Here is a 288,358-nt window from a genome sequence, read left to right on the forward strand (position 1 = left end):
ACACGGTCCGTGGCTGTGGGAATAGACTTTATGTTTCACAAGGTCCGTGGCTCTGGGAATTGAATTTATCTTTCACATTGTCCGTGGCTGTGGGGTAGACTTTATCTTTCATACGGTCCGTGCCTGTGGGATAGACTTTATCTTTCACATGGTTCGGGGCTGTGGTATAGACTTTATCTTTCACATGGTCCGTGGCTGTGGGATAGACTTTTATCTTTCACCACGGTCCGCTGCCTGATTGGGATTAGACTTTTTCACACGTCCTGGCTGTGGGGGTAGACTTTATCTTTCACATGGTCCGTGGATTTGGCAGTAGTCTTTATGGTTTCACCGTTCCGTGCTGTTGGGAATGACTTTTATGGTTTTCACAAGGTCCGTGGCTCTGGGAATAGAATTTATCTTTCACATGGTCCGTGGCTGTGCGATAGACTGTATCTTTCACACTGTCCGTGGCTGTGGGATAGACTTTATCTTTCACACGGTACGTGCCTGTGGAATAGACTTTATCTTTCACACTGTCCGTGCCTCTAGGACAGACTTTATCTTTCACACGGTCCGTGCCTGTGGGATAGACTTTTTCACACGGTCCGTGCCTGTGGGATAAACTTTATCTTTCACACGGTCCGTGGCTGTGTGATAGACATTATCTTTCACACGGTCCGTGGCTCTGGGAATAGAGTTTATCTTTCTCACAGTCCGTGCCTGTGGGATAGACTTTATCATTCACACGGTCCGTGCCTGTGGGATAGACTCTATCTTTCACATGGTCAATTGCTGTGGGATTAGACTCTATCTTTCACACGGTCCATGGCTGTGGGGTAGACTTTATCTTTCAAATGGCCCGTGGCAGTGGGGTAGACTTTATCTTTCACACGGCCCATGCCTGTGGGATAGACTTTTTCTTTCACACTGCCCGTGGCTGTGTGGTAGACTTTATCTTTCATATGGCCCGTTCCTGTGGGATAGACTTTATCTTTCACACGGTCCGTGCCTATGGGATAGACTTTGTCTTTCACACGGCCCGTGGCTGCGGGGTAGACTTTATCTTTCACACGGCCAGTGGCTGTGGATTAGACTTTATCTTTCACACCTTCCGTGCCTATGGGGTAGACTTTATCTTTCACTCGGTCTGTGCCTGTGGGATAGACTTTATCTTTCACGTGGTCCGTGCCTGTGGGATAGACTCTATCATTCACCCGGTCCGTGGCTGTGGAATAGACTTATCTTTCACATGGTCCGTGGCTGTGGGATTAGACTCTATCTTTCACACGGTCCATGGCTTTCGGGTACACTTTATCTTTCACATGGTCCGTGGCTGTGGGGTAGACTTTATCTTTCACACGGTATATGGCTGTGGGATAGATTTTATCTTTCACATGGTCCGTGGCTGTGGGGTAGACTTTATCTTTCACACGGTCCGTGGCTGTGCGAACAGACTCTATCTTTCACACTGTCCGTGCCTGTGGGTAGACTTTATCTTTCACACGGTCCATGGCTGTGCGGTAGACTTTACCTTTCACACGGTCGGTGCCTGTGGGATAGACTTTATCTTTCACACGGTCCATGCCTGAGGGATAGACTTTTTCACACAGCCGTGCCTGTGGGAAAGACTTTCTCTTTCACATGGTCCGTGCCTGTGGGATAGACTTTATCTTTCACATGGTCCGTGGCTGTGGGATAGACTTTATCTTTCACACGGTCCGTGGCTGTGAAAATAGACTTTATCTATCACATGGTTTGTGCCTGTGGGATAGACTTTATCTTTCACATGGTCCGTGGCAGTGCGGTAGACTTTAACTTTCACACGGTCCATTCCTGTGGGATAGACTTTTTCACATGGTCCGTGGCTGTGGGAGTAGTCTTTATCTCTCACACGGTCCGTGACTGTGGGAATAGACTTTATCTTTCACAAGGTCCGTGCCTGGGGGATAGAGTGTATCTTTCACACGGTCCGTGCCTGTGGGATAGACTTTATCTTTCACACGGTCCGTGGCTGTGGGGTAGACATTATCTTTCACACGGTCCGTGGCTGTGAGGTAGACTTTATCTTTCACTCGGCCCGTGGCTGTGGGGTAGAGTTTATCTTTCACACGGCCCGTGGCTGTGCGGTAGACTTTATCTTTCACATGGTCCGGGGCTGTGGTATAGACTTTATCTTTCACACGGTCTGTGGCTGTGGGATAGACTTTTTCACACGGTCCTTGGCTGTGGGGTAGACTTTATCTTTCACATGGTCCGTGGCTGTGGGATAGACTTTATCTTTCACACGGTCCGTGGCTGTGAAAATAGACTTTATCTATCACATTGTTTGTGCCTGTGGGATAGACTTTATCTTTCACATGGTCCGTGGCAGTGCGGTAGACTTTATCTTTCACACGGTCCATTCCTGTGGGATAGACTTTTTCACATGGTCCGTGGCTGTGGGAGTAGTCTTTATCTCTCACACGGTCCGTGGCTGTGGGAGTAGTCTTTATCTCTCACACGGTCCGTGGCCCTGGGAATAGAATTTATCTTTCACATGGTCCGTTGCTGTGGGGTAGACTTTATCTTTCATACGGTCCGTGCCTGTGGGATAGACTTTATCTTTCACATGGTCCGTGGCTGTGGTATAGACTTTATCTTTCTCACGGTCCGTGGCTGTGGGATAGACTTTATCTTTCACACGTCCGTGGTTGTGGGATAGACTTTATCTTTCACACGGTCCGTGGCTGTGGGATAGACTTTATCTCGTGTGAAAGATAAAGTCTCCAACAGGCACGGACGTTGAAAGATACAAGTCTACCGCCAGCACGGACGTGTGAAAGATAAAGTCTATCCACAGGCAGGACAGTGTGAAGATAGAGCTCTATTCACGCCACGGACGTGTGAAAAGAAAAGTTACCCATCAGCCCACCATGTGAAAGATAAATTATCCACAGCATATATCCGTGTGAAAGATAAAGTCTAACCCAACAGCCACGGCCATTGAAAGATAAAGTTATCCACAGCACGGACGCGTGTGAAGATACAGTTATGCACAGCTACGGACCATGTGAAAGATAATTATTCCGCAGAGCCACGGACCTTGTGAAATAAAGTTATTCCCACGAGCCACGGACCGGTGACACAGTAAAGACTATCCCGACAGCCATGGGGTCGGAAGTGTGGAAGATAAAGTTAACCCCACAGCCAGGACGTTGAAAAAGTATCCACAGCACAGACCGTGTGAAAAGATAAGTTATACAAGTCCCCGGACCATTGTGAAAGATAAAGTCTAACCGACAGCACGGGCAGTTGTGAAAGATACTCTACCCACAGCCACCGGCCCGAGTAAAGATAAGTCTACCCTCACAGCACGGACCGTGTGGATAAGATAATGTCTTACCACACAGGACCGTGTGAAAGATAGAGTCTATCCCACAGCCACGGACCGTGTGAAAGATAAAGTCTATCCCACAGGCACGGACCGTGTGAAAGATACACTCTATCCCACAGGCACGGACCTTGTGAAAGATAAAGTCTATTCCCACAGTCACGGACCGTGTGAGAGATAAAGACTACTCCCACAGCCACGGACCATGTGAAAAAGTCTATTCCACAGGAATGGACCGTGTGAAAGATAAAGTCTACCGCACTGCCACGGACCATGTGAAAGATAAAGTCTATCCCACAGGCACAAACCATGTGATAGATAAGTCTATTTTCACAGCCACGGACCGTGTGAAAGATAAAGTCTATCCCACAGGCACGGACCATGTGAAAGAGAAAGTCTTTCCCACAGGCACGGACTGTGTGAAAAAGTCTATCCCTCAGGCATGGACCGTGTGAAAGATAAAGTCTATCCCACAGGCACCGACCGTGTGAAAGGTAAAGTCTACCGCACAGCCACGGACCGTGTGAAAGATAAAGTCTACCCCACAGCCACGGACCATGTGAAAGATAAAATCTATCCCACAGCCATATACCGTGTGAAAGATAAAGTCTACCCCACAGCCACGGACCATGTGAAAGATAAAGTGTACCGAAAGCCATGGACCGTGTGAAAGATAGAGTCTAATCCCACAGCCACGGACCATGTGAAAGATAAGTCTATTCCACAGCCACGGACCGGGTGAATGATAGAGTCTATCCCACAGGCACGGACCACGTGAAAGATAAAGTCTATCCCACAGGCACAGACCGAGTGAAAGATAAAGTCTACCCCATAGGCAAGGAAGGTGTGAAAGACAAAGTCTAATCCACAGCCACTGGCCGTGTGAAAGATAAAGTCTACCCCGCAGCCACGGGCCGTGTGAAAGACACAGTCTATCCCATAGGCACTGACCGTGTGAAAGATAAAGTCTATCCCACAGGAACGGGCCATATGAAAGATAAAGTCTACCCCACAGCCACGGGCCGTGTGAAAGATAAACTCTATCACACAGGCATGGGCCGTGTGAAAGATAAAGTCTACCCCACTGCCACGGGCCATTTGAAAGATAAAGTCTAACCCACAGCCATGGATCGTGTGAAAGATAGAGTCTAATCCCACAGCAATTGACCATGTGAAAGATAGAGTCTATCCCACAGGCACGGACCGTGTGAATGATAAAGTCTATCCCACAGGCACGGACTGTGAGAAAGATAAACTCTATTCCCAGAGCCACGGACCGTGTGAAAGATAATGTCTATCACACAGCCACGGACCGTGTGAAAGATAAAGTTTATCCCACAGGCACGGACCGTGTGAAAAAGTCTATCCCACAGGCACGGAACGTGTGAAAGATAAAGTCTGTCCTAGAGGCACGGACAGTGTGAAAGATAAAGTCTATTCCACAGGCACGTACCGTGTGAAAGATAAAGTCTATCGCACAGCCACGGACCATGTGAAAGATAAATTCTATTCCCAGAGCCACGGACCTTGTGAAACATAAAGTCTATTCCCACAGCCACGGACCAGGTTGAAAGATAAAGTCTATACCACAGCCCCGAACCATGTGAAAGATAAAGTCTATCCCACAGGCACGGACCGTATGAAAGATAAAGTCTACCCCACAGCCACGGACAATGTGAAAGATCAATTCAATTCCCAGAGCCACGGACCTTGTGAAACATAAAGTCTATTCCCACAGCCACGGACCGTGTGAAAGATAAAGACTACTCCAACAACCACGGACCATGTGAAAGATAAAGTCTACCCCACAGCCACGGACCGTGTGAAAGATAACTCTACCCCACAGCCACGGACCTTGTGAAAGATAAAGTCTATCTGACAGCCACGGACCGTGTGAAAGATAAAGTCAATGCCACAGGCACGGACCGTGTCAAAAAGTCTATCCCACCGCCACGGACCATGTGAAAGATAAAGTCTATCCCACAGGTACGGACCGTGTGAAAAAGTCTATCACACAGCCACTTACCGTGTGAAAGATAAAGTCTATACCAGAGCCACGGACCATGTGAAAGATAAAGTCTATCCCACAGGCACGGACCGTGTGAAAGATAAAGTCTATTCCCACCGCCACGGACCGTGTGAAACATAAAGTCTATTCCCACAGCCACGGACTGTGTGAAAGATAAAGTCTATTCCCACAGCCACAGACCGTGTGAAAGATAAAGTCTACCCCACAGCCACGGGCAGTGTGAAAGATTAAGTCTACCCCACAGGCACGGGCCGTGTGAAAGATAAAGTCTATGCCAAAGGCACGGGCCGTGTGAAATATAAAGTCTATGCCACAGGCACGGGCCGTGTGAAAGATAAAGTCTATTCCCACAGCCACGGACCTTGTGAAAGATAATGTCTACCCCACAGCCACGGACCTGTGAAAGGTAAAAAGTTCTATCCCCAGCACGGACCGTGTGAAGGTAAAGTCCTACCCCGCAGCACGGACGCGGTGGTGAAGATAAAGTCTACCCCCAGCCACGGCCGTGTGAAAGATAAAGTCCTAACCCCACAGCCAGGACCATGGTGAAGATAGTCTATCCCACAGCCATGGACACTGTGAAAGATAATGTCTACTACCACAGCCATGGACCGTGTGAAAAATAAAGTCTACCCCACAGCCACGGACCGTGTGAAAGATAAAGTCTATCCCACAGCCATGGACCCTGTGAAAGATAGAGTCTATTCCCACAGCCACGGACTGTGTGAATGATAGAGGCTATCCCACAGCCATGGGCCATGTGAAAGATAAAGTCTACCCCACAGCCATGGACCATGTGAAAGATAAAGTCTACCCCACAGGCACGGACCGTGTGAAAGATACACTCTATCCCACAGGCACGGACCTTGTGAAAGATAAAGTCTATTCCCACAGTCACGGACCGTGTGAGAGATAAAGACTACTCCCACAGCCACGGACCATGTGAAATAGTCTATCCCACAGGAATGGACCGTGTGAAAGATAAAGTCTACCGCACTGCCACGGACCATGTGAAAGATAAAGTCTATCCCACAGGCACAAACCATGTGATAGATAAAGACTATTTTCACAGCCACGGACCGTGTGAAAGATAAAGTCTATCCCACAGCCACGGACCATGTGAAAGATAAGTCTATCCCACAGGCACGGACCATGTGAAAGAGAAAGTCTTTCCCACAGGCACGGCTGTGTGAAAAAGTCTATCCCTCAGGCATGGACCGTGTGAAAGATAAAGTCTATCCCACAGGCACCGACCGTGTGAAAGGTAAAGTCTACCGCACAGCCATGGACCGTGTGAAAGATAAAGTCTACCCACAGGCACGGACAGTGTGAAAGATAGAGTCTGTTCGCACAGCCACGGACCGTGTGAAAGATAAAGTCTACCCCACAGCCACGGACCATGTGAAAGATAAAATCTATCCCACAGCCATATACCGTGTGAAAGATAAAGTCTACCCCACAGCCACGGACCATGTGAAAGATAAAGTGTACCCGAAAGCCATGGACCGTGTGAAAGATAGAGTCTAATCCCACAGCCACGGACCATGTGAAAGATAAGTCTATTCCACAGCCACGGACCGGGTGAATGATAGAGTCTATCCCACAGGCACGGACCACGTGAAAGATAAAGTCTATCCCACAGGCACAGACCGAGTGAAAGATAAAGTCTACCCCATAGGCACGGAAGGTGTGAAAGATAAAGTCTAATCCACAGCCACTGGCCGTGTGAAAGATAAAGTCTACCCCGCAGCCACGGGCCGTGTGAAAGACAAAGTCTATCCCATAGGCACTGACCGTGTGAAAGATAAAGTCTATCCCACAGGAACGGGCCATATGAAAAATAAAGTCTACCCCACAGCTACGGGCCGTGTGAAAGATAAACTCTATCACACAGGCATGGGCCGTGTGAAAGATAAAGTCTACCCCACTGCCACGGGCCATTTGAAAGATAAAGTCTAACCCACAGCCATGGATCGTGTGAAAGATAGAGTCTAATCCCACAGCAATTGACCATGTGAAAGATAGAGTCTATCCCACAGGCACGGACCGTGTGAATGATAAAGTCCATCCCACAGGCACGGACTGTGAGAAAGATAAACTCTATTCCCAGAGCCACGGACCGTGTGAAAGATAATGTCTATCACACAGCCACGGACCGTGTGAAAGATAAAGTTTATCCCACAGGCACGGACCGTGTGAAAAAGTCTATCCCACAGGCACGGACCGTGTGAAAGATAAAGTCTGTCCTAGAGGCACGGACAGTGTGAAAGATAAAGTCTATTCCACAGGCACGTAACGTGTGAAAGATAAAGTCTATCCCACAGCCACGAACAGTGTGAAAGATACAGTCTATCGCACAGCCACGGACCATGTGAAAGATAAATTCTATTCCCAGAGCCACGGACCTTGTGAAACATAAAGTCTATTCCCACAGCCACGGACCGTGTGAAACATAAGGACTACTCCCACAGCCACGGACCATGTGAAAGATAAAGTCTACCCCACAGTCAAGGACCGTGTGAAAAAGTCTATCCCACTGGCACGGACCGTGTGAAAGATAAAGACTATCCCACAGCCACAGACCGTGTGAAAGATAAAGTCTATACCACAGCCCCGGACCATGTGAAAGATAAAGTCTATCCCACAGGGACGGACCGTATGAAAGATAAAGTCTACCCCACAGCCACGGACAATGTGAAAGATAAATTCAATTCCCAGAGCCACGGACCTTGTGAAACATAAAGTCTATTCCCACAGCCACGGACCGTGTGAAAGATAAAGACTACTCCCACAGCCACGGACCATGTGAAAGATAAAGTCTACCCCACAGCCACGAGCCGTGTGAAAGATAAAGTCTACACAAATCCACGGACCTTGTGAAAGATAAAGTCTACCCACATCCACGCACCGTTTGAAAGATAAAGTCTACCCCACAGCCACGGACCATGTGAAAGATAAAGTCTACCCCACAGTCACGGACCATGTGAAAGATAAAGTCTATCCCACAAGCACGGAGTGTGTGAAAGATAAAGTCTATCCCACAGCCACGGACCTTGTGAAAGATAAAGTCTATCCCAGAGCCACAGAGTGTGTGAAAGATAAAGTCTATCCCACCTCCACGGACCGTGTGAAAGATAAAGTCTACCCCACAGCCACGGACCGTGTGAAAGATAAAGTCTACCCCACAGCCACGGACCGTGTGAAAGATAAAGTCTATCCCACAGCCATGGACCGTGTGAAAGGTAAAGTGTATTCCACAGCCACAGACCGTGTGAAAGATAAAGTCTATCCCACAGCCACGGACCGTGTGAAAGATAAAGTCTATCCCACAGCCACGGACGGTGTGAAAAATTCAATCCCACAGCCACGGACCGTGTGAAACATAAAGTCTACTCCACATCCACGGACCGTGTGAAACATAAAATCTATTCCCACAGCAACGGACCGTATGAAAGATAAAGTCTACCCCACAGCCACGGACCGTATGAAAGTTAAAGTCTACCCCACAGCCACGGACCGTGTGAAAGATAAAGTTTCTCCCACAGGCACGGACCGTGTGAAAAAGTCTATCACACAGCCACTTACCGTGTGAAAGATAAAGTCTATTCCCACAGCCACGGACCGTGTGAAAGACAGAGGCTATCCCACAGCCACGGACCGTGTGAAAGTTAGAGTCTATCCCACAGGCACATGCCATGTGAAAGATAGTGTCTATCCTACAGCCACGGACCGTGTGAAAGATAAAGTCTATCCCATAGGCACGGACCGTGTGAAAGATAAAGTTTATTCCGACAGGCACGGACCGTGTGAAACATTAAGTGTATTCCCACAGCCACGGACCGTGTGAAAAATAAAGTCTATTGCCACAGCCGCGGACCGTGTGAAAGATAAAGTCTACCCCATAGCCACGGACCGTGTGAAAGATAAAGTCTACCGCACAGCCACCGACCGTGTTAAAGATAAAGTCCACTTCACAGCTACGGGCCGTGTGAAAGATAAAGTCTACCCCACAGCCACGAGCCGTGTGAAAGATAAAGTCTACACAAATCCACGGACCTTGTGAAAGATAAAGTCTACCCACAGCCACGCACCGTGTGAAAGATATAGTCTAGTCTACCCCACAGCCACGGACCGTGTGAAAGATAAAGTCTATCCCACAAGCAAAAACTGTGTGAAAGATAAAGTCTACCCCACAGCCACGGACCGTGTGAAAGATAAAGTCTACCCCACAGCCACGGACCGTGTGAAAGATAAAGTCTATCCCACAGCCACGGACCGTGTGAAAGGTAAAGTGTATCCCACAGCCACAAACCGTGTGAAAGATAAAGTCTATCCCACAGCCACGGACCGTGTGAAAGATAAAGTCTATCCCACAGCCACGGACCGTGTGAAAAATTCAATCCCACAGCCAGGGACCGTGTGAAAAATAAAGTCTATTCCCACAGCCACGGACCGTGTGAAAGATAAAGTCTACACCACAGCCACGGACCGTGTGAAAGATAAAGTCTACCCCACAGCCACGGACCGTGTGAAAGATAAAGTCTATCCCACAAGCACAGACTGTGTGAAAGATAAAGTCTATCCCACAGCCACGGACAGTGTGAAAGATAAAGTCTATCCCAGAGCCACGGAGCTTGTGAAAGATAAAGTCTACCCCACAGCCACGGACCGTGTGAAAGATAAAGTCTATCCCACAGCCATGGACCGTGTGAAATGTAAAGTGTATCCCACAGCCACGGACCGTGTGAAAGATAAAGTCTATCCCACAGCCACGGATCGTGTGAAAGATAAAGTCTATCCCACAGCCACGGACCGTGTGAAAAAGTCAATCCCACAGCAACGGACCGTGTGTAACATAAAGTCTACTCCACATCCACGGACTGTGTGAAACATAAAATCTATTCCCACAGCCACGGACCGTATGAAAGATAAAGTCTACCCCACAGACACGGACCGTGTGAAAGATAAAGTTTATCCCACAGGCACGGACCGTGTGAAAAAGTCTATCACACAGCCACTTACCGTGTGAAAGATAAAGTCTATACCAGAGCCACGGACCATGTGAAAGATAAAGTCTATCCCACAGGCATGGACCGTGTGAAAGTAAAGTCTACCCCACAGCCACGGACTGTGTGAAAAAGTCAATCCCACAGCCACGGACCATGTGAATGATAAAGTCTATCCCACAGGCACGGACCGTGTGAAAGATAAAGTCTATCCCACAGGCACGGACCGTGGGAAAAAGTCTATCCTACAGGCATGGACCATGTGAAAGATAAAGTCTACCCCAAAGCCACGGACCGTGTGAAAGATTACGTCTATCACACGGCCACGGACCGTGTGAAAGATAGAGTCTATCCCACAGCCACGGACTGTGTGAAAGATACAGACTATCACACAGCCACGGACCATGTGAAAGATAAATTCTATTCCCACAGCCACGGATCTTGTGAAAGATAAAGCCTATTCCCACAGGCATGGACCGAGGGAAAGATAGAGTCTATCCCACAGCCAGGGACCGTATGAAAGATAACGTCTATCCCACAGGCACGGACCGTGTGAAAGATAAAGTCTATTCCCACAGCCACTGACCGTGTGAAACATAAAATATATTCCCACAGCCACGGACCATGTGAAAGATAAAGTCTATTCCCAAGGCACGGACCGTGTGAAAGATAAAGTCTACCCCACAGCTACGGGCCGTGTGAAAGATTAAGTCTACCCCACAGGCACGGGCCTTGTGAAAGATAAAGTCTATGCCACAGGCACGGGCCGTGTGAAAGATAAAGTCTATGCCACAGGCACGGGCCGTGTGAAAGATAAAGTCTACCCCACAGCCAATGACCTTGTGAAAGATAATGTCTTCCCCACAGCCACGGACCGTGTGAAAGGTAAAGTCTACCCCACAGCCACGGACCGTGTGAAAGGTAAAGTCTACCCCACAGCCACAGACCGTGTGAAAGATAAAGTCTACCCCACAGCCACAGGCCGTGTGAAAGATAAAGTCTACCCCACAGCCACGGGCCATGTGAAAGATAAAGTGTATCCCACAGCCATGGACACTGTGAAAGATAAAGTCTACTACCACAGCCACGAACCGTGTGAAAAATAAAGTCTACACCACAGCCACGGACCGTGTGAAAGATAAAGTCTATCCCACAGCCATGGACACTGTGAAAGATAGAGTCTATTCCCACAGCGACAGACTGTGTGAATGATGGAGGCTATCCCACAGCCACGGGCCATGTGAAAGATAAAGTCTACCCCACAGCCACGGACCATGTGAAAGATAAAGTCTATCCCACAGTCACGGACCATGTGAAAGATAAAGTCTACCCCACAGCCACGGACCATGTGAAAGATAAGTCTCTTCCCAGAGCCACGGACCTTGTGAAGCATAAAGTCTATTCCCACAGACATGGACCATATGAACGATAAAGTCTACTCCCACAGCCTGGGACCCTGTGAAATATAATGTCTACCCCACAGACAGGGAACGTGTGAAAGATAAAGTCTATCCCACAGGCACGGACCGTGTGGAAGATAAAGTCTACCCCACATCCACGGACCGAGTGAAAGATAAAGTCTATCCCACAGGCACGGACCGTGTGAAAGATAAAGTCTATCCCACAAGCACGGAGCGTATGAAAGATAGAGTCTATTCACACAGCCACGGACCGTGTGAAAGATAAAGTCCATCCCACAGCAACGGACCATGTGAAAGATAACGTCTATCCCACAGTCACGGACCGTGTGAAAGATAAAGTCTATCCCAGAGGAACGGACCGTGTGAAAGATAAAGTCTATCCCACAGGCACGGACCGTGTGAAAAAGTGTATCCCACAGCCACGGACCGTGTGAAAGTTAAAGTCTATTCCACAGGCATGGACCGTGTGAAAGATAAAGTCTATCCCACAGGCACGGGCCGTGTGAAAAAGTCTATCCCACAGGCACGGACCGTGTGAAAGATAAAGTCTGTCCTAGAGGAACGGACCGTGTGAAAGATAAAGTCTGTCCTAGAGGCACGGACCGTGTGAAAGATAAAGTCTATTCCACAGGCACGTACCATGTGAAAGATAAAGTCTACCCCAAAGCCACGGACCGTGTGAAAGATAAAGTCTATCACACAGCCACGGACCGTGTGAAAGATACAGTCTATCGCACAGTCACGGACCATGTGAAAGATAAATTCTATTCCCAGAGACACGGACCTTGTGAAACATAAAGTCTATTCCCACAGCCACGGACCGTGTGAAACATAAAGACTACTCCCACAGCCACGGATCTTCTGAAAGATAAAGTCTATCCCACAGCCACGGACCATGTGAAAGATAAAGTCTATCCCACAGGCACGGACCGTGTGAAAAAGTCTATCACACAGTCACTTACCGTGTGAAAGGTAAAGTCTATACCAGAGCCACGGACCATGTGAAAGATAAAGTCTACCCCACAGGCACGGACCGTGTGAAAGATAAAGTCTACCCCACAGCCACGGACTGTATGAAAGATAAAGTCTACCACACAGCCATGGGCCGTGCGAAAGATAAAGTCTTTCCCACAGCCACGGACCGTGTGAAAGATAGAGTCTATTCCCACAGCCATGGACCGTGTGAAAGATAAAGTCTATCCCACACCCACGGACCGTGTTAAAGATAGAGTCTATTCCCGCAGCCACGGACCATGTGAAAGAAAAAGTCTATCCCACAGCCACGGACCGTGTGAAAGATAGAGTCTTTCCCACAGGCACGGACTGTGTGAAAGATAAAGTCTACCCCATAGCCACGGACCATGTGAAAGATAAAGTCTACTCCACAGCCACGGGCCGTGTGAAAGATAAAGTCTATCCCACAAGCACGGAGCGTGTGAAAGATAGAGTCTATTCACACAGCCACGGACCGTGTGAAAGATAAAGTCCATCCCACAGCAACGGACCATGTGAAAGATAAAGTCTACCCCACAGCCACGGGCCGTGTGAAAGATAAACTCTATCTCACAGCCACGGACCGTGTGAAAAAGTCTATCCCACAGGCACGGACCGTGTGAAAAGATTAAAGTCTACCCAATCCACGGACTGTGATGAAAGATAATTGGTCTACCCCACAGGCACGGACCGTGTGAAAGATAAAAGGTCTACCCCACAGCACGGGCCATGTTGAAAGATAAAGTCTACCCCACCAGCCACGGCCGTTTGAAAGGCTATGAAGCTACCGCCACAGCACGGACCGTGTGAAAGGTAAAGTCTAATTCCCACAGGCACGGACAGTGTGAAAGATAGACTCTGTTCCCACAGCACGGACCGTGTGAAAGATAAAAGTCTACCCACAGCCACGGGAACATGTGAAGGATAAAGTCTACATCTTTCACACGGCCCGTGCCTTGGGGTAGACTTAATTTTTCACACGGCCCGTGGCTGTGGGGTAGACTTTATCTTTCACACGGTCCGTGGCTGTGGGAATAGACTTTATCTTTCACACGGTCCGTGGCTGTGGGAATAGACTTTATCTTTCACACGGTCCGTGCCTGTGGGATAAACTTTATCTTTCACACGGTCCGTGGCTGTGGGATAGACTCTATCTTGCCCTCGGTCCATGCCTGTGGGATAGCCTCTATCTTTCACACGGTCCGTGGTTGTGGGAATAGACTTCATCTTTCACACAGTCCATGCCTGTGGGATAGACTCTATCTTTCACATGGTCCGTGCCTGTGGGATAGCCTCTATCTTTCACACGGTCCGTGGCTGTGGGAATAGGCTTTATCTTTCACATGGTCCGTGGCTGTGGGGTACACTATATCTTTCACAAGCTCCGTGGCTGTGGGATAGACTTTATCTTTCACACGGTCCGTGTCTTTGTGGTAGACTTTATCTTTCACACGGTCCGTGGCTGTGGGAGTAGACTTTATCTTTCACACGGTCCGTGGCTGTGGGAATAGACTTTATCTTTCACGTGGTCCGTGGCTGTGGGATAGACTTTTTCACACGGTCCGTGGCTGTGGGATAGACTTTATCTTTCAAACGGTCCGTGCCTATGGGATTGACTCTCTCTTTCACACGGTCCGTGGCTGTGGGGTAGACTTTATCTTTCACACGGTCCGTGGCTGTGGGGTAGACTTTATCTTTCACACGGCCCGTGGCTGTGGGGTAGACTGTATCTTTCACATGGCCCGTGCCTGTGGGGTAGACTTTATCTTTCACACGGTCCGTGCCTGTGGGGTAGACATTATCTTTCACACGGTCCATGGATGTGGGATAGACTTATCTTTCACACGGTCCGGGGCTGTGGGGTAGACTTTATCTTTCACACGGCCCGTGGCTGTGGGGTAGAGTTTATCTTTCACACGGTCCGTGGCTATGGGGTAGACTTTATCTTTCACACGGCTCGTGGCTGTGGAGTAGACTTTATCTTTCACATGGTCCGTGGCTATGGGGTAGACTTTATCTTTCACACGGTCCGTGCCTGTGGGAAAGACTCTATCTTTCACACGGTCCGTGGCTGTGGGATAGACTTTTTCTTTCACATGGTCCGTGGCTGTGGGAATAGACTCTATCTTTAACACGGTCCGTGGGTGTGGGATAGACTTTATCTTTCACACGGTCCATGGCTGTGGGAATAGACTCTATCTTTCACACGGTCCGTGGCTGTGGGAAAGACTTTATCTTTCGCACGGCCCGTGGCTGTGTGGTAGACTTTATCTTTCATACAGTCCGTGGCTGTGGGGTAGACTTTATCTTTCACACGGTCCGTGCCTGTGGGGTAGACTTTATCTTTCACATGGTCCGTGGCTCTGGTATAGACTTTACCTTTCACACGGTAAGTGGCTGTGTGATAGACTTTTTCACACGGTCCGTGCCTGTGGGATAGACTTTATCTTTCACATGGTCCGTGGCTGTGGGATAGACTTTATCTTTCAGATGGTCCGTGGCTGTGGGAGTAGTCTTTATGTTTCACACGGTCCGTGGCTGTGGGAATAGACTTTATGTTTCACAAGGTCCATGTCTCTGGGAATAGAATTTATCTTTCACATGGTCCGTGACTGTGCGATAGACTGTATCTTTCACACGGTCCGTGGCTGTGTGATAGACTTTATCTTTCACACGGTCCGTGGCTTTGGGGTAGACTTTATCTTTCACATGGTCCATGCCTGTAGGATAGACTTTTTCCCACGGTCCGTGCCTGTGGGATAGACTTTATCTTTCACACGGTCCGTGCCTGTGGGATAGACTTTATAATTCACACGGTCCGTGGCTGTGGGATAGACTTTATCTTTCACACGGTACGTGCCTGTGGAATAGACTTTATCTTTCACACGGTCCGTGCCTCTAGGACAGACTTTATCTTTCACACGGTCCGTGCCTGTGGGATAGACTTTTTCACACGGCCCGTGCCTGTGGGATAGACTTTATCTTTCACACGGTCCATGCCTGTGGAATAGACTTTATCTTTCACACGGTCCGTGGCTCTGGGATACACTTTTTCACACGGTCCGTGCCTGTGGGATAGACTTTATCTTTCACACCGTCCGTTCCTCTGGGATAGACTTTATCTTTCACACGGTCCGTGACTGTGGGATAGACGTTATCTTTCACATGGTCCGTTGCTGTGGGATGGACTATATCTTTCATACGGTCCGTGGCTGTGTGAATAGACTCTATCTTTCACACGCTCCGTGCTTGTGGGATAGACTTTATCTTTCACACGGTCCGTGCCTGTGGGATAGACTTTATCTTTCACTCGGTCCGTGGATGTGGGGTAGACTTTATCTTTCACACGGTCCGTGCCTGTGGGATAGACTTTATCTTTCACACGTTCCGTGTCTGTGGGGTAGACTTTATTTTTCACAGGGTCCCAGGCTGTGGGAGTAGACTTTATCGTTCATACGGTCCATGTCTGTGGGAATAGACTTTATGCTTCACAAGGTCCGTGGCTCTGGGAAGAGACTTTATCTTTCACATGGTCCGTGGCTGTGGGGTAGACTTTATCTTTCACTTGGTCCGTGACTGTGGGGTAGACTTTACCTTTCACACGGTCCGTGGCTGTGGGGAAGACATTATCTTTCACAAGGTCATTGGCTGTGGGGTAGACTTTATCTTTCACACGGCCCGTGCCTGTGGCATAGACTTTATCTTTCACACGGCCCGTGCCTGTGGCATAGACTTTATCTTTCACAAGGCCCGTGCCTGTGGGGTAGACTTAATCTTTCACACGGCCCGTAGCTGTGGGGTAGACTTTATCTTTCACACGGTCCGTGCCTTGGGAATAGACTTTATCTTTCACACGGTCCGTGGCTGTGGGAATATATTTTATGTTTCACACGGTCAGTGGCTGTGGGAATAGACTTTATCTTTCACACGGTCCGTGCCTGTGGGATAGACGTTATCTTTCATATGGTCCCTGGCTGTGGGATAGACTCTATCTTTCCCTCGGTCCATGCCTGTGGGATAGCCTCTATCTTTCACACGGTGCGTGGCTGTGGGAATAGCCTTTATCTTTCACACAGTCCATGCCTGTGGGATAGACTTTATCTTTCCCATGGTCCGTGGCTGTGGGATAGCCTCTATCTTTCACACGGTCCGTGGCTGTGGGAATAGGCTTTATCTTTCACACGATCCGTGGCTGTGGGGTAGACTTTATCTTTCATAAGCTTCGTGGCTGTGGGGCAGACTTTATCTTTCACACGGTCTGTGTCTTTGTGGTAGACTTTATCTTTCACACGGTCCGTGGCTGTGGGAGTAGACTTTATCTTTCACACGCTCCGTGGCTGTGGGATAGACTTTATCTTTCACACGGGTCCTGTGGGATAGACTTTATCTTTCACACGGTCCGTGCCTGTGGGATAGACTTTTTCACACCGTCCTCGGTTGTGGGGTAGACTTTATCTTTCACATGGTCCGTGGCTGTGGGAGTAGTCTTTATGTTTCACACGGTCCGTGGCTGTGGGAATAGACTTTATGTTTCACAAAGTCCGTGGCTCTGGGAATAGAATTTATCTTTCACATGGTCCGTGGCTGTGTGATAGTCTGTATCTTTCACACAGTCCGTGGCTGTGGGATAGACTCTATCTTTCACACGGTCCGTGGCCGTGTGATAGACTTTATCTTTCACACGGTCCGTGGCGTTGGGGTAGACTTTATCTTTCACATGGTCCATGCCTGTAGGATAGACTTTTTCCCACGGTCCGTGCCTGTGAGATAGACTTTATCTTTCACACGGTCCGTGCCTGTGGGATAGACTTTATCATTCACATGGTCCGTGGCGGTGGGATTGACTTTTTCACACAGTCCGTAGCTGTGGGATAGACTTTATCTTTCACACGGTCCAGGCCTGTGGGATAGACTTTATCTTTCACACGGTCCGTGGCTGTGGGATACACTTTACCTTTCACACGGACCGTGGCTGTTTGGTAGACTTTATCTTTCATACAGTCCGTGTCTGTGGAGTAGACTTTACTTTCACACGGTCCATGCCTGTGGGGTAGACTTTATCTTTCACATGGTCCGTGGCTCTGGTATAGACTTTATATTTCACACGGTAAGTGGCTGTGTGATAGACTTTTTCACACGGTCCGTGCCTGTGGGATAAACTTTATTTTTCACACGGTCCGTGGCTGTGGGGTAGACTTTATCTTTCATACTGTCCGTGGCTGTGGGAATAGATTTTATGTTTCACACAGTCCGTGGATGTGGAGTAGACTTTATGTTTCACACGGTCCGTTGCTGTGGGATTGACTTTTTCACACTGTCCGTGGCTGTGGGATAGACTTTATCTTTCACACGATCCGTGGCTGTGGGATAGACTTTATCTTTCACACGGTCCGTGGCTGCTATCTTTTCACACGGTCCGGTGACTGTGGGGGAGACTTTATCTTCAACGGTCCGTGGCTGTGGGATAGACTTTTTCTTTCCACATGGTCCCGTGCCTGTGGGAATACTCTATCTTTCACACGGTCCATGGCTGTGATAGACTTTATCTTTCCACACGGTCCGTGGTGTGTGGGTAGACTTTATCTTTCACGACGGTCGTTAGATGTGGGAACAGACTCTATCTTTCCATCGTCCGGGCTGTGGGATAGACCTCTAAAATCGTTCACACGGTCCGTGGCTGGTGGGGTAGACTTTATCTTTTTCAACACGGTCTGTGGCTGTGGGGTAGACTTAAAATCTTTCACACGGCCGGTGGCTTGTGGGTAGACTTTATCTTTCACACGGCCGTGCCTGTGGGTTAGACTTTATCTTTCACACGGTCCGTGCCTGTGGGGTGACATTATCTTTCACACGTTCCGTGGATGGTGGGGGTAGACTTTATCTTTCCACACACGGCCCGTTTCTGTGGTGTAGAGTTTATCTTTCACACGGTCCGTGGCTGTGGGATAGACTCTATCTTGCACATGGTCTGTCGCTGTCTGAATAGACTCTATCTTTCACACGGTCCGTGCCTGTGGGATAAACTTTATCTTTCACATGGTCCGTGGCTGTGGGATAGACTCTATCTATCACATGGTCCGTTGCTGTGGGATTAGACTCTATCTTTCACACGGTCCATGGCTGTGGGGTAAACTTTATCTTTCACATGGTCCGTGGCTGTGTGGTAGACTTTATCTTTCACACGGTATGTGGCTGTGGGATAGATTTTATTTTTCACACGGTCCGAGGCTGTGGGATAGACTTTATCTTTCACACGGTTCGTGGCTGGGGGGTAGACTTTATCTTTCACATGGTCCGTGGCTGTGGGAGTACTCTTTATCTTTCACACGGTCCGTGGCTGTGGGAATAGACTTTATGTTTCACAAGATCCGTGGCTCTGGGAATTGAATTTATCTTTCACATTGTCCGTGGTTGTGGGGTAGACTTTATCTTTCATACGGTCCGTGCCTGTGGGATAGACTTTATCTTTCACATGGTCCGGGGCTGTGGTATAGACTTTATCTTTCACACGGTACGTGCCTGTGGGATAGACTTTATCTTTCACATGGTCCGTGGCTGAGGGATAGACTTTTTCACACAGTCCGTGGCTGTGGGATAGACTTTATCTTTCACACGGTCCGTGCCTGTGGGATAGACTTTATCTTTCACACGGTGCATGGCTGTGGGATAGACTTTATCTTTCACACGGTCCGTGGCTGTGGGATAGACTTTATCTTTCACACGGTCGTTGGCTGTGGAAATAGACTCTGTCTTTCACACGGTCCGTGGCTGTGGGGTAGACTTTATCTTTCACACGGTCCGTGGCTGTGGGATAGACTTTATCTTTCACACGGTCCGTGGCTGTGGGAATAGACTTTATATTTCACACGGTCCGTGGCTGTGGGAATAGACTTTATCTTTCACGGTGTCCGTGCCTGTGGGATAGACTTTATCTTTCACACGGCCCGTGGCTGTGGGATAGACTCTATCTTTCCTCGGTCCATGCCTGTGGGATAGCCTCTATCTTTCACACGGTCCGTGGCTGTGGGAATAGACTTTATCTTTCACACAGTCCATGCCTGTGGGATAGACTCTATCTTTCACATGGTCCGTGGCTGTGGAATAACCTGTATCTTTCACACGGTCCATGGCTGTGGGAATAGGCTTTATCTTTCACACGGTCCGTGGCTGTGGGGTAGACTTTATCTTTCACAAGCTCCGTGGTTGTGGGATAGACTTTATCTTTCACACGGTCCGTGTCTTTGTGGTAGACTTTATCTTTCACATGGTCCGTGGCTGTGGGAGTAGACTTTATCTTTCACACGGTCCGTAGCTGTGGGAATAGACTTTATCTTTCACATGGTGCGTGGCTGTGGGATAGACTTTTTCACACGGTCCGTGGCTGTGGGATAGACTTTATCTTTCACACGGTCCGTGCCTGTGGGATAGAGTGTATCTTTCACACGGTCCGTGCCTGCGGGATAGACTTTATCTTTCACACGGTCCGTGGCTGTGGGATAGACTCTATCTTTCACACGGTCCGTGGCTGTGGGGGAGACTTTATCTTTCACACGGTCCGTGGCTGTGGGGTAGAGTTTATCTTTCACACGGCCCGTGGCTGTGGGGTAGACTCTATCTTTCACACGGTCCGTGGCTGTGGGGGAGACTTTTTCACACGGTCCGTGACTGTGGGATAGACTTTATCTTTCACACTGTCCGTGTCTGTGGGATAGACTTTATCTTTCACACGGTACGTGACTGTGGGATAGACTGTATCTTTCACACTGTCCATGTCTGTGGGGTAGACTTTATCTTTCACACGGTCCTTGCCTGTGGGAGTAGACTTTATCTTTCATACGGTCCGTGGCTGTGGGAATAGACTTTATGTTTCACAAGGTCCGTGGCTCTGGGAATAGACTTTATCTTTCACATGGTCCATGTGTGTGGGGTAGACTTTATCTTTCACACGGTCTGTGCCTGTGAGATAGACTTTTTCTTTCACATGGTCCGTGGCTGTGGTAGAGACTTCATCTTTCACACGGTCCATGGCTGTGGGATAGACTTTATCTTTCGCATGGTCCGTGCCTGTGGGATAGATTTTATCTTTCACATGGTCCGCGCCTGTGGGATAGACTTTATCTTTGACAAGGTCCGTGGCTGTGGGGTAAACTTTATCTTTCACATGGTCCGTGCCTCCAGGACAGACTTTGTCTTTCACATGGTCCATGCCTGTGGGATAGACTTTATCTTTCACACGGTCCACGCTTGAGTGATAGACTTTTTCACATGATCCGTGCCTGTGGGATACACTTTATCTTTCACACGGTCCGTGCCTGGGGATAGACTTTATGATTCACACGGTCCGTGGCTGTGGGATAGACTTTTTCACACGGTCCGTTGCTCTGGAATGACTTTATCTTTCACACGGTCCGTGCCTGTGGGAGAGATTTTATCTTTCACACGGTCCGTGCCTGTGGGGTAGACTTTATCTTTCACACGATCCGTGCCTGTGGGATAGACTCTATCTTGCACATGGTCTGTCGCTGTGGGAATAGACTCTATCTTTCACACGGTCCATGGCTGTGGGTTAGACTTTATCTTTTACACGGTCCGTGGCTGTGGGGTAGACTTTATCTTTCACACGGTCCAGGCCTGTGGGACAGACTCTATCTATCACACGGTCCATGCCTGTGGGATAGACTTTTTCACACGGTCCGTGGCTGTGGATAGACTTTATCTTTCACACGGTCCGTTCCTGTGGGTTAGACTTTATCTTTCACACGGTCCGTGGCTGTGGGATAGACTTTTTCACACGGTCCGTGGCTGTGGGGTAGACTTCAACTTTCACACGGTCCGTGGCTGGGGAGTAGACTTTATCTTTCACACGGTCCCTGGCTGTGGGATAGACTTTATCTTTCACACGGTCCATGGCTGGGGGGTAGACTTTATCTTTCACACGGCCTGTGGCAGTGGGGTAGACTTTATCTTTCACACGGCCCGTGCCTGTGGGGTAGAATTTATCTATCACACGGCCCGTGGCTGTGGGGTAGACATTTCTTTCATATGGCCCGTTCCTGTAGGATAGACTTTATCTTTCACACGGTCCGTGCCTATGGGATAGACTTTGTCTTTCACATGGTCCGTGCATGTGGGATAGACTTTATCTTTCACACGGCCCGTGGCTACAGAGTAGACTTTATCTTTCACACGGCCCGTGGCTGTGGGGTAGACTTTATCTTTCACATGGTCCGTGCCTGTGGGGTAGACTTTATCTTTCACACGGTCCGTGCCTGTGGGATAGACTTTATCTTTCACATGGTCCGTGCCTGTGGGATGGACTCTATCTTTCACACGGTCCGTGGCTGTGGGATGGACTCTAACTTTCACATGGTCCGTGGCTGTGGGAATAGACTCTATCTTTCACACGGTCCATGGCTGTGGGGTAGACTTTATCTTTCACACGGCCCGTGGCTGTGGGGTACACTTTATCTTTCACACGGTATGTGGCTGTGGGATAGATTTTATCTTTCACACGGTCCATGGCTGTGGGGTAGACTTTATCTTTCACACGGTCCGTGGCTGTGGGAACGGACTCTATCTTTCACACTGTCCGTGCCTGTGGGATAGACTTTATCTTTCACATGGTCCATGGATGTGGGGTAGACTTTATCTTTCACACGGCCCGTGGCTTTGGATTAGACATTATCTTTCACACGGTCCGTGGCTGAGGGATAGATTTTTTCACACGGTCCGTGCCTGTGTGATAGACTTTATCTTTCACACGGTCCGTGCTTGTGGGATAGACTTTATGTTTCACACGGTCCCTAGCTGTGGGATAGACTTTATCTTTCACACGGTCCATTGCTTTGGGATAGACTTTATCTTTCACACGGTCAGTGCCTGTCGGATAGACTTTATCTTTCACACGGTCCGTGGCTGTGGGGTAGTCTTTATATTTCACACGGTCCGTGCCTCTGGGATAGACTTTTTCACACGGTCCGTGGCTGTGGGGTAGACTTTATCTTTCACATGGTCCGTGGCTGTGGGAGTGCTCTTTATCTTTCACACGGTCCGTGGCTGTGGGAATAGACTTTATGTTTCACAAAGTCCGTGGCTCTGGGAATTGAATTTATCTTTCACATTGTACGTGGCTGTGGGGTAGACTTTATCTTTCATACGGTCCGTGCCTGTGGGATAGACTTTATCTTTCACATCGTCCGGGGCTGTGGTATAGACTTTATCTTTCACACGGTACGTGCCTGTGGGATAGACTTTATCTTTCACATGGTCTGTGGCTGAGGGATAGACTTTTTCACACGGTCCGTGGCTGTGGGATAGACTTTATCTTTCACATTTGGTCGTGCTGTGGGATAGACTTATCTTTCACCGGTCGTTGGCTGTGGAATAGGACTCTATCTTTCACACGCGTCCGTTGCTGTGGGGCAGACTTATCTTTCAACAAGCTCCAGTTGGTTGTGGGATTAGACTTTAATCTTTCCACCGGTCCGTGTCTGTGGGATGGTGTATCTTTCACATGGTCCGTGCCTGTGGGATAGACTTTATCTTTCACACGGCCCGTGGCTGTGGGGTAGAGTTTATCTTTCACACGGACCGTGGCTGTGGGGTAGACTTTATCTTTCACATGGTCCGTGGCTGTGGGGTAGACTTTATATTTCACACGGTCCGTGCCTGTGGGAAAGACTCTATCTTTCACACGGTCCATGGCTGTGGGATAGACTTTTTCTTTCACATGATCCATGGCTGTGGGAATAGACTCTATCTTTGACACGGTCCGTGGCTGTGGGATAGACTTTATCTTTCACACGGTCCGTGGCTGTGGGAATAGACTCTATCTTTCACACGGTCCGTGGCTGCGGGAAAGACTTTATCTTTCGCACGGCCGTGGCTGTGTGGTAGACTTTCTTTCATACAGTTCCGTGGCTGCTGGGGTAAGAATTATCTTGTCACACGGTCCGTGCCTGTGGGGTAGACTTTATCTTTCACACTGGTCCGTGGCTTTGGTATAGACCTTTATCTTCACATGGTAAGTGGTGTTGTGATAGACTTTATCACAAGGTCCGTGCCTGTGGGGTAGACATTATCTTTCACTGGGTCCGTGGATGTGGGGTAGATTTATCTTTCAAACGGTCCGTGGCTGTGGGAATAGACGCTATCTTTCACACGGTCCGTGCCTGTGGGATAGACTTTATTTTTCACACGGTCCGTGGCTGTGGGGTAGACTTTATCTTTCACACGTCCGTGGCTGTTTGATAGACTTTATCTTTCACACGGTCCGTGGCCTTGTGGGGTGACTTCTTCTTTCCCATGGTCCGTGAGCTTGTGGGCGTAGTCTTTATCTTTCACACGGTCCGTGGCTGTGGTATAGACTTTATCGTTCATACGGTCCATGTCTGTGGAAATAGACTTTATGTTTCACAAGGTCCGTGGCTCTGGGAATTGAATTTATCTTTCACCTTGTCCATGGCTGTGGGGGAGACTTTATCTTTCATACGGTCCATGCCTGTGGGATAGACTTTATCTTTCACATGGTCTGGGGCTGTGGTATAGACTTTATCTTTCACACGGTCCGTGGCTGTGGGAATAGACTTTATGTTTCACAAGGTCCGTGGCTCTGCGAATAGACTTTATCTTTCACATGGTCCGTGGCTGTGGGGTAGACTTTATCTTTCACACGGTCCGTGCCTGTGGGAATGACTTTATCTTTCACATGGTCTGTGGCTCTGGTATAGACTTTATCTTTCACACGGTAATTGGCTGTGGGATAGACTTTTTCACATGGTCCGTGCCTGTGGGATAGACTTTATCTTTCACATGGTCCGTGCCTGTGGGATAGACTTTTTCACACGGTTTGAGACTGTGGGATAGACTTTATCTTTCACACGGTCCGTGCCTGTGGGATAGACTTTATCTTTCACACGGTCCGTGGCTGTGGGAATAGACTTTATCTTTCACGAGGTCTGTGCCTGTGGGATAGACTTTATCTTTCACATGGTCCGTTGCTGTGGGGTACTCTTTATCTTTCACACGGTCCGTGCCTGTGGGATAGACTTTTTCACACGGTCCGTGGCTGTAGGGTAGACTTTATCTTTCACATGGTCTGTGGCTGTGGGAGTAGTCTTTATCTTTCACACGGTCCGTGGCTGTGGTATAGACTTTATCGTTCATACGGTCTATGTCTGTGGAAATAGACTTTATGTTTCACAAGGTCCGTGGCTCTGGGAATTGAATTTATCTTTCACATTGTCCATGGCTGTGGGGGAGACTTTATCTTTCATACGGTCCGTGCCTGTGGGATAGACTTTATCTTTCACATGGTCCGGGGCTGTGGTATAGACTTTATCTTTCACACGGTCCGGGGCTGTGGGATAGACTTTATCTTTCACACGGTCTGTGCCTGTGGGATAGACTTTTTCACACGGTCCTTGGCTGTGGGGTAGACTTTATCTTTCACATGGTCCGTGGCTGTGGGAGTAGTCTTTATGTTTCACACGGTCCGTGGCTTTGGGAATAACTTTATGTTTCACAAGGTCCGTGGCTCTGGGAATAGAATTTGTCTTTCACATGGTCAGTGGCTGTGCGATAGACTGTATCTTTCACACGGTCCGTGGCTGTGGGACAGACTTTATCTTTCACACGGTACGTGCCTGTGGAATAGACTTTATCTTTCACACGGTCCGTGCCTCTAGGACAGACTTTATCGTTCACACGGTCCGTGCCTGTGGGATAGACTTTTTCACACGGCCCGTGCCTGTGGGATAGACTTTATCTTTCACACGGTCCATGCCTGTGGAATAGACTTTAACTTTCACACGGTCCGTGGCTGTGAGATAGACTTTTTCACATGGTCCGTGCCTGTGGGGTAAACTTTATCTTTCACATGGTCTGTGGCTGTGTGGTAGACTTTATCTTTCACACGGTATGTGGCTGTGGGATAGATTTTATCTTTCACACGGTCCGTGGCTGTGGGATAGACTTTATCTTTCACACGGTCCGTGGCTGGGGGGTAGACTTTACCTTTCAAATGGCCCGTGGCAGTGGGGTAGACTTTATCTTTCACACGGCCCATGCCTGTGGGATAGAGTTTATCTTTCACACGGCCCGTGGCTGTGGGGTAGACTTTATCTTTCATATGGCCCGTTCCTGTGGGATAGACTTTATCTTTCACACGGTCCGTGCCTATGGGATAGACTTTGTCTTTCACACGGCCCGTGGCTGCGGGGTAGACTTTTTTTTTCACACGGCCAGTGGCTGTGGGATAGACTTTATCTTTCACAAGGTACGTGCCTGTGGGATAGACTTTATCTTTCACAAGGTCCGTGCCTCTAGGACAGACTTTATCTTTCACACGGTCCGTGGTTGTGGGATAGACTTTATCGTTCATACGGTCCATGTCTGTGGGAATAGACTTTATGTTTCACAAGGTCCGTGGCTCTCGGAAGAGACTTTATCTTTCACATGGTCCGTGGCTGTGGGGTAGACTTATCTTTCACATGGTCCGTGGCTGTGGGATAGAATTTATCTTTCACATGATCCGTGGCTGTGGGGTAGACTTTATCTTTCACATGGCCCGTGGCTGTGGGATAGCCTCAATCATTCACACAGTCCGTGGCTGTGGGAATAGACTCTATCTTTCACAGGGTCCATGGCTGTGGGATAGACTTTATCTTTCACATGGTCCGTGGCTGTGGGATAGACTCTATCGTTCACACGGTCCGTGGCTGTGGGGTAGACTTTATCTTTCACACGGTCCGTGGCTGTGGGGTAGACTTTATCTTTCACACGCCCCGTGGCTGTGGGGTAGACTTTATCTTTCACATGGCCCGTGCCTGTGGGGTAGACTTTATCTTTCACACGGTCCGTGCCTGTGGGGTAGACATTATCTTTCACACAGTCCGTGGATGTGGGTAGACTTTATCTTTCACACGGTCCATGGCTGTGGGGTAGACTTTATCTTTCACACGGTCCGGTGGCGTGGGGGGGTAGGACTTTATCTTCACATGGTCCGTCTGGCTGTGGGAGTAGCTCTTATCTTATTCACACGGTCCGTGGCGATGTGGGATAGCCTTTATGTTTCACAAGGTCCGTGGCTTGCGGAATTGAATTTATTTTCACTTGTTCCGTGGCTGTGAGGTAGTCTTATCTTTCAACATGGTCCGGTGGCTGTGGGATAGACTTTATCTTTCACAAGGTACATGCCTTGTGGTATAGACTTTATCTTTCTCACGGTCCGTGGCTGTGGGATAGACTTTATCTTTCACACGTCCGTGGTTGTGGGATAGACTTTATCTTTCACACGGTCCGTGGCTGTGGGATAGACTTTATCTTTCACACGGTCCGTGGCTGTGGGATAGACGTTATCTTTCACACGGTCCGTGTCTGTGGGGTAGACTTTATCTTTCACACGGTCCCAAGCTGTGGGAGTAGACTTTATTGTTCATACAGTCCATGTATTTGGGAATAGACTTTATGTTTCTCAAGGTCCGTGGCTCTGGGAAGAGACTTTATCTTTCACATGGTCCGTGGCTGTGGGGTAGACTTTATCTTTCACATGGTCCGTGGCTGTGGGATAGACTTTATCTTTCACATGGTCCGTGGCTGTGGGGTAGACTTTATTTTTCACATGGTCCGTGGCTGTGGGATAACCTCTATCTTTCACACAGTCCGTGGCTGTTGGAATAGACTCTATCTTTCATACGGTCCATGGCTGTGGGATAGACTTTATCTTTCACACGGTCCTTGGCTGTGGGGTAGACTTTATTTTCCACACGGTCCGTGGCTGTGGTAGTAGACTTTATCTTTCACATGGTCTGTGGCTGTGGGAATAGATTTTATATTTCACACGGTCCGTGGCTCTGGGAATAGAGTTTATCTTTCACACGGTCCGTGCCTGTGGGATAGACTTTATCTTTCACACGGTCCGTGGCTGTGTGGTAGACTTTATCTTTCACACGGTCGTTAGATGTGGGAACAGACTCTATCTTTCACTCGGTCCGTGGCTGTGGGATAGACTCTATCGTTCACACGGTCCGTGGCTGTGGGGTAGACTTTATCTTTCACACGGTCCGTGGCTGTGGGGTAGACTTTATCTTTCACACGCCCCGTGGCTGTGGGGTAGACTTTATCTTTCACATGGCCCGTGCCTGTGGGGTAGACTTTATCTTTCACACGATCCGTGCCTGTGCGGTAGACATTATCTTTCACACCGTCCGTGGATGTGGGGTAGACTTTATCTTTCACACGGCCCGTGGCTGTGGGGTAGAGTTTATCTTTCACACGGTCCGTGGCTGTGGGGTAGACTTTATCTTTCACATGGTCCGTGGCTGTGGGAGTAGTCTTTATCTTTCACACGGTCCGTGGCTGTGGGAATAGCCTTTATGTTTCACAAGGTCCGTGGCTCTGGGAATTGAATTTATCTTTCACATTGTCCGTGGCTGTGGGGTAGTCTTTATCTTTCACATGGTCCGTTGCTGTGGGATAGACTTTATCTTTCACACGGTCCGTGGCTGTGGGAATACACTCTATCTTTCACACGCTCCGTGCTTCTGGGGTAGACTTTATCTTTCACATGGTCCGTGCCTGTGGGATAGACTTTATCTTTCACACGTTCCGTGTCTGTGGGGTAGACTTTATCTTTCACATGGTCCATGGCTGTGGGGTAGACTTTATCTTTCACATGGCCCATGGCTGTGGGATAGCCTCTATCATTCACACAGTCCGTGGCTGTGGGAATAGACTCTATCTTTCACAGGGTCCATGGCTGTGGGATAGACTTTATCTTTCACACGGTCCGTGGCTGTGGGGTAGACTTTATTTTTCACACGGTCCATGGCTGTGGTAGTAGACATTATCTTTCACAGTGTCCATGGCTGTGGGATAGACTTTATCTTTCACATGGTCCGTGGCTGTGGGGTAGACTTTATCTTTCACACGGCCCGTGGCTGTGGGGTAGACTTTATCTTTCACACGGTCCGTGGCTGTGGGGTAGACTTTATCTTTCACACGGTCCGTGGCTGTGGGGTAGACTTTACCTTTCACACGGTCCGTGGCTGTGGGGTAGACATTATCTTTCACAAGGTCCGTGGCTGTGGGGTAGACTTTATCTTTCACACGGCCCGTGCCTGTGGCATAGACTTTATATTTCACACGGCCCGTGCCTTTGGCATAGACTTTATCTTTCACACGGCCCGTGCCTGTGGGGTAGACTTAATCTTTCACACTGCCCGTGGCTGTGGGGTAGACTTTATCTTTCACACGGTCTGTGGCTGTGGGAATAGACTTTATCTTTCACACAGTCCGTGACATAAAACTCTATTCCCACAGCCACGGAACCGTGTGAAAAGATAAAGTCTTATCCCAAGCCACGGACCGTGGTGAAAGATAAGTCTAACCCCACAAGCACGGGCCGTGTGAAAGTTAGTCTACCCGACAGGCAACGGGCGTGGTGAAAAAAGTTCTATCCCACAGGCACGGACCGTGTGAAAGATAAAGTCTATCCCCACAGGCACGGACCGTGTGAAAGATAAAGTCTATTCCACAGTTCCAGGCACGTACCGTGTGAAAGATAAGTCATGTGAAAGATAAAGTCTATTCCCACAGCCACAGACCGTGTGAAAGATAAAGTCTACCCCACAGCCACGGGCAGTGTGAAAGATTAAGTCTACCCCACAGGCACGGGCCGTGTGAAAGATAAAGTCTATGCCAAAGGCATGGGCCGTGTGAAATATAAAGTCTATGCCACAGGCACGGTCCGTGTGAAAGATAAAGTCTACCCCACAGCCACGGACCTTGTGAAAGATAATGTTTACCCCACAGCCACGGACCGTGTGAAAGGTAAAGTCTACCCCACAGCCACGGACCGTGTGAAAGATAAAGTCTACCCCACAGCCACGGACCGTGTGAAAGATAAAGTCTACCCCACAGCCACGGGCCGTGTGAAAGATAAAGTCTACCCCACAGCCACGGACCATGTGAAAGATAAAGTCTATCCCACAGCCATGGACACTGTGAAAGATAATGTCTACTACCACAGCCATGGACCGTGTGAAAAATAAAGTCTACCCCACAGCCACGGACCGTGTGAAAGATAAAGTCTATCCCACAGCCATGGACCCTGTGAAAGATAGAGTCTATTCCCACAGCCACGGACTGTGTGAATGATAGAGGCTATCCCACAGCCATGGGCCATGTGAAAGATAAAGTCTACCCCACAGCCATGGACCATGTGAAAGATAAAGTCTACCCCACAGACACGGAACGTGTGAAAGATAAAGTCTATCCCACAGGCACGGACCATGTGAAAGATAAAGTCTACCCCAGAAGCACGGAGCGTGTGAAAGATAGAGTGTATTCCCACAGCCACGGACCGTGTGAAAGATAAAGTCTATCCCACAGCAACGGACCATGTGAAAGATAAAGACTACCCCACAGCCACGGACAATGTGAAAGATAAATTCAATTCCCAGAGCCACGGACCTTGTGAAACATAAAGGCTATTCCCACAGCCACGGACCGTGTGAAAGATAAAGACTACTCCCAAAGCCACGGACCATGTGAAAGATAAAGTCTACCCCACAGCCACGGACCGTGTGAAAGATAAACTCTACCCCACAGCCACGGGCCGTGTGAAAGATAAAGTCTACCCCACATCCACGGACGGTGTGAAAGATAATGTCTACCGCACAGGCACGGATCGTGTGAAAGATAAAGTCTACCCCACAGGCACGGGCCATGTGAAAGATAAAGTCTACCCCACAGCCACGGGGCGTGTGAAAGATAAAGTCTACCCCACAGCCACGGACCGTGTGAAAGATAAAGTCTACCCCACAGCCACGGACCGTGTGAACGATAGAGTCTATCCCACAGCCACGGACCGAGTGAAAGATAGAGTCTGTTCCCACATCTAACGACCGTGTGAAAGATAAAGTCTACCACACAGCCACGGACCGTGTGAAAGATAAAGTCTATCCCACAGGCACGGACCGTGTGAAAGATAAACTCTATTCCCAGAGCCACGGACCGTGTGAAATATAAAATCTATTCCCACAGCCACAGACCATGTGAAAGATAAAGTCTACTACCACAGCCACGGACCGTGTGGAAAATAAAGTCTACCCCACAGCCAAGGACCGTGTGAAAGATAAAGTCTATCCCACAGCCATGGACCGTATGAAAGATAGAGTCTATTCCAACAGCCACGGACTGTGTGAAAGATAGAGGTTATCCCACAGCCACGGACCATGTGAAAGATAAAGTCTACCCCACAGCCACGGACCATGTGAAAGATAAAGTCTATCCCACAGCCACGGACCATGTGAAAGATAAAGTCTACCCCACAGCCACGGACCATGTGAAAGATAAAGTCTCTTCCCAGAGCCACGGACCTTGAGAAACATAAAGTCTATTCCCAAATACATGGACTGTATGAACAATAAAGTCTACTCCCACAGCTTGGGACCGTGTGAAAGATAAAGTCTACCCCACAGACACGGACCGTGTGAAAGATAACGTCTATCCCACAGCCACGGACCGTGTGAAAGATAAAGTCTATCCCACAGCCACGGACCGTGTGAAAGATAAAGTCTATCCCACAACCACGGACGTGTGAAAGATAAAGTCTGTCTTAGAGGCACGGATCTTGTGAAAGATAAAGTCTAATCCCACAGGCATGTACCTTGTGAAAGATAAAGTCTAATCCCACAGCCACGGACCATGTGAAAGATAAAGACTACCCCACAGCCACGGACAATGTGAAAGATAAATCAATTCCCAGAGCCACGGACCTTGTGAAACATAAAGGCTATTCCACAGCCACGGACCGTGTGAAAGATAAAGACTACTCCCACAGCCACGGACCATGTGAAAGATAAAGTCTACCCCACAGCCACGGACCGTGTGAAAGATAAACTCTACCCCACAGCCACGGGGCGTGTGAAAGATAAAGTCTACCCACATCCACGGACGGTGTGAAAGATAATGTCTACCGCACAGGCACGGATCGTGTGAAAGATAAAGTCTACCCCACAGGCACGGCCATGTGAAAGATAAAGTCTACCCCACAGCCATCGGGCGTGTGAAAGATAAAGTCTACCCACAGCCACGGACCGTGTGAAAGATAAAAAGTCTACCCACAGCCACGGACCGTGTGAAAGATAAAGTCTATTCCACAGCCACGGACCGTGTGAAAGATAAAGTCTATCCCACAGCCATGGACCCTGTGAAAGATAGAGTCTATTCCCACAGCCACGGACTGTGTGAATGATTGAGGCTATCCCACAGCCACGGGCCATGTGAAAGATAAAGTCTACCCCACAGCCACGGACCATGTGAAGATAAATTCTATCCCACAGCCACGGACCATGTGAAAGATAAGTCTACCCCACAGCCACGGACCATGTGAAAGATAAAGTCTCTTCCGAGAGCCACGGACCTTGTGAAACATAAATTCTATTCCCACAGACATGGACCATATGAACGATAATGTCTATCCCACAACCACGGACCGTGTGAAAGATAAAGTCTGTCCTAGAGGCACGGACCTTGTGAAAGATAAAGTCTATCCCACAGGCACGTACCTTGTGAAAGATAAAGTCTATCCCACAGCCACTGGCCGTGTGAAAAAAAAAGTCTACCCCGCAGCCACGGGCCGTGTGAAAGACAAAGTCTATCCCATAGGCACGGACCGTGTGAAAGATAAAGTCTATCCCACAGGAACGGGCCATATGAAAGATAAAGTCTACCCCAGAGCCACGGGCCGTGTGAAAGATAAACTCTATCCCACAGGCATGGGCCGTGTGAAAGATAAAGTCTACCCCACTGCCACGGGCCATTTGAAAGATAAAGTCTACCCCCCAGCCACGGACCGTGTGAAGATAAAGTCTATCCCACAGCCACGGACCGTGTGAAAGATAAAATCTATCCCACAGCCACATACCGTGTGAAAGATAAAGTCTACCACACAGCCACGGACCATGTGAAAGATAAAGTTTACCCCACAGCCAAGGACCGTGTGAAAGATAGAGTCTATCCCACAGGCACGGACCATGTGAAAGATAGAGTCTATCCCCCAGGCACGGACCATGTGAATGATAAAGTCTACCCCACAGCCACGGACCATGTGAAAGATAAAGTCTACCCCACAGCCATGGACCGTGTGAAAGATAGAGTCTAATCCCACAGCCACGGACCATGTGAAAGATAGAGTCTAATCCCACAGCCACGGACCGTTTGAAAGATAGAGTCTATCCCACAGGCACGGACCGTGTGAATGATAAAGTCTATCCCACAGGCACGGACTGTGAGAAAGATAAACTCTATTCCCAGAGCCACGGGCCGTGTGAAAGATAAAGTCTATCACACAGCCACGGACCGTCTGAAAGATAAAGTTTATCCCACAGGCACGGACCGTGTGAAAGATAGAGTCTATTCAGACAGTGACAGACCATGTGCAAGATAGAGTCTATCCCACAGGCACGGACCATGTGAAAGATAAAGTCTACCCCACAGGCACGGACCGTGTGAAAGATAAAGTCTATTCGCAGAGCCAAGGACTCTGTGAAACATAAAGTCTATTCCCACAGCCACGGACCAAGTGAAAGATAAAGTCTACTACCACAGCCACGGACCGTGTGAAAAATAAAGTCTACCCCACAGCCACGGACCGTGTGAAAGATAAAGTATATCCCACAGCCATGGACCCTGTGAAAGATAGAGTCTATTCCCACAGCCACGGACTGTGTGAATGATTGAGGCTATCCCACAGCCACGGGCCATGTGAAAGATAAAGTCTACCCCACAGCCACGGACCATGTGAAAGATAAAGTCTATCCCACAGCCACGGGCCATGTGAAAGATAAAGTCTACCCCACAGCCACGGACCATGTGAAAGATAAAGTCTCTTCCGAGAACCACGGACCTTGTGAAACATAAAATCTATTCCCACAGACATGGACCGTATGAACGATAAAGTCTACTCCCACAGCCTGGGATAGTGTGAAAGATAAAGTCTACCCCACAGACACGGAACGTGTGAAAGATAAAGTCTATCCAACAGGCACGGACCGTGTGAAAGATAAAGTCTACCCCACAGCCACGGACCGTGTGAAAGATAAAGTCTATCCCACAGGCACTGACCATGTCAAAGATAAAGTCTATCCCACAAGGACGGAGCGTGTGAAAGATAGAGTCTATTCCCACAGCCACGGACTGTGTGAAAGATAAAGTCTATCCCACAGCAACGGACCATGTGAAAGAGAAAGTCTATCCCACAGTCACGGACCATGTGAAAGATAAAGTCTATCCCACAGGCACGGACCGTGTGAAAGATCAAGTCTATCCCACAGGCACGGACCATGTGAAAAAGTCTATCTCACAGCCACGGACCGTGTGAAAGTTAAAGTCTATTCCACAGGCATGGACCGTGTGAAAGATAAAGTCTATCCCACAGGCACGGGCCGTGTGAAAAAGTCTATCCCACAGGCACGGACCGTGTGAACGATAAAGTCTGTCCTAGAGGCACGGACCGTGTGAAAGATAAAGTCTATTCCACAGGCACGTACCGTGTGAAAGATAAAGTCTATCCCACAGCCACGGACCGTGTGAAAGATACAGTCTATCGCACAGCCACTGACCATGTGAAAGACAAATTCTATTCCCAGAGCCACGGACCTTGTGAAACATAAAGTTATTCCCAAAGCCACGGACCGTGTGAAACATAAAGACTATTCCCACAGCCACGGACCATGTGAAAGATAAAGTCTACCCCACAGCCAAGGACCGTGTGAAAAAGTCTATCCCACAGGCACGGACCATGTTAAAGATAAAGACTATCCCACAGCCACGGACCGTGTGAAAGATAAAGTCTACACCACAGCCCCCGACCATGTGAAAGATAAAGTCTATCCACAGGCACGGACCGTATGAAAGATAAAAGTCTCCCACAGCCATGGACAATTGAAAGATAAAATCAATTCCCCAGAGCCACGGACCTTGGTAAACCATAAAGTCTATTTTCCCACAGACATAGACCGTATGAACGAAAGTCCTATACCCAGCACGGACCGTGTGAAAGATAAAGAACTACTCCCACAGCCACGGACCATGTGAAAGATAAAGTCTACCCCACAGCCACGGACCGTGTGAAAAAGTCTATCCCACAGGCACGGACCTGTGAAAGATAAAGACTACCCCACAGTCACGGACCATGTGAAATATAAAGTCTATCCCACAGGCACAGACCACGTGAAAGATAAAGTCTATTCCCACAGCCACGGACCGTGTGAAAGATAAAGTCTATCCCACAGGCACGGACCGTGTGAAAAAGTCTATCCCACAGCCACGCACCGTGTGAAAGATAAAGTCTATCCCACAGGCACGGACCGTGTGAAAAAGTCTATCCCACAGCCAATTACCGTGTGAAAGATAAAGTCTATACCAGAGCCACAGACCATGTGAAAGATAAAGTCTATCCCACAGGCACGGACCATGTGAAAGATAAAGTCTATAACCCCCACAGGCCCAAACGACCAATGTGAATAAAGTCATTCGCAGAGCCACGACCTTGTGAACAATAAAGTCTATTCCCACAGCACGGACACGTGTGAAAGATTAAAGTCACTCCCAACAGCCACGGAATGTTGAAAGATAAAGTCTACCACACAGCCACGGACCGTGTGAAAGATAAAGTCTATCCCACAGCCATGGACCGTGTGAAAGATAGAGTCTATTCCCACAGCCACGGATCATGTGAAAGAAAAAGTCTATTCCACAGCCACGGACCGTGTGAAAGATAAAGTCTACCCACAGCCACGGACCGTGTGAAAGATAAAGTCTATCCCACACCACGGACCGTGTGAAAGATAAAGTCTATTCCAACACCATGAACCGTGTGAAAGATAGAGTCTCTCCCACAGGAAACGACCGTGTGAAAGATAGAGTCTATCCCACAGCCACGGACCGTGTGAAAGATAAAGTCTATCCACAGGCACGGACCGTGTGAAAGATAAAGTCTACCCCACAGGCACAGACCGTGTGAAAAAGTCTATCCCTCAGGTATGGACCGTGTGAAAGATAAAGTCTACCCCACAGGCACGGACCGTGTGAAAAAGTCTATCCCTCAGGCATGGAACGTGTGAAAGATAAAGTCTATCCCACAGGCACGGACCGTGTGAAAGATAAAGTCTACCGCACAGCCACGGACCGTGTGAAAGATAAAGTCTACCCCACAAGCACGGACCGTGTGAAAGATAAAGTCTATCCCACAGCCACGGACCGTGTGAAAGATAAAGTCTATCCCACAGCCACGGACCGTGTGAAAGATAAATCTATCCCACAGCCACATACCGTGTGAAAGATAAAGTCTACCCCACAGCCACGGACCATGTGAAAGATAAAGTCTATTCCACAGCCACAGACCGTGTGAAAGATACAGTCTATCGCACAGCCCCGGACCATGTGAAAGATAAATTCTATTCCCAGAGCCACGGACCTTGTGAAACATAAAGTCTATTCCCACCGCCACGGACCGTGTGAAACATAAAGACTACTCCCACAGTCACGGACCATGTGAAAGATAAACTCTACCCCACAGCCACGGACCGTGTGAAAGATAGAGTCTACCCCACAGCCACGGGCCGTGTGAAAGATAAAGTCTACGCCACAGCCACGGACCGTATGAAAGATAAAGTCTACCCACATCCACAGACCGTGTGAAAGATAATGTCTACTCCACAGCCACGGACCATGTGAAAGATAAAGTCTACCCCACAGGCACGGGCCATGTGAAAGATAAAGTCTACCCCACAGCCCCGGGCCGTGTGAAAGATAAAGTATACCCCACAGCCACGGACCGTGTGAAAGATAAAGTCTACCCCACAGACACGGACCGTGTGAAAGATAGAGGCTATCCCACAGCCACGGACCGTGTGAAAGATAAAAGTCTATCCCACAGGCAACGGAACCCGTTGAAAGATTACAACTCTAACTCCCACAGGCATGACCTGTGAAACATAAAGGTCTATTCCCACAGCCACAGGACCGTGTGAGAGATAAGACACTCCCACAAGCCACGGACCCTGTGAAAGATAAAGTCTCCCCACAGCCACGGACCGTGTGAAAAAGTCTATCCCACAGGCAACGGACCGTGTGAAAGATAAAGACTAACCCACAGCCAGGGACCATGTTGAAAGATAAAGTCTATCCACAGGCACAGACCCTCGTGAAAAGATAAAAATGTCTATTCCCACAGCCACGACCGTGTGAAAGATAAATCTATCGCCACAGGCACGGACCGTGTGAAAGAAAAAGTCTACCCCACAGGCACAGACCGTGTGAAAAAGTCTATCGCACAGCCACGGACCGTGTGAAAGATAAAGTCTATCCCACAGGCACGGACCGTGTGAAAAATTCTATCCCACAGCCAATTACCGTGTGAAAGATAAAGTCTATACCAGAGCCACAGACCATGTGAAAGATAAAGTCTATCCCACAGGCACGGACCTTGTGAAAGATAAAGTCTACCCCACAGCCACGGACCATGTGAAAAATAAAGTCTATTCGCAGAGCCACGGACCTTGTGAAACATAAAGTCTATTCCCACAGCCACGGACCATGTGAAAGATAAAGTCTACTCCCACAGCCACGGAATGTATGAAAGATAAAGTCTACCACACAGCCACGGACCGTGTGAAAGATAAAGTCTATTCCAACAGCCATGAACCGTGTGAAAGATAGAGTCTCTCCCACAGGAAACGACCGTGTGAAAGATAGAGTCTATCCCAAAGCCACGGACCGTGTGAAAGATAAAGTCTATCCCACAGGCACGGACCGTGTGAAAGATAAAGTCTACCCCACAAGCACAGACCGTGTGAAAAAGTCTATCCTTCAGGCATGGACTGTGTGAAAGATAAAGTCTACCCCACAGGCACGGACCGTGTGAAAAAGTCTATCCCTCAGGCATGGACCGTGTGAAAGATAAAGTCTATCCCACAGGCACGGACCGTGTGAAAGATAAAGTCTACCGCACAGCCACGGACCGTGTGAAAGATAAAGTCTATCCCACAGGGACGGAGAGTGTGAAAGATAGACTCTATTCCCACAGCCACGGACCGTGTGAAAGATAAAGTCTACCCCACAGCCACGGACCATGTGAAAGATAAAATCTATCCCACAGCCATATACCGTGTGAAAGATAAAGTCTACCCCACAGCCACGGACCATGTGAAAGATAAAGTCTATCCCACAGCCACGGACCGTGTGAAAGATACAGTCTATCGCACAGCTACGGACCATGTGAAAGATAAATTCTATTCCCAGAGCCACGGACCTTGTGAAACATAAAGTCTATTCCCACAGCCACGGACCGTGTGAAACATAAAGACTACTCCCACAGCCACAGACCATGTGAAAGATAAAGTCTATCCCACAGCCAAGGACCGTGTGAAAAAGTCTATCCCACAGGCACGGACCATGTGAAAGATAAAGTCTATCCCACAGCCACGGACCGTGTGAAAGATAAAGTCTATACCACAGCCCCGGACCATGTGAAAGATAAAGTCTACCGCACAGCCACGGGCCGTGTGAAAGATAAACTCTACCCCACAGCCACGGGCCGAGTGAAAGATAAAGTCTACCTCACAGCCACGGACCGTGTGAAAGATAATGTCTACCCCACAGCCACGGACCGTGTGAAAGATAGAGTCTATCCCACAGCCACGGACCGTGTGAAAGATAAAGTCTATCCCACAGGCACGGACCATGTGAAAGATACACTCTATCCCACAGGCACGGACATTGTGAAAGATAAAGTCTATTCCCACAGTCACGGACCGTGTGAGAGATAAAGACTACTCCCACAGCCACGGACCATGTGAAAAAGTCTATTCCACAGGAATGGACCGTGTGAAAGATAAAGTCTACCGCACTGCCACGGACCATGTGAAAGATAAAGTCTATCCCACAGGCACAAACCATGTGATAGATAAAGTCTATTTTCACAGCCACGGACCGTGTGAAAGATAAATCTATCCCACAGCCACGGACCATGTGAAAGATAAAGTCTATCCCACAGGCACGGACCATGTGAAAGAGAAAGTCTTTCCCACAGGCACGGACTGTGTGAAAAAGTCTATCCCTCAGGCATGGACCGTGTGAAAGATAAAGTCTACCCCATAGCCACGGACCGTATGAAAGATAAAGTCTACCCCACAGCCACGGACAATGTGAAAGATAAATTCAATTCCCAGAGCCACGGACCTTGTGAAACATAAAGTCTATTCCCACAGCCACGGACCGTGTGAAAGATAAAGTCTATCCCACACCACGGACCATGTGAAAGATAAAAACTACCCGAGAGCCATGGACCGTGTGAAAGATAGAGTCTAATCCCACAGCCACGGACCATGTGAAAGATAGAGTCTATCCCACAGCCACGGACCGGGTGAATGATAGAGTCTATCCCACAGGCACGGACCATGTGAAAGATAAAGTCTATCCCACAGGCACGAACCGTGTGAAAGATAAAGTCTACCCCATAGGCACGGAACGTGTGAAAGATAAAGTCTAATCCACAGCCACTGGCCGTGTGAAAGATAAAGTCTACCCCGCAGCCACGGGCCTTGTGAAAGACAAAGTCTATCCAATAGGCACGGACCGTGTGAAAGATAAAATCTATCCACAGGAACGGGCCATATGAAAGATAAAGTCTACCCCACAGCCACGGGCCGTGTGAAAGATAAACTCTATCACACAGGCATGGGCCGTGTGAAAGATAAAGTCTACCCCACTGCCACGGGCCATTTGAAAGATAAAGTCTACCCCACAGCCATGGACCGTGTGAAAGATAGAGTCTAATCCCACAGTAATTGACCATGTGAAAGATAGAGTCTATCCCACAGGCACGGACCGTGTGAATGATAAAGTCTATCCCACAGGCACGGACTGTGAGAAAGATAAACTCTATTCCCAGAGCCACGGACCGTGTGAAAGATAATGTCTATCACACAGCCACGGACCGTGTGAAAGATAAAGTTTATCCCACAGGCACGGACCGTGTGAAAAACTCTATCCCACAGGCACGGACCGTGTGAAAGATAAAGTCTGTCCTAGAGGCACGGACAGTGTGAAAGATAAAGTCTATTCCACAGGCACGTACCGTGTGAAAGATAAAGTCTATCCCACAGCCACGGACCGTGTGAAAGATACAGTCTATCGCACAGCCATGGACCATGTGAAAGATAAATTCTATTCCCAGAGCCACGGACCTTGTGAAACATAAAGTCTATTCCCACAGCCACGGACCGTGTGAAACATAAAGACTACTCCCACAGCCACGGACAATGTGAAAGATAAAGTCTACCCCACAGCCAAGGACCGTGTGAAAAAGTCTATCCCACAGGCACGGACCATGTTAAAGATAAAGACTATCCCACAGCCACGGACCGTGTGAAAGATAAAGTCTACACCACAGCCCCGGACCATGTGAAAGATAAAGTCTATCCCACAGGCACGGACCGTATAAAAGATAAAGTCTCCCCCACAGCCATGGACAATGTGAAAGATAAATTCAATTCCCAGAGCCACGGAACTTGTGAAACATAAAGTCTATTTCCACAGACATGGACCGTATGAACGATAAAGTCTATACCACAGCCACGGACCGTGTGAAAGATAAAGACTACTCCCACAGCCACAGACCATGTGAGAGATAAAGTCTACCCTACAGCCACGGACCGTGTGAAAAATTCTATCCCACAGGCACGGACCGTGTGAAAGATAAAGACTACCCCACAGCCACGGACCATGTGAAAGATAAAGTCTATCCCACAGGCACAGACCTCGTGAAAGATAAAGTCTATTCCCACAGCCACGGACCGTGTGAAAGATAAAGTCTATCCCACAGGCACGGACCGTGTGAAAGATAAAGTCTATCCCACAGGCACAGACCGTGTGAACAAGTCTATCCCACAGCCACGGACCGTGTGAAAGATAAAGTCTATCCCACAGGCACGAACCGTGTGAAAAAGTCTATCCCACAGCCAATTACCGTGTGAAAGATAAAGTCTATACCAGACCCACAGACCATGTGAAAGATAAAGTCTACCCCACAGGCACGGACCGTGTGAAAGATAAAGTCTACCCCACAGCCACGGACCATGTGTAAAATAAGGTCTATTCGCAGAGGACGGACCTTGTGAAACATAAAGTCTATTCCCACAGCCACGGGCCGTGTGAAAGATAAAGTCTACCCCACAGCCACGGACCGTGTGAAAGATAAAGTCTACCCCACAGCCACGGACCGTGTGAAAGATAGAGTCTACCCCACAGCCACGGACCGTGTGAAAGATAAAGTCTATCCCACAGGCACGGACCGTGTGAAAGATACACTCTATCCCACAGGCATTGACCTTGTGAAACATAAAGTCTATTCCCACAGCCACGGACCGTGTGAGAGATAAAGACTACTCCCACAGCCACGGACCCTGTGAAAGATAAAGTCTACCCCACAGCCACGGACCGTGTGAAAAAGTCTATCCCACAGGCACGGACCGTGTGAAAGATAAAGACTACCCCACAGCCAGGGACCATGTGAAAGATAAAGTCTATCCCACAGGCACAGACCTCGTGAAAGATAAAGTCTATTCCCACAGCCACGGACCGTGTGAAAGATAAAGTCTATCCCACAGGCACGGACCGTGTGAAAGAAAAAGTCTATCCCACAGGCACAGACCGTGTGAAAAAGTCTATCGCACAGCCACAGACCGTGTGAAAGATAAAGTCTATCCCACAGGCACGGACCGTGTGAAAAATTCTATCCCACAGCCAATTACCGTGTGAAAGATAAAGTCTATACCAGAGCCACAGACCATGTGAAAGATAAAGTCTATCCCACAGGCACGGACCGTGTGAAAGATAAAGTCTACCCCACAGCCACGGACCATGTGAAAAATAAAGTCTATTCGCAGAGCCACGGACCTTGTGAAACATAAAGTCTATTCCCACAGCCACGGACCGTGTGAAAGATAAAGTCTACTCCCACAGCCACGGAATGTATGAAAGATAAAGTCTACCACACAGCCACGGACCGTGTGAAAGATAAAGTCTATTCCAACAGCCATGAACCGTGTGAAAGATAGAGTCTCTCCCACAGGAAACGACCGTGTGAAAGATAGAGTCTATCCCAAAGCCACGGACCGTGTGAAAGATAAAGTCTATCCCACAGGCACAGACCGTGTGAAAGATAAAGTCTACCCCACAAGCACAGACCGTGTGAAAAAGTCTATCCTTCAGGCATGGACTGTGTGAAAGATAAAGTCTACCCCACAGGCACGGACCGTGTGAAAAAGTCTATCCCTCAGGCATGGACCGTGTGAAAGATAAAGTCTATCCCACAGGCACGGACCGTGTGAAAGATAAAGTCTACCGCACAGCCACGGACCGTGTGAAAGATAAAGTCTATCCCACAGGCACGGACAGTGTGAAAGATAGACTCTGTTCCCACAGCCACGGACCGTGTGAAAGATAAAGTCTACCCCACAGCCACGGACCATGTGAAAGATACAGTCTATCCCACAGGCACGTACCGTGTGAAAGTTAAAGTCTAACACACAGGAACGGACCGTGTGAAAGATAAAGTCTATCCACAGCCACGGATCATGTGAAAGATAACAGTCTATCGCACAGCTGGAACCAAATGTGGAAAAGATAAATTCCTATTCCGCAGAGCCACGGACCTTGTGATAGATAGAGTCTATCCCACAGGCACGACTATGTGAAAGATAAAGTCTATTCCCACAGCCACGGACCATGTAAAACATAAAGTCTATTCCCACAGCCACGGGCCGTGTGAAAGATAAAGTCTTTCCCACAGCCACGGACCGTGTGAAAGATAAAGTCTATACCACAGCCCCGGACCATGTGAAAGATAAAGTCTACCGCACAGCCACGGGCCGTGTGAAAGATAAACTCTACCCCACAGCCACGGGCCGAGTGAAAGATAAAGTCTACCTCACAGCCACGGACCGTGTGAAAGATAATGTCTACCCCACAGCCACGGACCGTGTGAAAGATAGAGTCTATCCCACATCCACGGACCGTGTGAAAGATAAAGTCTATCCCACAGGCACGGACCGTGTGAAAGATACACTCTATCCCCCAGGCACGGACCTTGTGAAAGATAAAGTCTATTCCCACAGTCACGGACCGTGTGAGAGATAAAGACTACTCCCACAGCCACTGACCATGTGAAAAAGTCTATCCCACAGGAATGGACCGTGTGAAAGATAAAGTCTACCACACTGCCACGGACCATGTGAAAGATAAAGTCTATCCCACAGGCACAAACCATGTGATAGATAAAGTCTATTTTCACAGCCACGGACCGTGTGAAAGATAAAGTCTATCCCACAGCCACGGACCATGTGAAAGATAAAGTCTATCCCACAGGCACGGACCATGTGAAAGAGAAAGTCTTTCCCACAGGCACGGACTGTGTGAAAAAGTCTATCCCTCAGGCATGGACCGTGTGAAAGATAAAGTCTATCCCACAGGCACCGACCGTGTGAAAGATAAAGTCTAACGCACAGCCACGGACCGTGTTAAAGATAAAGTCTACCCCACAGCCACGGACCATGTGAAAGATAAAATCTATCCCACAGCCATATACCGTGTGAAAGATAAAGTCTACCCCACAGCCACGGACCATGTGAAAGATAAAGTGTACCGAAAGCCATGGACCGTGTGAAAGATAGAGTCTAATCCCACAGCCACGGACCATGTGAAAGATAAGTCTATTCCACAGCCACGGACCGGGTGAATGATAGAGTCTATCCCACAGGCACGGACCACGTGAAAGATAAAGTCTATCCCACAGGCACAGACCGAGTGAAAGATAAAGTCTACCCCATAGGCACGGAAGGTGTGAAAGATAAAGTCTAATCCACAGCCACTGGCCGTGTGAAAGATAAAGTCTACCCCGCAGCCACGGGCCGTGTGAAAGACAAAGTCTATCCCATAGGCACTGACCGTGTGAAAGATAAAGTCTATCCCACAGGAACGGGCCATATGAAAGATAAAGTCTACCCCACAGCCACGGGCCGTGTGAAAGATAAACTCTATCACACAGGCATGGGCCGTGTGAAAGATAAAGTCTACCCCACTGCCACGGGCCATTTGAAAGATAAAGTCTAACCCACAGCCATGGACCGTGTGAAAGATAGAGTCTAATCCCACAGCAATTGACCATGTGAAAGATAGAGTCTATCCCACAGGCACGGACCGTGTGAATGATAAAGTCTATCCCACAGGCACGGACTGTGAGAAAGATAAACTCTATTCCCAGAGCCACGGACCGTGTGAAAGATAATGTCTATCACACAGCCACGGACCGTGTGAAAGATAAAGTTTATCCCACAGGCACGGACCGTGTGAAAAAGTCTATCCCACAGGCACGGAACGTGTGAAATATAAAGTCTGTCCCAGAGGCACGGACAGTGTGAAAGATAAAGTCTATTCCACAGGCACGTACCGTGTGAAAGATAAAGTCTATCCCACAGCCACGGACAGTGTGAAAGATACAGTCTATCGCACAGCCACGGACCATGTGAAAGATAAATTCTATTCCCAGAGCCACGGACCTTGTGAAACATAAAGTCTATTCCCACAGCCACGGACCGTGTGAAACATAAAGACTACTCCCACATCCACGGACCATGTGAAAGATAAAGTATACCCCACTGCCAAGGACCGTGTGAAAAAGTCTATCCCACAGGCACGGACCGTGTGAAAGATAAAGACTATCCCACAGCCACAGATCGTGTGAAAGATAAAGTCTATACCACAGCCCCGGACCATGTGAAAGATAAAGTCTATCCCACAGGCACGGACCGTATGAAAGATAAAGTCTACCCCACAGCCACAGACAATATGAAAGATAAATTCAATTCCCAGAGCCACGGACCTTGTGAAACATAAAGTCTATTCCTACAGCCACGGACCGTGTGAAAGATAAAGACTACTCCCACAGCAACGGACCATGTGATAGATAAATAAAGTCTACCCCACAGCCACGGACCGTTGTGAAAAAAGTCTATTCCACAGGCACAGACCGTGTGAAAATAAAAGACTTACCCACAGCCACGGACCATGTGAAGATAAAGTCTATCCCACAGGCACAGCCTCGTGAAAGATAAAGTCTATTCCCAACAGCCACGGACCGTGTGGAAATATAAAGGTCTATCCCAACAGGGCACCGGACGTGTGAAAGATAAGTCGTATCCCACAGGGCACAGACCGTGTGAACAAGTCATCCAACCAGCCACGGACGGTGTGAAAAAGGTCTATCCCACAGGCCACGGACCGGTGTGAAAAAGTCTATCCACAGCCAATTTTACCGTGTGAAAGATAAAAAGTCTATACCAGGACCAACAGACCATGTGAAGATAAAGTCTATCCCACAGGCAGCGGGACCGTGTAAGATAAGTCACCCACAGGCACGTACCGTGTGAAAGATAAAGTCTATTCCCAGAGCCACGGACCTTGTGAAACATAAAGTCTATTCCCACAGCCACGGACCGTGTGAAAGATAAACTCTACTCCCACAGCCACGGAATGTATGAAAGATAAAGTCTACCACACAGCCACGGACCGTGTGAAAGATAAAGTCTATCCCACAGCCATGGACCGTGTGAAAGATAGAGTCTATTCCCACAGCCACGGACCATGTGAAAGAAAAAGTCTATTCCACAGCCACGGACCGTGTGAAAGATAAAGTCTACCCACAGCCACGGACCGTGTGAAAGATAAAGTCTATCCCACACCACGGACCGTGTGAAAGATAAAGTCTATTCCAACAGCCATGAACCGTGTGAAAGATAGAGTCTCTCCCACAGGAAACGACCGAGTGAAAGATAGAGTCTATCCCACAACCATGGACCATGTGAAAGATAAAGTCTATCCCACAGGCACGGACTGTGTGAAAGATAAAGTCTACCCCATAGCCACGGACCGTGTGAACGATAAAGTCTACCCCACATCCACGGACCGCGTGAAAGATAATGTCTACCCCACAGGCACGGACCGTGTGAAAGATAAAGGCTATACCACAGGCACGGACTGTGTGAAAGATAGAGTCTATTCTCACAGCCACGGACCGTGTGAAAGATAAAGTCTATCTCACAGGCACGGACCTTGTGAAAGATAAAGTCTATCTGACAGCCACGGAAGGTGTGAAAGATAAAGTCTATGCCACAGGCACGGACCGTGTCAAAAAGTCTATCCCACAGCCACGGACCATGTGAAAGATAAAGTCTATCCCACAGGCACGGACCGTGTGAAAAAGTCTATCACACAGCCACTTACCGTGTGAAAGATAAAGTCTATACCAGAGCCACGGACCATGTGAAAGATAAAGTCTATCCCACAGGCACGGACCGTGTGAAAGATAAATTCTATTCCCACAGCCACGGACCGTGTGAAACATAAAGTCTATTCCCACAGCCACAGACCGTGTGAAAGATAAAGTCTATTCCCACAGCCACGGACCGTGTGAAAGATAAAGTCTACCCCACAGCCACGGGCCGTGTGAAAGATTAAGTCTACCCCACAGGCACGGGCCGTGTGAAAGATAAAGTCTATGCCAAAGGCATGGGCCGTGTGAAAGATAAAGTCTATGCCACAGGCACGGGCCGTGTGAAAGATAAAGTCTACACCACACCCACAGACCATGTGAAGGATAAAGTCTATCCCACAGCCATGGACCCTGTGAAAGATAGAGTCTATTCCCACAGCCACGGACTGTGTAAATGATAGAGGCTATCCCACAGCCATGGGCCATGTGAAAGATAAAGTCTACCCCACAGCCATGGACCATGTGAAAGATAAAGTCTATCCCACAGCCACGGACCATGTGAAAGATAAAGTCTCTTCCCAGAGCCACGGACCTTGTGAAACATAAAGTCTATTCCCACAGACATGGACCGTATGAACGATAAAGTCTACTCCCACAGCCTAGGACCCTGTGAAAAATAAAGTCTATCCCACAGGCACGGAAGGTGTGAAAGAAAAAGTCTATCCCACAGCCACGGACCATGTGAAAGATAAAGTCTATACCACAGCCCCGAACCATGTGAAAGATAAAGTCTATCCCACAGGCACGGACCGTATGAAAGATAAAGTCTACCCCACAGCCACGGACAATGTGAAAGATAAATTCAATTCCCAGAGCCACGGACCTTGTGAAACATAAAGTCTATTCCCACAGCCACGGACCGTGTGAAAGATAAAGACTACTCCAACAACCACGGACCATGTGAAAGATAAAGTCTACCCCACAGCCACGGACCGTGTGAAAGATAAACTCTACCCCACAGCCACGGACCTTGTGAAAGATAAAGTCTATCTGACAGCCACGGACCGTGTGAAAGATAAAGTCAATGCCACAGGCACGGACCGTGTCAAAAAGTCTATCCCACCGCCACGGACCATGTGAAAGATAAAGTCTATCCCACAGGTACGGACCGTGTGAAAAAGTCTATCACACAGCCACTTACCGTGTGAAAGATAAAGTCTATACCAGAGCCACGGACCATGTGAAAGATAAAGTCTATCCCACAGGCACGGACCGTGTGAAAGATAAAGTCTATTCCCACCGCCACGGACCGTGTGAAACATAAAGTCTATTCCCACAGCCACGGACTGTGTGAAAGATAAAGTCTATTCCCACAGCCACAGACCGTGTGAAAGATAAAGTCTACCCCACAGCCACGGGCAGTGTGAAAGATTAAGTCTACCCCACAGGCACGGGCCGTGTGAAAGATAAAGTCTATGCCAAAGGCACGGGCCGTGTGAAATATAAAGTCTATGCCACAGGCACGGGCCGTGTGAAAGATAAAGTCTATTCCCCACAGCCACGGACCTTGTGAAAGATAATGTCTACCCCACAGCCACGGACCGTGTGAAAGGTAAAGTCTACCCCACAGCCACGGACCGTGTGAAAGTAAAGTCTACCCCACAGCCACGGACCGTGTGAAAGATAAAGTCTACCCCACAGCCACGGGCCGTGTGAAAGATAAAGTCTACCCACAGCCATGGACCATGTGAAAGATAAAGTCTATCCCAGAGCCATGGACACTGTGAAAGATAATGTCTACTACCACAGCCATGGACCGTGTGAAAGATAAAGTCTACCCCACAGCCACGGACCATGTGAAAGATAAAGTCTATCCCACAGCCATGGACCCTGTGAAAGATAGAGTCTATGCCCACAGCCACGGACTGTGTGAATGATAGAGGCTATCCCACAGCCATGGGCCATGTGAAAGATAAAGTCTACCCCACAGCCATGGACCATGTGAAAGATAAAGTCTACCCCACAGACACGGAACGTGTGAAAGATAAATTCTATCCCACAGGCACGGACCATGTGAAAGATAAAGTCTACCCCAGAAGCACGGAGCGTGTGAAAGATAGAGTGTATTCCCACAGCCACGGACCGTGTGAAAGATAAAGTCTATCCCACAGCAACGGACCATGTGAAAGATAAAGACTACCCCACAGCCACGGACAATGTGAAAGATAAATTCAATTCCCAGAGCCACGGACCTTGTGAAACATAAAGGCTATTCCCACAGCCACGGACCGTGTGAAAGATAAAGACTACTCCCACAGCCACGGACCATGTGAAAGATAAAGTCTACCCCACAGCCACGGACCGTGTGAAAGATAAACTCTACCCCACAGCCACGGGGCGTGTGAAAGATAAAGTCTACCCCACATCCACGGACGGTGTGAAAGATAATGTCTACCGCACAGGCACGGATCGTGTGAAAGATAAAGTCTACCCCACAGGCACGGGCCATGTGAAAGATAAAGTCTACCCCACAGCCACGGGGCGTGTGAAAGATAAAGTCTACCCCACAGCCACGGACCATGTGAAAGATAAAGTCTACCCCACAGCCACGGACCGTGTGAACGATAGAGTCTATCCCATAGCCACGGACCGTGTGAAAGATAAAGTCTATCCCACAGCCACGGATCATGTGAAAGATAAAGTCTATCCCACAGGCACGGACCGTGTGAAAGATAAACTCTATTCCCAGAACCACGGACCATGTGAAATATAAAATCTATTCCCACAGCCACAGACCATGTGAAAGATAAAGTCTACTACCACAGCCACGGACCGAGTGGAAAATAAAGTCTACCCCACAGCCAAGGACCGTGTGAAAGATAAAGTCTATCCCACAGCCATGGACCGTATGAAAGATAGAGTCTATTCCAACAGCCACGGACTGTGTGAAAGATAGAGGCTATCCCACAGCCACGGACCATGTGAAAGATAATGTCTACCCCACAGCCACGGACCATGTGAAAGATAAAGTCTATCCCACAGCCACGGACCATGTGAAAGATAAAGTCTACCCCACAGCCACGGACCATGTGAAAGATAAAGTCTCTTCCCAGAGCCACGGACCTTGAGAAACATAAAGTCTATTCCCACATACATGGACTGTATGAACAATAAAGTCTACTCCCACAGCCTGGGACCGTGTGAAAGATAAAGTCTACCCCACAGACACGGACCGTGTGAAAGATAACGTCTATCCCACAGCCACGGACCGTGTGAAAGATAAAAGTCTACCCCACATCCACCGACCGTGTGAAAGATAAAGTCTATCCCACAACCACGGACCGTGTGAAAGATAAAGTCTGTCTTAGAGGCACGGACCTTGTGAAAGATAAAGTCTATCCCACAGGCATGTACCTTGTGAAAGATAAAGTCTATCCCACAGCCACGGACCATGTGAAAGATAAAGTCTATCCCACAGGCACGGATCATGCGAAAGATAAAACCTATCCCACAGGCACGGACGGTGTGAAAGATAAAGTCTATCCCACAACCACGGACCGTGTGAAAGATAAAGTCTATCCCACAGGCACGGACCATGTGAAAAAGTCTATCGCACAGGCACGGACAGTGTGAAACATAAAGTCTATCCCACAGGCACGAACAGTGTGAAAGATAAAGTCTATCCCACAGCCACGGACCGTGAGAAAGATAAAGCCTATACCACAGCCACGGACCATGTGAAAGATAAAGTCTATCCCACAGGCACGGACCGTATGAAAGATAAAGTCTACCCCACATCCACGGACCATGTGAAAGATAAATTCTATTCCCAGAGCCACGGACCTTGTGAAACATAAGGTCTATTCCCACAGCCACGGACAATGTGAAAGATAAAGTCTACCCCACAGCCACGGACCGTGTGAAAAAGTCTATCCCACAGGAATGGACCGTGTGAAAGATAAAGTGTACCCCACTGCCACAGACCATGTGAAAGATAAAGTCTATCCCACAGGCACAAACCATGTGAAAGATAAAGTCTATTTCCACAGCCACGGACCGTGTGAAAGATAAAGTCTATCCCACAGCCACGGACCATGTGAAAGATAGAGTCTATACCACAGCCACAGACCATGTGAAAGATAAAGTCTATTTCCACAGCCACGGGCCGTGTGAAAGATACACTCTATCCCACAGCCACGGACCGTGTGAAAGATAATGTCTACCCCACAGGCTCGGACCGTGTGAAAGATAAAGTCTACCCCACAGGCACGGGCCATGTGAAAGATAAAGTCTACCCCACAGCCACGGACCTTGTGAAACATAAAGTCTATTCCCACAGCCACTGACCGTGTGAAAGATAAAGTCTACTCCCACAGCCACGGAATGTATGAAAGATAAAGTCTACCACACAGCCACGGACCGTGTGAAAGATAAAGTCTATCCCACAGCCATGGACCGTGTGAAAGATAGAGTCTATTCCCACAGCCACGGACCATGTGAAAGAAAAAGTCTATCCCACAGCCACGGACCGTGTGAAAGATAAGTCTACCCACAGCCACGGACAGTGTGAAAGATAAAGTCTATCCCACACCACGGACCAGGTGAAAGATAAAGTCTATTCCAACAGCCATGAACCGTGTGAAAGATAGAGTCTCTCCCACAGGAAACGACCGTGTGAAAGATAGAGTCTATCCCACAGCCACGGACCGTGTGAAAGATAAAGTCTATCCCACAGGCACGGACCGTGTGAAAGATAAAGTCTACCCCACAGGCACAGACCGTGTGAAAAAGTCTATCCCTCAGGCATGGACCGTGTGAAAGATAAAGTCTACCCCCCAGGCACGGACCGTGTGAAAAAGTCTATCCCTCAGGCATGGACCGTGTGAAAGATAAAGTCTATCCCACAGGCACGGACCGTGTGAAAGATAAAGTCTACCGCACAGGCACGGACCGTGTGAAAGATAAAGTCTATCCCACAGGCACGGACAGTGTGAAAGATAGACTCTGTTCCCACAGCCACGGACCGTGTGAAAGATAAAGTCTACCCCACAGCCACGGACCATGTGAAAGATAAAATCTATCCCACAGCCATATACCGTGTGAAAGATAAAGTCTACCCCACAGCCACGGACCATGTAAAAGATAAAGTCTATCCCACAGCCACGGACCGTGTGAAAGATACAGTCTATCGCACAGCCACGGACCATGTGAAAGATAAATTCTATTCCCAGAGCCACGACCTTCGTGAAACATAAAGTCTATTCCCACAGCCACGTGGACCGTGTGAAAGATACAGTCTATCTCACAGCCATGGCACCATGTGAAAGATAAATTCTATTCTCAGAGCCACGGACCTTGTGGAACATAAAGTCTATTCCCACAGCCACGGACCGTGTGAAACATAAAGACTACTCCCACAGCCACGGACCATGTGAAAGATAAAGTCTACCCCACAGCCAAGGACCGTGTGAAAAAGTCTATCCCACAGGCACGGACCGTGTGAAAGATAAAGACTATCCCACAGCCACAGACCGTGTGAAAGATAAAGTCTATACCACAGCCCCGGACCATGTGAAAGATAAAGTCTACCCCACAGCCACGGGCCGTGTGAAAGATAAACTCTACCCCACAGCAACGGGACGTGTGAAAGATAAAGTCTACCCCACAGTCACGGACCATGTGAAAGATAAAGTCTACCCCACAGGCACGGGCCATGTGAAAGATAAAGTCTACCCCACAGCCACGGGCCGTGTGAAAGATAAAGTTTACCCCCCAGCCACGGACCGTGTGAAAGATAAAGTCTACCCCACAGCCACGGACCGTGTGAAAGATAGAGTCTATCCCACAGCCACGGACCGTGTGAAAGATAAAGTCTATCCCACAGGCACGGACCGTGTGAAAGATACACTCTATCCCACAGGCATTGACCTTGTGAAAGATAAAGTCTATTCCCACAGTCACGGACCGTGTGAGAGATAAAGACTACTCCCACAGCCACGGACCATGTGAAAGATACAGTCTACCCCACAGCAACGGACCGTGTGAAAAAGTCTATCCCACAGGAAAGGACCGTGTGAAAGATAAAGTCTACCCCACTGCCACGGACCATGTGAAAGATAAATTCTATCCCACAGGCACAAACCATGTGAAAGATAAAGTCTATTTCCACAGCCACGGACCGTGTGGAAGATAAAGTCTATCCCACAGACCCGGACCATGTGAAAGATAAAGTCTATCCCACAGGCACGGACCGTGTGAAAGAGAAAGTCTAATCCACAGCCAAGGACCGTGTGAAAAAGTCTATCCCACAGGCACGGACCGTGTGAAAGATAAAGACTATCCCACAGCCACAGACCGTGTGAAAGATAAAGTCTATACCACAGCCCCGGACCATGTGAAAGTTAAACTCTATCCGACAGGCAAGGACCGTATGAAAGATAAAGTCTACCCCACAGCCACGGAAAATGTGAAAGATAAATTCAATTCCCAGAGCCACGGACCTTGTGAAACATAAAGTCTATTCCCACAGCCACGGACCGTGTGAAAGATAAAGACTACTCCCACAGCCACGGACCCTGTGAAAGATAAAGTCTACCCCACAGCCACGGACCGTGTGAAAAAGTCTATCACACAGGCACGGACCGTGTGAAAGATAAAGACTACCCCACAGCCACGGACCATGTGAAAGATAAAGTCTATCCCACAGGCACAGACCTCGTGAAAGATAAAGTCTATTCCCACAGCCACGGACCGTGTGAAAGATAAAGTCTATCCCACATGCACGGACCGTGTGAAAAATTCTATCCCACAGCCAATTACCATGTGAAAGATAAAGTCTATACCAGAGCCACAGACCATGTGAAAGATAAAGTCTATCCCACAGGCACGGACTGTGTGAAAGATTAAGTCTACCCCACAGCCACGGACCATGTGAAAAATAAAGTCTATTCGCAGAGCCACGGACCTTGTGAAACATAAAGTCTATTCCCACAGCCATGGACCGTGTGAAAGATTAAGTCTACCCCACAGGCACGGGCCGTGTGAAAAAGTCTATCCCACAGGCACGGACCGTGTGAAAGATAAAGTCTATCCCACAGGCACGGACCGTGTGAAAGATAAAGTCTATTCCATAGGCACGTACCGTGTGAAAGATAAAGTCTATCCCACAGCCACGGACCGTGTGAAAGATAAAGTCTGTTCCCACATCTAACGACCGTGTGAAAGATAAAGTCTATCCCACAGCAACGGACCGTGTGAAAGACCCCACAGGCACAGACCGTGTGAAAAAGTCTATCCCTCAGGCATGGACCGTGTGAAAGATAAAGTCTACCCCCCAGGCACGAACCGTGTGAAAAAGTCTATCCCTCAGGCATGGACCGTGTGAAAGATAAAGTCTATCCCACAGGCACGGACCGTGTGAAAGATAAAGTCTACCGCACAGCCACGGATCGTGTGAAAGATAAAGTCTATCCCACAGGCACGGACAGTGTGAAAGATAGACTCTGTTCCCACAGCCACGGACCGTGTGAAAGATAAAGTCTACCCCACAGCCACGGACCATGTGAAAGATAAAATCTATCCCACAGCCATATACCGTGTGAAAGATAAAGTCTACCCCACAGCCACGGACCATGTAAAAGATAAAGTCTATCCCACAGCAACGGACCGTGTGAAAGATACAGTCTATCGCACAGCCACGGACCATGTGAAAGATAAATTCTATTCCCAGAGCCACGGACCTTGTGAAACATAAAGTCTATTCCCACAGCCACGGACCGTGTGAAACATAAAGACTACTCCCACAGCCACGGACCATGTGAAAGATAAAGTCTACCCCACAGCCAAGGACCGTGTGAAAAAGTCTATCCCACAGGCACGGACCGTGTGAAAGATAAAGACTATCCCACAGCCACAGACCGTGTGAAAGATAAAGTCTATCCCACAGCCCCGGACCATGTGAAAGATAAAGTCTACCCCACAGCCACGGGCCGTGTGAAAGATAAACTCTACCCCACAGCAACGGGACGTGTGAAAGATAAAGTCTACCCCACAGCCACGGACCGTGTGAAAGATAAAGTCTACCCACATCCACAGACCGTGTGAAAGATAATGTCTACCCCACAGCCACGGACCATGTGAAAGATAAAGTCTACCCCACAGGCACGGGCCATGTGAACGATAAAGTCTACCCCACAGCCACGGGCCGTGTGAAAGATAAAGTTTACCCCCCAGCCACGGACCGTGTGAAAGATAAAGTCTACCCCACAGCCATGGACCGTGTGAAAGATAGAGTCTATCCCACAGCCACGGACCGTGTGAAAGATAAAGTCTATCCCACAGGCACGGACCGTGTGAAAGATACAGTCTATCCCACAGGCATTGACCTTTTGAAAGATAAAGTCTATTCCCACAGTCACGGACCGTGTGAGAGATAAAGTTTACTCCCACAGCCACGGACCGTGTGAAAGATAAAGTCTACCCCACAGCAACGGACCGTGTGAAAAAGTCTATCCCACAGGAATGGACCGTGTGAAAGATAAAGTCTATCCCACTGCCACGGACCATGTGAAAGATAAATTCTATCCCACAGGCACAAACCATGTGAAAGATAAAGTCTATTTCCACAGCCACGGACCGTGTGGAAGATAAAGTCTATCCCACAGACCCGGACCATGTGAAAGATAAAGTCTATCCCACAGGCACGGACCGTGTGAAAGAGAAAGTCTAATCCACAGCCAAGGACCGTGTGAAAAAGTCTATCCCACAGGCACGGACCGTGTGAAAGATAAATACTATCCCACAGCCACAGACCGTGTGAAAGATAAAGTCTATACCACAGCCCCGGACCATGTGAAAGTTAAACTCTATCCGACAGGCAAGGACCGTATGAAAGATAAAGTCTACCCCACAGCCACGGACAATGTGAAAGATAAATTCAATTCCCAGAGCCACGGACCTTGTGAATCATAAAGTCTATTCCCACAGCTACGGACCGTGTGAAAGATAAAGACTACTCCCACAGCCACGGACCCTGTGAAAGATAAAGTCTACCCCACAGCCACGGACCGTGTGAAAAAGTCTATCCCACAGGCACGGACCGTGTGAAAGATAAAGACTTCCCAACAGCCCACGGACATGTGAAAGAATCAAAGTCTATCCCAACAGGCAACAGACCCTCGTGAAAGATAAGTCTATTCCCACAGCCACGGACCCTGTGAAAGATAAAGTCTATCCCACAGGCACGGACCGTGTGAAAGCTAAAGTCTATCCCACAGGCACAGACCGTGTGAAAAAGTCTATCCCACAGCCACGGACCGTGTGAAAAATTCTATCCCACAGCCAATTACCATGTGAAAGATAAAGTCTATACCAGAGCCACAGACCATGTGAAAGATAAAGTCTATCCCACAGGCACGGACCGTGTGAAAGATTAAGTCTACCTCACAGCCACGGACCATGTGAAAAATAAAGTCTATTCGCAGAGCCACGGACCTTGTGAAACATAAAGTCTATTCCCACAGCCATGGACCGTGTGAAAGATAAAGTCTGCTCCCACAGCCACGGAATGTATGAAAGATAAAGTCTACCACACAGCCACGGATCGTGTGAAAGATAAAGTCTATCCCACAGCCATGGACCGTGTGAAAGATAGAGTCTATTCCCACAGCCACGGACCATGTGAAAGAAAAAGTCTATCCCACAGCCACGGACCGTGGTGAAAGAATAAAGTCTAAACCCCACAGCCACGGACCGTGTGGACAAGATAAAGTCTAACCCACAGCCACGGGCCCGTGTGAAAGATAAAAGTCTACCCCCACAGCCACGACCATGTGAAGATAAAGTCTATCCCACAGCCATAGGACACTGTGAAGATAATGTCTACTACCAACAGCCAATGGACCCGTGTGAAAAAATAAAAGTCTAACCCGCACAGCCACGGACCGTGGTGAAAAGATAAAGTCTATCAACAGCCATAGGACCCTGTGAAAGATAAAGTCTATTCCCACAGCCACAGACCGTGGGAAAGATAAAGTCTACCCCACAGCCACGGGCAGTGTGAAAGATTAAGTCTACCCCACAGGCACGGGCCGTGTGAAAGATAAAGTCTATGCCAAAGGCACGGGCCGTGTGAAATATAAAGTCTATGCCACAGGCACGGGCCGTGTGAAAGATAAAGTCTACCCCAGAAGCACGGAGCGTGTGAAAGATAGAGTGTATTCCCACAGCCACGGACCGTGTGAAAGATAAAGTCTATCCCACAGGCACGGACCGTGTGAAAGATAAAGTCTACCCCACAGCCACGGACAATGTGAAAGATAAATTCAATTCCCAGAGCCACGGACCTTGTGAAACATAAAGGCTATTCCCACAGCCACGGACCGTGTGAAAGATAAAGACTACTCCCACAGCCACGGACCATGTGAAAGATAAAGTCTACCCCACAGCCACGGACCGTGTGAAAGATAAACTCTACCCCACAGCCACGGGCCGTGTGAAAGATAAAGTCTACCCCACATCCACGGACGGTGTGAAAGATAATGTCTACCGCAAAGGCACGGATCGTGTGAAAGATAAAGTCTACCCCACAGGCACGGGCCATGTGAAAGATAAAGTCTACCCCACAGCCACGGGGCGTGTGAAAGATAAAGTCTATCCCACAGCCACGGACCTTGTGAAAGATAAAGTCTACCCCACAGCCACGGACCGTGTGAAAGATAAAGTCTATCCCACAGCCACGGACCGTGTGAAAGATAAAGTCTATCCCACAGCCACGGATCATGTGAAAGATAAAGTCTATCCCACAGGCACGGACCGTGTGAAAGATAAACTCTATTCCCAGAACCACGGACCATGTGAAATATAAAATCTATTCCCACAGCCACAGACCATGTGAAAGATAAAGTCTACTACCACAGCCACGGACCGAGTGGAAAATAAAGTCTACCCCACAGCCAAGGACCGTGTGAAAGATAAAGTCTATCCCACAGCCATGGACCGTATGAAAGATAGAGTCTATTCCAACAGCCACGGACTGTGTGAAAGATAGAGGCTATCCCACAGCCACGGACCATGTGAAAGATAAAGTCTACCCCACAGCCACGGACCATGTGAAAGATAAAGTCTATCCCACAGCCACGGACCATGTGAAAGATAAAGTCTACCCCACAGCCACGGACCATGTGAAAGATAAAGTCTCTTCCCAGAGCCACGGACCTTGAGAAACATAAAGTCTATTCCCACATACATGGACCGTATGAACAATAAAGTCTACTCCCACAGCCTGGGACCGTGTGAAAGATAAAGTCTACCCCACAGACACGGACCGTGTGAAAGATAACGTCTATCCCACAGCCACGGACCGTGTGAAAGATAAAGTCTACCCCACATCCACGGACCGTGTGAAAGATAAAGTCTATCCCACAACCACGGACCGTGTGAAAGATAAAGTCTGTCTTAGAGGCACGGATCTTGTGAAAGATAAAGTCTATCCCACAGGCATGTACCTTGTGAAAGATAAAGTCTATCCCACAGCCACGGACCATGTGAAAGATAAAGTCTATCCCACAGGCACGGATCATGCGAAAGATAAAACCTATCCCACAGGGACGGACGGTGTGAAAGATAAAGTCTATCCCACAACCACGGACCGTGTGAAAGATAAAGTCTATCCCACAGGCACGGACCATGTGAAAAAGTCTATCGCACAGCCACGGACAGTGTGAAACATAAAGTCTATCCCACAGGCACGAACAGTGTGAAAGATAAAGTCTATCCCACAGCCACGGACCGTGAGAAAGATAAAGCCTATACCACAGCCACGGACCATGTGAAAGATAAAGTCTATCCCACAGGCACGGACCGTATGAAAGATAAAGTCTACCCCACATCCACGGACCATGTGAAAGATAAATTCTATTCCCAGAGCCACGGACCTTGTGAAACATAAGGTCTATTCCCACAGCCACGGACAATGTGAAAGATAAAGTCTACCCCACAGCCACGGACCGTGTGAAAAAGTCTATCCCACAGGAATGGACCGTGTGAAAGATAAAGTCTACCCCACTGCCACGGACCATGTGAAAGATAAAGTCTATCCCACAGGCACAAACCATGTGAAAGATAAAGTCTATTTCCACAGCCACGGACCGTGTGAAAGATAAAGTCTATCCCACAGCCACGGACCATGTGAAAGATAGAGTCTATACCACAGCCACAGACCATGTGAAAGATAAAGTCTATTTCCACAGCCACGGGCCGTGTGAAAGATGCACTCTATCCCACAGCCACGGACCGTGTGAAAGATAATGTCTACCCCACAGGCTCGGACCGTGTGAAAGATAAAGTCTACCCCACAGGCACGGGCCATGTGAAAGATAAAGTCTACCCCACAGCCACGGACCTTGTGAAACATAAAGTCTATTCCCACAGCCACTGACCGTGTGAAAGATAAAGTCTACTCCCACAGCCACGGAATGTATGAAAGATAAAGTCTACCACACAGCCACGGACCGTTTGAAAGATAAAGTCTATCCCACAGCCATGGACCGTGTGAAAGATAGAGTCTATTCCCACAGCCACGGACCATGTGAAAGAAAAAGTCTATCCCACAGCCACGGACCGTGTGAAAGATAAGTCTACCCACAGCCACGGACAGTGTGAAAGATAAAGTCTATCCCACACCACGGACCAGGTGAAAGATAAAGTCTATTCCAACAGCCATGAACCGTGTGAAAGATAGAGTCTCTCCCACAGGAAACGACCGTGTGAAAGATAGAGTCTATCCCACAGCCACGGACCGTGTGAAAGATAAAGTCTATCCCACAGGCACGGACCGTGTGAAAGATAAAGTCTACCCCACAGGCACAGACCGTGTGAAAAAGTCTATCCCTCAGGCATGGACCGTGTGAAAGATAAAGTCTACCCCCCAGGCACGAACCGTGTGAAAAAGTCTATCCCTCAGGCATGGACCGTGTGAAAGATAAAGTCTATCCCACAGGCACGGACCGTGTGAAAGATAAAGTCTACCGCACAGCCACGGACCGTGTGAAAGATAAAGTCTATCCCACAGGCACGGACAGTGTGAAAGATAGACTCTGTTCCCACAGTCACGGACCGTGTGAAAGATAAAGTCTACCCCACAGCCACGGACCATGTGAAAGATAAAATCTATCCCACAGCCATATACCGTGTGAAAGATAAAGTCTACCCCACAGCCACGGACCATGTAAAAGATAAAGTCTATCCCACAGCCACGGACCGTGTGAAAGATACAGTCTATCGCACAGCCACGGACCATGTGAAAGATAAATTCTATTCCCAGATCCACGGACCTTGTGAAACATAAAGTCTATTCCCACAGCCACGGACCGTGTGAAACATAAAGACTACTCCCACAGCCACGGACCATGTGAAAGATAAAGTCTACCCCACAGCCAAGGACCGTGTGAAAAAGTCTATTCCACAGGCACGGACCGTGTGAAAGATAAAGACTATCCCACAGCCACAGACCGTGTGAAAGATAAAGTCTATACCACAGCCCCGGACCATGTGAAAGATAAAGTCTACCCCACAGCCACGGGCCGTGTGAAAGATAAACTCTACCCCACAGCAACGGGACGTGTGAAAGATAAAGTCTACCCCACAGCCACGGACCGTGTGAAAGATAAAGTCTACCCACATCCAGGCACGGGCCATGTGAAAGATAAAGTCTACCCCACAGCCACGGGCCATGTGAAAGATAAAGTTTACCCCCCTGCCACGGACCGTGTGAAAGATAAAGTCTACCCCACAGCCATGGACCGTGTGAAAGATAGAGTCTATCCCACAGCCACGGACCGTGTGAAAGATAAAGTCTATCCCACAGGCACGGACCGTGTGAAAGATACACTCTATCCCACAGGCATTGACCTTTTGAAAGATAAAGTCTATTCCCACAGTCACGGACCGTGTGAGAGATAAAGATTACTCCCACAGCCACGGACCATGTGAAAGATACAGTCTACCCCACAGCAACGGACCGTGTGAAAAAGTCTATCCCACAGGAAAGGACCGTGTGAAAGATAAAGTCTACCCCACTGCCACGGACCATGTGAAAGATAAATTCTATCCCACAGGCACAAACCATGTGAAAGATAAAGTCTATTTCCACAGCCACGGACCGTGTGGAAGATAAAGTCTATCCCACAGACCCGGACCATGTGAAAGATAAAGTCTATCCCACAGGCACGGACCGTGTGAAAGAGAAAGTCTAATCCACAGCCAAGGACCGTGTGAAAAAGTCTATCCCACAGGCACGGACCGTGTGAAAGATAAATACTATCCCACAGCCACAGACCGTGTGAAAGATAAAGTCTATACCACAGCCCCGGACCATGTGAAAGTTAAACTCTATCCGACAGGCAAGGACCGTATGAAAGATAAAGTCTACCACACAGCCACGGACAATGTGAAAGATAAATTCAATTCCCAGAGCCATGGACCTTGTGAAACATAAAGTCTATTCCCACAGCCACGGACCGTGTGAAAGATAAAGACTACTCCCACAGCCACGGACCCTGTGAAAGATAAAGTCTACCCCACAGCCACGGACCGTGTGAAAAAGTCTATCCCACAGGCACGGACCGTGTGAAAGATAAAGACTACCCCACAGCCACGGACCATGTGAAAGATAAAGTCTATCCCACAGGCACAGACCTCGTGAAAGATAAAGTCTATTCCCACAGCCACGGACCGTGTGAAAGATAAAGTCTATCCCACAGGCACGGACCGTGTGAAAGATAAAGTCTATCCCACAGGCACAGACCGTGTGAAAAAGTCTATCCCACAGCCACGGTCCGTGTGAAATATAAAGTCTATCCCACAGGCACGGACCGTGTGAAAAATTCTATCCCACAGCCAATTACCATGTGAAAGATAAAGTCTATACCAGAACAACAGACCATGTGAAAGATAAAGTCTACCACACAGCCACGGATCGTGTGAAATATAAAGTCTACCTCACAGCCACGGACCATGTGAAAAATAAAGTCTATTCGCAGAGCCACGGACCTTGTGAAACATAAAGTCTATTCCCACAGCACGGGACCGTGTGAAAGATAAAGTACTCTACTTCCCACAGCCACGGAATGTATGAAAGATAAAGTCTACCACACAGCCACGGACCGTGTGAAAGATAAAGTCTATCCCACAGCCATGGACCGTGTGAAAGATAGAGTCTATTCCCACAGCCACGGATCATGTGAAAGAAAAAGTCTATTCCACAGCCACGGACCGTGTGAAAGATAAAGTCTACCCACAGCCACGGACCGTGTGAAAGATAAAGTCTATCCCACACCACGGACCGTGTGAAAGATAAAGTCTATTCCAACACCATGAACCGTGTGAAAGATAGAGTCTCTCCCACAGGAAACGACCGTGTGAAAGATAGAGTCTATCCCACAGCCACGGACCGTGTGAAAGATAAAGTCTATCCACAGGCACGGACCGTGTGAAAGATAAAGTCTACCCCACAGGCACAGACCGTGTGAAAAAGTCTATCCCTCAGGTATGGACTGTGTGAAAGATAAAGTCTACCCCACAGGCACGGACCGTGTGAAAAAGTCTATCCCTCAGGCATGGAACGTGTGAAAGATAAAGTCTATCCCACAGGCACGGACCGTGTGAAAGATAAAGTCTACCGCACAGCCACGGACCGTGTGAAAGATAAAGTCTATCCCACAGTATCTTTCACACGGTCCGTGGCTGTGGGATAGACTTTATCTTTCACACGGTCCGTGGCTGTGGGGCAGACTTTACCTTTCACACGGTCCGTGGCTGTGGGAACAGACTGTATCATTCACACTGTCCACGGCTGTGGGGTGGACTTTATCTTTCACACGGTCCCGTGGCTCGTGGGGAATAAACTTTATCTTTTCACACGCGTCCGTGCCTTGTGGAGTAAGACTTTATCTTTCACCACGGTCCGTTGCTGTGGGATAGACTCTATCTTTCCCTCGGTCCATGCCTGTGGGATAGCCTCTATCTTTCACACGGTCTGTGGCTGTGGAAATAGACTTTATCTTTCACACAGTCCATGCCTGTGGGATAGACTCTATCTTTCACATGGTCCGTGGCTGTGGAATAGCCTCTATCTTTCACACGGTCCGTGGCTGTGTGAATAGGCTTTATCTTTCACACGGTCCGTGGCTGTGGGGTAGACTTTATCTTTCACAAGCTCCGTGGCTGTGGGATAGACTTTATCTTTCACACGGTCCGGGTCTTTGTGGTAGACTTTATCTTTCACACGGTAGGTGGCTGTGGGAGTAGACTTTATCTTTCACACGGTCCGTGGCTGTGCGAATAGACTTTATCTTTCACATGGTCCGTGGCTGTGGGATAGACTTTTTCACACGGTCCGTGGCTGTGGGATAGACTTTATCTTTCACACGGTCCGTGCCTGTGGGATAGACTTTATCTTTCACACGGTCCGTGCCTGTGGGATAGACTTTATCTTTCACATGATCCGTGGCTGTGGGATAGACTTTATCTTTCACACGTTCGTTAGATGTGGGAACAGACTCTATCTTTCACACGGTCTGTGGCTGTGGGATAGACTCTATCTTTCACACGGTCCATGGCTGTGGAGTAGACTTTATCTTTCACACGGTCCGTGGCTGTGGGGTAGACTTTATCTTTCAACACGGCCCGTGGGTGTGGGGTAGACTTTATCTTTCACATGGCCCGTGCCTGTGGGGTAGACTTTATCTTTCACACGGTCCGTGCCTGTCGGGTAGACATTATCTTTCACATGGTCCGTGGATGTGGGGTAGACTTTATCTTTCACACGGTCCGTGGCTGTGGGGTAGACTTTATCTTTCACACGGCCCGTGGCTGTGGGGTAGAGTTTATCTTTCACACGGCCCGTGGCTGTGGAGTAGACTTTATCTTTCACATGGTCCGGGGCTGAGGGGTAGACTTTATCTTTCACACGGTCCGTGCCTGTGGGAAAGACTCCATCTTTCACACGGTCCGTGGCTTGGGATACACTTTTTCTTTCACATGGTCCGTGGCTGTGGGAATAGACTCTATCTTTCACACGGTCTGTGGCTGTGGGATAGACTTTATCTTTCACACGGTCCATGGCTGTGGGAATAGACTCTATCTTTCACTCGGTCCGTGGCTGTGGAAAGACTTTATCTTTCGCACGGCCCGTGGCTGTGTGGTAGACTTTATCTTTCATACAGTCCGTGGCTGTGGGGTAGACTTTATCTTTCACACGGTCCGTGCCTGTGGAGTAGACTTTATCTTTCACATGGTCCGTGGCTCTGGGATAGACTTTATCTTTCACACGGTACGTGGCTGTGTGATAGACTTTTTCACACGGTCCGTGCCTGTGGGATAGACTTTACCTTTCACATGGTCCGTGGCTGTGGGATAGACTTTTTGACACGGTCCGTGCCTGTGCGATAGACTTTATCTTTCACACGTTCCGTGGCTGTAGGATAGACTTTATCTTTCACAAGGTCCGTGCCTGTGGGATAAACTTTATCTTTCAAACAGTCCGTGGCTGTGGGATAGACTTTATCTTTCACAAGGTCCATGCCTGTGGGGTAGACATTATCTTTCACATGGTCCGTGGATGTGGGGTAGACTTTATCTTTCAAACGGTCCGTGGCTGTGGGAATAGACTCTATCTTTCACACGGTCCGTGCCTGTGGGATAGACTTTATCTTTCACACTGTCCGTGCCGGGGGGGTAGACATTATCTTTCACACGGTTCGTGGATGTGGGTAGACTTTATCGTTCACACGGTCCGTGGCTGTGGGGTAGACTTTATCTTTCACACGGTCCGTGCCTGTGGGATAGACTTTATCTTTCACACGGTCCGTAGCTGTGGGATAAACTCTATCTTTCACACTGTCGTTTCCTGTGGGGTAGATTCTATCTTTCACACGGTTCATGGCTGTTGGAATAGACTTTATCTTTCACACGGTCCGTGGTGTGGGATAGACTTTATCTTTCACACGGTCCGTGCCTGTGGGATAGACTTTATCTTTCACACGGTCCGTGCCTGTGGGATAGACTTTATCTTTCACATGATCCGGGGCTGTGGGATAGACTTTATCTTTCACACGTTCGTTAGCTGTGGGAACAGACTCTATCTTTCACACGGTCCGTGGCTGTGGGATAGACTCTATCTTTCACACGGTTCCGTGGCTGTGGGGTAGATTTATCTTTCATACAGTCCGTGGCTGTTGGGGTAGAACTTTACTTTCACACGGTCCGTGCCTTGTTGGGGTAGACTTTATCTTTCACATGGTCCGTTGGCTTCTGTTATAGACTTTATCTTTCACACCGGTAAGTGCTGTTGTGATAGACTTTTTAACACTGTCCGTGCCTGTCGGATATACTTTTATTCTTTCACATGCGTTCGTGGCTGTGGGATAGACTTTTGGACACCGGTTCCCGTGCCTGTGGGATGACTTTATCTTCACACGGTCCGATGGGCTGCCTGTGGAATAGACTTTATCTTTCACACGGTCCGTGGCTGTGGGGTAGACTTCATCTTGCACACGGTCCGTGGCTGTGGGATAGACTTTATCTTTCACACGGTCCGTGGCTGTGGGCAGACTTTATCTTTCACACGGTCCGTGGCTGTGGGAACAGACTGTATCATTCACACTGTCCACGGCTGTGGGGTGGACTTTATCTTTCACACGATCCGTGCCTGTGGGATAGACTTTATCTTTCACATGGTCTGTGGCTGAGGGATAGACTTTTTCACACGGTCCGTGGCTGTGGGATAGACTTTATCTTTGACACGGTCCGTTCCTGTGGGATAGACTTTATCTTTCACACGGTCCGTGCCTGTGGGATAGACTTTATCTTTCACATGATCCGTGGCTGTGGGATAGACTCTATCTTTCACACGGTCGCTGGCTGTGGGAATAGACTCTATCTTTCACACGGTCCGTGCCTGTGGGATAGACTGTATTTTTCACACGGTCCGTGGCTGTGGGGTAGACTTTATCTTTCACACGGTCCGTGGCTGTGGGATAGACTTTATCTTTCACACGGCCCGTGGCTCTGGGCAAGACTTTATCTTTCACACTGCCCGTGGCTGTGGGGTAGACTTTATCTTTCACTCGGCCCGTGCCTGTGGGATAGACTTTATCTTTCACATGGTCCGTGGCTGTGGGGTAGACTTTATCTTTCACACGGCCCGTGACTGTGAAGTAGACTTTCTCTTTCACATGGCCCGTGGCAGTGGATTAGACTTTATCATTTACACGGTCCATGGCTGTGGGGTAGACTTTATCTTTCACACGGCCCGTGGCTGTGAGGTAGACTTTCTCTTTCACACGGCCCGTGGCTGTGGATTAGAGTTTATCATTTACACGGTCCACGGCTGTGGGGTAGACTTTATCTTTCACACGGTCCGTGCCTGTGGGATAGACTTTATCTTTCACATGGTCTGTGGCTGAGGGATAGACTTTTCACAGGGTCCGTGGCTGTGGGATAGACTTTATCTTTCACACGGCCCGTGGCTGTGGGGTAGTCTTTAGCTTTCACACGGTCCGTGGCTGTGGGTAGACTTTACCTTTCACACGGTCCGTGGCTGTGGGGTAGACTTTACCTTTCACACGGTCCATGCCTGTGGGATAGACTTTTTCACACGGTCTGTGGCTGTGGGGTAGACTTTATCTTTCACATGGTCCGTGGCTGTGGGGTAGTCTTTATCTTTCACACGGTCCGTGCCTGTGGGATAGACTTTTTCACACGGTTCGTGGCTGTGGGGTAGCCTTTATCTTTCACATGGTCCGTGGCTGTGGGAGTAGTCTTTATCTTTCACACGGTCCGTGGCTGCGGAGTAGACTTTATCTTTCACACGGTCCGTGGCTGCGGGGTAGACTTTATCTTTCACACGGCCCGTGGCTGCGGGGTAGACTTTATCTTTCACACGGCCCGTGGTTGTGGGGTAGACTTTATCTTTCACACGGCCCGTGGCTGTGGGGTAGACTTTATCTTTCACACGGACCGTGGCTGTGTGGTAGACTTTATCTTTCACACGGTCCGTGGCTGTGGGGTAGACTTTACCTTTCACACGGTCCGTGGCTGTGGGGTAGACTTTATCTTTCACACGGTCCGTACCTGTGGGGTAGACATTATCTTTCACAAGGTCAGTGGCTGTGGGGTAGACTTTATCTTTCACACAGCCCTTGCCTGTGGCATAGCCTTTATCTTTCACACGGCCCGTGCCTGTGGGGTAGACTTAATCTTTTACACGGCCCGTGGCTGTGGGGTAGACTTTATGTTTCACACGGTCCATGGCTGTGGGAATAGACTTTATCTTTCACACGGTCCGTGGCTGTGAGAATAGACTTTATCTTTCACACGGTCCGTGCCTGTGGGATAGACTTTATCTTTCACACGGTCCGTGACTGTGGGATAGACTCTATCTTTCCCTCGGTCCATGCCTGTGGGATAGCCTCTATCTTTCACACGGTCCGTGGCTGTGGGAATAGACTTTATCTTTCACACAGTCCATGCCTGTGGGATAGACTCTATCTTTCACATGGTCCGTGGCTGTGGGATAGCCTCTATCTATCACACGGTCCGTGGCTGTGTGAATAGGCTTTATCTTTCACACGGTCCGTGGCTGTGGGGTAGACTTTAACTTTCACAAGGTCCGTGGCTGTGGGATAGCCTCTATCTTTCACACGGTCCGTGTCTTTGTGGTAGACTTTATCTTTCACACGGTAGGTGGCTGTGGGAGTAGACTTTATCTTTCACACGGTCCGTGGCTGTACGAATAGACTTTATCTTTCACATGGTCCGTCGCTGTGGGATAGATTTTTTCACACGGTCCGTGGCTGTGGATAGACTTTATCTTTCACACGGTCCGTGCCTGTGGGATAGACTTTATCTTTCACACGGTCCGTGCCTGTGGGATAGACTTTATCTTTCACATGATCCGTGGCTGTGGGATAGACTTTATCTTTCACACATTCGTTAGATGTGGGAACAGACTCTATCTTTCACACGGTCTGTGGCTGTGGGATAGACTCTATCTTTAACACGGTCCGTGGCTGTGGGGTAGACTTTATCTTTCCCACGGTCCGTGGCTGTGGGGTAGACTTTATCTTTCACACGGCCCGTGGCTGTGGGGTAGACTTTATCTTTCACATGGCCCGTGCCTGTGGGGTAGACTTTATCTTTCACACGGTCCGTGCCTGTGGGGTAGACATTATCTTTCACATGGTCCGTGCATGTGGGGTAGACTTTATCATTCACACGGTCCGTGTCTGTGGGGTAGACTTTATCTTTCACACAGCCCGTGGCTGTGGGGTAGAGTTATCTTGCACACGGCCTGTGGCTGTGGAATAGACTTTATCTTTCACACGGTGCGTGGCTGTGGGGTAGACTTTATCTTTCACACGGTCCGTGCCTGTGGGAAAGAATCCATCTTTCACACGGTCCGTGGCTGTGATCCCACAGGCTCGGACCGTGTGAAAGATAAAGTCTATCCCACAGGAACGGACCGTGTGAAAGATAAAGTCTATCCCACAGCCACGGACCGTGTGAAAAAGTCTATCCCTCAGCCACAGACCATGTGAAAGATAAAGTCTATCCCACAAGCACGGACCGTGTGAAAGATAAAGTCCACCCCACAGCCGTGGACAGTGTGAATGATACAGTCTGTTCCCACAGCCACGGACCGTGTGAAAGATAAAGTCTGCCCCACAGCCACGGACAGTGTGAAAGATAAAGTCTATCCCACAGCCACGGACCGTGTGAAAGATGAAGTCTACCCCACAGCCACGGACCGTGTGAAAGATAATGTCTACCCCACAGGCACGGACCGTGTGAAAGATAGAGTCTATTCCCACAGCCATGGACCGTGTGAAAGATAGAGGCTATCCCACAGCCACGGACCGTTTGAAAGATAAAGTCTATTCCACAGGCACGGAACTTGTGAAAGATAAAGTTTTTCCGACAGCCACGGACCGTGTGAAATATAAAGTCTATCCCACAGGCACGGACCGTGTCAAAAAGTCTATCCCACAGCCACGGACGATGTGAAAGATAAAGTCTATCCGACAGGCACGGACCGTGTGAAAAAGTCTATCACACAGCCACTTACCGTGTGAAAGATAAAGTCTATACCAGAGCCACGGACCATGTGAAAGATAAAGTCTATTCCAAAGGCACGGACCGTGTGAAAGATAATGTCTACCCCAAAGCCACGGACTGTATGAAAGATAAAGTCTACCACACAGCCACGGGCCGTGCGAAAGGTAAAGTCTTTCCCACAGCCACGGACCGTGTGAAAGGTAGAGTCTATTCCCACATCTAAGAACGTGTGAAAATAGTCCTATCCACAGCCACGGATCATGTGAAAGATAAAGTCTATCCCACAGGCACGGACCGCGTGAAAGATAAAGTCTATCCCACAGGCACGGACCGTGTGAAAGATAAAGTCTATCACACACCACGGACCGTGTGAAAGATAAAGTCTATTCCAACAGCCATGACCCATGTGAAAGATAGAGTCTACCCCACAGGAAACGACCGTGTGAAAGATAGAGTCTATCACACAGCCACGGACCGTGTGAAAGATAAAGTCTACCCCACATCCACGAACCGTGTGAAAGATAATGTCTACCCCACAGGCACGGACCGTGTGAAACATAAAGTCTATCCCACAGGCACGGACCGTGTGAAAGATAGAGTCTATTCCCACAGACACGGACCGTTTGAAAGATAAAGTCTACCCCACATCCACGGACCGTGTGAAAGATAATGTCTACCCCACAGGCACGGACCTTGTGAAAGATAAAGTCTATCCCACAGCCACGGACCGTTTGAAAGATAAAGTCTATCCCACAGGCACGGACCTTGTGAAAGATAAAGTCTATCCGACAGCCACGGAACGTGTGAAAGATAAAGTCTATCCCACAGGCACGGACCGTGTCAAAAAGTCTATCCCACAGCCATGGACCATGTGAAAGATAAAGTCTATCCCACAGGCACGGACCGTGTGAAAAAGTCTATCACACAGGCACTTACCGTGTGAAAGATAAAGTCTATACCAGAGCCACGGGCCATGTGAAAGATAAAGTCTATTCCAAAGGCACGGACCGTGTGAAAGATAATGTCTACCGCAAAGCCACGGACTGTATGAAAGATAAAGTCTACCACACATTCACGGGCCGTGCGAAAGATAAAGTCTTTCCCACAGCCACGGACCGTGGGAAAGTTAGAGTCTATTCCCACAGCCATGGACCGTGTGAAAGATAAAGTCTATCCCACAGCCACGGACCGTGTGAAAGATAGAGTCTATTCCCACAGCCACGGACCATGTGAAAGAAAAAGTCTATCCCACAGCCACGGACCGTGTGAAAGATGGAGTCTTTCCCACAGGCACGGACCGTGTGAAAGATAAAGTCTACCCCACAGCCACGGACCATGTGAAAGATAAAGACTACTCCACAGCCACGGGCCGTGTGAAAGATAAAGTCTACCCCACAGCCACGGACCGTGTGAAAGATAAAGTCTATCAAACAGCCACGGACGTGTGAAAGATAAAGTCTACCCCACAGCCACAGACCGTGTGAAAGATAGAGTCTGTTCCCACATCTAACGACCGTGTGAAAGATAAAGTCTATCCCACAGCCACGGATCATGTGAAAGATAAAGTCTATCCCACAGGCACGGACCGTGTGAAAGATAAAGTCTATCCCACAGGCACGGACCGTGTGAAAGATAAAGTCTATCCCACAGCCACGGACCGTGTGAAAATGTCTATCCCACAGCCACGGACCATGTGAAAGATAAAGTCTATTCGCACAGCCACGGACCGTGTGAAAGATAAAGTCTACTCCCACAGCCACCTACCGTGTGAAAGATAAAGTCTACCACAAAGACACGGACCGTGTGAAAAATAAAGTCTTTCCCACAGCCACGGAGCTTGTGAAAGATAAAGTCTACCCCACAGCCACGGACCGTGTGAAAGATAAAGCCTATTCACACAACCACGGACCGTGTGATAGATAGAGGCTATCCCACAGCCACAGACCATGTGAAAGATAGAGTCTGTCCCACAGGCATGGACTGTGTGAAAGATAAAGTCTATCCCACAGGCACGGACAGTGTTAAAGATAGAGTCTATTCCCACAGCCAACCACCGTGTGAAAGATAAAGTCTATCCTAAAGTCATGGGCCGTGTGAAATATAAAGTCTATCCCACAGCCACGGACCGTATGAAAAAGTCTATCCCACAGCCACGGACCATGTGAAAGATAAAGTCTATCCCACAGGCACGGACTGTGTGAAAGATAAAGTATATCCCACAGGCACGGACCGTGTGAAAAAGTCTATCCCACAGGCAGGGACCGTGTGAAAGATAAAGGCTACCCCACAGCCAGGGACCTTGTGAAAGATAAAGTCTATCCCACAGGCACGGAACGTGTGAAAGATAAAGTCTATTCCCACAGCCACGGACCGTGTGAAAGATAAAGTGTATTCCCACAGCCACGGACCGTGTGAAAGATAAAGTCTATTCCCACAGCCCCGGACCGTGTGAAACATAAAGTCTACCCCACAGCCACGGGCCGTGTGAAAGATAATGTCTACCCCACAGGCACGGGCCGTGTGAAAGATAAAGTCTATGCCACAGGCACGGGCCGTGTGAAAGATAAAGTCTATGCCACAGGCAAAGGCCGTGTGAAAGATAAAGTCTCCCCCACAGCCACTGACCTTGTGAAAGATAATGTCTACCCCACAGCCACGGACCGTGTGAAAGGTAACGTCTACCCCACAGCCACGGACCGTGTGAAAGGTAAAGTCTACCCCACAGCCACGGACCGTGTGAAAGATAAAGGCTACCCCACAGCCACGGGCCGTTTGAAAGATAAAGTCTACCCCACAGCCACGGGCCGTGTGAAATTAAAGTCTACACCACAGCCACGGGCCGTGTGAACGATAAAGTCTACCCCGCAGCCACGGAACGTGTGAAAGATAAAGTCTACCCCGCAGCCACAGACCATGTGCAAGAGAGAGTATATCCCACAACCACGGACAGTGTGAAAGATAGAGTCTATCTCACAGGCACGGACGTGTGAGAGATAAAGACTATTCCCACAGCCACGGACCATGTGAAAGATACAGTCTACCCCACAGACAGGGACCGTGTGAAAAAGTCTATCCCACATGAATGGACCGTGTGAAAGATAAAGTCTACCCCACTGCCACGGACCATGTGAAAGATAAAGTCTATCCCACAGGCACAAACCATGTGAAAGATAAAGTCTATTTCCACAGCCACCGACCGTGTGAAAGATAAAGTCTATCCCACAGCCACGGACCATGTGAAAGATAAAGTCTATCCCACAGGCACGGACCGTGTGAAAGAGAAAGTCTTTCCCACAGGCACGGACCGTGTGAAAAAGTCTATCCCTCAGGCATGGACCGTGTGAAAGATAAAGTCTATCCCACAGGCACGGACCGTGTGAAAGACAAAGTCTACCGCACAGCCACGGACCGTGTGAAAGATAAAGTCTATCCCACAGGCACGGACAGTGTGAAAGATAGAGTCTGTTCCCACAGCCACGTACCGTTTGAAAGATAAAGTCTACCCCACAGCCACGGACCATGTGAAAGATAAAATCTATCCCATAGCCATATACCGTGTGAAAGATAAAGTCTACCCCACAGCCACGGACCATGTGAAAGATAAAGTCTACCCGACAGCCATGGACCTTGTGAAAGATAGAGTCTAATCCCACAGCCACGGACCATGTGAAAGATAGAGTCTATTCCACAGCCACGGACCGGGTGAATGATAGAGTCTATCCCACAGGCACGAACCGTGTGAAAGATAAAGTCTACCCCATAGGCACGGAACGTGTGAAAGATAAAGTCTAATCCACAGCCACTGGCCGTGTGAAAGATAAAGTCTACCCCGCAGTCACGGGCCGTGTGAAAGACAAAGTCTATCCCATAGGCACGGACCGTGTGAAAGATAAAGTCTTTCCCACAGAAACGGGCCATATGTAAGATAAAGTCTACCCACAGCCACGGGCCGTGTGAAAGATAAACTCTATCCCACAGGCATGGGCCGTGTGAAAGATAAAGTCTACCCCACTGCCACGGGCCATTTGAAAGATAAAGTCTACCCCCAGCCACGGACCGTGTGAAAGATAAAGTCTCTCCCACAGCCACGGACCGTGTGAAAGATAAAATCTATCCCACAGCCACATACCTTGTGAAAGATAAAGTCTACCACACAGCCACGGACCATGTGAAATATAAAGTCTACCCCACAGCCATGGACCGTGTTGAAGATAGAGTCGAATCCCACAGCCACGGACCATGTGAAAGATAGAGTCTAATCCCACAGCCACGGACCGTGTGAAAGATAAAGTCTATCCCACAGGCACGGACAGTGTGAAAGATAGAGTCTGTTCCCACAGCCACGGACCGTGTGAAAGATAAAGTCTACCCCACAGACACGGACCATGTGAAAGATAAAATCTATCCCACAGCCATATATCGTGTGAAAGATAAAGTCTACCCCACAGCCACGGACCATGTGAAAGATAAACTCTACCCGACAGCCATGGACCGTGTGAAAGATAGAGTCTATTCCACAGCCACGGACCCGGTGAATGATAGAGTCTATCCCATAGGCACGGACCCCGTGGAGATAGAGTTCTATTTCCCATAGCACGGACCAGTGAAAGAAAGTCTTATCCCACAGGCACGGACTGTGAGGAAAGATAAACTCCATTCCCACAGCCACGGACCGTGTGAAAGATAAATTCTATCCCACAGCCACGGACCGTGTGAAAGATAAAGTATATCCCACAGGCACGGACCGTGTGAAAGATAAAGTCTAATCTACGGCCACTGGCCGTGTGAAAGGTAAAGTCTATCCCATAGGCATGGACCGTGTGAAAGATAAAGTCTATCCCACTGGAACGGGCCATATGAAAGATAAAGTCTACCACACAGCCACGGGCCGTGTGAAAGATAAAGTCTATCCCACAGGCATGGGCCGTGTGAAAGATAAAGTCTACCCCACAGCCACAGGCCATTTGAAAGATAAAGTCTACCCCCCAGCCACGGACCGTGTGAAAGATAAAGCCTATCCCACAGCCACGGACCGTGTGAAAGATAAAATCTACCCCACAGCCACATACCGTGTGAAAGATAAAGTCTACCCCACATCCAAGGACCATGTGAAAGATTAAGTCCACCCCACAGCCATGGACCGTGTGAAAGATAGAGTCTAATCCCACAGCAACAGACCATTTGAAAGACAGAGTCTATCCCACAGGCACGGACCATGTGAAAGTTAGAGTCTATCCCACAGGCACGGACCATGTGAATGATAAAGTCTACCCCACAGCCACGGACCATGTGAAAGATAAAGTCTACCCCACAGGCCCGGACTGTGAGAAAGATAAACTCTATTCCCAGAGCCACGGACCGTGTGAAAGATAAATTCTATCCCACAGCCACGGACCGTGTGAAAGATAAAGTTTATCCCACAGGCACGGACCGTGTGAAAGATAAAGTCTATTCGGGTAGACTTTATCTTTCAATGGGTCCGTGGTGAGGGATAGACTTCACACGTCCGTGGGCTGTGGGATAGACTTTATCTTTCACACGCGTCCGTGTCCTTCGAGATAGACCTTATCTTTCACACGGTGGCATGGCTGTGGATTAGACTTTATCTTCACCGGTTCATGGCTGTGGATAGACTTTATCTTTCACAGGTCGTTTGGCTTGTGGGGATAGACTCTCATGTTTCACAGGGTCCGTGGCTGTGGGGTAGACTTATCTTTCACAAGGCCGTGGCTGTGGGATAGACTTTATCTTTCACACGGCCGTGGCTGTGGGATAGACTTTATCTTTCACACGGTCCGTGGCTGTGGGAATAGACTTTATATTTCACACGGTCCGTGGCTGTGGGAATAGACTTTATCTTTCACGGTGTCCGTGCCTGTGGGATAGACTTTATCTTTCACACGGCCCGTGGCTGTGGGATAGACTCTATCTTTCCTCGGTCCATGCCTGTGGGATAGCCTCTATCTTTCACACGGTCCGTGGCTGTGGGAATAGACTTTATCTTTCACACAGTCCATGCCTGTGGGATAGACTCTATCTTTCACATGGTCCGTGGCTGTGGAATAGCCTGTATCTTTCACACGGTCCGTGGCTGTGGGAATAGGCTTTATCTTTCACACAGTCCGTGGCTGTGGGGTAGACTTTATCTTTCACAAGCTCCGTGGTTGTGGGATAGACTTTATCTTTCACACGGTCCGTGTCTTTGTGGTAGACTTTATCTTTCACATGGTCCGTGGCTGTGGGAGTAGACTTTATCTTCAACACGGTCCGTGGCTGTGGGATAGACTTTATCTTTCACACGGTCCGTGCCTGTGGAATAGACTTTATCTTTCACACGGTCCGTGCCTGTGGGAGAGATTTTATCTTTCACACGGTCCGTGCCTGTGGGGTAGACTTTATCTTTCACACGGTACATGCCTGTGGGATAGACTCTATCTTGCACATGGTCTGTCGCTGTGGGAATAGACTCTATCTTTCACACGGTCCATGGCTGTGGGTTAGACTTTATCTTTCACACGGTCCGTGGCTGTGGGGTAGACTTTATCTTTCACACGGTCCAGGCCTGTGGGACAGACTTTATCTTTCACACGGTCCATGCCTGTGGGATAGACTTTTTCACACGGTCCGTGGCTGTGGATAGACTTTATCTTTCACACGGTCCGTTCCTGTGGGTTAGACTTTATCTTTCACACGGTCCGTGGCTGTGGGATAGACTTTTTCACACGGTCCGTGACTGTGGGATAGACTTTATCTTTCACACTGTCCGTGTCGGTGGGATAGACTTTATCTTTCACACGGTACGTGCCAGTGGGATAGACTGTATCTTTCACATGGTCCGTGGCTGTGGGATAGACTTTATCTTTCACACGGTCCGTGGCTGTGGGAATAGACTATATCTTTCACAGGGTCCGTGCTTGTGGGATAGACTTTATCTTTCACATGGTCCCTGGCTGTGGGATAGACTTTATCTTTCACACGGTCCATGTCTGTGGGGTAGACTTTATCTTTCACACGGTCCTTTCCTGTGGGAGTAGACTTTATCTTTCATACGGTCCGTGGCTGTGGGAATAGACTTTATGTTTCACAAGGTCCGTGGCTCTGGGAATAGAGTTTATCTTTCACATGGTCCATGTGTGTGGGGTAGACTTTATCTTTCACACGGTCTGTGCCTGTGGGATAGACTTTATCTTTCACATGGTCCGTGGCTGTGGTATAGACTTCATCTTTCACACGGTCCGTGGCTGTGGGATAGACTTTATCTTTCGCATGGTCCGTGCCTGTGGGATAGACTTTATCTTTTACATGGTCCGTGCCTGTGGGATAGACTTTATCTTTGACACGGTCCGTGGCTGTGGGGTAAACTTTATCTTTCACATGGTCCGTGCCTCCAGGACAGACTTTGTCTTTCACACGGTCCGAGGCTGTGGGATAGACTTTATCTTTCACACGGTCCGTGCCTGTGGGATAGACTTTATCTTTCACATGGTCCGTGGCTCTGGGAATAGAGTTTATCTTTCACACAGTCCGTGCCTGTGGGATAGACTTTATCATTCACACGGTCCGTGCCTGTGGGATAGACTCTATCTTTCTCACGGTCCGTGGCTGTGGGATAGACTATCTTTCACATGGTCCGTGGCTGTGGGATTAGACTCTATCTTTCACACGGTCCATGACTGTGGGAACAGACTCTATCTTTCACACGGTCCGTGCCTGTGGGATAGACTTTATTTTTCACACTGTCCACGTTTGAGGGATAGACTTTTTCACATGGTCCGTGCCTGTGGGATAGACTTTATCTTTCACACGGTCCGTGTCTGTGGGATAGACTTTATGATTCACACGGTCCGTGGCTGTGGGATAGACTTTTTCACACGGTCCGTTGCTGTGGAATAGACTTTATCTTTCACATGGTCCGTGGCTGTGGGATTAGACTCTATCTTTCATACGGTCCATGGCTGTGGGATAGACTTTATCTTTCACACGCTCCTTGGCTGTGGGGTAGACTTTATTTTCCACACGGTCCGTGGCTGTGGTAGTAGACTTTATCTTTCACATGGTCTGTGGCTGTGGGAATAGATTTTATATTTCACACGGTCCGTGGCTCTGGGAATAGAGTTTATCTTTCACACGGTCCGTGCCTGTGGGATAGACTTTATCTTTCACATGATCCGTGGCTGTGGGATAGACTTTATCTTTCACACGGTCGTTAGATGTGGGAACAGACTCTATCTTTCACACGGTCTGTGGCTGTGGGATAGACTCTATCTTTCACACGGTCCATGGCTGTGGAGTAGACTTTATCTTTCACACGGTCCGTGGCTGTGGTGTAGACTTTATCTTTCAACACGGCCCGTGGCTGTGGGTAGACTTAATCTTTCCACACGCCCTGTGGCGTGTGGGGTAGACTTTATCTTTTCACACGGTCCGTGGCATGTGGGAATAGACTTATCTTTACGGTCCGTGGCTGTGGGAATAGACTTTATCTTTCACATGGTCCGTGGCTGTGGGATAGACTTTATCTTTCACACGGTCTGTGCCTGTGGGGTAGACATTATCTTTCACGCGGTCCGTGGATGTGGGGTAGACTTTATCGTTCACACGGTCCGTGGCTGTGCGGTAGACTTTATCTTTCACACGGTCCGTGCCTGTGGGATAGACTTTATCTTTCACACGGTCCATGCCTGAGGGATAGACTTTTTCACACGGTCCGTGCCTATGGGGTAGACTTTATCTTTCACACGGTCCATGCCTGAGGGATAGACTTTTTCACACGGTCTGTGCCTGTGGGGTAGACTTTATCTTTCACACGGTCCATGCCTGTGGGATAGACTTTATCTTTCACACGGTCCGTGGCTGTGGGATAGACTCTATCTTTCACACGGTCGTTTCCTGTGGGAGAGACTCTATCTTTCACACGGTTCATTGCTGTTGGAATAGACTTTATCTTTCACACGGTCCGTGGTGTTGGATAGAATTTATCTTTCACACGGTCCGTGGCTGTGGGTAGACTTTATCTTTCACACGGTCTGTGGCTGTGGGATAGACTTTTTCTTTCACATGGTCCGTGGCTGTGGGCCACAGGCACGGACTGTGTGAAAGATAAAGTATACCCCACAGCCACGGACCGTGTGAAAGATAAACTCTATCCCACAGGCACGGACCGCGTGAAAGATAGAGTCTATTCCCACAGCCATGGACCGTGTGAGAGATAAAGTCTAACCCACAGCCACGGACCGTGTGAAAGATAAAGTCTACCCCACATTCACGGACCGTGTGAAGATAATGTCTACCCCACACGCATGGTCCATGTGAAAGATTAAAAGTCTACTCAACAGCCGACGGACTTGTGAAAGATAAACTCCTACCCCACAGCCACGGGCCATGTGAAAGATAAAAGTCACCCCACAGGCACGGACGTGTGAAAGATAAAGTCTACCCAAAAGCCACGGACCGTGTGAAAGATAAAGTCTATCCCACAGGCACGGACCGTGTGAAAGATAAAGTCTAACCCACAGCCACGGACCGTGTGAAAGATAAAGTCTATTCCACAGGCACGGACGTGTGAAAGATAAAGTCTATCCCACAGCCACGGACCGTGTGAAAGATAAAGTCTATCCCACAGCCACGGACCGTGTGAAAGATAAAGTCTACCCCACAGCCACGGACCGTGTGAAAATAGAGTCTATTCACACAGCCAACGACCGTGTGAAAGATAAAGGCTATCCCACAGCCACGGACCGTGTGAAAGATAAAGTCTATCCCACAGCCATGCACCGTGTGAAAGATAAAGTCTATCCCACAGGCACGGACCGTGTGAAAGATAAAGTCTATCCCACACCACGGACCGTGTGAAAGATAAAGTCTATTCCAACAGCCATGAACCGTGTGAAAGATAGAGTCTACCCCACAGGAAACGACCGTGTGAAAGATAGAGTCTATCACACAGCACACGGACCGTGTGAACATAAAGTTACCGCCACATCCACACGACCCGTGTGAAAGATAATGTCTACCCCACAGGCACGGACCGTGTGAAAAGATTAATTCTATCCCACAGGCACGGACCGTCCCTTGTTGAAAGATAGAGTCTTATTCCCACAGCCATGACCGTTTGAAAGATAAAGTCTACCCCACCCACGACCATGTGAAGATAAATGCTCTACCCCAACAGGCACGGACCTTGTGAAAGATAAGCTATCCACACCACGGGACCGTGTGAAAGATAAAGTCTATCCACAGCCACGGACCGTGTGAAAGATAGAGTCTATTCCCACAGCCACGGACCCTGTGAAAGAAAAAGTCTATCCCACAGCCACGGACCGTGTGAAAGATGGAGTCTTTCCCACAGGCACGGACCGTGTGAAAGATAAAGTCTACCCCACAGCCACGGACCATGTGAAAGATAAAGTCTACTCCACAGCCACGGGCCGTGTGAAAGATAAACTCTACCCCACAACCACGGGCCGTGTGAAAGATAATGTCTACCCCACAGCCACGGACCATGTGAAAGATAATGTCTACCCCACAGGCACGGACCGTGTGAAAGATAAAGTCTACCCCACAGGCACGGGCCATGTGAAAGATAAAGTCTACCCCACAGCCACGGGCCGTGTTGAAAGATAAAGTCTACCCCACAAGCACGGACCGTGTGAAAGATAGAGTCTGTTCCCACATCTAACGAACGTGTGAAAGAAAAGTCTATCCCACAGCCACGGATCATGTGAAAGATAAAGTCTATCCCACAGGCACGGACCGTGTGAAAGATAAAGTCTATCCCACAGGCACGGATCGTGTGAAAGATAAAGTCTATCCCACAGCCACGGACCGTGTGAAAAAGTCTATCCCACAGCCACGGAACATGTGAAAGATAAAGTCTATTCGCACAGCCACGGACCGTGTGAAAGATAAAGTCTACCCCACAGCCACCTACCGTGTGAAAGATAAAGTCTACCACAAAGACACGGACCGTGTGAAAGATAAACTCTTTCCCACAGCCACGGAGCTTGTGAAAGATAAAGTCTACCCCACAGCCACGGACCGTGTGAAAGATAAAGCCTATTCACACAACCACGGACTGTGTGATAGATAGAGGCTATCCCACAGCCACGGACCATGTGAAAGATAGAGTCTATCCCACAGGCATGGACTGTGTGAAATATAAAGTCTATTCCCACAGCCACGGACCGTGTGAAAGATAGAGGGTATCCCACAGGCATGGACCGAGGGAAAGATAGAGTCTATCCCACAGCCACGGACCGTGTGAAAGATAAAGTCTATCCCACAGGCACGGACCGTGTGAAAGATAAAGTCTATCCCACAGCCACGGACCGTGTGAATATAAAGTCTATCCCACAGGCACGGACCATGTGAAAGATAAAGTCAATCCCACAGCCACGGATCGTGTGAAAAAGTCTATCCCACAGGCAGGACCGTTGAAAGATAAAGTCACCCCACAGCCAGGCCTTGTGAAAGATAAAGGGTTATCCCACAGGCACGGAACGTGTGAAAGATAAAGTCTATTCCCACAGCCACGGACCGTGTGAAAGATAAAGTGTATTCCCACAGCCACGGACCGTGTGAAAGATAAAGTCTATTCCCACAGCCACGGACCGTGTGAAACATAAAGTCTACCCCACAGCCACGGGCCATGTGAAAGATTATGTCTACCCCACAGGCACGGGCCGTGTGAAAATAAAGTCTATGCCACAGGCACGGGCCGTGGGAAAGATAAAGTCTATGCCACAGGCAAAGGCCGTGTGAAAGATAAAGTCTCCCCCACAGCCACTGACCTTGTGAAAGATAATGTCTACCCCACAGCCACGGACCGTGTGAAAGGTAACGTCTACCCCACAGCCACGGACCGTGTGAAAGATAAAGTCTACCCCACAGCCACGGACCGTGTGAAAGATAAAGGCTACCCCACAGCCACGGGCCGTTTGAAAGATAAAGTCTACCCCACAGCCACGGGCCGTGTGAAATTAAAGTCTACCCCACAGCCACGGGCCGTGTGAACGATAAAGTCTACCCCGCAGCCACGGACCGTGTGAAAGATAAAGTCTACCCCGCAGCCACAGACCATGTGCAAGGGAGAGTCTATCCCACAACCACGGACAGTGTGAAAGATAGAGTCTATGTCACAGGCACGGACGTGTGAGAGATAAAGACTATTCCCACAGCCACGGACCATGTGAAAGATACAGTCTACCCCACAGACACGGACCAGTGTCTATTCCACAGCCACGGACCGTGTGAAAGATAGAGTCCATCCCACAGGCACGGACCATGTGAAAGATAAATTCTATCCCACAGGCACGGACCGTGTGAAAGATAAAGTCTATCCCACAGGCACGGACCGTGTGAAAGATAAAGTTTATCCCACAGCCACGGACCGTGTGAAAGATAAAGTCTATCCCACAGGCACGGACCGTGTGAAAAAATCTATCCCTCAGCCACGGACCGTGTGAAAGATAAAGTCTAACCCACAGCCACGGGCCGTGTGAAAGATAAAGTCTACCCCACAGCCATGGACCATGTGAAAGATAAAGTCTATCCCACAGGCACGGACAGTGTGAAAGATAGAGTCGGTTCCCACAGCCAAGGACCGTGTGAAAGAAAAAGTCTACCCCACAGCCATGGACCGTGTGAAAGACAAAATCTATCCCACAGCCACATACCGTGTGAAAGATAAAGTCTACCCCACAGCCACGGACCATGTCAAAGTTAAAGTCTACCCCACAGCCATGGACCGTGTGAAAGATAGAGTCTATTCCCACAGCCACGGACCATGTGAAAGTTAGAGTCTATTCCACAGCCACGGACCGTGTGAAAGATAGAGTCCATCCCACAGGCACGGACCATGTGAAAGATAAAGTCTAACCCACAGGCACGGACCGTGTGAAAGATAAAGTCTACCACACAAGCACGGACCATGTGAAAGATAAAGTCTACCCCACAGCCATGGGCCGTGTGAAAGATAAAGTCTACCCTGTAGACACGGGCCGTGTGATGGACAAAGTCTATCCCACAGGCACGGACCGTGTGAAAGATAAAGTCTATTCCACAGCAACGGACCGTGTGGAAAAGTCTATCCCACAGCCACGAACCGTGTGAATCATTAAGTCTATCCCACAAGCACGGACCGTGTGAAAGATAAAGTCTATCCCACAGGCACGGATCATGTGAAAAAGTCTATCCCTCAAGCGTGGACCGTGTGAAAGATAAAGTCTATCCCACAGCCACGGACCGTGTGAAAGAAAAGTCTACTCCCACAGCCACGGACCATGTGAAAGATAAAGTCTACCACAAAGACACGGACCGTGTGAAAGATAAAGTCTATCCCACAACCACGGAGCTTGTGAAAGATAAAGTCTACCCCACAGCCACGGACCGTGTGAAAGATAAAGCCTATTCCCACAGCCACGGACCGTGTGAAAGATAGAGGCTATTCCACAGCCACGGACCATGTGAAAGATAGAGTCTATCCCACAGGCATGGACTGTGTGAAAGATAAAGTCTATTCCCACAGCCACGGACCGTGTGAAAGATAGAGGCTATCCCACAGGCATGGACCGAGGGAAAGATAGAGTCTATCCCACAGCCACGGACCGTGTGAAAGATAAAGTCTATCCCACAGGAACGAACCGTGTGAAAGATAAAGTCTATTCCAAAGGCACGGACCGTGTGAAAGATAATGTCTACCCCAAAGCCACGGACTGTATGAAAGATAAAGTCTACCACACATTCACGGGCCGTGCGAAAGATAAAGTCTTTCCCACAGCCACGGACCGTGGGAAAGTTAGAGTCTATTCCCACAGCCATGGACCGTGTGAAAGATAGAGTCTATCCCACAGCCACGGACCGTGTGAAAGATAGAGTCTATTCCCACAGCCACGGACCATGTGAAAGAAAAAGTCTATCCCACAGCCAAGGACCGTGTGAAAGATGGAGTCTTTCCCACAGGCACGGACCGTGTGAAAGATAAAGTCTACTCCACAGCCACGGGCCGTGTGAAAGATAAAGTCTACCCCACAACCACGGGCCGTGTGAAAGATAAAGTCTACCCCACAGCCACGGACCGTGTGAAAGATAATGTCTACCCCACAGGCACGGACCGTGTGAAAGATAAAGTCTACCCCACAGGCACGGGCCATGTGAAAGATAAAGTCTACCCACAGCCACGGGCCGTGTGAAAGATAAAGTCTACCCCACAGCCACGGACCGTGTGAAAGATAAAGTCTACCCACAGCCACGGACCGTGTGAAAGATAGAGGCTATCCCACAGCCACGGACCGTGTGAAAGATAGAGTCTGTTCCCACATCTAACGAACGTGTGAAAGATAAAGTCTATCCAACAGCCACGGATCATGTGAAAGATAAAGTCTATCCCACAGGCACGGACCGTGTGAAAGATAAAGTCTATCCCACAGGCACGGACCGTGTGAAAGATAAAGTCTATCCCACAGCCACGGACCGTGTGAAAAAGTCTATCCCACCGCCACGGAACATGTGAAAGATAAAGTCTATTCGCACAGCCACGGACCGTGTGAAAGATAAAGTCTACCCCACAGCCACCTACCGTGTGAAAGATAAAGTCTACCACAAAGACCCGGACCGTGTAAAAGATAAAGTCTTTCCCACAGCCACGGAGCTTGTGAAAGATAAAGTCTACCCCACAGCCACGGACCGTGTGAAAGATAAAGCCTATTCACACAACCACGGACCGTGTGATAGATAGAGGCTATCCCACAGCCACGGACCATGTGAAAGATAGAGTCTATCCCACAGGCACGGACCGGGTGAAAGATAAAGTCTATTCCCACCAGCGCGGCCGTGTGAAAGATATGAGGGTATCCCAAAGGCCATGGACCGCGGGAAAGATAGAGCTTATCCCAAACAGCCACGGACCGTGTGAAAGATAAGTCTATCAAACAGCCACGGACTGTGTGAAAGATAAAGTTTACCCCACAGCCACGGACCGTGTGAAAGATAAAGTCTACCCCACAGCCACGGACTGTGTGAAAGATAAAGTCTACCCCACAGCACGGGCCGTGTGAAAGATAAAGTCTACCCCACAGACACGGGCCGTGTGAAAGATAAAGTCTACCCCACTTCCACGGACCATGTGAAAGATAATGTCTACCCCACAGGCACGGACCGTGTGAAAGATAAAGTCTACCCCACAGGCACGGGCCATGTGAAAGATAAAGTCTACCCCACAGCCCCGGGCCGTGTGAAAGATAAAGTCTACCCCACAGCCACGGACCGTGTGAAAGATAAAGTCTAACCCACAGACACGGACCGTGTGAAAGATAGAGGCTATCCCACAGCCACAGACCGTGTGAAAGATAGAGTCTGTTCCAACATCTAACGAACGTGTGAAAGATAAAGTCTATCCAACAGGCACGGACCGTGTGAAAGATAAAGTCTATCCCACAGGCACGGACCGTGTGAAAGATAGAGTCTATTCCCACAGCCAGCGACCGTGTGAAAGATAGAGTCTATCACACAGCCACGGATCATGTGAAAGATAAAGTCTATACCACAGGCACGGACCGTGTGAAAGATAAAGTCTATCCCACAGGAACGGACCGTGTGAAAGATAAAGTCTATCCCACAGCCACGGACCGTGTGAAAAAGTCTATCCCTCAGCCACAGACCATGTGAAAGATAAAGTCTATCCCGCAGGCACGGACCGTGTGAAAGATAAAGTCCACCCCACAGCCGTGGACAGTGTGAATGATACAGTCTGTTCCCACATCCACGGACCGAGTGAAAGATAATGTCTGCCCCACAGGCACGGACCTTGTGAAAGATAAAGTCTATCCCACAGCCACGGACCGTTTGAAAGATAAAGTCTGTCCCACAGGCACGGACCTTGTGAAAGATAAAGTATATCCGACAGCCACGGAACGTGTGAAAGATAAAGTCTATCCCACAGGCACGGACCGTGTCAAAAAATCTATCCCACAGGCACGGACCTTGTGAAAGATAAAGTCTATCCCACAGGCACGGACCGTGTGAAAAAGTCTATCACACAGCCACTTACCGTGTGAAAGATAAAGTCTATACCAGAGCCACGGACCATGTGAAAGATAAAGTCTATTCCAAAGGCACGGACCGTGTGAAAGATAATGTCTACCCCACAGCCACGGACTGTATGAAAGATAAAGTCTACCACACAGCCACGGGCCGTGCGAAAGATAAAGTCTTTCCCACAGCCACGGACCGTGTGAAAGATAGAGTCTATTCCCACAGCCATGGACCGTGCGAAAGATAAAGTCTTTCCCACAGCCACGGACCGTGTGAAAGATAGAGTCTATTCCCACAGCCATGGACCGTGTGAAACATAAAGTCTATCCCACAGGCACGGACCTTGTGAAAGATAAAGTCTATCCGACAGCCACGGAACGTGTGAAAGATAAAGTCTGTCCCACAGGCACGGACCGTGTGAAAAAGTCTATCACACAGCCACTTACCGTGTGAAAGATAAAGTCTATACCAGAGCCACGGACCATGTGAAAGATAAAGTCTACTCCACAGGCACGGACCGTGTGAAAGATAAAGTCTACCCCACAGCCACGGACCGTATGAAAGATAAAGTCTACCACACAGCCACAGGCCGTGTGAAAGATAAAGTCTTTCCCACAGCCACGGACCGTGTGAAAGTTAAAGTCTATCCCACCGCCACGGACCGTGTGAAAGATAGAGTCTATTCCCACAGCCACGGACCATATGAAAGAAAAACTCTATCCCACAGCCACGGACCGTGTGAAAGATGGAGTCTTTCCGAGAGGCACGGACCGTGTGAAAGATAAAGTCTACCCCACAGCCACGGACCATGTGAAAGATAAAGTCTACTCCACAGCCACGGGCCGTGTGAAAGATAAACTCTACCCCACAGCCACGGGCCGTGTGAAAGATAAAGTCTATTCCCACAGCCACGGACCGTGTGAAAGATAAAGTCTATTCTCACAGGCACGGACCGTGTGAAACATAAAGTCTACACCACAGCCACGGGCTGGATGAAAGATTAAGTCTACCCCACAGGCACGGGCCGTGTGAAAGATAAAGTCTACCCCACAGCCACGGACCGTGTGAAAGATAAAGTCTACCCTACAGACACGGACCGTGTGAAAGATAGAGGCTATCCCACAGCCATGGACCGTGTGAAAGATAGAGTCTATTCCCACAGCCAGCGACCGTGTGAAAGATAGAGTCTATCCCACAGCCACGGATGATGTGAAAGATAAAGTCTATCCCACAGGCACGGACCGTGTGAAAGATAAAGTCTATCCCACAGGAACGGACCGTGTGAAAGATAAAGTCTATCCCACAGCCACGGACCGTGTGAAAAAGTCTATCCCTCAGCCACGGACCATGTGAAAGATAAAGTCTATCCCGCAGGCACGGACCGTGTGAAAGATAAAGTCCACCCCACAGCCGTCGACAGTGTGAATGATACAGTCTGTTCCCACATCCACGGACCGTGTGAAAGATAATGTCTACCCCACAGGCACGGACCTTGTGAAAGATAAAGTCTATCCCACAGCCACGGACCGTTTGAAAGATAAAGTCTGTCCCACAGGCACCGACCTTGTGAAAGATAAAGTCTATCCGACAGCCACGGAACGTGTGAAAGATAAAGTCTATCCCACAGGCACGGACCGTGTCAAAAAGTCTATCCCACAGCCACGGACCATGTGAAAGATAAAGTCTATCCCACAGGCACGGACCGTGTGAAAAAGTCTATCACGCAGCCACTTACCGTGTGAAAGATAAAGTCTATACCAGAGCCACGGACCATGTGAAAGATAAAGTCTATTCCAAAGGCACGGACCGTGTGAAAGATAATGTCTACCCACAGCCACGGACTGTATGAAAGATAAAGTCTACCACACAGCCACGGGCCGTGCGAAAGATAAAGTCTTTCCCACAGCCACGGACCGTGTGAAAGATAGAGTCTATTCCCACAGCCATGGACCGTGCAAAAGATAAAGTCTTTCCACAGCCACGGACCGTGTGAAAGATAGAGTCTATTCCCACAGCCATGGACCGTGTGAAAGATAAAGTCTATCCCACAGGCACGGACCTTGTGAAAGATAAAGTCTATCCGACAGCCACGGAACGTGTGAAAGATAAAGTCTGTCCCACAGGCACGGACCGTGTGAAAAAGTCTATCACACAGCCACTTACCGTGTGAAAGATAAAGTCTATACCAGAGCCACGGACCATGTGAAAGATAAAGTCTACTCCACAGGCACGGACCGTGTGAAAGATAAAGTCTACCCCACAGCCACGGACTGTATGAAAGATAAAGTCTACCCCACAGCCACAGGCCGTGTGAAAGATAAAGTCTTTCCCACAGCCACGGACCGTGTGAAAGTTAAAGTCTATCCCACCGCCACGGACCGTGTGAAAGATAGAGTCTATTCCCACAGCCACGGACCATATGAAAGAAAAAGTCTATCCCACAGCCACGGACCGTGTGAAAGATGGAGTCTTTCCGAGAGGCACGGACCGTGTGAAAGATAAAGTCTACCCCACAGCCACGGACCATGTGAAAGATAAAGTCTACTCCACAGCCACGGGCCGTGTGAAAAATAAACTCTACCCCACAGCCACGGGCCGTGTGAAAGATAAAGTCTACCCCACAGCCACGGACAGTGTGAAAGATAAAGTCTACCCCACATCCACGGACCATGTGAAAGATACTGTCTACCCCACAGGCACGGACCGTGTGAAAGATAAAGTCTATTCCCACAGCCACGGACCGTGTGAAAGATAGAGGCTTCCCACTTATCTTTCACACGGTCTGTGCCTGTGGGGTAGACTTTATCCTTCACACGGCCTGTGCCTGTGGGGTAGACTCTATCTTTCACTCGGCCCTTGGCTGTGCGGTAGACTTTATCTTTCTCACGGTCCGTGGCTGTTTGATAGACTCTATCTTTCACATGGTCTGTGTCTGTGGGGTAGACTTTATCCTTCACACGGTCCGTGCCTGTGGGATAGACTCTATCTTTCACACGATCCATGTATGAGGGAATAGACTTTATCTCTAACACGGTCCATGCCTGTGGGATAGAGTCTATCTTTCACATGGTCCGTGGCTGTGGGATAGCCTCTATCTTTCACACTGTCCGTGGCTGTGTGAATAGGCTCTATCTTTCACACAGTCCATGGCTGTGGGATAGACTTTATCTTTCACACGGTCGGTGGCTGTGAGGTAGACTTTATTTGTCACACGGTCCGTGGCTGTGGTAGTAGACTTTATCTTTCACACGGTCCGTGGCTGTGGGAATAGACTTTATGGTTCACACGGTCCGTGGCTCTGGGAATAGACTTTATCTTTCACACGGTACGTGCCTGTGGGGTAAACTTTATCTTTCTCATGGTCCGTGCCTGTGGGATAGACTTTATCTTTCACACGGTCCGTGGCTGTGGGATAGACATTATCTTTCACACGGTCCGTGGCTCTGGAATCGAGTTTATCTTTCACACAGTCCGTGCCTGTGGGATAGACGTTATCATTCACACGGTCTCTGCCTGTGGGATAGACTATATCTTTCACATGATCCGTGGCTCTGGGATAGACTTTATCTTTCACACGGTCGTTAGATGTGGGAACAGACTCTATCTTTCACACGGTCCGTGGCTGTGGGATAGACTCTGTCTTTCACACGGTCCGTGGCTGTGGGGTAGTCTTTATCTTTCACACGGTCCGTGGCTGTGGGATAGACTCTATCTTGCACATGGCCTGTCGCTGTTGGAATACACTCTATCTTTCACACGGTCCATCGCTGTGGGTTAGACTTTATCTTCCACACGGTCCCTGGCTGTCGGGTAGACTTTATCTTTCACACGGTCCGTGGTTGTCGGATAGACTTTATCTTTCACACGGTCCGTGCCTGTGGGATAGACTTTTTCACATGGTCTGTGGCTGTGGGTTAGACTTTATCTTTCACATGGTCCGTGGCTGTGGGAGTAGTCTTTATCTTTCACACGGTCCGTGGCTCTGGGAATAGCCTTTATGTTTCACAAGATCCGTGGCTCTGGGAATAGAATTTATCTTTCACATGGTCCGTGGCTCTGGGGTAGAATTTATCTTTCATACGGTCCGTGCCTGTGGGATAGACTTTATATTTCACACGGTCCGTGCCTGTCGGATAGACTTTTTCACAAGGTCCGTGGCTGTGGGATAGACTTTATCTTTCACACGGTCCGTGCATGTGGGATAGACTTTGTCTTTCACACGGTCCGTGGTTGTTGGATAGACTTTATCTTTCACACGGTCCGTGCCTGTGGTATAGACTTTATCTTTCACATGGTCCGTGGCTGTTGGGTAGATTTTATCTTTCACAAGATCTGTGGCTGTGGGATAGACTTTATCTATCACATGGTCCGTGTCTGTGGGGTAGACTTTATCTTTCACAACACCCGTGGCTGTGGGGTAGGCTTTATCTTTCACACGGTCCGTGGCTGTGGAGTAGACTTCATCTTTCACACGGTCCGTGGCTGTGGGTAGACTTTATCTTTCACACGGTCCGTGGCTGTGATGTAGACTTTAGCTTTCACACGGTCCGTGGCTGTGGGATAGACTTTATCTTTCACACGGTCCGTTGCTGTGGGATAGACTTTATCTTTCACACGGTCCGTGCCTGTGGGATAGACTTTTTCACACGGTCCCTGACTGTGGGGTAGACTTTATCTTTCACATGGTCCGTGGCTGTGGGAGTAGTCTTTATGTTTCGCACAGGTCCGTGGCTGTGGGAATAGACTTTATGTTTCACAAGGTCCGTGGCTCTGGGAATAGAATATATCTTTCACATGGTCCGTGGCTGTTTGATAGACTGTATCTTTCACACGGTCCGTGGCTGTGGGATAGACTTTATCTTTCACACGGTACGTGACTGTGGAATAGACTTTATCTTTCACCCGGTCCGTGCCTCTAGGACAGACTTTATCTTTCACACGGTCCGTGCCTGTGGGATAGACTTTTTCACACGGCCCGTGCCTGTGGGATAGACTTTATCTTTCACACGGTCCATGCCTGTGGAATAGACTTTACCTTTCACACGGTCCGTGGCTGTAGGATAGACTTTTTCACAAGGTCCGTGCCTGTGGGATAGACTTTATCTTTCACACGGTACGTGACTGTGGGATAGACTTTATCTTTCACATGGTCCGTTGCTGTGGGATAGACTTTATCTTTCACACGGTCCGTGGCTGTGGGAATAGACTCTATCTGTCACACGCTCCGTGCTTGTGGGATAGACTTTATCTTTCACAGGCTCCGTGCTTGTGAGATAGACTTTATCTTTCTCACGGTCCGTGGCTGTGGGGTAGACTTTATCTTTCACACGGTCCGTGCCTGTGGGATAGACTTTATCTTTCACACATTCCGTGTCTGTGGTGTAGACTTTATCTTTCACACGGTCCCAGGCTGTGGGAGTAGACTTTATCGTTCATACGGTCCATGTCTGTGGGAATAGACTTTATGTTTCACAAGGTCCGTGGCTCTGGGAAGAGACTTTATCTTTCACATGGTCCGTGGCTGTGGGGTAGACTTTATCATTCACATGGTCCGTGGCTGTGGGATAGACTTTATCTTTCACATGGTCCGTGGCTGTCGGGTAGACTTTAACTTTCACATGGCCCGTGGCTGTGGGGTAGCCTCTATCATTCACACAGTCCGTGGCTGTGGGAATAGACTCTATCTTTCACAGGGTCCATGGCTGTGGGATAGACTTTATCTTTCTCACGGTCCGTGGCTGTGGGGTAGACTTTATTTTTCACACGGTTCGTGGCTGTGGTAGTAGACTTTATCTTTCACACGGTCCGTGGCTGTGGGAATAGACTTTATGTTTCACACAGTCCGTGGCTCTGCAAATAGACTTTATCTTTCACACGGTCCGTGCCTGTGGGGTAGACTTTATCTTTCACATGGTCCGTGCCTGTGGGATAGACTCTATCTTGCACATGGTCTGTCGCTGTGGGAATAGACTCTATCTTTCACACGGTCCGTGCCTGTGGGATAAACTTTATCTTTCACACGGTCCGTGGCTGTGGAATAGACTTTATCTTTCACACGGTCCGTGGCTCTGGGAATAGAGTTTATCTTTCTCTCAGTCCGTGCCTGTGGGATAGACTTTATCATTCACACGGTCCGTGCCTGTGGGATAGACTCTGTCTTTCACATGGTCCGTTGCTGTGGGATTAGACTCTATCTTTCACACGGTCCGTGGCTGTGGGATTTGACTCTATCTTTCACACGGTCCATGGCTGTGGGGTAGACTTTATCTTTCACATGGTCCGTGGCTGTGGGGTAGATTTTATCATTCACATGGTCCGTGCCTGTGGGATAGACTCTATCTTTCACATGGTTCGTGCCTGTGGGATAGACTCTGTCTTTCAAATGGTCCGTTGCTGTGGGATTAGACTCTATCTTTCACTCGGTCCATGGCTGTGGGGTGGACTTTATCTTTCACATGGTCCGTGGATGTGGGGTAGACTTTATCTTTCACACGGTCCGTGCCTATGGGATAGACTTTGTCTTTCACATGGCCTGTGGCTGCGGGGTAGACTTTATCTTTCACACGGCCAGTGGCTGTGGGATAGACTTTATCTTTCACACGGTCCGTGGCTGGGGGGTAGACTTTATCTTTCACACGGCCCGTGGCTGTGGGGTAGACTTTATCTTTCATATGGCCCATTCCTGTGGGATAGACTTTATCTTTCACACGGTCCGTGCCTATGGGATAGAATTTGTCTTTCACACGGCCCGTGGCTGCGGGGTAGACTTTATATTTCACACGGCCAGTGACTGTGGGATAGACTTTATCTTTCACACGTTCCGTGCCTGTGGGGTAGACTTTATCTTTCACAAGGTCCGTGCCTGTGGGATAGACTTTATCTTTCACAGTTTCCATGGCTGTGGGGTAGATTTTATCTTTCACATGGCCCGTGGCTGTGGGGTAGACATTTCTTTCATATGGCACGTTCCTGTAGGATAGTCTTTATCTTTCACATGGTCTGTGCCTGTGGGATAGACTCTATCTTTCACACGGTCCATGGCTTTGGGAATAGACTTTATCTTTCACACGGTCCATGCCTGTCGGATAGACTCTATCTTTCACATGGTCCATGGCTGTGGGAATAGCCTGCATCTTTCACACGATCCGTGCCTGTGGGGTAGAGTTTATCTTTCACACGGTCCGCGGCTGTGGGATAGACTTTATCTTTCACACGGTCCGTGCCTGGGGGATAGACTTTTTCACACAGTCCATTGCTGTGGGATAGACTTTATCTTTCACACGGTAATTGGCTGTGGGATAGACATTTTCACACGGTCCGTGCCTGTGGGATAGACTTTATCTTTCACACGGTCCGTGGCTGTGGGATAGACTTTTTCACACGGTCTGTGCCTGTGGGATAGACTGTATCTTTCACACGGTCCGTGCCTGTGGGATAGACTTTATCTTTCACACGGCCTGTGCCTGTGGGTAGACTTTATCCTTCACACGGCCTGTGCCTGTGGGGTAGACTCTATCTTTCACTCGGCCCTTGGCTGTGCGGTAGACTTTATCTTTCTCACGGTCAGTGGCTGTTTGATAGACTCTATCTTTCACATGGTCTGTGTCTGTGGGGTAGACTTTATCCTTCACACGGTCCGTGCCTGTGGGATAGACTCTATCTTTCACACGATCCATGTATGAGGGAATAGACTTTATCTCTAACACGGTCCATGCCTGTGGGATAGAGTCTATCTTTCACATGGTCCGTGGCTGTGGGATAGCCTCTATCTTTCACACTGTCCGTGGCTGTGTGAATAGGCTCTATCTTTCACACAGTCCATGGCTGTGGGATAGACTTTATCTTTCACACGGTCGGTGGCTGTGAGGTAGACTTTATTTGTCACACGGTCCGTGGCTGTGGTAGTAGACTTTATCTTTCACACGGTCCGTGGCTGTGGGAATAGACTTTATGGTTCACACGGTCCGTGGCTCTGGGAATAGACTTTATCTTTCACACGGTACGTGCCTGTGGGGTAAACTTTATCTTTCTCATGGTCCGTGCCTGTGGGATAGACTTTATCTTTCACACGGTCCGTGGCTGTGGGATAGACATTATCTTTCACACGGTCCGTGGCTCTGGGAATCGAGTTTATCTTTCACACAGTCCGTGCCTGTGGGATAGACGTTATCATTCACACGGTCTCTGCCTGTGGGATAGACTATATCTTTCACATGATCCGTGGCTCTGGGATAGACTTTATCTTTCACACGGTCGTTAGATGTGGGAACAGACTCTATCTTTCACACGGTCCGTGGCTGTGGGATAGACTCTATCTTTCACACGGTCCGTGGCTGTGGGGTAGTCTTTATCTTTCACACGGTCCGTGGCTGTGGGATAGACTCTATCTTGCACATGGCCTGTCGCTGTGGGAATACACTCTATCTTTCACACGGTCCATCGCTGTGGGTTAGACTTTATCTTCCACACGGTCCCTGGCTGTGGGGTAGACTTTATCTTTCACACGGTCCGTGGTTGTCGGATAGACTTTATCTTTCACACGGTCCGTGCCTGTGGGATAGACTTTTTCACATGGTCTGTGGCTGTGGGTTAGACTTTATCTTTCACATGGTCCGTGGCTGTGGGAGTAGTCTTTATCTTTCACACAGTCCGTGGCTCTGGGAATAGACTTTATGTTTCACAAGGTCCGTGGCTCTGGGAATAGAATTTATCTTTCACATGGTCCGTGGCTCTGGGGTAGAATTTATCTTTCATACGGTCCGTGCCTGTGGAATAGACTTTATATTTCACACGGTCCGTGCCTGTCGGATAGACTTTTTCACAAGGTCCGTGGCTGTGGGATAGACTTTATCTTTCACACGGTCCGTGCATGTGGGATAGACTTTATCTTTCACACGGTCCGTGGTTGTGGGATAGACTTTATCTTTCACACGGTCCGTGCCTGTGGGATAGACTTTATCTTTCACATGGTCCGTGGCTGTGGGGTAGATTTTATCTTTCACATGCTCTGTGGCTGTGGGATAGACTTTATCTTTCACATGGTCCGTGTCTGTGGGGTAGACTTTATCTTTCACAACACCCGTGGCTGTGGGGTAGGCTTTATCTTTCACACGGTCCGTGGCTGTGGAGTAGACTTCATCTTTCACACGGTCCGTGGCTGTGGGTAGACTTTATCTTTCACACGGTCCGTGGCTGTGGTGTAGACTTTAGCTTTCACACGGTCCGTGGCTGTGGGATAGACTTTATCTTTCACACGGTCCGTTGCTGTGGCATAGACTTTATCTTTCACACGGTCCGTGCCTGTGGGATAGACTTTTTCACACGGTCCCTGACTGTGGGGTAGACTTTATCTTTCACATGGTCCGTGGCTGTGGGAGTAGTCTTTATGTTTCGCACAGGTCCGTGGCTGTGGGAATAGACTTTATGTTTCACAAGGTCCGTGGCTCTGGGAATAGAATATATCTTTCACATGGTCCGTGGCTGTTTGATAGACTGTATCTTTCACACGGTCCATGGCTGTGGGATAGACTTTATCTTTCACACGGTACGTGACTGTGGAATAGACTTTATCTTTCACCCGGTCCGTGCCTCTAGGACAGACTTTATCTTTCACACGGTCCGTGCCTGTGGGATAGACTTTTTCACACGGCCCGTGCCTGTGGGATAGACTTTATCTTTCACACGGTCCATGCCTGTGGCATAGACTTTACCTTTCACACGGTCCGTGGCTGTGGGATAGACTTTTTCACAAGGTCCGTGCCTGTGGGATAGACTTTATCTTTCACACGGTACGTGACTGTGGGATAGACTTTATCTTTCACATGGTCCGTTGCTGTGGGATAGACTTTATCTTTCACACGGTCCGTGGCTGTGGGAATAGACTCTATCTGTCACACGCTCCGTGCTTGTGGGATAGACTTTATCTTTCACACGCTCCGTGCCTGTGAGATAGACTTTATCTTTCGCACGGTCCGTGGCTGTGGGGTAGACTTTATCTTTCACACGGTCCGTGCCTGTGGGATAGACTTTATCTTTCACACATTCCGTGTCTGTGGTGTAGACTTTATCTTTCACACGGTCCCAGGCTGTGGGAGTAGACTTATCGTTCATACGGTCCATGTCTGTGGGAATAGACTTTATGTTTCACAAGGTCCGTGGCTCTGGGAAGGGACTTTATCTTTCACCGTGTGAAAGATAAAGTCTATCCCACAGCCACAGACCGTGTGATAGATACAGTCTATCGCACAGCCACGGACCATGTGAAAGATGAATTCTATTCCCAGAGTCACGACCTTGTGAAAAAAAAAGTCTATTCCCACAGTCACGGACCGTGTGAAACATAAAGACTACTCCCACAGCCACGGACCATGTGAAAGATAAAGTCTACCCCACAGCCAAGGACCGTGTGAAAAAGTCTATCCCACAGCCACGGACTGTGTGAAAGATAAAGTCTATACCACAGCCCCGGACCATGTGAAAAATAAAGTCTATCCCACAGGCACGGACCGTATGAAAGATAAAGTCTACCCCACAGCCACGGACAATGTGAAAGATAAATTCAATTCCCAGAGCCACGGACCTTGTGAAACATAAAGTCCATTCCCACAGCCACGGACCGTGTGAAAGATAAAGACTACTTCCACAGCCACGGACCATGTGAAAGATAAAGTCTACCCCACAGACACGGACCGTGTGAAAGATAAAGTTTAATCCACAGCCAAGGGCCGTGTGAAAGATAAAGTCTACCCCACAGCCATGGACCGTGTGAAAGATAAAGTCTATCCCACAGGCACGGACAGTGTGAATGATACAGTCTGTTCCCACAGCCATGAACCGTGTGAAAGATTAAGTCTACCCCACAGCTATGGACCGTGTGAAAGGTAAAGTCTACCCCACAGCCACGGACCGTGTGAAAGATAAAATCTATCCCATAGCCATATACCGTGTGAAAGATAACCTCTACCTCACAACCACGGACCATGTGAAAGATAAAGTCTACCCCACAGCCATGGACCGTGTGAAAGATAGAGTCTAATCCCACAGCCACGGACCATGTGAAAGTTAGAGGCTATTCCACAGCCACAGACCGTGTGAAAGATAGAGTCCATTCCACAGGCACGGACCATGTGAAAGATAAAGTCTATCCCACAGGCACGGGCCGTGTGAAAGATAAAGTCTACCCCACAGGCATGGACCATGTGAAAGATAAAGTCTACCCCACAGCCACAGACCGTGTGAAAGATAAAATCTATCCCACAGCCACAGACCGTGTGAAAGATAAAGTCTGTCACACAGCCACGGACCGTGTGAAAGATAAAGTCTACCCCCCAGCCACGGACCTTGTGAAAGATAAAGTCTACCCCACAGCCAGGGACCATGTGAAAGACAAAGTCTACCCCACAGCCATGGACCGTGTGAAAGCTAGAGTCCATCCCACAGCCACGGACCATGTGAAAGATAAAGTCTATCCCAGAGCCACGGAGCGTGTGAAAGATAAAGTCTATCCCACAGCCACGGACCGTGTGAAAGGTAAAGTCTACCCCACAGGCACGGACCGTGTGAAAGATACAGGCTATTCCCATAGCCACGGACCGTGTGAAACATAAAGTCTACTCCCACAGCCATGGACCGTTTGAAAGATAAAGTCTACTCCAACAGCCATGGACCTTGTGAAAGATAAAGTCTATCCCACAGCCAAGGACCGTGTGAAAGATAAAGTCTATCCCACAGCCATGGACTGTGTGAAAGATAGAGTCTATTCCCACAGCCACGGACCGAGTGAAAGATAGAGGCTATCCCACAGCCACGGACCATGTGAAAGATAGAGTCTATGCGACAGGCATGCACCGTGTGAAAGATAAAGTCTATTCCCACAGCCATGGACCGTGTGAAAGATATAGTCTATCCCACAGGCACGGACCATGTGAAAGATAGAGTCTATCCCACAGCCACGGACCGTGTGAAAGATGAAGTCTATCCCACAGGCAGGGACCGTGTGAAAAAGTCTATCCCAGAGGCATGGACCATGTGAAAGATAAAGTCTACCCCAAAGACACAGACCGTGTGAAAGATAAAGTCTATCTCACAGCCACGGACCGTGTGAAAGAAAAAGTCTATCCCAGAGCCACGGAGTGTGTGAAAGATAAAGTCTAACCCACAGCCGCGGACCGTGTGAAAGATAAAGTCTATCCCACAGGCACGGACCGTGTGAAAGATAGAGTGTATTCCCACTGCCACGGAACGTGTGAAACATAAAGTCTATTCCCACAGCCATGGACCGTGTGAAAGATAAAGTCTACCCCACAGTCACGGACCATGTGAAAGATAAAGTCTATTCGCAGAGCCACGGACGTTGTGAAACATAAAGTCTATTCCCACAGCCACGGACCGTGTGAAAGATAAAGTCTAATCCCACAGCCACGGAATATATAAAGATAAAGTCTACCACACAGCCACGGACCGTGTGAAAGATAAAGTATATCCCACAGCCATGGACTGTGTGAAAGATAGAGTCTATTCCCACAGCCACGGACCATGTGAAAGAAAAAGTCTATCCCACAGCAACTGACCGTGTGAAAGATAGAGGATATCCCATAGCCACGGACCGTGTGAAAGATAGAGTCTTTCCCAAAGGCACGGACCGTGTGAAAGATAAAGTCTACCCCACAGCCATGGACCGTGTAAATGATAAAGTCTAATCCACAGCCACGGGCCGTGTGAAAGAGAAAGTCTACCGCACAGCCACGGACCGTGTTAAAGATAAAGTCCACTTCACACCCACGGGCCGTCTGAAAGATAAAGTCTATCCCACAGCCACGGACCATGTGAAAGATAAAGTCTATCCCACAGGCACGGACCGTGTGAAAGATAAAGTCTATCCCACAGCCACGTCTTTCCCACAGGCACGGACCGTGTGAAAGATAAAGTCTATCCCACAGCCATGGACCGTGTAAATGATAAAGTCTAATCCACAGCCACAGGCCGTGTGAAAGAGAAAGTCTACCTCACAGCCACGGGCCGTGTGATAGATAAAGTCTACCCCACAGCCACGGACCGTGTGAAAAAGTCTATCCCTCAGCCACGGACCATGCGAAAGATAAAGTCTATCCCACAGCCACGGACCGTGTGAAAAATGTAGACTATACCACAGCCACGGACCATGTGAAAAATAAACTCTATCCCACAGGCACAGACCGTGTGAAAGATAAAGTCAACCCCACAGACATGGACCATGTGAAAGATAAAGTCTATTACCAGAGCCACGGACCTTGTGAAACATAAAGTCTATTCCCACAGCCACGGACCGTATGAAAGATAAAGTCTATCCCACAGGCACGGGCCGTGTGAAAGATAAAATCTACCCCACAGCCACGGGCTGTGTGAAAGAAAAAGTCTATCCCACAGACACGGGCCGTGAGAAAGATAAAGTCTATCCCACAGCCACGGACAGTGTGAAAGATAAAGTCTACCCCACATCCACGGACCGTGTGAAAGATAAAGTGTACCCCAGAGGCACGGACCGTGTGAAAGATAAAGTCTACCCCCACAGCCACGGACCATGTGAAAGATAGAGTCTATTCCCACAGCCACGGACCGTGTGAAAGATAGGGGCTATCCCACAGCCACGGACCATGTGAAAGATAAAGTCTATCCCAAAGCCACGGACCGTGTGAAAAAATCTATCCCTCAGCCACGGACCATGTGAAGATAAAGTCTATCCCACAGCCATGGACCTGTGAAGATAGAGTTCTTAATCCACAAAGCCACGACCATTGTGAAAGTTAGAGCTATTTCCACAGCCCACGGACCGTGTGAAAGATAGAGTCCATTCCACAGGCACGGACCATGTGAAAGATAAAGTCTATCCCACAGGCACGGACCGTGTGAAAGATAAAGTCTACCCAACAGGCATGGACCATGTGAAAGATAAAGTCTACCCCACAGCCACGGGCCGTGTTAAAGAAAAAGTCTACCCTGCAGCCACGGGCCGTGTGAAAGACAAAGTCTATCCCATAGGCATGGACCGTGTGAAAGATAAAGTCTATCCTACAGGAACGGGCCATATGAAAGAAATGTCTACCCCACACCCACGGGCCGTGTGAAAGATAAAGTCTACCCCACAGGCACGGGCCGTGTGAAAGATAAAGTCTACCCCACTGCCACAGGCCGTGTGAAAGATAAAGTCTACCCCCCAGCCGTGGCCCGTGTGAAAGATAAAGTCTATCCCACAGCCACAGACCGTGTGAAAGATAAAGTCTATCCCACAGCCACGGACCGTGTGAAAGATAAAGTCTACCCCACAGCCACGGACCGTGTGAAAGATAAAGTCTACCCCACATCCACGGACCGTGGGAAAGATAAAGTCTATCCCACAGCCACGGACCGTGTGAAAGGTAAAATGTATCCCACAGCCACGGACCGTGTGAAAGATAAAGTCTATCCCACAACCACGGACCGTGTGAAAGATAAAGTCTATCCCACAGCCACGGACCGTGTGAAAAAGTCAATCCCACAGCCACGGACCGTGTGAAAGATAAAGTCTACTCCACATCCACGGACCGTGTGAAACATAAAATCTATTCCCACAGCCACGGACCATGTGAAAGTTAAACTCTACCCCACAGCCACGGACCGTGTGAAAGATAAAGTCTATCCCACAGGCACGGACCGTGTGAAAAAGTCTATCACACAGCCACTTACCGTGTGAAAGATAAAGTCTATACCAGAGCCATGGACCATGTGAAAGATAAAGTCTATCCCACAGGCACGGACCAAGTCTACCCCACAGGCACGGACCGTGTGAAAGATAAAGTCTACCCCACAGCCGTGGACTTTATGAAACATAAAGTCTACCACACAGCCACGGACCGTGTGAAAGGTAAAGTGTATCCCACAGCCACGGACCGTGTGAAAAATAAAGTCTATCTCACAGGCACGGACCATGTGAAAGATAAAGTCTATCCCACAGCCACGGACCGTGTGAAAAAGTCAATTCCACAGCCACCGACCATGTGAATTATAAAGTCTTTCCCACAGGCACGGAGCGTGTGAAAGATAAAGTCTACCCACATCCACGGACCGTGTGAAAGATAAAGTCTACCCCAAAGGCACGGACCGTGTGCAAGATAAAGTCTACCCCACAGCCCACGGACCATGTGAAAGATAAACTCTACCCCACATCCACGGGCCTTGTGAAAGATAAAGTCTACCGCACAGCCACGGGCCGTGTGAAAGATAAAGTCTACACCACAGCCAGGGACCGTGTGAAAGATAAAGTCTACCCACAGCCACGGACCGTGTGACAGATAAAGTCTACCCGAAAGCCACGGACCGTGTGAAAAAGTCTATCCCACAGGCATGGACCCTGTGAAAGATAAAGTCTGTCCCACAGGCATGGACCGTGTGAAAGATAAAGTCTACCCCACAGCCACGGACCGTGTGAAAGATAAAGTCTAACCCACAGCCATGGACCGTGTGAAAGATAGAGTCTATTCCCACAGCGACAGACCATGTGGAAGATAGAGTCTATCCCACAGGCACGGACCGTGTGAAAGATAAAGTCTACCCCACAGGCATGAACCGTGTGAAAGATAAAGTCTATTCCCAGAGCCAGGGACCGTGTGAAACATAAAGTCTATTCCCACAGCCACGGACCGTGTGAAAGATAAAGTCTACTACCACAGCCACGGACCGTGTGACAAATAAATTCTACCTCACAGCCACGGACCGTGTGAAAGATAAAGTCTATCCCACAGCCATGGAACGTGTGAAAGATAGAGTCTATTCCCACAGCCACGGACTGTGTGAAAGATAGAGGCTATCCCACAGCCATGGACCATGTGAAAGTTAGAGTCTATCCCACAAGCATGGACCGTGTTTGAGATAAAGTCTATTCCCTCATCCACGGATCGTGTGAAAGATAGAGTCTATCCCACAGGCACGGACCGTGTGAAAGATAGAGTCCATCCCACAGCCACGGACCGTGTGAAAGATAAACTCTATTCCCAGAGCCACGGAACATGTCAAAGATAAAGTCTACCGCACAGCCAAGGGCCGAGTGAAAGATAAAGTCTAGCCCACAGGCACAGGCCGTGTGAAGGATAAAGTCTACCCCACAGACACAGACCGTGTGAAAGATAGAGTCTATCAAACAGCCGTGGACCGTGTGAAAGATAAAGTCTATCCCACAGGAACGGGCCATATGAAAGATAAAGTCTACTCCACAGTCACGGGCCGTGTGAAAGATAAACTCTATCCAACAGGCATGGGCCGTGTGAAAGATAAAGTCTACCCCATTGCCACGGGCCATTTGAAAGATAAAGTCTACCCCCCAGCCACGGACCGTGTGAAAGATAAAGTCTATCCCACAGCCACGGACCGTGTGAAAGATGAAATCTATCCCACAGCCACATATCGTGTGAAAGATAAAGTCTACCTCACAGCCACGGACCATGTGAAAGATAAAGTTTACCCCACAGCCATGGACCGTGTGAAAGATAGAGTCTAATCCCACAGCAACGGACCATGTGAAAGATAGAGTCTATCCCACAGGCACGGACCATGTGAAAGATAGAGTCTATCCCACAGGCACGGACCATGTGAATGATAAAGTCTACCCCACAGCCACGGACGATGTGAAAGATAAAGTCTACCCCACAGCCATGGACCGTGTGAAAGATAGAGTATAATCCCACAGCCACGGACCATGTGAAAGATAGAGTCTAATCCCACAGCCACAGACCGTGTGAAAGATAGAGTCTATCCCAAAGGCATGGACTGTGAGAAAGATAAACTCTATTCCCAGAGCCACGGACCGTGTGAAAGATAAAGTCTATCCCACAGCCACGGACCGTGTGAAAGATAAAGTTTATCCCACAGGCACGGACCGTGTGAAAGATATACTCTATTCCCACAGCGACAGACCATGTGCAAGATAGAGTCTATCCCACAGGCACGGACCATGTGAATGATAAAGTCTACCCCACAGGCACGGACCGTGTGAAAGATAAAGTCTATTCCCAGAGCCACGCACTGTGTGAAACATAAAGTCTATTCCCACAGCCACGGATCGTGTGAAAGATAAAGTCAACTACCACAGCCACGGACCGTGTGAAAAATAAAGTCTACCCCACAGCCACGGACCGTGTGAAAGATAAAGTCTATCCCACAGCCATGGACCCTGTGAAAGATAGAGTCTATTCCCACAGCCACGGACTGTGTGAAAGATAAAGTCTATCCCACAGCCACGGGCAATGTGAAAGATAAAGTCTACCCCACAGCCACGGACAATGTGAAAGATAAAGTCTACCCCACATCCACAGACCGTGTGAAAGATAAAGTCTATCCCACAAGCACGGAGCGTGTGAAAGATAGAGTCTATTCCCACAGCCACGGACCGTGTGAAAGATAAAGTCTATCCCACAGCAACGGACCATGTGAAAGATAAAGTCTATCCCACAGTCACGGACCGTGTGAAAGATAAAGTCTATTCCACAGGAACGGACCGTGTGAAAGATAAAGTCTATCCCACAGGCACGGAGCGTGTGAAAAAGTCTATCCCACAGCCACGGACCGTGTGATAGATAAAGTCTATTCCACAGGCATGGACCGTGTGAAAGATAAAGTCTATCCCAGAGGCACGGGCCGTGTGAAAAAGTCTATCCCACAGGCACGGCCGTGTGAAAGATAAAGTCTGTCCTAGAGGCATGGACCGTGTGAAAGATAAAGTCTATTCCACAGGCACGTACCGTGTGAAAGATAAAATCTATCCCACAGCCACAGACCGTGTGAAAGATACAGTCTATCGCACCGCCACGGACCATGTGAAAGATGAATTCTATTCCCAGAGTCACGGACCTTGTGAAACATAAAGTCTATTCCCACAGCCACGGACCGTGTGAAACATAAAGACTACTTCCACAGCCACGGACCATGTGAAAGATAAAGTCTACCCCACAGCCAAGGACCGTGTGAAAAAGTCTATCCCACAGCCACGGACTGTGTGAAAGATAAAGTCTATACCACAGCCCCGGACCATGTGAAAAATAAAGTCTATCCCACAGGCACGGACCGTATGAAAGATAAAGTCTACCCCACAGCCACGGACAATGTGAAAGATAAATTCAATTCCAAGAACCACGGACCTTGTGAAACATAAAGTCCATTCCCACAGCCACGGACCTTGTGAAAGATAAAGACTACTCCCACAGCCACGGACGATGTGAAAGATAAAGTCTACCCCACAGCCACGGACCGTGTGAAAAAGTCTATCCCTCAGCCACGGACCGTGTGAAAGATAAAGTTTAATCCACAGCCAAGGGCCGTGTGAAAGATAAAGTCTACCCCACAGCCATGGACCGTGTGAAAGATAAAGTCTATCCCACAGGCACGGACAGTGTGAATGATACAGTCTGTTCCCACAGCCATGAACCGTGTGAAAGATTAAGTCTACCCCACAGCTACGGACCGAGCGAAAGGTAAAGTCTACCCCACAGCCACGGACCGTGTGAAAGATAAAATCTATCCCATAGCCATATACCGTGTGAAAGATAATCTCTACCTCACAACCACGGACCATGTGAAAGATAAAGTCTACCCCACAGCCATGGACCGTGTGAAAGATAGAGTCTAATCCCACAGCCACGGACCATGTGAAAGTTAGAGGCTATTCCACAGCCACGGACCGTGTGAAAGATAGAGTCCATTCCACAGGCACGGACCATGTGAAAGATAAAGTCTATCCCACAGGCACGGGCCGTGTGAAAGATAAAGTCTACCCCACAGGCATGGACCATGTGAAAGATAAAGTCTACCCCACAGCCACAGACCGTGTGAAAGATAAAATCTATCCCACTGCCACAGACCGTGTGAAAGATAAAGTCTGTCACACAGCCACGGACCGTGTGAAAGATAAAGTCTACCCCCCAGCCACGGACCTTGTGAAAGATAAAGTCTACCCCACAGCCAGGGACCATGTGAAAGACAAAGTCTACCCCACAGCCATGGACCGTCTGAAAGATAGAGTCCATCCCACAGCCACGGACCATGTGAAAGATAAAGTCTATCCCAGAGCCACGGAGCGTGTGAAAGATAAAGTCTATCCCACAGCCACGGACCGTGTGAAAGATAAAGTCTATCCCAGAGCCACGGAGTGTGTGAAAGATAAAGTCTATCCCACAGCCACGGACCGTGTGAAAGGTAAAGTCTACCCCACAGGCACGGACCGTGTGAAAGATACAGGCTATTCCCATAGTCACGGACCGTGTGAAACATAAAGTCTACTCCCACAGCCATGGACCGTTTGAAAGATAAAGTCTACTCCAACAGCCATGGACCTTGTGAAAGATAAAGTCTATCCCACAGCCAAGGACCGTGTGAAAGATAAAGTCTATCCCACAGCCATGGACTGTGTGAAAGATAGAGTCTATTCCCACAGCCACGGACCGAGTGAAAGATAGAGGCTATCCCACAGCCACGGACCATGTGAAAGATAGAGTCTATCCGACAGGCATGCACCGTGTGAAAGATAAAGTCTATTCCCACAGCCATGGACCGTGTGAAAGATATAGTCTATCCCACAGGCACGGACCATGTGAAAGATAGAGTCTATCCCACAGCCACGGACCGTGTGAAAGATGAAGTCTATCCCACAGGCAGGGACCGTGTGAAAAAGTCTATCCCAGAGGCATGGACCATGTGAAAGATAAAGTCTACCCCAAAGACACAGACCGTGTGAAAGATAAAGTCTATCTCACAGCCACGGACCGTGTGAAAGAAAAAGTCTATCCCAGAGCCACGGAGTGTGTGAAAGATAAAGTCTAACCCACAGCCGCGGACCGTGTGAAAGATAAAGTCTACCCCACAGGCACGGACCGTGTGAAAAATGCAGGCTATTCCCACAGCCACGGAACGTGTGAAACATAAAGTCTATTCCCACAGCCATGGACCGTGTAGACTTTATCTTTCACACGTTCCGTGTCTGTGGGGTAGACTTTATCTTTCACACGGTCCCAGGCTGTGGAAGTAGACTTTATCGTTCATACGGTCCATGTCTGTGGGAATAGACTTTATGTTTCACAAGGTCCGTGGCTCTGGGAAGAGACTTTATCTTTCACATGGTCCGTGGCTGTGGGGTAGACATTATCTTTCACATGGTCCGTGGCTGTGGGATAGACTTTATCTTTCACATGGTCCGTGGCTGTGGGGTAGACTTTATCTTTCACATTGCCCGTGGCTGTGGGAATAGACTCTATCTTTCACAGGGTCCATGGCTGTGGGATAGACTTTATCTTTCACACGGTCCGTGGCTGTGGGGTAGACTTTATTTTTCACACGGTCCGTGGCTGTGGTAGTAGACTTTATCTTTCACACGGTCCGTGGCTGTGGGAATAGACTTTATGTTTCACACAGTGCGTGGCTCTGGGAATAGACTTTATCTTTCACACGGTCCGTGCCTGTGGGGTAGACTTTATCGTTCACATGGTCCGTGCCTGTGGGATAGACTCTATCTTGCACATGGTCTGTCGCTGTGGGAATAGAGTCTATCTTTCACACGGTCCGTGCCTGTGGGATAAACTTTATCTTTCACACGGTCCGTGGCTGTGGGATAGACTTTATCTTTCACACGGTCCGTGGCTCTGGGAATAGAGTTTATCTTTCTCACAGTCCGTGCCTTTGGGATAGACTCTATCTTTCGCACGGTCCGTGGCTGTGGGATTAGACTCTATCTTTCACATGGTCCGTGGCTGTGGGATTAGACTCTATCTTTCACACGGTCCATGGCTGTGGGGTAGAACTTTAATCTTTCACATGGTCCGGGCTGTGGGGAGACTTTATCATTTCACATGTGTTTTCCGTGCCTGTTGGGATAGCTCTATCTTCACATTGGTCCGTGCCTGTGGGATAGACTATCTTTCACAATGGTCCGTTGCTGGGGATTAGACCTCTTATCTTCACACGGTCCATGGCTGTGGGGTAAACTTTATCTTTCCCATGGTCCGTGGCTGTGAGGTAGACTTTATCTTTCACACGGTATGTGGCTGTGGGATAGATTTCATCTTTCACACGGTCCGTGGCTGTGGGATAGACTTTATCTTTCACACGGTCCATGGCTGGGGGGTAGACTTTATCTTTCAAATGGCCCGTGGCAATGGGGTAGACTTTATCTTTCACGCGGCCCATGCCTGTTGGATAGAGTTTATCTTTCACACGGCCCGTGACTGTGGAGTAGACTTTATCTTTCATATGGCCCGTTCCTGTGGGATAGACTTTATCTTTCACACGGTCCATGGCTGTTTGATAGACTCTATCTTTCACACGGTCTGTGTCTGTGGGGTAGACTTTATCCTTCACACGACCTGTGCCTGTGGGCTAGACTTTATCTTTCACTCGGCCCTTGGCTGTGCGGTAGACTTTATCTTTGACATGTTCCGTGGCTCTGGGAATAGAGTTTATCTTTCACACGGTCCGTGCCTGTGGGATGGACTCTATCTTTCACACGGTCCGTGCCTGTGGGATAGACTCTATCTTTCACACGATCCGTGGATGAGGGAATAGACTTTATCTCAAACACGGTCCATGCTTGTGGGATAGACTCTAACTTTCACATGGTCCATGGCTGTGGGATAGCCTCTATCTTTCACACAGTCCGTGTCTGTGGGAATAGACTCTATCTTTCACACGTTCCATGGCTGTGGGATAGACTTTATCTTTCACACGGTCCGTGGCTGTGAGGTAGACTTTATTTGTCACACTGTCCGTGGCTGTGGTAGTAGACTTTATCTTTCACACGGTCCGTGGCTGTGGGAATAGACTTTATGTTTCACACGGTCCCTGGCTCTGGGAATAGACTTTATCTTTCACACGGTCCGTTCCTGTGGGGTAGACTTTATCTTTCACACGGTCTGTGCCTGTGGGATAGACTCTATCTTCCACATGGTCTGTCGCTGTGGGAATAGACTCTATCTTTCACACGGTCCATGGCTGTGGGTTAGACTTTATCTTTCACAGGGTCCGTGGCTGTGGGGTAGACTTTATCTTTCACACGGTCCATGCCTGTGGGACAGACTTTATCTTTCACACGGTCCATGCCTGTGGGATAGATTTTTCACATGGTCCGTGGCTGTGGATAGACTTTATCTTTCCCACGGTCCGTTCCTGTGGGTTAGACTTTATCTTTCACACGGTCCGTGGCTGTGGGATAGACTTTTTCACACGGTCCGTGACTGTGGGATAGACTGTATCTTTCACAGTGTCCGTGTCTGTGGGATAGACTTTATCTTTCACATGGTACGTGCCTGTGGGATAGACTGTATCTTTCACATGGTCCGTGGCTGTGGGATAGACTTTATCTTTCACACGGTCCGTAGCTGTGGGAATAGACTATATCTTTCACACGGTACGTGCCTGTGGGATAGACTTTATCTTTCACACGGTCCGTGCCTGTGGGATAGACTTTTTCACACGGTCCGTGCCTGTGGGATATACTTTATCTTTCACACAGTCCGGGCCTGTGGGATAGACTTTATCTTTCACATGGTCCGTGGCTGTGGGATAGACTTTTTCACACGGTCCGTGGCTGTGGGATAGACTTTATCTTTCACACGGCCCGTGGCTGTGGGATAGACTTTATCTTTCACACGGTGGTTGGCTGTGGGAATAGACTCTATCTTTAACACTCTCCGTGCCTGTGGGATAGACTTTATCTTTCACACGGTCCATGGCTGTGGGGTAGACTTCATCTTTCACACGGTCCGTGGCTGTGGGATAGACTTTATCTTTCACACGGTCCGTGGCTGTGGGGCAGACTTTATCTTTCACACGGTCCGTGTCTGTGGGGCAGACTTTATCTTTTACACGGCCCGTGCCTGTGGGGTAGACTTAAACTTTCACCCGGTCCGTGGCTGTGGGAACAGACTCTATCATTCACACTGTCCGCGGCTATGGGGTAGACTTTATCTTTCAAACGGTCCGTGCCTGTGGGATAGACTTTATCTTTCACATGGTCCGTGGCTGAGGGATAGACTTTTTCACACGGTCCATGGCTGTGGGATAGACTTTATCTTTCACACGGTCCGTGCCTGTGGGTTAGACTTTATCTTTCACAGGGTCCGTGCCTGTGGTGTAGACTTTATCTTTCATACGGTCCGTGGCTGTGGGAGTAGACTTTATCTTTCACACGGTCTGTGGCTGTGGGAATAGACTTTATGTTTCACAAGGTCCGTGGCTCTGGGAATAGACTTTATCTTTCACATGATCCGTTGATGTGGGGTAGACTTTATCTTTCACACGGTCCGTGGCTGTGGGATAGACTTTATCTTTCACACGGTCCGTGGCTGTGGGATAGACTTTATCTTTCACACGGTCCGTGCCTGTGGGATAGACTTTATCTTTCACATGGTCCGTGGCTGTGGGATAGACTTTATCTTTCAGACGGCCCGTGGGTGTGAAGTGGACTTTATCTTTAACACGGTCCGTGGCTGTGCGGTAGACTTTCTCTTTCACACGGCCCGTGGCTGTGGATTAGACTTTATCATTTACACGGTAAATGGCTGTGGGGTAGACTTTATCTTTCACACGGTCCGTGCCTTTGGGAAAGACTCTATCTTTCACACGGTCCGTGGCTATGGGATATCCTCTATCTTTCACACGGTCAGTTGCTGTGGGATAGACTTTTTCTTTCACATGGTCCGTGGCTGTGGGAATAGACTCTATCTTTCACACGGTCCATGGCTGTGGGATATACTTTATCTTTCACACGGTCCGTGGCTGTGTGGTAGACTTTATCTTTATATATTCCGTGGCTGTGGGGGTAGACTTTATCTTTCACACGGTCCGTGGCTGTGGGAATAGACTTTATGTTTCACAACGTCCGTGGCTCTGCGAATAGACTTTATCTTTCACATGGTCCGTGACTGTGGGGTAGACTTTATCTTTCACACGGTCCTTGCCTGTGGGATAGACTTTATCTTTCACACGTTCCGTGGCAGTGGGAATACACTCTATCTTTCACACGGTCCGTGCCGGTGGGATAGACTTTATCTTTCACACGGTCCGTGACTGTGGGGTGGACTTTATGTTTCACACGGTCCGTGGCTGTGGGAAGACTTTATCTTTCACACGGTCGTTGCTGTGGGGTAGAGTTTATGTTTCACACGGCCCGTAGCTGTGGATTAGACTTTATCTTTCACATGGTCCGTTGCTGTGGGGTAGACTATATCTTTCACACGGTCCGTGCCTGTGGGAGAGACTTTATCTTTCACACGGTCCGAGTCTGTGGGATAGACTTTTTCTTTCACACACGGTCCATGGCTGTGGGGTAAACTTTATCTTTCCCATGGTCCGTGGCTGTGAGGTAGACTTTATCTTTCACACGGTATGTGGCTGTGGGATAGATTTCATCTTTCACACGGTCCGTGGCTGTGGGATAGACTTTATCTTTCACACGGTCCATGGCTGGGGGGTAGACTTTATCTTTCAAATGGCCCGTGGCAATGGGGTAGACTTTATCTTTCACGCGGCCCATGCCTGTTGGATAGAGTTTATCTTTCACACGGCCCGTGACTGTGGAGTAGACTTTATCTTTCATATGGCCCGTTCCTGTGGGATAGACTTTATCTTTCACACGGTCCATGGCTGTTTGATAGACTCTATCTTTCACACGGTCTGTGTCTGTGGGGTAGACTTTATCCTTCACACGACCTGTGCCTGTGGGCTAGACTTTATCTTTCACTCGGCCCTTGGCTGTGCGGTAGACTTTATCTTTGACATGTTCCGTGGCTCTGGGAATAGAGTTTATCTTTCACACGGTCCGTGCCTGTGGGATGGACTCTATCTTTCACACGGTCCGTGCCTGTGGGATAGACTCTATCTTTCACACGATCCGTGGATGAGGGAATAGACTTTATCTCAAACACGGTCCATGCTTGTGGGATAGACTCTAACTTTCACATGGTCCATGGCTGTGGGATAGCCTCTATCTTTCACACAGTCCGTGTCTGTGGGAATAGACTCTATCTTTCACACGTTCCATGGCTGTGGGATAGACTTTATCTTTCACACGGTCCGTGGCTGTGAGGTAGACTTTATTTGTCACACTGTCCGTGGCTGTGGTAGTAGACTTTATCTTTCACACGGTCCGTGGCTGTGGGAATAGACTTTATGTTTCACACGGTCCCTGGCTCTGGGAATAGACTTTATCTTTCACACGGTCCGTTCCTGTGGGGTAGACTTTATCTTTCACACGGTCTGTGCCTGTGGGATAGACTCTATCTTCCACATGGTCTGTCGCTGTGGGAATAGACTCTATCTTTCACACGGTCCATGGCTGTGGGTTAGACTTTATCTTTCACAGGGTCCGTGGCTGTGGGGTAGACTTTATCTTTCACACGGTCCATGCCTGTGGGACAGACTTTATCTTTCACACGGTCCATGGCTGTGGGATAGACTTTATCTTTCACACGGCCCGTGGCTGTGAAGTGGACTTTATCTTTAACACGGTCCGTGCCTGTGCGGTAGACTTTGTCTTTCACACGGTCCGTGGCTGTGGGGTAGACTTTATCTTTCACATGGTCCGTGGCTGTGGGATAGACTTTATCTTTCAGACGGCCCGTGGGTGTGAAGTGGACTTTATCTTTAACACGGTCCGTGGCTGTGCGGTAGACTTTCTCTTTCACACGGCCCGTGGCTGTGGATTAGACTTTATCATTTACACGGTCCATGGCTGTGGGGTAGACTTTATCTTTCACACGGTCCGTGCCTTTGGGAAAGACTCTATCTTTCACACGGTCCGTGGCTATGGGATAGCCTCTATCTTTCACACGGTCAGTGGCTGTGGGATAGACTTTATCTTTCACTCGGCCCGTGGCTGTGAAGTGGACTTTATCTTTAATACGGTCCGTGGCTGTGCGGTAGACTTTGTCTTTCACACGGTCCGTGGCTGTGGGGTAGACTTTATCTTTCACATGGTCCGAGGCTGTGGGAATAGACTTTATTTTTCACACGGTCCGTGGCTGTGGGAATACACTTTATGTTTCACACCATCCGTGGCTGTGGGAATAGACTCTATCTTTCACACGGTCCATGGCTGTCGGATAGACTTTATCTTTCACACGCTCCGTGTCTCTGGGATACACTTTATCTTTCACACGATCCGTGGCTGTTGGAGTAGACTTTATCTTTCACACGGTCCATGGCTGTGGGAATAGACTTTATGTTTCACACGTTCCGTGGCTGTGGGAATAGCCTGCATCTTTCACACGGTCCGTGCCTGTGGGGTAGACTTTATCGTTCACACGGTCCGCGGCTGTGGGTTAGACTTTATCTTTCACACGCTCCGAGGCTCTGGGATAGACTTTATCTTTCACACGGTCCGTGGCTGTGAGATAGACTTTATCTTTCACACGGTCCGTGTCTTTGGGGTAGACTTTACCTTTCACATGGTCCATGCCTCTGGGATAGACTTTTTCACACGGTCCGTGCCTGTGGGATAGACTTCATCTTTCACACGGTCCGTGGCTGTGGGATAGACTCTATCTTTCACATGGTCCGTGCCTGTGGGATAGACTCTATCTTTCACACGGTCCATGGCTATGGGAATAGACTTTATCTTTCACACGGTGCATGCCTGTCGGATAGACTCTTATCTTTCACATGGTCCGTGGCTTTGGGATAGCCTCTATCTTTCACTCGGTCCGTGGCTGTGGGAATAGACTCTATCTTTCACACAGTCCATGGCTGTGGGATAGACTTTATCTTTCACACGGTCCTTGGCTGTGGGATAGACTTTATCTTTCACACGGTCCATGGCTGTTGGAGTAGACTTTATCTTTCAAACGGTCTATGGCTGTGGGAGTAGACTTTATGTTTCACACGGTTCGTGGCTATGGGAATAGCCTGTATCTTTCACACGGTCCGTGCCTGTAGGGTAGACTTTACCTTTCACACGGTCCGTGGCTGTGGGATAGACTTTATCTTTCACACGCTCCGTGGCTCTGGGATAGACTTTATCTTTCACACGGACCGTGGCTGTGGGATAGACTTTGTCTTTCACACGGTCTGTGGCTGTGGGGTAGACTTTGTCTTTCACATGGTCCATGCCTGTGAGATAGACTTTTTCACACGGTCCGTGCCTGTGGGATAGACTTCATTTTTCACACGGTCCTTGGCTGTGGGAATAGACTCTATCTTTCACACGGTCCGTGCCTGTGGGATAGACTCTATCTGTCACACGGTCCGTGGCTGTGGGGTAGACTTTATCTTTCACACGGTCCGTGGCTGTGGGATAGACTTTATCTTTCACACGGCCCGTCGGCTGTGGGGTAGACGTTATCTTTCACACGGTCCGTGTCTGTGGTGTAGACTTTATCTTTCACACGGCCCGTGCCTGTGGGGTAGACTTTATCTTTCACACGGTCCTTGGCTGTTTGATAGACTCTATCTTTCACACGGTCTGTGTATGAGGGGTAGACTTTATCCTTCACACGGCCCGTGCATGTGGGGTAGACTTTATCTTTCACTCGGCCCTTGGCTGTGCGGTGGACTTTATCTTTCACATATTCCGTGGCTCTGGGAATAGAGTTTATCTTTCACACAGTCCGTGGCTGTGGGATGGACTCTATATTTCACACGGTCCGTGCCTGTGGGATAGACTCTATCTTTCACACGATCCGTGGATGAGGGAATAGACTTTATTTCAAACACGGTCAATGCCTGTGGGATAGACTCTATCTTTCACATGGGCCATGGCTGTGGAATAGCCTCGATCTTTCACACAGTCCGTGGCTGTGGGAATAGACTCTATCTTTCACACGGTCCATCGCTGTGGGATAGACTTTATCTTTCACACGGTCCGTGGCTGTGGGATAGCCTCTATCTTTCACACGGTCCATGGCTGTGAGGTAGACTTTCTCTTTCACACGGCCCGTGCCTGTGGCATAGACTTTATCTTTCACACGGCCCATGCCTGTGAGGTAGACTTAATCTTTCACCCGGCCCGTTGCTGTGGGGTAGACTTTATCTTTCACACGGTCCGTGGCTCTGGGAATAGACTTTATCTTTCACACGGTCCGTGACTGTGGGAATAGACTTTATGTTTCACACGGTCCGTGGCTGTGGGAATAGACTTTATCTTTCACACCGTCCGTGCCTGTGGGATAGTCTTTATCTTTCACACGGTCCGTGGCTGTGAGATAGACTCTATCTTTCACTCGGTCCATACCTCTGGTATAGCCTCTATCTTTCATACGGTCCGTGGCTGTGGGAATAGACTTTATCTTTCACACAGTCCATGCCTGTGGGATAGACTCTATCTTTCACATGGTCCGTGGATGTGGGATAGCCTCTATCTTTCACACGGTCCGTGGCTGTGTGAATAGGCTTTATCTTTCACACGGTCCGTGGCTGTGGGGTAGACTTTATCTTTCACAAGCTCCGTGGCTGTGGCATAGACTTTATCTTTCACACGGTCCGTGTCTTTGTGGTAGACTTAATCTTTTACACGGTCCATGGCTGTGGGAACAGACTGTATCATTCACACTGTCCGTGCCTGTGGGATAGACTTTATCTTTCACACGGTCCATGGCTGTGGGGTAGACTTTATCTTTCACACGGCCCTTGGCTGTGGATTAAACTTTATCTTTCACAAGGTCCGTGGCTGAGGGATGGACTTTTTCACACTGTCCGTGCCTGTGGGATAGACTTTATCTTTCACAAGGTCCGTGCCTGTGGGATAGACTTTATGTTTCACACGGTCCCTGGCTGTGGGATAGACTTTTTCACACGGTCCGTGGCTGTGGGATAGACTTTATCTTTCACACGGTCCATCTGCTTTGGATAGACTTATCTTTCACACGCAGTGCCGCGGGGATAGACTTTATTCTTGTTCACATTGGTCCGTGGCTGGGATAGACTTTATCTTTCACACGGCTCCGTGCCTGTGGGATAGACTTTTTCACACGGTCCGTGTCTGTGGGGTAGACGTTATCTTTCCCACGGTCCGTGGCTGTGGTATAGACTTTATCGTTCATACGGTCCATGTCTGTGGAAATAGACTTTATGTTTCACAAGGTCCGTGGCTCTGGGAATTGAATTTATCTTTCACATTGTCCGTGGCTGTGGGGTAGAGTTTATCTTTCATACGGTCCGTGCCTGTGGGATAGACTTTATCTTTCACATGGTCCGGGGCTGTGGTATAGACTTTATCTTTCACACGGTCCGTGGCTGTGGGATAGACTTTATCTTTCACACGGTCCGTGCCTGTGGGATAGACTTTTTCACACCGTCCATGGCTGTGGGGTAGACTTTATCTTTCACATGGTCTGTGGCTGTGGGAGTAGTCTTTATGTTTCACACGGTCCGTGGCTGTGGGAATAGACTTTATGTTTCACAAGGTCCGTGACTCTGGGAATAGAATTCATCTTTCACATGGTCCGTGGCTGTGCGATAGACTGTATCTTTCACACGGTCTGTGGCTGTGGGATAGATTTTATCTTTCACACAGTCCATGCCTGTGGGATAGACTCTATCTTTCACTCGGTCCACACCTCTGGGATAGCATCTATCTTTCACACGGTCCGTGGCTGTGGGAATAGACTTTATCTTTCACACAGTCCATGCCTGTGGGATAGACTCTATCTTTCACTCGGTCCACCACTCTGGGATAGCATCTATCTTTCACACGGTCCGTGGCTGTGGGAATAGACTTTATCTTTCACACAGTCCATGCCTGTGGGATAGACTCTATCTTTCACACGGTCCATGGCTGTGGGATAGACTTTATTTTTCACACGGCCCGTGGCTGTGAGAATAGACTTTATGTTTCACACGGTCCCTGGCTCTGGGAATAGACTTTATCTTTCACACGGTCTGTGCCTGTGGGGTAGACTTTATCTTTCACACGGTCCGTGGCTGTGAGGTAGACTTTATTTGTCCGTGGCTCTGGGGTAGACTTTATCTTTCATATGGCCCGTTCCTGTGGGATAGACTTTATCTTTCACACGGTCCGTGCCTATGGGATAGACTTTGTCTTTCACACGGCCCGTGGCTGCAGGGTAGACTTTTTCTTTAACACGGCCCGTGGCTGTGGGGTAGACTTTATCTTTCACATGGTCCATGCCTGTGGGGTAGACTTTATCTTTCACACGGTCCGTGCCTGTGGGATAGACTTTATCTTTCACATGGTCCGTGCCTGTGGAATGGACTCTATCTTTCACACGGTCCGTGGCTGTGGAATAGACTCTAACTTTCACATGGTCCGTGGCTGTGGGATTAGACTCTATCTTTCACACGGTCCATGGCTGTGGGGTAGACTTTATCTTTCACATGGTCCGTGGTTGTGAGGTAGAGTTTATCTTTCACACGGTATATGGCTATGGGATAGATTTTATCTTTCACACGGTCCGTGGCTGTGGGGTAGACTTTATCTTTCACACGGTCCATGGCTGGGGGGTAGACTTTATCTTTCAAATGGCCCGTGGCAATGGGGTAGACTTTATCTTTCACACGGCCCATGCCTGTTGGATAGAGTTTATCTTTCACACGGCCCGTGACTGTGGAGTAGACTTTATCTTTCATATGGCCTGTTCCTGTGGGATAGACTTTATCTTTCACACGGTCCATGGCTGTTTGATAGACTCTATCTTTCACACGGTCTGTGTCTGTGGGGTAGACTTTATCCTTCACACGGCCTGTGCCTGTTGGATAGAGTTTATCTTTCACACGGCCCGTGACTGTGGAGTAGACTTTATCTTTCATATGGCCCGTTCCTGTGGGATAGACTTTATCTTTCACACGGTCCATGGCTGTGGGGTAGACTTTGTCTTTCACATGGTCCCTGGCTGTGGGGTAGACTTTATCTTTCACAAGGTCCGTGGCTGGGGGGTAGACTTTATCTTTCACATGGTCCGTGGCTGTGTGACAGACTTTATCTTTCACATGGTCCATGGCTGGGGGGGTAGACTTTATCTTTCACACGGCCTGTGGCAGTGGGGTATACTTTATCTTTCACACGGCCCGTGCCTGTGGGGTAGACTTTATCTTTCACACGGCCCGTGGCTCTGGGGTAGACATTTCTTTCATATGGCCCGTTCCTGTAGGATAGACTTTATCTTTCACACGGTCCGTGCCTATGGGATAGACTTTGTCTTTCACACGGCCCGTGGCTGCAGGGTAGATTTTATCTTTCACACGGTCTGTGGCTGTGGGGTAGACTTTATCTTTCACATGGTCCATGCCTGTGGGGTAGACTTTATCTTTCACACGGCCCGTGCCTGTAGGATAGACTTTATCTTTCACATGGTCCGTGCCTGTGGAATGGACTCTATCTTTCACACGGTCCGTGGCTGTGGAATAGCCTCTAACTTTCACATGGTCCGTGGCTGTGGGATTAGACTCTATCTTTCACACGGTCCATGGCTGTGGGGTAGACTTTATCTTTCACATGGTCCGTGGTTGTGAGGTAGAGGTTATCTTTCACACGGTATATGGCTATGGGATAGATTTTTAATCTTTCACACGGTCCGTGGCTGTGGGGTAGAACTTAATCTTTCACACGGTCCATGGCTGGGGGAGGTAGACTTTATCTTTCAAAATGGCCCGTGGCAATGGGTAGACTTTATCTTTCAACGGCCCATGCCTGTTGGATAGAGTTATATCTTCACACGGCCCGTGACTGATGGAAGTAGACTTTATCTTTCATATGGGCCCGTTCTGTGGGATAGACTTTATCTTTTCACACGGTCCATGGTGTTTGATAGACTCTTATCTTTCACACGGTCTGTTTGTCTGTTGGGGTAGACTTTACCTTCACCGAACCTGTGCCTGTGGGCTAGACTTTATCTTTCACTGCGGCCTTGGCTGTGCGGTGACTTTCTTTGAATGTTCCCTGGCTCTGAGAATAGAGTTTATCTTTCACACGGTCCGTGCCTGTGGGTTAGACTTTATCTTTCACACGGTCCGTGCCTGTGGGATAGACTCTATCTTCCACATGGTCTGTCGCTGTGGGAATAGACTCTATCTTTCACACGGTCCATGGCTGTGGGTTAGACTTTATCTTTCACACGGTCCGTGGCTGTGGGGTAGACTTTATCTTTCACACGGTCCATGCCTGTGGGACAGACTTTATCTGTCACAGGGTCCATGCGTGGGGGATAGACTTTTTCACATGGTCCGTGGCTGTGGAGACTTTCTCTTTCACACGGTCCGTTCCTGTGGGTTAGACTTTATCTTTCACACGGTCCGTGGCTGTGGGATAGACTTTTTCACACGGTCCGTGACTGTGGGATAGACTTTATCTTTCACACTGTCCGTGTCTGTGAGATAGACTTTATCTTTCACATGGTACGTGCCTGTGGGATAGACTGTATCTTTCACATGGTCCATGGCTGTGGGATAGACTTTATCTTTCACACGGGCCGTGGCTGTGGGAATAGACTATATCTTTCACACGGTACGTGCCTGTGGGATAGACTTTATCTTTCACACGGTGCGTGGCTGTGGGATAGACTTTATCTTTCACACGGTCCGTGGCTGTGGGATAGCCTTTATCTTTCACACGGTCGTTGGCTGTGTGAATAGACTCTATTTTCACACGGTCCGTGGCTGTGGGGTAGACTTTATCTTTCACACGGTCCGTGGCTGTGGGATAGACTTTATCTTTCACACGGTCGTGGCTGTGGGATAGGCACCTTTATCCATTTTCACCACGTGGTGGCTGGGGGAGATATAGACTCTATCTTTAACATCCTCCGTGCCTGTGGGATAGACTTTATCTTTCACACGGTCCGTGGCTGTGGGGTAGACTTCATCTTTCACACGGTCCGTGGCTGTGGGATAGACTTTATCTTTCACACGGTCCGTGGCTGTGGGGCAGACTTTATCTTTCACACGGTCCCTGGCTGTGGGGCAGACTTTATCTTTCACACGGTCCGTGTCTGTGGGGCAGACTTTATCTTTTACACGGCCCGTGCCTGTGGGGTAGACTTAATCTTTCACACGGTCCGTGGCTGTGGGAACAGACTCTATCATTCACACTGTCCGCGGCTGTGGGGTAGACTTTATCTTTCAAACGGTCCGTGCCTGTGGGATAGACTTTGTCTTTCACATGGTCCGTGGCTGAGGGATAGACTTTTTCACACGGTCCATGGCTGTGGGATAGACTTTATCTTTCACACGTTCCGTGCCTGTGGGATAGACTTTATCTTTCACACGGTCCGTGCCTGTGGTGTAGACTTTATCTTTCATACGGTCCGTGGCTGTGGGAGTAGACTTTATCTTTCACCCGGTCTGTGGCTGTGGGAATAGACTTTATGTTTCACAAGGTCCGTGGCTCTGGGAATAGACTTTATCTTTCACATGATCCGTTGATGTGGGGTAGACTTTATCTTTCACACGGTCCGTGGCTGTGGGATAGACTTTATCTTTCACACGGTCCGTGCCTGTGGGATAGACTTTATCTTTCACATGGTCCGTGGCTGTGGGATAGACTTTATCTTTCAGACGGCCCGTGGGTGTGAAGTGGACTTTATCTTTAACACGGTCCGTGGCTGTGCGTTAGACTTTCTCTTTCACACGGCCCGTGGCTGTGGATTAGACTTTATCATTTACACGGTCCATGGCTGTGGGGTAGACTTTATCTTTCACACGGTCCGTGCCTTTGGGAAAGACTCTATCTTTCACACGGTCCGTGGCTATGGGATATCCTCTATCTTTCACACGGTCAGTTGCTGTGGGATAGACTTTTTCTTTCACATGGTCCGTGGCTGTGGGAATAGACTCTATCTTTCACACGGTCCATGGCTGTGGGATATACTTTATCTTTCACACGGTCCGTGGCTGTGTGGTAGACTTTATCTTTATATATTCCGTGGCTGTGGGAGTAGACTTTATCTTTCACACGGTCCGTGGCTGTGGGAATAGACTTTATGTTTCACAACGTCCGTGGCTCTGCGAATAGACTTTATCTTTCAAATGGTCCGTGACTGTGGGGTAGACTTTATCTTTCACACGGTCCTTGCCTGTGGGATAGACTTTATCTTTCACACGGTCCGTGACTGTGGGGTGGACTTTATGTTTCACACGGTCCGTGGCTGTGGGAAGACTTTATCTTTCACACGGTCGTTGCTGTGGGGTAGAGTTTATGTTTCACACGGCCCGTAGCTGTGGATTAGACTTTATCTTTCACATGGTCCGTGGCTGTGGGGTAGACTATATCTTTCACACGGTCCGTGCCTGTGGGAAAGACTCTATCTTTCACATGGTCTGTGGCTGTGGGATAGACTTTTTCTTTCACACGGTCCGTGGCTGTGGTGTAGACTTTATCTTTCATATGGTCCGTGGCTGTGGGAGTAGACTTTATCTTTCACACGGTCTGTGGCTGTGGGAGTAATCTTTAAGTTTCACAAGGTCCATGGCTCTGGGAATAGACTTTATCTTTCACATGATCCGTTGCTGTGGGGTAGACTTTATCTTTCACACGGTCCGTGCCTGTGGGAGAGACTTTATCTTTCACACTGTCCGTGTCTGTGGGATAGACTTTATCTTTCACATGGTCCGTGGCTGTGGGGTAGACTTTATTTTTCACACGGTCCGTGCCTGTGGGATAGACTTTATCTTTCACACGGTCCGTGGCTGTGGGATAGACTTCATCTTTCACATGGTCCATGGCTGGGGGGTAGACTTTATCTTTCACACGGCCTGTGGCAGTGGGGTAGACTTTATCTTTCACACGGCCCGTGCCTGTGGGGTAGACTTTATCTTTCACACGGCCCGTGGCTCTGGGGTAGACATTTCTTTCATATGGCCCGTTCCTGTAGGATAGACTTTATCTTTCACACGGTCCGTGCCTATGGGATAGACTTTGTCTTTCACACGGCCCGTGGCTGCAGGGTAGACTTTATCTTTCACACTGTCTGTGGCTGTGGGATAGACTTTATCTTTCACATGGTCCATGCCTGTGGGGTAGACTTTATCTTTCACACGGCCCGTGCCTGTGGGATAGACTTTATCTTTCACATGGTCCGTGCCTGTGGAATGGACTCTATCTTTCACACGGTCCTTGGCTGTGGAATAGCCTCTAACTTTCACATGGTCCGTGGCTGTGGGATTAGACTCTATCTTTCACACGGTCCATGGCTGTGGGGTAGACTTTATCTTTCACATGGTCCGTGGTTGTGAGGTAGAGTTTATCTTTCACACGGTATATGGCTATGGGATAGATTTTATCTTTCACACGGTCCGTGGCTGTGGGGTAGACTTTACCTTTCACACGGTCCGTAGCTGTGGGGTACACTTAATCTTTCACACGGTTCATGGCTGTGGGAACAGACTGTATCATTCACACTGTCCGTTCCTGTGGGATAGACTTTATCTTTCACACGGTCCATGGCTGTGGGGTAGACTTTATCTTTCACACGGCCCTTGGCTGTGGATTAAACTTTATCTTTCACACGGTCCGTGGCTGAGGGATGGACTTTTTCACACTGTCCGTGCCTGTGGGATAGACTTTATCTTTCACACGGTCCGTGCCTGTGGGATAGACTTTATCATTCACACGGTCCGTGGCTGTGGGATAGACTTTTTCACACGGTCCGTTGCTGTGGAATAGACTTTATCTTTCACACGGTCCGTGCCTGTGGGATAGATTTTATCTTTCACACGGTCTGTGGCTGTGGGGTAGACTTTATCTTTCACATGGTCCGTGCCTGTGGGATAGACTTTATCTTTCACATGGTCCGTGGCTGTGGGATAGACTTTATCTTCCACAGGGTCCATGGCTGTGGGAATAGACTTTATCTTTCACGTGGTCTGTGCCTGTGAGATAGACTTTATCTTTCACATGGTCCGTGGCTGTGGGGTAGTCTTTATCTTTCACACGGTCCGTGCCTGTTGGATAGACTCTTTCACACGGTCCATGTCTGTGGGGTAGACTTTATCTTTCACATGGTCCGTGGCTGTGGGAGTAGTCTTTATCTTTCACACGGTCCGTGGCTGTGGGAATGGACTTTATGTTTCACAAGGTCCGTGGCTCTGGGAATTGAATTTATCTTTCACATTGTCTGTGGCTGTGGGGTAGACTTTATCTTTCATATGGTCCGTGGCTGTGGTAGTAGACTTTATCTTTCACACGGTCTGTGGCTGTGGGAGGAATCTTTAAGTTTCACAAGGTCCATGGCTCTGGGAAAGACTTATCTTTCACATGATCCGTTGGCTGCCTTACTTTCAACGTCCGTGCCTGTGTGGAGAGGACTTTATCTTTCACACGGTCCGTGTCTTGGGATAGAGTTTATCTTTCACATGGTCCGTGGCTTGTGCGGGTAGACTTTATTTTTCACACGGTCCGTGCCTGTGGGAATAGACTTTATCTTTCACACGGTCCGTGGCTGTGGCATAGACTTTATCTTTCACACGGTCCGTGGCTGTGGGATAGACTTTATCTTTCACACGGCCCGTGGGTGTGAAGTGGACTTTATCTTTAACACGGTCCGTGGCAGTGCGGTAGACTTTGTCTTTCACACCGTCCGTGGCTGTGGGGTAGACTTTATCTTTCACATGGTCCGAGGCTGTGGGAATAGACTTTATTTTTCACACGGTCCGTGGCTGTGGGATAGACTCTATCTTTCACATGGTCCGTGCCTGTGGGATAGACTATATCTTTCACACGGTCCATGGCTGTGGGAATAGACTTTATCTTTCACACGGTGCATGCCTGTCGGATAGACTCTATCTTTCACATGGTCCGTGGCTGTGGGATAGACTCTATCTTTCACACGATCCGTGGCTGTGGGAAATTAGACTCTCCTATCCTTCGACCACACAGTCCAGTGGCTGTTTCGGGATAAACTTTATCTTTCACACGGTTCGTGGCTGTGGGGTAGACTTTATTTTTCATACGGTCCGTTGCTGTGGGAATAGATTTTATGTTTCACACGGTCCGTGGATGTGGAGTAGACTTTATCTTTCACACGGTCCATGGCTGTGGGGTAGACTTTGTCTTTCACATGGTCCCTGGCTGTGGGGTAGACTTTATCTTTCACAAGGTCCGTGGCTGGGGGGTAGACTTTATCTTTCACACGGTCCGTGGCTGTGTGACAGACTTTATCTTTCACATGGTCCATGGCTGGGGGGTAGACTTTATCTTTCACACGGCCTGTGGCAGTGGGGTAGACTTTATCTTTCACACGGCCCGTGCCTGTGGGGTAGACTTTATCTTTCACACGGCCGTGGCTCTGGGGTAGACATTTCTTTCATATGGCCCGTTCCTGTAGGATAGACTTTATCTTTCACACGGTCCGTGCCTATGGGATAGACTTTGTCTTTCACACGGCCCGTGGCTGCAGGGTAGATTTTATCTTTCACACGGTCTGTGGCTGTGGGGTAGACTTTATCTTTCACATGGTCCATGCCTGTGGGGTAGACTTTATCTTTCACACGGCCCGTGCCTGTAGGATAGACTTTATCTTTCACATGGTCCGTGCCTGTGGAATGGACTCTATCTTTCACACGGTCCGTGGCTGTGGAATAGCCTCTAACTTTCACATGGTCCGTGGCTGTGGGATTAGACTCTATCTTTCACACGGTCCATGGCTGTGGGGTACACTTTATCTTTCACATGGTCCGTGGTTGTGAGGTAGAGTTTATCTTTCACACGGTATATGGCTATGGGATAGATTTTAACTTTCACACGGTCCGTGGCTGTGGGATAGACTTTATCTTTCACACGGTCCATGGCTGGGGGGTAGACTTTATCTTTCAAATGGCCCGTGGCAATGGGGTAGACTTTATCTTTCACACGGCCCATGCCTGTTGGATAGAGTTTATCTTTCACAGGGCTCGTGACTGTGGAGTAGACTTTATCTTTCATATGGCCCGTTCCTGTGGGATAGACTTTATCTTTCACACGGTCCATGGCTGTTTGATAGACTCTATCTTTCACACGGTCTGTGTCTGTGGGGTAGACTTTATCCTTCACACGGCCTGTGCCTGTTGGATAGAGTTTATCTTTCACACGGCCCGTGACTGTGGAGTAGACTTTATCTTTCATATGGCCCGTTCCTGTGGGATAGACTTTATCTTTCACACTGGGCGTCCATGGCTGTGGGGGTAGACATTTGTCTTTCACATGGTCCCTGGCTGTGGGGTAGACTTTACCTTTCACAAGGTCCGTGGCTGGGGGGTAGACTTTATCTTTCACACGGTCCGTGGCTGTGTGACAGACTTTATCTTTCACATGGTCCATGGCTGGGGGGTAGACTTTATATTTCACACGGCCTGTGGCAGTGGGGTAGACTTTATCTTTCACACGGCCCGTGCCTATGGGGTAGACTTTATCTTTCACACGGCCCGTGGCTCTGGGGTAGACATTTCTTTCATATGGCCCGTTCCTGTAGGATAGACTTTATCTTTCACACGGTCCATGCCTATGGGATAGACTTTGTCTTTCACACGGCCCGTGGCTGCAGGGTAGACTTTTTCTTTAACACGGCCCGTGGCTGTGGGGTAGACTTTATCTTTCACATGGTCCATGCCTGTTGGGTAGACTTTATCTTTCACACGGTCCGTGCCTGTGGGATAGACTTTATCTTTCACATGGTCCGTGCCTGTGGAATGGACTCTATCTTTCACACGGTCCGTGGCTGTGGAATAGCCTCTAACTTTCACATGGTCCGTGGCTGTGGGATTAGACTCTATCTTTCACACGGTCCATGGCTGTGGGGTACACTTTATCTTTCACATGGTCCGTGGTTGTGAGGTAGAGTTTATCTTTCACACGGTATATGGCTATGGGATAGATTTTATCTTTCACACGGTCCGTGGCTGTGGGGTAGACTTTATCTTTCACACGGTCCATGGCTGGGGGGTAGACTTTATCTTTCAAATGGCCCGTGGCAATGGGGTAGACTTTATCTTTCACACGGCCCATGCCTGTTGGATAGAGTTTATCTTTCACACGGCCCGTGACTGTGGAGTAGACTTTATCTTTCATATGGCCCGTTCCTGTGGGATAGACTTTATCTTTCACACGGTCCATGGCTGTTTGATAGACTCTATCTTTCACACGGTCTGTGTCTGTGGGGTAGACTTCATCCTTCACACGGCCTGTGCCTGTTGGATAGAGTTTATCTTTCACACGGCCCGTGACTGTGGAGTAGACTTTATCTTTCATATGGCCCGTTCCTGTGGGATAGACTTTATCTTTCACACGGTCCATGGCTGTTTGATAGACTCTGTCTTTCACACGGTCTGTGTCTGTGGGGTAGACTTTATCCTTCACACGGCCTGTGCCTGTGGGCTAGACTTTATCTTTCACTCGGCCCTTGGCTGTGCGGTAGACTTTATCTTTGACATGTTCCGTGGCTCTGGGAATAGAGTTTATCTTTCACACGGTCCGTGGCTGTGGGATGGACTCTATATTTCACCCGGTCCGTGCCTGTGGGATAGACTCTATCTTCCCCAAATGGTCTGTCGCTGTGGGAAATAGAGCTATCTTTCACACGTCATGGCTGTGGGTTAGACTTTGGATTTCACACGGTCCGTGGCCTGTGGGTAGACTTTATCTTTCACACGGTCCGATGGCCCTGCTGGGACAGACTTAACTGTCACAGGGTCCAAGCCTGTGGGAATAGACTTTTTCACATGTCCGTGGCTGTGGATAAGACCTGTTACTTTCACACGGTCCCGTTTCCTGTGGGTTAGACTTTATCTTTCACGGTCCGTGGCTTGGGATAGGACTTTTCCACGGTCCGTGGACTGTGGGATAGACTGTTATCTTTCACACTGTCCGTTGTCTGTGAGATCATGACATGTTATCTTCACATGTACGTGCCTGTGGGATAGACTGCATCTTTCACATGGTCCGTGGCTGTGGGATATGACTTTATCTTCAAACAGGTCCGTGCTGCGGGGAATAGACTAATAATCTTTCACACGGTACGTGCCCTGGGTGATAGACTTTATCTTTCACACGTCTAGTGTCCTGTTGGGATAGACCTCTTTTCACACGGTCCGTGCTGTGGGATATGGACTTTATGCTTTCACACAGTCCCGGCCTGTGATAGACTTTATCTTCACATGGTCCGGGCTGTGGGAGTATGACCTTTTTCAACACGGGTCCGTGGCTGTGGGATAGCACTTTATGCTTTCCACACGCCCGTGGTCTAGGTGAGATAGGACTTTGATTCTTCATAGAGTGGTTGGCTGTGGGAATAGACTCTATCTTTAACACTGTCCGTGCCTGTGGGATAGACTTTATCTTTCACACGGCCCGTGCCTGTGGGGTAGACTTAATCTTTTACACGGCCCGTGGCTGTGGGGTAGACTTTTTCACACGGTCCGTGCATGGGGATAGACTTTATCTTTCACACGGTCCGTGGCGTGAGCCACGGACCTTGTGAAACATAAAGTCTATTCCCACAGCCACAGACCGTGTCAAAGATAAAGTCTACTCCCACAGCCACGGACCGTATGAAAGATAAAGTCTACACCACAGGCACGGACCGTGTGAAGATAAAGTCTATCCCACAGGCACGGACCGTGTGAAAGATAAAGTCTATCCCACAGCCATGGACCGTGTGAAAAAGTCTATCCCTCAGCCACGGACCATGTGAAAGATAAAGTCTATCCCACAGGCACGGACCGTTTGAAAGATAAAGTCTACCCCACAGCCGCGGACAGTGTGAATGATAGAGTCTGTTCCCACAGACACGGACCGTGTGAAAGATTAAGTCTACCCCACAGGCACGGGCCGTGTAAAAGATAAAGTCTGCCCCACAGACACGGACCGTGTGAAAGATAAAGTCTGCCCCACAGCCAGGGACCGTGTGAAAGATAAAGTCTGCCCCACAGCCACGGACCGTGTGAAAGATAAAGTCTACCCCACAGCCACGGACCGTGTGAAAGATGAAGTCTACCCCACAGCCACGGACCGTGTGAAAGATAAAGTCTATCCCACAGGCACGGAGAGTGTTAAAGATAGAGTCTATTCCCACAGCCAACCACCGTGTGAAAGATAAAGTCTATCCCACAGGCACGTACCGTATGAAAGATAGTCTATCCCACAGCCACGGACCTTGTGAAAAAGTCTATCCCACAGGCACGGACCGTGTGAAAGACAAAGTCTGTCCAGAGGCACGGACCATGTGAAAGATAAAGTCTACCCCGCAGCCACCTGCCGAGTGAAAGAGAAAGTCTATCCCATAGGCACGGACCGTGTGAAAGATAAAGTCTATCACACAGGAACGGGCCATATGAAAGATAAAGTCTACTCCACAGCCACGGGCCGTGTGAAAGATAAACTCTATCCAAGAGGCATGGGCCGTGTGAAAGATAAAGTCTACCCCATTGCCACGGGCCATTTGAAAGATAAAGTCTACCCCCCAGCCACGGACCGTGTGAAAGATAAAGTCTATCCCACAGCCACGGACCGTGTGAAAGATGAAATCTAACCCACAGCCACATACCGTGTGAAAGATAAAGTCTACCCCACAGCCACGGACCATGTGAAAGATAAAGTTTACCCCACAGCCATGGACCGTGTGAAATATAGAGTCTAATCCAACAGCAACGGACCATGTGAAAGATAGAGTCTATTCCCACAGGCACGGATCCATGTGAAAGATAGAGTCTATCCCAACAGGCCACGGACCATGTGAATTGATAAAAGTCTACCCACAGCACGGCGACCATGATGTAAAGATAAAGTCTACCCCACAGCCATGGGACCGTGTGAAAGATAGAGTCTAATTTCCCACAGTGAAAGATAGAGTCTAATCCCACAGCCCATGTGAAAGATAGAGTCTATCCCACAGGCACGGACCGTGTGAAGATAAAGTCTATCCCACAGGCACGGACTGTGAGAAAGATAAACTCTATTCCCAGAGCCACGGACCGTGTGAAAGATAAAGTCTATCCCACAGCCACGGACCGTGTGAAAGATAAAGTTTATCCCACAGGCACGGACCGTGTGAAAGATAGAGTCTATTCCCACAGCGACAGACCATGTGCAAGATAGAGTCTATCCCACAGGCACGGACCATGTGAAAGATAAAGTCTACCCCACAGGCACGGACCGTGTGAAAGATAAAGTCTATTCGCAGAGCCACGGACTGTGTGAAACATAAAGTCTATTCCCACAGCCACGGACCGTGTGAAAGATAAAGTCTACTACCACAGCCACGGACCGTGTGAAAAATAAAGTCTACCCCACAGCCACGGACCGTGTGAAAGATAAAGTCTATCCCACAGCCATGGACCCTGTGAAAGATAGGGTCTATTCCCACAGCCACGGACTGTGTGAATGATACAGGCTATCCCACAGCCACGGGCCATGTGAAAGATAAAGTCTACCCCACAGCCAAGGACCGTGTGAAAAAGTCTATCCCACAGCCACAGACTGTGTGAAAGATAAAGTCTATACCACAGCCCCGGACCATGTGAAAGATAAAGTCTATCCCACAGGCACGGACCGTATGAAAGATAAAGTCTACCCCACAGCCACGGACAATGTGAAAGATAAATTCAATTCCCAGAGCCACGGACCTTGTGAAACATAAAGTCTATTCCCACAGCCACGGACCGTGTGAAAGATAAAGACTACTCCCACAGCCACGGACCATGTGAAAGATTAAGTCTACCCCACAGCCACGGACCATGTGAAAAAGTCTATCCCACAGGCACGGACCGTGTGAAAGATAAAGACTACCCCACAGCCACGGACCATGTGAAAGATAAAGTCTATCTCACAGGCAGAGACCACGTGAAAGATAATGTCTATTCCCACAGCCACGGACCGTGTGAAAGATAAAGTCTATCCCACAGCCACGGACCATGTGAAAGATAAAGTCTATCCGACAGGCACTGACCATGTGAAAGATAAAGTCTATCCCAAAGCAATGGACCGTGTGAAAGATAAAGTCTATCCCACAGCAACGGACCGTGTGAAAAAGTCTATCCCACAGCCAGGGCCCGTGTGAAACATAGTCTATCCCACAGGCACGGACCTTGTGAAAGATAAAGTCTATCCCACAGGCACGGACAGTGTGAAAAAGTCTATCCCTCAGCCACGGACCGTGTGAAAGATAAAGTTTAATCCACAGCCAAGGGCCGTGTGAAAGATAAAGTCTACCCCACAGCCATGGACCGTGTGAAAGATAAAGTCTATCCCACAGGCACGGACAGTGTTAATGATACAGTCTGTTCCCACAGCCATGGACCGTGTAAAAGATTAAGTCTACCACAAAGACACGGACCGTGTGAAAGATAAAGTCTATGCCACAGCCACAGAGCTTGTGAAAGATAAAGTCTACCCCACAGCCACGGACTGTGTGAAAGATAGAGGCTATCCCACAGCCACGGACCGTGTGAAAGATAGAGGCTATCCCACAGCCACGGACCATGTGAAAGATAGAGTCTATCCCACAGGCATGAAGTGTGTGAAAGATAAAGTCTATTCCCAAAGCCACGGACCGTGTGAAAGATAGAGGCTATCCCAGAGGTATGGACCGAGTGAAAGATAGAGTCTATCCCACAGCCACGGACCGTGTGAAAGATAAAGGCTATCCCACAGGCACGGACGGTGTGAAAGATAAAGTCTATTCCCACAGCCACGGACCGTGTGAAACATAAATTCTATTCCCACAGTCACGGACCGTGTGAAAGATAAAGTCTATTCCCACAGGCACGGACCTTGTGAAAGATAAAGTCTGCCCCACAGCAACGGGCCGGGTGAATGATTAAGTCTACCCCACAGGCACGGGCCGTGTGAAAGATAAAGTCTATGCCACAGGCACGGGCCGTGTGAAAGAGAAAGTCTACCTCACAGCCATGGACCGTGTGAAAGATAGAGGCTATCCCACAGCCACGGACCGTGTGAAAGATAGAGTCTTTCCCCCAGGCACGGACCGTGTGAAAGATAAAGTCTACCCCACAGCCACGGACCGTGTGAAAGATAAAGTCTATCCCACAGCGATGGACCGTGTGAAAGATAGAGTCTATTCCCACAGCCACGGACTGTGTGAAAGATCGAGGCTATTCCACAGCCATGGCCCATGTGAAAGATAGAGTCTATCCCACAGGCATTGACCGTGTTTGAAATAAAGTCTATTCCCTCATCCACGGATCGTCTGAAAGATAGAGTCTATCCCACAGGCACGGACCGTGTGAAATATAGAGTCCATCCCACAGCCACGGACTGTGTGAAAGATAAACTCTATTCCCAGAGCCACGGAACATGTGAAAGATAAAGTCTACCGCACAGCCAAGGGCCGAGTGAAAGATAAAGTCTACCCCACATGCACGGGCCGTGTGAAGGATAAAGTCTACCCCACAACACAGACCGTGTGAAAGATAGAGTCTATCAAACAGCCACGGACCGTGTGAAAGATAAAGTCTACCCCACAGGCACGGGCCGTGTGAAAGATAAAGTCTACACCACAGACACGGACCGTGTGAAAGATAACGTCTACCCCACAGCCACGGGCCGTGTGAAAGATAAAGTCTATCCCACAGCCACGGACCGTGTGAAAGATAAAGTCTATCCCACAGCCACGGACCGTGTGACAGATAGAGTCTATCCCACAGGCACGGACCGTGTGAAAGATAGAGTCTATTCCCACAGCCACGGGTCGTGTGAAAGATAAAGTCTATCCCATAGCCCCGGACCGTGTGAAAGATAAAGTCTATCCCACAGCCACGGACCGTGTGAAATATAAAGTCTATCCCACAGCCACGGACCGTGTGAAAGATAAAGTCTATCCCACAGCCACGGACCGTGTGAAAAAGTCTATCCCACAGCCACGGACCATGTGAAAGATAAAGTGTATTCCCACAGGCACAGACCGTGTGAAAGATAAAGTCTATCCCACAACCACGGACCGTGTGAAAAAGTCTATCCCACAGGCACGGACCGTGTGAAAGATAAACTCTATCCCACAGGCATGGACCGTGTGAAAGATAAAGTCTACCCCAGAGCCACGGACCGTGTGAAAGACAAAGTCTATCCCACAGGCACGGACCGTGTGAAAGATAAAGTCTATTCCACAGCAACGGACCGTGTGAAAAAGTCTATCCCACAGCCACGAACCGTGTGAATCATAAAGTCTATCCCACAAGCACGGACCGTGTGAAAGATAAAGTCTATCCCACAGCCACAGACCGTGTGAAAGACAAAGTCTATCCCACAGCCACGGACCGTGTGAAAGACAAAGTCTATCCCACAGCCACGGACCGTGTGAAAGATAAAGTCTACCCCACAGCCACGGACTGTGTGAAAAAGTCTATCTCACAGGCATGGACCATGTGAAAGACAAAGTCTACCCCAAAGCCACGGACCGTGTGAAAGACAAAGTCTATCCCACAGCCACGGACCGTGTGAAAGATAAAGTCTACCCCACATCAACGGATCATGTGAAAGATAAAGTCTATTCCCATAGCCACGGACCGTGTGAAACATAAAGTCTACTCCCACAGCCATGGACCGTGTGAAAGATAAAGTCTATTCCCACAGCCACGGACCGAGTGAAAGATAGAGGCTATCCCACAGCCACGGACCATGTGAAAGATAGAGTCTATCCGACAGGCATGCACCGTGTGAAAGATAAAGTCTATTCCCACAGCCATGGACCGTGTGAAAGATAGAATCTATCCCACAGGCACGGACCATGTGAAAGATAGAGTCTATCCCACAGCCACGGACCGTGTGAAAGATGAAGTCTATCCCACAGGCACGGACCGTGTGAAAAAGTCTATCCCAGAGGCATGGACCATGTGAAAGATAAAGTCTACCCCAAAGACACGGACCGTGTGAAAGATAAAGTCTATCTCACAGCCACGGACCGTGTGAAAGATAAAGTCTATCCCAGAGCCAAGGAGCGTGTGAAAGATAAAGTCTAACCCACAGCCGCGGACCGTGTGAAAGATAAAGTCTACCCCACAGGCCCGGACCGTGTGAAAGATGCAGGCTATTCCCACAGCCACAGAACGTGTGAAACATAAAGTCTATTCCCACAGCCATGGACCGTGTGAAAGATAAAGTCTACTCCAACAGCCACGGATCGTGTGAAAGATAAAGTGTATCCCAGAGCCACGGAGCGTGTGAAAGATAAAGTCTATCCGACAGCCATGGACCGTGTGAAAGATAGAGTCTATTCCCACAGCCACGGACCGTGTGAAACATAAAGTGTATTCCCACAGCCACGGACCGTGTTGAAAATAAAGTCTATTCCCATAGCCTCGGACCATGTGAAAGATAAAGTCTACCCCACAGCCACGGACCGTGTGAAAGACAAAGTCTACCGCACAGCCACGGACCGTGTTAAAGATAAAGTCCACTTCACACCCACGGGCCGTGTGAAAGATAAAGTCTATCCCACAGCCACGGACCATGAGAAAGATAAAGTCTATCCCACAGCCACGGATCGTGTGAAAGATAAAGTCTATCCCACAGGCACGGACCGTGTGAAAAATAAAGTCTACCCCACAGCCACGGACCGTGTGAAAGATAAAGTCTATCCCACAGACACGGGCCGTGTGAAAGATAAAGTCTATCCCACAGGCACGGACCGTGTGAAAGATAAAGTCTACCCCACAGCAACGGATCATGTGAAAGATAAAGTCTATTCCCAGAGCCATGGACCTTGTGAAACTTAAAGATTACTCCCACAGCAACAGACCGTGTGAAAGATAAAGTCTACTCCCACAGCCACGGACCGTAAGAAAGATAAAGTCTACACCACAGCCACGGACCGTGTGAAACATAAAGTCCACCCCACAGTCACGGACCGTGTGAAAGATAAAGTCTATCCCACAGGCACGGACCGTGTGAAAGATAGAGTGTATTCCCACAGCCTCGGACCATGTGAAAAAAAGTCTATCCCACAGCCACGGACCGTGTGAAAGATAGAGGCTATCCCATAGCCACGGACCGTGTGAAAGATAGAGTCTTTCCCAAAGGCACGGACCGCGTGAAAGATAAAGTTCTACCACAGCCATGGACCCGTGTAAATGATTAAAGTCTAATCCACAGCCGACGGTCGTATGAAAGAGAAAGGTTTACCGCAAGCCCGGACCGTGTAAAGAAAAGTCCACTTCACACCCATGGGCCGTCTGAGATGCCCGTTCCTGTGGGATAGACTTTATCTTTCACACGGTCCATGGCTGTTTGATAGACTCTATCTTTCACACGGTCTGTGTCTGTGGGGTAGACTTTATCCTTCACACGGCCTGTGCCTGTGGGCTAGACTTAATCTTTCACTCGGCCCTTGGCTGTGCGGTAGACTTTATCTTTAACATGTTCCGTGGCTCTGGGAATAGAGTTTATCTTTCACACGGTCTGTGGCTGTGGGATGGACTCTATCTTTCACACGGTCCGTGCCTGTGGGATAGACTCTATCTTTCACACGATCCGTGGATGAGGGAATAGACTTTATCTCAAACACGGTCCATGCTTGTGGGATAGACTCTAACTTTCACATGGTCCATGGCTGTGGGATAGCCTCTATCTTTCACACGTTCCATGGCTGTGGGATAGACTTTATCTTTCACACGGTCTGTGGCTGTGAGGCAGACTTTATTTGTCACACGGTCCGTGGCTGTGGTAGTAGACTTTATGTTTCACACGGTCCGTGGCTGTGGGAATAGACTTTATGTTTCACACGGTACGTGCCTGTGGGATAGACTTTATCTTTCACACGGTCCGTGCCTGTGGGATAGACTTTTTCACACGGTCCGAGCCTGTGGGATATACTTTATCTTTCACACAGTCCGGGCCTGTGGGATAGACTTTATCTTTCACATGGTCCGTGGCTGTGGGATAGACTTTTTCACACTGTCCGTGGCTGTGGGATAGACTTTATCTTTCACACGGCCCGTGGCTGTGGGATAGACTTTATCTTTCACACGGTGGTTGGCTGTGGGAATAGACTCTATCTTTAACACTCTCCATGCCTGTGGGATAGACTTTATCTTTCACACGGTCCGTGGCTGTGTGGTAGACTTTATCTTTATATATTCCGTGGCTGTGGGAGTAGACTTTATCTTTCACACGGTCCGTGGCTGTGGGAATAGACTTTATGTTTCACAACGTCCGTGGCTCTGCGAATAGACTTTATCTTTCACATGGTCCGTGACTGTGGGTAGTCTTTATCTTTCACACGGTCCTTGCCTGTGGGATAGACTTTATCTTTCACACGTTCCGTGGCTGTGGGAATACACTCTATCTTTCACACGGTCCGTGCCTGTGGGATAGAGTTTATCTTTCACACGGTCTGTGGCTGTGGGATAGACTTTATCTTTCACACGGTCCGTGGCTGTGGGATAGACTTTATCTTTCACACGGTGGTTGGCTGTGGGAATAGACTCTATCTTTAACACTGTCCGTGCCTGTGGGATAGACTTTATCTTTCACACGGTCCATGGCTGTGGGGTAGACTTCATCTTTCACACGGTCCGTGCCTGTGGGATAGACTTTATCTTTCACACGGTCCGTGCCTGTGGGGTAGACTTTATCTTTCATACGGTCCGTGGCTGTGGGGCAGACTTTATCTTTCACACGGTCCGTGTCTGTGGGGCAGACTTTATCTTTTACACGGCCCGTGCCTGTGGGGTAGACTTAATCTTTCACACGGTCCGTGGCTGTGGGAACAGACTCTATCATTCACACTGTCCGCGGCTGTGGGGTAGACTTTATCTTTCAAACTGTCCGTGCCTGTGGGATAGACTTTATCTTTCACATGGTCCGTTCCTGAGGGATAGACTTTTTCACACGGTCCATGGCTGTGAAATAGACTTTATCTTTCACACGGTCCGTGCCTGTGGGATAGACTTTATCTTTCACACGGTCCGTGCCTGTGGTGTAGACTTTATCTTTCATACGGTCCGTGGCTGTGGGAGTAGACTTTATCTTTCACACGTTCTGTGGCTGTGGGAATAGACTTTATGTTTCACAAGGTCCATGGCTCTGGGAATAGACTTTATCTTTCACATGATCCGTTGATGTGGGGTAGACTTTATCTTTCACACGGTCCGTGGGTGTGGAATAGACTTTATCTTTCACACGGTCCGTGGCTGTGGGATAGACTTTATCTTTCACACGGTCCGTGCCTGTGGGATAGACTTTATCTTTCACATGGTCCGTGGCTGTGGGATAGACTTTATCTCAGACGGCCCGTGGGTGTGAAGTGGACTTTATCTTTAACACGGTCCGTGGCTGTGCGGTAGACTTTCTCTTTCACACGGCCCATGGCTGTGGATTAGACTTTATCATTTACACGGTCCATGGCTGTGGGGTAGACTTTATCTTTCACACGGTCCGTGCCTTTGGGAAAGACTCTATCTTTCACACGGTCCGTGGCTATGGGATAGCCTCTATCTTTCACACGGTCCGTGGCTGTGGGATAGACTTTTTTTCACATGGTCCGTTCCTGTGGGAATACACTCTATCTTTCACACGGTCCGTGCCTGTGGGATAGATTTTATCTTTCACACGGTCCGTGACTGTGGGGTGGACTTTATGTTTCACATGGTCCGTGGCTGTGGGAAGACTTTATCTTTCACACGGTCGTTGCTGTGGGGTAGAGTTTATGTTTCACACGGCCCGTAGCTGTGGATTAGACTTTATCTTTCACATGGTCCGTGGCTGTGGGGTAGACTATATCTTTCACACGGTCCGTGCCTGTGGGAAAGACTCTATCTTTCACATGGTGTGTGGCTGTGGGATAGACTTTTTCTTTCACACGGTCCGTGGCTGTGGTGTAGACTTTATCTTTCATACAGTCCGTGGCTGTGGGAGTAGACTTTATCTTTCACACGGTCTGTTGCTGTGGGAGTAATCTTTAAGTTTCACAAGGTCCATGGCTCTGGGAATAGACTTTATCTTTCACATGATCCGTTGCTGTGGGGTAGACTTTATCTTTCACACGGTCCGTGCCTGTGGGAGAGACTTTATCTTTCACACGGTCCGTGTCTGTGGGATAGACTTTATCTTTCACATGGTCCGTGGCTGTGGGGTAGACTTTATTTTTCACACGGTCCGTGCCTGTGGGATAGACTTTATCTTTCACACGGTCCGTGGCTGTGGGATAGACTTTATCTTTCACATGGTCCGTGGCTGTGGGATAGACTTTATCTTTCACACGGCCCGTGGGTGTGAAGTGGACTTTATCTTTTACACGGTCCGTGGCTGTGCGGTAGACTTTGTCTTTCACACGGTCCGTGGCTGTGGGGTAGACTTTATCTTTCACATGGTCCGAGGCTGTGGGAATAGACTTTATTTTCAACACGGTCCGTGGCTGTGGGAATACACTTTATGTTTCACACGGTCCGTGGCTGTGGGAATAGACTCTATCTTTCACACGGTCCATGGCTGTCGGATAGACTTTATCTTTCACACGCTCCGTGACTCTGGGATACACTTTATCTTTCACACGATCCGTGGCTGTTGGAGTAGACTTTATCTTTCACACGGTCCATGGCTGTGGGAATAGACTTTATGTTTCACACGTTCCGTGGCTGTGGGAATAGCCTGCATCTTTCACACGGTCCGTGTCTGTGGGGTAGACTTTATCTTTCACACGGTCCGCGGCTGTGGGTTAGACTTTATCTTTCACACGCTCCGTGGCTCTGGGATAGACTTCTTTCACACGTCCGTGGCTGTGAGATAGACTTTATCTTTCACACGGTCCGTGTCTTTGGGGTAGACTTTATCTTTCACATGGTCCATGCCTCTGGGATAGACTTTTTCACACGGTCCCTGCCTGTGGGATAGACTTCATCTTTCACACGGTCCGTGGCTGTGGGATAGACTCTATCTTTCACATGGTCCGTGCCTGTGGGATAGACTATATCTTTCACACGGTCCATGGCTGTGGGAATAGACTTTATCTTTCACACGGTGCATGCCTGTCGGATAGACTCTATCTTTCACATGGTCCGTGGCTGTGGGATAGCCTCTATCTTTCACTCGGTCCGTGGCTGTGGGAATAGACTCTATCTTTCACACAGTCCATGGCTGTGGGATAGACTTTATCTTTCACACGGTCCTTGGCTGTGGTATAGACTTTATCTTTCACACGGTCCATGGCTGTTTGAGTAGACTTTATCTTTCAAACGGTCCATGGCTGTGGGAGTAGACTTTATGTTTCACACGGTCCGTGGCTATGGGAATAGCCTGTATCTTTCACACGGTCCGTGCCTGTGGGGTAGACTTTACCTTTCACACGGTCCGTGGCTGTGGGATAGACTTTATCTTTCACACGCTCCGTGGCTCTGGGATAGACTTTATCTTTCACACGGTCCGTGGCTGTGGGATAGACTTTGTCTTTCACACGGTCCGTGGCTTTGGGGTAGACTTTGTCTTTCACATGGTCCATGCCTGTGAGATAGACTTTTTCACACGGTCCGTGCCTGTGGGATAGACTTTATCTTTCACACTGTCCGTGGCTTTGGGATTGATTTTTTCACACGGTCCGTGGCTGTGGGATAGAGTTTATCTTTCACCCAGTCCGTGCCTGTGGAATAGACTTTATCTTTCACACGGTCCGTGCCTGTGGGACAGACTTTAGCTTTCACACGTTCGTGGCTGTGGGATAGACTTTATCTTTCATCACCGGTACGTGCTGTGGGTAGACTTTATTTTCACACGGTCCGTGCCCTGTGGGGATAAAGACTTTTATCTTTTCACACGGTCCGTGGCTTGGGTAGACTTTATCTTTCACAAGGTCGCATGCCTGTGGGATAGACTTTATCTTTCACACGGTCCGTGCTGTGGGATAGACTTTTTCACGGTCCATGCCTGTGGGATAGACTTTATCTTTCACACGGTCTGTGCCTGTGGGAATACACTTTATCTTTCACACGGTCCGTGGCTGTGGGATAGACTTTTTCACACGGTCCGTGGCTGTGGGATAGACTTTATCTTTCACACGGTCCGTGGCTGTGGGATAGACTTTATCTTTCACACGGTCCGTGGCTGTGGGATAGACTTTATCTTTCACACGGTCCGGGGCTATGGGATAGACTTTATCTTTCACACGACCCGTGGCTGTGGGAATAGACTCTATCTTTCACACGGTCCGTGCCTGTGGGATAGACTCTATCTGTCACACGGTCCGTGGCTGTGGGATAGACTTTATCTTTCACACGGTCCGTGGCTGTGGGGTAGACTTTATCTTTCAGACGGCCCGTGGCTGTGGGGTAGACGTTATCTTTCACACGGTCCGTGTCTGTGGTGTAGACTTTATCTTTCACACGGCCCGTGCCTGTGGGGTAGACTTTATCTTTCACACGGTCCGTGGCTGTTTGATAGACTCTATCTTTCACACGGTCTGTGTATGTGGGGTAGACTTTATCCTTCACACGGCCCGTGCATGTGGGGTAGACTTTATCTTTCACTCGGCCCTTGGCTGTGCGGTAGACTTTATCTTTCACATGTTCCGTGGCTCTGGGAATAGAGTTTATCTTTCACACGGTCCGTGGCTGTGGGATGGACTCTATATTTCACACGGTCCGTGCCTGTGGGATAGACTCTATCTTTCACACGATCCATGGATGAGGGAATAGACTTTATTTCAAACACGGTCAATGCCTGTGGGATAGACTCTATCTTTCACATGGGCCATGGCTGTGGAATAGCCTCGATCTTTCACACAGTCCGTGGCTGTGGGAATAGACTCTATCTTTCACACGGTCCATCGCTGTGGGATAGACTTTATCTTTCACACGGTCCGTGGCTGTGTGAGTAGACTTTATCTTTCACACGGTCTGTGGCAGTGGGATAGACTTTATCTTTCACACGGTGCGTGGCTGTGGGGTAGACTTTATCTTTCACACGGTCCGTGCCTGGGGGAAAGACTCTATCTTTCACTCGGTCCGTGGCTGTGGGATAGCCTCTATCTTTCACACGGTCCGTGGCTGTGGGAATAGACTCTATCTTTCACACGGTCCATGGCTGTGAGGTAGACTTTCTCTTTCACACGGCCCGTGCTTGTGGCATAGACTTTATCTTTCACACGGCCCGTGCCTGTGGGGTAGACTTAATCATTCACCCGGCCCGTTGCTGTGGGGTAGACTTTATCTTTCACAAGGTCCGTGCCTGTGGGAATAGACTTTATCTTTCACACGGTCCGTGACTGTGGGAATAGAATTTATGTTTCACACGGTCCGTGGCTGTGGGAATAGACTTTATCTTTCACACCGTCCGTGCCTGTGGGATAGCCTTTATCTTTCACACGGTCCGTGGCTGTGAGGTAGACTCTATCTTTCACTCGGTCCATACCTATGGGATAGCCTCTATCTTTCACATGGTCCGTGGCTGTGGGATAGCCTCTATCTTTCACACGGTCCGTGGCTGTGGGATAGCCTCTATCTTTCACACGGTCCGTGGCTGTGGGGTAGACTTTATCTTTCACAAGGTCCGTGGCTGTGGCATAGACTTTATCTTTCACACGGTCCGTGTCTTTGTGGTAGACTTAATCTTTCACACGGTCCATGGCTGTGGGAACAGACTGTATCATTCACACTGTCCGTGCCTGTGGGATAGACTTTATCTTTCACACGGTCCATGGCTGTGGGGTAGACTTTATCTTTCACATGGCCCTTGGCTGTGGATTAAAGATGGACTCTATCTTTCACACGGTCCATGGCTGTGGGGTAGACTTTGTCTTTCACATGGTCCCTGGCTGTGGGGTAGACTTTATCTTTCACAAGGTCCGTGGCTGGGGGGTAGACTTTATCTTTCACACGGTCCGTGGCTGTGTGACAGACTTTATCTTTCACATGGTCCATGGCTGGGGGGTAGACTTTATCTTTCACACGGCCTGTGGCAGTGGGGTAGACTTTATCTTTCACACGGCCCGTGCCTGTGGGGTAGACTTTATCTTTCACACGGCCCGTGGCTCTGGGGTAGACATTTCTTTCATATGGCCCGTTCCTGTAGGATAGACTTTATCTTTCACACGGTCCATGCCTATGGGATAGACTTTGTCTTTCACACGGCCCGTGGCTGCAGGGTAGACTTTTTCTTTAACACGGCCCGTGGCTGTGGGGTAGACTTTATCTTTCACATGGTCCATGCCTGTTGGGTAGACTTTATCTTTCACACGGTCCGTGCCTGTGGGATAGACTTTATCTTTCACATGGTCCGTGCCTGTGGAATGGACTCTATCTTTCACACGGTCCGTGGCTGTGGAATAGCCTCTAACTTTCACATGGTCCGTGGCTGTGGGATTAGACTCTATCTTTCACACGGTCCATGGCTGTGGGGTACACTTTATCTTTCACATGGTCCGTGGTTGTGAGGTAGAGTTTATCTTTCACACGGTATATGGCTATGGGATAGATTTTAACTTTCACACGGTCCGTGGCTGTGGGGTAGACTTTATCTTTCACACGGTCCATGGCTGGGGGGTAGACTTTATCTTTCAAATGGCCCGTGGCAATGGGGTAGACTTTATCTTTCACACGGCCCATGCCTGTTGGATAGAGTTTATCTTTCACACGGCCCGTGACTGTGGAGTAGACTTTATCTTTCATATGGCCCGTTCCTGTGGGATAGACTTTATCTTTCACACGGTCCATGGCTGTTTGATAGACTCTATCTTTCACACGGTCTGTGTCTGTGGGGTAGACTTCATCCTTCACACGGCCTGTGCCTGTTGGATAGAGTTTATCTTTCACACGGCCCGTGACTGTGGAGTAGACTTTATCTTTCATATGGCCCGTTCCTGTGGGATAGACTTTATCTTTCACACGGTCCATGGCTGTTTGATAGACTCTGTCTTTCACACGGTCTGTGTCTGTGGGGTAGACTTTATCCTTCACACGGCCTGTGCCTGTGGGCTAGACTTTATCTTTCACTCGGCCCTTGGCTGTGCGGTAGACTTTATCTTTGACATGTTCCGTGGCTCTGGGAATAGAGTTTATCTTTCACACGGTCCGTGGCTGTGGGATGGACTCTATCTTTCACACGGTCCGTGCCTGTGGGATAGACTCTATCTTTCACACGATCCGTGGATGAGGAAATAGACTTTATCTCAAACACGGTCCATGCTTGTGGGATAGACTCTAACTTTCACATGGTCCATGGCTGCGGGATAGCCTCTATCTTTCACACAGTCCGTGGCTGTGGGAATAGACTCTATCTTTCACACGTTCCATGGCTGTGGGATAGACTTTATCTTTCACACGGTCCGTGGCTGTGAGGTAGACTTTATTTGTCACACGGTCCGTGGCTGTGGTAGTAGACTTTATCTTTCATATGGTCCGTGGCTGTGGGAGTAGACTTTATCTTTCACACGGTCCGTGGCTGTGGGATAGACTTTATCTTTCACACGCTCCGTGGCTCTGGGATAGACTTTATCTTTCACATGGTCCGTGGCTGTGGGATGGACTCTATCTTTCACACGGTCCATGGCTGTGGGGTAGACTTTGTCTTTCACATGGTCCCTGGCTGTGGGGTAGACTTTATCTTTCACAAGGTCCGTGGCTGGGGGGTAGACTTTATCTTTCACACGGTCCGTGGCTGTGTGACAGACTTTATCTTTCACATGGTCCATGGCTGGGGGGGTAGACTTTATCTTTCACACGGCCTGTGGCAGTGGGGTAGACTTTATCTTTCACACGGCCCGTGCCTGTGGGGTAGACTTTATCTTTCACACGGCCCGTGGCTCTGGGGTAGACATTTCTTTCATATGGCCCGTTCCTGTAGGATAGACTTTATCTTTCACACGGTCCGTGCCTATGGGATAGACTTTGTCTTTCACACGGCCCGTGGCTGCAGGGTAGATTTTATCTTTCACACGGTCTGTGGCTGTGGGGTAGACTTTATCTTTCACATGGTCCATGCCTGTGGGGTAGACTTTATCTTTCACACGGCCCGTGCCTGTAGGATAGACTTTATCTTTCACATGGTCCGTGCCTGTGGAATGGACTCTATCTTTCACACGGTCCGTGGCTGTGGAATAGCCTCTAACTTTCACATGGTCCGTGGCTGTGGGATTAGACTCTATCTTTCACACGGTCCATGGCTGTGGGGTAGACTTTATCTTTCACATGGTCCGTGGTTGTGAGGTAGAGGTTATCTTTCACACGGTATATGGCTATGGGATAGATTTTATCTTTCACACGGTCCGTGGCTGTGGGTAGGACTTTACTTTCACACGGTCCATGGGTCTGGGGAGTAGACTATTATCTTTCAAATGGCCGTGGCAATGGGGTTAGACTTTATCTTTCACACGGCCCATGCCTGTTGGATGAGTTTATCTTTCAACGGGCCCGTGACTGTGGATAGACTTTTTATCTTTCATATGGCCCGTTTCCTGTGGGATAGACTTTATTTTCACACGTCCATGGCTGTTTGATAGACTCATCTTCACTACGGTCTGGTCTGTGGGGTAGACTATCCCTCACACGACCTGTGCCTGTGGGCTAGACTTTATCTTTCACTCGGCCCTTTGGGCTTGTGCGTGTAGACTTTATCTATTGACATGTTCCGTGGCCTGGGAATAGAGTTTACTTTCACACGGTCCGTGCCTGTTGGGATGGGACTCTATTCTTCACACGGTCCGTGCTGCTGGGATAGACTCTATCTTTTCCAATGGTCTGTCGCGTGGGAATACGACTCTATCTTTCACACTGTCCATTGCTGTGGGATTAGAATTTATCTTTTCACACGGTCCTGGCTGTGGGGTAGACTTTATCTTTCACCACGGTCCATGCCTGTGGGACAGACTTTATCTTTCACCCGGTCCATGCCTGTGGGATAGACTTTTTCACATGGTCCGTGGCTGTGGATAGACTTTATCTTTCACACGGTCCGTTCCTGTGGGTTAGACTTTATCTTTCACACGGTCCGTGGCTGTGGGATAGACTTTTTCACACGGTCCGTGACTGTGGGATAGACTTTATCTTTCACACTGTCCGTGTCTGTGAGATAGACTTTATCTTTCACATGGTACGTGCCTGTGGGATAGACTGTATCTTTCACATGGTCCGTGGCTGTGGGATAGACTTTATCTTTCACACGGTCCGTGGCTGTGGGAATAGACTATATCTTTCACACGGTACGTGCCTGTGGGATAGACTTTATCTTTCACACGGTCCGTGCCTGTGGGATAGACTTTTTCACACGGTCCGTGCCTGTGGGATATACTTTATCTTTCACACAGTCCGGGCCTGTGGGATAGACTTTATCTTTCACATGGTCCGTGGCTGTGGGATAGACTTTTTCATACCGTCCGTGGCTGTGGGATAGACTTTATCTTTCACACGGCCCGTGGCTGTGGGATAGACTTTATCTTTCACACGGTGGTTGGCTGTGGGAATAGACTCTATCTTTAACACTCTCCGTGCCTGTGGGATAGACTTTATCTTTCACACGGTCCGTGGCTGTGGGGTAGACTTCATCTTTCACACGGTCCGTGGCTGTGGGATAGACTTTATCTTTCACACGGTCCGTGGCTGTGGGACAGACTTTATCTTTCACACGGTCCCTGGCTGTGGGGCAGACTTTATCTTTCACACGGTCCGTGTCTGTGGGGCAGACTTTATCTTTTACACGGCCCGTGCCTGTGGGGTAGACTTAATCTTTCACACGGTCCGTGGCTGTGGGAACAGACTCTATCATTCACACTGTCCGCGGCTGTGGGCTAGACTTTATCTTTCAAACGGTCCGTGCCTGTGGGATAGACTTTATCTTTCACATGGTCCGTGGCTGAGGGATAGACTTTTTCACAGGGTCCATGGCTGTGGGATAGACTTTATCTTTCACACGGTCCGTGCCTGTGGGATAGACTTTATCTTTCACACGGTCCGTGCCTGTGGTGTAGACTTTATCTTTCATACGGTCCGTGGCTGTGGGAGTAGACTTTATCTTTGACACGGTCTGTGGCTGTGGGAATAGACTTTATGTTTCACAAGGTCCGTGGCTCTGGGAATAGACTTTATCTTTCACATGATCCGTTGATGTGGGGTAGACTTTATCTTTCACATGGTCCGTGGCTGTGGGATAGACTTTATCTTTCACACGGTCCGTGGCTGTGGGATAGACTTTATCTTTCACACGGTCCGTGCCTGTGGGATAGACTTTATCTTTCACATGGTCCGTGGCTGTGGGATAGACTTTATCTTTCAGACGGCCCGTGGGTGTGAAGTGGACTTTATCTTTAACACGGTCCGTGGCTGTGCGGTAGACTTTCTCTTTCACACGGCCCGTGGCTGTGGATTAGACTTTATCATTTACACGGTAAATGGCTGTGGGGTAGACTTTATCTTTCACACGGTCCGTGCCTTTGGGAAAGACTCTATCTTTCACACGGTCCGTGGCTATGGGATATCCTCTATCTTTCACACGGTCAGTTGCTGTGGGATAGACTTTTTCTTTCACATGGTCCGTGGCTGTGGGAATAGACTCTCTCTTTCACACAGTCCATGGCTGTGGGATATACTTTATCTTTCACACGGTCCGTGGCTGTGTGGTAGACTTTATCTTTATATATTCCGTGGCTGTGGGAGTAGACTTTATCTTTCACACGGTCCGTGGCTGTGGGAATAGACTTTATGTTTCACAAGGTCCGTGGTTCTGCGAATAGACTTTATCTTTCACATGGTCCGTGACTGTGGGGTAGACTTTATCTTTCACACGGTCCTTGCCTGTGGGATAGACTTTATCTTTCACACGGTCCGTGACTGTGGGGTGGACTTTATGTTTCACACGGTCCGTGGCTGTGGGATAGACTTTATCTTTCACACGGTCCGTGACTGTGGGGTGGACTTTATGTTTCACACGGTCCGTGGCTGTGGGAAGACTTTATCTTTCACACGGTCGTTGCTGTGGGGTAGAGTTTATGTTTCACACGGCCCGTAGCTGTGGATTAGACTTTATCTTTCACATGGTCCGTTGCTGTGGGGTAGACTATATCTTTCACACGGTCCGTGCCTGTGGGAAAGACTCTATCTTTCACATGGTCTGTGGCTGTGGGATAGACTTTTTCTTTCACACGGTCCGTGGCTGTGGTGTAGACTTTATCTTTCATATGGTCCGTGGCTGTGGGAGTAGACTTTATCTTTCACACGGTCTGTGGCTGTGGGAGTAATCTTTAAGTTTCACAAGGTCCATGGCTCTGGGAATAGACTTTATCTTTCACATGATCCGTTGCTTTGGGGTAGACTTTATCTTTCACACGGTCCGTGCCTGTGGGAGAGACTTTATCTTTCACACGGTCCGTGTCTGTGGGATAGAGTTTATCTTTCACATGGTCCGTGGCTGTGGGGTAGACTTTATTTTTCATCCACGGTCCGTGCCTGTGGGATAGACCTTTTATTCTTTCACACGGTCCGTGGCTGTGGGGATAGACTTTTCTTTCACATGGTCCGTGGCTGTGGATATACTTTTCTTTCACATGATGGTCGGCCCGTGGGTTGTGAAGTGGATTTTATCTTTTAACACGGTCGTGCTGTGCGTTGACTTTGTCTTTCAACAACCGTCCGTTGGCTGTGGGGTAGCTTTATTTTCACATGGTCTCGAGGCTGTGGGAATAGACAAATGTATCAGAGGAGCTCAATAACTTCTATAACTCAGAAACAGGTTTTTTTTTTCTTTTTTAAATGTTGAGATACTAGTTTAAATGCCAAAAACCTCTGGGCACATATGCAAACTTTCAAAACACTTCATGCAAGAGAGAGAAGAGGAACCTTTAACACAGGGAAGGTGAGAAGGTATCTGAGGAAAAGAAGGAGTGGGCAGTGGAAATGTGTATGTGGATCACATTATTAAATCTATCTAATTAGATGCTAACATATTGCTGCTAGAAACTGGATTATTAAAACTGTGCTGCTGGCTCCAACCTTTGTACCCAGAGAGCTTGGCTAGGTCATCTAAATTTTTAAAAATACAAAACAAACACCATTCGTAACAAAAGTTCTCTGAGACTTTTGACCTCTCTCTTTCTGGCATCATACAAAGCTAAAACTTGTTTCAGGAGTTGGGGAATGTGGCCTCTGATTACTAACCAGGGTTTTCTCTTTACACTGTCTTGTTTACTCATTTCCTTACCAAAGCCAGAGAACGTCCCTTTAGCTACTGCAGCATTTCTACCAGATGCGACAAATCACAGGGGTGTATTCTGACTGCGGCTCTGTCATGTGAACAAGAGTAACACTGAAACCTTTTACCAGTCCCTGTGCTTCATCTTTGTTTTCCATTTCCCCCAAATGTTTATAAACTGCTCCAGAGAATTCTTCTTTCAACATTTTAGGCTTCTTTCCTCTCCTAGATTAAAATGCTGAAGCTTATATTAATAAAAGAAAATGTCGTCATCAATTAGAAGCAATCTAGCATCACCACTGTGTATTTTGATATTGCCATTTCCTACTGTGGCTGATTAGGGATTTGAGAAACAATTTATTTCAATGTAAGAGAACAAAACTTTAGAAATTATTTCTATGGAAGTTATTTTAAGGTTCTAAAAATGATCTGATCATTTTCAGTAGCCTACCCTGGCAATAGAATTCATGTTTTGTTATAAATAAAACTTGCATCAGAATTTGTGAAATATAAAAGGTGATGAATATTTTATACACACACACGCGCGCGCACGCACACATATGTGATTCCCACAAATCTTTGACAGTCTAAATGAAAGTTCTCTTTGAACTTTTCTGTTCACCATTGCTGTGAAATTGTCTGATCACAAATTTGCTTTCAACGTAAACACTTGGGAGAATCCAGCAATACCAGCATGAGCTTCAGACCAAGTGACTTATAAAAATGCTGCCCTCATTTTCTTCCACCAATCAACCTAAAATTACTAGTCATCACCTCTCCATAAACGCTATAAATTTTCTAACATTCACTTTATTCATTTCAGACATAGATCTGCAGGTTTAAAAAAAAGCATATTATTCCATTACTAATTTATTTAGTTATGCAATGTCCCCCATTCTAAAGGAAGAAAAATTTATGGCTTTGGATTATATTTGCTGGATAACTGTTTCAGGTCAAAAAAGATAGCTCTCTTGGTGATGCCGGCATTACTGCTTACAACCCAATAGGCTGTGGACCTTCTGCACAAACGGCTTTGCCTTCAGCTCAAGAGATGGAATTCGGCATGCATGAGGCTGACGTTTGCTATAAGAATGGTAACTGCTTTACTACTAAATCTTGCAACTTCTATATTAAATCAAACTTGATGAAAAACGGATCAAAATTTGAGGCTCAGTATCAGCCTTGTTTGGCAACAGAGCCAATCCGCAGTAATCCGTGGAAATGGCAGGCAGGGGAAGTAGGGAGAGCCTCCAAGACTCATTTTAGCCGTGTTCCAACAGTTTTAGTCATCAGAGTTCCTAACAAAGGGCAGGATTGAAGGTTCTTCCTTATTTCTCAGCCCACCCTCCAGGGTCGGTGAGAAAAAGGGAGGGGAGGGGATAGGAGGGCTGACTGCAGATTTTCTTTACTCTCCCTTTACAGAATAAAAAACAAAACAAAAAAGACGGAATGGGGGAGATTAGAACAAACACATGAGGCCACAAAGGGAGGGAGACTGATGACTGTTTTGAAGTGATTTGCATCCTTTTAGAAGACCTGGAGTCAAAGGAAAGTCTTCCAGAAAAGCACAAAACACTGAAGGAGAGACTGACTATGACTATGACTAAACAATTAGCCTGAAGAGTAGCCTTGTAGATTAATAATCCAAGCAGAATAATAATCATCATTATTATTTTAATACATGTATTTTATGTATATTATTTAAAATACATAATATTTTAATACAATTTTATGAGTGGGAAAGCAACGAGAAGTTCTAAAGTATAACAAGACTGATTTATCAACAAAAGAGCTACAAATTCAGGACTTCAAAAACAGTGCCTTAAAAAGTTCTTAAGGTAGGCAGTATTTCAATGGATATTGTCACAGTTAAACATTTTTATTTCCCATTTAAAAAATGTTTTATTGGAAATATCTATAGGGTCAGTGGGTAAGACATACAAGGAAACCAACCTGAATAGCTGATAGATTCTTCCTCATCTTTGGACTCAGTTTGGAAGAGATTCAACATAATTAAATATATTCACCAGACTTGGCTCTGAATAACCACAGGCTAATAAAAAAAACAGTAAGCTGCTATGTTAGACCCAAACTGCCCAACACTCAGGACTTCAAAGAAAGGTATTGGCCTCTGAAGGAATTATCTCAAATATTATTTTATTGATTCCCCAAACAACTCCAAAGAATCAGTATATTTATTAAAAAAAAAAAAACAACTTTTTTTAGCTCTAAAAAAGTCTTTGGTTAATATTAAGGAGTCCTAGAGATGTGATAAAGGCCAAATCATAAGACAAATGCCTATGCAGAAGCTTGAAAAACTTTGTAGTGAACCACACAAGATCAGGTCTCCAGCTTGAAAAGAAGTGTTGTCTTGACAAAAGGTGTCATGTGATATTCAATCTGAAGAAATATAGATTAGGAATTTAATACTCTAAAGTTCAAAACATTGTTGTTTTTTCGATCATAAAAGTGTAAAATTTAAATGTTTCACCAAACTTCACTTTGATTACCTTAAGGAAGTTGGAAAATTGGAAAATTCTATTTTCTATATGACCTATTTCTGAAATGGGTACACTTTAAAAAATGAGCACATTTCTTTTGTTGTCAGAAAAGGGATTTTTTAAAAAAATAATCACCCCCCCCTCCAAAGTTGTAAGCATTGGAAATAATATTCTTCATGAGCAGAAGAAACTTAGTCTGGTAATTAGAAAGGCAGTAGTAGGGAGAAATCTCATGAGCCCCAATTTCAACTTCATTTCTAAGAAATCATTTAACCTAAGACAACCTAAGACACAGAAGTTAAAAGACTTGCTGAGTTAGAGGATTTGGGAAGGGAAGCTTGAATGCAGTTAATTGACCACAGGCAGTGGGGGTAATAGTGGTAAACCATTTACTTCTGCCATGGTCTTAAAAGAGCAACTATAGACTATACCAAATATTGTCATTTTAAGTACTATTTCTTCCCTGGTGGCTCAGGTGGTAAAGAATCCACCTGCAACGCAGGAGACCTCGGTTCAATCCCTGGGTTGGGATGATCCCCTGGAGAAGGGAAAGGCTACCCACTCTAGTATTCTGGCCTAGAGAATTTCATGGACTGTATACATGGGGTTGCAAAGAGTTGAACATGACTGAACAACGTTCACTTTCACTTTTCATTAGTTTGAAAACTGATTATAGAAACTATAGGAAATTGATTATAGAAAAATATTTACCTTCATTTTCCAAGTTACAAATATGTAAGCCACAAATTTAAGCTGAAAAGTTATATTTAACAGTAAATATTTTTGAAGTATCCCCGTAACACCCACATATGAGTTACTCTTTTATTAAGTGAAACATCAGAAAGGGAGTTTAGATTTTATATAGTCACATAAAGGATTATGGGTATCAGAATCATCATGGAATTTTAGTTGGGAGATATTTTAACAATGATGCTTTAATCATTTTACAACTGACACAATAAAAAATTCAGGCAATCACAAAACATTTAGTTTTCCTTCAACTCTAACCAAAACCTTAGTTTCACTAAAGAAAAAAAAAAAGAAAAGGCTTGATGTATGTGCATACATATCTTGCTTTCTTTGAGCTTCTTCCAAGTATATAATAAGCAGTGAGTAGATGACGGCAAGTGATACCTAAGATCACAGGACAGTGCAGGGCCCTGAAAACGACTGACCACTTTTCCCGCAGGGTCGGCTTTACAGGGGCGCCACCTGCGCTTTGCAGAAGGCCCTGCACTCAGAAGGGTCCTGTGCTTGGCTTAATGAGTTGTTCTTGCTGTTTTGAAATTCTTAATATTTAAACAAAAGACATGTTCATGTTGTCCTAGCCCACAAATTATGTAGCTGTTCTGCCATCTAACCTTTAATAACAGCTCCCCTCTCTGCATAAAATAATTCAGCTCTAGGAGAGCTGCAAACACAATAAAATCAGGGATCCTCCATCCTGTCCTCCCTCTGGCCTCTTTCACTGACTGCGGCTTGCAGAGCAGCTGACCACAGCACACCAGAGACCTCGCTCAACTGCCATCTCCTTTTCTCGGGTCATTATTTTTATGTTAACCTCTTTATGCTACGCCTTTCCCATGCAATGTTTTCTCCCTACTTTTCTGATGAGTCACATGTCTTTTAACATCTTTTTTTTTTTTTTTTTTTGGCTATGCCATGCAGTTTCCCAACCAGGGATCAAATCTATGCCCCAGCAGTGAAAGTGCTGAGCCCTAACCTAGCTGGACCACCAGGAAATTCCCAGTCTTGTAATATCTTTTAAACTATCTTCTCAAAATATATTCCATGATGCTTTGCATTTACTGTCACCTATCTCAGGCTTCCCTGGTGGCTCAGCAGCGAAGACTCTGGCCTGCAATGCAGGAGACCTGGGTTGGATTCCTGGTTGGGAACCCTAGGTTGGGAATATCCCCTGGAAGAGGGCATGGCAACCCACTCTAGTACTCTTGCCTAGAGAATTCCAAGGATAGAGGAGCCTGGTGGGCTGCAGTCCATAGGGTCACAAAGGGTTGCACAGAGTCGAACACAACTGAAGCAACTAAGCCGCAGCAGCAGCCACCTATCTCTCCCTCCACTGTTTAAAACGAATGCCTCAGAATGAAGAACTTAACTTTATGGTTGAAGAACCAATCCCTTAAATGACTAAGGATCAAGGAAAAGCAAAGATAACAGCCAAGAAAGTGAACTGGCCAGCACTTCAAGCCAAGTGCATCCTTCTACTTCTGCCTTAAATGCTGGCATGTGATTTGCTGTTTGCCTCCTCTGCCCTGTGTCACATCTAGCTCTTTGTTAGAATGGCAACAACATAACAAGGAAAGTAATGAGTATGGAATTCTCATCAATGCATTTGACTCAGAAGCACAACCTTGAGCACAAGGGAGAGGTCAGGTTTAACAAAGTTTCCTCAAATGGTGTGTGTGTGTTCACTAACAGGCAAGCTTGTGTGCCCTGACCAGGTTATGTTTCTTAGAATTAACTTCAAATGAACTGCAATGAAGTGCAGAGAGGTCTGAGTGAGCCCAGCGTTTCAGTGCGTATGCAGCTGAGAGGCTCCTCTCTTGAGTGAGAGGCACTGGCACAGAGCTGTCTCACCTCCAGGACCTATGCGGCTCTCCTCAGAATTCTCTGGGGCGTTGGCACCAGGACTCTCTCTGCTATTATTGTGACTTCATTACCAGCTGCACTGTCACCAGCCGACATCGACATTCCCACACCACCACCCAGAAGGGGCACGCTGTCCCAGAGTTTAAGGGGGAGTCAGGGCCTTTGTGAAAGAAATCCTCCCAAAGGGAAGGCTGGAAAAATGAGCCACAAGCAGTTAACTGGGGTCTTTTGAAAACTAGTTTTTAAAAGGCCTCCTTTTCCTTCCCATTCCATCTGTTCTCTAACCCTTCCATTCACCCCCGGAATCTCTTGTTCTTGCTCCCTTCCCCAGAATTTGAGCAAGAGAAAAAGACACTCTTACTTCCTTCTTCGTAAGTCAAGAAAATTGGTATGGACTTGAGGATGGCTAAGACAACCCCGAGAAGGAAAATTAATAAACTGCTGCATCACCTAGACAGACCAACACCATAAATTAGCATGATCCTTAGAGTAATTCTAAAACGAGAAAAATAGGCAAATATTTTTGTGTGAGAGATAAAGACTACTCCCACAGCCACGGACCATGTGAAAGATACAGTCTACCCCACAGCCACGGACCGTGTGAAAAAGTCTATCCCACAGGAATGGACCGTGTGAAAAATAAAGTCTACTCCACTGCCACGGACCATGTGAAAGATAAAGTCTATCCCACAGGCACAAACCATGTGAAAGATAAAGTCTATTTCCACAGCCACGGACCGTGTGAAAGATAAAGTATATCTCACAGCCACGGACCATGTGAAAGATAAAGTCTATCCCACAGACACGGACCGCGTGAAAGATAAAGTCTATCCCACAGCCACGGACCATGTGAAATATAAAGTCTATCCCACAGGCACGGACCGTGTGAAAGAGAAAGTCTTTCCCACAGGCACGGACCGTGTGAAAAAGTCTATCCCTCAGGCATGGACCGTGTGAAACATAAAGCCTATCCCACAGGTACGGACCGTGTGAAAGATAAAGTCTACCGCAAAGCCACGGACCGTGTGAAACATAAAGTCTATCCCACAGGCACGGACAGTGTGAAAGATAGAGTCTGTTCTCACAGCCATGGACCGTGTGAAAGATAAAGTCTACCCCACAGCCACGGACCATGTGAAAGATAAAATCTATCCCACAGCCATATACCGTGTGAAAGATAAAGTCTACCCCACAGCCATGGACCATGTGAAAGATAAAGTCTACCCGACAGCCATGGACAATGTGAAAGACAGAGTCTAATCCCACAGCCACGGACCATGTGAAAGATAGAGTCTATCCCACAGGCACGGACCGTGTCAAAAAGTCTATCCCACAGCCACGGACCATGTGAAAGATAAAGTCTATACCAGAGCCACGAACCATGTGAAAGATAAAGTCTACCCCACAGCCACGGACCGTGTGAAAGATAAAGTGTACCCCACAGCCACGGATTGTATGAAAGATAAAGTCTACCACACAGCCACGGACCGTGCGAAAGATAAAGTCTTTCCCACAGCCAGGGACCGTGTGAAAGATAGAGTCTATCCCACAGCCACGGACCGTGTGAAAGATAGAGTCTATTCCCACAGCTACGGACCATGTGAAAGAAAAAGTCTATCCCACAGCCACGGACCGTGTGAAAGATAGAGTCTTTCCCACAGGCACGGACCGTGTGAAAGATAAAGTCTACCCCACAGCCACGGACCATGTGAAAGATAAAGTCGAGTCCACAGCCACAGACCGTGTGAAAGATAGAGTGTGTTCCGACATCTAACGACCATGTGAAAGATAAAGTCTATCCCACAGCCTCGGATCATGTGAAAGGTAAAGTCTATCCCACAGGGACAGACCGTGTGAAAGATAAAGTCTATCCCACAGGGACGGACCGTGTGAAAGATAAAGTCTATCCCACAGCCACGGACCGTGTAAAAAGTCTATCCCACAGCCACGGACCATGTGAAAGATAAAGTCTATTCCCACAGTCACGGACCTTGTGAAAGATAAAGTCTACTCCCACAGCCACGGACCGTGTGAAAGATAAAGTCTACCACAAAGACACGGACCGTGTGAAAGATAAAGTCTATGCCACAGCCACGGAGCTTGTGAAAGATAAAGTCTACCCCACAGCCACGGACCGTGTGAAAGATAAAGTCTACCCCACAGCCACGGACCGTGTGAAAGATCAGAGGCTATCCCACAGCACGGCCATGTGAAAGATAGAGTCTATCCCACAGGCATGGACTGGTGTGAAAGATAAAGTCTATTCCCAAGCACGGACCGTGTGAAAAGATATGAGTCTATCCCACAGGCATTGACTGTGTTGAAAGATAAGTCTATTCCCACACCACGGACGGACGACTGTGAAACATAAAGTCTATTCCCACAGTAACACCGTTGAAACGATAAAGTCTATTATAAAGCACGGACCTGTGAAAGATAAGTCTACCCCACAGCAACGGCCGGGTGAATGATTAAGTCTACCCCACAGGCACGGGCCGTGTGAAAGATAAAGTCTATGCCACAGGCACGGGACGTGTGAAAGAGAAAGTCTACCTCACAGCCATGGACCGTGGGAAAGATAGAGTCTATTCCCACAGCCACGGACCGTGTGAAAGATAGAGGCTATCCCACAGCCACGGACAGTGTGAAAGATAGAGTCTTTCCCCCAGGCACGGACCGTGTTTAAGATAAAGTGTACCCCACAGCCACGCACCGTGTGAAAGATAAAGTCTATCCCACTGCCACAGACCGTGTGAAAGATAAAGTCTACTCCCACAGACACGGACCGTATGAAAGATAAAGTCTACACCACAGGCACGGACCGAGTGAAAGATAAAGTCTATCCCACAGGCACGGACCGTGTGAAAGATCGAGGCTATTCCACAGCCATGGACCATGTGAAAGATAGAGTCTATCCCACAGGCATTGACCGTGTTTGAAATAAAGTCTATTCCCTCATCCACGGATCGTGTTAAAGATAGAGTCTATCCCACAGGCACGGACCGTGTGAAATATAGAGTCGATCCCACAGCCACGGACCGTGTGAAATATAAACTCTATTCCCAGAGCCACGGAACATGTGAAAGATAAAGTCTACCGCACAGCCAAGGGCTGAGTGAAAGATAAAGTCTACCCCACATGCATGGGCCGTGTGAAGGATAAAGTCTACCCCACATACACAGACCGTGTGAAAGATAGAGTCTATCAAACAGCCACGGACCGTGTGAAAGATAAAGTCTACCCCACAGGCACGGGCCGTGTGTAAGATAAAGTCTACACCACAGACACGGACCGTGTGAAAGATAACGTCTACCCCACAGCCACGGGCCGTCTGAAAGATAAAGTCTATCCCACAGCCACGGACCGTGTGAAAGATTAAGTCTACCCCACAGCCACGGACCGTGTGACAGATAGAGTCTATCCCACAGGCACGGACCGTGTGAAAGATAAAGTCTATTCCCACAGGCACAGACCGTGTGAAAGATAAAGTCTATCCCACAGCCACGGACCGTGTGAAAAAGTCTATCCCACAGGCACGGACCGTGTGAAAGATAAAGTCTATCCCACAGGCATGGACCGTGTGAAAGATAAAGTCTACCCCAGAGCCACGGACCGTGTGAAAGATAAAGTCTATCCCACAGGCACGGACCGTGTGAAAGATAAAGTCTACCCCACAGCCACGGACCGTGTAAAAGGTAAAGTCTATCCCACAGCCACGCACCGTGTGAAAGCTAAAGTGTATCCCACAGGCACGGACCGTGTGAAAGATAAAGTCTATTCCACAGGCACGGACTGGGTGAAAGATAAACTCTATCCCACAGCCACGGACCGTGTGAAAAAATCAATCCCAAAGCCACGGACAGTGTGAAAGATAAAGTCTATCCCACAGGCACGGACCGTGTGAAAAAGTCTATCTCACAGGCATGGACCATGTGAAAGACAAAGTCTACCCCAAAGCCACGGACTGTGTGAAAGACAAAGTCTATCCCACAGCCACGGACCGTGTGAAAGATAAAGTCTATCCCAGAGCCACGGAGCGTGTGAAAAATAAAGTCTATTCCCACAGCCTCGGACCATGTGAAAGATAAAGTCTACCCCACAGCCACGGACCGTGTGAAAGACAAAGTCTACCGCACAGCCACGGGCCGTGTTAAAGATAAAGTCCACTTCACACCAACGGGCCATGTGAAAGATAAAGTCTATCCCACAGCCACGGACCATGTAAAAGATAAAGTCTATCCCACAGCTACGGACCGTGTGAAAGATAAAGTCTATCCCACAGGCACGGACCGTGTGAAAAATAAAGTCTACCCCACAGCCACGGACCGTGTGAAAGATAAAGTCTATCCCACAGACACGGACCGTGTGAAAGATAAAGTCTATCCGACAGGCACGGACCGTGTGAAAGATAAAGTCTACCCCTCAGCAACGGATCATGTGAAAGATAAAGTCTATTCCCAGAGCCATGGACCTTGTGAAACTTAAATATTATTCCCACAGCCACAGACCGTGTGAAAGATAAAGTCTACTCCCACAGCCACGGACCGTATGAAAGATAAAGTCTACACCACAGCCACGGACCGTGTGAAAGATAAAGTCTACTCCCACAGCCACGGACCGTGTGAAAGATAAAGTCTACCACAAAGACACGGACCGTGTGAAAGATAAAGTCTATCCCACAGCCACGGAGCTTGTGAAAGATAAAATCTACCCCACAGCCACGGACCGTGTGAAAGATAGAGGCTATCCCACAGCCACGGACCATGTGAAAGATAGAGGCTATCCCACAGTCACGGACCATGTGAAAGATAGAGTCTATCCCACAGGCATGGACTGTGTGAAAGATAAAGTCTATTCCCACAGCCACGGACAGTGTGAAAGATAGAGGCTATCCCAGAGGTATGGACCGAGTGAAAGATAGAGTCTATCCCACAGCCACGGACCGTGTGAAAGATAAAGGCTATCCCACAGGCACGGACCGTGTGAAAGATAAACTCTATTCCCACAGCCATGGACCGTGTGAAACATAAAGTCTATTCCCACAGCCACGGAACGTGTGAAAGATAAAGTCTATTCCCACAGCCACGGACCGTGTGAAAGATAAAGTATACCCCACAGCAACGGGCCGGGTGAAAGATTAAGTCTACCCCACAGGCACAGGCCTTGTGAAAGATAAAGTCTATGCCACAGGCACGGGCCGTGTGAAAGAGAAAGTCTACCTCACAGCAATGGACCGTGTGAAAGATAGAGTCTATTCCCACAGCCACGGACCGTTTGAAAGATAGAGGCTATCCCACAGCCACGGACCGTGTGAAAGATAGAGTCTTTCCCACAGGCACAGACCGTGTGAAAGATAAAGTCTACCCCACAGCCATGGACCGTGTAAATGGTAAAGTCTAATCCACAGCCACGGGCCGTGTGAAAGAGAAAGTCTACCGCACAGCCACGGACCGTGTTAAAGATAAAGTCCACTTCACACCCACGGGCCGTCTGAAAGATAAAGTCTATCCCACAGCCACGGACCATGTGAAAGATAAAGTCTATCCCACAGGCACGGACCGTGTGAAAGATAAAGTCTATCCCACAGACACGGACCGTGTGAAAGATAAAGTCTATCCCACAGCCACGGACCGTGTGAAAGATAAAGTCTACCCCACAGCAACGGATCATGTGAAAGATAAAGTCTATTCCCAGAGCCACGGACCTTGTGAAACATAAAGTCTATTCCCACAGCCACAGACCGTGTGAAAGATAAAGTCTTCTCCCACAGCCACGGACCGTATGAAAGATAAAGTCTACACTACAGGCACGGACCGTGTGAAAGATAAAGTCTATCCCACAGGCATGGACCGTGTGAAAGATAAAGTCTATCCCACAGCCATGGACCGTGTGAAAAAGTCTATCCCTCAGCCACGGACCATGTGAAAGATAAAGTCTATCCCACAGGCACGGACCGTTTGAAAGATAAAGTCTACCCCACAGCCGCGGACAGTGTGAATGATAGAGTCTGTTCCCACAGCCACGGACCATGTGAAAGATTAAGTCTACCCCACAGGCACGGGCCGTGTAAAAGATAAAGTCTGCCCCACAGACACGGACCGTGTGAAAGATAAAGTCTGCCCCACAGCCAGGGACCGTGTGAAAGATAAAGTCTGCCCCACAGCCACGGACCGTGTGAAAGATAAAGTCTATCCCACAGCCACGGACCGTGTGAAAGATGAAGACTACCCCACAGCCACGGACCGTGTGAAAGATAAAGTCTATCCCACAGGCACGGAGTGTGTTAAAGATAGAGTCTATTCCCACAGCCAACCACCGTGTGAAAGATAAAGTCTATCCCACAGCCACGGGCCGTGTGAAAGATATAGTCTATTCACACAGCCACGGACCATGTGAAAGATAAAGTCTATCCCACAGCCACGGACCATGTGAAAGATACAGTCTATCCCACAGGCACGTATCATGTGAAAGATAAAGTCTATCCCACAGACACGGACAGTGTGAAAGATAAAGTCTATCCCACAGTCACGGACCGTGTGAAAAAGTCTATCCCAAAGCCACGGACCGTGTGAAAGATAAAGTCTAACCCACAGGAACGGACCGTGTGAAAGATAAAGTCTATCCACTGCCACGGACCATGTGAAAAAGTCTATCCCACAGGCATGGACCGTGTGAAAGATAAAGTCTGTCCCACAGGCATGGACCGTGTGAAAGATAAAGTCTACCCCACAGCCACGGACCGTGTGAAAGATAAAGTCTAACCCCCAGCCATGGACCGTGTGAAAGATAGAGTCTATTCCCACAGCGACAGACCATGTGGAAGATAGAGTCTATCCCACAGGCACGGACCGTGTGAAAGATAAAGTCTACCCCACAGGCACGGACCGTATGAAAGATAAAGTCTATTCCCAGAGCCAGGGACCGTGTGAAACATAAAGTCTATTCCCACAGCCACGACCGTGTGAAAGATAAAGTCTACTACCACAGCCACGGACCGTGTGACAAATAAAGTCTACCTCACAGCCACGGACCGTGTGAAAGATAAAGTCCATCCCACAGCCATGGACACTGTGAAAGATAAAAAGTCAACCCCACAGCCACGGACCGTGAGTCAGATAAAGTCTACCCCACAGACACGGACCGTGTGAATGATAAAGTCTATCAAACAGCCACGGACCGTGTGAAAGATAAAGTTTACCCCACAGCCACGGACCATGTGAAAGATAAAGTCTACCCCACAGCCACGGACCGTGTGAAAGATAAAGTCTATCCCACAGGCATGGACCATGAGAAAGATAAAGTCTATCCCAGAGGCACGGGCCGTGTGAAAAATTCTATCCCACAGGCACGGACCGTGTGAAAGATAAAGTCTGTCCTAGAGGCATGGACCGTGTGAAAGATAAAGTCTATTCCACAGGCACGTACCGTGTGAAAGATAAAATCTATCCCACAGCCACAGACCGTGTGAAAGATACAGTCTATCGCACCGCCACGGACCATGTGAAAGATGAATTCTATTCCCAGAGTCACGGACCTTGTGAAACATAAAGTCTATTCCCACAGCCACGGACCGTGTGAAACATAAAGACTACTTCCACAGCAACGGACCATGTGAAAGATAAAGTCTACCCCACAGCCAAGGACCGTGTGAAAAAGTCTATCCCACAGCCACGGACTGTGTGAAAGATAAAGTCTATACCACAGCCCCGGACCATGTGAAAGATAAAGTCTATCCCACAGGCACGGACCGTATGAAAGATAAAATCTACCCCACAGCCACGGACAATGTGAAAGATAAATTCAATTCCCAGAGCCACGGACCTTGTGAAACATAAAGTCCATTCCCACAGCCACGGACCGTGTGAAAGATAAAGACTACTCCCACAGCCACGGACCATGTGAAAGATAAAGTCTACCCCACAGCCACGGACCGTGTGAAAAAGTCTATCCCACAGGCACGGACCGTGTGAAAGATAAAGACTACCCCATAGCCACGGACCATGTGAAAGATAAAGTCTATCTCACAGGCACAGACCACGTGAAAGATAAAGTCTATTTCCACAGCCACGGACCGTGTGAAAGATAAAGTCTATCCCACAGCCACGGACCATGTGAAAGACAAAGTCTATCCGACAGGCACTGACCGTGTGAAAGATAAATTCTATCCCAAAGCAACGGACCGTGTGAAAGATAAAGTCTATCCCACAGCAACGGATCGTGTGAAAAAGTCTATCCCACAGCCAGGGACCGTGTGAAACATAGTCTATCCCACAGGCACGGACCTTGTGAAAGATAAAGTCTATCCCCCAGGCACGGACAGTGTGAAAAAGTCTATCCCTCAGCCACGGACCGTGTGAAAGATAAAGTTTAATCCACAGCCAAGGGCCGTGTGAAAGATAAAGTCTACCCCACAGCCATGGACCGTGTGAAAGATAAAGTCTATCCCACAGGCACGGACAGTGTGAATGATACAGTCTTTTCCCACAGCCATGGACCGTGTGAAAGATTAAGTCTACCCCACAGCTACGGACCGTGTGAAAGGTAAAGTCTACCCCACAGCCACGGACCGTGTGAAAGATAAAATCTATCCCATAGCCAAATACCTTGTGAAAGATAACGTCTACCTCACAGCCACGGACCATGTGAAAGATAAAGTCTACCCCACAGCCATGGACCGTGTGAAAGATAGAGTCTAATCCCACAGCCACGGACCGTGTGAAAGATAGAGTCCATTCCACAGGCACGGACCATGTGAAAGATAAAGTCTATCCCACAGGCACGGACCGTGTGAAAGATAAAGTCTACCCCACAGGCATGGAACATGTGAAAGATAAAGTCTACCCCACAGCCACGGGCAGTGTTAAAGAAAAAGTCTACCCTGCAGCCACGGGCCGTGTGAAAGACAAAGTCTATCCCATAGGCACGGACCCTGTGAAAGATAAAGTCTATCCTACAGGAACGGGCCATATGAAAGAAATGTCTACCCCACAGCCACGGGCCGTGTGAAAGATAAAGTCTACCCCACAGGCACGGGCCGTGTGAAAGATAAAGTCTACCCCACTGCCACAGGCCGTGTGAAAGATAAAGTCTACCCCCAAGCCATGGACCGTGTGAAAGATAAAGTCTGTCACACAGCCACGGACCGTGTGAAAGATAAAGTCTACCCCCCAGCCACGGACCTTTTGAAAGATAAAGTCTACCCCACAGCCAGGGACCATGTGAAAGACAAAGTCTACCCCACAGCCATGGACCGTGTGAAAGATTGAGTCTATCCCACAGCCCGGACCATGTAAACGATGAAGTCTATCCAACAGCCTCGGACCGTGTGCAACATAAAGTCTATCCCACAGGAACGGGCCGTATGAAAGATAAAGTCTACCCCACAGCCACGTGCCGTGTGAAAGATAAAGTCTACCCCACAGGCACGGACCGTGTGAAAGATAAAGTCTGTCCTAGAGGCATGGACCGTGTGAAAGATAAAGTCTATTCCACAGGCACGTACCGTGTGAAAGATAAAATCTATCCCACAGCCACAGACCGTGTGGAAGATACAGTCTATCGCACAGCCACGGACCATGTGAAAGATAAATTCTATTCCCAGAGTCACGGACCTTGTGAAACATAAAGTCTATTCCCACAGCCACGGACCGTGTGAAACATAAAGACTACTCCCACAGCCACAGACCATGTGAAAGATAAAGTCTACCCCACAGCCATGGACGGTGTGAAAAAGTCTATCCCACAGGCACGGACCGTGTGAAAGATAAAGTCTATCCCACAGCCACGGACCGTGTGAAAGATAAAGTCTATACCACAGCCCCGGACCATGTGAAAGATAAAGTCTATCCCACAGGCACGGACCGTATGAAAGATAAAGTCTCCCCCACAGCCATGGACAATGTGAAAGATAAATTCAATTCCCAGAGCCACGGACCTTGTGAAACATAAAGTCTATTCCCACAGCCACGGACCGTGTGAAAGATAAAGAGTACTCCCACAGCCACGGACCATGTGAAAGATTAAGTCTACCCCACAGCCACGGACCATGTGAAAAAGTCTATCCCACAGCCACGGACCGTGTGAAACATAAAGACTACCCCACAGCCACGGACCATGTGAAAGATAAAGTCTATCTCACAGGCACAGACCACGTGAAAGATAAAGTCTATTCCCACAGCAACGGACCGTGTGAAACATAAAGTCTATCCCACAGCCACGGACCATGTGAAAGATAAAGTCTATCCGACAGGCACTGACCGTGTGAAAGATAAAGTCTATCCCAAAGCAATGGACCGTGTGAAAGATAAAGTCTATCCCACAGCAATGGATCGTGTGAAAAAGTCTATCCCACAGCCAGGGACCGTGTGAAACATAGTCTATCCCACAGGCACGGACCTTGTGAAAGATAAAGTCTATCCCACAGGCACGGACAGTGTGAAAAAGTCTATCCCTCAGCCACGGACCGTGTGAAAGATAAAGTTTAACCCACAGCCAAGGGCCGTGTGAAAGATAAAGTCTACCCCACAGCCATGGACCGTGTGAAAGATAAAGTCTATCCCACAGGCACGGACAGTGTGAATGATACAGTCTGTTCCCACAGCCATGGACCGTGTGAAAGATTAAGTCTACCCCACAGCTACGGACCGTGTGAAAGGTAAAGTCTACCCCACAGCCACGCACCGTGTGAAAGATAAAATCTATCCCATAGCCATATACCTTGTGAAAGATAACGTCTACCTCACAGCCATGGACCATGTGAAAGATAAATCTACCCCACAGCCATGGACCGTGTGAAAGATAGAGTCTAATCCCACAGCCACGGACCATGTGAAAGTTAGAGGCTACCCCACAGCCACGGACCGTGTGAAAGATAGAGTCCATCCCACAGGCACGGACCATGTGAAAGATAAAGTCTATCCCACAGGCACGGGCCGTGTGAAAGATAAAGTCTACCCCACAGGCATGGACCATGTGAAAGATAAAGTCTACCCCACAGCCACAGACTATGTGAAAGATAAAATCTACCCTGCAGCCACGGGCCGTGTGAAAGACAAAGTCTATCCCATAGGCACGGACCGTGTGAAAGATAAAGTCTATCCTACAGGAACGGGCCATATGAAAGAAATGTCTACCCCAGAGCCACGGGCCGTGTGAAAGATAAAGTCTACCCCACAGGCACGGGCCGTGTGAAAGATAAAGTCTACCCCACTGCCACAGGCCGTGTGAAAGATAAAGTCTACCCCCAAGCCATGGACCGTGTGAAAGATAAAGTCTGTCACACAGCCACGGACCGTGTGAAAGATAAAGTCAACCCCCCATACACGGACCTTGTGAAAGATAAAGTCTACCCCACAGCCAGGGACCATGTGAAAGACAAAGTCTACCACACAGCCATGGACCGTGTGAAAGATAGAGTCTATCCCACAGCCACGGACCATGTAAACGATGAAGTCTATCCAACAGCCTCGGACCGTGTGAAACATAAAGTCTATTCCCACAGCCATGGACCGTGTGAAAGAAAAACTCTATTACCTAGTAACGTACCGTGTGAAAGATAAAGTATACCCCACAGCCACGGACCGTGTGAAAGATGAAAACTATCCCACAGCCACGGACCGTGTGAAAGATAAAGTCTATCCCACAGGCACGGACCATGTGAAAAAGTCTATCCCTCAGGCGTGGACCGTGTGAAAGATAAAGTCTATCCCAAAAGCACGGACCGTGTGAAAGATAAAGTCTACCCCACAGCCACGGACAGTGTGAACGATAAAGTCTATCCCACAGGCACGGACAGTTTGAAAGATAGAGTCTGTTCCCACAGCCATGGACCGTGTGAAAGATAAAGTCTGTCCCACAGGCATGGACCGTGTGAAAGATAAAGTCTACCCCACAGCCACGGACCGTGTGAAAGATAAAGTCTAACCCCCAGCCATGGACCGTGTGAAAGATAGAGTCTATTCCCACAGCGACAGACCATGTGGAAGATACAGTCTATCCCACAGGCACGGACCGTGTGAAAGATAAAGTCTACCCCAGAGGCACGGACCGTGTGAAAGATAAAGTCTATTCCCAGAGCCAGGGACCGTGTGAAACATAAAGTCTATTCCCACAGCCACGGACCGTGTGAAAGATAAAGTCTACTACCACAGCCACGGACCGTGTGACAAATAAAGTCTACCTCACAGCCACGGACCGTGTGAAAGATAAAGTCTATCCCACAGCCATGGAACGTGTGAAAGATAGACTCTATTCCCACAGCCACGGACTGTGTGAAAGATAGAGGCTATCCCACAGCCATGGACAATGTGAAAGTTAGAGTCTATCCCACAAGCATGGACCGTGTTTGAGATAAAGTCTATTCCCTCATCCACGGATCGTGTGAAAGATAGAGTCTATCCCTCAGGCACGGACCGTGTGAAAGATAGAGTCCATCCCACAGCCACGGACCGTGTGAAAGATAAACTCTATTCCCAGAGCCACGGAACATGTCAAAGATAAAGTCTACAGCACAGCCAAGGGCCGAGTGAAAGATAAAGTCTAGCCCACAGGCACAGGCCGTGTGAAGGATAAAGTCTACCCCACAGACACAGACCGTGTGAAAGATAGAGTCTATCAAACAGCCACGGACCGTGTGAAAGATAAAGCCTACCCCACAGCCACGGACCGTGTGAAAGCTAAAGACTATCCCACAGGCACTGACCGTGTGAAAGATAAAGTCCATCCCACAGCCACGGACCGTGTGAAAGATAAAGTCTATCCCACAGCCAGGGACCGTGTGAAAGATAACGTCTATCCCACAGGCACGGACCGAGTGAAAGATAAAGTCTACCCCGCAGCCACGGACCGTGTGAAAGATAAAGTCTACCCCACAGCCAGGGACCATGTGAAAGCTACAGTCTATTCCCACAGCGACAGACCATGTGTAAGATAGAGGTGCTATCCCACAGCCGCGACACTTGAAAGTAAAGTCAAAAACCCCACAGCCACGGACCGTGAGTCAGATAAAGTCTACCCCACAGACACGGACCGTGTGAATGATAAAGTCTATCAAACAGCCACGGACCGTGTGAAAGATAAAGTTTACCCCACAGCCACGGACCATGTGAAAGATAAAGTCTACCCCACAGCCACGGACCGTGTGAAAGATAAAGTCTATCCCACAGGCATGGACCATGAGAAAGATAAAGTCTATCCCAGAGGCACGGGCCGTGTGAAAAATTCTATCCCACAGGCACGGACCGTGTGAAAGATAAAGTCTGTCCTAGAGGCATGGACCGTGTGAAAGATAAAGTCTATTCCACAGGCACGTACCGTGTGAAAGATAAAATCTATCCCACAGCCACAGACCGTGTGAAAGATACAGTCTATCGCACCGCCACGGACCATGTGAAAGATGAATTCTATTCCCAGAGTCACGGACCTTGTGAAACATAAAGTCTATTCCCACAGCCACGGACCGTGTGAAACATAAAGACTACTTCCACAGCAACGGACCATGTGAAAGATAAAGTCTACCCCACAGCCAAGGACCGTGTGAAAAAGTCTATCCCACAGCCACGGACTGTGTGAAAGATAAAGTCTATACCACAGCCCCGGACCATGTGAAAGATAAAGTCTATCCCACAGGCACGGACCGTATGAAAGATAAAATCTACCCCACAGCCACGGACAATGTGAAAGATAAATTCAATTCCCAGAGCCACGGACCTTGTGAAACATAAAGTCCATTCCCACAGCCACGGACCGTGTGAAAGATAAAGACTACTCCCACAGCCACGGACCATGTGAAAGATAAAGTCTACTCCACAGCCACGGACCGTGTGAAAAAGTCTATCCCACAGGCACGGACCGTGTGAAAGATAAAGACTACCCCATAGCCACGGACCATGTGAAAGATAAAGTCTATCTCACAGGCACAGACCACGTGAAAGATAAAGTCTATTTCCACAGCCACGGACCGTGTGAAAGATAAAGTCTATCCCACAGCCACGGACCATGTGAAAGATAAAGTCTATCCGACAGGCACTGACCGTGTGAAAGATAAATTCTATCCCAAAGCAACGGACCGTGTGAAAGATAAAGTCTATCCCACAGCAACGGATCGTGTGAAAAAGTCTATCCCACAGCCAGGGACCGTGTGAAACATAGTCTATCCCACAGGCACGGACCTTGTGAAAGATAAAGTCTATCCCCCAGGCACGGACAGTGTGAAAAAGTCTATCCCTCAGCCACGGACCGTGTGAAAGATAAAGTTTAATCCACAGCCAAGGGCCGTGTGAAAGATAAAGTCTACCCCACAGCCATGGACCGTGTGAAAGATAAAGTCTATCCCACAGGCACGGACAGTGTGAATGATACAGTCTTTTCCCACAGCCATGGACCGTGTGAAAGATTAAGTCTACCCCACAGCTACGGACCGTGTGAAAGATAAAGTCTACCCCACAGCCACGGACCGTGTGAAAGATAAAATCTATCCCATAGCCAAATACCTTGTGAAAGATAACGTCTACCTCACAGCCACGGACCATGTGAAAGATAAAGTCTACCCCACAGCCATGGACCGTGTGAAAGATAGAGTCTAATCCCACAGCCACGGACCGTGTGAAAGATAGAGTCCATTCCACAGGCACGGACCATGTGAAAGATAAAGTCTATCCCACAGGCACGGACCGTGTGAAAGATAAAGTCTACCCCACAGGCATGGAACATGTGAAAGATAAAGTCTACCCCACAGCCACGGGCAGTGTTAAAGAAAAAGTCTACCCTGCAGCCACGGGCCGTGTGAAAGACAAAGTCTATCCCATAGGCACGGACCCTGTGAAAGATAAAGTCTATCCTACAGGAACGGGCCATATGAAAGAAATGTCTACCCCACAGCCACGGGCCGTGTGAAAGATAAAGTCTACCCCACAGGCACGGGCCGTGTGAAAGATAAAGTCTACCCCACTGCCACAGGCCGTGTGAAAGATAAAGTCTACCCCCAAGCCATGGACCGTGTGAAAGATAAAGTCTGTCACACAGCCACGGACCGTGTGAAAGATAAAGTCTACCCCCCAGCCACGGACCTTTTGAAAGATAAAGTCTACCCCACAGCCAGGGACCATGTGAAAGACAAAGTCTACCCCACAGCCATGGACCGTGTGAAAGATAGAGTCTATCCCACAGCCCGGACCATGTAAACGATGAAGTCTATCCAACAGCCTCGGACCGTGTGCAACATAAAGTCTATCCCACAGGAACGGGCCGTATGAAAGATAAAGTCTACCCCACAGCCACGTGCCGTGTGAAAGATAAAGTCTACCCCACAGGCACGGACCGTGTGAAAGATAAAGTCTGTCCTAGAGGCATGGACCGTGTGAAAGATAAAGTCTATTCCACAGGCACGTACCGTGTGAAAGATAAAATCTATCCCACAGCCACAGACCGTGTGAAAGATACAGTCTATCGCACAGCCACGGACCATGTGAAAGATAAATTCTATTCCCAGAGTCACGGACCTTGTGAAACATAAAGTCTATTCCCACAGCCACGGACCGTGTGAAACATAAAGACTACTCCCACAGCCACAGACCATGTGAAAGATAAAGTCTACCCCACAGCCATGGACGGTGTGAAAAAGTCTATCCCACAGGCACGGACCGTGTGAAAGATAAAGTCTATCCCACAGCCACGGACCGTGTGAAAGATAAAGTCTATACCACAGCCCCGGACCATGTGAAAGATAAAGTCTATCCCACAGGCACGGACCGTATGAAAGATAAAGTCTACCCCACAGCCATGGACAATGTGAAAGATAAATTCAATTCCCAGAGCCACGGACCTTGTGAAACATAAAGTCTATTCCCACAGCCACGGACGTTGTGAAAGATAAAGAGTACTCCCACAGCCACGGACCATGTGAAAGATTAAGTCTACCCCACAGCCACGGACCATGTGAAAAAGTCTATCCCACAGGCACGGACCGTGTGAAACATAAAGACTACCCCACAGCCACGGACCATGTGAAAGATAAAGTCTATCTCACAGGCACAGACCACGTGAAAGATAAAGTCTATTCCCACAGCAACGGACCGTGTGAAACATAAAGTCTATCCCACAGCCACGGACCATGTGAAAGATAAAGTCTATCCGACAGGCACTGACCGTGTGAAAGATAAAGTCTATCCCAAAGCAATGGACCGTGTGAAAGATAAAGTCTATCCCACAGCAATGGATCGTGTGAAAAAGTCTATCCCACAGCCAGGGACCGTGTGAAACATAGTCTATCCCACAGGCACGGACCTTGTGAAAGATAAAGTCTATCCCACAGGCACGGACAGTGTGAAAAAGTCTATCCCTCAGCCACGGACCGTGTGAAAGATAAAGTTTAATCCACAGCCAAGGGCCGTGTGAAAGATAAAGTCTACCCCACAGCCATGGACCGTGTGAAAGATAAAGTCTATCCCACAGGCACGGACAGTGTGAATGATACAGTCTGTTCCCACAGCCATGGACCGTGTGAAAGATTAAGTCTACCCCACAGCTACGGACCGTGTGAAAGGTAAAGTCTACCCCACAGCCACGCACCGTGTGAAAGATAAAATCTATCCCATAGCCATATACCTTGTGAAAGATAACGTCTACCTCACAGCCATGGACCATGTGAAAGATAAATCTACCCCACAGCCATGGACCGTGTGAAAGATAGAGTCTAATCCCACAGCCACGGACCATGTGAAAGTTAGAGGCTACTCCACAGCCACGGACCGTGTGAAAGATAGAGTCCATTCCACAGGCACGGACCATGTGAAAGATAAAGTCTATCCCACAGGCACGGGCCGTGTGAAAGATAAAGTCTACCCCACAGGCATGGACCATGTGAAAGATAAAGTCTACCCCACAGCCACAGACTATGTGAAAGATAAAATCTACCCTGCAGCCACGGGCCGTGTGAAAGACAAAGTCTATCCCATAGGCACGGACCGTGTGAAAGATAAAGTCTATCCTACAGGAACGGGCCATATGAAAGAAATGGCTACCCCAGAGCCACGGGCCGTGTGAAAGATAAAGTCTACCCCACAGGCACGGGCCGTGTGAAAGATAAAGTCTACCCCACTGCCACAGGCCGTGTGAAAGATAAAGTCTACCCCCAAGCCATGGACCGTGTGAAAGATAAAGTCTGTCACACAGCCACGGACCGTGTGAAAGATAAAGTCAACCCCCCAGACACGGACCTTGTGAAAGATAAAGTCTACCCCACAGCCAGGGACCATGTGAAAGACAAAGTCTACCACACAGCCATGGACCGTGTGAAAGATAGAGTCTATCCCACAGCCACGGACCATGTAAACGATGAAGTCTATCCCACAGCCACGGACCGTGTGAAACATAAAGTGGAGCATGTAAAGGTATGAAAAATAGGAGGAGCATGAAAAGGCCTAAAAAATACAAGGAGCATGCAAAGCCCTGAATAATAAGAGGAGCATGAAAAGGTCTGAGAAATATGAGGAACTTGAAAAGGTCTGAAGAATACGAGGAGCATGAAAAGGTCTGAAAAATGTAAAGAGCATGAAAAGGTCTGAAAAATATAAAGAGCATAAAAAGGTCTGAAAAATACGAGGATCATGAAAAGGTCTGAAAAATACGAGGAGCATGAAAATGTCTGAAAAATATAAAGAGAATGAAAAGGTCTGAAAAATATGAAGAGCACGAAATTTTGTGAAAAATAGGAGGAGCATGAAAGGTGTGAAAAATATGAGGGGCATGAAAAGCGGCTTCGCCCGTCTTGAAAAAATTACGAAAGGAGTAGAAAAGGTCGCTCTGAAAAATGAGGAGCATTGAAAAGGCTGTGATAAACCTCTACCGGGAGCCATGAGAAACAGCCCTTGAAAAAATACAAGTAGGTGAGCCATGAAATGGCCTGGAAAAAGTTAAATACAAAAGAAGACCAGTAATAAAGCCTTGTGTAAAAATGACGAAGATCAAGCCCATAGCACTGCTATCTTAAAAATGATGAAGAGCTATGAGAAAGCGTCTGAAAAATGCGAGGAACATGAAAAAGGGTGTGAATAATACAGGGAGTAATTGAAGAATGCGTCACTTCAAAATAATTGGAGCAAAATGAGCAACAAAAAAGGTGGAAAATTAGGAGGAGCACGTGAGAAACGTGGTTGAAATAATATCTGGAAGGAGCATCGAAACACAACGGTGTGGTGGTATAGGTAATACCGCTGAGGGAAATGAAAAAGTTCTGAAAAAATGAAGAGCATTTGGAAAAGGTTCTGAAAAATATGAGGAGCATGAAAAGGTGCTAGAGAAATCCACATACAAAGAGCATGAAAAGGTGTGAAAAATACGAGGAGCATGAAAAGGTGTGAAAAATACGAGAAGCATGAAAAGGTGTGAAAAATACGAGGAGCATGAAAAGCTTTGAAAAATACGACTAGCATGAAAAGGTGTGAAAAGTACGAGGAGCATGAAAAGGTGTGAAAAATATGAGGAGCATGAAAAGGTGTGAAAACTACGGGGAGCATGAAAAGCCCTGAAAAATACGACTAGCATGAAAAGGTGTGAAAAATACGAGGAGCATAAAAAGGTGTGAAAAATTCGAGGAGCATGAAAAGGTCTGAGAAATACGAGGAACATGAAAACATCTGAGAAATACGAGGAGCATGAAAAAGTCTGAGAAATACGAGGACCATGAAAAGGCCTGAAAAATAGGAGGAGCATATAAAAGTCTGAATAATACGAGGAGCATGAATATTTGTGGAAAATATGGAGAGCCTGAAAGGTGTGAACAATATGAAGAACATGAAAAGGTCTGAAAAATATGAAGAGCATGAAAAGGTGTGACAAATAGGAGGAGCATGAAAAGGTGTGAAAAATATGACGAGCATAAAAAGATCTGAAAAACGAGGAGCATGAAAAGGTATGAAAAATATGACAAGCATGAAAAGGTCTGAAATATATGAAGAACCTGGAAAAGTGTGAAATATATGAAGAGCATGAAAAGGTCTGAAAGATATAAAGAGCACGAAAAGGTGTGAAAAATATGAAGAGCACGATAAGGTCTGAAAAATATGAGGACCACGAAAAGGTGTGAAAAATACGAGGAGCACGAAAAGGTCTGAAAAATACAAAGATCATGAAAATGTGTGAAAAATACGAAGATCATGAAACGGTGTGAAAAATACGAGGAGCATGAAAAGGACTGAAAAATACGAGGAGCATGAAAAGGTGTGAAAAATATGAGGAGCATGAAAAGGTATGAGATATACCTGGAGCATGAACAGGTCTGAAAAACACGAGGCGCAAGAAGAGGTCTGAAAAATACGAAGAGCACGACAAGGTGTGAAAAACAGTAGGAGCACGAAAAGGTGTGAAAAATACGAGGAGCATGGAAAGGTCTGAAAAACACGAGGAGCATGAAAAGGTCTGAAAAGTACGAGGAGCATGAAAAGGTCTGAAAAACATGAGGAGCTTGAAATGGTGTGAAGAATAAGATGAGCATAAAACCGTGTGAAAAATACGAGGACCATGAAAAGGTGTGAAAAATACGTGGAGCATGAAAACGGGTGAAAAATACGAGGAGCATGAAAGGTGTGAAAAATACGAGGACCATGAAAAGGTGTGAAAATTACGATGAGCATGAAAAGGTGTGAAAAATAGTTGGAGCATGAAAAGTCGTAAAAAATATGAGGAGGATGAAAGGTGTGAAAAATTCGAGGAGCATGAAAAGGTGTGAAAAATATGAGGAGCATGAAAAGTTGTGAAATATACGAGGAGCATGAAGAGGTGTGAACTATATGAGGAGCATTGAAAGGTGTGAAATATACGAGGAGCATGAAGAGGAGTGAAAAATACAAGGGAGCATGAAAAGGTCTGAGAAATACGAGGAGCATGAAAAAGTCTGATAAATACGAGGGGCATGAAAAGGTCTGAAAAACACGAGGAGCTTGAAAAGGTGTGAAGAATAAGATGAGCATAAAATCGTGTGAAAAATACGAGGACCGTGAAAAGGTGTGAAAAATAGGAGGAGTAGGAAAAGGTGTGAAAAATACGAGGAGCATGAAAAGGTCTGATAAATACGAGGAGCATGAAAAAGTCTGAAAATTACGAGGGGCATGAAAAGTTTTGAAAAACACGAAGAGCACGAAAAGGTGTGAAAAATAGGAGGAGCAGGAAAAGGTGTGAAAAATACGAGGAGCATGGAAAGGTCTGAAAAACAGGAGGAGCATGAAAAGGTCTGAAAAATACGAGGAGCATGAAAAGGTCTGAAAAACTTGAGGAGCTTGAAAAGGTGTGAAGAATACGATGAGCATAAAACTGTGTGAAAAATACGAGGACCATGAAAAGGTGTGAAAAATATGTGGAGCATGAAAACGGGTGAAAAATACGAGGAGCATGAAAAGCTCTGAAAAATACGAGGAGCACGAAAAGGTGTGAAAAATAGGAGGAGCATGAAACGATGTGAGAAATACGAGGAGCATGAAAAACTCTCAAAAATATGAGGCGCATGAAAGGTTTGAAAAACGAAGAGCAGAAAGATGTGAAAAAATAGGAGGAGCATGAAAAGCTGTGAAAATATGAACAGCATGAAAAGGTGTGAAAATATGAAGAGCAGGCGGAAAGATGAAATACGAGAGCATGAAAAGGTGTGAAAATAGAGAGCATGAAAAGGTGTGAAATATACAACGGGCATGAGAATGTGTGAAAAATATGAGGAGCATGAAAAGGTGTGAAAAATTGGAGGAGCACAGAAAGGTTGAAAAATACGAGGAGCCTGAAAAGGTCTGAAAAATATGAAGCGCCTGAAGTTGGGAAAAATATGAAGAGCATGAAATGGTCTGAAAAATATGAAGAGCACGAAACGGTGTGAAACGTATGAAGAGGACGAAAAGGTCTGAAATATACGAGGAGCAGGAAATGCTGTGAAAAATATGAAGAGCATGAAATTGTCGGAAAATATGAAGAGCATGAAAAGCAGTGAAAATTCGGTGGACCATGAAAAGGCGTGAAAAATACGAGGAACATGAAAAGGTCTGAAATATATGAAGAGCATGAAAAGGTCTGAAATATACGAGGATCCCGAAAAGGTGTGAAAAATATGAGTATCACGAAAGGTGTGAAAAATACGCGGAGCATGAAAAGGTGTGAAAAATACGAGGAGCATGAAAAGGTGTGAAATTTACTAGGAGCATGAAAAGGTGTTAAAAACACGAGGATCATGAAAAGGTGTGGAAAAAACGAGGAGAATAAAAAGGTCTGAGAAATAAGGGGAGCATGGAAAAGTCTGAAAAATACGAAGAGCATGAAAAGGTCTGAGAAATATGAGGAGCATGAAAAAGTCTGAAAAATACAAGGAGCATGAAAATGTTTGAAAAATATGAAGAGCACGAAAAGGTGTGAAAAATATGAAGAGCACTAAAAGTTCTGAAAAATACTAGGAGCATGAAAAGGTGTGAAAAATACGAGGAGCATGAAAAGGTGTGAAGAATACGAGGAGCATGAAAAGTTGTCAAAAATACGAGGAGCATGTAAAGGTGTGAAAAATAGGAGGAGCATGAAAAGGCCTAAAAAATACAAGGAGCATGCAAAGCCCTGAATAATAAGAGGAGCATGAAAAGGTCTGAGAAATATGAGGAACTTGAAAAGGTCTGAAGAATACGAGGAGCATGAAAAGGTCTGAAAAATGTAAAGAGCATGAAAAGGTCTGAAAAATATAAAGAGCATGAAAAGGTCTGAAAAATACAAGGATCATGAAAAGGTCTGAAAAATACGAGGAGCATGAAAATGTCTGAAAAATATAAAGAGAATGAAAAGGTCTGAAAAATATGAAGAGCACGAAATTTTGTGAAAAATAGGAGGAGCATGAAAGGTGTGAAAATTACGAGGAGTATGAAAAGGTCTGAAAAATATGAGGAGCATGAAAAGGTGTGAAAACTACGGGGAGCATGAAAAGCCCTGAAAAATACAAGGAGCATGAAATGGCCTGAAAAATACAAAGAGCCTATAAAGCTGTGAAAAATACGAAGATCAAGCAAATGTCTGAAAAATATGAAGAGCATGAAAAGGTCTGAAAAATGCGAGGAACATGAAAAGGTGTGAATAATACCAGGAGTATGAAAAGGTCTTCAAAATATGAAGAGCACAAAAAGGTGTGAAAAATAGGAGGAGCACGAAAACGTGTGAAAAATACGAGGAGCACGAAACGGTGTGAATAATACGAGGAACATGAAAAGGTCTGAAAAATATGAAGAGCATGAAAAGGTCTGAAAAATATGAGGAGCATGAAAAGGTGTGAAAAATACAAAGAGCATGAAAAGGTGTGAAAAATATGAGGAGCATGAAAAGGTGTGAAAAATACGAGAAGCATGAAAAGGTGTGAAAAATACGAGGAGCATGAAAAGCTTTGAAAAATACGACTAGCATGAAAAGGTCTGAAAAGTACGAGGAGCATGAAAAGGTGTGAAAAATACGAGAAGCATGAAAAGGTGTGAAAAATACGAGGAGCATGAAAAGCTTTGAAAATACGACTAGCATGAAAAGGTGTGAAAAATACGAGGAGCATAAAAAGGTGTGAAAAATTCGAGGAGCATGAAAAGGTCTGAGAAATACGAGGAACATGAAAACATCTGAGAAATACGAGGAGCATGAAAGGGTCTGAGAAATACGAGGAGCATGAAAAAGTCTGAGAAATACGAGGACCATGAAAAGGCCTGAAAAATAGGAGGAGCATATAAAAAGTCTGAATAATACGAGGAGCATGAATATTTGTGGAAAATATGGAGAGCCTGAAAGGTGTGAACAATATGAAGAACATGAAAAGGTCTGAAAAATATGAAGAGCATGAAAAGGTGTGACAAATAGGAGGAGCATGAAAAGGTGTGAAAAATATGACGAGCAAAAAAAGATCTGAAAAACGAGGAGCATGAAAAGGTGTGAAAAATACGAGGAGCATGAAAAGGTATGAAAAATATGAGAAGCATGAAAAGGTCTGAAATATATGAAGAACCTGAAAAAGTGTGAAATATATGAAGAGCATGAAAAGGTCTGAAAGATATAAAGAGCACGAAAAGGTCTGAAAAATATGAAGAGCACGATAAGGTCTGAAAAATATGAGGACCACGAAAAGGTGTGAAAAATACGAGGAGCACGAAAAGGTCTGAAAAATACGAAGATCATGAAAATGTGTGAAAAATACGAAGATCATGAAAAGGTGTGAAAAATACGAGGAGCATGAAAAGGACTGAAAAATACGAGGAGCATGAAAAGGTGTGAAAAATATGAGGAGCATGAAAAGGTATGAGATATACCTGGAGCATGAACAGGTCTGAAAAACACGAGGCGCAAGAAGAGGTCTGAAAAATACGAAGAGCACGACAAGGTGTGAAAAACAGGAGGAGCACGAAAAGGTGTGAAAAATACGAGGAACATGGAAAGGTCTGAAAAACACGAGGAGCATGAAAAGGTCTGAAAAGTACGAGGAGCATGAAAAGGTCTGAAAAACATGAGGAGCTTGAAATGGTGTGAAGAATAAGATGAGCATAAAACCGTGTGAAAAATACGAGGACCATGAAAAGGTGTGAAAAATACGTGGAGCATGAAAACGGGTGAAAAATACGAGGAGCATGAAAAGGTGTGAAAAATATGAGGACCATGAAAAGGTGTGAAAATTACGATGAGCATGAAAAGGTGTGAAAAATAGTTGGAGCATGAAAAGTCGTAAAAAATATGAGGAGGATGAAAGGTGTGAAAAATTCGAGGAGCATGAAAAGGTGTGAAAAATATGAGGAGCATGAAAAGTTGTGAAATATACGAGGAGCATGAAGAGGTGTGAAATATATGAGGAGCATTGAAAGGTGTGAAATATACGAGGAGCATGAAGAGGAGTGAAAAATACAAGGGAGCATGAAAAGGTCTGAGAAATACGAGGAGCATGAAAAAGTCTGATAAATACGAGGGGCATGAAAAGGTCTGAAAAACACGAGGAGCTTGAAAAGGTGTGAAGAATAAGGTGAGCATAAAATCGTGTGAAAAATACCAGGACCGTGAAAAGGTGTGAAAAATAGGAGGAGTAGGAAAAGGTGGGAAAAATACGAGGAGCATGAAAAGGTCTGATAAATACGAGGAGCATGAAAAGGTCTGAAAATTACGAGGGGCATGAAAAGTTTTGAAAAACACGAAGAGCACGAAAAGGTGTGAAAAATAGGAGGAGCAGGAAAAGGTGTGAAAAATACGAGGAGCATGGAAAGGTCTGAAAAACAGGAGGAGCATGAAAAGGTCTGAAAAATACGAGGAGCATGAAAAGGTCTGAAAAACATGAGGAGCATGAAAAGGTGTGAAGAATACGATGAGCATAAAACTGTGTGAAAAATACGAGGACCATGAAAAGGTGTGAAAAATATGTGGAGCATGAAAACGGGTGAAAAATACGAGGAGCATGAAAAGCTCTGAAAAATACGAGGAGCACGAAAAGGTGTGAAAAATAGGAGGAGCATGAAACGATGTGAGAAATACGAGGAGCATGAAAAAGTCTGAAGAATACGAGGGGCATGAAAAGGTTTGAAAAACACGAAGAGCACGAAAAGCTGTGAAAAATAGGAGGAGCATGAAAAGCTGTGAAAAATATGAACAGCATGAAAAGGTGTGAAAAATATGAAGAGCACGGAAAGATCTGAAAAATACGAGGAGCATGAAAAGGTGTGAAAAATAGGAGAAGCATGAAAAGGTGTGAAATATACAACGGGCATGAAAATGTGTGAAAAATATGAGGAGCATGAAAAGGTGTGAAAAATTGGAGGAGCACAGAAAGGTTGAAAAATACGAGGAGCCTGAAAAGGTCTGAAAAATATGAAGCGCCTGAAGTTTTGAAAAATATGAAGAGCATGAAATGGTCTGAAAAATATGAAGAGCACGAAACGGTGTGAAACGTATGAAGAGGACGAAAAGGTCTGAAATATACGAGGAGCAGGAAATGCTGTGAAAAATATGAAGAGCATGAAATTGTCGGAAAATATGAAGAGCATGAAAAGCAGTGAAAATTCGGTGGACCATGAAAAGGCGTGAAAAATACGAGGAGCATGAAAAGGTCTGAAATATATGAAGAGCATGAAAAGGTCTGAAATATACGAGGATCCCGAAAAGGTGTGAAAAATATGAGTATCACGAAAGGTGTGAAAAATACGCGAAGCATGAAAAGGTGTGAAAAATACGAGGAGCATGAAAAGGTGTGAAATTTACTAGGAGCATGAAAAGGTGTTAAAAACACGAGGATCATGAAAAGGTGTGGAAAAAACGAGGAGAATAAAAAGGTCTGAGAAATAAGAGGAGCATGGAAAAGTTGAAAAATACAAGGAGCATGAAAATGTTTGAAAAATATGAAGAGCACGAAAAGGTGTGAAGAATATGAAGAGCACTAAAAGTTCTGAAAAATACTAGGAGCATGAAAAGGTGTGAAAAATACGAGGAGCATGAAAAGGTGTGAAGAATACGAGGAGCATGAAAAGGGGTCAAAAATACGAGGAGCATGTAAAGGTGTGAAAAATAGGAGGAGCATGAAAAGGCCTAAAAAATACAAGGAGCATGCAAAGCCCTGAATAATAAGAGGAGCATGAAAAGGTCTGAGAAATATGAGGAACTTGAAAAGGTCTGAAGAATACGAGGAGCATGAAAAGGTCTGAAAAATGTAAAGAGCATGAAAAGGTCTGAAAAATATAAAGAGCATAAAAAGGTCTGAAAAATACGAGGATCATGAAAAGGTCTGAAAAATACGAGGAGCATGAAAATGTCTGAAAAATATAAAGAGAATGAAAAGGTCTGAAAAATATGAAGAGCACGAAATTTTGTGAAAAATAGGAGGAGCATGAAAGGTGTGAAAAATATGAGGGGCATGAAAAGGTGTGAAAATTACGAGGAGAAAACTACGAGGCGCATGAAAAGGTTTGAAAACACGAAGAGCATGAAAAGGTGTGAAAAATAGGAGGAGCAGGAAAAGGTGTGATAAATACGAGGAGCATGGAAAGGTCTGAAAAACACGAGGAGCATGAAAAGGTCTGAAAAGTACGAGGAGCATGAAAAGGTCGGAAAAACATGAGGAGCTTGAAATGGTGTGAAGAATAAGATGAGCATAAAACCGTGTGAAAAATACGAGGACCATGAAAAGGTGTGAAAAATATGTGGAGCATGAAAACGGGTGAAAAATACGAGGAGCATGAAAAGGTGTGAAAAATACGAGGACCATGAAAAGGTGTGAAAATTACGATGAGCATGAAAAGGTGTGAAAAATAGGTGGAGCATGAAAAGTCGTAAAAAATATGAGGAGGATGAAAGGTGTGAAAAATTCGAGGAGCATGAAAAGGTGTGAAAAATATGAGGAGCATGAAAAGTTGTGAAATATACGAGGAGCATGAAGAGGTGTGAAATATACGAGGAGCATTGAAAGGTGTGAAATATACGAGGAGCATGAAAAAGTCTGATAAATACGAGGAGCATGAAACGATGTGAGAAATACGAGGACCATGAAAAAGTCTGAAAAATACGAGGGGCATGAAAAGGTCTGAAAAACACGAGGAGCATGAAAAGGTGTGAAGAATAAGATGAGCATAAAATCGTGTGAAAAATACCAGGACCGTGAAAAGGTGTGAAAAATACGAGGAGCATGAAAACGGGTGAAAAATACGAGGAGCATGAAAAGGTGTGAAAAATAAGAGGAACAGGGAAATGTGTGAAAAAAACGAGGAGCACCAAAAGGTGTGAAAAATAAGAGGGCCACAAAAAGGTGTGAAAAATATGACGAGAATGAAAAGGTCTGAAAAATATGAGGAGCATGAAAAGGTCCGAAAAATATGAAGAGCCTGAAAAGGTGTGAAAAATTCAAGGAGCATGAAAAGGTGTGAAAAATAAGAGGAGCCTGAAAAGGTGTGAAAAATACGAGGAGCATGAAAAGTTTTGAAAAATACGAGGAGCATGAAAAGGTCTGAAAAATATGAAGTCCCTGAAAATTAGTGAAAAATATTAAGAGCATGAAATGGTATGAAAAATATGAAGAGCACGAAAAAGTGTGAAAAATATGAATAGCACGAAAAGGTCTTAAAAATACGTGGAGCAGGAAATGGTGTGAAAAATATGAAGAGCATGAAAAGGTGAGAAATATATGAAGAGCATGAAAAGGTGTGTAAAATAAGAGGAGCATGAAAAGGTGTGAAAAAAACGAGGAGCATGGAAAGGTGTGAAAAACACGAGGAGCACGGAAAGGTGTGAAAAATACGAGGAGCATGAAAAGGTGTGAAAAATACAGGGGAGCATGAAAACGTCTGAGAAATACGAGGAGCATGAAAAAGTCTGATAAATACGAGGAGCATGAATAGGTTTGAAATATACGAGGAGCATGATAAGGTCTGACAAATACGAAGAGCACGAAAACGTGTGAAAAATAGGAGGAGCACAAAAAGGTGTGAAAAATACTAGGAGCATGAAACGATCTGAGAAATACGAGGAGCATGAAAAAGTCTGAAAAATACGAGGGGCATGAAAAGGTTTGTAAACACAAAGAGCACAAAAAGGTGTGAAAAATAGGAGGAGTAGGAAAAGGTGTGAAAAATACGAGGAGCATGAAAAGGTCTGATAAATACGAGGAGCATGAAAAGGTCTGAAAATTACGAGGGGCATGAAAAGGTTTGAAAAACACGAAGAGCACGAAAAGGTGTGAAAAATAGGAGGAGCAGGAAAAGGTGTGAAAAATACGAGGAGCATGGAAAGGTCTGAAAAACAGGAGGAGCATGAAAAGGGCTGAAAAATACGAGGAGCATGAAAAGGTCTGAAAAACATGAGGAGCTTGAAAAGGTCTGAAAAATACGAGGAGCATGAAAAGGTCTGAAAAACATGAGGAGCTTGAAAAGGTGTGAAGAATACGATGAGCATAAAACTGTGTGAAAAATACGAGGACCATGAAAAGGTGTGAAAAATATGTGGAGCATGAAAACGGGTGAAAAATACGAGGAGCATGAAAAGCTCTGAAAAATACGAGGTGCACGAAAAGGTGTGAAAAATAGGAGGAGCATGAAACGATGTGAGAAATACGAGGAGCATGAAAAAGTCTGAAAAATACGAGGGGAATGAAAAGGTTTGAAAAACACGAAGAGCACGAAAAGCTGTGAAAAATAGGAGGAGCATGAAAAGCTGTGAAAAATATGAACAGCATGAAAAGGTGTGAAAATTATGAAGAGCACGGAAAGATCTGAAAAATACGAGGAGCATGAAAAGGTGTGAAAAATAGGAGAAGCATGAAAAGGTGTGAAATATACAACGGGCATGAAAATGTGTGAAAAATATGAGGAGCATGAAAAGGTGTGAAAAATTGGAGGAGCACAGAAAGGTTGAAAAATACGAGGAGCCTGAAAAGGTCTGAAAAATATGAAGCGCCTGAAGTTTTGAAAAATATGAAGAGCATGAAATGGTCTGAAAAATATGAAGAGCACGAAACGGTGTGAAACGTATGAAGAGGACGAAAAGGTCTGAAATATACGAGGAGCAGGAAATGCTGTGAAAAATATGAAGAGCATGAAATTGTCGGAAAATATGAAGAGCATGAGAAGCAGTGAAAATTCGGTGGACCATGAAAAGGCGTGAAAAATACGAGGAGCATGAAAAGGTCTGAAATATATGAAGAGCATGAAAAGGTCTGAAATATACGAGGATCCCGAAAAGGTGTGAAAAATATGAGTATCACGAAAGGAGTGAAAAATACGCGGAGCATGAAAAGGTGTGAAAAATACGAGGAGCATGAAAAGGTGTGAAATTTACTAGGAGCATGAAAAGGTGTTAAAAACACGAGGATCATGAAAAGGTGTGGAAAAAACGAGGAGAATAAAAAGGTCTGAGAAATAAGAGGAGCATGGAAAAGTCTGAAAAATACGAAGAGCATGAAAAGGTCTGAGAAATATGAGGAGCATGAAAAAGTCTGAAAAATACAGGGAGCATGAAAATGTTTGAAAAATATGAAGAGCACGAAAAGGTGTGAAAAATATGAAGAGCACTAAAAGTTCTGAAAAATACTAGGAGCATGAAAAGGTGTGAAAAATACGAGGAGCATGAAAAGGTGTGAAGAATACGAGGAGCATGAAAAGGGGTCAAAAATACGAGGAGCATGTAAAGGTGTGAAAAATAGGAGGAGCATGAAAAGGCCTAAAAAATACAAGGAGCATGCAAAGCCCTGAATAATAAGAGGAGCATGAAAAGGTCTGAGAAATATGAGGAACTTGAAAAGGTCTGAAGAATACGAGGAGCATGAAAAGGTCTGAAAAATGTAAAGAGCATGAAAAGGTCTGAAAAATATAAAGAGCATAAAAAGGTCTGAAAAATACGAGGATCATGAAAAGGTCTGAAAAATACGAGGAGCATGAAAATGTCTGAAAAATATAAAGAGAATGAAAAGGTCTGAAAAATATGAAGAGCACGAAATTTTGTGAAAAATAGGAGGAGCATGAAAGGTGTGAAAAATATGAGGGGCATGAAAAGGTGTGAAAATTACGAGGAGTATGAAAAGGTCTGAAAAATATGAGGAGCATGAAAAGGTGTGAAAACTACGGGGAGCAGGAAAAGCCCTGAAAAATACAAGGAGCATGAAATGGCCTGAAAAATACAAAGAGCCTATAAAGCTGTGAAAAATACGAAGATCAAGCAAATGTCTTAAAAATATGAAGAGCATGAAAAGGTCTGAAAAATGCGAGGAACATGAAAAGGTGTGAATAATACCAGGAGTATGAAAAGGTCTTCTAAATATGAAGAGCAAAAAAAGGTGTGAAAAATAGGAGGAGCACGAAAACGTGTGAAAAATACGAGGAGCACGAAAAGGTGTGAATAATACGAGGAACATGAAAAGGTCTGAAAAATATGAAGAGCATGAAAAAGTCTGAAAAATATGAAGAGCATGAAAAGGTCTGAAAAATATGAGGAGCATGAAAAGGTGTGAAAAATACAAAGAGCATGAAAAGGTGTGAAAAATATGAGGAGCATGAAAAGGTGTGAAAAATACGAGAAGCATGAAAAGGTGTGAAAAATACGAGGAGCATGAAAAGCTTTGAAAAATACGACTAGCATGAAAAGGTGTGAAAAGTACGAGGAGCATGAAAAGGTGTGAAAAATACGAGAAGCATGAAAAGGTGTGAAAAATACGAGAAGCATGAAAAGCTTTGAAAAATACGACTAGCATGAAAAGGTGTGAAAAATACGAGGAGCATAAAAAGGTGTGAAAAATTCGAGGAGCATGAAAAGGTCTGAGAAATACGAGGAACATGAAAACATCTGAGAAATACGAGAAGCATGAAAGGGTCTGAGAAATACGAGGAGCATGAAAAAGTCTGAGAAATACGAGGACCATGAAAAGGCCTGAAAAATAGGAGGAGCATATAAAAGTCTGAATAATACGAGGAGCATGAATATTTGTGGAAAATATGGAGAGCCTGAAAGGTGTGAACAATATGAAGAACATGAAAAGGTCTGAAAAATATGAAGAGCATGAAAAGGTGTGACAAATAGGAGGAGCATGAAAAGGTGTGAAAAATATGACGAGCATAAAAAGATTTGAAAAACGAGGAGCATGAAAAGGTGTGAAAAATATGAGAAGCATGAAAAGGTCTGAAATATATGAAGAACCTGAAAAAGTGTGAAATATATGAAGAGCATGAAAAGGTCTGAAAGATATAAAGAGCACGAAAAGGTGTGAAAAATATGAAGAGCACGATAAGGTCTGAAAAATATGAGGACCACGAAAAGGTGTGAAAAATACGAGGAGCACGAAAAGGTCTGAAAAATACGAAGATCATGAAAATGTGTGAAAAATACGAAGATCATGAAACGGTGTGAAAAATACGAGGAGCATGAAAAGGACTGAAAAAATACGAGGAGCATGAAAAGGTGTGAAAAATATGAGGAGCATGAAAAGGTATGAGATATACCTGGAGCATGAACAGGTCTGAAAAACACGAGGCGCAAGAAGAGGTCTGAAAAATACGAAGAGCACGACAAGGTGTGAAAAACAGTAGGAGCACGAAAAGGTGTGAAAAATACGAGGAGCATGGAAAGGTCTGAAAAACACGAGGAGCATGAAAAGGTCTGAAAAGTACGAGGAGCATGAAAAGGTCTGAAAAACATGAGGAGCTTGAAATGGTGTGAAGAATAAGATGAGCATAAAACCGTGTGAAAAATACGAGGACCATGAAAAGGTGTGAAAAATACGTGGAGCATGAAAACGGGTGAAAAATACGAGGAGCATGAAAGGTGTGAAAAATACGAGGACCATGAAAAGGTGTGAAAATTACGATGAGCATGAAAAGGTGTGAAAAATAGTTGGAGCATGAAAAGTCGTAAAAAATATGAGGAGGATGAAAGGTGTGAAAAATTCGAGGAGCATGAAAAGGTGTGAAAAATATGAGGAGCATGAAAAGTTGTGAAATATATGAGGAGCATGAAGAGGTGTGAAATATATGAGGAGCATTGAAAGGTGTGAAATATACGAGGAGCATGAAGAGGAGTGAAAAATACAAGGGAGCATGAAAAGGTCTGAGAAATACGAGGAGCATGAAAAAGTCTGATAAATACGAGGAGCATGAAACGATGTGAGAAATACGAGAACCATGAAAAAGTCTGAAAAATGCGAGGGGCATGAAAAGGTCTGAAAAACACGAGGAGCTTGAAAAGGTGTGAAGAATAAGATGAGCATAAAATCGTGTGAAAAATACCAGGACCGTGAAAAGGTGTGAAAAATACGAGGAGCATGAAAACGGGTGAAAAATACGAGGAGCATGAAAAGGTGTGAAAAATAAGAGGAACAGGGAAAAGTGTGAAAAAAACGAGGAGCACCAAAAGGTGTGAAAAATAAGAGGGCCACAAAAAGGTGTGAAAAATATGACGAGAATGAAAAGGTCTGAAAAATATGAGGAGCATGAAAAGGTCTGAAAAATATGAAGAGCCTGAAAAGGTGTGAAAAATTCAAGGAGAATGAAAAGGTGTGAAAACTAAGAGGAGCCTGAAAAGGTGTGAAAAATACGAGGAGCATGAAAAGGTTTGAAAAATACGAGGAGCATGAAAAGGTCTGAAAAATATGAAGTCCCTGAAAATTAGTGAAAAATATTAAGAGCATGAAATGGTATGAAAAATATGAAGAGCACGAAAACGTGTGAAAAATATGAATAGCACGAAAAGGTCTTAAAAATACGTGGAGCAGGAAATGGTGTGAAAAATATGAAGAGCATGAAAAGGTGAGAAATATATGAAGAGCATGAAAAGGTGTGTAAAAAGAGGAGCATGAAAAGGTGTGAAAAAAACAAGGAGCATGGAAAGGTGTGAAAAACACGAGGAGCATGGAAAGGTGTGAAAAATACGAGGAGCATGAAAAGGTGTGAAAAATACAGGGGAGCATGAAAACGTCTGAGAAATACGAGGAGCATGAAAAAGTCTGATAAATACGAGGAGCATGAATAGGTTTGAAATATACGAGGAGCATGATAAGGTCTGACAAATACGAAGAGCACGAAAACGTGTGAAAAATAGGAGGAGCACAAAAAGGTGTGAAAAATACTAGGAGCATGAAACGATCTGAGAAATACGAGGAGCATGAAAAAGTCTAAAAAATACGAGGGGCATGAAAAGGTTTGTAAACACAAAGAGCACAAAAAGGTGTGAAAAATAGGAGGAGTAGGAAAAGGTGTGAAAAATACGAGGAGCATGAAAAGGTCTGATAAATACGAGGAGCATGAAAAGGTCTGAAAATTACGAGGGGCATGAAAAGTTTTGAAAAACACGAAGAGCACGAAAAGGGGTGAAAAATAGGAGGAGCAGGAAAAGGTGTGAAAAATACGAGGAGCATGAAAAGGTCTGAAAAACAGGAGGAGCATGAAAAGGTCTGAAAAATACGAGGAGCATGAAAAGGTCTGAAAAACATGAGGAGCTTGAAAAGGTGTGAAGAATACGATGAGCATAAAACTGTGTGAAAAATACGAGGACCATGAAAAGGTGTGAAAAATATGTGGAGCATGAAAACGGGTGAAAAATACGAGGAGCATGAAAAGCTCTGAAAAATACGAGGTGCACGAAAAGGTGTGAAAAATAGGAGGAGCATGAAAAGATGTGAGAAATACGAGGAGCATGAAAAAGTCTGAAAAATACGAGGGGCATGAAAAGGTTTGAAAAACACGAAGAGCACGAAAAGCTGTGAAAAATAGGAGGAGCATGAAAAGCTGTGAAAAATATGAACAGCATGAAAAGGTGTGAAAATTATGAAGAGCACGGAAAGATCTGAAAAATACGAGGAGCATGAAAAGGTGTGAAAAATAGGAGAAGCATGAAAAGGTGTGAAATATACAACGGGCATGAAAATGTGTGAAAAATATGAGGAGCATGAAAAGGTGTGAAAAATTGGAGGAGCACAGAAAGGGTGAAAAATACGAGGAGCCTGAAAAGTTCTGAAAAATATGAAGCGCCTGAAGTTGTGAAAAATATGAAGAGCATGAAATGGTTGAAAAAAATATGAAGAGCACGAAACGGTGTTGAAACGTATGAAGGAGGACGAAAGGTCATGAAATATACGAGGAGCAGGAAATGCTGTTGAAAAATATGGAAAGAGCCATGAAATGTCGACGAAAATATGAAGAGCATGAAAAGCAGTGAAAATTCGGTGGACCATGAAAAGGCGTGAAAAATACGAGGAGCATGAAAAGGTCTGAAATATATGAAGAGCATGAAAAGGTCTGAAATATACGAGGATGCCGAAAAGGTGTGAAAAATATGAGGATCACGAAAGGTGTGAAAAATACGCGGAGCATGAAAAAGGTGTGAAAAAAGAGTGAGCATGAAAAGGTGTGAAATTTTTACTAGGAGCATGAAAGGTGTTAAAAACAGAGCGATCATGGAAAGGTGTGGACAAAAACGAGGAGGAATAAAAAGTCTGAGAAATAAGAGGAGCATGGAAAAGTTCTGAAAAATACGAAGAGCATGAAAAAGGTCTGAGAAATATGAGGAGCATGAAAAAGTCTGAAAAATACAAGTAGCATGAAAATGTTTGAAAAATATGAAGAGCACGAAAAGGTGTGAAAAATATGAAGAGCACTAAAAGTTCTGAAAAATACTAGGAGCATGAAAAGGTGTGAAAAATACGAGGAGCATGAAAAGGTGTGAAGAATACGAGGAGCATGAAAAGTTGTCAAAAATACGAGGAGCATGTAAAGGTGTGAAAAATAGGAGGAGCATGAAAAGGCCTAAAAAATACAAGGAGCATGCAAAGCCCTGAATAATAAGAGGAGCATGAAAAGGTCTGAGAAATATGAGGAACTTGAAAAGGTCTGAAGAATACGAGGAGCAGGAAAAGGTCTGAAAAATGTAAAGAGCCATGAAAAAGTCTGAAAAAAATATTAAAGAGCATGAAAAGGTCTGAAAAAATACGAGATCAATGAAAAGGTCTGAAAAATACGAGGAGGCATGAAAATGTCTGAAAATATAAAGAGACATGAAAAGGTCATAAAATATGAAGAGCACGAAATTTTGTGAAAATGGAGGAGCATGAAAGGTGTTTGAAAAATATGAGGGGCATGAAAAGGTGTGAAAAAATTACGAGGAGTATGAAAAAGTCTGAAAAATATGAGGAGCATTGTAAAAGGTTGTGAAAAACTACGGGAGCATTGAAAAGCCCTGAAAATACAGGAGCATGAAATGGCCTTGAAAAATAACAAAAAAGAGCTATAAGCTGCTGAAATACGAAGATCAAGCAAATGTCTTAAAAATATGAAGAGCATGAAAAGGTCTGAAAAATGCGAGGAACATGAAAAGGTGTGAATAATACCAGGAGCATGAAAAGGTCTTCTAAATATGAAGAGCACAAAAAGGTGTGAAAAATAGGAGGAGCACGAAAACGTGTGAAAAATACGAGGAGCACGAAAAGGTGTGAATAATACGAGGAACATGAAAAGGTCTGAGAAATATGAGGAGCATGAAAAAGTCTGAACAATATTGAAAAGAGCATGAAAAAGGCTGAAAAAATATGAGGAAGCATGAAAAAGGGGAAAAATACAAAAAGAGCATGAAAAAGGTGTGAAAAATACGAGGAGCATGAAAAAGGTGTGAAAAATACGAGAAGCATTGGAAAAGGTGTGAAAACTACGGGGAGCATGAAAAGCCCTGAAAAATACGACTAGCATGAAAAGGTGTGAAAAATACGAGGAGCATAAAAAGGTGTGAAAAATTCGAGGAGCATGAAAAGGTCTGAGAAATACGAGGAACATGAAAACATCTGAGAAATACGAGGAGCATGAAAAAGTCTGAGAAATACGAGGACCATGAAAAGGCCTGAAAAATAGGAGGAGCATATAAAAGTCTGAATAATACGAGGAGCATGAATATTTGTGGAAAATATGGAGAGCCTGAAAGGTGTGAACAATATGAAGAACATGAAAAGGTCTGAAAAATATGAAGAGCATGAAAAGGTGTGACAAATAGGAGGAGCATGAAAAGGTGTGAAAAATATGACGAGCATAAAAAGATCTGAAAAACGAGGAGCATGAAAAGGTATGAAAAATATGACAAGCATGAAAAGGTCTGAAATATATGAAGAACCTGGAAAAGTGTGAAATATATGAAGAGCATGAAAAGGTCTGAAAGATATAAAGAGCACGAAAAGGTGTGAAAAATATGAAGAGCACGATAAGGTCTGAAAAATATGAGGACCACGAAAAGGTGTGAAAAATACGAGGAGCACGAAAAGGTCTGAAAAATACAAAGATCATGAAAATGTGTGAAAAATACGAAGATCATGAAACGGTGTGAAAAATACGAGGAGCATGAAAAGGACTGAAAAATACGAGGAGCATGAAAAGGTGTGAAAAATATGAGGAGCATGAAAAGGTATGAGATATACCTGGAGCATGAACAGGTCTGAAAAACACGAGGCGCAAGAAGAGGTCTGAAAAATACGAAGAGCACGACAAGGTGTGAAAAACAGTAGGAGCACGAAAAGGTGTGAAAAATACGAGGAGCATGGAAAGGTCTGAAAAACACGAGGAGCATGAAAAGGTCTGAAAAGTACGAGGAGCATGAAAAGGTCTGAAAAACATGAGGAGCTTGAAATGGTGTGAAGAATAAGATGAGCATAAAACCGTGTGAAAAATACGAGGACCATGAAAAGGTGTGAAAAATACGTGGAGCATGAAAACGGGTGAAAAATACGAGGAGCATGAAAGGTGTGAAAAATACGAGGACCATGAAAAGGTGTGAAAATTACGATGAGCATGAAAAGGTGTGAAAAATAGTTGGAGCATGAAAAGTCGTAAAAAATATGAGGAGGATGAAAGGTGTGAAAAATTCGAGGAGCATGAAAAGGTGTGAAAAATATGAGGAGCATGAAAAGTTGTGAAATATACGAGGAGCATGAAGAGGTGTGAACTATATGAGGAGCATTGAAAGGTGTGAAATATACGAGGAGCATGAAGAGGAGTGAAAAATACAAGGGAGCATGAAAAGGCTCTGGAGAAAATACGAGGAGCATGAAAAAGTCTGATAAATACGAGGAGCATGAAATGATGTGAGAAATACGAGGACCATGAAAAAGTCTGAAAAATACGAGGGGCATGAAAAGGTCTGAAAAACACGAGGAGCTTGAAAAGGTGTGAAGAATAAGATGAGCATAGAATCGTGTGAAAAATACCAGGACCGTGAAAAGGTGTGAAAAATACGAGGAGCATGAAAACGGGTGAAAAATACGAGGAGCATGAAAAGGTGTGAAAAATAAGAGGAACAGGGAAAAGTGTGAAAAAAACGAGGAGCACCAAAAGGTGTGAAAAATAAGAGGGCCACAAAAAGGTGTGAAAAATATGACGAGAATGAAAAGGTCTAAAAAATATGAGGAGCATGAAAAGGTCCGAAAAATATGAAGAGCCTGAAAAGGTGTGAAAAATTCAAGGAGCATGAAAAGGTGTGAAAAATAAGAGGAGCCTGAAAAGGTGTGAAAAATACGAGGAGCATGAAAAGGTTTGAAAAATACGAGGTGCATGAAAAGGTCTGAAAAATATGAAGTCCCTGAAAATTAGTGAAAAATATTAAGAGCATGAAATGGTATGAAAAATATGAAGAGCACAAAAACGTGTGAAAAATATGAATAGCACGAAAAGGTCTTAAAAATACGTGGAGCAGGAAATGGTGTGAAAAATATGAAGAGCATGAAAAGGTGAGAAATATATGAAGAGCATGAAAAGGTGTGTAAAAAGAGGAGCATGAAAAGGTGTGAAAAAAACAAGGAGCATGGAAAGGTGTGAAAAACACGAGGAGCATGGAAAGGTGTGAAAAATACGAGGAGCATGAAAAGGTGTGAAAAATACAGGGGAGCATGAAAACGTCTGAGAAATACGAGGAGCATGAAAAAGTCTGATAAATACGAGGAGCATGAATAGGTTTGAAATATACGAGGAGCATGATAAGGTCTGACAAATACGAAGAGCACGAAAACGTGTGAAAAATAGGAGGAGCACAAAAAGGTGTGAAAAATACTAGGAGCATGAAACGATCTGAGAAATACGAGGAGCATGAAAAAGTCTGAAAAATACGAGGGGCATGAAAAGGTTTGTAAACACAAAGAGCACAAAAAGGTGTGAAAAATAGGAGGAGTAGGAAAAGGTGTGAAAAATACGAGGAGCATGAAACGGTCTGATAAATACAAGGAGCATGAAAAGGTCTGAAAATTACGAGGGGCATGAAAAGTTTTGAAAAACACGAAGAGCACGAAAAGGTGTGAAAAATAGGAGGAGCAGGAAAAGGTGTGAAAAATACGAGGAGCATGGAAAGGTCTGAAAAACATGAGGAGCTTGAAAAGGTCTGAAAAATACGAGGAGCATGAAAAGGTCTGAAAAACATGAGGAGCTTGAAAAGGTGTGAAGAATACGATGAGCATAAAACTGTGTGAAAAATACGAGGACCATGAAAAGGTGTGAAAAATATGTGGAGCATGAAAACGGGTGAAAAATACGAGGAGCATGAAAAGCTCTGAAAAATACGAGGTGCACGAAAAGGTGTGAAAAATAGGAGGAGCATGAAACGATGTGAGAAATACGAGGAGCATGAAAAAGTCTGAAAAATACGAGGGGCATGAAAAGGTTTGAAAAACACGAAGAGCACGAAAAGCTGTGAAAAATAGGAGGAGCATGAAAAGCTGTGAAAAATATGAACAGCATGAAAAGGTGTGAAAATTATGAAGAGCACGGAAAGATCTGAAAAATACGAGGAGCATGAAAAGGTGTGAAAAATAGGAGAAGCATGAAAAGGTGTGAAATATACAACGGGCATGAAAATGTGTGAAAAATATGAGGAGCATGAAAAGGTGTGAAAAATTGGAGGAGCACAGAAAGGGTGAAAAATACGAGGAGCCTGAAAAGGTCTGAAAAATATGAAGCGCCTGAAGTTGTGAAAAATATGAAGAGCATGAAATGGTCTGAAAAATATGAAGAGCACGAAACGGTGTGAAACGTATGAAGAGGACGAAAAGGTCTGAAATATACGAGGAGCAGGAAATGCTGTGAAAAATATGAAGAGCATGAAATTGTCGGAAAATATGAAGAGCATGAAAAGCAGTGGAAATTCGGTGGACCATGAAAAGGCGTGAAAAATACGAGGAGCATGAAAAGGTCTGAAATATATGAAGAGCATGAAAAGGTCTGAAATATACGAGGATCCCGAAAAGGTGTGAAAAATATGAGTATCACGAAAGGTGTGAAAAATACGCGGAGCATGAAAAGGTGTGTAAAATACGAGGAGCATGAAAAGGTGTGAAATTTACTAGGAGCATGAAAAGGTGTTAAAAACACAAGGATCATGAAAAGGTGTGGAAAAAACGAGGAGAATAAAAAGGTCTGAGAAATAAGAGGAGCATGGAAAAGTCTGAAAAATATGAAGAGCATGAAAAGGTCTGAGAAATATGAGGAGCATGAAAAAGTCTGAAAAATACAAGGAGCATGAAAATGTTTGAAAAATATGAAGAGCACGAAAAGGTGTGAAAAATATGAAGAGCACTAAAAGTTCTGAAAAATACTAGGAGCATGAAAAGGTGTGAAAAATACGAGGAGCATGAAAAGGTGTGAAGAATACGAGGAGCATGAAAAGTTGTCAAAAATACGAGGAGCATGTAAAGGTGTGAAAAATAGGAGGAGCATGAAAAGGCCTAAAAAATACAAGGAGCATGCAAAGCCCTGAATAATAAGAGGAGCATGAAAAGGTCTGAGAAATAGGAGGAACTTGAAAAGGTCTGAAGAATACGAGGAGCATGAAAAGGTCTGAAAAATGTAAAGAGCATGAAAAGGTCTGAAAAATATAAAGAGCATGAAAAGGTCTGAAAAATACGAGGATCATGAAAAGGTCTGAAAAATACGAGGAGCATGAAAATGTCTGAAAAATATAAAGAGAATGAAAAGGTCTGAAAAATATGAAGAGCACGAAATTTTGTGAAAAATAGGAGGAGCATGAAAGGTGTGAAAAATATGAGGGGCATGAAAAGGTGTGAAAATTACGAGGAGAATGAAAAGGTCTGAAAAATATGAGGAGCATGAAAAGGTGTGAAAACTACGGGGAGCATGAAAAGCCCTGAAAAATACAAGGAGCATGAAATGGCCTGAAAAATACAAAGAGCCTATAAAGCTGTGAAAAATACGAAGATCAAGCAAATGTCTTAAAAATATGAAGAGCATGAAAAGGTCTGAAAAATGCGAGGAACATGAAAAGGGTGAATAATACCAGGAGTATGAAAAGGTCTTCAAAATATGAAGAGCACAAAAAGGTGTGAAAAATAGGAGCGAGACGAAAACGTTTGAAAATAGGGCAGAAAAGGTGTGAATAATACGGGACATGAAGGTCTGGAAAATAAGAGCATGAAAAAGTCTGAAAAATATGAAGACATGAAAAGGTCCCTGAAAAATATGAAGGAGCATGAAAGGGTGAAAATATAAGAGCATTGAAAGTGAAATATGAGGAGCTGAAAAGTTGAAATACGAAAGCATGAAATTGTGAAAGAAATCGAGGAGCATGAAGCTTTTGAAATACGAACTACATGAAAAGGTGTGAAAAGTACGAGAGCAGAAAAGGTGTGAAATCAAGAAGCGAAAGGTGGAAATACGAGGAACATGAAAAGGTCTGAAATATATGAAGAGCATGAAAAGGTCTGAAATATACGAGGATCCCGAAAAGGTGTGAAAAATATGAGTATCACGAAAGGTGTGAAAAATACGCGGAGCATGAAAAGGTGTGAAAAATACGAGGAGCATGAAAAGGTGTGAAATTTACTAGGAGCATGAAAAGGTGTTAAAAACACGAGGATCATGAAAAGGTGTGGAAAAAACGAGGAGAATAAAAAGGTCTGAGAAATAAGGGGAGCATGGAAAAGTCTGAAAAATACGAAGAGCATGAAAAGGTCTGAGAAATATGAGGAGCATGAAAAAGTCTGAAAAATACAAGGAGCATGAAAATGTTTGAAAAATATGAAGAGCACGAAAAGGTGTGAAAAATATGAAGAGCACTAAAAGTTCTGAAAAATACTAGGAGCATGAAAAGGTGTGAAAAATACGAGGAGCATGAAAAGGTGTGAAGAATACGAGGAGCATGAAAAGTTGTCAAAAATACGAGGAGCATGTAAAGGTGTGAAAAATAGGAGGAGCATGAAAAGGCCTAAAAAATACAAGGAGCATGCAAAGCCCTGAATAATAAGAGGAGCATGAAAAGGTCTGAGAAATATGAGGAACTTGAAAAGGTCTGAAGAATACGAGGAGCATGAAAAGGTCTGAAAAATGTAAAGAGCATGAAAAGGTCTGAAAAATATAAAGAGCATGAAAAGGTCTGAAAAATACAAGGATCATGAAAAGGTCTGAAAAATACGAGGAGCATGAAAATGTCTGAAAAATATAAAGAGAATGAAAAGGTCTGAAAAATATGAAGAGCACGAAATTTTGTGAAAAATAGGAGGAGCATGAAAGGTGTGAAAATTACGAGGAGTATGAAAAGGTCTGAAAAATATGAGGAGCATGAAAAGGTGTGAAAACTACGGGGAGCATGAAAAGCCCTGAAAAATACAAGGAGCATGAAATGGCCTGAAAAATACAAAGAGCCTATAAAGCTGTGAAAAATACGAAGATCAAGCAAATGTCTGAAAAATATGAAGAGCATGAAAAGGTCTGAAAAATGCGAGGAACATGAAAAGGTGTGAATAATACCAGGAGTATGAAAAGGTCTTCAAAATATGAAGAGCACAAAAAGGTGTGAAAAATAGGAGGAGCACGAAAACGTGTGAAAAATACGAGGAGCACGAAACGGTGTGAATAATACGAGGAACATGAAAAGGTCTGAAAAATATGAAGAGCATGAAAAGGTCTGAAAAATATGAGGAGCATGAAAAGGTGTGAAAAATACAAAGAGCATGAAAAGGTGTGAAAAATATGAGGAGCATGAAAAGGTGTGAAAAATACGAGAAGCATGAAAAGGTGTGAAAAATACGAGGAGCATGAAAAGCTTTGAAAAATACGACTAGCATGAAAAGGTGTGAAAAGTACGAGGAGCATGAAAAGGTGTGAAAAATACGAGAAGCATGAAAAGGTGTGAAAAATACGAGGAGCATGAAAAGCTTTGAAAATACGACTAGCATGAAAAGGTGTGAAAAATACGAGGAGCATAAAAAGGTGTGAAAAATTCGAGGAGCATGAAAAGGTCTGAGAAATACGAGGAACATGAAAACATCTGAGAAATACGAGGAGCATGAAAGGGTCTGAGAAATACGAGGAGCATGAAAAAGTCTGAGAAATACGAGGACCATGAAAAGGCCTGAAAAATAGGAGGAGCATATAAAAAGTCTGAATAATACGAGGAGCATGAATATTTGTGGAAAATATGGAGAGCCTGAAAGGTGTGAACAATATGAAGAACATGAAAAGGTCTGAAAAATATGAAGAGCATGAAAAGGTGTGACAAATAGGAGGAGCATGAAAAGGTGTGAAAAATATGACGAGCAAAAAAAGATCTGAAAAACGAGGAGCATGAAAAGGTGTGAAAAATACGAGGAGCATGAAAAGGTATGAAAAATATGAGAAGCATGAAAAGGTCTGAAATATATGAAGAACCTGAAAAAGTGTGAAATATATGAAGAGCATGAAAAGGTCTGAAAGATATAAAGAGCACGAAAAGGTCTGAAAAATATGAAGAGCACGATAAGGTCTGAAAAATATGAGGACCACGAAAAGGTGTGAAAAATACGAGGAGCACGAAAAGGTCTGAAAAATACGAAGATCATGAAAATGTGTGAAAAATACGAAGATCATGAAAAGGTGTGAAAAATACGAGGAGCATGAAAAGGACTGAAAAATACGAGGAGCATGAAAAGGTGTGAAAAATATGAGGAGCATGAAAAGGTATGAGATATACCTGGAGCATGAACAGGTCTGAAAAACACGAGGCGCAAGAAGAGGTCTGAAAAATACGAAGAGCACGACAAGGTGTGAAAAACAGGAGGAGCACGAAAAGGTGTGAAAAATACGAGGAACATGGAAAGGTCTGAAAAACACGAGGAGCATGAAAAGGTCTGAAAAGTACGAGGAGCATGAAAAGGTCTGAAAAACATGAGGAGCTTGAAATGGTGTGAAGAATAAGATGAGCATAAAACCGTGTGAAAAATACGAGGACCATGAAAAGGTGTGAAAAATACGTGGAGCATGAAAACGGGTGAAAAATACGAGGAGCATGAAAAGGTGTGAAAAATATGAGGACCATGAAAAGGTGTGAAAATTACGATGAGCATGAAAAGGTGTGAAAAATAGTTGGAGCATGAAAAGTCGTAAAAAATATGAGGAGGATGAAAGGTGTGAAAAATTCGAGGAGCATGAAAAGGTGTGAAAAATATGAGGAGCATGAAAAGTTGTGAAATATACGAGGAGCATGAAGAGGTGTGAAATATATGAGGAGCATTGAAAGGTGTGAAATATACGAGGAGCATGAAGAGGAGTGAAAAATACAAGGGAGCATGAAAAGGTCTGAGAAATACGAGGAGCATGAAAAAGTCTGATAAATACGAGGGGGATGAAAAGGTCTGAAAAACACGAGGAGATTGAAAAGGTGTGAAGAATAAGATGAGCATAAAATCGTGTGAAAAATACCAGGACCGTGAAAAGGTGTGAAAAATAGGAGGAGTAGGAAAAGGTGTGAAAAATACGAGGAGCATGAAAAGGTCTGATAAATACGAGGAGCATGAAAAGGTCTGAAAATTACGAGGGGCATGAAAAGTTTTGAAAAACACGAAGAGCACGAAAAGGTGTGAAAAATAGGAGGAGCAGGAAAAGGTGTGAAAAATACGAGGAGCATGGAAAGGTCTGAAAAACAGGAGGAGCATGAAAAGGTCTGAAAAATACGAGGAGCATGAAAAGGTCTGAAAAACATGAGGAGCTTGAAAAGGTGTGAAGAATACGATGAGCATAAAACTGTGTGAAAAATACGAGGACCATGAAAAGGTGTGAAAAATATGTGGAGCATGAAAACGGGTGAAAAATACGAGGAGCATGAAAAGCTCTGAAAAATACGAGGAGCACGAAAAGGTGTGAAAAATAGGAGGAGCATGAAACGATGTGAGAAATACGAGGAGCATGAAAAAGTCTGAAAAATACGAGGGGCATGAAAAGGTTTGAAAAACACGAAGAGCACGAAAAGCTGTGAAAAATAGGAGGAGCATGAAAAGCTGTGAAAAATATGAACAGCATGAAAAGGTGTGAAAAATATGAAGAGCACGGAAAGATCTGAAAAATACGAGGAGCATGAAAAGGTGTGAAAAATAGGAGAAGCATGAAAAGGTGTGAAATATACAACGGGCATGAAAATGTGTGAAAAATATGAGGAGCATGAAAAGGTGTGAAAAATTGGAGGAGCACAGAAAGGTTGAAAAATACGAGGAGCCTGAAAAGGTCTGAAAAATATGAAGCGCCTGAAGTTGTGAAAAATATGAAGAGCATGAAATGGTCTGAAAAATATGAAGAGCACGAAACGGTGTGAAACGTATGAAGAGGACGAAAAGGTCTGAAATATACGAGGAGCAGGAAATGCTGTGAAAAATATGAAGAGCATGAAATTGTCGGAAAATATGAAGAGCATGAAAAGCAGTGAAAATTCGGTGGACCATGAAAAGGCGTGAAAAATACGAGGAACATGAAAAGGTCTGAAATATATGAAGAGCATGAAAAGGTCTGAAATATACGAGGATCCCGAAAAGGTGTGAAAAATATGAGTATCACGAAAGGTGTGAAAAATACGCGGAGCATGAAAAGGTGTGAAAAATACGAGGAGCATGAAAAGGTGTGAAATTTACTAGGAGCATGAAAAGGTGTTAAAAACACGAGGATCATGAAAAGGTGTGGAAAAAACGAGGAGAATAAAAAGGTCTGAGAAATAAGGGGAGCATGGAAAAGTCTGAAAAATACGAAGAGCATGAAAAGGTCTGAGAAATATGAGGAGCATGAAAAAGTCTGAAAAATACAAGGAGCATGAAAATGTTTGAAAAATATGAAGAGCACGAAAAGGTGTGAAAAATATGAAGAGCACTAAAAGTTCTGAAAAATACTAGGAGCATGAAAAGGTGTGAAAAATACGAGGAGCATGAAAAGGTGTGAAGAATACGAGGAGCATGAAAAGGGGTCAAAAATACGAGGAGCATGTAAAGGTGTGAAAAATAGGAGGAGCATGAAAAGGCCTAAAAAATACAAGGAGCATGCAAAGCCCTGAATAATAAGAGGAGCATGAAAAGGTCTGAGAAATATGAGGAACTTGAAAAGGTCTGAAGAATACGAGGAGCATGAAAAGGTCTGAAAAATGTAAAGAGCATGAAAAGGTCTGAAAAATATAAAGAGCATGAAAAGGTCTGAAAAATACGAGGATCATGAAAAGGTCTGAAAAATACGAGGAGCATGAAAATGTCTGAAAAATATAAAGAGAATGAAAAGGTCTGAAAAATATGAAGAGCACGAAATTTTGTGAAAAATAGGAGGAGCATGAAAGGTGTGAAAAATATGAGGGGCATGAAAAGGTGTGAAAATTACGAGGAGTATGAAAAGGTCTGAAAAATATGAGGAGCATGAAAAGGTGTGAAAACTACGGGGAGCATGAAAAGCCCTGAAAAATACAAGGAGCATGAAATGGCCTGAAAAATACAAAGAGCCTATAAAGCTGTGAAAAATACGAAGATCAAGCAAATGTCTTAAAAATATGAAGAGCATGAAAAGGTCTGAAAAATGCGAGGAACATGAAAAGGTGTGAATAATACCAGGAGTATGAAAAGGTCTTCAAAATATGAAGAGCACAAAAAGGTGTGAAAAATAGGAGGAGCACGAAAACGTGTGAAAAATACGAGGAGCACGAAAAGGTGTGAATAATACGAGGAACATGAAAAGGTCTGAAAAATATGAAGAGCATGAAAAGGTCTGAAAAATATGAGGAGCATGAAAAGGTGTGAAAAATACAAAGAGCATGAAAAGGTGTGAAAAATATGAGGAGCATGAAAAGGTGTGAAAAATACGAGAAGCATGAAAAGGTGTGAAAAATACGAGGAGCATGAAAAGCTTTGAAAAATACGACTAGCATGAAAAGGTGTGAAAAGTACGAGGAGCATGAAAAGGTGTGAAAAATACGAGAAGCATGAAAAGGTGTGAAAAATACGAGGAGCATGAAAAGCTTTGAAAATACGACTAGCATGAAAAGGTGTGAAAAATACGAGGAGCATAAAAAGGTGTGAAAAATTCGAGGAGCATGAAAAGGTCTGAGAAATACGAGGAACATGAAAACATCTGAGAAATACGAGGAGCATGAAAGGGTCTGAGAAATACGAGGAGCATGAAAAAGTCTGAGAAATACGAGGACCATGAAAAGGCCTGAAAAATAGGAGGAGCATATAAAAAGTCTGAATAATACGAGGAGCATGAATATTTGTGGAAAATATGGAGAGCCTGAAAGGTGTGAACAATATGAAGAACATGAAAAGGTCTGAAAAATATGAAGAGCATGAAAAGGTGTGACAAATAGGAGGAGCATGAAAAGGTGTGAAAAATATGACGAGCAAAAAAAGATCTGAAAAACGAGGAGCATGAAAAGGTGTGAAAAATACGAGGAGCATGAAAAGGTATGAAAAATATGAGAAGCATGAAAAGGTCTGAAATATATGAAGAACCTGAAAAAGTGTGAAATATATGAAGAGCATGAAAAGGTCTGAAAGATATAAAGAGCACGAAAAGGTCTGAAAAATATGAAGAGCACGATAAGGTCTGAAAAATATGAGGACCACGAAAAGGTGTGAAAAATACGAGGAGCACGAAAAGGTCTGAAAAATACGAAGATCATGAAAATGTGTGAAAAATACGAAGATCATGAAAAGGTGTGAAAAATACGAGGAGCATGAAAAGGACTGAAAAATACGAGGAGCATGAAAAGGTGTGAAAAATATGAGGAGCATGAAAAGGTATGAGATATACCTGGAGCATGAACAGGTCTGAAAAACACGAGGCGCAAGAAGAGGTCTGAAAAATACGAAGAGCACGACAAGGTGTGAAAAACAGGAGGAGCACGAAAAGGTGTGAAAAATACGAGGAGCATGGAAAGGTCTGAAAAACACGAGGAGCATGAAAAGGTCTGAAAAGTACGAGGAGCATGAAAAGGTCTGAAAAACATGAGGAGCTTGAAATGGTGTGAAGAATAAGATGAGCATAAAACCGTGTGAAAAATACGAGGACCATGAAAAGGTGTGAAAAATACGTGGAGCATGAAAACGGGTGAAAAATACGAGGAGCATGAAAGGTGTGAAAAATACGAGGACCATGAAAAGGTGTGAAAATTACGATGAGCATGAAAAGGTGTGAAAAATAGTTGGAGCATGAAAAGTCGTAAAAAATATGAGGAGGATGAAAGGTGTGAAAAATTCGAGGAGCATGAAAAGGTGTGAAAAATATGAGGAGCATGAAAAGTTGTGAAATACACGAGGAGCATGAAGAGGTGTGAAATATATGAGGAGCATTGAAAGGTGTGAAATATACGAGGAGCATGAAGAGGAGTGAAAAATACAAGGGAGCATGAAAAGGTCTGAGAAATACGAGGAGCATGAAAAAGTCTGATAAATACGAGGAGCATGAAACGATGTGAGAAATACGAGGACCATGAAAAAGTGTGAAAAATACGAGGGGCATGAAAAGGTCTGAAAAACACGAGGAGCTTGAAAAGGTGTGAAGAATAAGAGGAGCATAAAATCGTGTGAAAAATACCAGGACCGTGAAAAGGTGTGAAAAATACGAGGAGCATGAAAACGGGTGAAAAATACGAGGAGCATGAAAAGGTGTGAAAAATAAGAGGAACAGGGAAAAGTGTGAAAAAAACGAGGAGCACCAAAAGGTGTGAAAAATAAGAGGGCCACAAAAAGGTGTGAAAAATATGACGAGAATGAAAAGGTCTGAAAAATATGAGGAGCATGAAAAGGTCCGAAAAATATGAAGAGCCTGAAAAGGTGTGAAAAATTCAAGGAGAATGAAAAGGTGTGAAAACTAAGAGGAGCCTGAAAAGGTGTGAAAAATACGAGGAGCATGAAAAGGTTTGAAAAATACGAGGAGCATGAAAAGGTCTGAAAAATATGAAGTCCCTGAAAATTAGTGAAAAATATTAAGAGCATGAAATGGTATGAAAAATATGAAGAGCACGAAAACGTGTGAAAAATATGAATAGCACGAAAAGGTCTTAAAAATACGTGGAGCAGGAAATGGTGTGAAAAATATGAAGAGCATGAAAAGGTGAGAAATATATGAAGAGCATGAAAAGGTGTGTAAAATAAGAGGAGCATGAAACGGTGTGAAAAAAACGAGGAGCATGGAAAGGTGTGAAAAACACGAGGAGCATGGAAAGGTGTGAAAAATACGAGGAGCATGAAAAGGTGTGAAAAATACAGGGGAGTATGAAAACGTCTGAGAAATACGAGGAGCATGAAAAAGTCTGATAAATACGAGGACCATGAATAGGTTTGAAATATACGAGGAGCATGATAAGGTCTGACAAATACGAAGAGCACGAAAACGTGTGAAAAATAGGAGGAGCACAAAAAGGTGTGAAAAATACTAGGAGCATGAAACGATCTGAGAAATACGAGGAGCATGAAAAAGTCTGAAAAATACGAGGGGCATGAAAAGGTTTGTAAACACAAAGAGCACAAAAAGGTGTGAAAAATAGGAGGAGTAGGAAAAGGTGTGAAAAATACGAGGAGCATGAAACGGTCTGATAAATACGAGGAGCATGAAAAGGTCTGAAAATTACGAGGGGCATGAAAAGTTTTGAAAAACACGAAGAGCACGAAAAGGTGTGAAAAATAGGAGGAGCAGGAAAAGGTGTGAAAAATACGAGGAGCATGGAAAGGTCTGAAAAACAGGAGGAGCATGAAAAGGTCTGAAAAATACGAGGAGCATGAAAAGGTCTGAAAAACATGAGGAGCTTGAAAAGGTGTGAAGAATACGATGAGCATAAAACTGTGTGAAAAATACGAGGACCATGAAAAGGTGTGAAAAATATGTGGAGCATGAAAACGGGTGAAAAATACGAGGAGCATGAAAAGCTCTGAAAAATACGAGGTGCACGAAAAGGTGTGAAAAATAGGAGGAGCATGAAACGATGTGAGAAATACGAGGAGCATGAAAAAGTCTGAAAAATACGAGGGGCATGAAAAGGTTTGAAAAACACGAAGAGCACGAAAAGCTGTGAAAAATAGGAGGAGCATGAAAAGCTGTGAAAAATATGAACAGCATGAAAAGGTGTGAAAAATATGAAGAGCACGGAAAAGATCTGAAAAATACGAGGAGCATGAAAAGGTGTGAAAAATAGGAGAAGCATGAAAAGGTGTGAAATATACAACGGGCATGAAAATGTGTGAAAAATATGAGGAGCATGAAAAGGTGTGAAAAATTGGAGGAGCACAGAAAGGTTGAAAAATACGAGGAGCCTGAAAAGGTCTGAAAAATATGAAGCACCTGAAGTTGTGAAAAATATGAAGAGCATGAAATGGTCTGAAAAATATGAAGAGCACGAAACGGTGTGAAACGTATGAAGAGGACGAAAAGGTCTGAAATATACGAGGAGCAGGAAATGCTGTGAAAAATATGAAGAGCATGAAATTGTCGGAAAATATGAAGAGCATGAAAAGCAGTGAAAATTCGGTGGACCATGAAAAGGCGTGAAAAATACGAGGAACATGAAAAGGTCTGAAATATATGAAGAGCATGAAAAGGTCTGAAATATACGAGGATCCCGAAAAGGTGTGAAAAATATGAGTATCACGAAAGGTGTGAAAAATACGCGGAGCATGAAAAGGTGTGAAAAATACGAGGAGCATGAAAAGGTGTGAAATTTACTAGGAGCATGAAAAGGTGTTAAAAACACGAGGATCATGAAAAGGTGTGGAAAAACGAGGAGAATAAAAAGGTCTGAGAAATAAGAGGAGCATGGAAAAGTCTGAAAAATACGAAGAGCATGAAAAGGTCTGAGAAATATGAGGAGCATGAAAAAGTCTGAAAAATACAAGGAGCATGAAAATGTTTGAAAAATATGAAGAGCACGAAAAGGTGTGAAAAATATGAAGAGCACTAAAAGTTCTGAAAAATACTAGGAGCATGAAAAGGTGTGAAGAATACGAGGAGCATGAAAAGGTGTCAAAAATACGAGGAGCATGTAAAGGTGTGAAAAATAGGAGGAGCATGAAAAGGCCTGAAAAATACAAGGAGCATGCAAAGCCCTGAATAATAAGAGGAGCATGAAAAGGTCTGAGAAATATGAGGAACTTGAAAAGGTCTGAAGAATACGAGGAGCATGAAAAGGTCTGAAAAATGTAAAGAGCATGAAAAGGTCTGAAAAATATAAAGAGCATGAAAAGGTCTGAAAAATACGAGGATCATGAAAAAGTCTGAAAAATACGAGGAGCATGAAAATGTCTGAAAAATATAAAGAGAATGAAAAGGTCTGAAAAATATGAAGAGCACGAAATTTTGTGAAAAATAGGAGGAGCATGAAAGGTGTGAAAATTACGAGGAGTATGAAAAGGTCTGAAAAATATGAGGAGCATGAAAAGGTGTGAAAACTACGGGGAGCATGAAAAGCCCTGAAAAATACAAGGAGCATGAAATGGCCTGAAAAATACAAAGAGCCTATAAAGCTGTGAAAAATACGAAGATCAAGCAAATGTCTTAAAAATATGAAGAGCATGAAAAGGTCTGAAAAATGCGAGGAACATGAAAAGGTGTGAATAATACCAGGAGTATGAAAAGGTCTTCTAAATATGAAGAGCACAAAAAGGTGTGAAAAATAGGAGGAGCACGAAAACGTGTGAAAAATACGAGGAGCACGAAAAGGTGTGAATAATACGAGAAGCATGAAAAGGTCTGAAAAAATATGAAGAGCATGAAAAAGTCTGGAAAATATAAGAGCATGGAAAAGTCTGAAAAATATGAGGAGCATGAAAAAGTGTGAAAAATACAAAGAGCATGAAAAGTCTGTGAAAAAAAATACGAGGACATGAAAAGGTTGTTTGAAAAAATACGAAGAAGCATGAAAAGGTGTGAAAAATACGAGGAGCATGAAAAAGCTTTGAAAAATACAACTAGCATGAAAAGGTGTGAAAAGTACGAGGAGCATGAAAAGGTGTGAAAAATACGAGAAGCATGAAAAGGTGTGAAAAATACGAGGAGCATGAAAAGCTTTGAAAAATACGACTAGCATGAAAAGGTGTGAAAAGTACGAGGAGCATAAAAAGGTGTGAAAAATTCGAGGAGGATGAAAAGGTCTGAGAAATACGAGGAACATGAAAACATCTGAGAAATACGAGGAGCATGAAAGGGTCTGAGAAATACGAGGAGCATGAAAAAGTCTGAGAAATACGAGGACCATGAAAAGGCCTGAAAAATAGGAGGAGCATATAAAAAGTCTGAATAATACGAGGAGCATGAATATTTGTGGAAAATATGGAGAGCCTGAAAGGTGTGAACAATATGAAGAACATGAAAAGGTCTGAAAAATATGAAGAGCATGAAAAGGTGTGACAAATAGGAGGAGCATGAAAAGGTGTGAAAAATATGACGAGCATAAAAAGATCTGAAAAACGAGGAGCATGAAAAGGTGTGAAAAATACGAGGAGCATGAAAAGGTATGAAAAATATGAGAAGCATGAAAAGGTCTGAAATATATGAAGAACCTGAAAAAGTGTGAAATATATGAAGAGCATGAAAAGGTCTGAAAGATATAAAGAGCACGAAAAGGTGTGAAAAATATGAAGAGCACGATAAGGTCTGAAAAATATGAGGACCACGAAAAGGTGTGAAAAATACGAGGAGCACGAAAAGGTCTGAAAAATACAAAGATCATGAAAATGTGTGAAAAATACGAAGATCATGAAACGGTGTGAAAAATACGAGGAGCATGAAAAGGACTGAAAAATACGAGGAGCATGAAAAGGTGTGAAAAATATGAGGAGCATGAAAAGGTATGAGATATACCTGGAGCATGAACAGGTCTGAAAAACACGAGGCGCAAGAAGAGGTCTGAAAAATACGAAGAGCACGACAAGGTGTGAAAAACAGAAGGAGCACGAAAAGGTGTGAAAAATACGAGGAGCATGGAAAGGTCTGAAAAACACGAGGAGCATGAAAAGGTCTGAAAAGTACGAGGAGCATGAAAAGGTCTGAAAAACATGAGGAGCTTGAAATGGTGTGAAGAATAAGATGAGCATAAAACCGTGTGAAAAATACGAGGACCATGAAAAGGTGTGAAAAATACGTGGAGCATGAAAACGGGTGAAAAATACGAGGAGCATGAAAAGGTGTGAAAAATATGAGGACCATGAAAAGGTGTGAAAATTACGATGAGCATGAAAAGGTGTGAAAAATAGTTGGAGCATGAAAAGTCGTAAAAAAAATGAGGAGGATGAAAGGTTTGAAAAATTCGAGGAGCATGAAAAGGTGTGAAAAATATGAGGAGCATGAAAAGTTGTGAAATATATGAGGAGCATGAAGAGGTGTGAAATATATGAGGAGCATGGAAAGGTGTGAAATATACGAGGAGCATGAAGAGGAGTGAAAAATACAAGGGAGCATGAAAAGGTCTGAGAAATACGAGGAGCATGAAAAAGTCTGATAAATACGAGGGGCATGAAAAGGTCTGAAAAACACGAGGAGCTTGAAAAGGTGTGAAGAATAAGATGAGCATAAAAACGTGTGAAAAATACCAGGACCGTGAAAAGGTGTGAAAAATAGGAGGAGTAGGAAAAGGTGTGAAAAATACGAGGAGCATGAAAAGGTCTGATAAATACGAGGAGCATGAAAAGGTCTGAAAAATACGAGGGGCATGAAAAGTTGTGAAAAACACGAAGAGCACGAAAAGGTGTGAAAAATAGGAGGAGCAGGAAAAGGTGTGAAAAATACGAGGAGCATGGAAAGGTCTGAAAAACAGGAGGAGCATGAAAAGGTCTGAAAAATACGAGGAGCATGAAAAGGTCTGAAAAACATGAGGAGCGTGAAAAGGTGTGAAGAATACGATGAGCATAAAACTGTGTGAAAAATACGAGGACCATGAAAAGGTGTGAAAAATATGTGGAGCATGAAAACGGGTGAAAAATACGAGGAGCATGAAAAGCTCTGAAAAATACGAGGAGCACGAAAAGGTGTGAAAAATAGGAGGAGCATGAAACGATGTGAGAAATACGAGGAGCATGAAAAAGTCTGAAAAATACGAGGGGCATGAAAAGGTTTGAAAAACACGAAGAGCACGAAAAGCTGTGAAAAATAGGAGGAGCATGAAAAGCTGTGAAAAATATGAACAGCATGAAAAGGTGTGAAAAATAGGAGAAGCATGAAAAGGTGTGAAATATACAACGGGCATGAAAATGTGTGAAAAATATGAGGAGCATGAAAAGGTGTGAAAAATTGGAGGAGCACAGAAAGGTTGAAAAATACGAGGAGCCTGAAAAGGTCTGAAAACTATGAAGCGCCTGAAGTTGTGAAAAATATGAAGAGCATGAAATGGTTTGAAAAATATGAAGAGCACGAAACGGTGTGAAACGTATGAAGAGGACGAAAAGGTCTGAAATATACGAGGAGCAGGAAATGCTGTGAAAAATATGAAGAGCATGAAATTGTCGGAAAATATGAAGAGCATGAAAAGCAGTGAAAATTCGGTGGACCATGAAAAGGCGTGAAAAATACGAGGAACATGAAAAGGTCTGAAATATATGAAGAGCATGAAAAGGTCTGAAATATACGAGGATCCCGAAAAGGTGTGAAAAATATGAGTATCACGAAAGGTGTGAAAAATACGCGGAGCATGAAAAGGTGTGAAAAATACGAGGAGCATGAAAAGGTGTGAAATTTACTAGGAGCATGAAAAGGTGTTAAAAACACGAGGATCATGAAAAGGTGTGGAAAAAACGAGGAGAATAAAAAGGTCTGAGAAATAAGAGGAGCATGGAAAAGTCTGAAAAATACGAAGAGCATGAAAAGTTCTGAGAAATATGAGGAGCATGAAAAAGTCTGAAAAATACAAGGAGCATGAAAATGTTTGAAAAATATGAAGAGCACGAAAAGGTGTGAAAAATATGAAGAGCACTAAAAGTTCTGAAAAATACTAGGAGCATGAAAAGGTGTGAAAAATACGAGGAGCATGAAAAGGTGTGAAGAATACGAGGAGCATGAAAAGGTGTCAAAAATACGAGGAGCATGTAAAGGTGTGAAAAATAGGAGGAGCATGAAAAGGCCTAAAAACTACAAGGAGCATGCAAAGCCCTGAATAATAAGAGGAGCATGAAAAGGTCTGAGAAATATGAGGAACTTGAAAAGGTCTGAAGAATACGAGGAGCATGAAAAGGTCTGAAAAATGTAAAGAGCATGAAAAGGTCTGAAAAATATAAAGAGCATAAAAAGGTCTGAAAAATACGAGGATCATGAAAAGGTCTGAAAAATACGAGGAGCATGAAAATGTCTGAAAAATATAAAGAGAATGAAAAGGTCTGAAAAATATGAAGAGCACGAAATTTTGTGAAAAATAGGAGGAGCATGAAAGGTGTGAAAAATATGAGGGGCATGAAAAGGTGTGAAAATTAGGAGGAGTATGAAAAGGTCTGAAAAATATGAGGAGCATGAAAAGGTGTGAAAACTACGGGGAGCATGAAAAGCCCTGAAAAATACAAGGAGCATGAAATGGCCTGAAAAATACAAAGAGCCTATAAAGCTGTGAAAAACACGAAGATCAAGCAAATGTCTTAAAAATATGAAGAGCATGAAAAGGTCTGAAAAATGCGAGGAACATGAAAAGGTGTGAATAATACCAGGAGTATGAAAAGGTCTTCTAAATATGAAGAGCACAAAAAGGTGTGAAAAATAGGAGGAGCACGAAAACGTGTGAAAAATACGAGGAGCACGAAAAGGTGTGAATAATACGAGGAACATGAAAAGGTCTGAAAAATATGAAGAGCATGAAAAAGGCTGAAAAATATGAAGAGCATGAAAAGGTCTGAAAAATATGAGGAGCATGAAAAGGTGTGAAAAATACAAAGAGCATGAAAAGGTGTGAAAAATACGAGGAGCATGAAAAGGTGTGAAAAATACGAGAAGCATGAAAAGGTGTGAAAAATACGAGGAGCATGAAAAGCTTTGAAAAATACGACTAGCATCAAAAGGTGTGAAAAGTACGAGGAGCATGAAAAGGTGTGAAAAATACGAGAAGCATGAAAAGGTGTGAAAAATACGAGGAGCATGAAAAGCTTTGAAAAATACGACTAGCATGAAAAGGTGTGAAAAATACGAGGAGCATAAAAAGGTGTGAAAAATTCGAGGAGCATGAAAAGGTCTGAAAAATACGAGGAACATGAAAACATCTGAAAAATACGAGGAGCATGAAAGGGTCTGAGAAATACGAGGAGCATGAAAAAGTCTGAGAAATACGAGGACCATGAAAAGACCTGAAAAATAGGAGGAGCATATAAAAGTCTGAATAATACGAGGAGCATGAATATTTGTGGAAAATATGGAGAGCCTGAAAGGTGTGAACAATATGAAGAACATGAAAAGGTCTGAAAAATATGAAGAGCATGAAAAGGTGTGACAAATAGGAGGAGCATGAAAAGGTGTGAAAAATATGACGAGCATAAAAAGAGCTGAAAAACGAGGAGCATGAAAAGGTGTGAAAAATACGAGGAGCATGAAAAGGTATGAAAAATATGAGAAGCATGAAAAGGTCTGAAATATATGAAGAACCTGAAAAAGTGTGAAATATATGAAGAGCATGAAAAGGTCTGAAAGATATAAAGAGCACGAAAAGGTGAGAAAAATATGAAGAGCACGATAAGGTCTGAAAAATATGAGGACCACGAAAAGGTGTGAAAAATACGAGGAGCACGAAAAGGTCTGAAAAATACGAAGATCATGAAAATGTGTGAAAAATACGAAGATCATGAAACGGTGTGAAAAATACAGGGAGCATGAAAAGGACTGAAAAATACGAGGAGCATGAAAAGGTGTGAAAAATATGAGGAGCATGAAAAGGTATGAGATATACCTGGAGCATGAACAGGTCTGAAAAACACGAGGCGCAAGAAGAGGTCTGAAAAATACGAAGAGCACGACAAGGTGTGAAAAACAGTAGGAGCACGAAAAGGTGTGAAAAATACGAGGAGCATGGAAAGGTCTGAAAAACACGAGGAGCATGAAAAGGTCTGAAAAGTACGAGGAGCATGAAAAGGTCTGAAAAACATGAGGAGCTTGAAATGGTGTGAAGAATAAGATGAGCATAAAACCGTGTGAAAAATACGAAGACCATGAAAAGGTGTGAAAAATACGTGGAGCATGAAAACGGGTGAAAAATACGAGGAGCATGAAAAAGTGTGAAAAATATGAGGACCATGAAAAGGTGTGAAAATTACGATGAGCATGAAAAGGTGTGAAAAATAGTTGGAGCATGAAAAGTCGTAAAAAATATGAGGAGGATGAAAGGTGTGAAAAATTCGAGGAGCATGAAAAGGTGTGAAAAATATGAGGAGCATGAAAAGTTGTGAAATACACGAGGAGCATGAAGAGGTGTGAAATATATGAGGAGCATGGAAAGGTGTGAAATATACGAGGAGCATGAAGAGGAGTGAAAAATAACAACGGGACATGAAAAGGGCTGAGATACGAGGAGCATGAAGAGGAGTGAAAAATACAAGGGAGCATGAAAAGGTCTGAGAAATACGAGGAGCATGAAAAAGTCTGATAAATACGAGGGGCATGAAAAGGTCTGAAAAACACGAGGAGCTTGAAAAGGTGTGAAGAATAAGATGAGCATAAAATCGTGTGAAAAATACCAGGACCGTGAAAAGGTGTGAAAAATACGAGGAGCATGAAAACAGGTGAAAAATACGAGGAGCATGAAAAGGTGTGAAAAATAAGAGGAACAGGGAAAAGTGTGAAAAAAACGAGGAGCACCAAAAGGTGTGAAAAATAAGAGGGCCACAAAAAGGTGTGAAAAATATGACGAGAATGAAAAGGTCTAAAAAATATGAGGAGCATGAAAAGGTCCGAAAAATATGAAGAGCCTGAAAAGGTGTGAAAAATTCAAGGAGCATGAAAAGGTGTGAAAAATAAGAGGAGCCTGAAAAGGTGTGAAAAATACGAGGAGCATGAAAAGGTTTGAAAAATACGAGGAGCATGAAAAGGTCTGAAAAATATGAAGAGCCTGAAAATTAGTGAAAAATATTAAGAGCATGAAATGGTATGAAAAATATGAAGAGCACGAAAACGTGTGAAAAATATGAATAGCACGAAAAGGTCTTAAAAATACGTGGAGCAGGAAATGGTGTGAAAAATATGAAGAGCATGAAAAGGTGTGTAAAATAAGAGGAGCATGAAAAGGTGTGAAAAAAACGAGGAGCATGGAAAGGTGTGAAAAACACGAGGAGCATGGAAAGGTGTGAAAAATACGAGGAGCATGAAAAGGTGTGAAAAATACAGGGGAGCATGAAAACGTCTGAGAAATACGAGGAGCATGAAAAAGTCTGATAAATACGAGGAGCATGAATAGGTTTGAAATATACGAGGAGCATGATAAGGTCTGACAAATACGAAGAGCACGAAAACGTGTGAAAAATAGGAGGAGCACAAAAAGGTGTGAAAAATACTAGGAGCATGAAACGATCTGAGAAATACGAGGAGCATGAAAAAGTCTGAAAAATACGAGGGGCATGAAAAGGTTTGTAAACACAAAGAGCACAAAAAGGTGTGAAAAATAGGAGGAGAAGAAAAAGGTGTGAAAAATACGAGGAGCATGAAAAGGTCTGATAAATACGAGGAGCATGAAAAGGTCTGAAAATTACGAGGGGCATGAAAAGTTTTGAAAAACACGAAGAGCACGAAAAGGTGTGAAAAATAGGAGGAGCAGGAAAAGGTGTGAAAAATACGAGGAGCATGGAAAGGGCTGAAAAACAGGAGGAGCATGAAAAGGTCTGAAAAATACGAGGAGCATGAAAAGGTCTGAAAAACATGAGGAGCTTGAAAAGGTGTGAAGAATACGATGAGCATAAAACTGTGTGAAAAATACGAGGAAAGGTGTGAAGAATACGATGAGCATAAAACTGTGTGAAAAATACGAGGACCATGAAAAGGTGTGAAAAATATGTGGAGCATGAAAACGGGTGAAAAATACGAGGAGCATGAAAAGCTCTGAAAAATACGAGGTGCACGAAAAGGTGTGAAAAATAGGAGGAGCATGAAACGATGTGAGAAATACGAGGAGCATGAAAAAGTCTGAAAAATACGAGGGGCATGAAAAGGTTTGAAAAACACGAAGAGCACGAAAAGCTGTGAAAAATAGGAGGAGCATGAAAAGCTGTGAAAAATATGAACAGCATGAAAAGCTGTGAAAAATATGAAGAGCACGGAAAGATCTGAAAAATACGAGGAGCATGAAAAGGTGTGAAAAATAGGAGAAGCATGAAAAGGTGTGAAAAATACAACGGGCATGAAAATGTGTGAAAAATATGAGGAGCATGAAAAGGTGTGAAAAATTGGAGGAGCACAGAAAGGTTGAAAAATACGAGGAGCCTGAAAAGGTCTGAAAAATATGAAGCGCCTGAAGTTGTGAAAAATATGAAGAGCATGAAATGGTGTGAAAAATACAAGGAGCATGAAAAGGTGTGAAAAAGTACGAGGAGCATGAAAAGGTGTGACAAATAGGAGGAGCACGAAAAGGTGTGACAAATAGGAGGAGCACGAAAAGGCATGAGAATTACAAGGAGCATGAAAAGGTGTGAAAACCACGAGGAGCATGAAAAGGTGTCAAAAATACGAGGAGCATGAAAAGGTATGAGATATACCTGGAGCATGAACAGGTCTGAAAAACACGAGGCGCAAGAAGAGGTCTGAAAAATACGAAGAGCACGACAAGGTGTGAAAAACAGGAGGAGCACGAAAAGGTGTGAAAAATACTAAGAGCATGAATAGGTGTTAAAATATGAGGAGCATGAAAAGGTGTGAAAAATACGAGGAGCATGAAAAGGTGTGACAAATAGGAGGAGCACGAAAAGGTGTGACAAATAGGAGGAGCACGAAAAGGCGTGAGAATTACAAGGAGCATGAAAAGGTGTGAAAACCACGAGGAGCATGAAAAGGTGTCAAAAATACGAGGAGCATGAAAAGGTGTGAAAAATACGAGGAAAATGAAAAGTTGTTGAAAAACCTCGTCATTTTCACACCTTTTCATGCTCCTCGTATTTGTCAGATCTTTTCATTCTCCTCATATTTCCCAGACCTTTTCAAGCTCCTTGTATTTTTCAGACTTCTTCATGCTCCTCGTGTTTTTCAGACCTTTTCATGCTCTTAGTATTTTTCAGACTTTTCATGCTCCTCGTGTTTTTCACACCTTTTCATGTCCCTCATATTTTTCACACCTTTTCATGCTCCTCGTATTTGTCAGACCTTTTCATGCTCCTCATTTTTTTCACAACTTTTCCTGCTCTTCGTATTTTTCACACCTTTTCATGCTCCTCGTATTTTTCACAACTTTTCATGCTCCTCGTATTTGTCAGACCTTTTCATGCTCCTCGTATTTTTCACACCTTTTCATGCTCCTCGTATTTTTCACACCTTTTCGTGCTCTTCGCATTTTTCAGGCCTTTTCATGCACCTCCTATTTTTCACATCTTTTAGTGCTCTTCTTATTTTTCAGACCTTTTCATGCTCCTAGTATTTTTCAGACCTTTTCATGCTCCTCGAATTATTCACACCTTTTCGTGTTCCTCGTATTTTTCAGACCTTTTCATGCTCTTCATATATTTCACACCTTTTCAGGCTCTTCATATTTTACAGACATTTTCGTGCTCTTCATATTTTTCACACCTCTTCAGGCTCTTCGTATTTTTCAGGGCTTTTCATGCTCCTCATATTTCTTAGGTCTTTTAATGCCTCTCGTATTTTTCACCCCTTTTCTTGCTCCATTCTATTATGCAGGCCTTTTCTTAGCTCTCGTATTTTTCACACCTTTTCATTTTGCCCCTATTATGTTTCACACCTTTTTCATGACTGCTCGGTATTTCTCACACCTTATCGTCGTGCTCGTATTTTCCCACACCCTTTTCGTTCTCCATATTTTCAGACCTTTTCGATGCTCTTCATTATTCACAGTTTTCGGCTTCTTATGTTTTCAGACCTTTCATGCTCCCATAAATTTTTCAGACCTTTTTCATGCTCCTCCGTATTTCTGACACCTTTTCAGATCTTGCTCCCTCGTATTTTTTCACACCTTTCATGCTCTTGCCTATTATTATCATAACTTTTGTGCTCTTCATATTTTTCACAACCCCTTTCTGCTCCGTCGTATTTTATCATAACCTTTTCGTGCTCCTCGTATTTTCACACGTTTTTCGTTTCTACTCCTACTCTTTCAAACTTTTCTTGTTCCTCGAATTTTTCAGACCTTTTTAGGCTTCAGGAACATTTTCGTAGTTCTCCATATTCTTTCACATTTTTCAGGCTCTTCCATATTTTTCAGGCTTTTCATGCCCTCGTATTTTCTTAGGGCCTTTTAACGCCTTCGTATTTTTTCACCCACTTTCTCATGCTCCTCGTTTATTATACAGGCCTTTTCATGCTCCTCGTATTTTTCACACCTTATTTCAATTTGCTCCTCGATATTTTTTCACACCTTTTCTTTGTCCTCATATTTTTCACACCTTTTCGTGCTCTTCATATTTTTCAGACCTTTTCATGCTTTTCATATTTTCACAGCTTTTCAGGCTCTTCATGTTTTTCAGACCTTTTCATGCTCCTCATATTTTTCAGACCTTTTCATGCTCCTCGTATTTTTGACACCTTTTCATGCTCCTCATATTTTTCACACCTTTTCATGCTCCTCATATTTTTCACTCCTTTTCATGCTCCTCGTATTTTTCACACAATTTCATGCTCCTCGTATTTTTCACACCTTTTCTTTCTCCTCGTATTTTTCACACCTTTTTGTGCTCCTCCTTTTTTCACACCTTTTCTTGCTCTTCATATTTTTCGGCCATTTTCTTGTTCTTCATATTTTTCACACATTTTCAGGCTCTTCATATTTTTCAGACCTTTTCATGCTCCTCGTATTTTACAGATCTTTTTATGCTCCTCCTATTTCTCAGGTCTTTTCATGCTCCACGTATTTTTCACACGTTTTCATGCTGCTCATATATTTCACACCTTTTCATGCTCCTCATATTTTTCACACCTCTTCATACTCCTCGTATTTTTCACGCCTTTTCATGCTCCTCATTTTTTCACGCCTTTTCATGCTCCTCATATTTTTCACACCTTTTCATGTCCCTCATATTTTTTACCCCTTTTCATGCTCCTCGTATTTGTCAGACCTTTATATGTTCTTCATATTTTTCACACATTTTCAGGCTCTTCATATTTTTCAGACTTTTTCATGCTCCTCATATTTTTCACACCTTTTCATGCTCCTCGTCATTTTCACACCGTTTCATGCTCCTCGTATTTGTCAGACCTTTTCATTCTCCTCGTATTTCCCAGACCTTTTCAAGCTCCTCGTATTTTTCAGACTTCTTCATGCTCCTCGTGTTTTTCAGACCTTTTCATGCTCTTTGTATTTTTCAGACCTTTTCATGCTTCTCGTGTTTTTCACACCTTTTCATGTCCCTCATATTTTTCACACCTTTTCATGCTCCTCGTATTTGTCAGACCTTTTCATGCTCCTCGTATTTTTCACACCTTTACGTACTCCTTCTTTTTTTCACACCTTTTCGTGCTCTTCATATTCTTCAGACCTTTATATGTTCTTCATATTTTTCACACCTTTACAGACTCTTCATATTTTTCAGACTTTTTCATGCTCTTCGTGTTTTTCAGACATTTTCATGCTCCTCCTATTTTTCACAACTTTTCTTGCTCCTCGTATTTGTCAGACCTTTTCATCCTCCTCGTATTTTTCAGACCTTTTCAAGCTCCTCGTATTTTTCAGACTTTTTCATGCTCCTCGTGTTTGTCAGACCTTTTCATGCTCTTCATATTTTTTAGACCTTTTCCTGCTCTTAGTTTTTTCAGACCTTTTCATGCTCCTCTTGTTTTTCACACCTTTTCATGTCCCTCATATTTTTCACACCTTTTCATGCTCCTCGTATTTGGCAGACCTTTTCATGCTCCTCGTATTTTTCACACCTTTATGTACTCCTCTATTTTTCACACATTTTCGTGCTCTTCATATTTTTCAGACCTTTATAAGTTCTTCATATTTTTCACACCTTTTCAGGCTCTTCATATTTTTCAGACTTTTTCATGCTCTTCGTGTTTTTCAGACCTTTTCATGCTCTTCATATCTTTCAGACCTTTTCATGCTCTTAGTATTTTTCAGACCTTTTCATGTTCCTCGTATTTTTCACACCTTCATGCTCCTCGTATTTTTCATACCTTTTCACGCTCCTCGTTATTTTCAGACCTTTTCCCGCTCTTCATATTTTTCACACCTTTTCACGCTCTTCGTATTTTTGACACCTTTTCATGCTCGTCGTATTTTTCACACCTTTTCCTGCTCCTCATTTTTTTCACACCTTTTCCTGATCTTCGATTTCTTCACACCTTTTCATGCTCCTCGTATTTTTCACAACTTTTCCTGCTCTTCGTATTTTTCACACCTTTTCATGCTCCTCATATTTTCACACCTTTTCATGCTCCTCGTATTTGTCAGACCTTTTCATGCTACTCGTATTTTTCACACGTTTTCATGCTCCTCGTATTTTACACACCTTTTCGTGCTCTTCGTATTTTTCAGACCTTTTCATGCACCTCCTATTTTTCACACCTTTTAGTGCTCTTCGTATTTTTCAGACCTTTTCATGCTCCTAATATTTTTCAGACCTTTTCATGCTCCTCGTATTATTCATACCTTTTCGTGTTCCTCGTATTTTCAGACCTTTTCATGCTCCTCGTATTATTCATACCTTTTCGTGTTCCTCGTATTTTTCAGACCTTTTCATGCTCTTCATATATTTCACACCTTTTCAGGCTCTTCACATTTTTCACACCTCTTCAGGCTCTTCGTATTTTTCAGGGCTTTTCATGCCCCTCATATTTCTTAGGTCTTTTTATGCCTCTCGTATTTTTCACCCCTTTTCATGCTCCTCGTATTATTCAGGCCTTTTCTTGCTCCTCGTATTTTTCAGACCTTTTCATGCCCCTCATATGTTTCACACCTTTTCATGCTCCTCGTATTTCTCACACCTTATCGTCGTGCTCGTGTTTTTCACACCTTTTTGTGCTCTTCATATTTTTCAGACGTTTTCATGCTCCTCATATTTTTCAGACCTTTTCATGCTCCTCGTATTTTTGACATCTTTTCATGCTCCTCGTATTTTTCACACCTTTTCATGCTCTTCCTATTTTTCAGAACTTTTGTGCTCTTCATATTTTTCACACCCTTTCATGCTCGTCGTATTTTTCAGACCTTTTCGTGCTCCTCGTTTTTTTCACACGTTTTCGTTCTCCTCCTACTTTTCACAACTTTTCTTGCTCCTCGTATTTTTCAGAGCTTTTCATGCTCTTCATATATTTCACACCTTTTCAGGCTCTTCATATTTTTCAGACATTTTCGTGTTCTTCATATTTTTCACATCTTTTCAGGCTCTTCGTATTTTTCAGGGCTTTTCATGCCCCTCGTATTTCTTAGGCCTTTTAACGCCTCTCGTATTTTTCACAACTTTTCATGCTCCTCGTATTATTCAGGCCTTTTCATGCTCCTCGTATTTTTCACACCTTTTCCTGCTTCTCATATGTTTCACACCTTTTCATGCTCCTCGTATTTTTCACACCTTTTCTTTGTCCTCATATTTTTCACACCTTTTCGTGCTCTTCATATTTTTCAGACCTTTTCATGCTTTTCATATTTTCACAGCTTTTCAGGCTCTTCATGTTTTTCAGACCTTTTCATGCTCCTCATATTTTTCAGACCTTTTCATGCTCCTCGTATTTTTGACACCTTTTCATGCTCCTCATATTTTTCACACCTTTTCATGCTCCTCATATTTTTCACTCCTTTTCATGCTCCTCGTATTTTTCACACAATTTCATGCTCCTCGTATTTTTCACACCTTTTCATGCTCCTCGTATTTTACAGATCTTTTTATGCTCCTCCTATTTCTCAGGTCTTTTCATGCTCCACGTATTTTTCACACGTTTTCATGCTGCTCATATTTTTCACACGTTTTCATGCTCCTCATATTTTTCACACCTCTTCATACTCCTCGTATTTTTCACGCCTTTTCATGCTCCTCATTTTTTCATGCCTTTTCATGCTCCTCATATTTTTCACAACTTTTCATGTCCCTCATATTTTTCACCCCTTTTCATGCTCCTCATATTTGTCAGACCTTTATATGTTCTTCATATTTTTCAAACATTTTCAGGCTCTTCATATTTTTCAGACTTTTTCATGCTCCTCATATTTTTCACACCTTTTGATGCTCCTCGTCATTTTCACACCTTTTCATGCTCCTCGTATTTGTCAGATCTTTTCATTCTCCTCATATTTCCCAGACCTTTTCAAGCTCCTCGTATTTTTCAGACTTCTTCATGCTCCTCGTGTTTTTCAGACCTTTTCATGCTCTTAGTATTTTTCAGACTTTTCATGCTCCTCGTGTTTTTCACACCTTTTCATGTCCCTCATATTTTTCACACCTTTTCATGCTCCTCGTATTTGTCAGACCTTTTCATGCTCCTCGTATTTTTCACACCTTTACGTACTGCTCCTATTTTTCACACATTTTCGTGCTCTTCATATTCTTCAGACCTTTATATGTTCTTCATATTTTTCACACCTTTACAGACTCTTCATATTTTTCAGACTTTTTCATGCTCTTCGTGTTTTTCAGACATTTTCATGCTCTGCCTATTTTTCACAACCTTTCTTGCTCCTCGTATTTTTCAGATCTTTTCATGCTCCTCGTATTATTCACACCTTTTCGTGTTCCTCGTATTTTTCAGACCTTTTCATGCTCTTCATATATTTCACACCTTTTCAGGCTCTTCATATTTTTCAGACATTTTCGTGCTCTTCATATTTTTCAGACCTTTATATGTTCTTCATATATTTCACACATTTTCAGGCTCTTCATATTTTTCAGACTTTTTCATGCTCCTCATATTTTTCACACCTTTTCATGCTCCTCGTCTTTTTTACACCTTTTCATGCTCCTCGTATTTGTCAGACCTTTTCATTCTCCTCGTATTTCTCAGACCTTTTCAAGCTCCTCGTATTTTTCAGACTTTTTCATGCTCCTCGTGTTTGTCAGACCTTTTCATGCTCTTCATATTTTTCAGACCTTTTCATGCTCTTAGTTTTTTCAGACCTTTTCATGCTCCTCTTGTTTTTCACACCTTTTCATGTCCCTCATATTTTTCACACCTTTTCATGCTCCTCGTATTTGGCAGACCTTTTCATGCTCCTCGTATTTTTCCATGAAAAGGTGTGAAAAACACGAGGAGCATGAAGAAGTCTGAAAAATACAAGGAGCTTGAAAAGGTCTGGGAAATATGAGGAGAATGAAAAGATCTGACAAATACGAGGAGCATGAAAAGGTGTGAAAATGACGAGGAGCATCAAAAGGTGTGAAAAATATGAGGAGCATGAAAAAGTCTGAAATATGAAGAGCCTGAAAATGTGTGAAAAATATGAAGAACATATAAAGGTCTGACAAATATGAGGAGCATGAAAAGGGGTGAAAAATATGAGGGACATGAAAAGTTGTGAAAAATATGAGGAGCATGAAAAGGCATGAAAAAAAGAGGAGCATGAAAAGGCTGAAAATACGAAGGAGTATGAGAGGTGTGAAAAATATGAGGAGCATGAAAAGGTGTGAAATATAATGAGCAGGCATGAAACGTGTGAAAAATACGTGGAGGCATGAAAAACCTGAGAAATAGGAGGAGGCATAAAAGAAGATCTGTAAAATATGAGGAGCTGAAAAAGGTGTGAAAATCGAGGAGGCCATGAAAATTGTTGTGAAAAATACGAGGAGCATGAAAAGGAGTGAAAAATACGAGGAGCATGAAAAGGTGTGAAAAATACGAGGAGCATGAAAAGGTGTGAAAAATACGAGGAGCATGAAAAGGTCTGAAAAATATGAGGAGCATGAAAAGGTCTGAAAAACATGAAGAGCCTGAAAAGCTGTGAAAATATGAAAAGCATGAAAAGGTCTGAAAAATATGAAGAGCACGAAAAGGTGTGAAAAATATGAGGACAAAGAAAAGGTGTGAAAAATACGAGGAGCATGAAAAGGTGTGAAACATATGAGAAGCATGAAAAGGTGTGAAAAATACGAGGAGCATGAAAAGGCCTGAATAATACGAGGAGCATGAAAAGTTGTGAAAAATACGAGAGGCGTTAAAAGGCCTAAGAAATACGAGGGGCATGAAAAGCCCTGAAAAATACGAAGAGCCTGAAAAGATGTGAAAAATATGAAGAACACGAAAATGTCTGAAAAATATGAAGAGCCTGAAAAGGTGTGAAATATATGAAGAGCATGAAAAGGTCTGAAAAATACGAGGAGCAAGAAAAGTTGTGAAAAGTAGGAGGAGAACGAAAACGTGTGAAAAATACGAGGAGCACGAAAAGGTCTGAAAAATACGACGAGCATGAAAGGGTGTGAAAAATATGAAGAGCACAAAAGTTCTGAAAAATAGGAAGAGCATGAAAAGGTGTGAAAAATACGAGGAGCATGAAAAGATGTCAAAAATACGAGGAGCATGAAAAGGTCTGAAAAATATGAGGAGCATGAAAAGGTCTGAAAAATATGAAGAGCACGAAAAGGTGTGAAAAATACGAGCACGACGATAAGGTGTGAGAAATACGAGGAGCATGAAAAGGTGTGAAACATATGAGGGGCATGAAAAGGTCTGAAAAATACGAGGAGCAAGAAAAGGCCTGAATAATACGAGGAGCATGAAAAGGGGTGAAAAATACGAGAGGCATTAAAAGACCTAAGAAATATGAGGGGCATGAAAAGCCCTGAAAAATACGAAGAGCCTGAAGAGGTGTGAAAAATGTGAAGAGCCTGAAAAGGTGTGAAATATATGAAGAGCATGAAAAGGTCTGAAAAATACGAGGAACACGAAAAGGTATGAATAATACGAGGAGCATGAAAAGGTCTGAAAAATATTAGGAGCATGAAAAGGTCTGAAAAATACGAAGAGCACTAAAAGGTGTGAAAAATAGGAGGTGCATGAAAAGGTCTGAAAAATACGAAGAGCACGAAAAGGTGTGAAAAATACGAGGAGCATGAAAAGGTGTGAAAAATACGAGTAGCATGAAAAGGTCTGACAAATACGAGGAGCATGAAAAGGTGTGAAAAATATGAGGAGCATGAAAAGGTGTGAAAAATACGAAGAGCAGGAAAAGTTGTGAAAAATACGAGGAGCATGAAAAGGTGTGAAGAAATCGAAGATCAGGAAAAGGTGTGAAAAAAATGAGGAGCAGGAAAAGGTGTGAAAAATACGACGAGCATGAAAAGGTGTCAAAAATACGAAGAGCGTGAAAAGGTGTGAAAAATATGAAGAGCGTGAAAAGGTCTGAAAATAACGAGGAGCGTGAAAAGGTATGAAAAATACGAGGAGCATGAAGGTGTGAAAAATACGAGGAACATGAAAAGGTCTGAAAAATACTAAGAGCATGAAAAGGTCTGAAAGATATGAAGAGCATGAAAAGGTCTGAAAAACACGAAGAGCATGAAAAAGTCTGAAAAATATGAAGAGCCTGAAAAGGTGTGAAAAATATGAAGAACTTATAAAGGTCTGAAAAATATGAAGAGCACGAAAATGTGTGAAAAATAGAGGAGTACATAAAGGTGTGAAAAATACGAGGAGCATGAAAAGGTCTGCCAAATACGAGGAGCATGAAAAGGTGTGAAAAATATGAGGGACATGAAAAGGTGTGAAAAACAAGAGGAGCATGAAAAGGTCTGAAAAAAACTAAGAGCAGGAAAAGGTCTAAAAAATATGAAGAGCATGAAAAGGTCTGACAAACACGAGGAGCATGAAAAAGTCTGAAAAATACGAGGAGCTTGAAAAGGTCTGAAAAATACGAGGAGGATGAAAAGGTCTGACAAATACGAGGAGCAAGAAAAGTTGTGAAAAATAGGAGGAGCATGAAAATGTCTGAAAAACACGAAGAGCATGAAAAAGTCTGAAAAATATGAAGAGTCTGTAAAGGTGTGAAAAATATGAAGAACATATAAAGGTCTGAAGAATATGAAGAGCACGAAAATGTGTGAAAAAAAGAAGGAGTACGTAAAGGTGTGAAAAATACGAGGAGCATGAAAAGGTCTGACAAATACGAGGAGCATGAAAAGGTGTGAAAAATATGAGGGACATGAAAAGGTGTGAAAAACACGAGGAGCATGAAAAGGTCTGAAAAATACAAAGAGCATGAAAAGGTCTGAAAAACACGAGGAGCATGAAGAAGTCTGAAAAATACGAGGAGCTTGAAAAGGTCTGGGAAATACGAGGAGAATGAAAAGGTCTGACAAATACGAGGAGCATGAAACGGTGTGAAAATGACGAGGAGCATGAAAAGGTGTGAAAAATATGAGGAGCATGAAAAAGTCTGAAAAATATGAAGAGCCTGAAAATCTGTGAAAAATATGAAGAACATATAAAGGTCTGACAAATACGAGGAGCATGAAAAGGGGTAAAAAATATGAGGGACATGAAAAGGTGTGAAAAATATGAGGAGCATGAAAAGGCGTGAAAAAATGAGGAGCATGAAAAGGCGTGAAAAATACGAGGAGTATGAAGAGGTGTGAAAAATATGAGGAGCATGAAAAGGTGTGAAATATATGAGCAGCATGAAAACGTGTGAAAAATACGTGGAGCATGAAAAGACCTGAGAAATAGGAGGAGCATAAAAAGATCTGTAAAATACGAGGAGCATGAAAAGGTCTGAAAAATATGAAGAGCCTGAAAATGTGTGAAAAATATGAAGAACAAGAAAATGGCCGAAAAATATGAAGAGCACGAAAAGGTGTGAAAAAAGGAGGAGCACAAAAAGGTGTGAAAAATACGAGGAGCAAGAAAAGGTGTGAAAAATACGAGGAGCATGAAATGGTGTGAAAAATACGAGGAGCATGAAAAGGTGTGAAAAATAGGAGGAGCATGAAAAGGTGTCAAAAATACGAGGAGCATGAAAAGGTCTGAAAAATATGAGGAGCATGAAAAGGTCTGAAAAACATGAAGAGCCTGAAAAGCTGTGAAAATATGAAGAGCATGAAAAGGTCTGAAAAATATGAAGAGCACGAAAAGGTGTGAAAAATATGAGGATGAAGAAAAGGTGTGAAAAATACGAGGAGAATGAAAAGGTGTGAAACATATGAGGAGCATGAAAAGGTGTGAAAAATACGAGGAGCATGAAAAGGCCTGTATAATACGAGGAGCATGAAAAGTGGTGAAAAATACGAGAGGCGTTAAAAGGCCTAAGAAATACGAGGGGCATGAAAAGCCCTGAAAAATATGAAGAGCCTGAAAAGATCTGAAAAATATGAAGAACACGAAAATGTCTGAAAAATATGAAGAGCCTGAAAAGGTCTGAAAAATACGAGGAACAAGAAAAGTTGTGAAAAGTAGGAGGAGAACGAAAACGTGTGAAAAATACGAGGAGCACGAAAAGGTCTGAAAAATACGACGAGCATGAAAGGGTGTGAAAAATATGAAGAGCACAAAAGTTCTGAAAAATAGGAAGAGCATGAAAAGGTGTGAAAAATATGAGGAGCATGAAAAGGTGTCAAAAATACGAGGAGCATGAAAAGGTCTGAAAAATATGAGGAGCATGAAAAGGTCTGAAAAACATGAAGAGCCTGAAAAGCTGTGAATATATGAAGAGCATGAAAAGGTCTGAAAAATATGAAGAGCACGAAAAGGTGTGAAAAATACGAGCACGACGATAAGGTGTGAGAAATACGAGCAGCATGAAAAGGTGTGAAACATATGAGGGGCATGAAAAGGTGTGAAAAATACGAGGAGCAAGAAAAGGCCTGAATAATATGAGGAGCATGAAAAGGGGTGAAAAATACGAGAGGCATTAAAAGACCTAAGAAATATGAGGGGCATGAAAAGCCCTGAAAAATACGAAGAGCCTGAAGAGGTGTGAAAAATATGAAGAGCACGAAAATGTCTGTAAAATATGAAGAGCCTGAAAAGGTGTGAAATATATGAAGAGCATGAAAAGGTCTGAAAAATACGAGGAACACGAAAAGGTGTGAATAATTCGAGGAGCATGAAAAGGTCTGAAAAATATTAGGAGCATGAAAAGGTCTGAAAAATATGAAGAGCACTAAAAGATGTGAAAAATAGGAGGTGCATGAAAAGGCCTGAAAAATGCGAAGAGCACGAAAAGGTGTGAAAAATACGAGGAGCATGAAAAGGTGTGAAAAATACGAGTAGCATGAAAAGGTCTGACAAATACGAGGAGCATGAAAAGTTGTGAAAAATACGAGGAGCATGAAAAGGTGTGAAAAATACGAAGAGCAGGAAAAGTTGTGAAAAAAATGAGGAGCATGAAAAGGTCTGACAAATACGAGGAGCATGAAAAGGTGTGAAAAATATGAGGGACATGAAAAGGTGTGAAAAACACGAGGAGCATGAAAAGTCTGAAAAATACTAAGAGCATGAAAAGGTCTGAAAAACACGAGGAGCATGAAGAAGTCTGAAAAATACAAGGAGCTTGAAAAGGTCTGGGAAATATGAGGAGAATGAAAAGATCTGACAAATACGAGGAGCATGAAAAGGTGTGAAAATGACGAGGAGCATCAAAAGGTGTGAAAAATATGAGGAGCATGAAAAAGTCTGAAAAATATGAAGAGCCTGAAAATGTGTGAAAAATATGAAGAACATATAAAGGTCTGACAAATATGAGGAGCATGAAAAGGGGTGAAAAATATGAGGGACATGAAAAGTTGTGAAAAATATGAGGAGCATGAAAAGGCATGAAAAAATGAGGAGCATGAAAAGGCGTGAAAAATACGAGGAGTATGAAGAGGTGTGAAAAATATGAGGAGCATGAAAAGGTGTGAAATATATGAGCAGCATGAAAACGTGTGAAAAATACGTGGAGCATGAAAAGACCTGAGAAATAGGAGGAGCATAAAAAGATCTGTAAAATACGAGGAGCATGAAAAGGTGTGAAAAATACGAGGAGCATGAAATTGTGTGAAAAATACGAGGAGCATGAAAAGGAGTGAAAAATATGAGGAGCATGAAAAGGTGTGAAAAATATGAGGAGCATGAAAAGGTGTCAAAAATACGAGGAGCATGAAAAGGTCTGAAAAATATGAGGAGCATGAAAAGGTCTGAAAAACATGAAGAGCCTGAAAAGCTGTGAAAATATGAAAAGCATGAAAAGGTCTGAAAAATATGAAGAGCACGAAAAGGTGTGAAAAATATGAGGACAAAGAAAAGGTGTGAAAAATACGAGGAGCATGAAAAGGTGTGAAACATATGAGAAGCATGAAAAGGTGTGAAAAATACGAGGAGCATGAAAAGGCCTGAATAATACGAGGAGCATGAAAAGTTGTGAAAAATACGAGAGGCGTTAAAAGGCCTAAGAAATACGAGGGGCATGAAAAGCCCTGAAAAATACGAAGAGCCTGAAAAGATGTGAAAAATATGAAGAACACGAAAATGTCTGAAAAATATGAAGAGCCTGAAAAGGTGTGAAATATATGAAGAGCATGAAAAGCTCTGAAAAATACGAGGAGCAAGAAAAGTTGTGAAAAGTAGGAGGAGAACGAAAACGTGTGAAAAATACGAGGAGCACGAAAAGGTCTGAAAAATACGACGAGCATGAAAGGGTGTGAAAAATATGAAGAGCACAAAAGTTCTGAAAAATAGGAAGAGCATGAAAAGGTGTGAAAAATACGAGGAGCATGAAAAGATGTCAAAAATACGAGGAGCATGAAAAGGTCTGAAAAATATGAGGAGCATGAAAAGGTCTGAAAAATATGAAGAGCACGAAAAGGTGTGAAAAATACGAGCACGACGATAAGGTGTGAGAAATACGAGGAGCATGAAAAGGTGTGAAACATATGAGGGGCATGAAAAGGTCTGAAAAATACGAGGAGCAAGAAAAGGCCTGAATAATACGAGGAGCATGAAAAGGGGTGAAAAATACGAGAGGCATTAAAAGACCTAAGAAATATGAGGGGCATGAAAAGCCCTGAAAAATACGAAGAGCCTGAAGAGGTGTGAAAAATGTGAAGAGCATGAAAAGGTGTGAAATATATGAAGAGCATGAAAAGGTCTGAAAAATACGAGGAACACGAAAAGGTATGAATAATACGAGGAGCATGAAAAGGTCTGAAAAATACGAGGAACACGAAAAGGTATGAATAATACGAGGAGCATGAAAAGGTCTGAAAAATATTAGGAGCATGAAAAGGTCTGAAAAATACGAAGAGCACTAAAAGGTGTGAAAAATAGGAGGTGCATGAAAAGGTCTGAAAAATACGAAGAGCACGAAAAGGTGTGTAAAATACGAGGAGCATGAAAACGTGTGAAAAATACGAGTAGCATGAAAAGGTCTGACAAATACGAGGAGCATGAAAAGGTGTGAAAATATGAGGAGCATGAAAAGGTGTGAAAAATACGAAGAGCAGGAAAAGTTGTGAAAAATACGAGGAGCATGAAAAGGTGTGAAGAAATCGAAGATCAGGAAAAGGTGTGAAAAAAATGAGGAGCAGGAAAAGGTGTGAAAAATACGACGAGCATGAAAAGGTGTCAAAAATACGAAGAGCGTGAAAAGGTGTGAAAAATATGAAGAGCGTGAAAAGGTCTGAAAATAACGAGGAGCTTGAAAAGGTATGAAAAATACGAGGAGCATGAAGGTGTGAAAAATACGAGGAACATGAAAAGGTCTGAAAAATACTAAGAGCATGAAAAGGTCTGAAAGATATGAAGAGCATGAAAAGGTCTGAAAAACACGAAGAGCATGAAAAAGTCTGAAAAATATGAAGAGCCTGAAAAGGTGTGAAAAATACGAAGAAGTTATGAAGGTCTGAAAAATAAAGGTGTGAAAAATAGAGGAGTACATAAAGGTGTGAAAAATACGAGGAGCATGAAAAGGTCTGCCAAATACGAGGAGCATGAAAAGGTGTGAAAAATATGAGGGACATGAAAAGGTGTGAAAAACAAGAGGAGCATGAAAAGGTCTGAAAAAACTAAGAGCAGGAAAAGGTCTAAAAAATATGAAGAGCATGAAAAGGTCTGACAAACACGAGGAGCATGAAAAAGTCTGAAAAATACGAGGAGCTTGAAAAGGTCTGAAAAATACGAGGAGGATGAAAAGGTCTGACAAATACGAGGAGCAAGAAAAGTTGTGAAAAATAGGAGGAGCATGAAAATGTCTGAAAAACACGAAGAGCATGAAAAAGTCTGAAAAATATGAAGAGTCTGTAAAGGTGTGAAAAATATGAAGAACATATAAAGGTCTGAAGAATATGAAGAGCACGAAAATGTGTGAAAAAAAGAAGGAGTACGTAAAGGTGTGAAAAATACGAGGAGCATGAAAAGGTCTGACAAATACGAGGAGCATGAAAAGGTGTGAAAAATATGAGGGACATGAAAAGGTGTGAAAAACACGAGGAGCATGAAAAGGTCTGAAAAATACGAAGAGCATGAAAAGGTCTGAAAAACACGAGGAGCATGAAGAAGTCTGAAAAATACGAGGAGCTTGAAAAGGTCTGGGAAATACGAGGAGAATGAAAAGGTCTGACAAATACGAGGAGCATGAAACGGTGTGAAAATGACGAGGAGCATGAAAAGGTGTGAAAAATATGAGGAGCATGAAAAAGTCTGAAAAATATGAAGAGCCTGAAAATCTGTGAAAAATATGAAGAACATATAAAGGTCTGACAAATACGAGGAGCATGAAAAGGGGTAAAAAATATGAGGGACATGAAAAGGTGTGAAAAATATGAGGAGCATGAAAAGGCGTGAAAAAATGAGGAGCATGAAAAGGCGTGAAAAATACGAGGAGTATGAAGAGGTGTGAAAAATATGAGGAGCATGAAAAGGTGTGAAATATATGAGCAGCATGAAAACGTGTGAAAAATACGTGGAGCATGAAAAGACCTGAGAAATAGGAGGAGCATAAAAAGATCTGTAAAATACGAGGAGCATGAAAAGGTCTGAAAAATATGAAGAGCCTGAAAATGTGTGAAAAATATGAAGAACAAGAAAATGGCCGAAAAATATGAAGAGCACGAAAAGGTGTGAAAAAAGGAGGAGCACAAAAAGGTGTGAAAAATACGAGGAGCAAGAAAAGGTGTGAAAAATACGAGGAGCATGAAATTGTGTGAAAAATACGAGGAGCATGAAAAGGTGTGAAAAATAGGAGGAGCATGAAAAGGTGTCAAAAATACGAGGAGCATGAAAAGGTCTGAAAAATATGAGGAGCATGAAAAGGTCTGAAAAACATGAAGAGCCTGAAAAGCTGTGAAAATATGAAGAGCATGAAAAGGTCTGAAAAATATGAAGAGCACGAAGGTGTGAAAAATATGAGGACGAAGAAAAGGTGTGAAAAATACGAGGAGCATGAAAAGGTGTGAAACATATGAGGAGCATGAAAAGGTGTGAAAAATACGAGGAGCATGAAAAGGCCTGTATAATACGAGGAGCATGAAAAGTGGTGAAAAATACGAGAGGCGTTAAAAGGCCTAAGAAATACGAGGGGCATGAAAAGCCCTGAAAAATATGAAGAGCCTGAAAAGATGTGAAAAATATGAAGAACACGAAAATGTCTGAAAAATATGAAGAGCCTGAAAAGGTCTGAAAAATACGAGGAACAAGAAAAGTTGTGAAAAGTAGGAGGAGAACGAAAACGTGTGAAAAATACGAGGAGCACGAAAAGGTCTGAAAAATACGACGAGCATGAAAGGGTGTGAAAAATATGAAGAGCACAAAAGTTCTGAAAAATAGGAAGAGCATGAAAAGGTGTGAAAAATATGAGGAGCATGAAAAGGTGTCAAAAATACGAGGAGCATGAAAAGGTCTGAAAAATATGAGGAGCATGAAAAGGTCTGAAAAACATGAAGAGCCTGAAAAGCTGTGAATATATGAAGAGCATGAAAAGGTCTGAAAAATATGAAGAGCACGAAAAGGTGTGAAAAATACGAGCACGACGACAAGGTGTGAGAAATACGAGCAGCATGAAAAGATGTGAAACATATGAGGAGCATGAAAAGGTGTGAAAAATACGAGGAGCAAGAAAAGGCCTGAATAATATGAGGAGCATGAAAAGGGGTGAAAAATACGAGAGGCATTAAAAGACCTAAGAAATATGAGGGGCATGAAAAGCCCTGAAAAATACGAAGAGCCTGAAGAGGTGTGAAAAATATGAAGAGCACGAAAATGTCTGTAAAATATGAAGAGCCTGAAAAGGTGTGAAATATATGAAGAGCATGAAAAGGTCTGAAAAATACGAGGAACACGAAAAGGTGTGAATAATTCGAGGAGCATGAAAAGGTCTGAAAAATATTAGGAGCATGAAAAGGTCTGAAAAATAAGAAGAGCACTAAAAGATGTGAAAAATAGGAGGTGCATGAAAAGGCCTGAAAAATGCGAAGAGCACGAAAAGGTGTGAAAAATACGAGGAGCATGAAAAGGTGTGAAAAATACGAGGAGCATGAAAAGGTCTGACAAATACGAGGAGCATGAAAAGTTGTGAAAAATACGAGGAGCATGAAAAGGTGTGAAAAATACGAAGAGCAGGAAAAGTTGTGAAAAAAATGAGGAGCATGAAAAGGTCTGACAAATACGAGGAGCATGAAAAGGTGTGAAAAATATGAGGGACATGGAAAGGTGTGAAAAACACGAGGAGCATGAAAAGTCTGAAAAATACTAAGAGCATGAAAAGGTCTGAAAAACACGAGGAGCATGAAGAAGTCTGAAAAATACAAGGAGCTTGAAAAGGTCTGGGAAATATGAGGAGAATGAAAAGATCTGACAAATACGAGGAGCATGAAAAGGTGTGAAAATGACGAGGAGCATCAAAAGGTGTGAAAAATATGAGGAGCATGAAAAAGTCTGAAAAATATGAAGAGCCTGAAAATGTGTGAAAAATATGAAGAACATATAAAGGTCTGACAAATATGAGGAGCATGAAAAGGGGTGAAAAATATGAGGGACATGAAAAGTTGTGAAAAATATGAGGAGCATGAAAAGGCATGAAAAAATGAGGAGCATGAAAAGGCGTGAAAAATACGAGGAGTATGAAGAGGTGTGAAAAATATGAGGAGCATGAAAAGGTGTGAAATATATGAGCAGCATGAAAACGTGTGAAAAATACGTGGAGCATGAAAAGACCTGAAAAATAGGAGGAGCATAAAAAGATCTGTAAAATACGAGGAGCATGAAAAGGTGTGAAAAATACGAGGAGCATGAAATTGTGTGAAAAATACGAGGAGCATGAAAAGGAGTGAAAAATATGAGGAGCATGAAAAGGTGTGAAAAATATGAGGAGCATGAAAAGGTGTCAAAAATACGAGGAGCATGAAAACGTCTGAAAAATATGAGGAGCATGAAAAGGTCTGAAAAACATGAAGAGCCTGAAAAGCTGTGAAAATATGAAAAGCATGAAAAGGTCTGAAAAATATGAAGAGCACGAAAAGGTGTGAAAAATATGAGGACAAAGAAAAGGTGTGAAAAATACGAGGAGCATTAATTGTGTGAAAAATACGAGGAGCATGAAAAGTGAAATATGAGGGCATGAAAAGGTGTGAAAAATATGAGAAGCATGAAAAGGTGTCAAAAATACGAGGAGCATGAAAAGGTCTGAAAAATATGAGGAGCATGAAAAGGTCTGAAAAATATGAAGAGCACGAAAAGGTGTGAAAAATATGAGGACAAAGAAAAGGTGTGAAAAATACGAGGAGCATGAAAAGGTGTGAAACATATGAGAAGCATGAAAAGGTGTGAAAAATACGAGGAGCATGAAAAGGCCTGAATAATACGAGGAGCATGAAAAGTTGTGAAAAATACGAGAGGCGTTAAAAGGCCTAAGAAATACGAGGGGCATGAAAAGCCCTGAAAAATACGAAGAGCCTGAAAAGATGTGAAAAATATGAAGACACGAAAATGTCTGAAAAATATGAAGAGCCTGAAAAGGTGTGAAATATATGAAGAGCATGAAAAGGTCTGAAAAATACGAGGAGCAAGAAAAGTTGTGAAAAGTAGGAGGAGAACGAAAACGTGTGAAAAATACGAGGAGCACGAAAAGGTCTGAAAAATACGACGAGCATGAAAGGGTGTGAAAAATATGAAGAGCACAAAAGTTCTGAAAAATAGGAAGAGCATGAAAAGGTGTGAAAAATACGAGGAGCATGAAAAGATGTCAAAAATACGAGGAGCATGAAAAGGTCTGAAAAATATGAGGAGCATGAAAAGGTCTGAAAAATATGAAGAGCACGAAAAGGTGTGAAAAATACGAGCACGACGATAAGGTGTGAGAAATACGAGGAGCATGAAAAGGTGTGAAACATATGAGGGGCATGAAAAGGTCTGAAAAATACGAGGAGCAAGAAAAGGCCTGAATAATACGAGGAGCATGAAAAGGGGTGAAAAATACGAGAGGCATTAAAAGACCTAAGAAATATGAGGGGCATGAAAAGCCCTGAAAAATACGAAGAGCCTGAAGAGGTGTGAAAAATGTGAAGAGCCTGAAAAGGTGTGAAATATATGAAGAGCATGAAAAGGTCTGAAAAATACGAGGAACACGAAAAGGTATGAATAATACGAGGAGCATGAAAAGGTCTGAAAAATACGAGGAACACGAAAAGGTATGAATAATACGAGGAGCATGAAAAGGTCTGAAAAATATTAGGAGCATGAAAAGGTCTGAAAAATACGAAGAGCACTAAAAGGTGTGAAAAATAGGAGGTGCATGAAAAGGTCTGAAAAATACGAAGAGCACGAAAAGGTGTGAAAAATACGAGGAGCATGAAAAGGTGTGAAAAATACGAGTAGCATGAAAAGGTCTGACAAATACGAGGAGCATGAAAAGGTGTGAAAAATATGAGGAGCATGAAAAGGTGTGAAAAATACGAAGAGCAGGAAAAGTTGTGAAAAATACGAGGAGCATGAAAAGGTGTGAAGAAATCGAAGATCAGGAAAAGGTGTGAAAAAAATGAGGAGCAGGAAAAGGTGTGAAAAATACGACGAGCATGAAAAGGTGTCAAAAATACGAAGAGCGTGAAAAGGTGTGAAAAATATGAAGAGCGTGAAAAGGTCTGAAAATAACGAGGAGCGTGAAAAGGTATGAAAAATACGAGGAGCATGAAGGTGTGAAAAATACGAGGAACATGAAAAGGTCTGAAAAATACTAAGAGCATGAAAAGGTCTGAAAGATATGAAGAGCATGAAAAGGTCTGAAAAACACGAAGAGCATGAAAAAGTCTGAAAAATATGAAGAGCCTGAAAAGGTGTGAAAAATATGAAGAACTTATAAAGGTCTGAAAAATATGAAGAGCACGAAAATGTGTGAAAAATAGAGGAGTACATAAAGGTGTGAAAAATACGAGGAGCATGAAAAGGTCTGCCAAATACGAGGAGCATGAAAAGGTGTGAAAAATATGAGGGACATGAAAAGGTGTGAAAAACAAGAGGAGCATGAAAAGGTCTGAAAAAAACTAAGAGCAGGAAAAGGTCTAAAAAATATGAAGAGCATGAAAAGGTCTGACAAACACGAGGAGCATGAAAAAGTCTGAAAAATACGAGGAGCTTGAAAAGGTCTGAAAAATACGAGGAGGATGAAAAGGTCTGACAAATACGAGGAGCAAGAAAAGTTGTGAAAAATAGGAGGAGCATGAAAATGTCTGAAAAACACGAAGAGCATGAAAAAGTCTGAAAAATATGAAGAGTCTGTAAAGGTGTGAAAAATATGAAGAACATATAAAGGTCTGAAGAATATGAAGAGCACGAAAATGTGTGAAAAAAAGAAGGAGTACGTAAAGGTGTGAAAAATACGAGGAGCATGAAAAGGTCTGACAAATAGAGGAGCATGAAAAGGTGTGAAAAATATGAGGGGACATGAAAAGGTGTGAAAAACACGAGGAGCATGAAAAGGTCTGAAAAATACAAAGAGCATGAAAAGGTCTGAAAAACACGAGGAGCATGAAGAAGTCTGAAAAATACGAGGAGCTTGAAAAGGTCTGGGAAATACGAGGAGAATGAAAAGGTCTGACAAATACGAGGAGCATGAAACGGTGTGAAAATGACGAGGAGCATGAAAAGGTGTGAAAAATATGAGGAGCATGAAAAAGTCTGAAAAATATGAAGAGCCTGAAAATCTGTGAAAAATATGAAGAACATATAAAGGTCTGACAAATACGAGGAGCATGAAAAGGGGTAAAAAATATGAGGGACATGAAAAGGTGTGAAAAATATGAGGAGCATGAAAAGGCGTGAAAAAATGAGGAGCATGAAAAGGCGTGAAAAATACGAGGAGTATGAAGAGGTGTGAAAAATATGAGGAGCATGAAAAGGTGTGAAATATATGAGCAGCATGAAAACGTGTGAAAAATACGTGGAGCATGAAAAGACCTGAGAAATAGGAGGAGCATAAAAAGATCTGTAAAATACGAGGAGCATGAAAAGGTCTGAAAAATATGAAGAGCCTGAAAATGTGTGAAAAATATGAAGAACAAGAAAATGGCCGAAAAATATGAAGAGCACGAAAAGTTGTGAAAAAAGGAGGAGCACAAAAAGGTGTGAAAAATACGAGGAGCAAGAAAAGGTGTGAAAAATACGAGGAGCATGAAATTGTGTGAAAAATACGAGGAGCATGAAAAGGTGTGAAAAATAGGAGGAGCATGAAAAGGTGTCAAAAATACGAGGAGCATGAAAAGGTCTGAAAAATATGAGGAGCATGAAAAGGTCTGAAAAACATGAAGAGCACGAAAAGGTGTGAAAAATATGAGGACGAAGAAAAGGTGTGAAAAATACGAGGAGCATGAAAAGGTGTGAAACATATGAGGAGCATGAAAAGGTGTGAAAAATACGAGGAGCATGAAAAGGCCTGTATAATACGAGGAGCATGAAAAGTGGTGAAAAATACGAGAGGCGTTAAAAGGCCTAAGAAATACGAGGGGCATGAAAAGCCCTGAAAAATATGAAGAGCCTGAAAAGATGTGAAAAATATGAAGAACACGAAAATGTCTGAAAAATATGAAGAGCCTGAAAAGGTCTGAAAAATACGAGGAACAAGAAAAGTTGTGAAAAGTAGGAGGAGAACGAAAACGTGTGAAAAATACGAGGAGCACGAAAAGGTCTGAAAAATACGACGAGCATGAAAGGGTGTGAAAAATATGAAGAGAACAAAAGTTCTGAAAAATAGGAAGAGCATGAAAAGGTGTGAAAAATACGAGGAGCATGAAAAGGTGTCAAAAATACGAGGAGCATGAAAAGGTCTGAAAAATATGAGGAGCATGAAAAGGTCTGAAAAACATGAAGAGCCTGAAAAGCTGTGAATATATGAAGAGCATGAAAAGGTCTGAAAAATATGAAGAGCACGAAAAGGTGTGAAAAATACGAGCACGACGATAAGGTGTGAGAAATACGAGGAGCATGAAAAGGTGTGAAACATATGAAGGGCATGAAAAGGTGTGAAAAATACGAGGAGCAAGAAAAGGCCTGAATAATATGAGGAGCATGAAAAGGGGTGAAAAATACGAGAGGCATTAAAAGACCTAAGAAATATGAGGGGCATGAAAAGCCCTGAAAAATACGAAGAGCCTGAAGAGGTGTGAAAAATATGAAGAGCACGAAAATGTCTGTAAAATATGAAGAGACTGAAAAGGTGTGAAATATATGAAGAGCATGAAAAGGTCTGAAAAATACGAGGAACACGAAAAGGTGTGAATAATTCGAGGAGCATGAAAAGGTCTGAAAAATATTAGGAGCATGAAAAGGTCTGAAAAATATGAAGAGCACTAAAAGATGTGAAAAATAGGAGGTGCATGAAAAGGTCTGAAAAATGCGAAGAGCACGAAAAGGTGTGAAAAATACGAGGAGCATGAAAAGGTGTGAAAAATACGAGGAGCATGAAAAGGTCTGACAAATACGAGGAGCATGAAAAGTTGTGAAAAATACGAGGAGCATGAAAAGGTGTGAAAAATACGAAGAGCAGGAAAAGTTGTGAAAAAAATGAGGAGCATGAAAAGGTCTGACAAATACGAGGAGCATGAAAAGGTGTGAAAAATATGAGGGACATGAAAAGGTGTGAAAAACACGAGGAGCATGAAAAGTCTGAAAAATACTAAGAGCATGAAAAGGTCTGAAAAACACGAGGAGCATGAAGAAGTCTGAAAAATACAAGGAGCTTGAAAAGGTCTGGGAAATATGAGGAGAATGAAAAGATCTGACAAATACGAGGAGCATGAAAAGGTGTGAAAATGACGAGGAGCATCAAAAGGTGTGAAAAATATGAGGAGCATGAAAAAGTCTGAAAAATATGAAGAGCCTGAAAATGTGTGAAAAATATGAAGAACATATAAAGGTCTGACAAATATGAGGAGCATGAAAAGGGGTGAAAAATATGAGGGACATGAAAAGTTGTGAAAAATATGAGGAGCATGAAAAGGCATGAAAAAATGAGGAGCATGAAAAGGCGTGAAAAATACGAGGAGTATGAAGAGGTGTGAAAAATATGAGGAGCATGAAAAGGTGTGAAATATATGAGCAGCATGAAAACGTGTGAAAAATACGTGGAGCATGAAAAGACCTGAGAAATAGGAGGAGCATAAAAAGATCTGTAAAATACGAGGAGCATGAAAAGGTGTGAAAAATACGAGGAGCATGAAATTGTGTGAAAAATACGAGGAGCATGAAAAGGAGTGAAAAATATGAGGAGCATGAAAAGGTGTGAAAAATATGAGGAGCATGAAAAGGTGTCAAAAATACGAGGAGCATGAAAAGGTCTGAAAAATATGAGGAGCATGAAAAGGTCTGAAAAACATGAAGAGCCTGAAAAGCTGTGAAAATATGAAAAGCATGAAAAGGTCTGAAAAATATGAAGAGCACGAAAAGGTGTGAAAAATATGAGGACAAAGAAAAGGTGTGAAAAATACGAGGAGCATGAAAAGGTGTGAAACATATGAGAAGCAGGAAAAGGTGTGAAAAATACGAGGAGCATGAAAAGGCCTGAATAATACGAGGAGCATGAAAAGTTGTGAAAAATACGAGAGGCGTTAAAAGGCCTAAGAAATACGAGGGGCATGAAAAGCCCTGAAAAATACGAAGAGCCTGAAAAGATGTGAAAAATATGAAGAACACGAAAATGTCTGAAAAATATGAAGAGCCTGAAAAGGTGTGAAATATATGAAGAGCATGAAAAGCTCTGAAAAATACGAGGAGCAAGAAAAGTTGTGAAAAGTAGGAGGAGAACGAAAACGTGTGAAAAAAACGAGGAGCACGAAAAGGTCTGAAAAATACGACGAGCATGAAAGGGTGTGAAAAATATGAAGAGCACAAAAGTTCTGAAAAATAGGAAGAGCATGAAAAGGTGTGAAAAATACGAGGAGCATGAAAAGATGTCAAAAATACGAGGAGCATGAAAAGGTCTGAAAAATATGAGGAGCATGAAAACGTCTGAAAAATATGAAGAGCACAAAAAGGTGTGAAAAATACGAGCACGACGATAAGGTGTGAGAAATACGAGGAGCATGAAAAGGTGTGAAACATATGAGGGGCATGAAAAGGTCTGAAAAATACGAGGAGCAAGAAAAGGCCTGAATAATACGAGGAGCATGAAAAGGGGTGAAAAATACGAGAGGCATAAAAAGACCTAAGAAATATGAGGGGCATGAAAAGCCCTGAAAAATACGAAGAGCCTGAAGAGGTGTGAAAAATGTGAAGAGCCTGAAAAGGTGTGAAATATATGAAGAGCATGAAAAGGTCTGAAAAATACGAGGAACACGAAAAGGTATGAATAATACGAGGAGCATGAAAAGGTCTGAAAATACGAGGAACACGAAAAGGTATGAATAATACGAGGAGCATGAAAAGGTCTGAAAAATATTAGGAGCATGAAAAGGTCTGAAAAATACGAAGAGCACTAAAAGGTGTGAAAAATAGGAGGTGCATGAAAAGGTCTGAAAAATACGAAGAGCACGAAAAGGTGTGTAAAATACGAGGAGCATGAAAACGTGTGAAAAATACGAGTAGCATGAAAAGGTCTGACAAATACGAGGAGCATGAAAAGGTGTGAAAATATGAGGAGCATGAAAAGGTGTGAAAAATACGAAGAGCAGGAAAAGTTGTGAAAAATACGAGGAGCATGAAAAGGTGTGAAGAAATCGAAGATCAGGAAAAGGTGTGAAAAAAATGAGGAGCAGGAAAAGGTGTGAAAAATACGACGAGCATGAAAAGGTGTCAAAAATACGAAGAGCGTGAAAAGGTGTGAAAAATATGAAGAGCGTGAAAAGGTCTGAAAATAACGAGGAGCGTGAAAAGGTATGAAAAATACGAGGAGCATGAAGGTGTGAAAAATACGAGGAACATGAAAAGGTCTGAAAAATACTAAGAGCATGAAAAGGTCTGAAAGATATGAAGAGCATGAAAAGGTCTGAAAAACACGAAGAGCATGAAAAAGTCTGAAAAATATGAAGAGCCTGAAAAGGTGTGAAAAATATGAAGAACTTATAAAGGTCTGAAAAATATGAAGAGCACGAAAATGTGTGAAAAAAAGAGGAGTACATAAAGGTGTGAAAAATACGAGGAGCATGAAAAGGTCTGCCAAATACGAGGAGCATGAAAAGGTGTGAAAAATATGAGGGACATGAAAAGGTGTGAAAAACAAGAGGAGCATGAAAAGGTCTGAAAAAAACTAAGAGCAGGAAAAGGTCTAAAAAATATGAAGAGCATGAAAAGGTCTGACAAACACGAGGAGCATGAAAAAGTCTGAAAAATACGAGGAGCTTGAAAAGGTCTGAAAAATACGAGGAGGATGAAAAGGTCTGACAAATACGAGGAGCAAGAAAAGTTGTGAAAAATAGGAGGAGCATGAAAATGTCTGAAAAACACGAAGAGCATGAAAAAGTCTGAAAAATATGAAGAGTCTGTAAAGGTGTGAAAAATATGAAGAACATATAAAGGTCTGAAGAATATGAAGAGCACGAAAAGGTGTGAAAAAAAGAAGGAGTACGTAAAGGTGTGAAAAATACGAGGAGCATGAAAAGGTCTGACAAATACGAGGAGCATGAAAAGGTGTGAAAAATATGAGGGACATGAAAAGGTGTGAAAAACACGAGAAGCATGAAAAGGTCTGAAAAATACAAAGAGCATGAAAAGGTCTGAAAAACACGAGGAGCATGAAGAAGTCTGAAAAATACGAGGAGCTTGAAAAGGTCTGGGAAATACGAGGAGAATGAAAAGGTCTGACAAATACGAGGAGCATGAAACGGTGTGAAAATGACGAGGAGCATGAAAAGGTGTGAAAAATATGAGGAGCATGAAAAAGTCTGAAAAATATGAAGAGCCTGAAAATGTGTGAAAAATATGAAGAACAAGAAAATGGCCGAAAAATATGAAGAGCACGAAAAGGTGTGAAAAAAGGAGGAGCACAAAAAGGTGTGAAAAATACGAGGAGCAAGAAAAGGTGTGAAAAATACGAGGAGCATGAAATTGTGTGAAAAATACGAGGAGCATGAAAAGGTGTGAAAAATAGGAGGAGCATGAAAAGGTGTCAAAAATATGAGAAGCATATAAAGGTGGGAAAAAGACGAGGAGCATGAATCTGTATGAAAAATATGCGGAGCATGAAATGGTGTGAAAAATATGAAGAGCAAGAAAAGGTGTGATAAATATGAGGAGTAGGCAAAGGTCTGAAAAATACGAGAAGCATGAAAAGGTCTGAAAAATACAAGGAGTATGAAATGGTCTAAAAAACACGAGGAGCATGAAAAGGTCTGAAAAATACGAGAGCATTAAAAGGTCTGAAAAATATGAGGAGCATGAAAAGGTCTGAAATATACGAGAGCATTAAAAGGTCTGAGAAATATGAGGAGCATGAGAAGGTCTGAAAAATACGAGGAGCATGAAAAGGTGTCAAAAATATGAAGAGCATGAAAAGGTGTCAAAATACGAGTAGCAGGTAAAGGTCTGAAAAATACGAGGAGCATGAAATGGTCTGAAAAATATGAGGAGCATGAAACGGTCTGAAATATATGAGGAGCATGAAAAGCTGTCAAAAATATGAGGAGCATTAAATGGTGTGAAAAAAATGAAGAGCATGAAAAGGTGTGAAAAATATGCGGAGCATGAAAAGGTGCCGAAAATACGAGGGGCATGAAAAGGCCTGAAAAACAGGAGGAGCATGAAAATGTCTGAAAAATAGGAGGAGCATGAAAAGGCCTGCAAAAAAGGAGGAGCGTGAAAAGCTCTGAAAAATACGAGGAGCATGAAAAAGTCTGAAAAATAGGAGGAGCATGAAAAGGTCTGAAAAATAGGAGGAGCATGGAAACGTCTGAAAAATAGGAGGAGCATGGAAAGGTCTGCAAATTGGGAGGAGCATGAAAAGCTCTGAAAAATACGAGGAGCATGAAAAGGTGTGAGAAATATGAGGAGCATGAAAAGGTGTGAAATATACGACAAGCATGAAAAGGTCTGAAAAAAACGAGGGGCAGGAAAAGGTCTCAAAAATACGAGGAGCATGAAAAGGTCTCAGAAATACGAGGAGCATGAAAAGGTCTGAAAAGTACGAGGAGCATGGAAAAGTCTGAAAAATAGGAGGAGCATTAAAAGGCCTGCAAATTAGGAGGAGCTTGAAAAGCTCTGAAAAATACGAGGAGCATGAAAAGGTGTGAAAAATACGAGGAGCATGAAAAGGTGTGAAATATACGTCGAGCATGAAAAGGTCTGAAAAATACGAGGAGCATGAAAAGGTGTGAAAAAGAAGAGGAGCATGATAAGGTGTGAAAAATACGAGGACCATGAAAAGGTGTGAAATATACGACGAGCATGAAAAGGTGTGAAAAATAGAACGGGCATGGAAATGTCTGAAAAATACGAAGAGCATGAAAAGGTCTGAAAAATACAAGGAGCATGAAAAGGTCTGAAAAATATGAAGAGTCTGAAAAGGTGTCAAAAATATGAGGAGCAACAAATGGTGTGAAAAATACAAAGAGCATGTAAAGGTTTGAAAATATGAGGAGCATGAAACGGTGTGAAAAATATGAACAGCATGAAAATATCTGAAATATACGAGGAGCAAGAAAAGGTCTCAAAAATACGAGGAGCATGAAAAGGTCTGAAAAATACGAGGAACATGAAACAGTATGAAAAATATGAGGAGCATGAAACGGTGTGAAAAATATGAAGAGCATAAAAAAGTCTCAAAAATATGAGGAGCATGAAAAGGTCTCAAAAATACGAGGAGCATGAAAATGTCTGAAAAATACGAGGAGCATGAAAAGGTCTGAGAAAAACCAGGGGCAGGAAAAGATCTCAAAAATACGAGGAGCATGAAAAGGTCTGAAAAATACGAGGAGCATGAAACTGTATGAAAAATACGAGGAGCATGAAACGGTGTGAAAAATATGAAGAGCATGAAAATGTCTGAAAAATACAAGGAGCATGGAAAGGTCTGAAAAATATGAAGAGTATGAAAAGATGTCAAAAATATGAGAAGCATGTAAAGGTGTGAAAAATATGAGGAGCATGAATCTGTATGAAAAATATGCGGAGCATGAAATGGTGTGAAAAATATGAAGAGCAAGAAAAGGTGTGATAAATATGAGGAGTATGCAAAGGTCTGAAAAATACGAGGAGCATGAAAAGGTCTGAAAAATACAAGGAGTATGAAATGGTCTAAAAAACCCGAGGAGCATGAGAAGGTCTGAAAAATACGAGGAGCATGAACAGGTGTCAAAAATATGAAGAGCATGAAAAGGTGTCAAAATATGAGTAGCAGGTAAAGGTGTGAAAAATAAGAGGAGCCTGAATCTGTATGAAAAATATGAGGAACATGAAACGGTGTGAAAAATATGAGGAGCATGAAACGGTCTGAAAAATATGAACAGCATGAAAAGGTGTGAAAAATACGAGGAGCATGAAAATATCTGAAAAATACAAGGAGTATGAAATGGTCTAAAAAACACGAGGAGCATGAAAAGGTCTGAAAAATACGAGGAGCATGAAAAGGTCTGAAAAAAACGAGGGGCAGGAAAAGGTCTCAAAAATACGAGGAGCATGAAAAGGTCTCAAAAATACGAGGAGCATGAAAAGGTCTGAAAAATACGAGGAGCATGAAAATGTCTGAGAAAAACCAGGGGCAGGAAAAGGTCTCAAAAATACGAGGAGCATGAAAGGGTCTGAAAAATACGAGGAGCATGAAAAGGTCGCAAAAATATGAGGAGCATGAAAAGGTCTGAAAAATATGAAGAGTATGAAAAGGAGTCAAAAATATGAGAAGCATGTAAAGGTGTGAAAAATATGAGGAGCATGAATCTGTATGAAAAATATGCGGAGCATGAATCTGTATGAAAAATATTCGGAGCATGAATAGGTGTGAAAAATATGAAGAGCATGAAAAAGTGTCAAAACTATGAGTAGCATGTAAAGGTGTCAAAAATATCAAGAGCATGAAAAGGTGTCAAAAATATCAGGAGCATTAAAATGTGTGAAAAATATGAGGAGCATGAAACCGTCTCAAAAATATGAGGAGCATGAAAATGTCTGAAAAATAGGAGGAGCATGAAAAGGTCTGAGAAAAACGAGGGGCAGGAAAAGGTCTCAAAAATACGAGGAGCATGAAAAGGTCTCAAAAATACGAGGAGCATGAAAAGGTCTCAAAAATACGAGGAGCATGAAAAGGTCTGAAAAATACAAGGAGCATGAAACTGTATGAAAAATATGAGGAGCATGAAACGGTGTGAAAAATATGAAAAGCATGAAAATGTCTGAAATATACGAGGAGCATGAAAAGGTCGCAAAAATATGATGAGCATGAAAAGGTCTGAAAAATATGAAGTGTATGAAAAGGAGTCAAAAATATGAGAAGATTGTAAAGGTGTGAAAAATATGAGGAGCATGAATCTGTATGAAGAATATGCCGAGCATGAAATGGTGTGAAAAATGTGAAGAGCATGAAAAAGTGTCCAAAATATGAGTAGCATGTAAAGGTGTCAAATATATGAAGAGCATGAAAAGGTGTCAAAAATATGAGGAGCATTAAAAGGTGTGAAAAATATGAGGAGCATGACACGGTCTCAAAAATATGAGGAGCATGAAACGATCTGAAAAATATGCAGAGCATGAAATGGTGTGAAAAATATGAGGAGCATTAAAAGGTGTGAAAAATATGAGGAGCATGACACGGTCTCAAACATATGAGGAGCATGAAACGATCTGAAAAATATGAGGAGCATGAAAAGCTGCCAAAAATATGAGGAGCATGAAACAGTGTGAAAAATACGAAGAGCATGAAAACCTGAGAAATATATCAAGAGCATGAAAAGGTCTGAAAAATAAGAAGAGCATGAAAAGGTGTGAAAAATACGAAGATCATGAAAGGTGTGAAAAATACGAAGAGCCTGAAAAGGTGTGAAAAACACGAAGAGCATGAAAAGTTGTGAAAAATACGAAGAGCATGAAAACTGTGAAAAATACGAAGAGCATGAAAAGGTGTGAAAAATATGAGGAGCATCAAAAGGTGTGAAAATATGAGGAGCATGAAACTGTATGAAAAATATGAGGAGCATGAAACGGTGTGAAAAATATGAAGAGCATGAAAAAGTCTCAAAAATACGAGGAGCATGAAAAGGTCTCAGAAATACGAGGAGCATGAAAATATCTGAAAAATACGAAGAGCATGAAAAGGTCTGAAAAAAACGAAGGGCAGGAAAAGGTCTCAAAAATACGAGGAGCATGAAAAGGTCTGAAAAATACGAGGAGCATGAAACTGTATGAAAAATACGAGGAGCATGAAACGGCGTGAAAAATATGAAGAGCATGAAAATGTCTGAAAAATACAAGGAGCATGGAAAGGTCTGAAAAATATGAAGAGTATGAAAAGATGTCAAAAATATGAGAAGCATGTAAAGGTGTGAAAAATATGAGGAGCATGAATCTGTATGAAAAATATGCGGAGCATGAAATGGTGTGAAAAATAAGAAGAGCAAGAAAAGATGTGATAAATATGAGGAGTATGCAAAGGTCTGAAAAATACGAGGAGCATGAAAAGGTCTGAAAAATACAAGGAGTATGAAATGGTCTAAAAAACCCGAGGAGCATGAAAAGTTCTGAAAAATACGAGGAGCATGAAAAGGTCTGAAAAATAAAAGGAGCATGGAAAGGTGTCAAAAATATCAGGAGCTTGAAAAGGTGTCAAAAATATGAAGAGCATGAAAAGGGGTCAAAAATTTGAATAGAATGTAAAGGTGTGGAAAATAAGAGGTACATGAATCAGTATGAAAAATATGAGGAGCATGAAACGGTGTGAACAATATGAACAGCATGAAAAGGTGTGAAAAATATGAGGAGCATGAAACGGTCTGAAAAATATGAACAGCATGAAAAGGTGTGAAAAATACGAGGAGCATGAAAATGTCTGAAAAATACAAGGAGTATGAAATGGTCTAAAAAACACGAGGAGCATGAAAAGGTCTGAAAAATACGAGGAGCGTGAAAAGGTCTGAAAAAAACAAGGGGCAGGAAAAGGTCTCAAAAATACGAGGAGCATGAAAAGGTCTCAAAAATACGAGGAGCATGAAAAGGTCTGAAAAATACAAGGAGCATGAAACTGTATGAAAAATATGAGGAGCATGAAACGGTGTGAAAAATATGAAGAGCATGAAAAAATCTCAAAAATACGAGGAGCATGAAAAAGTCTGAAAAATACGAGGAGAATGAAACTGTATGAAAAATATGAGGAGCATGAAACGGTGTGGAATATATAAAGAGCATGAAAATGTCTGAAATATACGAGGAACATGAAAAGGTCGAAAAATATGAGGAGCATGAAAAGGTCTGAAAAATATGAAGAGTATGAAAAGGAGTCAAAAATATGTGAAGCATGTAAAAGTGTGAAAAATATGAGGAGCATGAATCTGTATGAAAAATATGCGGAGCATGAAATGGTGTGAAAAATATGAAGAGCATGAAAAAGTGTCAAAAATATGAGTAGCATGTAAAGGTGTCAAAAATATGAAGAGCATGAAAAGGTGTCAAAAATATCAGGAGCATTAAAATGTGTGAAAAATATGAGGAGCATGACACGGTCTCAAACATATGAGGAGCATGAAACGATCTGAAAAATATGAAGAGCATGCAAAGATGTGAAAAATATGAGGAGCATTAAAAGGTGTGAAAAATATGAGGAGCATGAAACGGTCTCAAAAATATGAGGAGCATGAAAAGCTGCCAAAAATATGAGGAGCGTGAAACAGTGTGAAAAATACGAAGAGCATGAAAACCTGAGAAAAATATCAAGAGCATGAAAAGGTCTGAAAAATAAGAAGAGCATGAAAAGGTGTGAAAAATACGAAGATCATGAAAAGGTGTGAAAAATACAAAGAGCCTGAAAAGGTGTGAAAAACACGAAGAGCATGAAAAGTTGTGAAAAATACGAAGAGCATGAAAACTGTGAAAAATACGAAGAGCATGAAAAGGTGTGAAAAATATGAGGAGCATCAAAAGGTGTGAAAAATATGAGGAGCATGAAACGGTATGAAAAATACGAGGAGGATGAAAAGGTGTGAATAATACGAGGTGCATGAAAAGGTCTGAAAAATAAGAAGAGCATGAAAAGGTGTCAAAAGTATGAGGAGCATCAAAAGATGTGAATAACATGAAGAGCATGAAAAGGTGTCAAAAATATGTGGAGCATGTAAAGTTGTGAAAAATATTTGGAGCATGAAATTGTTTGAAACATATGAGGAGCAAGAAACCGTGTGAAAAATATGAGGAGTTTGAAAAGGTCTGAAAAATACGAGAGAATGAAAACGTGTGAAAAACACGAAGAGCATGAAAAGGTGTGAAAAATAAGAAGAGCCTGAAAAGGTCTGAAAAATACGAGGAACATGAAAAGGTCTCAGAAATACGAGGAGCATGAAAATGTCTGAAAAATACGAGGATCATGAAAAGGTCTGAAAAAACGAGGGGCAGGAAAAGGTCTCAAAAATACGAGGAGCATGAAATGGCCTAAAAAATTCTAGGAGCATGAAAAGGACTGAAAAATACGAGGAGCATGAAACGGTCTGAAAAATACTAGGTGCATGAAAAGTTCTGAAAAATACGAGGAGCATGAAAAGGTCTGAAAAATACGAGGAGCATGAAAAGGTCTGAAAAATATGTAGAGTATAAAAAGTTTTCAAAAATATGAGGAGAATGAAAAGGTGTGAAAAATAGGAAGAGCATGAAAAGCTGTCAAAAATATGAGGAGAATGAAAAGGTGTGAAAAATATTAAGAGCATGAAAAGGTGTCAAAAATATGAGGAACAAGTAATGCTGTGAAAAATATGAGGAGCATGAATCTGTATGAAAAACACGAGGAGCATGAAACGGTGTGAAAAATATGAAGAGCATGAAAAGGTGTGAAAATTATGAGGAGTATGAAAACGTCTTAAAAATACGAGGAGCATGAAAAGGTCTGAAAAATATGTGGAGCCTGAAAAGGTGTCAAAAATATGAGGAGCATGTAAAGGTGTGAAAAATTGAGGAGCATGAATCTGTATGAAAATTATGAGGAGGATGAAATGGTGTGAAAAATATGAAGATCATGAAAAGGTGTGAAAAATATGAGGAGGTTGAAAAGGTCTGAAAAATAAGAGTGCATGAAAAGGTGTGAAATACACGAAGAGCATGAAAAGGTGTGAAAAATAAGAAGAGCCTGAAAAGGTGTGAAAAACACGAAGAGCATGAAAAGTTGTGAAAAATACGAAGAGCATGAAAACTGTGAAAAATACGAAGAGCATGAAAAGGTGTGAAAAATATGAGGAGCATCAAAAGGTGTGAAAATATGAGGAGCATGAAACTGTATGAAAAATATGAGGAGCATGAAACGGTGTGAAAAATATGAAGAGCATGAAAAAGTCTCAAAAATACGAGGAGCATGAAAAGGTCTCAGAAATACGAGGAGCATGAAAATGTCTGAAAAATACGAAGAGCATGAAAAGGTCTGAAAAAAACGAAGGGCAGGAAAAGGTCTCAAAAATACGAGGAGCATGAAAAGGTCTGAAAAATCCGAGGAGCATGAAACTGTATGAAAAATACGAGGAGCATGAAACGGTGTGAAAAATATGAAGAGCATGAAAATGTCTGAAAAATACAAGGAGCATGGAAAGGTCTGAAAAATATGAAGAGTATGAAAAGATGTCAAAAATATGAGAAGCATGTAAAGGTGTGAAAAATATGAGGAGCATGAATCTGTATGAAAAATATGCGGAGCATGAAATGGTGTGAAAAATAAGAAGAGCAAGAAAAGATGTGATAAATATGAGGAGTATGCAAAGGTCTGAAAAATACGAGGAGCATGAAAAGGTCTGAAAAATAAAAGGAGCATGGAAAGGTGTCAAAAATATCAGGAGCTTGAAAAGGTGTCAAAAATATGAAGAGCATGAAAAGGGGTCAAAAATTTGAATAGAATGTAAAGGTGTGAAAAATAAGAGGTGCATGAATCAGTATGAAAAATATGAGGAGCATGAAACGGTGTGAACAATATGAACAGCATGAAAAGGTGTGAAAAATATGAGGAGCATGAAACGGTCTGAAAAATATGAACAGCATGAAAAGGTGTGAAAAATACGAGGAGCATGAAAATGTCTGAAAAATACAAGGAGTATGAAATGGTCTAAAAAACACGAGGAGCATGAAAAGGTCTGAAAAATACGAGGAGCGTGAAAAGGTCTGAAAAAAACAAGGGGCAGGAAAAGGTCTCAAAAATACGAGGAGCATGAAAAGGTCTCAAAAATACGAGGAGCATGAAAAGGTCTGAAAAATACAAGGAGCATGAAACTGTATGAAAAATATGAGGAGCATGAAACGGTGTGAAAAATACGAAGAGCATGAAAAAGTCTCAAAAATACGAGGAGCATGAAAAGGTCTGAAAAATACGAGGAGAATGAAACTGTATGAAAAATATGAGGAGCATGAAACGGTGTGAAAAATATGAAGAGCATGAAAAAGTCTCAAAAATACGAGGAGCATGAAAAGGTCTGAAAAATACGAGGAGAATGAAATTGTATGAAAAGTATGAGGAGCATGAAACGGTGTGAAAAATATGAAGAGCATGAAAAAGTCTCAAAAATACGAGGAGCATGAAAAGGTCTGAAAAATACGAGGAGCATGAAAAGGTCTGAAAAATATGTAGAGTATAAAAAGGTTTCAAAAATAAGAGGAAAATCAAAAGGTGTGAAAAATAGGAATATCATGAAAAGCTGTCAAAAATATGAGGAGCATGTAAAGGTGTGAAAAATATGAGGAGCATGAATCTGTATGAAAAATATGAGGAGCATGAAACGGTGTGAAAAATAGGAAGAGCATGAAAAGGTGTGAAAAATACAAGGAAAATGAAAAGGCCTGAAAAAAACGAGGAACATGAAAAGATCTGATAAATAAGAGGAGCATGAAACGGTCTGAAAAATACAAGGAGCATGAAAGGGTCTGAAAATATGAACCGCATGAAAAGCTCTGAAAAATATGAAGAGCAAGAAAAGGTGTCAAACATATAGGAGCATGTAAAGGTGTGAAAAATAAGAGGAGCATGAAAAGGTGTCAAAAGTATGAGGAGCATGTAAATGTGTGAAAAATATGAGGAACATGAATCTTATGATAAAAATGAGGAGCATGAAACGGTGTAAACCATATGAGGATAATGAAAAGTTGTAAAATATGAGGAGTATGAAAAGGTGTGAAAAATATGAAGAGCATGAATCGGTCTGAAAAATATGAGGAGCATGAAACGGTCAGAAAAATATGAGGAGCATGAAAAGATCTGAAAAATATGAAGAGCATGAACCTGTATGAAAAATATGTGGAGCATGAAATGGTGTGAAATAATGAAGAGTATGAAAAGTTGTGATAAATATGAAGAGTTTGAAAAGGTCTGAAAAATACGAGAGGCATAAAAGGTCTGAAAAGTACAAGGAGCATGATATGGTCTAAAAAATACGAGGAGCATGAAAAGGTCTGAAAAATAAGAGAGCATGAAAAGCTGTGAAAAATCTCAAGAGCATGAAAAGGTCTGAAAAATATGAAGAGCATGAAAAGGTCTGAAAAATATGAAGAGCATGAAAATGTGTGAAAAATATGAAGAGCCTGAAAAGTGGTCAAAATATGAGGAGCATGTAAAGGTGTGAAAAATATGAGGAGCATGAAACTGTATGAAAAATATGAGGAGCATGAAACGGTGTGAAAAATATGAAGACCATGAAAGGGTGTGAAAAATATCAAGAGCATGAAAAGGTGTGAAAAATATGAGGAGCATGAAAAAGTCTGAAAAATACGAGGAGCATGAAATGGTCTGAAAAAACGAGGAGCATGAAAAGCTGGGAAAAATACGAGGAGCATGAAAGGGTCTGAAAAATACGAGGAGCATGAAAAGGGTGAAAAATATGAAGAGCATGAAAAGGTGTGAAAAATAGGAGGAGCATGAAAAGGTGTGAAATATAGGAGGAGCATGAAAAGGTGTGAAAAATACGAGGAGCATGAAAACGGTGAAAAATACAAAGAGCATGAAAAGTGTGAAAAATACATGGAGCATGAAAACGTCTGAAAAATACGAGGACTATGAAAATGTCTGAAAAATATGAAGAGCATGAAAAGGTGTGAAAAACATGAGCAGCATGAAAAGGTGTGAAAAATATGAGGAGCATGAAACAGTCTGAAATATACGAACAGCAGGAAAAGGTGTGAAAACACGAAGAGCATTAAAAGCTGTGAAAAATATCAAGAGCATGAAAAGATCTGAAAAGTATGAAGAGCATTAAAAGGTGTCAAAAATTTGAAGAGCATGAAAAGTTGTGAAAAATAAGAAGGGAATGAAAAGGTGTGAAAAAATGAAGAGCATGAAATGGTGTGAAAAATAGGAAGAGCATGAAAAGGTGTGAAAAATGAGAAGAGCATGAAAATTTGTTAAAAATGCGAGGAGCATGAAAAGGTGTGAAAAATTCGAGGAGCATGAAAAGGTGTCAAAAATAAGAAGAGCTTGAAAAGTTGTGAAAAATACAAAGAGCATGAAAAGGTGTGAAAAACACAAGGAGCATGAAAAGGTCTGAAAAATACGGGGAGCATGAAAAGATCTGAAAAAACGAGGAGCATGAAAAGCTGTGAAAAATACGAGGAACATGAAATGGTCTGAAATACACGACCGGCATGAAAAGGTCTGAAAAATATGTAGAGCATGAAAAGGTGTGAAAAATATGAGGAGCATGAAAAGGTGTGAAAAATATGAGGAGCATGAAAAGGTCTGAAAAATATGAAGAGCATGAAAAGGTGTCAAAATATGAGGAGCATGAAAAGGTCTGAAAAATATGTAGAGCATGAAATGCTGTCAAAAATATGAGGAGCATGAAAAGGTGTGAAAAATATGAAGAGCATGAAAAGGTGTCAAAAATATGAGTAGCATGAAAAGGTGTGAAAAATATGAGGAGCATGGAAAGGTCTGAAAAATATGAAGAGCATGAAAAGGTGTCAAATATGAGGAGAATGAAAAGGTCTGAAAAACATGTAGAGCATGAAATGCTGTCAAAAATATGAGGAGCATGAAAAGGTGTGAAAAATATGAAGAGCATGAAAAGGTGTCAAAAGTATGATAAGCATGTAAAGGTGTGAAAAATAAGAGGAGCATGAAACTGTATGAAATATATGAGGAGCATGAAACGGTGTGAAAAATATAAATAGCATGAAAAAGTGTGAAAAATATGAAGAGCTTCAAAAGTTGTCAAAAATATGAGGAGCATGAAAAGGTGTGAAAAATACAAGGAGCATGAAAAGGTCTGAAAAATATGAAGAGTATGAAAAGGTGTCAAAAATATGAGAAGCATGTAAAGGTGTGAAAAATATGAGGGGCATGAATCTGTATGAAAAATATGCAGAGCATGAAATGGTGTGAAAAATATGAAGAGCAAGAAAGGTGTGACAAATATAAGGAGTATGCAAAGGTCTGAAAAATACGAGGAGCATGAAAAGGTCTGAAAAATACAAGGAGTATGAAATGGTCTAAAAAACACGAGGAGCATGAAAAGGTCTGAAAAATACGAGAGCATTAAAAGGTCTGAAAAATAAGAGGAGCATGAGAAGGTCTGAAAAATACGAGGAGCATGAAAAGGTGTCAAAAATATGAAGAGCATGAAAAGGTGTCAAAATATGAGTTGCAGGTAAAGGTGTGAAAAATAAGAGGAGCATGAAACTGTATGAAAAATATGAGGAGCATGAAACGGTCTGAAATATATGAGGAGCATGAAAAGCTGTCAAAAATATGAGGAGCATTAAATGGTGTGAAAAAAATGAAGAGCATGAAAAGGTGTGAATAATATGCGGAGCATGAAAAGGTGTGGAAAATATGAAGAGCATGAAAAGGTGTGAAAAATACGAGGAGCATGAAAATGTCTGAAAAATAGGAGGAGCACGAAAAGGCCTGAAAATAGGAAGAGCATGAAAAGCTCTGAAAAATACGAGGAGCATGAAAAGGTCTGAAAAATAGGAGAAGCATGAAAAGGTCTGAAAAATACGAGGAGCATGGAAAGGTCTGAAAAATAGGAGGAGCATGAAAAGGTCTGAAAAATACGAGGAGCATGAAAAGGTCTGAAAAATACGAGGAGCATGAAAAGGTATGAAAAATAAAAAGAGCACGGAAAGGTGTCAAAAATATGAGGAGCTTGAAAAGGTGTCAAAAATATGAAGAGCATGAAAAGGGGTCAAAAATTTGAATAGAATGTAAATGTGTGAAAAATAAGAGGAGCATGAATCAGTATGAAAAATATGAGGAGCATGAAACGGTGTGAAAAATATGAACAGCATGAAAAGGTGTGAAAAATATGAGGAGCATGAAACGGTCTGAAAAATACAAGGAGTATGAAATGGTCTAAAAAACACGAGGAGCATGAAAAGGTCTGAAAAATACGAGGAGCATGAAAAGGTCTGAAAAAAACGAGGGGCAGGAAAAGGTCTCAAAAATACGAGGAGCATGAAAAGGTCTGAAAAATACGAGGAGTATGAAACTGTATGAAAAATATGAGGAGCATGAAACGGTGTGAAAAATATGAACAGCATGAAAATATCTGAAATATACGAGGAGCAAGAAAAGATCTCAAAAATACGAGGAGCATGAAAAGGTCTGAAAAATACGAGGAGCATGAAACAGTATGAAAAATATGAGGAGCATGAAACGGTGTGAAAAATATGAAGAGCATGAAAAAGTCTCAAAAATATGAGGAGCATGAAAAGGTCTCAAAAATACGAGGAGCATGAAAATGTCTGAAAAATAGGAGGAGCATGAAAAGGTCTGAGAAAAACGAGGGGCAGGAAAAGGTCTCAAAAATACGAGGAGCATGAAAAGGTCTCAAAAATACGAGGAGCATGAAAAGGTTTCAAAAATAAGAGGAGCATGAAAAGGTCTGAAAAATACAAGGAGCATGAAACTGTATGAAAAATATGAGGAGCATGAAACGGTGTGAAAAATATGAAAAGCATGAAAATGTCTGAAATATACGAGGAGCATGAAAAGGTCGCAAAAATATGATGAGCATGAAAAGGTCTGAAAAATATGAAGAGCATGAAAAGGAGTCAAAAATATGAGAAGAATGTAAAGGTGTGAAAAATATGAGGAGCATGAATCTGTATGAAGAATATGCCGAGCATGAAATGGTGTGAAAAATGTGAAGAGCATGAAAAAGTGTCCAAAATATGAGTAGCATGTAAAGGTGTCAAAAATATGAAGAGCATGAAAAGGTGTCAAAAATATGAGGAGCATTAAAAGGTGTGAAAAATATGAGGAGCATGACACAGTCTCAAAAATATGAGGAGCATGAAACGATCTGAAAAATATGCAGAGCATGAAATGGTGTGAAAAATATGAGGAGCATTAAAAGGTGTGAAAAATATGAGGAGCATGACACGGTCTCAAACATATGAGGAGCATGAAACGATCTGAAAAATATGAGGAGCATGAAAAGCTGCCAAAAATATGAGGAGCATGAAACAGTGTGAAAAATACGAAGAGCATGAAAACCTGAGAAATATATCAAGAGCATGAAAAGGTCTGAAAAATAAGAAGAGCATGAAAAGGTGTGAAAAATACGAAGATCATGAAAGGTGTGAAAAATACGAAGAGCCTGAAAAGGTGTGAAAAAAACGAAGAGCATGAAAAGTTGTGAAAAATACGAAGAGCATGAAAACTGTGAAAAATACGAAGAGCATGAAAAGGTGTGAAAAATATGAGGAGCATCAAAAGGTGTGAAAATATGAGGAGCATGAAACTGGATGAAAAATATGAGGAGCATGAAACGGTGTGAAAAATATGAAGAGCATGAAAAAGTCTCAAAAATACGAGGAGCATGAAAAGGTCTCAGAAATACGAGGAGCATGAAAATATCTGAAAAATACGAAGAGCATGAAAAGGTCTGAAAAAAACGAAGGGCAGGAAAAGGTCTCAAAAATACGAGGAGCATGAAAAGGTCTGAAAAATACGAGGAGCATGAAACTGTATGAAAAATAAGAGGAGCATGAAACGGCGTGAAAAATATGAAGAGCATGAAAATGTCTGAAAAATACAAGGAGCATGCAAAGGTCTGAAAAATATGAAGAGTATGAAAAGATGTCAAAAATATGAGAAGCATGTAAAGGTGTGAAAAATATGAGGAGCATGAATCTGTATGAAAAATATGCGGAGCATGAAATGGTGTGAAAAATAAGAAGAGCAAGAAAAGATGTGATAAATATGAGGAGTATGCAAAGGTCTGAAAAATACGAGGAGCATGAAAAAGGTCTGAAAAAAACAAGGAGTATGAAATGGTCTAAAAAACCCGAGGAGCATGAAAAGTTCTGAAAAATACGAGGAGCATGAAAAGGTCTGAAAAATAAAAGGAGCATGGAAAGGTGTCAAAAATATCAGGAGCTTGAAAAGGTGTCAAAAATATGAAGAGCATGAAAAGGGGTCAAAAATTTGAATAGAATGTAAAGGTGTGGAAAATAAGAGGTACATGAATCAGTATGAAAAATATGAGGAGCATGAAACGGTGTGAACAATATGAACAGCATGAAAAGGTGTGAAAAATATGAGGAGCACGAAACGGTCTGAAAAATATGAACAGCATGAAAAGGTGTGAAAAATACGAGGAGCATGAAAATGTCTGAAAAATACAAGGAGTATGAAATGGTCTAAAAAACACGAGGAGCATGAAAAGGTCTGAAAAATACGAGGAGCGTGAAAAGGTCTGAAAAAAACAAGGGGCAGGAAAAGGTCTGAAAAATACGAGGAGCATGAAAAGGTCTCAAAAATACGAGGAGCATGAAAAGGTCTGAAAAATACAAGGAGCATGAAACTGTATGAAAAATATGAGGAGCATGAAACGGTGTGAAAAATATGAAGAGCATGAAAAAATCTCAAAAATACGAGGAGCATGAAAAAGTCTGAAAAATACGAGGAGAATGAAACTGTATGAAAAATATGAGGAGCATGAAACGGTGTGGAATATATAAAGAGCATGAAAATGTCTGAAATATACGAGGAACATGAAAAGGTCGAAAAATATGAGGAGCATGAAAAGGTCTGAAAAATATGAAGAGTATGAAAAGGAGTCAAAAATATGAGAAGCATGTAAAGGTGTGAAAAATATGAGGAGCATGAATCTGTATGAGAAATATGCGGAGCAAGAAATGGTGTGAAAAATATGAAGAGCATGAAAAAGTGTCAAAAATATGAGTAGCATGTAAAGGTGTCAAAAATATGAAGAGCATGAAAAGGTGTCAAAAATATCAGGAGCATTAAAATGTGTGAAAAATATGAGGAGCATGACACGGTCTCAAACATATGAGGAGCATGAAACGATCTGAAAAATATGAAGAGCATGCAAAGATGTGAAAAATATGAGGAGCATTAAAAGGTGTGAAAAATATGAGGAGCATGAAACGGTCTCAAAAATATGAGGAGCATGAAAAGCTGCCAAAAATATGAGGAGCGTGAAACAGTGTGAAAAATACGAAGAGCATGAAAACCTGAGAAAAATATCAAGAGCATGAAAAGGTCTGAAAAATAAGAAGAGCATGAAAAGGTGTGAAAAATACGAAGATCATGAAAAGGTGTGAAAAATACAAAGAGCCTGAAAAGGTGTGAAAAACACGAAGAGCATGAAAAGTTGTGAAAAATACGAAGAGCATGAAAACTGTGAAAAATACGAAGAGCATGAAAAGGTGTGAAAAATATGAGGAGCATCAAAAGGTGTGAAAAATATGAGGAGCATGAAACGGTATGAAAAATACGAGGAGGATGAAAAGGTGTGAATAATACGAGGTGCATGAAAAGGTCTGAAAAATAAGAAGAGCATGAAAAGGTGTCAAAAGTATGAGGAGCATCAAAAGATGTGAATAACATGAAGAGCATGAAAAGGTGTCAAAAATATGTGGAGCATGCAAAGTTGTGAAAAATATTTGGAGCATGAAATTGTTTGAAACATATGAGGAGCAAGAAACCGTGTGAAAAATATGAGGAGTTTGAAAAGGTCTGAAAAATACGAGAGAATGAAAACGTGTGAAAAACACGAAGAGCATGAAAAGGTGTGAAAAATAAGAAGAGCCTGAAAAGGTCTGAAAAATACGAGGAACATGAAAAGGTCTCAGAAATACGAGGAGCATGAAAATGTCTGAAAAATACGAGGATCATGAAAAGGTCTGAAAAAAACGAGGGGCAGGAAAAGGTCTCAAAAATACGAGGAGCATGAAATGGCCTAAAAAATTCTAGGAGCATGAAAAGGACTGAAAAATACGAGGAGCATGAAACGGTCTGAAAAATACTAGGTGCATGAAAAGGTCTGAAAAATACGAGGAGCATGAAAAGGTCTGAAAAATACGAGGAGCATGAAAAGGTCTGAAAAATATATAGAGTATAAAAAGTTTTCAAAAATATGAGGAGAATGAAAAGGTGTGAAAAATAGGAAGAGCATGAAAAGCTGTCAAAAATATGAGGAGAATGAAAAGGTGTGAAAAATATTAAGAGCATGAAAAGGTGTCAAAAATATGAGGAACAAGTAATGCTGTGAAAAATATGAGGAGCATGAATCTGTATGAAAAACACGAGGAGCATGAAACGGTGTGAAAAATATGAAGAGCATGAAAAGGTGTGAAAATTATGAGGAGTATGAAAACGTCTTAAAAATACGAGGAGCATGAAAAGGTCTGAAAAATATGTGGAGCCTGAAAAGGTGTCAAAAATATGAGGAGCATGTAAAGGTGTGAAAAATTGAGGAGCATGAATCTGTATTAAAATTATGAGGAGGATGAAATGGTGTGAAAAATATGAAGATCATGAAAAGGTGTGAAAAATATGAGGAGGTTGAAAAGGTCTGAAAAATAAGAGTGCATGAAAAGGTGTGAAATACACGAAGAGCATGAAAAGGTGTGAAAAATAAGAAGAGCCTGAAAAGGTGTGAAAAACACGAAGAGCATGAAAAGTTGTGAAAAATACGAAGAGCATGAAAACTGTGAAAAATACGAAGAGCATGAAAAGGTGTGAAAAATATGAGGAGCATCAAAAGGTGTGAAAATATGAGGAGCATGAAACTGTATGAAAAATATGAGGAGCATGAAACGGTGTGAAAAATATGAAGAGCATGAAAAAGTCTGAAAAATACGAGGAGCATGAAAAGGTCTCAGAAATACGAGGAGCATGAAAATATCTGAAAAATACGAAGAGCATGAAAAGGTCTGAAAAAAACGAAGGGCAGGAAAAGGTCTCAAAAATACGAGGAGCATGAAAAGGTCTGAAAAATCCGAGGAGCATGAAACTGTATGAAAAATACGAGGAGCATGAAACGGCGTGAAAAATATGAAGAGCATGAAAATGTCTGAAAAATACAAGGAGCATGAAAAGGTCTGAAAAATATGAAGAGTATGAAAAGATGTCAAAAATATGAGAAGCATGTAAAGGTGTGAAAAATATGAGGAGCATGAATCTGTATGAAAAATATGCGGAGCATGAAATGGTGTGAAAAATAAGAAGAGCAAGAAAAGATGTGATAAATACGAGGAGTATGCAAAGGTCTGAAAAATACGAGGAGCATGAAAAGGTCTGAAAAATAAAAGGAGCATGGAAAGGTGTCAAAAATATCAGGAGCTTGAAAAGGTGTCAAAAATATGAAGAGCATGAAAAGGGGTCAAAAATTTGAATAGAATGTAAAGGTGTGGAAAATAAGAGGTGCATGAATCAGTATGAAAAATATGAGGAGCATGAAACGGTGTGAACAATATGAACAGCATGAAAAGGTGTGAAAAATATGAGGAGCATGAAACGGTCTGAAAAATATGAACAGCATGAAAAGGTGTGAAAAATACGAGGAGCATGAAAATGTCTGAAAAATACAAGGAGTATGAAATGGTCTAAAAAAAACGAGGAGCATGAAAAGGTCTGAAAAATACGAGGAGCGTGAAAAGGTCTGAAAAAAACAAGGGGCAGGAAAAGGTCTCAAAAATACGAGGAGCATGAAAAGGTCTGAAAAATACGAGGAGCATGAAAAGGTCTGAAAAATACAAGGAGCATGAAACTGTATGAAAAATACGAGGAGCATGAAACGGTGTGAAAAATACGAAGAGCATGAAAAAGTCTCAAAAATACGAGGAGCATGAAAAGGTCTGAAAAATACGAGGAGAATGAAACTGTATGAAAAATATGAGGAGCATGAAACGGTGTGAAAAATATGAAGAGCATGAAAAAGTCTCAAAAATACGAGGAGCATGAAAAGGTCTGAAAAATACGAGGAGAATGAAATTGTATGAAAAGTATGAGGAGCATGAAACGGTGTGAAAAATATGAAGAGCATGAAAAAGTCTCAAAAATACGAGGAGCATGAAAAGGTCTGAAAAATACGAGGAGCATGAAAAGGTCTGAAAAATATGTAGAGTATAAAAAGGTTTCAAAAATAAGAGGAAAATCAAAAGGTGTGAAAAATAGGAATATCATGAAAAGCTGTCAAAAATATGAGGAGCATGTAAAGGTGTGAAAAATATGAGGAGCATGAATCTGTATGAAAAATATGAGGAGCATGAAACGGTGTGAAAAATAGGAAGAGCATGAAAAGGTGTGAAAAATACAAGGAAAATGAAAAGGCCTGAAAAAAACGAGGAACATGAAAAGATCTGATAAATAAGAGGAGCATGAAACGGTCTGAAAAATACAAGGAGCATGAAAGGGTCTGAAAAATATGAACCGCATGAAAAGCTCTGAAAAATATGAAGAGCAAGAAAAGGTGTCAAACATATAGGAGCATGTAAAGGTGTGAAAAATAAGAGGAGCATGAAAAGGTGTCAAAAGTATGAGGAGCATGTAAATGTGTGAAAAATATGAGGAACATGAATCTTATGATAAAAATGAGGAGCATGAAACGGTGTAAACCATATGAGGATAATGAAAAGTTGTAAAATATGAGGAGTATGAAAAGGTGTGAAAAATATGAAGAGCATGAATCGGTCTGAAAAATATGAGGAGCATGAAACGGTCAGAAAAATATGAGGAGCATGAAAAGATCTGAAAACTATGAAGAGCATGAACCTGTATGAAAAATATGTGGAGCATGAAATGGTGTGAAATAATGAAGAGTATGAAAAGTTGTGATAAATATGAAGAGTTTGAAAAGGTCTGAAAAATACGAGAGGCATAAAAGGTCTGAAAAGTACAAGGAGCATGATAAGGTCTAAAAAATACGAGGAGCATGAAAAGGTCTGAAAAATAAGAGAGCATGAAAAGCTGTGAAAAATCTCAAGAGCATGAAAAGGTCTGAAAAATATGAAGAGCATGAAAAGGTCTGAAAAATATGAAGAGCATGAAAATGTGTGAAAAATATGAAGAGCCTGAAAAGTGGTCAAAATATGAGGAGCATGTAAAGGTGTGAAAAATATGAGGAGCATGAAACTGTATGAAAAATATGAGGAGCATGAAACGGTGTGAAAAATATGAAGACCATGAAAGGGTGTGAAAATATCAAGAGCATGAAAAGGTGTGAAAAATATGAGGAGCATGAAAAAGTCTGAAAAATACGAGGAGCATGAAATGGTCTGAAAAAACGAGGAGCATGAAAAGCTGTGAAAAATACGAGGAGCATGAAAGGGTCTGAAAAATACGAGGAGCATGAAAAGGGTGAAAAATATGAAGAGCATGAAAAGGTGTGAAAAATAGGAGGAGCATGAAAAGGTGTGAAATATAGGAGGAGCATGAAAAGGTGTGAAAAATACGAGGAGCATGAAAACGGTGAAAAATACAAAGAGCATGAAAAGTGTGAAAAATACATGGAGCATGAAAACGTCTGAAAAATACGAGGACTATGAAAATGTCTGAAAAATATGAAGAGCATGAAAAGGTGTGAAAAACATGAGCAGCATGAAAAGGTGTGAAAAATATGAGGAGCATGAAACAGTCTGAAATATACGAACAGCAGGAAAAGGTGTGAAAACACGAAGAGCATTAAAAGCTGTGAAAAATATCAAGAGCATGAAAAGATCTGAAAAGTATGAAGAGCATTAAAAGGTGTCAAAAATTCCTTTTCATGCTCCTCATTTTTTCATACTGTTTCATGCTCCTCATATTTTTCACACCTTTTCATGCTCCTCATATTTTTGACAACTTTTGAAGCTCTTCATATTTTTCACACTTTTTCATGCTATTTATATTTTTCACACCGTTTCATGCTCCTCATATATTTCATACAGTTTCATGCTCCTCTTATTTTTCACACCTTTACATGCTTATCATACTTTTGACACCTTTTCATGCTCTTCATATTTTTCACACCTTTTCATGCTCCTCATATTTTTGACAGCATTTCATGCTCTACATGTTTTTCAGACCTTTTCATTCTCCTCATATTTGACACCTTTTCATGCTCTTCATATTTTTCAGACCTTTCCATGCTCCTCATATTTTTCACACCTTTTCATGCTACTCATATTTTTGACACCTTTTCATGCTCTTCATATTTTTCACACCTTTTCATGCTCCTCATATTTTTGACAGCATTTCATGCTCTACATATTTTTCAGACCTTTTCATGCTCCTCATATTTTGACACCTTTTCATGCTCTTCATATTTTTCAGACCTTTTCATGCTCCTCATATTTTTCACACCTTTTCATGCTCCTCATATTTTTCACACCTTTTCATGCTCTACATATTTTTCAGACCTTTTCATGCCCGTCGTGTATTTCAGACCATTTCATGTTCCTCGTATTTTTCACAGCTTTTCATGCTCCTCGTTTTTTCAGATCTTTTCATGCTCCCCGTATTTTTCAGACCTTTTCATGCTCCTTGTGTTTTTCACACCTTTTCATGCTCTTTGTATTTTTCACAACTTTTCAAGCTCTTCTTATTTTTGACACCTTTTCATGCTCCTCGAATTTTTCACACCTTTTCATGCTCCTCGCATTTTTAACAAATTTTCATGCTCTTCTCATTTTTCACACCTTTTCATGCTCTTCCTATTTTTCACACCATTTCATGCTCTTCATTTTTTCACACCTTTTCATTCCCTTCTTATTTTTCACAACTTTTCATGCTCTTCAAATTTTTGACACCTTTTAATGCTCTTCATACTTTTCAGATCTTTTCATGCTCTTGATATTTTTCACAGCTTTTAATGCTCTTCGTGTTTTCACACCTTTTCCTGCTGTTCGTATATTTCAGACTGTTTCATGCTCCTCATATTTTTCACACCTTTTCATGCTGCTCATGTTTTTCACACCTTTTCATGCTCTTCATATTTTTCAGACATTTTCATAGTCCTCGTATTTTTCAGACGTTTTCATGCTCCATGTATTTTTCACACTTTTCATGCTCTTTGTATTTTTCACCGTTTTCATGCTCCTCGTATTTTTCACACCTTTTCATGCTCCTCCTATATTTCACACCTTTTCATGCTCCTCCTATTTTTCACACCTTTTCATGCTCTTCATATTTTTCACCCTTTTCATGCTCCTCGTATTTTTCAGACCCTTTCATGCTCCTCGTATTTTTCACAGCTTTTCATGCTCCTCGTTTTTTCAGACCATTTCATGCTCCTCGTATTTTTCAGACTTTTTCATGCTCCTCATATTTTTCACACCTTTTCATGCTCTTGATATTTTTCACACCCTTTCATGGTCTTCATATTTTTCACACCGTTTCATGCTCCTCATATTTTTCATACAGTTTCATGCTCCTCATATTTTTCACACCTTTACATGCTCCTCATATTTTGACCACTTTTCAGGCTCTTCATATTTTTCACACATTTTCATGCTCTTCATATTTTTCAGACCTTTTCATGCTCTTCATATTTTTCAGACCTTTTCATGCTCTTGAGATTTTTCACAGCTTTTCATGCTCTCTTATTTTTCAGACCTTTTCATGCTCCTCGTATTTTTTAGACCATATCATGCTCCTTGTACTTTTCAGACCTTTTATGCCTCTCGTATTTTTCAGACCTTTTCAAACTCTTCATATTTATCACAACTTTTCATACTCTTCATTATTTCACACCATTTCATGCTCCACATATTTTTCATACAGGTTCATGCTCTTCATATTTTTCAGATCTTTTCATGCTCCTCATATTTTTCTGACCGTTTCATGCTCCTCATATTTTTCAGACCGATTCATGCTCTTCATATTTTTCACACCTTTTCATACTCCTCATATTTTACAACTTTTCATTATCCTCATATGGTTTACACCGTTTCATGCTCCTCATTTTTATCATAAGATTCATGTTCCTCATATTTTTCACACATTTACATGCTCCTCATACTTTTGACACCTTTTCATGCTCCTCTTATTTTTCACACCTTTACATGCTCCTATATGTTTGACACCTTTTCTTGCTCTTCATATTTTTCAGAGCTTTTCATGCGGTTCATATTTTTCAGACCCTTTCATGCTCCTTGTATTTTTCAGACCGTTTCATGCTCCTCTTATTTATCAGATCTTTTCATGTTCCTCGTTTTTTTCAGGCCTTTTCATTTTCCTTGTATTTTTCACACCTTTTCATGCTCTTCCTATTTTTCACACCGTTTCATGCTCCTCATATTTTTCACACCTTTACATGCTCCTCATATTTTTGACAGCTTTTCATGATATTCCTATTTTTCACACCTTTTGATTTTCCTCTTATTTTTGAAACCTTTTTATACTCTACATATTTTTCAGACCTTTTCATGCTCCTCGTATTTTTCAGACCTTTTCATGCTCCTCGTATTTTTGAGACTTTTTCATGCTCTTCATATTTTTCACACCGTTTCATGCTCCTCATACTTTTCATACAATTTCATTCTCCTCGTATTTTTCAGACCTTTTCATGCTCCTCGTATTTTTGAGACTTTTTCATGCTCCTCGTATTTTTGAGACTTTTTCATGCTCTTCATATTTTTCACACCGACTTTTTCATGCTCTTCATATTTTTCACACCGTTTCATGCTCCTCGTATTTTTCATACAGTTTCATGCTCCTTGTATTTTTCAGACCTTTTCATGCTCCTCGTATTTTTTAGACCTTTTCATGCTCCTCGTATTTTTGAGACCTTTTCCTGCCCCTTGTTTTTTTCAGACCTTTTCACGCTCCTCGTATTTTTCAGACCTTTTCATGCTCCTCGTTTTTTTTAGACCATTTCATACTCCTTGTATTTTTCAGACATTTTCATGCTCCTCGTATTTTTCACACCTTTTCATGCTGTTCATATTTTTCAGACCGTTTCATGCTCCTCATATTTTTCACACCTTTTCATGCTGTTCATATTGTTCACACCGTTTCATGCTCCTCATATTTTTCATACTGATTCATGCACCTCTTATTTTTCACACCTTTACATTCTATTCAAATTTTTGACCCCTTTTCATGCTCTTCATATTTTTGACACCTTTTCAAGCTCCTGATATTTTTGACACCTTTCCATGCTCCTTTTATTTTTCAGACCTTTTCATGCTCCTCGTATTTTTCAGACCTTTGCATACTCCTCATATTTATCACATCTTTTCTTGCTCTTCTTATTTTTCACACCATTTCATGCTCCGCATATTTTTCGTACAGATTCATGCTCCTCATATTTTTCACACCTTTACATGCTTCTCATATTTTTGACATCTTTTCATACTCTTCATATTTTTCAGACCTTTCCATGCTCCTTGTATTTTTCAGACATTTTCATGCTCTTCATATTTTTCACACCGTTTCATGCTCCTCGTATTTTTCATACAGTTTCATGCTCCTCGGATTTTTCAGACCTTTTCATGCTCCTCGTATTTTTGAGACCTTTTCCTGCCCCTCGTTTTTTTCAGACCTTTTCATGCTCTTCGTATTTTTCAGACATTTTCATGCTCCTCGTATTTCTGAGACCTTTTCATGCTCCTCGTACTTTTCAGACTTTTTCATGCTCTTCATATTTTTCACACCGTTTCATGCTCCTCATATTTTTCATACAGTTTCATGCTCCTCATATTTTCACACCTTTTGATGCTCCTCATATTTTTCACACCTTTTCATGCTCTTCGTATTTTTCACAGTTTTCATGCTCTTCGTATTTTTCACCACTTTTCATGCTCTTCGTGTTTTTCACACCTTTTCAGGCTCTTCTTATTTTTCACACCTTTTCATGCTCTTCGTGTATTTCACACCTTTTCATGCACTCTTATTTTTCAGACCTTTTCAACCTCCTCATATTTTTCACACCTTTTCATGATCTTCATATTTTTCACACCATTTCATCCTCCTCATAATTTTAATACAGATTCATGCTCCTCAATTTTTCACACCTTTACATGCTCCTCATATTTTTGACACCTTTTCAGGCTCCACATATTTTTCAGACCTTTTCATGCTCCTCGTATTTTTAAGACGTTTTCATACTCCTCATAATTTTCACACCTTTTCATGCTCTTCATATTTTTCACACCGTTTCATGCTCCTCGTGTTTTTCATACAGATTCATGCTGCTCATATTTTTCACAGCATTACTTGTTCCTCATATTTTTGACACCTTTTCATGCTCTTAATATTTTTCACACCTTTTCATTCTCCTCATATTTTTGACATCTTTTCATGCTCTTCCTATTTTTCACACCTTTTCATTCTCCTCATATTTTTGAAAACTTTTTATACTCTACATATTTTTCAGACCTTTTCATGCTCCTCGTATTTTTCAGACCTTTTCATGCTCCTCGTATTTTTCACACCTTTTCATGCACCTAGTATTTTTCAGACCGTTTCATGCTCCTCGTATTTTTCAGTCCTTTTCATGCTCCTAGAATTTTTTAGGCCATTTCATGCTCCTCGTATTTTTGAGACCTTTTCCTGCCCCTCGTTTTTTCAGACCTTTTCATGATCCTCGTATTTTTCAGACATTTTCATGCTCCTCGTATTTCTGAGACCTTTTCATGTTCCTCGTATTTTTCAGACCTTTTCAGGCTCTTCTTATTTTTCACACCTTTTCATGCTCTTCGTGTTTTTCACACGTTTTCATTCTCTCGTATTTTTCAGACCTTTTCAAACTCCTCATATTTTTCACACGGTTTCTTGCTCCTCATATGTTTCAAACAATTTCATGCTCCAAATATTTTTCACAACTTTACATGCTCCACATATTTTTGACACCTTTTCATGCTCTTCATGTTATTCACATCTTTTGATGCTCCTCATACTTTTGACACCTTTTCATGCTCTTCTTATTTTTCAGACCTTTTCATGCACCTCGTATTATTCACACCTTTTCATCCTCCTCGTATTTTTCATACCGTTTCATGCTCCTCATATTTTTCACACCTTTTGATGCTCCTCATATTTTTCACACCTTTTCATGCTCTTCGTATTTTTCACAGTTTTCATGCTCTTCGTATTTTTCACAACTTTTCATGCTCTTCGTGTTTTTCACACCTTTTCAGGCTCTTTGTATTTTTCACACCTTTTCATGATCTTCGTCTTTTTCACACCTTTTCATGCTCTTCTTATTTTTCAGACCTTTTCATGCTCTTGATATTTTTCTCAGGTTTTCATGCTCTTCGTATTTTTCACACTGTTTCACGCTCCTCATATTTTTGGCAGCTTTTCATGCTCCTCATATTTTTGAGACCGTTTCATGCTCCTCATATTTTTCACACCTTTTAATGCTCCTCATATTTTTCACATCTTTGCATGCTCTTCATATTTTTCAGATCGTTTCATGCTCCTCATATGTTTGAGACCGTGTCATGCTCCTCATATTTTTCACACATTTTAATGCTCCTGATATTTTTGACACCTTTTCATGCTCTTCATATTTTTGACACCTTTACATGCTACTCATATTTTTGACACTTTTTCATGCTCTTCATATTTTTCACACCATTTCATGCTCCGCATATTTTTCATACAGATTCATGCTCCTCATATTTTTCACACTTTTACATGCTTCACATATTTTTGACTCCTTTTCATACTCTTCATATTTTTCAGACCTTTTCATGCTCCTCATATTTTTCGACCTTTTCATGTTCCTCGTATATTTCAGACATTTTCATGCTCTTTATATATTCCACACCGTTTCATGCTCCTCATATTTTTCATACAGTTTCATTCTCCTCGTATTTTTCAGACTTTTTCATGCTCCTCGTATTTTTGAGATTTTTTCATGCTCTTCATATTTTTCACACCGTTTCATGCTCCTCATATTTTTCATACAGTTTCATGCTCCTTGTATTTTTCAGACCTTTTCATGCTCCTCGTATTTTTGAGACCTTTTCATGCTCCTCGTATTTTTGAGACCTTTTCCTGCCCCTTGTTTTTTTCAGACCTTTTCACGCTCCTCGTATTTTTCAGACCTTTTCATGCTCCTCGTGTTTTTTAGACCATTTCATACTCCTTGTATTTTTCAGACATTTTCATGCTCCTCGTATTTTTCACACCTTTTCATGCTGTTCATATTTTTCAGACCGTTTCGTGCTCCTCATATTTTTCACACCTTTTCATGCTGTTCATATTGTTCACACCGTTTCATGCTCCTCATATTTTTCATACTGATTCATGTACCTCTTATTTTCCACACCTTTACATTCTATTCAAATTTTTGACCCCTTTTCATGCTCTTCATATTTTTGACACCTTTTCAAGCTCCTGATATTTTTGACACCTTTCCATGCTCCTTTTATTTTTCAGACCTTTTCATGCTCCTCGTATTTTTCAGAACTTTTCATGCTCCTCGGGTTTTTTAGACCATTTCATACTCCTTGTATTTTTCAGACCTTTTCATGCTCCTCGTATTTTTCAGACCTTTGCATACTCCTCATATTTATCACATCTTTTCTTGCTCTTCTTATTTTTCACACCATTTCATGCTCCGCATATTTTTCATACAGATTCATGCTCCTCATATTTTTCACACCTTTACATGCTTCTCATATTTTTGACATCTTTTCATACTCTTCATATTTTTCAGACCTTTGCATGCTCCTTGTATTTTTCAGACATTTTCATGCTCTTCATATTTTTCACGCCGTTTCATGCTCCTCTTATTTTTCATACAGTTTCATGCTCCTCGTATTTTTCAGACCTTTTCATGCTCCTCGTATTTTTGAGACCCTTTCCTGCCCTTCGTTTTTTTCAGACCTTTTCATGCTCTTCGTATTTTTCAGATATTTTCATGCTCCTCGTATTTCTGAGACCTTTTCATGCTCCTCGTATTTTTGAGACTTTTTCATGCTCTTCATATTTTTCACACCGTTTCATGCTCCTCATATTTTTCATACAGTTTCATGCTCCTCATATTTTCACACCTTTTGATGCTCCTCATATTTTTCACACCTTTTCATGCTCTTCGTATTTTTCACAGTTTTCATGCTCTTCGTATTTTTCACAACTTTTCATGCTCTTCGTGTTTTTCACACCTTTTCAGGCTCTTCGTATTTTTCACACCTTTCATGATCTTCGTATTTTTCACACCTTTTCATGCTCTTCTTATTTTTCAGACCTTTTCATGCTCTTGATATATTTCTCAGGTTTTCATGCTCTTCGTATTTTTCACACTGTTTCATGCTCCTCATATTTTTGGCAGCTTTTCATGCTCCTCATATTTTTCAGATCGTTTCATGCTCCTCATATGTTTGAGACCGTGTCATGCTCCTCATATTTTTCACACCTTTTAATGCTCCTCATATTTTTCACACCATTTCATGCTCTGCATATTTTTCAGATCGTTTCATGCTCCTCATATTTTTGAGACCGTGTCATGCTCCTCATATTTTTCACACCTTTTAATGCTCCTCATATTTTTGACACCTTTTCATGCTCTTCATATTTTTGACACCTTTACATGCTACTCATATTTTGGACACTTTTTCATGCTCTTCACATTTTTCACACCATTTCATGCTCGGCATATTCTTCATACAGATTCATGCTCCTCATATTTTTCACACCTTTACAATCTTCTCATATTTTTGACTCCTTTTCATACACTTCATATTTTTCAGACCTTTTCATGCTCATCATATTTTTGCGACCTTTTCATGCTCCTCGTATATTTCAGACATTTTCATGCTTTTCATATTTTTCACACCGTTTCATGCTCCTCATATTTTTCATACAGTTTCATGCTCCTTGTATTTTTCAGACCTTTTCATGCTCCTCTTATTTTTGAAACCTTTTCATGCTCCTCGTATTTTTGAGACCTTTTCATGCTCCTCGTATTTTTGAGACCTTTTCCTGCCCCTCGTTTTTCTCAGACCTTTTCATGCTCCTCCTATTTTTCAGACATTTTCATGCTCCTCGTATTTTTGAGACCTTTTCATGCTCCTCATATTTTTGAGACTTTTTCATGCTCTTCATATTTTTCACACCGTTTCATGCTCCTCATATTTTTCATACTGTTTCATGCTCCTCGTATTTTTCAGACCTTTTCATGCTCCTCGTATTTTTGAGATCTTTTCTTGCTCCTCGTATATTTCAGATATTTTCATGCTGTTCATATTTTTCACACCGTTTCATGCTCCTCATATTTTTCATACAGTTTCATACTCCTCGTATTTTTCAGACCTTTTCATGCTCCTCGTATTTTTGAGACCTTTTCCTGCCCCTCGTTTTTTTCAGACCTTTTCATGCTCCTCGTATTTTTCAGACCTTTTCATGCTCCTCGTGTTTTTTAGACCATTTCATACTCCTTGTATTTTTCAGACCGTTTCATGCTCCTCATATTTTTCACACCTTTTCATGCTGTTCATATTTTTCACACCGTTTCATGCTCCTCATATTTTTCATACTGATTCATGCTCCTCTTATTTTTCACACATTTACATTCTATTCAAATTTTTGACCCCTTTTCATGCTCTTCATATTTTTGACACCTTTTCAAGCTCCTCATATTTTTGACACCTTTCCGTGCTCTTTTTATTTTTCAGACCTTTTCATGCTCCTCGTATTTTTCAGACCTTTTCATGCTCCTCGTATTTTTCAGACCTTTTCATGCTCCTCCTATTTTTCAGACCTTTCCATGCTCCTCGTATTTTTCAGACCTTTTCATGCTTCTCCTATTTTTCAGACCTTTTCATGCTCCTCGTATTTTTCAGAGCTTTTCTTGCTCTTCCTATTTTCAGGCCTTTTCGTGCTCCTCCTATTTTTCAGACATTTTCATGCTCCTCGTATTTTTCACACCTTTTCATGCTCTTCATATTTTCCACACCTTTTCATGCTCCGCATATTATTCACACCTTTTCATGCTCTTCATTTTTTTCACACCATTTAATGCTCCTCATATTTTTGACAGCTTTTCATGCTCCTCATATATTTCAGACCGTTTCATGCTCCTCATATTTTTCATACAGTTTCATGCTCCTCTTATTTTTCACACCTTTACCTGCAACTCATATTTTGACACCTTTTCATGCTCTTCATATTTTTGACACCTTTTCATGCTCCTCGTATTTTTCAGACCTTCTCATGCTCCTCTTATTTTTCAGACCTTTTAATGCTCTCGTATTTTTCAGACCTTTTCATGCTCCTCGTGTTTTTTAGACCATTTCATACTCCTTGTATTTTTCAGACCTTTTCATGCTCCTCGTATTTTTCAGACCTTTTCATACTCCTTATATTTGTCACACCTTTCTTGCTCTTCATATTTTTCACACCATTTCATGCTCTGCATATTTTTCATACAGATTCATGCCCCTCATATTTTTCACACCTTTACATGCTTCTCATATTTTTGACACCTTTTCATACTCTTCATATTTTTCAGACCTTTTCATGCTCCTTGTATTTTTCACACCTTTTCATGCTCCTCATATTTTTGACAACTTTTGAAGCTCTTCATATTTTTCACACTTTTTCATGCTATTTATATTTTTCACACCGTTTCATGCTCCTCATATATTTCATACAGTTTCATGCTCCTCTTATTTTTCACACCTTTTCATGCTTATCATACTTTTGACACCTTTTCATGCTCTTCATATTTTTCACACCTTTTCATGCTCCTCATATTTTTGACAGCATTTCATGCTCTACATGTTTTTCAGACCTTTTCATTCTCCTCATATTTGACACCTTTTCATGCTCTTCATATTTTTCAGACCTTTCCATGCTCCTCATATTTTTTCACACCTTTTCATGCTACTCATATTTTTGACACCTTTTCATGCTCTTCATATTTTTCACACCTTTTCATGCTCCTCATATTTTTGACAGCATTTCATGCTCTACATATTTTTCAGACCTTTTCATGCTCCTCATATTTTGACACCTTTTCATGCTCTTCATATTTTTCAGACCTTTTCATGCTCCTCATATTTTTCACACCTTTTCATGCTCCTCATATTTTTCACACCTTTTCATGCTCTACATATTTTTCAGACCTTTTCATGCCGGTCGTGTATTTCAGACCATTTCATGTTCCTCGTATTTTTCACAGCTTTTCATGCTCCTCGTTTTTTCAGATCTTTTCATGCTCCCCGTATTTTTCAGACCTTTTCATGCTCCTTGTGTTTTTCACACCTTTTCATGCTCTTTGTATTTTTCACAACTTTTCAAGCTCTTCTTATTTTTGACACCTTTTCATGCTCCTCGAATTTTTCACACCTTTTCATGCTCCTCGCATTTTTAACAAATTTTCATGCTCTTCTCATTTTTCACACCTTTTCATGCTCTTCCTATTTTTCACACCATTTCATGCTCTTCATTTTTTCACACCTTTTCATTCCCTTCTTATTTTTCACAACTTTTCATGCTCTTCAAATTTTTGACACCTTTTAATGCTCTTCATACTTTTCAGATCTTTTCATGCTCTTGATATTTTTCACAGCTTTTAATGCTCTTCGTATTTTCACAACTTTTCCTGCTGTTCGTATATTTCAGACTGTTTCATGCTCCTCATATTTTTCACACCTTTTCATGCTGCTCATGTTTTTCACACCTTTTCATGCTCTTCATATTTTTCAGACATTTTCATAGTCCTCGTATTTTTCAGACGTTTTCATGCTCCATGTATTTTTCACACTTTTCATGCTCTTTGTATTTTTCACCGTTTTCATGCTCCTCGTATTTTTCACACCTTTTCATGCTCCTCCTATATTTCACACCTTTTCATGCTCCTCCTATTTTTCACACCTTTTCATGCTCTTCATATTTTTCACCCTTTTCATGCTCCTCGTATTTTTCAGACCCTTTCATGCTCCTCGTATTTTTCACAGCTTTTCATGCTCCTCGTTTTTTCAGACCCTTTCATGCTCCTCGTATTTTTCAGACTTTTTCATGCTCCTCATATTTTTCACACCTTTTCATGCTCTTGATATTTTTCACACCCTTTCATGGTCTTCATATTTTTCACACCGTTTCATGCTCCTCATATTTTTCATACAGTTTCATGCTCCTCATATTTTTCACACCTTTACATGCTCCTCATATTTTGACCACTTTTCAGGCTCTTCATGTTTTTCACACATTTTCATGCTCTTCATATTTTTCAGACCTTTTCATGCTCTTCATATTTTTCAGACCTTTTCATGCTCTTGAGATTTTTCACAGCTTTTCATGCTCTCTTATTTTTCAGACCTTTTCATGCTCCTCGTATTTTTTAGACCATATCATGCTCCTTGTACTTTTCAGACCTTTTATGCCTCTCGTATTTTTCAGACCTTTTCAAACTCTTCATATTTATCACAACTTTTCATACTCTTCATTATTTCACACCATTTCATGCTCCACATATTTTTCATACAGGTTCATGCTCTTCATATTTTTCAGATCTTTTCATGCTCCTCATATTTTTCTGACCGTTTCATGCTCCTCATATTTTGCAGACCGATTCATGCTCTTCATATTTTTCACACCTTTTCATACTCCTCATATTTTACAACTTTTCATTATCCTCATATGTTTTACACCGTTTCATGCTCCTCATTTTTATCATAAGATTCATGTTCCTCATATTTTTCACACATTTACATGCTCCTCATACTTTTGACACCTTTTCATGCTCCTCTTATTTTTCACACCTTTACATGCTCCTATATGTTTGACACCTTTTCTTGCTCTTCATATTTTTCAGAGCTTTTCATGCGGTTCATATTTTCAGACCCTTTCATGCTCCTTGTATTTTTCAGACCGTTTCATGCTCCTCTTATTTATCAGATCTTTTCATGTTCCTCGTTTTTTTCAGGCCTTTTCATTTTCCTTGTATTTTTCACACCTTTTCATGCTCTTCCTATTTTTCACACCGTTTCATGCTCCTCATATTTTTCATACAGATTCATGCTCCTCATATTTTTCACACCTTTACATGCTCCTCATATTTTTGACAGCTTTTCATGATATTCCTATTTATCACACCTTTTGATTTTCCTCTTATTTTTGAAACCTTTTTATACTCTACATATTTTTCAGACCTTTTCATGCTCCTCGTATTTTTCAGACCTTTTCATGCTCCTCGTATTTTTGAGACTTTTTCATGCTCTTCATATTTTTCACACCGTTTCATGCTCCTCATACTTTTCATACAATTTCATTCTCCTCGTATTTTTCAGACCTTTTCATGCTCCTCGTATTTTTGAGACTTTTTCATGCTCTTCATATTTTTCACACCGTTTCATGCTCCTCATATTTTTCATACAGTTTCATTCTCCTCGTATTTTTCAGACCTTTTCATGCTCCTCGTATTTTTGAGACTTTTTCATGCTCTTCATATTTTTCACACCGTTTCATGCTCCTCATATTTTTCATACAGTTTCATGCTCCTTGTATTTTTCAGACCTTTTCATGCTCCTCGTATTTTTGAGACCTTTTCATGCTCCTCGTATTTTTGAGACCTTTTCCTGCCCCTTGTTTTTTTCAGACCTTTTCACGCTCCTCGTATTTTTCAGACCTTTTCATGCTCCTCGTGTTTTTTAGACCATTTCATACTCCTTGTATTTTTCAGACATTTTCATGCTCCTCGTATTTTTCACACCTTTTCATGCTGTTCATATTTTTCAGACCGTTTCATGCTCCTCATATTTTTCACACCTTTTCATGCTGTTCATATTGTTCACACCGTTTCATGCTCCTCATATTTTTCATACTGATTCATGCACCTCTTATTTTTCACACCTTTACATTCTATTCAAATTTTTGACCCCTTTTCATGCTCTTCATATTTTTGACACCTTTTCAAGCTCCTGATATTTTTGACACCTTTCCATGCTCCTTTTATTTTTCAGACCTTTTCATGCTCCTCGTATTTTTCAGACCTTTGCATACTCCTCATATTTATCACATCTTTTCTTGCTCTTCTTATTTTTCACACCATTTCATGCTCCGCATATTTTTCATACAGATTCATGCTCCTCATATTTTTCACACCTTTACATGCTTCTCATATTTTTGACATCTTTTCATACTCTTCATATTTTTCAGACCTTTCCATGCTCCTTGTATTTTTCAGACATTTTCATGCTCTTCATATTTTTCACACCGTTTCATGCTCCTCGTATTTTTCATACAGTTTCATGCTCCTCGGATTTTTCAGACCTTTTCATGCTCCTCGTATTTTTGAGACCTTTTCCTGCCCCTCGTTTTTTTCAGACCTTTTCATGCTCTTCGTATTTTTCAGACATTTTCATGCTCCTCGTATTTCTGAGACCTTTTCATGCTCCTCGTACTTTTGAGACTTTTTCATGCTCTTCATATTTTTCACACCGTTTCATGCTCCTCATATTTTTCATACAGTTTCATGCTCCTCATATTTTCACACCTTTTGATGCTCCTCATATTTTTCACACCTTTTCATGCTCTTCGTATTTTTCACAGTTTTCATGCTCTTCGTATTTTTCACAACTTTTCATGCTCTTCGTGTTTTTCACACCTTTTCAGGCTCTTCTTATTTTTCACACCTTTTCATGCTCTTCGTGTATTTCACACCTTTTCATGCACTCTTATTTTTCAGACCTTTTCAACCTCCTCATATTTTTCACACCTTTTCATGATCTTCATATTTTTCACACCATTTCATCCTCCTCATAATTTTCATACAGATTCATGCTCCTCAATTTTTCACACCTTTACATGCTCCTCATATTTTTGACACCTTTTCAGGCTCCACATATTTTTCAGACCTTTTCATGCTCCTCGTATTTTTAAGACGTTTTCATACTCCTCATAATTTTCACACCTTTTCATGCTCTTCATATTTTTCACACCGTTTCATGCTCCTCGTGTTTTTCATACAGATTCATGCTCCTCATATTTTTCACAGCATTACTTGTTCCTCATATTTTTGACACCTTTTCATGCTCTTAATATTTTTCACACCTTTTCATTCTCCTCATATTTTTGACAGCTTTTCATGCTCTTCCTATTTTTCACACCTTTTCATTCTCCTCATATTTTTGAAAACTTTTTATACTCTACATATTTTTCAGACCTTTTCATGCTCCTCGTATTTTTCAGACCTTTTCATGCTCCTCGTATTTTTCAGAACTTTTCATGCACCTAGTATTTTTCAGACCGTTTCATGCTCCTCGTATTTTTCAGTCCTTTTCATGCTCCTAGAATTTTTTAGGCCATTTCATGCTCCTCGTATTTTTGAGACCTTTTCCTGCCCCTCGTTTTTTCAGACCTTTTCATGATCCTCGTATTTTTCAGACATTTTCATGCTCCTCGTATTTCTGAGACCTTTTCATGTTCCTCGTATTTTTCAGACCTTTTCAGGCTCTTCTTATTTTTCACACCTTTTCATGCTCTTCGTGTTTTTCACACGTTTTCATTCTCTCGTATTTTTCAGACCTTTTCAAACTCCTCATATTTTTCACACGGTTTCTTGCTCCTCATATGTTTCAAACAATTTCATGCTCCAAATATTTTTCACAACTTTACATGCTCCACATATTTTTGACACCTTTTCATGCTCTTCATGTTATTCACATCTTTTGATGCTCCTCATACTTTTGACACCTTTTCATGCTCTTCTTATTTTTCAGACCTTTTCATGCACCTCGTATTATTCACACCTTTTCATCCTCCTCGTATTTTTCATACCGTTTCATGCTCCTCATATTTTTCACACCTTTTGATGCTCCTCATATTTTTCACACCTTTTCATGCTCTTCGTATTTTTCACAGTTTTCATGCTCTTCGTATTTTTCACAACTTTTCATGCTCTTCGTGTTTTTCACACCTTTTCAGGCTCTTTGTATTTTTCACACCTTTTCATGATCTTCGTATTTTTCACACCTTTTCATGCTCTTCTTATTTTTCAGACCTTTTCATGCTCTTGATATTTTTCTCAGGTTTTCATGCTCTTCGTATTTTTCACACTGTTTCACGCTCCTCATATTTTTGGCAGCTTTTCATGCTCCTCATATTTTTGAGACCGTTTCATGCTCCTCATATTTTTCACACCTTTTAATGCTCCTCATATTTTTCACATCTTTGCATGCTCTTCATATTTTTCAGATCGTTTCATGCTCCTCATATGTTTGAGACCGTGTCATTCTCCTCATATTTTTCACACATTTTAATGCTCCTGATATTTTTGACACCTTTTCATGCTCTTCATATTTTTGACACCTTTACATGCTACTCATATTTTTGACACTTTTTCATGCTCTTCATATTTTTCACACCATTTCATGCTCCGCATATTTTTCATACAGATTCATGCTCCTCATATTTTTCACACTTTTACATGCTTCACATATTTTTGACTCCTTTTCATACTCTTCATATTTTTCAGACCTTTTCATGCTCCTCATATTTTTCGACCTTTTCATGTTCCTCGTATATTTCAGACATTTTCATGCTCTTTATATATTCCACACCGTTTCATGCTCCTCATATTTTTCATACAGTTTCATTCTCCTCGTATTTTTCAGACTTTTTCATGCTCCTCGTATTTTTGAGACTTTTTCATGCTCCTCATATTTTTCACACCGTTTCATGCTCCTCATATTTTTCATACAGTTTCATGCTCCTTGTATTTTTCAGACCTTTTCATGCTCCTCGTATTTTTGAGACCTTTTCATGCTCCTCGTATTTTTGAGACCTTTTCCTGCCCCTTGTTTTTTTCAGACCTTTTCACGCTCCTCGTATTTTTCAGACCTTTTCATGCTCCTCGTGTTTTTTAGACCATTTCATACTCCTTGTATTTTTCAGACATTTTCATGCTCCTCGTATTTTTCACACCTTTTCATGCTGTTCATATTTTTCAGACCGTTTCATGCTCCTCATATTTTTCACACCTTTTCATGCTGTTCATAATTTTCTGACCGTTTCATGCTCCTCATATTTTTCATACTGATTCATGTACCTCTTATTTTCCACACCTTTACATTCTATTCAAATTTTTGACCCCTTTTCATGCTCTTCATATTTTTGACACCTTTTCAAGCTCCTGATATTTTTGACACCTTTCCATGCTCCTTTTATTTTTCAGACCTTTTCATGCTCCTCGTATTTTTCAGAACTTTTCATGCTCCTCGGGTTTTTTAGACCATTTCATACTCCTTGTATTTTTCAGACCTTTTCATGCTCCTCGTATTTTTCAGACCTTTGCATACTCCTCATATTTATCACATCTTTTCTTGCTCTTCTTATTTTTCACACCATTTCATGCTCCGCATATTTTTCATACAGATTCATGCTCCTCATATTTTTCACACCTTTACATGCTTCTCATATTTTTGACATCTTTTCATACTCTTCATATTTTTCAGACCTTTCCATGCTCCTTGTATTTTTCAGACATTTTCATGCTCTTCATATTTTTCACGCCGTTTCATGCTCCTCGTATTTTTCATACAGTTTCATGCTCCTCGGATTTTTCAGACCTTTTCATGCTCCTCGTATTTTTGAGACCTTTTCCTGCCCTTCGTTTTTTTCAGACCTTTTCATGCTCTTCGTATTTTTCAGATATTTTCATGCTCCTCGTATTTCTGAGACCTTTTCATGCTCCTCGTATTTTTGAGACTTTTTCATGCTCCTCATATTTTTCATACAGTTTCATGCTCCTCATATTTTCACACCTTTTGATGCTCCTCATATTTTTCACACCTTTTCATGCTCTTCGTATTTTTCACAGTTTTCATGCTCTTTGTATTTTTCACAACTTTTCATGCTCTTCGTGTTTTTCACACCTTTTCAGGCTCTTCGTATTTTTCACACCTTTCTTTATCTTCGTTTTTTTCACACCTTTTCATGCTCTTCTTATTTTTCAGGCCTTTTCATGCTCTTGATATATTTCTCAGGTTTTCATGCTCTTCGTATTTTTCACACTGTTTCATGCTCCTCATATTTTTGGCAGCTTTTCATGCTCCTCATATTTTTCAGATCATTTCATGCTCCTCATATGTTTGAGACCGTGTCATGCTCCTCATATTTTTCACACCTTTTAATGCTCCTCATATTTTTCACACCATTTCATGCTCTGCATATTTTTCAGATCGTTTCATGCTCCTCATATTTTTGAGACCGTGTCATGCTCCTCATATTTTTCACACCTTTTAATGCTCCTCATATTTTTGACACCTTTTCATGCTCTTCATATATTTGACACCTTTACATGCTCCTCATATTTTGGACACTTTTTCATGCTCTTCACATTTTTCACACCATTTCATGCTCGGCATATTCTTCATACAGATTCATGCTCCTCATATTTTTCACACCTTTACAATCTTCTCATATTTTTGTCTCCTTTTCATACACTTCATATTTTTCAGACCTTTTCATGCTCATCATATTTTTGCGACCTTTTCATGCTCCTCGTATATTTCAGACATTTTCATGCTTTTCATATTTTTCACACCGTTTCATGCTCCTCATATTTTTCATACAGTTTCATGCTCCTGGTATTTTTTAGACCTTTTCTCGTATTTTGAGACCTTTTCATGCTCCTCGCGAAAAGGTCTGAAAAATATGACGAGCAAGAAAGGGTGTGAAAAATATGAAGAGCACAAAAGTTCTGAAAAATATGAAGAGCCTGAAAATGTGTGAAAAATATGAAGAACATATAAACGTCTGAAAAATATGAAGAGCACGAAAAGGTGTAAAAAATAGTAGGAGTACGTAAAGGTGTGAAAAATACGAGGAGCATGAAAAGGTCTGACAAATACGAGGAGCATGAAAAGGTGTGAAAAATATGAGGGACATGAAAAGGCGTGAAAAATATGGGGAGTATGAAGAGGTGTGAAAAATATGAGGAGCATGAAAACGTTTGAAAAATATGAGGAGCATGAACAAGTCTCAAAAATATGAGGAGCTTGAAGAGGTGTGAAAAATACAAGGAGCATGAAAAGGTGTGAAAAACACAGGGAGCACGAAAAGGTGTGAAGAATACGAGGAGCATGAAAAGCTGTGAAAAAAACGAGGAGCATGAAAAGCTGTGAAAAATACGAGGAGCATTAAAGGTGTGAAAAATACGAGGACCATGAAAAGGTTTGAAAAATATGAGTAACATAATAACGTGTGAAAATTACGAGGAGCATGAAAAGGCGTGAAAAATACGAAGAGGTCGAAAAGGTGTGGAAAATAGGAGGAGCACGAAAAAGTTTGAAATATACGGGGCGCATGAAAAGGTCTGAAAAACACGAGGAGCATGAAAAGGAGTGAAAAATTTGAGGAGTATGAAAAGTTGTGAAAACTACGAGCATGAAAATGTGTGAAAAATACCAGGAGCACGAAAAGGAGTGAAAAATAGGAGGAGCACGAAAAGGTGTGAAAAATACGAGGAGCACAAAAAGTTGTGAAAAATACGAGGAGCATGAAAATGTGTGAAAAATACGAGGACCATGAAAAGGTGTGAAAAATACGACGAGCATGAAAAGGTGTCAAAAATACGAAGAGCGTGAAAACGTGTGAAAAATATGAAGGGCGTGAAAAGGTCTGAAAAATATGAGGAGCGTGAAAAGGTCAGAAAAATACGAGGAGAATGAAGGTGTGAAAAATACGAGGAACATGAAAAGGTCTGAAAAATACTAAGAGCATGAAAAGTTCTGAAAAATATGAAGAGCATGAAAAGGTCTGAAAAACACGAGGAGCATGAAAAAGTCTGAAAAATATGAAAAGCCTGAAAAGGTGTGGAAATTGTGAAGAACATATAAAGTTCAGAAAAATATGAAGAGCACGAAAATGTGTGAAAAGTAGGAGGAGTACGTAAAGGTGTGAAAAATACGAGGAGCATGAAAAGGTCTGACAAATACGAGAGCATGAAAAGGTGTGAAAAATATGATGGACATGAAAAGGTGTGAAAAACACGAGGATCATGAAAAGGTCTGAAAAATACTAAGAGCATGAAAAGGTCTGAAAAACACGAGGAGCATGAAGAAGTCTGAAAAATACGAGGAGCTTGAAAAGGTCTGGGAAATACGAGGAGAATGAAAAGGTCTGACAAATACGAGAAGCATGAAAAGGTGGGAAAACGACTAGGAGCAAGAAAAGGTGTGAAAAATATGAGGAGCATGAAAATGTCTGAAAAATATGAAGAGCCTGAAAATGTGTGAAAAATATGAAGAACATATAAAGGTCTGAAAAATATGAAAAGCACGAAAATGTCTGAAAAATATGAAGAGCCTGAAAAGGTGTGAAATATATGAAGAGCATGAAAAGGTCTGAAAAATACGAGGAACACGAAAAGGTGTGAATAATACGAGGAGCATGAAAAGATCTGAAAAATACGAGGAGCAAGAAAAGTTGTGAAAAATAGGAGGAGCATGAAAATGTCTGAAAAACACGAAGAGCATGAAAAAGTCTGAAAAATATGAAGAGTCTGTAAAGGTGTGAAAAATATGAAGAACATATAAAGGTCTGAAGAATATGAAGAGCACGAAAATGTGTGAAAAATAGGAGGAGTAGGTAAAGGTGTGAAAAATACGAGGAGCATGAAAAGGTCTGACAAATACGAGGAGCAAGAAAACGTGTGAAAAATATGAGGGACATGAAAAGGTGTGAAAAACACGAGGAGCATGAAAAGGTCTGAAAAATACTAAGAGCATGAAAAGGTCTGAAAAACACGAGGAGCATGAAAAAGTCTGAAAAATACGAGGAGCTTGAAAAGGTCTGAGAAACACGAGGAGAATGAAAAGGTCTGACAAATACGAGGAGCATGAAAAGGTGTGAAAATGACGAGGAGCATGAAAAGCTGTGAAAAATATGAGGAGCATGAAAAAGTCTGAAAAATATGAAGAGCCTGAAAATGTTTGAAAAATATGAAGAACATATAAAGGTCTGACAAATACGAGGAGCATGAAAAGGGGTGAAAAAAGGAGGAGCATGACAAGGCGTGAAAAATACGAGGAGTATGAAGAGGTGTGAAAAATATGAGGAGCATGAAAAGGTGTGAAATATATGAGCAGCATGAAAACGTGTGAAAAATACGTGCAGCATGAAAAGACCTGAGAAATAGGAGGAGCATAAAAAGATCTGTAAAATACGAGGAGCATGAAAAGGTCTGAAAAATATGAAGAGCCTGTGTGAAAAATATGAAGAGAACGAAAATGTCTGTAAAATATGAAGAGCCTGAAAAGGTGTGAAATATATGAAGAGCATGAAAAGGTCTGAAAAATACGAGGAACACGAAAAGGTGTGAATAATACTAGGAGCATGAAAAGGTCTGAAAAATACGAAGAGCAAGAAAAGTTGTGAAAAGTAGGAGGAGCACGAAAACGTGTGAAAAATACGAGGAGCACGAAAAGGTCTGAAAAATACGACGAGCATGAAAGGGTGTGAAAAATATGAAGAGCACAAAAGTTCTGAAAAATATGAAGAGCATGAAAAGGTGTGAAAAATACGAGGAGCATGAAAAGGTGTCAAAAATACGAGGAGCATGAGAAGGTCTGAAAAATATGAGGAGCATGAAAAATTCTGAAAAACATGAAGAGCCTGAAAAGCTGTGAATATATGAAGAGCATGAAAAGGTCTGAAAAATATGAAGAGCACGAAAGGGTGTGAAAAATATGAGCACAACGGAAAGGTATGAGAAATACGAGGAGCATGAAAAGGTGTGAAAAATACGAGGAGCAAGGAAAGGCCTGAATAATACGAGGAGCATGAAAAGTGGTGAAAAATACGAGAGGCATTAAAAGACCTAAGAAATATGAGGGGCATGAAAAGCCCTGAAAAATACGAAGAGCCTGAAGAGGTGTGAAAAATATGAAGAGCACGAAAATGTCTGTAAAATATGAAGAGCCTGAAAAGGTGTGAAATATATGAAGAGCATGAAAAGGTCTGAAAAATACGAGGAACACGAAATGGTGTGAATAATTCGAGGAGCATGAAAACGTCTGAAAAATATTAGGAGCATGAAAAGTTCTGAAAAATACGAAGAGCACTAAAAGGTGTGAAAAATTGGAGGTGCATGAAAAGGTCTGAAAAATACGAAGAGCACGAAAAGGTGTGAAAAATACGAGGAGCATGAAAAGGTGTGAAAAATACGAGTAGCATGAAAAGGTCTGACAAATACGAGGAGCATGAAAAGGTGTGAAAAATATGAGGAGCATGAAAAGGTGTGAAAAATACGAAGAGCAGGAAAAGTTGTGAAAAATATGAGGAGCATGAAAAGGTGTGAAGAAATCGAAGATCAGGAAAAGGTGTGAAAAAAATGAGGAGCAGGAAAAGGTGTGAAAAATACGACGAGCATGAAAAGGTGTCAAAAATACGAAGAGCGTGAAAAGGTGTGAAAAATATGAAGAGCGTGAAAAGGTCTGAAAATAACGAGGAGCGTGAAAAGGTCTGAAAAATACGAGGAGCATGAAGGTGTGAAAAATACGAGGAACATGAAAAGGTCTGAAAAATACTAAGAGCATGAAAAGGTCTGAAAAATATGAAGAGCATGAAAAGGTCTGAAAAACACGAAGAGCATGAAAAAGTCTGAAAAATATGAAGAGCCTCAAAAGGTGTGAAAAATATGAAGAACATATAAAGGTCTGAAAAATATGAAGAGCACGAAAATGTGTGAAAAATAGAGGAGTACGTAAAGGTGTGAAAAATACGAGGAGCATGAAAAGGTCTGCCAAATACGAGGAGCATGAAAAGGTGTGAAAAATATGAGGGACATGAAAAGGTGTGAAAAACAAGAGGAGCATGAAAAGGTCTGAAAAAACTAAGAGCATGAAAAGGTCTGAAAAATATGAAGAGCATGAAAAGGTCTGACAAACACGAGGAGCATGAAAAAGTCTGAAAAATACGAGGAGCTTGAAAAGGTCTGAGAAATACGAGGAGAATGAAAAGGTCTGACAAATACGAGGAGCATGAAAAGGTGTAAAAAAGACGAGGAGCATGAAAAGGTGTGAAAAATATGAGGAGCATGAAAAAGTCTGAAAAATATGAAGAGCCTGAAAATGTGTGAAATATATGAAGAACATATAAAGGTCTGAAAAATATGAAGAGCACGAAAATGTCTGAAAAATATGAAGAGCCTGAAAAGGTGTGAAATATATGAAGAGCATGAAAAGGTCTGAAAAATACGAGGAACACGAAAAGGTGTGAATAATACGAGGAGCATGAAAAGATCTGAAAAATACGAGGAGCAAGAAAGGTTGTGAAAAATAGGCAGAGCATGAAAATGTCTGAAAAACACGAAGAGCATGAAAAAGTCTGAAAAATATGAAGAGTCTGTAAAGGTGTGAAAAATATGAAGAACATATAAAGGTCTGAAGAATATGAAGAGCACGAAAATGTGTGAAAAATAGGAGCAGTACGTAAAGGTGTGAAAAATACGAGGAGCATGAAAAGGTCTGACAAATACGAGGAGCATGAAAAGGTGTGAAAAATATGAGGGACATGAAAAGGTGTGAAAAACACGAGGAGCATGAAAAGTCTGAAAAATACTAAGAGCATGAAAAGGTCTGAAAAACACGAGGAGCATGAAGAAGTCTGAAAAATACGAGGAGCTTGAAAAGGTCTGGGAAATATGAGGAGAATGAAAAGATCTGACAAATACGAGGAGCATGAAAAGGTGTGAAAATGACGAGGAGCATCAAAAGGTGTGAAAAATATGAGGAGCATGAAAAAGTCTGAAAAATATGAAGAGCCTGAAAATGTTTGAAAAATATGAAGAACATATAAAGGTCTGACAAATATGAGGAGCATGAAAAGGGGTGAAAAATATGAGGGACATGAAAAGTTGTGAAAAATATGAGGAGCATGAAAAGGCATGAAAAAATGAGGAGCATGAAAAGCGTGAAAATACGAGGGTAGAAGAGCGGTGTGAAAAATATGAGGAGCATGAAAGGTGTGGAAATATATGAGCGCAAGAAAAACGTGTGAAAAATACGTGGGAGCATGAAAAGATGAGAAATAGGAGGAGCATAAAAAGATCTTGTAAATAGAGAGCAATGAAAAGGTGTGAAATACGAGGAGCAATGAAATGTGTAAAAATACGAGGAGTTCATGAAAAGGAGTGAAAAATATGAGGAGCATGAAAAGGTGTGAAAAATATGAGGAGCATGAAAAGGGGTGAAAAATACGAGAGGCATTAAAAGACCTAAGAAATATGAGGGGCATGAAAAGCCCTGAAAAATACGAAGAGCCTGAAGAGGTGTGAAAAATATGAAGAGCACGAAAATATCTGTAAAATATGAAGAGCCTGAAAAGGTGTGAAATATATGAAGAGCATGAAAAGGTCTGAAAAATACGAGGAACACGAAAAGGTGTGAATAATTCGAGGAGCATGAAAAGGTCTGAAAAATATTAGGAGCATGAAAAGGTCTGAAAAATACGAAGAGCACTAAAAGGTGTGAAAAATAGGAGGTGCATGAAAAGGTCTGAAAAATACGAAGAGCACGAAAAGGTGTGAAAAATACGAGGAGCATGAAAAGGTGTGAAAAATACGAGTAGCATGAATAGGTCTGACAAATACGAGGAGCATGAAAAGGTGTGAAAAATATGAGGAGCATGAAAAGGTGTGAAAAATACGAAGAGCAGGAAAAGTTGTGAAAAATACGAGGAGCATGAAAAGGTGTGAAGAAATCGAAGATCAGGAAAAGGTGTGAAAAAAATGAGGAGGAGGAAAAAGTGTGAAAAATACGACGAGCATGAAAAGGTGTCAAAAATACGAAGAGCGTGAAAAGGTGTGAAAAATATGAAGAGCGTGAAAAGGTCTGAAAATAACGAGGAGCGTGAAAAGGTATGAAAAATACGAGGAGCATGAAGGTGTGAAAAATACGAGGAACATGAAAAGGTATGAAAAATACTAAGAGCATGAAAAGGTCTGAAAGATATGAAGAGCATGAAAAGGTCTGAAAAACACGAAGAGCATGAAAAAGTCTGAAAAATATGAAGAGCCTGAAAAGGTGTGAAAAATATGAAAAACTTATAAAGGTCTGAAAAATATGAAGAGCACGAAAATGTGTGAAAAATAGAGGAGTACATAAAGGTGTGAAAAATACGAGGAGCATGAAAAGGTCTGCCAAATACGAGGAGCATGAAAAGGTGTGAAAAATATGAGGGACATGAAAAGGTGTGAAAAACAAGAGGAGCATGAAAAGGTCTGAAAAAAACTAAGAGCAGGAAAAGGTCTAAAAAATATGAAGAGCATGAAAAGGTCTGACAAACACGAGGAGCATGAAAAAGTCTGAAAAATACGAGGAGCTTGAAAAGGTCTGAAAAATACGAGGAGGATGAAAAGGTCTGACAAATACGAGGAGCAAGAAAAGTTGTGAAAAATAGAAGGAGCATGAAAATGTCTGAAAAACACGAAGAGCATGAAAAAGTCTGAAAAATATGAAGAGTCTGTAAAGGTGTGAAAAATATGAAGAACATATAAAGGTCTGAAGAATATGAAGAGCACGAAAATGTGTGAAAAAAAGAAGGAGTACGTAAAGGTGTGAAAAATACGAGGAGCATGAAAAGGTCTGACAAATACGAGGAGCATGAAAAGGTGTGAAGAATATGAGGGACATGAAAAGGTGTGAAAAACACGAGGAGCATGAAAAGGTCTGAAAAATACAAAGAGCATGAAAAGGTCTGAAAAACACGAGGAGCATGAAGAAGTCTGAAAAATACGAGGAGCTTGAAAAGGTCTGGGAAATACGAGGAGAATGAAAAGGTCTGACAAATACGAGGAGCATGAAAAGGTGTGAAAATGACGAGGAGCATGAAAAGGTGTGAAAAATATGAGGAGCATGAAAAAGTCTGAAAAATATGAAGAGCCTGAAAATCTGTGAAAAATATGAAGAACATATAAAGGTCTGACAAATACGAGGAGCATGAAAAGGGGTGAAAAATATGAGGGACATGAAAAGGTGTGAAAAATATGAGGAGCATGAAAAGGCGTGAAAAAAGGAGGAGCATGAAAAGGCGTGAAAAATACGAGGAGTATGAAGAGGTGTGAAAAATATGAGGAGCATGAAAAGGTGTGAAATATATGAGCAGCATGAAAACGTGTGAAAAATACGTGGAGCATGAAAAGACCTGAGAAATAGGAGGAGCATAAAAAGATCTGTAAAATACGAGGAGCATGAAAAGGTCTGAAAAATATGAAGAGCCTGAAAATGTGTGAAATATATGAAGAACAAGAAAATGTCCGAAAAATATGAAGAGCACGAAAAGGTGTGAAAAAAGGAGGAGCACAAAAAGGTGTGAAAAATACGAGGAGCAAGAAAAGGTGTGAAAAATACGAGGAGCATGAAAAGGTGTGAAAAATAGGAGGAGCATGAAAAGGTGTCAAAAATACGAGGAGCATGAAAAGGTCTGAAAAATATGAGGAGCATGAAAAGGTCTGAAAAACATGAAGAGCCTGAAAAGCTGTGAATATATGAAGAGCATGAAAAGGTCTGAAAAATATGAAGAGCACGAAAAGGTGTGAAAAATACGAGCACGACGATAAGGTGTGAGAAATACGAGGAGCATGAAAAGGTGTGAAACATATGAGGGGCATGAAAAGGTGTGAAAAATACGAGGAGCAAGAAAAGGCCTGAATAATATGAGGAGCATGAAAAGGGGTGAAAAATACGAGAGGCATTAAAAGACCTAAGAAATATGAGGGGCATGAAAAGCCCTGAAAAATACGAAGAGCCTGAAGAGGTGTGAAAAATATGAAGAGCACGAAAATGTCTGTAAAATACGAGGAGCATGAAAAGGTGTGAAAAATACGAGTAGCATGAAAAGGTCTGACAAATACGAGGAGCATGAAAAGTTGTGAAAAATACGAGGAGCATGAAAAGGTGTGAAAAATACGAAGAGCAGGAAAAGTTGTGAAAAAAATGAGGAGCAGGAAAAGGTGTGAAAAATACGACGAGCATGAAAAGGTGTCAAAAATACGAAGAGCGTGAAAAGGTGTGAAAAATATGAAGAGTGTGAAAAGGTCTGAAAATAACGAGGAGCGTGAAAAGGTCTGAAAAATATGAGGAGCACGAAGGTGTGAAAAATACGAGGAACATGAAAAGGTCTGAAAAATACTAAGAGCATGAAAAGATCTGAAAAATATGAAGAGCATGAAAAGGTCTGAAAAACACGAAGAGCATGAAAAAGTCTGAAAAATATGAAGAGCCTGAAAAGGTGTGAAAAATATGAAGAGCAAGAAAATGTGTGAAAAATAGAGGAGTACGTAAAGGTGTGAAAAATACGAGGAGCATGAAAAGGTCTGCCAAATACGAGGAGCATGAAAAGGTGTGAAAAATATGAGGGACATGAAAAGGTGTGAAAAACAAGAGGAGCATGAAAAGGTCTGAAATACTAAGAGCATGAAAAGGTCTGAAAAATATGAAGAGCATGAAAAGGTCTGACAAACACGTGGAGCATGAAAAAGTCTGAAAAATACGAGGAGCTTGAAAAGGTCTGAGAAATACGAGGAGAATGAAAAGGTCTGACAAATACGAGGAGCATGAAAAGGTGTGAAAAATATGAGGAGCATGAAAAAGTCTGAAAAATATGAAGAGCCTGAAAATGTGTGAAAAATATGAAGAACATATAAAGGCCTGAAAAATATGAAGAGCACGAAAAGGATGAAAAATAGAAGGAGTCCGTAGAGGTGTGAAAAATACGAGGAGCATGAAAAAGTCTGAAAAATACGAGGAGAATGAAAAGGTGTGAAAAATATGAGGGACATGAAAAGTGGTGAAAAATACAAGGAGCATGAAAAGGCGTGAAAAATATGAGGGGCATGAAAAGCCGTGAAAAATACGGGGAGTATGAAGAGGTGTGAAAAATATGAGGAGCATGAAAAGGTTTGAAATATATGAGGAGCATGAACAAGTCTCAAAAATATGAGGAGCTTGAAGAGGTGTGAAAAATACAAGGAGCATGAAAAGGTGTGAAAAATACGAGGAGCACGAAAATGTGTAGAAAATAGGACGAGCATTAAACATGTGAAATATACGAGTAGCATGAAAATGTGTGAAAAATACGAGGAGCATGAAAAGGTGTGAAGAATACGAGGAGCATGAAAAGCTGTGAAAAATACGAGGAGCATGAAAAATTCTGAAAAATACGAGGAGAATGAAAAGGTGTGAAAAATATGAGGGACATGAAAAGTGGTGAAAAATACAAGGAGCATGAAAAGGCGTGAAAAATATGAGGGGCATGAAAAGCCGTGAAAAATACGGGGAGTATGAAGAGGTGTGAAAAATATGAGGAGCATGAAAAGGTTTGAAATATATGAGGAGCATGAACAAGTCTCAAAAATATGAGGAGCTTGAAGAGGTGTGAAAAATACAAGGAGCATGAAAAGGTGTGAAAAATACGAGGAGCATGAAAAGGAGTGAAAAATACAAGGAGCATGAAAAGGTGTGAAAAATATGAGGAACATGAAAAGGTGTGAAAAATACGAGGAGCATGAAAAGGTCTGAAAAATATGAGGAGCATGGAAAGGTCTGAAAAACATGAAGAGCCTGAAAAGCTGTGAAAATATGAAGAGCATGAAAAGGTTTGAAAAATACGAGGAGCAAGAAAAGTTGTGAAAAGTAGGAGGAGAACGAAAACGTGTGAAAAATACGAGGAGCACGAAAAGGTCTGAAAAATACGACGAGCATGAAAGGGTGTGAAAAATATGAAGAGCACAAAAGTTCTGAAAAATAGGAAGAGCATGAAAAGGTGTGAAAAATATGAGGAGCATGAAAAGGTGTCAAAAATACGAGGAGCATGAAAAGGTCTGAAAAATATGAGGAGCATGAAAAGGTCTGAAAAACATGAAGAGCCTGAAAAGCTGTGAATATATGAAGAGCATGAAAAGGTCTGAAAAATATGAAGAGCACGAAAAGGTGTGAAAAATATGAGCACGACGATAAGGTGTGAGAAATACGAGCAGCATGAAAAGGTGTGAAACATATGAGGGGCATGAAAAGGTGTGAAAAATACGAGAGGCATTAAAAGACCTAAGTAATACGAGGAGCGTGAAAAGGGGTGAAAAATACGAGAGGCATTAAAAGACCTAAGAAACACGAGGGGCATGAAAAGCCCTGAAAAATACGAAGAGCCTGAAAAGATGTGAAAAATATGAAGAGCACGAAAATGTCTGTAAAATATGAAGAGCCTGAAAAGGTGTGAAATATATGAAGAGCATGAAAAGGTCTGAAAAATACGAGGAACACAAAAAGGTGTGAATAATACTAGGAGCATGAAAAGGTCAGAAAAATACGAGGAGCAAGAAAAGTTGTGAAAAGTAGGAGGAGCACGAAAACGTGTGAAAAATACGAGGAGCACGAAAAGGTCTGAAAAATACGACGAGCATGAAAGGGTGTGAAAAATATGAAGAGCACAAAAGTTCTGAAAAATATGAAGAGCATGAAAAGGTGTGAAAAATACGAGGAGCATGAAAAGGTGTCAAAAATACGAGGAGCATGAGAAGGTCTGAAAAATATGAGGAGCATGAAAAGGTCTGAAAAATACCAAGAGCACGAAAAGGTGTGAAAAATAGGAGGTGCATGAAAAGGTCTTAAAAATACGAAGAGCACGAAAAGGTGTGAAAAATAGGAGGAGCACGTAAAAGTGTGAAAAATACGAGGAGCATGAAAATGTTTGAAAAATACGAGGAGCATGAAAAGGTTTGAAAAATACGAGGAGGATGAAAAGGTTTGAATAATACAAGGAGCATGAAAAGGGGTGAAAAATACGAGAGGGATTAAAAGACCTAAGAAATAGGAGGGGCATGAAAAGCCCTGAAAAATAAGAAGAGCCTGAAAAGGTGTGAAAAATATGAAGAGCACGAAAATGTCTGAAAAATATGAGGAGCCTGAAAAGGTGTGAAATATATGAAGAGCATGAAAAGGTCAGAAAAATACGAGGAACACGAAAAGGTGTGAATAATACGAGGAGCATGAAAAGGTCTGAAAAATATTAGGAGCATGAAAAGTTCTGAAAAATACGAAGAGCACGAAAAGGTGTGAAAAATAGGATGTGCATGAAAAGGTCTGAAAAATACGAAGAGCACGAAAAGGTGTGAAAAATAGGAGGAGCACATAAATGTGTGAAAAATACGAGGAGCATGAACATGTTTGAAAAATACGAGGAGCATGAAAAAGTTTGAAAAATACGAGGAGGATGAAAAGGTCTGAAAAATACGAAGAGCCCGAAAACATGTGAAAAACAGGAGGAGCAGGAAAAGGTGTGAAAAATACGCGGAGCATGAAAAGGTGTGAAAAATACGAGGAACATGAAATGGTCTGAAAAATACGAAGAGCCCGAAAACGTATGAAAAATAGGTGTAGCAGGAAAAGTTGTGAAAAATACGCGGAGCATGAAAAGTTGTGAAAAACACGAGAAGCATGAAAACGCGAGAAAAATACGAAGAGACCGAAAAGGTGTGAAAAATAGGAGGAGCTCGAAAAGGTGTGAAAAATACGCGGCGCATGAAAAGGTCTGAAAAACCCGAGGAGCATGAAACGGTGTGAAAAATTCTAGGAGTATGTTAAGTTGTGAAAACTACGAGCATGAAACAGTGTGAAAAATGCGAGGTGCATGAAAAGGTGTGAAATATATGAGGAGTATGAAAAGGTGTGAAGAATACGAGCAGCAAGAAAAGGTGTGAAAAACATGAAGAGCATGAAAAGGTGTCAAAAATATAAGGAGCGCGTAGAGGTGTGAAAAATATGAGGAGAATGAAACTGTATGAAAAATCTGCGGAGCATGAAATGGTGTGACATATACGAGGAGCATGAAAAGGTGTGTAAAATACAAGGAGCAGGAAAATGTGTGAAAAATACGAAGAGCATGAAAAGGTGTGAAATATATGAAGAGCATGAAAAGGTCTGAAAAATACGAGGAACACGAAAAGGTGTGAATAATACGAGGAGCATGAAAAGGTCTGAAAAATATGAGGAGCATGAAAAGGTCTGAAATATACGAGGAGCACGAAAAGGTGTGAAAAATACGAAGAGCATGAAGAGGTCTGAAGAATACGAGGAGCATGAAAAGGTGTGAAAAATACGAGGAGCATGAATATGTGTGAAAAATACAAAGAGCATGAAAAGGAGTGAAAAATACGAGGAGCAAGAAAAGGTCTGAAAAATACGAGGTGGATGAAATTGTCTGAAAAATACGAGGAGCATGAAAAGGTCTGGAAAATATGAGGAGAATGAAATGGTCTGAAAAATACGAGGAGCATGAAATGTTCTGGAAAATACGAGGAGCCTGAAAAGGTCTGAAGAATACAAGGAGCATGAAAAGGTGTGAAGAAATCAAAGAGCAGGAAAAGGTGTGAAAAAAACGAGGAGCATGAAAAGGTGTGAAAAATACGAGGAGCATGAAAAGGCGTGAAAAATAAGAGGTGCATGAAAACGTGTGAAAAAAACGAGGAGCATGAAAAGGTGTGAAGAATACGAGCAGCATGCAAAGGTGTGAAAAATACGAGGAGCATGAAAAGTTCTGAGAAGTATGAGGAGCATGAAAAGGTCTGAAAAATACGAGGAGCATGAAAAGGTCTTAAAAATACAAAGAGCACGAAAAGGTCTGAAAAATACGGAGAGGACGAAAAGGTGTGAAAAATAGAAGGAGCACGAAAAGGTGTGAAAATACGAGGAGCACAAAAAGGTGTGAAAAATACGAGGTGCATGAAAAGGTGTGAAAAAAACGAGGTGCATGAAAAGTTGTGAAAAAAACGAGGATCATGAAATGGTGTGAGAAATACGAGGAGCTTGAAAAGTTGTGAAAATATGAAGAGCATGAAAAGGCCTGATAAATACGAGGAGCATGAAAAGGTGTGAAGAATTCGAGGAGCATGAAAAGGTGTGAAAAAGACGAGGAGCATGAAAAGGTGTGAAAAATAAGAAGAGCATGAAACGGTCTGAGAAACATGAAAAGCACGAAAAGGTGTGAATAATATGAAGAGCACGAAAAGGTCTGAAATTTACGAGGAGCATGAAAAGTTGTGAAATATACGAGGAGCATGAAAAGGAGTGAAAAAAAATGAGGAGCATGAAAAGGTGTGAAAAATACGAGGAGCAAGAAAAGGTGTGAAAAATAGGAGGAGCATGAAAACGTGTGAAAAATACGAGGAGCGTGAAAAGGTGTGAAAAATACGAGGAGCATGAAAAGGTGTGAAAAATACAAAGAGAATGAAAGGGTGTGAAAAATATGAAGAGCACAAAAGTTCTGAAAAATATGAAGAGCATGAAAGGTGTGAAAAATATGAAGAGCATGAAAAGTTCTGAAAAATACGAGGAGCACAAAAAGGTGTGAAAAATACGAGGAGCATGAAATTGTGTGAAAAATACGAGGAGCATGAAAAGGTGTGAAAAATACGAGGAGCATTAAAAGGCCTGAAAAATAGGAGGAGCATGAAAAGATCTGAAAAATATGAGGAGCTAGAAAAGGTGTGAAAAATATGAAGATCATGAAAAATTTGAAAAATATGAGGAGATAGAAAAGGTGTGAAAATATGAAGAGCATGAAATGGGCTGAAAAATACGAGGAGCATGAAAAGGTCTGAAAAATATGAGGAGCATGAAAAGGTGTGAAAAATTAGAGGAGCATGAAATGGACTGAAAAATACGAGGAGCATGAAACGGTCAGCAAAATATGAGGAGCATGAATAGGTGTCAAAAATATGAGGAGTATGAAACGGTGTGAAAATATGAAGAGCATGAAACGGTCTGAAAAATATGAGGAGCATGAAAAGGTGTCAAAAATATGAGGAGCAAGTAAAGGTATGAAAAATATGAGCAGCATGAAGCTGGATGAAAAATACGAGGAGTATGAAACGGTGTGAACAATATGAAGAGCATGAAAAGGTGTGAAAAATATGAGGAGCATGAAAAGGTGTGAAAAATATGAAGAGCATGAAACGGTCTGAAAAAAATGAGGAGCATGATAAGTTCTGAAATATAGGAGGACCATGAAAAGGTCTGAAAAATATGAAGAGCATGAAAAGGTGTTAAAAATATTAGAAGCATGAAATGGTGTGAAAAATATGAAGAGCATGATAAGGTGTGAAAAATATGAGCAGCATTAAAACGTGTGAAAATTAGGAAAAGCATGAAACACTGTGAAAAACACAAAGAGCATGAAAAGTTTGGAAAAATATCAATAGCATGAAAACGTCTGAAAAATATGAAAAGCATGAAAAGGTGTGAATAATATGAACAGCATGAAAAGGTGTGGAAAATACAAGGAGCATGAAAAGATCTGAAAAATACGAGGAGCATGAAATGGCCTGAAAAAAATGAGAAGCATGAAAAGTTGTGAAAAATACAAAGAGCATGAGAAGGTGTGAAAAATATGAGGATCATGAAAAGGTATGAAAAATACAAAGAGCATGAAAAGGTCTGAAAATTACAAGGAGCTTGAAAGGTGTGAAAAATACGAGGAGCATGAAATGGTCTGAAAACCATGAGGAGCATGAAAAGGACAGAAAAACATGAAGGGCCTGAAAAGGTGTGAAAAATATGAAGAGCATGAAAAGGTCTGAAAAATATGAGGAGCATGAAAAGGTCTGAAAAATACGAAGAGCATGAAAGCTGTGAAAAATAGGAGGAGCACGAAAACTTGAGAAAAACACGAGGAGCATGAAAAGATGTGAAAAATACGAAGACCATGAAAAAGTGTGAAGAATACGAGGAGCATGAAAAGGTCTGAAAAACACGAGGAGCATGAAATGGTCTGAAAAGTACGAGGAGCATTAAAAGATCTGAAAAATAGGAGCAGCATGAAAAGGACTTCAATATATGAAGAGCATGAAAAGGTGTCAAAAATATCAGGAGCGTGTAGTGGTGTAAAATATGAGGAGAATGAAACTGTATGAAAAATCTGCGGAGTATGAAATGGTGTGACATATACGAGGAGCATGAAAAGGTGTGTAAAATACGAGGAGCATGAAAATGTGTGAAAAATATGAAGACCATGAAAAGGTTTGAAAAATATAAGGAGCATGAAAAGGTGTGAAAAATATGAGGAGCATGAAACTGTCGGAAATATTTGAGAGCATGAAAGGTGTGAAAAAAAGAAGAGCATGAAAAGCTGTGAAAAATATGAAGAACATGAAAAGGTCTGAAAAATATGAAGAGCATGAAAGGGTGCGAAAAATGTGAAGAGCAAGAAAAGGTGTGAAAAATACGAACACTCTGAATAGGTGGGAAAAACACGAAGACCATGAAACGGTGTGAAAAATATGACGAGCTTGAAAAGGTGAGACAAATCCAAAGAGCATGAAAAGCTGTGAAAAATATGAGGAGCATGAAAAGCTGTCACAAATACGAAGAGTTTGAAAAGTTGTGAAAAATACGAGGAGCATGAAAAGGTCTGAAAAACATGAGGAGCATGAAAAGGTCTGAAAAATACGATGAGCATGCACATGTGTGAAAAATACGAGGAGCATGCAGAGGTGTGAAAACTACGAGGAGCCTGAAAAAGTGTGAAAAATACAAGGAGCATGAAATGGTCTGAAAAACATGAGGAGCATGAAAAGGTCAGAAAAAAAAGGGTCCTGAAAAGGTGTGAAAAATATGAAGAGCACGAAAATGTCTGAAATATATGAAGAGCACGAAAAAGCCTGAAAAATATGAGGAACATGAAAATTTGTGAATAATACGAGGAGCATGAAAAGGTCTGAAAAATATTAGGAGCACGAGAAAGTCTGAAAAATACGAAGAGCACGAAAGGTGAGAAAAATAGGAGGAGCACGAAAACTTGTGAAAAACACAAGGAGCATAAAGAGGCTTAAAAAATACGAGGAGCAGGAAAAGGTCTGAAAAATATGAAGAGCATGAAAAGGTCTGAAAAATACGAGGAGCATGAAAAGGTCTGAAAAATACAAGGAATGTGAAATGGTCTAAAAAACACGAGGAGCATGAAAAGGTCTGAAAAATACGAGAGCATTAAAAGGTCTGAAAAATGTGAGGAGCATGAAACGGTCTGAAATATATGGGGAGCATGAAAAGCTGTCAAAAATATGAGGAGCAATAAATTGTGTGAAAAAAATGAAGAGCATGAAAAGGTGTGAAATACACGAAGAGCATGAAAAGTTCTGAAAAATATGAAGAACATGAAAAGGTGTGATAAATACGAAGAGCATGAAAAGTTGTGAAAAATACGAGGAGCATGAAAAGCTGTAAAATATACGAGGAAGCTGAGAAAAGCTGTGAAAAATACGAGGAGCATGAAAAGGCCTGAAAAACAGGAGGAGCATGAAAATGTCTGAAAAATAGGAGGAGCATGAAAAGGTCTGAAAAATAGGAGGAGCATGAAAATGCCTGCAAAATAGGAGGAGCATGAAAAGGTCTGAAAAATAGGAGGAGCATGAAAAGGACTGAAAAATACGAGGAGCAAGAAAAGTTCTGAAAAAAACGAGGGGCAGGAAAAGGTCTCAAAAATACGAGGAGCATGAAAAGGTCTGAAAAATACGAGGAG

The sequence above is a fragment of the Cervus canadensis genome, chromosome 14 (assembly GCF_019320065.1).
Source record: "Cervus canadensis isolate Bull #8, Minnesota chromosome 14, ASM1932006v1, whole genome shotgun sequence".
NCBI lineage: Eukaryota > Metazoa > Chordata > Mammalia > Artiodactyla > Cervidae > Cervus > Cervus canadensis.